The 282,578-nt window shown below is 50.2% G+C and overlaps 7 protein-coding genes, 1 non-coding gene and 1 pseudogene across 10 annotated transcripts in view; 5 read left to right on the top strand and 4 right to left on the bottom strand.

Annotated features, from left to right (window-relative positions):
- Positions 1–9,916: 9,916 nt before the first annotated feature.
- LOC118627327 lies at positions 9,917–10,022 on the top strand. The gene has a single exon (XR_004959088.1). It is a non-coding gene; the product is annotated as a U6 spliceosomal RNA (small nuclear RNA).
- A 63,963-nt stretch (positions 10,023–73,985) lies between these two features.
- ACOT11 (acyl-CoA thioesterase 11) lies at positions 73,986–115,812 on the top strand. Its single transcript, XM_036257197.1, has 16 exons — positions 73,986–74,025; positions 97,035–97,245; positions 98,161–98,230; positions 101,911–101,971; positions 102,992–103,090; positions 103,579–103,720; positions 105,399–105,555; positions 107,208–107,327; positions 108,209–108,353; positions 109,662–109,717; positions 110,751–110,817; positions 111,178–111,261; positions 111,928–112,061; positions 113,879–114,010; positions 114,652–114,778; positions 115,508–115,812. The coding sequence occupies exons 1-16, from the start codon at positions 73,993–73,995 to the stop codon at positions 115,661–115,663; spliced, it is 1,794 nt and encodes a 597-aa protein (XP_036113090.1). The 5' UTR covers positions 73,986–73,992; the 3' UTR covers positions 115,664–115,812.
- Positions 115,759–130,938, bottom strand: FAM151A (family with sequence similarity 151 member A). Its single transcript, XM_036257198.1, has 8 exons — positions 130,824–130,938; positions 129,561–129,707; positions 120,739–120,891; positions 120,143–120,302; positions 118,554–118,778; positions 117,760–117,899; positions 116,857–117,000; positions 115,759–116,479 (listed from the first exon to the last, which is right to left on the bottom strand). The coding sequence occupies exons 1-8, from the start codon at positions 130,936–130,938 to the stop codon at positions 115,806–115,808; spliced, it is 1,758 nt and encodes a 585-aa protein (XP_036113091.1). The 3' UTR covers positions 115,759–115,805.
- Positions 130,939–139,215: 8,277 nt separating this feature from the next.
- MROH7 (maestro heat like repeat family member 7) lies at positions 139,216–197,123 on the top strand. 2 transcript variants are annotated; one of them, XM_036256579.1, is made up of 22 exons: positions 139,216–139,400; positions 157,856–157,929; positions 160,496–160,579; positions 161,777–161,854; positions 162,180–162,309; positions 164,116–164,211; positions 164,688–164,792; positions 165,005–165,140; positions 168,189–168,301; positions 168,616–168,792; positions 169,111–169,265; positions 171,563–171,701; positions 175,685–175,875; positions 182,897–183,034; positions 184,155–184,269; positions 189,471–189,611; positions 190,505–190,684; positions 191,261–191,416; positions 191,651–191,773; positions 195,460–195,562; positions 196,273–196,335; positions 196,798–197,123. In XM_036256579.1, the coding sequence occupies exons 4-22, from the start codon at positions 161,832–161,834 to the stop codon at positions 197,040–197,042; spliced, it is 2,529 nt and encodes an 842-aa protein (XP_036112472.1). In that variant the 5' UTR covers positions 139,216–139,400; positions 157,856–157,929; positions 160,496–160,579; positions 161,777–161,831; the 3' UTR covers positions 197,043–197,123. The 2 variants fall into 2 exon arrangements, with proteins under 2 accessions (XP_036112472.1, XP_036112471.1); XM_036256578.1 differs by lacking the exon at positions 139,216–139,400 and adding an exon at positions 152,590–153,808 and having other exon boundaries at positions 161,775–161,854; positions 196,798–197,042.
- Positions 197,124–199,934: 2,811 nt separating this feature from the next.
- Positions 199,935–200,801, bottom strand: LOC118626770 (annotated as a pseudogene).
- Positions 200,802–203,519: 2,718 nt separating this feature from the next.
- TTC4 (tetratricopeptide repeat domain 4) lies at positions 203,520–228,448 on the top strand. Of its 2 annotated transcripts, XM_036256932.1 has the most exons (10): positions 203,520–203,667; positions 204,238–204,355; positions 205,356–205,517; positions 207,213–207,290; positions 208,741–208,865; positions 218,251–218,337; positions 223,590–223,804; positions 224,446–224,527; positions 225,680–225,762; positions 227,541–228,447. In XM_036256932.1, the coding sequence occupies exons 1-10, from the start codon at positions 203,557–203,559 to the stop codon at positions 227,641–227,643; spliced, it is 1,164 nt and encodes a 387-aa protein (XP_036112825.1). In that variant the 5' UTR covers positions 203,520–203,556; the 3' UTR covers positions 227,644–228,447. The 2 variants fall into 2 exon arrangements, with proteins under 2 accessions (XP_036112825.1, XP_036112826.1); XM_036256933.1 differs by lacking the exon at positions 203,520–203,667 and having other exon boundaries at positions 204,242–204,355; positions 205,361–205,517; positions 227,541–228,448.
- Positions 228,449–232,590: 4,142 nt separating this feature from the next.
- PARS2 (prolyl-tRNA synthetase 2, mitochondrial) lies at positions 232,591–239,077 on the bottom strand. Its single transcript, XM_036256637.1, has 2 exons — positions 239,051–239,077; positions 232,591–234,487 (listed from the first exon to the last, which is right to left on the bottom strand). Exon 2 carries the CDS (start codon positions 234,456–234,458, stop codon positions 233,031–233,033), a length of 1,428 nt encoding a protein of 475 aa, XP_036112530.1. The 5' UTR covers positions 234,459–234,487; positions 239,051–239,077; the 3' UTR covers positions 232,591–233,030.
- A 13,534-nt stretch (positions 239,078–252,611) lies between these two features.
- Positions 252,612–272,202, bottom strand: TTC22 (tetratricopeptide repeat domain 22). The gene is made up of 7 exons (XM_036257193.1): positions 271,492–272,202; positions 258,475–258,530; positions 258,164–258,279; positions 257,416–257,534; positions 255,992–256,153; positions 253,616–253,768; positions 252,612–253,148 (listed from the first exon to the last, which is right to left on the bottom strand). Exons 1-7 carry the CDS (start codon positions 272,056–272,058, stop codon positions 252,612–252,614), a joined length of 1,710 nt encoding a protein of 569 aa, XP_036113086.1. The 5' UTR covers positions 272,059–272,202.
- Positions 272,203–276,402: 4,200 nt separating this feature from the next.
- The window catches only part of LEXM (lymphocyte expansion molecule), a 19,170-nt gene continuing 12,994 nt past the window's right edge, over positions 276,403–282,578 (top strand). Inside the window, exons 1-4 of the mRNA XM_036256795.1 lie at positions 276,403–276,452; positions 277,498–277,669; positions 278,010–278,174; positions 278,328–278,450. Of these exons, the coding sequence (XP_036112688.1) occupies positions 276,403–276,452; positions 277,498–277,669; positions 278,010–278,174; positions 278,328–278,450 (510 nt within the window). The remainder of the gene's footprint in view (positions 276,453–277,497; positions 277,670–278,009; positions 278,175–278,327; positions 278,451–282,578) is intronic.

Genomic DNA, 282,578 nt, shown 5'->3' with positions numbered 1-282,578 from the left:
AACGGCCTGCAGTTCGGTGTGGCTGCTGGGGAAGCTGTATGCCATGGCTGACAATGGACAGACAGGCCAGCAGGGCCAAGTCATGGCAAGATTATGTCATCAAACTTTTAAAAAACATTTTATTGATTGATTGGTTCGTTGGTTGACTTTAGAGAGAGGAAGGGAGAGAAAGAGAGAAACATGTCTTTATTGTTCCACTTATTGATGCATTCATTGGTTGATTCTTGTATGTGCCCTGACTGAGGATCAAACCCAGAACCTTGGCACGTCAGGACAATGCTCTAACCAACTGAGTTATTCGACCAGGGTTAGGTCAAGAGTTTTAAGCAGCAAAGTGATTTGTTCAAATATGTATCTTACGAAAATCAGTCTAGTAACTAAGAACGATGAGAGAGAGAGAGCTTGGGGATATCAGTTGGAAGATTGATACATAAGGGGAGAAATGATTGGGCAATGGTATTGAGGGGGCGATCAAGAGAAAGTCAAGAAATATTAAGGAGGCAGAGTTGCCAGGCTGGTTGTTCATCTGGCTGTGGTGGAGAAGAGAGGGGATGGGGCTCCTCCCAGGTTCAGGCTTGAGCATCTGGAAGGATGGTGGTACCATGTCCTGAGAAAGGCAATGCCAGAAGTAGGCCTGTGTGGGAAATGAGGAGCTTGGTCTAGACGTGCTATGGACATGGTTCTCCAAGATACTATGAGTGTAGGGACAGGCCAGTAGGGTATTGATTGCCTTTTTTCTACTAACTATCTTAATTAGCTTTGGGTAGCTCTCCTTCTACCACTGGACAGAGTCTTGGGGGACCTGCTGTCAGTCTGGTTGAAGGGTGGACCACGATCCAAGCCTGGGCAATGATACGCTTTTCTCAGAATCTGAATGTTGACCTGTCCCAAACAAAGTATTCGATCATCCCCAAGATGAGATTTTGTCTTCATTTAGGCTCCCTTGAACTTAGAGGCTGAGCAAGGGTTTGTGCACAAGAATTATATTTGAGAAGTGATTCCAGGCACCAGGAAGAGAAATCTTACCTAAAGTTTGATGCGTTGGATGCTCCAGCCCACTGGAACCTTCCAAGGAGTAGGCCATGCATCTCAGAACAGTGGGCAGGGAAGGTGAAAGGTGAGGCCTGTGTCCACTGGGTGAGGGTGTTTGCCCATGCATCCCTGGGTTGCCCACGCATGTGTGCCCATCAGACTCCCACAGGCAACTCAGGTGGCAGCATCAGAGAAGCTTGGGGCAGGAAGTGAGAGGCTGCAGCACATATTTTGAGATGAAGCACCGTCAGTGCAAATTAGGTCAAAACTTGTGCAGAAAAGACCGCAGTGGCAGTAGAGGGGAGGCTGAGAGGGTGCAAGGCAAGGCACAAGAGATGCGACATGGGCCTCAAAGGTTATCTGCTGGCTCCTGCTGTCTGGACCTCCAGAACTATTCCCACTGCATCCTCTCCAGGCCTCGTGGCCCAGCTGTTCTTTCAGTTCTGCAAGCCACAGCATAGCCTTCCCGTGGCCTCACAGTAGCCATAGTCTGTTTCTGTTGCTTAAGACCTAAACAACAACAACAACTCTACTGGATGCAGCACATGACATCCTAGAGAGAGAACTCAAAACAAACAGTTGTGGAGCAAATAAAACATTTTCCTGTGGCATTTTATAAGAGGTCCTTTGGTAAAGAAAAGGATGGCTGAAGCATATTTCTGAGGGTGTGGCCTCCCTGCACATTGTCCTCCCTGAATCTAAGAGAGCAATTGGGCACTTAAGGGGAGAGGGCCCGCATACTGATACATTTATCGCTCATGCTCCTGACTAGGAACAGCAGGGTACCCGTGTCTCATCAATATCCCTGATGGTTGTGCTCCTGGCCTAAGAGGGTCATCAAGGTAGAGCATCTAAGAGTCAGTCAGCTTAGATCAGCAATTTTCAGCTGGTGTGCTACAAGAATTTCTAAAACATGCAATACCCGCCCTGGATGGTCTGTTCAGTGGTTAGAGCGTCAGCCTACAGATCAAAGAATCTCGGGTTTGAATCTAGTCAGGGGCACGTACCTCGGTTTTTGTTCAGTGCCTCCAGTAAGAATTAAAAAAAATAAAAAAGAAAAATAAATAGGTAAAGCCCTGGCCAGTGTGGCTCAGCGATTAGAGAATCGGCCCGCAGTCCAGAGAGACCCGGGTTCGGTTCCTGCTAAGGGCACATGCCTCGGTCGCAGTTTGTCCCTGGCCCCGGTTGGGGTCGTGTGGCAGTCAGTTGGTGTGTCTCTCTCAAATCAATGTTTCTCTCTCTCTCTTCCTCCCTCTCTTCCTCCCTCTCTCCCTCCCGCTCTATCTGAAGATAAATGCAAGAAGTGTCCTTGGGTGGGGAAATCAATCAATCAATCAATCAATCAATCAATCAATCAAACATGCAATACCTAACTATTTAGTCAGGGGCACTGACCTCTTTTCCCTTAGATTGTCCAATAAAAAAATGACAACAACCCGGCCAGTGTAGCTCAGTGGTTGAGTGTCGAGCCATTCACCAAGAGGTCGCCGGTTTGATTCCCAGTCACGGCACATGCCCAGGTTGTGGGCCCGATTCCCAGTGGGGGGGCGTACAGGAGGCAGCCAATGGATGTTCTCTCATGGATGTTTCTCTCTCTCTCTCCTTCTCCCTTCCTCTCTCTCTAAAATCAATAAAGAAAAAAAAAATGACAATAGCCAAGACAACAATAGCTGTCTGGTGTGAATGAATCAAAAGTATACCTATTTTTTGGTCAGATGAGCAAAAATATATTTTTTGGTGTGCCGCAGAATTTTAGTAATTAGTTTATGTGTGCCATGAGATGAAAGAGTGAAAATCGCTGGCTTAGACCAAGGTCTTGACCCCAGGGAGAGGGCTTCAGGGGTTTATGAGCACAGGATGGAATCACACTGTAAGTGAAGCATGAATGTGTGGGACAGGGGTGCACGCGTGGGCACATGCACACTCGCATGCCTACTGGGCCAGCTTTCCTCAGTAGAGATAGTACTGACAGTCACTGACCAAGTATCAATTTTTTTTTTAAATCCTCACCCAAGGATATGTTTCCATTTATCTTCAGATAGAGTGGGAGGGAAGGAGGGAGAGAGAGAGAAACACGGATGTGAGAGAGACACATCGATTTTTTGTCTCCCACACGACCCTGACCAGGACCAGGGATCGAATCAAAACCGAGACTGGTCCGTGGGCTGACGCTCTAACCGCTAAGCCAAACCAGCCAGGGCCCAGGTATCACTTTTAGTGAACCACAAAGAAAAAGCAGGGAGAGCATGGCAAGTAAAGGTAAACGGGTGATTAGAGACGCACCGAGTGGTGTGCCTTTTTTCATTCTACCAGCATTACCTATGCTCAGATACTGGGTACCTGTGCCCTCAAGTCTAAAAAGCCGACAGGCACAAATGTAAAGTTTAATAGATATGCAATGTATCACAAGGGAGTACGTATTTTATCATGGGGAATCTGGAGAGACTGCCCAGAGGAGGAAGTGCTCCGGTGAGGCCTGAAGGACCAGGAGGAGCGTCCAGGCAGATGGTGAGGAAATAGAGAAGAAACAAGGAATCAGCATAATAAAATGACAGGTGTGTGAAACAACATGACACATAAGGGACACTGAAAGGTAGTGGTGGGAGGTAGCTAGGGAATTTGTACTTGATCTGTAGGAAAAGGAGATTTCATTTGGGAAATAACACTCATGTATGCATGCGTGTTTTATATATTTTAAATAAAACGTGGGATTTTTTTTTTTAAGTTTGAATAGTACAGAAAAAGTGAAAAGTAATAGCCCTCACTGTCCTTTCCTCCCACCTAAATCCCTTCGGGTAACCTTAACAGCTTACAGGTAGCAGTTTCTTGTGTATCCCTCCAAATATTTTCTATATATCTCTAAACACATTTATGTGTATATCCTTTTCTAACAAATGAATTCATGTTATATATACTATCCTGAAGCTTGCTTTTTCCCTCTTAACAATGTATCCTAGACATCTTTTTCTGTTACATAAAGGTACATCTTATTCTTGTTAACAGCTTCCTAATATTGCAGAGCACAGGTGAACAGGTTGCCCTGCAACGTTATGATGCCCATTTATGCAGCCACTATACATGTATAAATGTTCCAATTAGCTTTGCTCCAACCCTTTTCATCTTGATGATAGGATATCTCACTGACAATCTTGAGAATCAGGTATTTCATTGTTTTAATTTGCATTAATTAGTTTAATTATAAACAAGGTTGCTTATCTTTTTACTGGGTTTATTGACCACTCGTGTTTGTTTTTATGCAAATAGCTTGTTCATATCCTTTACCCACTTTTATGTCTGTGAGTCTTATCAATTTATAAAAATATTTATATTTTAATAACATTAGACTTTTGTTAATAAAATAAATTATAATAGATACTAAATAGTATATATAATTATTATATATATAACAAATATATATAATAAATATATAGCCCGGCTGGTGTGGCTCAGTGGTTGAGTGTCAACCCATGCTCCAAGAGGTCACTGGTTCAATTCCAGATCAGGGCACATGCCCAAGTTGTGGGCCAAATCCCCTGTGGGGCATGCAGGAGGCAGCCAGTGGATGTTCTCTCTCATAGATGTTTCTATTTCTCTCCCCCTCTCTTCCTCTCTAAAATCAATAAAGAAAAAAAAAATTCTATTATATATATAATTTATATAGTGTTATAAGTTATAATAGCATATATAATTGTAATTATAATAGTAAATATGTATATATAGCTGGTCTTCGAATAACATCACTGTCATTTTGTTATAATATTGATGAGGGGAAAAAAGTGGATTCCCAGCCGGGGTCACTATCTGCATGGAATTTGCGGGGCCTCCCAGGCACGCATAGGTTTTCTCCAGGTACTTCAGTGTTCTTGTGCATCCCCAAGATGTTCATGTTGGGTGAATTAGGGTGTCTCAGTTGTCCCAGTCTGAGTGAGTGTGGGTGGCTGTGAGTGGCCCTGTAATGGAAGGTCATCCTGTCCAGGGTGGGTTCCCGCCTTGTGCCCTGAACTGCCCTGATGGGCTCTGGCCACCTGTGACCCTGAACTGGAATAAGCTGATGGGGAAATCATCTTACTTGTTTTTATTAATCTTTCTTTAATGTTTGTATGGTTCATATTTATTTTAATGTTTAATATTAGAAATGTTTTGGGTTTGCCCTGGCCGGTTTGGCTCAGCCGTTGGAGTGTCAGCCTGCGGTCCAGAGAGACCCGGGTTCGGTTCCTGCTAAGGGCACGTACCTCAGTTGCAGTTTGTCCCTGGCCCTGGTTGGTCGTGCGGGTGGCAACCACTCGATGTGTCTCTTTCACGTAGATGTTTTTCTCTCTCTCTCTTCTTCTCTCTCCCTCCCACTCTACCTCAATGAAAAAATGGGAAAATGTCCTCAGGTGAGGATAAAAAAAAAAAAAGAAAGAAATGTTTTGGGTCTTTGTTTAGATGTTTGGTGATGTTTTTGTGACCAGAAATATCACCTAGGAACTTAATTCTTGTTTATATCAATTAGCCTATGGTCAAATTGGTTTCATTATGTGTTGTTTCGCTTAAAGACAGTTTCCAAGAACTTATCAACATTGTTAAATGAGGACTTACTGTATATTTTATATATATCAATCATCTTTTCTTTAATTGATTTCAAAGAGAGAGAGAGAGAGAGAAACATCTATCTGTTGCTTCCCCTTCTTTTCTTAATCCTCACCAGAGGATATATTGTGGGTTTTATTTATTTACTGATTTTTTTTTTTTTTAATCCTCACCCGAGGATACTTTTCCATTTTTTGTACAGATAGAGTGGGAGGGAGAGAGAGGAAGAGATAGATAGAGAGAAACATCGACGTGAAGGGACACATCGAGTGGCTGCCACCCGCACGGCCAACCAGGGCCGGGGACAAACTGCAACCGAAGTACGTGCCCTTAGCGGGAACCAAACCCGGGTCTCTCCGGACCACAGGCTGACGCTCTAACCGCTGAGCCAAACTGGCCAGGGCAGATTTTTTTTTTTTTAGTACATGCCCCTAGTGGAACTGAACCCAGGACTCTCTGGTCCGCAGGCTGATGCTCCAACCGCTGAGCCAAACAGGCTAGGGCTAAAAATGTTTTTATTGACTTTTTAGAAAGAGAGAGGAAGGGTGAGAGAGATAGAAACATCGATGTGAGAGAGAAGCATCAATCAGCCCGCCTCCTGCACACTCCCTACTGGGGATTAAGCCTGCAACCTAGGCATGTGCCCTGACCCGGAATTGAACTAGGACCCCTCAGTCCCTGAGAGAAACTAAATTCACTGAGCCACACTGGCCCAGCCATAAGTTGATTTTTTAAATTTGCCCTGACTGGGAATCAAACCCCAAAACTTGGCATATTGAAATGGTGCTCTAACCAACTGAGCTACCTAGCAAGGGCCATTAATTATCTTTTGACTTTATTCACAGTATTTTTGCCATATGGATATTTATTTATTTACTTATTTATTTATTTATTTTTGGTATGTGCCCCTAGCGGGAACCGAACCCAGAACTTTCTGGTCCGCAGGCCGACACTCCAACCACTGAGCCAAACCGGCCAGGGTGCCATATGGATATTTAAAGTGTGTGTGTGTGTGTGTGTGTGTTAATAAATAATCTAGGGAACCTATAGTAATTCCTTTTTTTATGTCTTCCCATATTCTAAATATATTTCATTGTTTCTTTCCTTTTTGGTCTTGATTCTTTTTATTATTGTTGTTGTTGTTGTTAATCCTCACTGGAGGATATTTTTCCATTGCTTTTTAGATAGAGTAGAAGGGAGGGAGGGGGAGAGAGAGAGAGAGAGAGAGATCAATGTGAGAGAGATACATCCATTGGTTGCCTCCAGCATGACCCTGACCAGGAGCCCAGGACTGTATATGCAACCCAGGTACATACCCTTGACTGGGAATTGAACCCATGACCCTTTGGTCACAAGCCAACATGCTGAGCCAAACTGGCCAGGGGATTGGTTCTTCTTTTTTAATTAAATTTATTGGGGGTAACATTGGTTAATAACATTATATAAGTTTCAGGTGTATATAAAGTTCATTATATAAACATTATATAAAGTTTTATAAACCTGAACATTATATAAAGTTCAGGTGTTCAATAATATATCATCTGTGTATTGCATTGTGTGCTGACTACCCAAAGCCTCTCTCCTTCCATCACCATATATTTGACCTTCTTCATCCTCTTCATCCTCCCCATGAGCCTCTTTCCCCTAAAGTTTTCTTAAATTTTTTTTCTTTATTGATCTTAAATTTGTTTTTCCTTTATTAGTTTTAGAGAGAGAGGAAAAGAGAGGAGAGAGAGATAGAAACATCAATGAGAGAGAACATCAATCGGCCGCCTCCTGCATGTCCCACACTGAGGATTGGGCCCACAACCTGGGCATGTGCCCTGACCAGGAATCAAACTAGAGACCTTTTGGTACATGGGTCGATGCTCAACCACTGAGCCACACGGGCAGAGCTCCCCTATAGCTTTTTTGTTGTTGTTCAGATAGAGTGGGAGGGAGAGAGAGGAAAAGAGAGAAAGAAACATCGATGTGAAAGGGACACATCGAGTGGCCGCCACCCGCACGACCCAACCAGGGCTGGGGACAAACTGCAACCGAGATACACGCCCTTAGCAGGAACCGAACCCAGATCTCTCGGGGCCACAGGCCGACGCTCTAACCGCTGAGCCAAACCGGCCAGGGCCCCTATAGTTTTTTATGTTCTCAAATATATCATTTTTTTTAAAGCAGCTTTTAGGTTAATGTCATGCCTGAAAATCTTGGTTCATTCCTAGGTTATAAAATAATTCATCAATGCTTTCCTCCAGCAATTTTATGATTCCATCATTTATGTTAAAATTTTGGTTCTCTCTGGAATTTAACTCAGTTGTGTACATCCTTGAGCACACACTTTGCCAGCAACCACTTCTCTTCATAGTCTTCTATATTCCCAATTACTTCTTCCATTTGTTTAATCATGTTTGGATTTTCTTTACCAACAGGGAGTCTTCCACTTCCAACTTAAGGGTGAGAAAGGCAGGAGCAACTGAAAATTCTGAAGCCTGTTTTCCTGTCTGTACTTGAGATCGTTCATATTCTACCTAAAAGGGGAAATTCAAATGAGAACACTCATTGTGTTATGGGAAAGGGGCTGTGTGGGTGGACGAGTTAAAAAAACACAACAGTGACCAGTGTGGGGAGGATGTGGAGGCCAGGGCGTGCTCTCGGAAGCTGCTGGGACTGTACCTGGGAACAGCCCTTCTGGAGGGAAGGGTGGCAACCTGTGCCAGGGGGGTTCATGTTCTTTGACCCAGTAAGTCTGCTTCTGTGGCTTAACCTGAACAAATAGCCAGAGAAGGGAACATTCACATACCAGCAAGTTTAACACAACAAAATTAATCAGAAACACTGAAAAAGTTGTAATAGCCATAGGTTATGATTAGATAAATTAATACTGCTTCAGTCATATTGAAGATTACTTTACAGCAATGGACAATCACAATTTAAAGAAATAGTCATGGGAAATGTTTAATATATGCATTTTTTTATCCTCACCCGAGGACATTTTTCCATTTTTTGTTCAGATAGAGTGGGAGAGAGAGGGAGAGAGAATGAAATATCAACGTGAAAGGGACACATTGAGTGGTTGCCACCCGCACGACCAACCAGGGCCGGGGACAAACTGCAATCAAGGTACATGTCCTTAGTGGGAACTGAACCCAGGTCTCTCCGGACCGCAGGCCAACACTAACCGCTGAGCCAAACTGGCCAGGGCTAATATATAATTTTAAGTGAAAAAGATAAGAATACAAATTAGTTATAGAGTATGAAACCATTTTTTCCAAATTCTGTGTGTATGATGTATGTCTGTGAATTATGTACACATTTTTGTTAGTAGCTCTGAATTTGAGCAAGTCACTTTTCCTTTCTAAGATCAGTTTTACCCTCTGCAAAATGGTACACGGGTGATACTTAACTCACAGTGTTGCTATAAAGATAAAATAAGGCTGAACAAACAAAACAAAACATGAAAAGTAATGAAAAACCAAAAGAAATATCTTAAAATGCCAACCACGGTAGGGTTACAGATGCTTTGATTTTTCTTCTTTACAATATGTTGATATTTTTCAAATTCTCTAAAATATACAATATAATTAGAAAATAAGTGAATCTGTTTCATATAAATTCTAAAATTTATATGAAAATGCAAGGAATCTGAGCAGACAGTGGAATGTTGGAGAACAAAGTTTGAGAACATACACTACTACCATGTATAAAAACTCATTATAAATCTTTAATAATTAAGGTAATGTAGTATTGGCACAGATTAGACAAGCAAACTAATGGTACAGAACAGAGAACCCAGAAATAGACTTGTACATATATGATCACTCAATTTATGATAAAAGAGCCATTACAATTCATTGGAAGGAAAAGGGTATTTTTTAAAAACTGGTGCTATTAATTTGGCTGGGAGAAGGTGGGGAGGATGAACCTTAACTTCTACCTCAGATTATACACTAACGTTAATTCAACATGGATCAGAGTCCTAAGTGTGAAAGAGAAAACAATAAAGTTTTTAGAAGAAAACTTGGAGAGTTTCTTATGACCTGGAGGCAGAAAAAGATTGTTTAAACATATCACATGCACACCAAAAAAATCAATCACAAAGGAAAAAGTTGAAAAGATAAGGGAAATGAATGTCATTAAAATTAAGAACTTCTGTTTCATCAAAAGATACCACTAAGACTGTGCAAAGGTAAGCCACAGAGAGGGAAAAGTTATTGCAATACATATATCCAACAAAAGACTCATACTTAGAATATTTAAAGAATTCTTATACATCAACAAAACAAAACCAGACAACCTATCTTTTAAAAAAAATAGGCAAATGCTCGCTTCGGCAGCACATATATTAAACTTGGAACGATACAGAGACGATTAGCCTGGCCCTGCGCAAGGATGACATGCAAATTTGTGAAGCGCTCCACATAAATAAATAAATAGGCAAAAGACTTCACATATCACCTTAATAAGCATACACAAAGGCGTTCCACATCATTAGTCAGTGAATTGCACATCTAAACCACAACAAGATACTAGTCACACCTATCAGAATGGCTAAAATGCAAAAGAGGGATATTTTCAAGTGTGTACAAAGATATGGAGCAACTGGAACTCTCATACATTGTTAGTAGGAATATAAATTGATACAATACTTTGAAAAACTGGCAGTATTTACCAAAGCAAAATATATATGTATATTCTATGTCTCAGGAATTCCACTCCTGGATATATACCCAACAAAAATGAGTGTGCATATGTTCACCGAGCAAATGTACAAGAATGTTCATAGCAACATAATTTATACTAGTCAAAAGTTGGAAACAACCCAAATGTTCATTACTAGTAAAATGGATAAATAAAATACAGTATATATATATATTTATATATATATATATAAATAAAATACAGTATATATATATATTTATATATATATATATGCAGTGGAATATTATATAGCCAGTAGCAGGAACAGACAATTGCTATATGAAGCAATACAAATTAATTTTTTGGACATCCTGTTGGATAAAAGAAGCCAGGCACAAACAAGTACATACTGTACGAAGCCAGTTATATGAAATTCAATAACACACAAAACAAATATACTATGATAAAGATCAAAATAGTGGTTACTCTAGGGTATGGCTGGGAAGGCATATGAAAGAGCCTTCTGAATCTTGATCTGGGCAGTGGTTATAATTCATTAAAAGGTGCACTTAAGCCCTGGCCAGTTTGGCTCAGCGGTTAGAGCGTCGGCCTGCGGTCCAGAGAGACCTGGGTTCGGTTCCCGCTAAGGGCACGTACCTCGGTTGCAGTTTGTCCCCAGCCCTGGTTGGGTCGTGTGGGTGGCAACCACTCGATGTGTCCCTTTCATGTCGATGTTTCTCTCTCTCTCTCTCTCTCTCTCTCTCTCTCTCCCCCACCCACTCTATCTGAACAAAAATATCAAAAAATGTCCTCGGGTGAGAACTGAAAAAAAAAAAAAAAAAAAAAAAAAAGGTGCACTTAAGATTTGGACAGACGCCCTGGCCAGTTTGGCTCAGTGGTTGGAGCATCGGCCTGCAGACCAGAGAGTCCCGGTTTGGTTCCCGCTAGAAGCATGTACCAAAAAAATAAATAATAAATGTAAATTAAAAAAAAAAAAAAAGATTTGGACAGTCTCCTGTTTGTAAGCTATACCTAAATTTAAAAAAATAAAATAAACATTAAAAAGTTTAAACCATCAGTGTCCCTCAATGTCTCCCCATTGCTTACAGGAGAAAATCCAGCTTTTTCTTCAGAGCACCGATCCCATCTGTAATCAGGTTACTGTCTGGCTTCTGCCCATTCCCCCACTAGACTGTAAGCTCCATGAGGTCAGGACCACGGCTACATTTTTCACCACTGTAATCTCAACTCCTGTCAGAGTCCCTGGCAAAGAGATGTGCAATCAATACGTATTTTCAATAAAGTAACGAATGACGAATGGCTTTATGTTGTTCCAGTAGCAACACTTCTGAGCTCCCTATCCAGCCTCCCGTCAGAGGTTTCGGGAACCTTCCTAGTAGACTCTAACCCTGTAGAGTGCCTTACTCTGTCTGATGGGTGGTGTTCTTGCACACGTCTAGCCTTTGAATAAGTTGTTCTGGAATGACCATTCCCCTTTCTCTGTCCCACAAACTCCTGCCTGTCCTCCAGGCCCCGCCAACCCCTCCCACAACTCACTTCTTCATGTTCTTAAAACTTGAATACAGCCCTGGCCAGTTTGGCTCAGCGGTTAGAGCGTCGGCCTGCGGTACAGAGAGACCCGGGTTCGGTTCCCGCTAAGGGCATGTACCTCGGTTGCAGTTTGTCCCCGGCCCTGGTTGGTCATGCGGGTGGCAACCACTCGATGTGTCCCTTCACATCGATGTTTCTCTCTCTCTCTCTTCCTCTCTCTCCCTCCTGCTCTGTCTGAACAAAAAATGCAAAAATGTCCTCGGGTGAGGATAAAAAAAACAAAAAAACTTGAATACAGCATACTGATCATTATTTCTATGGCTCCACACCTCCCTGACTTTGAGACCTTAGACAAATTGCCTAACTCTCTGGGCTGGTTATTATCAGTTCTCTGCACCCTCTCCCCAAGAGAAACATCGATCAGTTGCCTCCCGTACATGCCCAGCTGGGGATCAAACCCGAGACCTGGGTATGTGCCCTGACTGCGAACTGGCAACGTGTTGGTGCACGGAACGACACTCAAACGACTAAGCCACACTGGCCAGGGGCCAAGATCTATTCTTTATCTTTCCCTTCCCTTTTCATGTCCCAGAAGGCTGACCTCTGTGGACTACATCACCTAGGAAACCTTGCTTTCTCGTTTCCTGTGGACTCCACCAGTGGAAAGTACCAGCAGGAGCTAGAGAAGAGGGTATTAATTCCTCACCTCCCACCCAGCTCTCCACAGCTCCAGCTTCACTGGGTGCTAGGGGCAACCCTTCCCCCTTCAGACCTATAGCTGATAACAGCTCCCCATTGTTGCTAACCTTGGGGCTCTGCACTATCCCTTGTAGGTTTTTGTAACCTTTCCCTCACCTCTGTAAACTCTCTTCAAAAAACCCTTCAGTTGTCATCTTTTTCCTGCTGGGATCCGGTCTCACATACTCTCTAACCCTCATTTGCTCATTTGTAAACTAGGAGGCAACTGTGGTGATTAAATGAGATGGTGTACGTGCTGTGCTTAGTATAGTGCAGGCCACAGTAAGTGCTCAAAGCACATAAACTACCATCATAATTGTAATTTTGCTCCATCAGTTGGCTGTAAGTGCCTTGCTCCATTTGAATGGAGGCTCAATAAATATTGTTGAATGATAGAATCATAAAAACTTTGTGCTTAGCTGAAGAACTTTCTAATAGAACTGTCCTACCTTAGGTAGTAAGCGCCCCAGGTCTGGAGGTGTACAAGCTTTGAAGGTAGACAATCAACTGATGGTAATGTTGAAACAAAGTGCAATAAAGCAGGTGGCATGGAGCAGGGGAAGCTGGTTAGACTTTTAAAGGCCTTTGTAGCCCCAACATTCTGGAATTCTCTGACTCTAGGAGTCAGAGGAACAGGAAACAGAAAATTCCTTGGCTCAGGCTTTGAAGAATGAACAAGAGTGAATCTACACATGGACTCACGATATTTTGGTCCAGCTCTTAAATACCACCCAGTTGGCCAGCCGCATTTACAGAGGAGCATGAAGTCTAGAAAGTAGAAGTGATTGGCCCAAGGTCACACAGGCAGGTTAGAACCCAGCTTTCCTAACTCCTAGCCTGGTTATGCCTCCACAGCATCAGGCCTAGGAAGAAAATGTACTTCTACAAATTCTACAAAATGACTTTTCTCCATACCTTTCTGGAATCATATGCATATCACAGCAATGAATTCATGGACAGGCAAGGAACCAGGCTTGGGGCAGGGAGGGGACACCATCTGAGATCCTTCCCACGAAAACTCATAAGGTAAGAAGACATGGGGTGGAAGTGGAGACATGAGCCATGTACTCAGCTTTGGGGAGAGGCAGGGAGGCAGCTCTCAGAACTTCCCAGCAGAGTGATCCATGGCGAGAGCAAGCTCCTGGTCCCCTGCAGGGCCCAGCAGGGGCTGCATAACCACTAGCCAATAATTTTGGGAAGGGGATTGCTGAGCTTCCTTCCCCAGTCCACAAATTTCAGGATCTTAAGGTTGGGGAAAATTAAATTCATCTGGTTTAATATCCCCCATGAGATGCTAGAAGCATCTCTGTAACATCCCATGTCAGCCAGGATTTACCTGGAGCCCTCTCTGTGAGCCCCTGTAGCATCCCAGGCTTCCCTCAATTCTTACTCCTTTAACTAAGACACCATTGTCCTTGCCCTAGTTAAGCCACTAGTGATCATCAACTGGACCCCTCCCACCACTTCCCAACTGTTCCCCTGCCCTCCCCCTCTTTCCTCCCCTTCTCCACCCAGATGCCAGAGTAATGTTCATAGGTGACTGCCAGATCACCCTCTTCTTAAAGCCCTCCTGGGGCGGCCCTTTACACTACAGTTCCCTGGGTCACAAGCCCTCTGGGTTGGACTTTGCCTGCCTCTCTGACTGCTTCACTCTGCACACTCTGGCCATGCTGGCCTTCTTTCTGTGCCTTAGTCAGGCTAAGTTCATTTCTGCCTCGGGATTTTGTGCTTGCTGTTCCCTCTGTTCTTCCTCCTGATCTTAGCACACCCGGTGGATGCTGAGGTGTGCCACCCAGAACCCCTTCAGGGCTGAGGTCCTCATCACCCCACTGCAGAGAGTGTTGATGGCAGCAGCTCTCGGTAGAGATCTGTGGAATGACTCCACTGGAGACAGCTGGCTTGCCCTACGTCTTGCTCCTCCCTGGAGGCAGCTACCCAATGGCTGGTCATTGGGGGCAACAGTACCAAGGTCTGGCCCTGTTGCCTCCAGCTGGGACAACTGTGAAAGGCTATTTGCTCCAGAATTCCCTGGGGGTCCGCTGACTAACTCTCCCTGCACTCCCCGCTGCCTGTCTCACTCACCGTGGGGCACTGAGCCCCGAGTGGGCCCAGCAAGCTTCCTGCATGCAAGCCTCCATCTTCACATCTGCTTCTGGGAGTCTGACCTGAGCCCGCAGGGTGGGCATCACCTTCCTGCCACCACGTGTAATGTTGCCCCATCTCCCTGTTACCCTACTCTATTTTATTTTTATCACTTTTGGAAACTACCTCTTATTTTTATTTGTTTATTTGTCTGTTATCGCTCTCCCCCACTAGAACGTCAGTTCCACAAGAGCTGCTGTCTTGTCCTTACTGTGTCCCCAGAGCCTATGGCAGTCCTGGTGCATAGTTGATGCTCACTAAATATGTGTGGACTGAACAAATGTGGACGTGAGAGTGAGTGGGTGAAGGAATAAATGACTCTGCCAGTGATGCCTGCCTTTCCTCTCTCCTCCGCCCTGCCCCACCCCCAGAGCCCCTGAGCCAGGCTGCAGCCCCTCCCCCCTGTGACCCTGGCTGAGCTGGGGCCTCCTGGGAGGATGGAGCCTGCAGCCGCCTTGGCTGCTTGCCCTGTATTGATCAAAGCTGGGAGGCCTGCTGGCTGAGGTCTGTCCCAGCCCGTGGGGGTGGGGGAGCAGGAGGGGGTTTCTGGCTGAGATTCGTGCAGGGCTTGCCTGGGGCAGAGTAGTGCTGGCTCCAGATCCATCTGCTTTAGGGGCTGACAGCACCCCTTCCCCACACCTCTCTGGGGAGGCCAGTCTAGCCCCAGGAGGATGGCTGGGCAGGAGGGTGGGGGCACAGAGGCAAGGCTGCAGCTGGACTTGGGCAGTGAATGTTCTTGGCCTCTCGCACTTGATGGCACATCACTGTTTATGGAGATCCTCCTGCTCCCTCTCTGGGGGCTGAGGAGTGGACAAGCGCCTCTTTATCCAGGCCTGTTGAGCACCCCCATGCAGAGCACTATGCAGGACCCGGGGATGAGGTTCTCAGCGAGCCCAGGTTCTGGTGGGAATCACACTGGAGCTGATCCTTGTGATCCAGGGCACAGGAAAGGAAATGCTGAAGGGAGGAACCAGGGGAGAGGACCAAAGATAGGCCCTTCCTTCAAAGTCTTGACTTCAGAATGAATAATAGAGATGAGTACTGTGTGGCCAAGAGGGACCTTGGTCCAGAGAGAAGTGACTTGCCCAAGGTCACAGGGATCTTAGCAGTTAAGCTGGGGCTGGAGTCTAGCCTTCTACCTTGCAGGTGAATGCTTTGGCATCCTCAGTACCCTGCCTGCATGTACTGAGTAGCTTCTCTGGACCAGTCCAGGTGATGGGTGCTGGAGATGGTATGGGAATGGCTGGCACATCCACCCTGACTTCAGAAGCTCACAGCCCAGGAGAGAGTATGCATGCATGTATGCATATGTATACACACACACACACACAGTAATTCAAACTGGTCCCATGATGAAGGTACCCAGAGCTGAGAAACTGAATGGCAGAGGAGATTAACTGCCTCAGAGATAATCTGGGAAGGCCTTACACAGGAGGTGGTCCCTGAAATGTGTCTTAAAAATGGATGAGTTTTAAAAAGCTAGAGATAGGGGAGGGCAAGGGAGAGGGGAAGACAGCTGGAGATACTGGGGGGCAGCCCAGGCATGGGGCACAGAACGAGGGAAGATCTGGAGGCTGCTTTCTTCTGCTGCCTGGGCAAAGGCAACAGCCCCTTCCAGGTCTCCACACTCAGACGCCCCAGCCTTCTATCTATAACTCACACTGCTGCTGGGCATCCTCAGACCTTTATCAAAGCTGCGAGGGACCCTAGCTAGCACAACTCTGGCCCTCATTTTACAAACAAGCCAATTGAGGCCGGGGAGCAAGAATGGAATCATTGTGACTCATCAGCCATGCAGTTAACAAAATACTTGCACAAAGGTTCTTACTCAACTCTCACAACTCTGGGAGGTAGACTGAGGCTGGGTAAAAGTTACCATGCCCATTTGATAGATGAGATGGAGGCCCAAAGGGCAGAGTGCTGGCTCAGGGTTACATCTGCTCATTCTTCACATATACACTATGTGGTCGCTCTGTAGCAGACCCCTTGCTGGGTACAGGCAGAGGACAAGACCGCCAGTGCTGGATGTTCAGTCTCCCTCGGTCTACCTGGCAATTCCCAGGAGCTGCAGCTGCAGTGCCCTGCAGGGAACACCAGCATGGGAAGCCCATGGCAAGACTTTGGGGGGCAGGTGGTATTTCAGGGGAGTTCAGGGTGGGAGTTAGGGAGAGAAGGAGTTCCAGGCAGGGCCCTGGCCAGCCTCATGCTTCCTGCCTGCCAACCCCAGCTCCTTCCTGGAGGATTTAAGACTGTGTCGAGCAGTTGTTTTAAATTTCCGGGCAGGGGGCTGCAAGGAGGGGGAGCTGCAGGCTGTCTGGGGTGTGGGCTGCTATTTACCAGGGCCCTTTGTGGGATGCAGCTCTCCAGGCTGGAGGCTCCCACAATTGCTTCCAGCTGGGCTGTCAGCCAGCCTGAGAAGTTGGGGGTAGTGAGGGGGGGCAGTACAAGAGAGGAGCACAGGGGCATGAGGGGTCCCTTCTAGCCCAGCGTCCTCTCTGCCTCCCTGGGTGGCTCCTCTTGCTGGGATATCAGGCCTGGCTGGGCATCCTTGGACATAAATGTATCTATAAACTGGAATCCATCCGGCCTGGACGTTCCTGAGCTTTATGGCCTTTATGCACTTAATCTTTCATTTCCTCTCCCCTGCTTCATCTCCCCGCTCACTTCCCCTCTTTCCCGGGAGGAATTGCTCTGCTCCCCTCCCCCACGAAGGCTCCATGGCTCCTTTGTCAGGAGGTACCTGTGTGTACAGCTGTCCGGACTCCCTTGGTCTCTGTCAGGGCCCCCACCATTCATTCCCTTTGCTACAGTGGGAGAGAATGACCATCTCCTGGCCTAAAATCCCCGCTGGGTTCCTCAGCACCCATAGGACACACTCCTTAGCCAGGGAAGCCAAGATCCTCAGCCTCCTCTCCCCACTCCCCTCAGGCACACCCTGAGCTTCAGCCAAACAAACTACAGCACGTGTGTCTCTGCCTCTCCCTTGCTCACGTGGGTCCCTGGACCAGAATATCTTACCCATCTTTCCCCATTTGGCTCAGGCAGCCCTTCCCAGACCCCCCACTCTCAGGGCAGGTCAGGGCCTGTCCTCTGTGAGCCTGCAGCCTTATTTTCTGTGAAAGGGGAACACGACTGGTCTCGTTTGTCTCACACACCTATGAAGAGATGAAGGGGGTAGAGCGCTTGGAGGTTGTACAGGACTGTATCAAGCTGAGGGGACGGGGACGGAAGCTAACTCTCCACCATTTGCAGGGGGTGTCCTGCTGTCATAGAAACATTATCTCACTTCCAGAGTCACCTGATGGAATTCTAGAACCAGATTCTGGGAGTATTGCTTGTCTCTAGTATCCCGCCCCTGTTCAGGGTCTGGCTCAGGAAATGTCTCATGCGGAAGATCTTCCAATTCTCTCTCTTCATTTTACTCAAGGGAGACCAAAGCCCAGAGAGGGAAAGGAACTCACTCAAGGTCACACAGCAAATCAGGGCAAGGTTGGGACCAGTTTCTTTAAAAGATACTAAGAAACCAGTTAATGAAAAGAGCCCTCCTCTGGGAGCCAGAAGACTAGGTTTTAACCCCAATTTAGCCCCTGCCCCAAAATGCAATCTCTTTGGACTTTTCTGTTCTCCTCCCCCACTTCGGTTCCTTCCTGCCAATTCTAATGATGGGGGTGGGGGACATTTTCTGAGAGAAAGCTCTGCTCCTTTAAGGCCTCTCCTTCCCTCTGTTCTCTTGGAGCAAAGCTCTGTGGAGAGCTGGACCAGGACAGGGGAGAAGGTGGCAGGTCTCAGTTGCAAAGCTGGGTGGGACCTACACTCACAGAATGCACCTTCACCAGACAAAGGATGTCAAATGTCCCCTTTGTTCTGGGGTGGGGTGGAGACAGAGCCCGGCTGGATGGGAAAGAATGAAGCAGGATGGATGTGTATGGGACAGAACTAGGTAGAATGGGTGAGGGCCCCTCTCTGAGGGTTGAAGAGGATGAAAGGTTATACATATGAGTCTCCACTCTGCCCTCCCAGGCCCAAGAGTGTTTTGGCCCATAGCAAGGTGGTGGGAACCTTGTAGGCCTGGGTCCCACAGATCATAGTCACTAGGCTTTCTCATTGGGTTGCTCTCCACCCCTCGCCTACCAGCTGTGGAGCCCTCCAAGGTGCCCAGCACTGTATTGTCCTTTCTACATACCTCAACTTTCCCAATCTTGAAAAAACTGCAAGTGGGTGGCCTCATCACCCCCATTTCACACGGGGTGGAAAGTGATGGTCAGAAAGTGCAGTGACTTATCGAGCCACTCAACTAGGGAAGAGAAGAACCAGGATTTGAAATCATCTAGCTCCAGAGCCCAGGCCTGCATCACTTTTCCCGTGAGGACAAAGGTTATTCCAGTGCAGATTGTAACTGGACAAAGGTGAAGTGACTTGCCTCAGGTCACGGAGCCTCTTTGGGACTGGCCAGCCCAGCCCTCCCACCTGCTCTGACTGGCTTCAAGAAATGAACTTTTCTAGAACTCATAGCCTCTGGATGTGGGAGACTGTCTTCTTCCAAGGGAGCCAGTTTAAATTCCTGGATTTCACCGTAAAGCCCTAAAACCAGGAGGGGAAGCATGAACTCTTCCTCCTTGTCAGTGCTGTGATATAGGTCAGAACTAACATTTAGTCTCTTGAAGGCTGAGTGTGCTCCCCTGTGAGTAGGTTCTGCCTTGTTGGGCGGCTGGGGGATCGAGGAGACAATCCAGGCAAAGGTGAGCTGACCAGGCCCCAGTGAATGCTAATTTTCTCCTTTCCTGCTATCTTCCTCCCTCCCTCCTCTTCTTGCCTCTTTGGCCTCGAGGTTAGATCAGGCCTGATTAATGGGCTACGGGAAGCTAGTTCAGCAGGGGCTGGGAGAGACAGGCAGGGAGCAAGAGGAGGAAGGAGGCCGGAGAGGGGACAGGGAAGGGCAGTGGAGCAGAAGGAGGTGGTGAGAGAGCCTTGTACTAAGATTCCTGTTCAGAGGCAAGAATTCATTTCCTGGGGGCTCATAGCACTTGACTTACTCACTGTAGTCTCATCCTCCAGAATCCTGGACTGTCTGACCTGGAAGCCAGTGACTCCCATCCTTGCCCCAAATTGTCCAGATGAGAAGGCAAAACTGGGCCATGGGAAAGCCCTGTCCAAGCACTGGAAGAGCAAGGTCCCGGAGCAGGGCTGCCCCCAGGGGCCAGCCAGGATTTCTCTCTCTCTCTCGTGGGCCCACGGGTCGGAGGGGGCTGGAATGGAGGTGGTGGCAGAGTTTGTCTTAAAGCCAGTGAAGACTCTGTTCTCACTCAAGCATGTTTACCTGGGGAGGCCCGGGGAGGCCAGAGATAATGGGAGCAATAAGTCTGGACAAAGTCCCCTACCTGGGTGTCTCCTTGGACCAAGGTCTCCCCAGGCTGCTCCCCTTTGACCTACATGTTCCCCACCCCACCCCTATTTAGACAGAAAATTAACCCCCACAAATGAGTGAGGAGTGGACTTCAGGTTATGTCTCTGTCAGCTGGATTGATTCCTGGGCCTCTCGCGGAAGATGCTCAGGCCCTTTAAAAATAAATAAATAAATAAATCTAAGACCAGATTTAAAGTCTTGCCTGAATGCTCCCAGCCCAGCTTCTGTCTCCCTCCCTCCCACCCTCCCTCCTCCCCCTGGAGCTCTTGTAGCTTCTCCAGGGCCCCTCCTGGGTATTCAGGCCTCCCAGTTGAGGGGAAGGCGGGCAGGAACCTCTGGCCTTTGAGGGCCTGCGATGTGCCCTGCGCTGTGCTGCACACGCCTTGCCTCTGATTTCAACCTCCTAACAACCTTACCAGGTTACTCCAGGTGGGTGGTGTGTTCCCCACAATGACAGAACCTGGCAGAGGAGAAAAGCCCGGCTGAGAGAGGGTAGAAACTTGCCTGAGGCCACATACAAGCAGAGCGGGGCTTGTCCTCAGGTCCTCCAAGCTGACTTCAGAGTTTTGTCCTATGCCACCCTTGCCCAGCATCTCCAGGGTTAAAGTGCAGGCGTAAGAGCTGCAAGGGGTCTCGCAGACCATTTTTTTGTTGTTGTTGTTCAGATAGAGTAGGAGGGAGAGAGAGGAAGAGAGAGAGAGAGAGAAACATCGATGTGAAAGGGACACATCGAGTGGCTGCCACCCACACAACCCAACCAGGGCCGGGGACAAACTGCAACCAAGGTACATGCCCTTGGCGGGAACCAAACCCGGGTCTCTCTGGACTGCGCAGGCCAACGCTCTAACCACTGAGCCAAACTGGCCAGGGCTCGCAGACCATTGTTGATGACCCTTTCTCATATGGATGGAGAGACTGAGACCCAGAGAAGGCAGTGGGCTTAGCCAGGGTTCCACAGCAAGTTATTCTAAATGCCATGTGAGGGGCTAGGGGCTGAGGAGTGAACACAGCGGACAGAAAAGATGCTGGTCTCATGAGTTCTTAGTGATGCATTTAAGGTTCTCAGAGGGGAAGTATGGTGGCCTCTAATTGCACAGAGAAGCCCCTAACCCAGCTGTTCACAAGGCTTCCTGGAGGAAGTGACTTCTGAGAATTGAAAGGCGGCTGGAGATAGGACCAGTGGAGGGAGAGGGCTCCGAGCATGGGAGTTTTCTCCATCCTCTGCCCCTAGGGAACCACTGGAGAGTTTTAAGTGGTGAAGTCCACTCCATCTTAGGATTGCCAGGGAAAATACAAGATGCCCAGTAAGGTTTCAGATAAACAACGAATAATAATTTTTTTTTAGTAGAAGTATGTCCTACATAATATTGAGACATACGTATACTAAGCTATTATTCACTGTTTATCTGAAATTCAAATTTCACTGAGAGTCTTGTTTATTTGTTTTCCAATCCTCACCTGAGAGTCCTGTATTTTTATTTACTATATCTGGTAACTCTGCCTCGGCTGCCGTGGAGAGATGGGGTTGGAGGGTCTGAGGCTGGAGGCCAGAGGCAGCAAGGAGAGGTAGAGTTTGAAGGGAGTAACAGGGAGAAGGAAGAGGCAAGGCTAGCACCCCAACATCTGAGCAATCAAGTTGGGGTATGGAGGCAGCACTCCTAGGGAGGATGGTGGGAGGTTATCAGGGAGCGTGGTGAATTTAGTTATGGACAGTTACGGCTGACATTCCCCAGGGCTCCCCAAGTTGAAATGTTCAGGTGACAGTTGGGGACAAGGTTAGGGGCATAGCAGCTGAGGTGTTATTGGAAGAGTGGGGAGAAGGAAATTCCAGTTGAGGGAACAGCAGGAGCTGAGGTGTAGCAGTTGTAACTTCTGGCTCAGGGAGGGATTTGGGGGGCGGGTGCCTGGCTGGAGCTGGTCCTGTCCCTGGTAGTACCATCCCAGGTCCACCTCAGCTAGTCTCCTTCTGAGTACTGGAATTTGACTTTATCTCCCCAAAGGTCACCTTGCCCACAGCGCTGCCCTGGGGGTGAACATTCCTCACATTCCATAGCCTTCACAGGAAATGGACCGACCAGGTTTCTGACCAAGCTCAGCTCCTCTCGGCAACGCTTTACTGAAGGCCTACTATGCAGCCCTGGGGTCTGAGCTGTCTGACTTTCATTTCTGACTCTGCCTTCTACCAACTGGGTGATCCTTAGGCCAGTTACGTCTCCTTCCTGAGCCACAGTGTTCTCACCTGTAAATTGAGGATAATTTTGACAGGGGTATTGTGTGGTCATATCTTTGAAAATCACCAACCTCAGCCCCTGGCATTCAGTAAGTACTCTATAATTCCTCCTTTGCTTTCTCTGAGCCTCTGTTTCCTCATTTTTAAAGGAGAATACTAATCTAACCTCCTATGACAAGCCAGGGCCTGGGCACATAGGGTTACAATGGCCCACAAGGTAGCTGTGTAGGAGGCCTCGGGACCCTGGATTTCTCAGGGCCTGCAGAGGCTGGAGGCAAACTCTGAGGTGACCTCAGCTGGGCAGGGACCAGGCAAATGGTCAAATGTCTGCAGCCTTCATGATATGGCTGCTGGGAACCAGTGGACTGGCCAGAGGGCCTTTGGTGGCAAAGGCTGATAGAGACAGAGGCAGGGGAGCTCATAAACTTGGGAAAGCTGGGCCTGTGCTCTGAATTCTATTATATAAGATTCCCCCGTGTCTTACTGCAGCCCCACTTCTTCCTAGAAAGTGAGGTGTACATGGGGCCAAGGAGACATGCCCATCTGGAGCCCAAGTTTATCATTCTAGATCATTCTCCAGGTATCTGGATCTGGAATTCCTGACCAAAGTGCCCTGAGCCCACTCCCAGGACCTGAGTCTGTCTTCCCAGAGGACTGTGCTGCAGGTATGTGCAATCCTAGGCCTGAGGGGTGAACAAAGAAGCTGTTTTTGGGTTGGGGGCAGGTGTGTCTGGGAGTTTACACATGAAGCCAGAGTCCATATGTCTGCACACAAGGACTCTTGCAGTAGGAATGAAGCTGATGGAAAGAGAAGGAGGAACCTGGCAGGGGGGCTGCCATTTGAACTCTTGCCCCAGGTTGCAAATGTTAGGGGTGGACCAGTGCCAGAGGAGTCCCAGGGTGGTAGTTGGAGCTTTGATCCAATGAAGGACCATTTTTACTTCTAGATGCCCAGACCCATCCATGGAAATTCATATTTCTGTTCCTTGGAGAAGATCCTGGAATTTGCATGTTTAACAAAGATGGCCAGAGGCCATGCTGGGAGCTTTATGTTCAGCATCCCGTTTAATTCTTACAATAACCCTGCATGGTGGATAGCTAGGAAGAAACTGAGGCTGGGTAGGAAGAATTGCCGAAGACCTCACAGCTGGTAAACAACAGAGCTGGGACAGACTGGCACAACATGCTACTTCCTTGTACTTTCTGCCTCCTCTCACCCCAAACAACCCTCCGAACCCGCCCCCCTCTCCCCAACCTCAGAAAGAGATAATGACACACATAGAGTTTGGGTCAGAATTCCTGGATTCCTTTTGGACAAATTCTACTTGAACCCAGGGAAATGAAGCTTCGAATTCTTAGAATCCTTCTTAGAATCCTGAAGCCGAAGTCCTCTCTGTGGGGGAGGATGTGGCCTGGTGAGGGTTCCCCCATCCCTGCTGACTCTGGGCAGCTCTCAAGCCATGGCAGGACTTGTGACCATCCAGGCACTGATGTCTTCAAACTCAAATGTTCTCAAGCTGGGCAGCACCTATCACCCCCTTCCTATACCCTCACAGCTTATCATCTTCCTCCTACTCCCAGACCTGCCTCTCTTTCTGGCCCTGCCACCCTCCCAGTACCCAACCCAACAACCTAAGTGTCCCTGTCCGTTCTTAACTCTGCCCTCTAGAGTCGCATCCAATCTACAGAACACCATCCTGCCAGTTCTACTTCTTTAATAGCTATGAATCAGTCCCCACCTCTATTGACCTTGCATCTCCCCTAGTTCAGTCCTCATCATCTCTCAAAAGGACTACTGGACCCCAAGACATTGCATGTATGGCAGCTGGAGTAATCTCTAGAAAAACAAGGGACATGTCATGCCTCTATTCAAAACCCTTTAGTGGCTCCTGTCCCAGGACCCTGCATCTGAAAGCCAAGCTTTTCTACACTCTCCAGCAACACTGAGGGCTTTGTAAGTCTCCCTCTCCTGTCCTGTACCCCTGCTATTTTTCACCTCTATGTCTTTGCTGGTGCTATTCCCTCTTTCCTTTGGCTTCCTGGCTAACTGCTACTTCCCAAGATTCCGATCAGCATAGCCTCCTCTGAGAAGCTTTCTCTTGCTGCCCCCAGGCTAGGTTAGAACCCCTACTCTGGGCTCCCAAAGACCTTACAGCACTTGCCACCTGCAGTAATAATAATAGCTGATATTTACTAAGTGCTAACTCCATGTATTTTTCTTTATTGACTCATTTAATCCTCACAACCACCTTATGAGGCAGGTTCTATGATCACCTCCATTTTTCAGATGGGTAAAAGGTTAAGTAAATTGCCCAGGGTCACATTACTTGGGGATTTGAGCCCAGGTGGCTGACTACAGAAAACTGACCTCTAATCCTGAGATGCTGCCTCCTGCCCCATTGGGTGGATGAGGAGCGGGGGCGGGGGGGGGGGGAGCGGGGGGAGGGGTGTTTCTATCCCTAGAATGTGAGTTCCCTGAGGGTAGGGTGGCTTCTAACCCATCAGGATGAGTCTAGCAGCCAACCCAGGTGCACGAGTAGGGGCCGAAGGCCTGCAGCTCCTGCTCCGTTCTCCGACTGCTGCGGGGCTGAGGGCCCCCCGGTGGCAGGGGCCTCGGGCAGCCCAGCTGAGACAGGCTTGGGGCCAGATGGGCTCCGCGGCTGCAGGGAGGCCGGGGCCGCCGGCCGGGCCGCGCGTTGCCATGGAGACGGGGCGGCGGCCCCGCCCCAGCGGGCGGGGGAGCAGGTGGCGGGACGGTGCGCAGGCTGGGGGAGGGGCCGGAAGGGGCCCGCGGGGGCCGGGGCCGGGGCCGGGGCCCGTGGGCGCGCCCCCGGTTCCTCCTCCTCTTCCCGGCCCCCCGGCTCCCGCTGCTCCCCCGGCGACCCGGACTCTGCCTCTTAGCCGGAGGTTGAGGCCAGGGACCAGGGCTTCGGTCCTAGCTTCCGCTGTCACTCCCTGTGCGTCTTGGGCAAATCACGGCCTCGGTCTCAAGTGTGAAATGGAGGAGGAGGGCCAGGAGATTTTCACGGACACTTCACTACTTTTTGTGGTTCTGGGATTGTGGTTCTCTTCCTAAACGGGAGGCGTTTTCTCATCACATGACGCCCATCATAGGACCCAGAACCTGGGAAGGTTAGAGTTAGAAGAGCTGGGAGAGCCTCTGACCCGGTCTCATTATACAGACAAGCCAGCGGCAGCCCAGAGAGGGCGAGGGACCTGTCTAGGGTCACACAGCGAGTGGGAGGTCGAGGCAGGCTGAGAAACCAGGTCTTGGCCTCCCAGCGCTCCACCCCTCACCTCCCGCCTGGGAGCCCAAACCGGGTGTGAGCGCGGGGGGAGGGGCGGGCTGCTGTGGGAAGAAAACAAACACCCCCGCGTTCTGTTGTGCAAGCTCCAGCTGCCAAGGTGGCAGGAAGGCAGCCTGAGAGCAGACCTGAGCTAGGGGCTTCCTGTCTGCGACACAGACCCTCGTGGTTGTCCTGCCACCACCCACACCCTCGTGGTCTCCATCTGTGACTGCTGCACAGCTCTGTGCGGGTGCCCCCGCCCTGAGAAAGCGGTGCGGAGGTTGTGGCCTCCCTCCACCCACCCTACCCCGAGTGAGGAGCTGGACCGCCAACCAGGCAGTCTTACCCCAGAGCTGGGCTGCCTCCCCTCCCCGGCCCCCAGTCCGCTGGGAGGCCCCGCTTTCCTCAGGAATAAAGCCCCTTTTTCCTTCCCCTCGCAGGACCCATTTCTGAGCCCTCAAAGCCTCAGCCACGCGGGGAGGGGGTGTGTCTGAAAGCTCCTGCTTCTCTTCCCTCAGGCAGGAGTCACTGGGGACAGGCCTGCTCTGGTTCCCCACTGATGGTGGTGGTGGGGTGATTCTGGCTGGGGGTGGGGGTGGAGGTGGAGGTGGAGGGGAACAAGGCAGAGGCAGGGTCTGTGCCTTTAAGGTACAGCTTGCTGCTGGCTGAAATGACACACACACACACACACACACACACACACACACCACGGTCTCTCTTGCACATAGTCATGCAGTCACACAGCCACACACACACTCCCAGGCTCTGTTCTCCCTCCCACCCTCTCTCTTTCCCTCTCCCTCTCTCCACACAGACATACACACAGAAGCATCCACACTCTCTCCTTCTCTCCCCAAGGTCTAGTTTTGGAAAAACCCACTAGGGAAGGAAAGGCAAAGAGTTCTGACCTAAGAAGTGTACCCTGCCTCCGTCTGCCCCTCCCCAACCCAGAAAAGAGTACTTATTAAACAATTTGGTGTCACTGCCCTAGGTCAAGGCTTCAGGGACAAATGAAGGACAGGTGTGTGTGTGTGTGTCAGCCTTTTGGAGAAGGAGGGAAAGGGGTTGATTGATCATGGTCCTATTCTGTTGACTACAAACCCATGCATTGGGGGAAGCGGGGGAGGCATCTTCTCCTCCTACTCACTCAAGGTGGGACTCAAGGTTTAGGGAGAAAAGTAATTGTGTGGTTTAGCTATAGAAGGATGGACCAGTTGACCTTTGATTTATGGTGAAGGGGCCCTTAACCTTTCTTAGACTATTTTACACCTTCAGTTGAATCATGGACTAGAATTCTGCCCAAAGTTCTGGGATGAGAAGTCCTTCCTGCTCCTTAACCAAAATTCTTCTTGCTGTAGGTCCATGGAGAGGCTAGGAGTATACTCCCTATGTGACCCTCAGCCTTCTCATCTCAATTTCCTGATCATTTATGGAGAACTTTTATTTATCCTTTGAAGCCCCACTCAAAAGTCCCCTCAGGTAGAGAGCTTGCCCTGCCTCAGTCTCTTGAGCAGAATGAGTTCCTGTTTTCCCTAGACATCTGGGCTTTATGCACTTTCTGCAGTTCTAACACTTCTATAATTTATTTATTTATTTGTTTGTTTGTTTGTACGTATGTATTTATTGTTACTCCTTACCCAAGGATATTTTTCCATTGATTTTTAGATAGGGAGGAAAGGGGGGGTGGGGAGAGAGAGAGAGAAAAATATAGATGCAAGAGGGACACATTGATTGGCTGCCTCCCTCATGACCCTGACCAGGGCTGGAGACCAAACCCACAACCAAAGTATGTGCCCTTGACTGGGAATTGAACCTGAGACTCTTTGGTCTGGGGCCAACGCTCTAACCACTGAGCAAAACTGGCCAGGGCTAACACTTCTATAATTTAGTAAGCAAGTGTGTACCTGACCTGTGGGTGCTACTTTTCTTACATTAACTCCTTTATTCATCACACCCTGTATGCATCCCTGGTGGGGAGTAAGATTCCCCTTAACTCATGAGAATACTTTAGCTAAGCTAAATCAGTTGAACAGCTAAACCAGGATTTGAATCCACACATACCTGGTATTATATCTTGGCTTTTCTCTTGCCTCTCACTACTCTTTACAGGCACCTTTACCTGTAGGAGACTCAGCAGAGGAAGAGGAAGCCCATGAAAGGTCCCAGAGGGGATTGGAACTTATGTCACCACTCTGTGTACTCTCTTCAATAAAAGTACTCTCTTCAGTTCAGCAAAACTTTATTGAGTACTTCCTTGCTGCAGACCCGGTGTTGGGTGCTGGGATATGGAGACAAGGCAGACACTGTCTCCCCATGGATGGGGACAGTAGGCACACAAATAGACGATGGTGACCTAGGTTTCCTGGACCTGGTATGTCAAGGAAGCTGGGATCCCACTGGAGACCCTGACTCAGACTGAGGCTGGGGGACTGGAGAGATTGAGAAAGAGTTCTCCAGAAGTGATGACCAGGAAGCTTGAAGTGGAAGAATCAGCTATGTAGACAAGGCGTATGCAAAGACACTTTGGTGATGACACCGAAGAACCTTGAAGGAAGTCCTCTCACAAGTCTTTGCCTTCACTGGCCCTACTCCCCACATTCTGCTAAGGGCCTTCCTGACAGCTGCTCTTGACTCTGGGGGTGTGGAAGTCCCAGAGTTCCCTCCGTAGAGCACCCCCAGAATCAGGAGAAGGAGCTTGACAAAGGCTCAGGACCAGCCACCCCTGCCTGGGGTTCCTTCCTTATCCCATACATGGTTTGATTCCTGGTCAGGGCACATACCTAGGTTGTGGGTTCGATCCCCAGTCAGGATGTGTACAGGAGGCAACCAATTGATGTTTCTCTCTCACATTGATGTTTTTGTCTCTCTCTTTCTCTCCCTTCTCTCCTTCTAAAATAAAAAAACATATCCTTGGGTGAGGATTAAAAAAAAAAAAAGGACATACCAGTCTCAAACTGGGCCTTTCTCCTTCTCCTTGACGTAATCAGAAGCAAGAACCGAAAAGGAATAACCTTCCTGAGATGAGCATGAGGTTGGATGGTCTGTGTGGCCAGGTCTGTACACTCCCTGACCTCATCTCTCTCACTGGGTCTACCTGACCTGCACTGTGGGAGACTGTCTCAGTTCAAGCCCTGTGGTCCAGAGAGAGGAGAAGATGTAGCTAAGGCCATTCAGCAAGAGAGTGGCCAGCTAGAGCCAGGGACCCAGGATTTGGGCTGAGAGTGAGGTCCCTGGGCTGTGGGTAGAACACAAGAGGCCCAGTTCTGCCATTACCTACCTAGTTGTCCCTGAGCCTCAGGTTCCTCACTGTCCGGCAGGACCCCTCCACTCTCACGCTCTAATTCTGTTACCAGGATTACATCCCAGAAGATATAACCCCCTCAGGGCCACCTCATAACTTGCAGAGCAGAGTCCTGCCTCCCTTGCAAGATACACAAGCCACCCCCTTCCCTACCCCCACGGTCTGGCCCCTGCCTCCTCCAGCTCATCCCCTTCTAATCCAGCCACAGCCATCTGCTGAGCACAGTGCCTGCAACATCACAGACACGCCATCAGTATTTGTTGAATGAATGAATCAATGAATACTTTGCCATGTGCTACATGCTGCCTCATCCCTACATCAGCTGTTTGCTTTAAATGCCCTTTCTTCCTTTCTTGGTCTGCAAGCTTTGATTCATGTCTTAAAACCCTGAGTAGATGTACCTCCCTCTTAAGAAGCTTTCTCTGAAATTTCCCAGAAGAGTTCATCACTCATTCATTCATTCAACAAAGATCTATTGCGTGCTTCCTATGTGCCAGGCATGACACTAGGGGCTAAGGAGACAAGAATGAACAGGACAGACGAGGTTCCTTCCCTGTTGGATCTTTCATTGTCCTCTGAGCCTCCCAGAGCCCTGCTCTTAGTGCTGCTGTCAGGTCGGCCACAAGCCTAGCAGTTGGGCTACGCTTGTACCTGTTGCCCCTGCGTGGTGCAAGAGCTCTCAGTTTTGGTCATCTTGATACACAGTAGGTTGCATTGTCAACCACCAGGCACCCCTCGCCACCCCCAGAGCTGGAATTATAGAACAATGTGGGCTTGAACAGAAGCAGTGCTGGCCACTATTTACTGGGCCCACGAGAGCTTACTGTGGGCCAGGCACCTGAGGCATGTTGTCCACCACCCTGGCTGCTCACTGGAAGATGGTACTGTGAACTGGGACTTAAACCACCAGGCCAAGCTTCTTTCCCAGCAGGCTCCTCAGCCCTACGCCCTTCCCTTCGGGAGCCTCTTCCCGAGGCCAGATTCCAGGAGCCTCCTCATTCTGAGCCCTGCTCTGTGCACCCCCATCCCCCCAGCACTGGCCTGGCTTCCTGGAATTTGTCCTCCTAATTGAAACCAAACACCGGGGCTCCTCCAGGGCTGTGCCCCAGAGGCCCCCGGTGGGTTTCTCTTTCCCTCCCTCCTCCCTTCCCCTGCTGGGGGTGGGGTGCTCAGCCCCAGGCAGCTATGGCAAGGAGGCACCTCCCCTGCACAGGGTGTGGGGTAAGGGGCCCTTCCTGCTGCTGGGGCTTGAGTTAAACTCAGCTGTCTCTCCGACTGGAGATGATAGAAGAAGACAAGGAAACAAGTGAAGGGGAGAGAAAGGAGAGAGGTCAGGTGGGAGAGTCCCAGGAACATCCTGGATGAACCAAAGGCCTGTGAATTGGAGGCTGATGGGTGGAAGTTGGCTCCATCCAGAACTACCTTGGGCCTTTGGCAAGTCACTTCACCCCTTCAAGCTCCTCATCTGTACAAAAATGGGGATATATGGAACCTATCTCACAGGATTATAGAGAAAACGGAACGAGTTAACCTACATAAGTCCCTGGCCTGTGGTTGGTGCTCAGTGAAACCTAGCCTCTGTTACTCTTACTGCAGTTACGTGGGTACATATGGTTGGTGGAAAGATGTTAAGGATGTAGTTGGAAAGGTTGCTCGGGGTCAATGAATGTTTGTTGAACGAAGGAATTCATTCAACTTTCTACATTCACAGAGTGTCTCTCTTGGGACACAACTGTGTGTGTGCCCTGGGACACATGACTGTGAGGAAGCAGGCGCTGCCCTCGGGCTCAGAGTCAGAGGAGGGGTGAGCAGATGGTCATAGCCATTAAAGGCGATGACAAGGCAGACTGCTCAGTGCTGGGACAAGAAGCCTAGAGGGCTGTGGAGCCCCCAGGAGGACCTATCCCAGGCTGGGGCAGGGACAGGGTGGTCTGAGATGGGACTGGGTGAGAGCTGAGCTGGGATCTGAATGTATGCCTGACCTTCCTTTTTATACTTATTTAAACCAGCACTGGTCACTGCATGCCAACTAGACCCAGGTGCTAACTGAGGTGTGTGGTTATGCTGGAAGCCTAAATTGACCACTGTCAGATGGGGATCTCCCCTAACTTGTGCCTGAAGCCCCTGTGTTTCCCACCATCAGTGCTTTCTCTCACCACACTATCACTGTAACCACTTGTTTTCATGCTGTGCCCCTTGCAGCACTGTCCCATAGACACATCGCGCAACTCACAACGGTGAGGCACATCTGCAATTTAAAATGTTTTATACTCACGTTTTAAAAAATAAAAAGACGCAGAGGGAGTTATTTTTAATAATGCATTTCATTAAACCCAATATATCCCAAATATTATAAACATGTAATTGATATAAGCAAATTATTAATGAGCTAATTTACATTTTTTGGACTAAGTCTTTGAAGTTGTGGCACTCGCAGAACACCTCAGTTTGGATTAGCACATTTCATGTGGTGAGTGGTTACACAGTGGCTAGTGTGGCTCTAGAATGTGGATTCCTCTAGGGCAGGGACCCTGTCCTTTTCACCCCTTTCCTCAATGCCCAGAGGGGTGTCCTAGGTAGATGGCTAGGCATGCACAAAGTCACAGGCATGGAAGGACAAATTATGTTCAGGGCAGAGCAGCCATGTGGTGTGGCTGCAGCGTAAGGTCCATCAGGGGGTGGGCAGCGGGATTGCATGTGTGTCGGCAGCCAGATCGAGAGAGGCCTCCAATAACGTGCTAGGGAATTTGGATTTTGATTATGTGGCAACTCATGCCATACTTTATTTATAAGTAGAGGAGTGTCATATTCAGGCTAAGCTTCAGAAAGGATCCTCTGGTCAGCATGGTGGAGAATAATTTGGGTGGGACCGGTGAGGAGGCAGGGAGACCAGTTAGGAAGCTGATGCTCCATATGGAGTGATGATGAGGCAGTGGGGAGAGGAGGCAGGATTGGCTGTAGAGACAGGAAGAAGGGTGACCAGCAGGACTTGGAGACTGACCCATTCTAGGGGGAATTGAAAGTCAAAAATAAGTCCCAAGTTTTTAGTTTGTGGCGCTAGTTTTTTTTGTCTAAAATTTTTACTTTATTTTATTTATTTATTTTTTTGATGCTAGTTTTTTTTGAGCCAGGACACATAGGAAGAAGGGAAGGAGGAACAAGTCTGTTGAGGATAACATCAAGAGTTCAGTGTTGCCCAGCTGGTGTGGCTCAGCATCAACCCATGCACCAAGAGGTCGCAGGTTCGATTCCTGGTCAGGGCACATGCCCAGGTTGTGTGCCAAATCCCCAGTGGGGGCATGCAGGAGGCGGCCAATCGATGTTTTCTCTCATCAATGTTTCTATTTCTCGCTTCCTCTCCATTCTTCTCTCTAAAAATCAATAAAGAAAAAGAAAATTAAAAAAAAGAAGAGTTCATCCTGGCCGGTTTGGCTCAGCGGTTAGAGCGTCGGCCTGCGGTCCCGAGAGACCTGGGTTCAGTTCCCGCTAAGGGCATGTACCTCGGTTGCAGTTTGTCCCTGGCCCTGGTCGGTTGTGCGGGTGGCAGCCACTCGATGTGTCCCTTTCACGTCGATGTTTCTCTCTCTCTCTCTGTTCCTCTCTCTCCCTCCCACTCTACCTGAACAAAAAGTGGAAAAATGTCCTCGGGTGAGGATAAAAAAAAAAAAAAAAAAAAAAAAAAAAGAAGAGTTCAATCTTGCCCTGGCCGGCTTGGCTCAGCGGTTAGAGCATCGGCCCACAGACCAATGAGCTGAGGGTTTGATTCTGGTCAAGGGCATATATCTCTGTTGCAGTTTGTGCCCGACCCTGGTCAGGTCGTGCGGGAGGCAACCAGTCAATGTGTCTCTCTCTCCCTCCCTCCCACTCTATCTGATGATTAATGGAAAAATATCCTCAGGTGAGGATAAAAAAAAAAAGAGTTCAATCTTGGTACATGCTAGCTTTGAAATATCAGCGGGACATCTTGGTGGACAGGAGTGGTAAGTGTTTCAGATATACTGTGCTAGAGTTCATATGTGGTAGTGGTATTCGAGCAGGGGCTGGACAAACACTAGCCTGGATGTTGTAGAGGGCTATGTGCCTCCCAAGTGTAGAGGGCTATGTGCCTCCCAGGTGTAGAGGGCTGTGTGCCTCCCAGGTGTAGAGGGCTGTGTGCCTCCCAGGTGTAGAGGGCTCTGTGCCTCCCAGGTGTAGAGGGCTCTGTGCATCCCAGAGGATCTCTTAGCCTGGCTGGCGTCTAACCCTATGGTTTTGCTGCATATGTGTGTGGGAGACACTGAACATTGGAGCTTGGGCATGTCTGTAATATGGGTACCTTTGCAGTTTACAGGTGGTTTGTGTTTTTTTGGCCTTGGCCCACAACCAAAACTGGGGGCAGGATACAGGCATGATGGCTGCATAGGGGCAGAGGCTTCATCCCAACAGACCACAATGGAAGATAGCCCTGAGGTCCTGTTGGACCCATATCTTAGAACCAGAGGGCAAGAAGGATCCTTGATCTTCAACCAGCCTCCCTTCTTCTCCCCAATTTGATTTGTGGGAAAACTGAGGGCCTTGCCTAAGGTCACACAGCAGGTCATGACTTCTCTGAAAGAGGGGCTCATGCTGGATCTGGGTACTATCTCCCCAAATCCTAAGTGCCTAGAGCATCTGCATCTCCTTACCTTTCCTAGGCATGAGAGATGTTCTTCAACACATGTGCAAAGGTATCCTCGTCCTTTTTAATTAGGATACAGAGAGAAGTCAGACAGCTGCCCCCACCCACGTTTGGGAGACTAAATGCTCCCCAAATTACACAGCAGATGCCAGGGCTCCAGCAACAAGACCCAGCTTGATAGCTTTGTGGTAACCTCAGCCAACACAATTTTATTTTTATGTTTTAACTTCTCAGTGATATATAGACCTCTCACAGGCAGGAGAAATGGCATCTAGAACTTCTCCCTTGGAAAAAAAAATATTTTTGAACTTGTGCAACACACGTTCAGTTTAATTAACCCTTTTGTCAATACTCTTGGTCTGCCCTGGGCTGGGTGAGAAAACTGTTTCTTTACTGTGGGGTGGGTGTAGTACAAATTATTGAGAAACAGACAAGAAGCTTGGCCACTGTCTTGCTGTGGGACCTCCCAACTGGTACTTGATCCTTTTGGGACCTCTGGGTCCCAGAGGACAACTCCCTGGACAACAACTTTATGGGCAATTGTATGTGCTTCCTCTGGGGTCTCTATTCTTTGTAGCTTTTGTAATTTTAGGCTAAGGTGCCTGTTCCATAGGAGACCCAGCAACTCACTTAGCACCCTTCAAATCTCTACTTTCATACTGACTTGCTGTTCAGAACTGGACTAGAACGTTTTGAAGCAAAACTCACCTCTGACCCCTTCCACTCCTTCATCTGCAGATGCTGAAAAGGTACTGACTTCCCCACCCTCCAATACCCTTTTCTCTCTAGCCACACTGACTCTGCCTGAAGTCGCCTTCCTTGTTGCACCTCTCTCTGGTATCCCTCATCCAGATTAGTTTTTCAATGCTCAGCTCTGCTCTGTCACTTCCTGGACCAGAAAACTTGAGGGGCAAATTCCTCCCCCATTATCTGAGGGCCAACACCCTAACTCTTGCACCTTTAATGCATGGTGCCCTAAGACCTAGCCTCTGGCCACTTTTGCAACCATTCCCCCACCCCGGGTGTGTGTTTCATGCTCCATATGTTCAACATGCAAATATTTGTTGAGGTACTACTATGGGCCAGGAATTGTGTTGGCCACTCAGGACATAGTTGCACACATGCCCAGAAACCAAGTTTATTTTGAGAGCTTGGGGGTTTGGGGGCTCCGAGGAGGGGCACAGAATTGAGAGAGGGACTGGGCTGCGGCCAGCTCTCTGCTCACTGGTTTCCTGTTTACTATTAACAGCTGCCCATTCCGCCTAGCACACAAACGCCCAAGCAAACCTTGGTGTGTTTTCAGACCCACAGCTCAGTTGTGAACGTGAAGCAGGTCCCCTCCAGCTGCCCTGAAAATCTGCAGAGGAACCCTTTTAATCCCTTCCTCCCTACCCGGTGCACTCTCCAACTTCTGCCTCCTCTCCCCCCTTGGAGGACATATGGCCCCTTGAAGTTTTTGTTTGCTTGCAAGAGAAAAAAATCCAGCTTCAGTGTGGAGAGGTGTCCTTTTAAAAATTATTTTATTAAGCATCGAGAGACATAGCAATCTGCTTGCAGATAGTGTACGTGCATAATTAATAAAATCTCATTATTTATTTATAAAGAGACACACGAGGAACTGGAGAATTAGGGCTATCCCCATTATATATGAAGAGGGAGAGAAAGAGTGGGAGAGAGGCAAATACTTTTTGAACATTAGATCCTTCCAGAGAAGTGAATCTTTTAATATGCAATGAATAAAAAAGCATCTACTCCTCGGTGAAGTGGTGCTCCATGCCCAGGAGGCATCAGAAAGCAGAAACCTGGTTCAGGGAGCTTAAAAAGGAAGGGGACCAACTCGGTGCTGGCAGTGCCCAGCATGCCGGCGTTGGGTAGTTGGCAGGAGAGCAGTAGGCACAGCGGAAGGCAAGGCTGCAGGGGGTGTGTGTGCTGTGGGAAGCTTAGGAGCTAGTTCGGGGCTCTAAATGAGAGGGACTTGAGTACAGAATCCCTGATAGGTGGGGAAGAAGAGGGCGCAGTCACCCCACGGGCACCAAATAAATAACCTGGTTTCTCTGGTCCACTACAAGGCAGGTAACTTTAACGAGGGAAGGAAGGGGGGTGACGGGGGGGGGGTTAAATGCCAGCTTTGCCCTTGGACCTCTGCATGCCAGATGCCTAGCCAGGACCGCCAATATCAATAACCTTACTTATTATATAACAGCCCCCGCCGCCAGCCAGGCAGGGGTCAGAGACTCCCAGGCTTCATGAGTTGGGGAGGACCTTCGCTCCCCTGGCTCCCTCCCTCCCGCTCTCATTTTTTCTTGAGACAAGCTTTAAAATAGAAAACAGGCTTGTACAGGAACCAACCCCATAGAAAGGGGTGGTTTGGAGGGAATTTTTTCCCCCACCTCCCTCCAGTGCTAGCAACTCATGCAGCGGAACGCTCTGCCTTCCCAGGGCGGTGGGCTCCGGGTGGGGGGCGGGGAGAAGGGCTGGGGAGGGGGTCGGCCTGGGCAGCAGCCCCCGCAGCAGCCCCCGCAGGGTTACCCGGGCGCGTGCAGGGAAACGTCTCAGCAATTCCAGCTCCCGAGCGGAGCGCGCGGGGGGGTGGGGGGCGCGCGGCGCGGGGCACCTTGAAACCGCCGGCGGCGGCGCTCTGATTGGCTGAGCCGCCGCCTCGGCGTTCCAGCCAGGCGCCCCTCCCCCCGCGCCGTCCACCCCGGAAGGAATTTCCTCCTCTGGCGGCCGCTATTGTTGTCCGGCTTCGCTGTTTGGGTCGGGTCGCGTAACCATAGTATCCAAACTGTGTCCGCGCGGGGCCCCAGCCTGGGACCCCTGTGCCCCTTGCTCCCCCTCCCCACTTTTTTTGCAGCCTACTTATCATGACTTCATCGGACTCCGGGGAACAGGGGAGGGGGGTGAGGCTGGGGAAGCTGGCCGGCTTCTGGCGGCCCTTACTTCGAGATGTTTTCAATTATAATTTTTAAATAAGTCTGCTTTGTGGGTTCGGGGCTTTTAAATTCTTGCTACCTCCCCCCATTAAACCGTTGGACCAAACTTGAATGGGGTTTCCCCTCCGTTTCCCCTTTACCGTCACCACTCTAGCCCCTGACTTTGCTGCTCACAGCTGGAGGTGGGGTGACTTCGCAGCAGGAGTCGCCCCCCAAAACCAATCCCTCAAATCCCGGCTCTGTCCCTCTCCTGGGTCTGGGCTTGAACCGAGGAAAGAGAGGCTGATGGTGGAGTCGGGAACATCGGACTCCGTGAGCCCCTACCCTTAGCTCCGGGGCACTTCCTGGCGGGGTTGGGGGATCCCAGGAGGTGGATCTGGGGGAGGAGGGGCGGGACAGATGGGCCAAAGGTCGGGGGGTGTCAAAGGCATAAGGGGTGATGGGCGAAGCAGCTGACAGGTTCTTGGAAAAACAAGCCCCCTCGCCCCTCTAATTTCTTCCTGGGATCTCTGAGCCCTGACATCCTAGTTCGCGCGAGCAGCCAGAGCCCAATACCTGGCCCCCACTCCTGCAAAAACACAAAAGCCCCTCTCTGCGAAGTGTTTTCTGCTGGGAGAGGTGGGGACGCCGGCAGCGAGTCCGCACCGGGCGGGCTGCGCTCGGCGCGGGAGCCCCCGGGGCTGAGGCCCGCAGCGGGGGACGTGTGTGTGCCGGGGGTGTCAAACATTCCCAGAACTCAAGTATTCTCCCGGCGCCGGTCGGGGCGGGGGCAGCGGCGGCAGCGGCCCAAGTCCGGGGCAACACTGCCCCCCAGGGGCCGCCGACGGAGGTTTGCAGCAGGGGCGACCAGGGGCCTTGAATTTTGAGCCTAATCCTGGGCTGAACCAGGAGTACCTGGTCAGGGGCTGCTGTGATCCCCTGGCCCACGGGTGACACTCCAGAGGAGGGCTTCCAAGTGTCAGTAATGGGGGCTGGGAGGATGTGGTGGTGGCGTTGCATGTTTCCTCTGGAGTTGAAACTTTCTCAAGCATTTGGGTGCATCCTACAGGCTCCCGATGGATAGGGCCTTTAAGATGAATGGATCTAGTTGCCTCAATGTGCAGTTGGGGAAACTGAGGCCCGAAGAGGGGTGCGACTTGCTCAGGGTAAGGACCTGAGGTTTGAGCCCAATCCTCCTGGGGTCCTGTGGCTTTTTTGGATTCACAAAGTCCTTTTACATCCCTGACCTCAGGGGTTCCTTGTCAGAGAAGCATTTTCAGGCATTTTACAAATGAAAAATGAGTGGTCTTGACTTGCTCAGTCATACAGCTGAGTGAGAACTCAAGTTTCCTGTCTTCCAGTCCAGCCCTCTGTACCAGGGGACTTGGGGATTTAGCAGTAGGCTGAGCTAGTCTGCCCTTCCACTCCGGGGACCCGGAGACTTGGATGGAGGTGCCTACTCTAGGCTGAGGGTGTGAGTCTACTGAAACCTGGATTCTGGGCCCCTAAACTGCTGCCTCAGTTTCCCCATCTCTAAAATGGGGGGTGGGCACGAGGGTGGGAAGGCATCTTGCATCTCCAGTGCTTGGTGACACAGTACGGCTCCTCCTCCTCTTTTGTCTGTCACGCCCTCTCTTTAGCGCCTCCCTGCTTCTCGGTTGGGGTCGGCCAGGCAGTTTCCTCTACCCGCCCTTCCTCCCTTCTTGCAGGGCTTCTGCGGCCGCTCCTCCCCTGCCCTTCGGGCGAGTGCAGAGCTGACTTCGGGAGGGAGCGGTGGGCAGGGAGCCAGCAGAGCGTTAAGTCAACCTCTTGGGAAAACTGGGTGGGTGGGGGGCTGCTGCCAGAGGCTGCAGCTTGGAGCTAGTGGGGGAAGGGTCCCTGGTGTCCGAGCTGGCTGCTGGCCCCCTTCTTTTCTCCCTAGAGACCAGGGGAACTGCACTGGGAGCACTTTTAACTCCTTCCTCTTTCTTACCACCCACGAACAATCAGGCACACTAAGTCTGGTCCTTTCTTCTCTTAAAATTTCGCTGCAGTCATTCCCTTCTCCCCATCCCTCAGTCACCACCCTAATCTGCTGTCCTGCTGGTCTCTAAAGGGCCCTCTGAGCCTTCCTCCACACTGTCCCCTACACTGAGCTTTCTGAATCACAAAGACACCCTCCCCTGCTTCAGCCCCTGCCCTGCCTTTCATTGCCCTCAGGATCAACCCTTCCTCTCCACCTCATTTTGGGCCGTTCTCTGACACATCCTTTGTGTCCTAGTGACACTGCATGTGAATTCTGGAGCTGGCCCAGCTCCTGGGCTCGCACTATGGGGTCCTGCCAGGCCTTGGGGATACTAAGGCAAACAAGACCACCCACTGCTTCAGAGAGCCCATAGACCAGGGCAGAGACAACCAGCAGGGTCATATCATGATTGTTGGCAGTATGGGGTCTTGAGAGGACCCTCACCCAGCCTGGGGAGAAATCAGGGAAAACTCCCTAGAAGAGGTAATGCTTGTGCTGAGTCCCAAGGGAGGAATAGGACTTGGGCAAATACACAGAGGTAAAATAACAGGAAGATGGTCCAGGGAGAGGGAATGATATGAACAGACCACCTTGGGCAGGTGCAAGTCATGAGAGACCATGAGCCTAAGGAAACAGGGAGACAGTGTGGCTCAAGTGTAAGGGGAGAAGGCAGTGGGGGGTGATTTGACTGGAGAGGGAGCCAGACAGGTGGTCCTTGCGTGCTGGCCTGAGGAGCTGGGGTTGCCCTGTGCTAGCCACAGGGAGTCATGGGAGGCTCTGAGCCTGGGGTGAACTGCACTTTGGGACAGCCTCCCTCTGGCAACCAGGCCTGGGAATACAGAAATGACTATTTTTATTTACCCAGTCTACCCTCTTATTCCTTGTCGCTTTCCATACAGGATCTGAAAGGCAGCAAAGATAAATCAGATATGGTTCTTGCCTTCAAGGACCTGGTACACTGGGGTACATAAAGGGTACACCGGGTCGAGCAGAATGAGGAAAGCACAGTGAGAAGATTCTAAAATACACACCCAGTGGCCCTGCCCATCCTGCCATAAACCTCTTCATTGGCTCCATGGTGACCTCAGGGGCAAGCCTGTCTCCTTTGTGTGGCATTCAAAGTCCTGTGGTCTGCCCTGCTGGCCTCTCCAACTCATCTCAGCCGAACCCCTCACTCCTTTTACTCCAGCCCGTTGAGTTACTGCAGTTCCCAGCTATACCATGTTCCCTCCAACCATCAGATCTGTGCCCATATTGTTTGCTCTGCCTGGAATCTATCCCCCAGCAACCAGGCCTCTCTCCCTTTCTTCATTCAAAAGTTGGCTTTTTGAAGATGGTACTCAGACTTGACCCCCTTGAGGAAGCCCTCTTTGATCCCCAAAGCTGGACTAGGTTCCTTTTTTGAGCTCCCATTGTCCCCTGGGCTTTTTTTTTTTTTTTTTTTTTATCATCACATCACCCATTGCAGCATAGTTGAGTAATCCAAAGGAGACTGGTAGCCTCCATTTCTGATTTACCCTTTGGTCCCCTGCAGGTCATACATACCCAGGGCACAGAGTATTTGCTCAATTCAGTTTTTGTTGTTGAAGACTGTGTACAAGCTACTTGTGAAGAATAATAGTGATAGACATTCCCTGAGTACCTGAGGTGTGCCAGGTGCTGTGCTGACCACTTGTCATATTACTTTTCTCTCTTGTAACAACCTTATCGATTGACATTTATCCCATTCACAGTAGATGGGGAAACTGTGACTCAGAGAGGGAAGATGACTATCAGAATGACCAAGGTATTTGTTAAAACTCATTGAATTCCTTGAAGTTAAGATCTGTGCATGCAAATTATACTTCAATTAAAAAAAAAACAAACAGGCAACTACTGTAGCATATAATATTTCTTATGTCTGAAAAGACTTTGAGAAATAGTTTTTTGTTACTTCAAAAGAAAATGAGAAGGGACAGTTGATGAGAGGCAGGCCAACCCTTGACCCATGTGGTCTGTCTCTAAGCCTTGGTTGGTTCGACATCACTCTCGTCCACTGAGCATCTGGAGGGTCCCAAGACGTCTTCCTAGGAGAAAGGGGTCTTCCAGGATCCCAGGGTCCTGCTGGTGGAGGAGGGCTGAAGAAAGCATTCAAAGTGGTGTGAAAGTCCGTGGTGTGTCAAGGCCAGAAGCTTGGTCTGATGTAGAACCAGCATCTGAAGTATGTCGGGGGAGGAGGGGAGGTAATGGGAGGTAAGGCTTCCCAGAAGCTGGGTCCCAGTATGAAGGGCATTAAACACCTGGATAGAGCTGGATTTAGTGTACAGGTGGTGGGAGCCATCAGCTCCTGTAGGGCACTGGTCTGAACCTCTCTTGGAGGGATCTATTCTTTGGGGTAGGTGAGGGGTGCTGGTTGCTGGCTAGTGTGGGGCTGGATTTGCACGGGCCAGAGCTGGGGGGAGGGGGAAATCCCAGGGCATGGACACATACAAAAGAAAGGCAGAGTCTGAAGAGATTTGAATATCAGCAGCCTAGTGGACACCCCAAGGGCACAGCACCAGATGGAGAAGCAAGGCCAGGCCCATGGAGCCAAATTCAGGGTTCAACTGGGATTGGGCTGAAGGCAGGAAGGGCAGGAAGGAGGTGACTGCCGTGGCCAAGGCCTGAGGTGGAAACATGGTACTTCCGCAGCGAGGTGACCTCGGATAATATAACAACCTCTCTTAGCCTCAGGTTTCTCAACTGAAAAAATGGAGATAGCAATAGTGCCTACCTCATAGACTATTCCAAAGATTAAATGAGATGAAACATACAAAGCTCTGAATACTGTGCCTTTTTTCTTCTTCTTCTTTTTTTATCCTCATCCGAGGATATTTTTCCATTTTTTGTACAGATAGAGTGGGAGGGAGAGAGAGGAAAGGAGAGAGAGAGAGAAACATCGACGTGAAGGGACACATCGAGTGGCTGCCACCCGCACGACCAACCAGGGCCGGGGACAAACTGCAACCGAAGTACGTGCCCTTAGCGGGAACCAAACCCGGGTCTCTCCGGACCGCAGGCCGACGCTCTAACTGCTGAGCCAAACCGGCCAGGGTTTTTTTCTTCTTCTTAACCCTCTCCCCACCCATTTTCAGTTCTCTCTCTTTCTCTTCTTTCCATGAGCACCCACTCCAGTGACCCTAAATATGCATGTCTGTATGTAAAATATGAGTGTTGTTTGGGGTTCCAGAGGTCTCGTTCTGTTTGTTCATTCCACTCCCCTGCCCCGACTCAACACTGCATGTTTGAAGACCCCCTAGGCTGTGTCCGGTTACTGTATAGATTATCGCACATCCACTACATTTTACTTATCCATTCTCCTGGTGATGGACAGCTACATTGCCTCAGATTCCTTCCTCTCACAAATAATTCCTTGCCAAACTACCCCTGTACACGTCACGGACTGTCCCCTGGGATCTGTGTGAGAATTTCCTTGGGATATCCAGGGGTGCAATGGCTACATTATGGAACACACACCTACTTGATTTTACTAAATATTGTTTGGTTGCTTTCTGGAATGACTGAACCACTTTGCACTCCACCAGCAGTACATCCCCACCTCCCCACATGCCTCCCAGCACTTGGTATTATCTACTACCGTGCTAGTTTTTGCCAGTATGATGGATGTAAAGTGCCAACACTTTAATTTAGATGATTTCTTGGATTATTTGTGAGTGTGGACAGCCCTTTATGCACTTTTAGCCATCTGGGCCTCTTCTGTGAATTATGTCCTTTGCACACTTCTCTGCTGCGTTTCTGATCTGTCCTACTGTTGGGTGCTCCACAAGCAGCATTGAGGACAGCTACAGCAACTGTCTCAGCGCAGGTCTGTCCTCTGGGGATGGGGGGGTCAGGTTGGCTTAAAGGGCCACTCCAGTGAAATTCATATAGGACCCTGAGTAGGGCCTGAGTTCTGGCTTGCTGCCATTTGAATTGCTGTCATTTCATAAACCTTTCCTGTGTGCTTACCCTGTGTGGGCTCCAAGGACCCAGATGACGTAGGTTGCTCCTGCTTGTAAGGACTCATAGTGCAGTGAGGGAGGCAGACTAGACAGAATAGAATTTTTTGTTTGTTTGTTTTTTGTTAATCCTCACCGAGGATATTTCCCATTAATTCTTAGATAGAGTGGAAGGGAGAGAGAGGGACAGAGAGAGAGAAACATCGATGTGAGAGAGACACATCGATTGGTTGCCTCCTGTACAACCCCGACCAGGACTGGGGATCGAACCTACCACCCAGCTATGTGCCCTTGACCAGAAATTGAACCCGAGACCCTTTGGATCCACAGGCCAACGCTTTAAATGCTGAGCCAAACCATCCTGGGCAATAGAGTAGAGTTATTCCAAAGGTTAAGTGATATGACACATATAAAGCCCTGGTTCCATCTGATGGTCCTGGCTTGGAGAATTGAGGAAAAATCCATTTCTGCATCCAGGAATCCATGCCAGTTTTCTTGGGAGGGTGGCTCTGAACTTGGAAAGTCTTACTCTTCCAGAAGAATGCCTGGGGCCAAGTTTATGGCAAGGGGTCTTGGAGAACTGCTCAGCTGACAAAAATTAGGTTGGGTGCTGGAATTGAGAGGAAGAGGTGAGGAAAAGAGAGGAGGGTGGAAGAGGGGAGAGAGGAGATGAGAGAAGTATGTGGAGTGAAGAGGCCCAGGAATAAGCCTCCGTTACAGGCAGGGATATCTAATATTCATTTGCAAGTCACTGGGGTTGCTTCTCTGCCTCCTTACATTTTCAGCAAAGCCTACCACATCCTCAAGTTGCCTTAGGTGACAGTTTTGTGGAAATTGAGGCAGGGGTTGAGTTTCTGTCGAAGTCTTATGGCTTTTGACAAAATTAGCACCCACAGATCAGTGAGACAGTCCAAAAACTGATCAAATACAGCTGAAGCAGGAATTTAAAATCAAGGGTGATCACGGGAATATAAATCAGCCCCTGGGGAATTTGCAGAAATGTGAAATGTGGAGGAGTTAACTTCCAAGGGTGAATGGAGCATTTGAGGCGTTCTTATTTAAATCTAAGTGGGTTTTGTAACAGATTGTATTTTCAAAAATGGTTGCAATAATATCTCCCATCCCATATGTTCCTCTTTCAATGTGACTCTGACACTCCTCCAATCAAATCAAGGGATGGGTCTATCTGTCCTCTCTGTGAGCCTCGGTGGACCTTCATGACTGCCTTGACCAGCACAGTGGTGGAAGTGACACTGTCTTTATGACTAAGGCTAAATCATAAAAACGCCATGCATGTCTGATTTGTTCTCTTGGAGAATTCACTGTGGTGGAAGCCAGCTGCCATGTCTGCCCTAACACCGCCATGCTGTGAGGAAGCCCGCGCTCACGTACATGGAGCGATGGTGTGGAGAAGTCCCGAGACTAAACGAGAGAGGGGTGTGCAGCACTCCCCAGGCTGCTCAGCCCTCTGTTGTTCCCTCTCCAGCTGCTGTCTGACTGTGGGACTCGGAGCCAGAACCACCCAGCTGTCCCCTTTCCAAATTCCTTACCCACAGAAAGACCCACAGAGGAGAGACAGTGATGGTGGTTATTTTAAGCCATGAAGGTTTGATATGATTTATTACACAGTAGTAGATATTCCAAACAGGCTTACATTTATTTTATTATCAGTCTTTCCTGGTAAACTATAGTTAGTTTTTGTTTTCAGCTCTATCCCTAGCGTTTAGCCTGAAACATACTACGCTCCACAGACGTTTGTTGTATAAATGAATGGAAGTGAACAGACCAGGTCAGCATGGTGTTGGGAAACCAAAGGGGTGGCAGGCGCCAGAGGAGGCTCCTAACCGGGCCTGGGAGTTCTGGGAAAGCTTCCCCGGGAAGTGATGTTGGGCAGGGCCAGACCCACAAGAATATCTATTCCTCATCTCTGGGTGCTGCCTGTTTGTTCTTGGCCCCATGAGGCTTCCTGGCTTGATGTGTGTCCAAGGGGCCCGTCTTCATGTTCACTTTGGGGTTCTCCCTTCCCTCTCCCTGTTCCAGCTCTCTTTCTCTCTCCCTCCCTGGGCCCGCAGGCTCACTCCTCCTGCCTCTTTTGACTCTGGGTTTGGTGGGAGAAAATTAAGTCAATGGGGAGGGAGGAGTTGACAAATAGATGGTGTGGTAATTGAATTTTTTCTCTGTAGCTCTCTCTCTACCCCCCCTAGAGAGCAGGAGGAATTAGCTCTCTAGACAGTGGTTTTGTGGGCTAAGGAGCTCTGGTGTTGCACCCCTTCCCTGCCTAGATCAGCAGAGGTGGGGGTGGGGGTTGGAGTGGCGAGCAGAAGCCTCCTTAGGATGATCTGGGCTAAGCCTCTCCGGAAGAGGACACAGACCAAACTGAGACGGAGGGAGGGGGGGAGGCCTGCAGGCGCCTTGCGGGCCAGCCTCTGAGCTGGGACTAGGAGGGAAAGCAGAGGGGCCGTTCTCCTACTGCCGCGGGAAGTGGGGAGCAGGGGCTGGGAAGGGTTTGGTGTGTAGCAGAGACACAGGAGGGCAGGCTGCCGGAAACCTGGGGCTCCTGGGTTCCTGGCAGGATGGACCCCTTTACCACTGGTTGGGGTTTCCTTGGCTGGGGTGGGGCAGAGTTGGTAGGATGGCCAGCCTCCTGGGCACCTAAGGGGTAAGCCTGTTAGTCCGCAGGTCCAGGTACCCTGTAGGACCTGGCCGCCCTGCAGGTCTCTTTTCATATATAGTGCCCTCTACAGACAGAGGCAGGGCCACACGCTGGTAGAGACCTTGGGCAGAGGGTTGGCAGGGCTGGAAAGAACCACGCTGTACGTGCTCGAAATCTCACCATTCTGAAAAATGGGATGGCGGCCTCTCAGGGCCACAGTGAACTGTGGAGGCACCGGCTCCAGCCCTCCATCAGCGGTGTCTGTTACTGCCTCGCTGTAGAGATGAAGACACTGAGCTTCCCAGGAGGAACCCTGCCAGGTCACAGGCTAGCAAGTGGCAGCACCGGAATCAAACCCTGGGTGGTCTGAGCTCCCAAGCCCTCTCCACAGGCTACTTGGTACCATGGGGGAACAGCCACAGGGTGAGGGTACAAGCCTGGCCCCATGGGGTTAGGGGTGCAAGTCTGACTGAGGAGTGGGGTTGCAAGCCTGGTTCCACAGGGCAGGGGGTGCTGATGCATTCGCTGATTGGTGTTCAGAGCTCTGGGCCCCTCCAGGCCCGGCAGGGTGGGCGCTGAGCCCCTCCTCACAGCACAGCACGCTGCAGGGCTCCAGGAGCGCTTGATTTATTAAGCTAATGTCCTAGCACATTTTCCCCATTCCATAATGAGCTGTTTCCACCAGGGGGTGTCTGCAGAGCAGCTTCCAGCAGCTCCAGGAGGGAGGCAGGGCTGGCTGGCAGCTGTCTGTGGGGGGTCAGGGGCGTTTAGCCACCTGGGAAAGGTGAGGTTGGAAAGTCTGGGTTGAAAAATCACGCCCTGGTGGTGGGGTGCTGCTAAGAGTGGGAAGGCCCATCCTGCCCATGAAGCCTGGGAGGATTCCACATTTCTTTGTGAGCCATTCTGGCCCAGCTGCCCACCAACCCAGGGGGCCTGACATGGGGCCTAGTTCCTCCCCACCCCATGTCACCCAAATTTCTGAGCTCAGCCTGCCTATTGCCTGCTTGTTATCACCCAGAGCTGGCATTTCTGTGGCTTGATATGACAGACAGATCTAGGCTCAAATCTTTTGCAGCCAGACAGATCTAGGCTCAAATCCCAGCTCAACCACTTTCTCACTCTGTGACCTGGGTGGGGGTGGGGCAATCCCTGGCCTCTCTAGGCCTCAGTTTCCCATTTGAAGAAGCCATATTTGTGAGGCTGTCCTGAGGCTCAGTGGGAATACACACAGAGCTCTGTACAGAGTGATAAACTCTGCCATGACCTTGTGGAGACCTACTAGGCCACATAACTCTGGCCCAGCCCTTGTCACGGGATCACTGGTCTGGAAACTTTGCTTTCTTCACATGGAATACAGATAGTGCTTGGTATTTTGACTTAAACCTAATTCATCTTTTTCCTCACCAAACTCACATCCCTGAGAGCCTGGATTTCGTGACCTGCTCAGGAGTAAAACTATCCTACTTGATGCTCATTCTTTGTGTTTTTAGTCTGTTGCTATTTTTCTTTGGCATGAGCCTGGCACTTGGGAGGTATTCATCAAGGGGTACCTGTCTCTGCTTTTCACTTTGGAGATGATGCTGTACCACTGGCCCAACCCCTAGGAGGGAAAAAGGGACAGTTAGCATGTGTCTCTGGAGACTGATCTCCCCTGACGTGGTGCCAGCAAGGCCCACTCACCGTCCCCGGGAATGTTAGCCAGTTCACAGGGCAGGGCAGTTGAGTGGCTTGGCCAGGGACCTAGGACGCAAAGTGGCAGAGCAGAGACTGACACCCAGCCAGCTGACTCCCCGAGCAGTGCTCCTTCCTCTCCCCACTAGTCACTGAGGGAAACTCGTGGTCTTTGGCAGGTCCTCAGGACAAAGGTGAGTTCTCGCAGCTTTTGTGCAGCAGTTTAATCAGCCTTGTGCTCTGGGTGAATCTGGAAGTTTGTGGACTCTTTTTAGGAAGGGCTAAATTTGGAAGAAGAGAGGCTTGGAGAGGCCTGGCCCACTGGATACTTGTACCCCCTGTCTTGTTTTCCTGACAATTCAGAACCTCCCTGTATCCCCCCTGAGAACCAACCATCCCAAAACATGAATGAGCATTGAGATGGACTGAAATTTAAAGCAGAGATGGACGAGGTCTGTTCATGCTCTGTAGCAGAGAAGCTAACCGGATCCATGGGAGAGGTCTGCTCATCTGCCTGTGATGGGGGCTCCCCCTCTCCTGCTCTCTCACACACTGCTCCCCACCTTGGTGGTGTCTCTATCCCCTCCCCACCCCCTTCACCAGCCTTTGCACATGCTGTTCTCTCCTTGATGGCTTCCCCGCACATGGCTGGTGCCTTTGAGTGTTTAGTCCTCTCAGTCACCACCTGATCTAGAGAAGCCCTCCGCCCATCACCGGCCCAGCTTCTGTCATCTTTGCTTCGTCATCTGAAAGGACCTTGTTTGTTGCCTGCTCCCCTCCGGGATGGAAGCTGAGTGAGAGCCCAGAACGCCACCAGGACGCAGTGCTGAGCGATCCACTTTAAGTTCCTTTCTTCTCAAATTCACCTGCACCCCAAATCCTGGCTTCAAATGTGCACACCTAACGTTAGCTCCTGACTGCGGTTAACAAGGACTTGATGTCAACAGCAGCCGCTTTCGCTAACATGTGTGGATGTTGGCTGTTAACAGGCCCACTCTGTGCTTTCTACATGCTGGTGGGCTGAGTCCTCCAGCAGCCCAACGAGGCAGTGCCGTCATTGTCGGCATCTCCCTTCCAGACGAGGAAACTGAGGCCAGGGACCACTGTTCCAGTCAGGGACCTCCTGCTTCTCAGACCTGTGGAATGTGCACAAGCCATTGGAACTTGTACCCTCACATCCCCACTGCTCCCCAAGTGGCTTTTCAGAGCATCCCTTCCAAATACATATATTTGTTCCAGACCATGCATGTAAAGGGGAGCAGAACAGGCCACCCCAAAATGTGCCACTTTGGCATGTGGACTATTTTGAGCTGAAGGCAGTCAAGACCCAGACGAGTCAAGAAAAACTTTGACCTCTCCCACAACTACCTGAAAGAACTTAGATAGTGGCCCTGGCCCAGAAAGAGAGCTATTTACCAAAGATAACTTTGATTGGAATGATCTATCTGTATGGCAGGGCAAACATCTAATTATCAGACATCTGCCCTTCTAACTGTCCTGTGAATCAGCCCCGCCCCTTTAAGGCCCATGCCCCTGCTCCACTCCTTAGCTGGGGATGGTACATAACCTTGTGCCCAACTTGCCCTGAGTCTCCCCTCTTTGGGTTTGTACAAAATTAATTTTTTTCTCTCTTGTTAATCTGTCTTATGTTAATTTGTTGATCATCAGACCAACCAAAAGAACCTAGAAGTAGAGGGGAAAATGTCCTCTCCTAGACGAGTTTGGATGAGAAAAATGTCCTTCATCTTTCTACACATTTAACCAAAAGCAGCGTAAGAAAGAACGGACAAAGGTTAAAGGAGACGGGAGCCTCTCTCGGACCCCAGTGGAACTGGGCCTGACCTCTTTTTGTCTCTCTCTGCTCCTCTTCTTTCCCCTTTTCATGCTTGTCCCTTCATTTGTCCTCTCTGGGATCCAAGTGGACAGTAACCTCCCCACGGCTCCTGGGCGCTTGTGCACCCCTCAGTCTCACATCCGGGAAGCCCACTTCCAGGGGGAGCGAGGAAACCTAATTGGCTGAGCCTGCATCAGGTGGGTGTGGAGTTGAGTACTGGGAGATGCAACTAGAGGGTGGCGGGGACCTTCCTCTCCAGGCGGGACATTTAAATGCGCAGCTAAGGTGTTTAGGCTTCATGCTGTGGCAGTGGGGAGCCGTTGCCTGTGCACAGGTAGTGACCTGGTCAGTGTTTCCCTTCGTGGCTCTGACAGTGGGTCCTGTACTTTAAACCAGGGGAAAGTGCTCAGGCCTCCAGGGCCTGGGGTACACGTTGGGCCTTGAACTCCCCCCTGAAATGCCCATCCCCATATCCCAAGGGCTTCTGGGAGCTCAGTAGAGGGTCGATGAGGCCAGAGGAGGTATGTGCAGGCACCGTGGCAGCTGCCGCATGGCGGAGGGCCTGCAGAAGGGGCTGATGGCTGGAAGGTAATTAACAACTGTAATCACTCCTGTCATGACATCATTAAACTCCGATTGCACTGGCTGGGCGGCTGACAGATGGGCCCGGAGTCACACAGCTCGTGAGGAAGGCAGGATCATTTGTCAGCAGGCAGAAGACCAGTAGCGGGGACCCAAATCTCTACCCGTGGAGTGCTGGTGGACCCTGAGGTGCTGGCTGCCATCCTGGGCCAGGTCATGGCAGGAGAGACTGAGCCTGGACCCAGAACACATCCAGACTCTAGCATTTGATGATAGGTCTGAGCTGGAAGGTCTTGAGAAGTCATTCAGGGGAGGTGCCCCGGAAGTCAGAGGGTGCAGAGGTTGTGCTGTTCCAGGCTTCCTCCTCCTTGCTTCAAACCTCCATTTTCTCTTTAAATGGAATTTTTCTCATTGTTGATTATACATGATTATTGAGAAAGAAATCCAAACAATATATGGAAGAAGCAGAAGTCCTCCATGATCCCATTCCCTAGATGTAATCATTGTTAAAAGTTTGGCTTATGTTCCAGTTCCCAAGGCCCCTGGCACTTCTACCTGGGTTCCTGCCCAGATTCTTCCTGTTCTGTGGGCTATCCTGGTGACCTCCCAAGAAATCCCCTTTGTGCCTTAAAAACAGTGTGATGTTTTTCCTTTTAAGGAGTGGTTAAATTCAAGGAATAGGACATTACTGACCGCCCCCCCCCCCGGCCCCACCCCCACCCCTGGCTGGTTCCTCGGGTGGCCTGCCACTTTCATTCAATCAGCTCAGGAACAAGCTGTAATGTCCCAGCTTTTGCAGATTCTTTGTGTTACCCAAAGCAGAGGCTGGACTAGAAGTTTCTGTGTTTAGCCAGTCCCTGTGTTTTTACAGATGCTGGCCAGAGGCCTGGGGGGCGAGGTGGTGGAGTGGAGAGGAGGAAGAGCTAAGAGCTTGAAAAAAGCAACAGGAATGGGGAAGGGGGTTGTACACAGGCAGCTGGGCAGACAGGTAGGGAACAGGCACAGGTGGGTGGGTGTGGGCTGCTGGAGTATCTCCTCCTGTCTGCGGTTCCCTTGCTGGCTGTAGTTGAAGATGTGTTGGAATGAGAACACCCTTGGCCTCTCTCTCTGCTCCTCTTACTTGTTCCCCACTGGGGGTCAGGGGGTGGGGAGAAGAAGGAAGAGGAGGAGGAGGAAGAAGAGGATGAACCCATTTGATAAAATCACAGGGAGCCTGACATCCTTGGGCCAGGTTAGCCCAGGTCAGAATCACTACTTTAAAATGCAGTGTATTTGGAGATGGAAGTGTTAGGTTATTTACTAATGCATATCAGATTAACCCTACACGAAGGGGCATAAAACGATCCTGCATTCTGCTCACAGATGCTGGAGATCACATATTTTGGAAACTTCTGACTGGGCAGTTCTTGTTCAGGGTCTCTATAGGTGAAGTGCAGGCAGCCTCTGGGCTGATTCTCTTTCTTTTGGTGCTGTTGGGATGCGGGGGGTGCGGTGGGGGGCTGTCATCTACAGTGTGTGCCGACAACTGGGGTTGGTAGAAGGCCCTCCATCCTGCTCCCCAGTCTCCTTAGCAATGAAGCTGATTCTTCCCTCTGCCTCTCCTGGGCCTTCTGACCCCCACGGGGCAGCAGGTGGTGGGGCTCCCCTCCCTGCCCCCAGGAGTCCTGTGAGCTTGTGAGAGGAGAGTGCCCACCTGCCAGCCATGTGAGTGGGTCTCAGATGTGGATTCTCGGGTTGGTCAAGATTTCAGATGACTCCAGCCTGGCGGACATCTGACTGCAACTGCTAGAGAGACCCCAGATGAGAACTGCCCAGCTCCCTGAAATCCTGACCCAGAATTTGCCAGCATAATAAATGATTGTGTTGTAACACTAAGTTTTGATATAATTTGTTACACAGCATTTGATAGCTGGTGTTCCCTATCTTCAAATACTCCAGAGGAAGATGGACAGATGATGCTTGAAAGGGAGGGGTGAGGAGGCAGATAAAGGGGGACAGAAAGGTAGCCTGGCCTCTCACATTCCTCATGAAGCAGGGGAGAAACCCAGGGCTCCACAGGTCTGGTACCCTTAAACATGGCACTCTCCAGTGGTGGGTTAGTATAAGAGGGTTTTGACCTGGATAGCTCAGTTGGTTAGAGCGTTGTCCCAATATGCCCAAGTTTCAGGCTTGATCTCCAGTCAGGGCACATACAAGAAGCAACCAATGGCTCTGGCTGGTGTGGCTCAGTTGGTCAGGCATCATTCCGTGCACTGAAAGGTTGCTGGTTTGATTCCCAATCAGGGCACATGCCCAGGTTGTGGGCTTGATCCCCAGTAGGGGGCGTGCAGTAGGCAGCCAGTGAATGTTTCACTCTCACATTGATGTTTCTCTTTCTAAAAGAAAAAAAATCAATTAAAAAATCTTAAAAAAAAATATGACTATAGCCCTGGCCGGTTTGGCTCAGCGGTTGGAGCTTCAGCCTGCGGACCAGAGTCCAGGGTTTGGTTCCCGCCCGCTAGGGGCACATACCAAAAAAAAAGTGACTATAGCAACTAAGTAACTTAATTAAAAAAAAGTGGCCTGGCTGGTGTGGCTCAGTAGATTGAGCACTGTCCCATGGACCGAGAGGTCCGGGTTTGATTCCTGGTTGGGACACACGCCCCGGGTTGTGGGCTCAATTCCTGGTGGGGGGTGTGCAGGAGGCAGCTGATCGATGTTTCTCTCACGTCAATGTTTCTATCTCTCTCCCTTCCTCTTGCTCTAAAAAATCAATAAAAAATATTTTTTAAAAAAGCAACCAATGAAAACACAAATAAGTGGAACAACAAATCGATGTCTCTCTCTTTTGGTCTCTTCCTCGCTCTCTCTAAAATCAAGAAATTAAAAAAACTGTCTAAAAGGGTTTTTTAAAGTTTTCCATGGTGAGAGGGGGCTGAGAGTTCTAGTAACATAATCAGGCCAAAGTTACATTATCAGAAAGAATGTGATGAGGGAAACACAACGTAAAATAGTCCTCCCTACTCTTCTCGCAGGTGAAGGAGGGGAGGCTTGAGGGGTTCAATAGAGCGATAATTTCCAAGTCTGTTTTAGTAGAATGCTTTTTTTCAAAGACTCTGCTCTGTCTGGCTTTCAAGCCCCTCCCCCCCCTGAAATCCAGGCCTCTTCCTTCCCTCCCTTCCTGTCACCCCATTGAGTCCCTAATGTCCCACACTCCTTTTGAGTCTGAGAGGTGATCCCAGGAAGCAGGGAAAGGAAGGGGGAGTGAGACAGGGCAGGGAAGGCAGCCAGTAAAGGGTGTGTTATCAGGCCAGTCACTCCTGTGGGCAACAGGGCAGAACGGCAGGCCCCTCCTTGTCATGCCACCATGGGGACAGGAAGCTGGTGTTTAATCTCCACCCCCCTCAGTGGCTGGCTGGGCTGCTGCTAGGCCCTCCCAGCCTGCCCCCAGCATACCTGTGCAGCTAGGCCCTCCCAGCCTGCCCCCAGCATACCTGTGCCTCTAGGCCCTCCCAGCCTGCCCCCAGCATACCTGTGCAGCTAGGCCCTCCCAGCCTGCCCCCAGCATACCTGTGCCTCTAGGCCCTCCCAGCCTGCCCCCAGCATACCTGTGCAGCTAGGCCCTCCCGGCCTGCCCCCAGCATACCTGTGCAGCGGAAAGCCCGGGGAGAGTTGAGTCGCAGGCTTTTGGCTTTTTCCCGGCAGGAGCACAAAGGGCTATGGGTGGGGCTGTGGTGCCAAGGTAGACAGGGCAGGCTGGCTTTCCCAGAGTCCCCAGGCTCGGAGGCCTTTCCCAGGGAGTCTGCAGGCCCTGCTGGCCCAGACTCCCGATTGATGAACAGCAAAACCTGAGGAAGGTAGTTAGTTTGGATTGGTGCTTACATATACCTGTTTTAGGTGAAAGGCTCAGGTGGAAGTTACGAGGAATTGGTCCAAACTCTGACTCAATCCCTTACTCACTATATAATTTTTATTAGGCTTATCTCCTTTCTTAGCCTCAGTTTCCTTAGCTGCAAAATGGGGTGATACTCCCTCCTCTGCCTGCCTTCAGTGCTTAGAAGAACATTGCAGCGGGTACTGGCAGCTTGCCTTCCCATCCTCTGCCCATTCCCTCTTCTCACAGCGTCTGGGGACTCCACTCTCAGTCCAGGTGGTTTCAGTGGGCCTGGATCCAGCCAATCTGAGCCTGGCATTCCCCTGGCCATGCTGATTGGTTCAGAGGTGGGCACGTGCCCTGAGCCCATTGAACCCTAGGGAATCCCAGTGCTTCTGTCGGAGCTCTGAGAAAGCTCCTCTTTCCTGGTGGCCTTGGATTGGAAAGGAAGAGAAGCTCATGATTAGGTGGAGCCTTAGAATGAAGTCAACACACGGAGAGAGTAAGGATAAGAGATACAGAAAGGCAGGTTCTAATGACTAATCAAGGCTCTGAATCAAGCTGTACCTGAGGCTGTCTAGTCCCCCTCGACTCTCAGTTATGTGAGTCAGTATACCCCCTCTGCCGAAGCTTGTTGTGCTGGATTTTCTGTCACTTGCAACAGGAAGATTTTTAACTGATACAAGTACTGGACATCATGTTGATGTGAGCTGGGGATTGAGCTTCAAGCTTGGTTTTTTCTTTTGGCTTAAAATAGTGTCTGAGACCATCCAGTTCCAGACCAGAGGAGTGCTCTGGAGTGTGTTAAGTAGATGAATACACGAATCTCCTAAGTTGTGGTCCCCTATTATCACTTTGATACATGGGCATGAGGGGAGGGAGGTGAAAGGAAAGGCTGGAGGAGGGGTGTCGGAGTTTTCTTTGTTCCCCCTAAAATTGGAGAAACTTTCATTCTTGTTTTGTGGGGTAGGCCAGACACTGCAGTCATTACGGCGAGGAGGAGGGTGTGACGAGCCAGGACAGGACCCCAAGGAGAAGGACTGAGAGAGGAAGTCCGGGGATTCATCTTAGACTTTGGATCCCAGCCTCTCTTCAGGGCAGGAAGAAAGAGGGAGCGTGGAACCTGAGAAAGCTGGGCCCTCCATCTCGCCAGTTTAAATGTTTGCTCTTCTGGTGACAGCCCATGTCACAGTGTCTGTCTCAGCTGGCTGTGAGCTCGGATCTGACTCCCCCTGTCCTGAGTGCTGGGCCTCGCAGAGGTGGCGCCCGAGTGGACTCACATGATGAAGCTGAGGCTGACCCCTTTCCCAATGAAAATGACATTTGTGGTAGAGTCTCAATGTGCCTCCCTCTCCTCACATTAATCCTTTTTCTCATCAGCGTTCAGTTTTCTTCTCATCCCTGTGGCACAGTCTGTGAGCAGCCCATTTTCACTCCTTAAGCAGTTGGTCCTCCCCAAAGAGGTGATTTTCCCAAAAGCCCACCAACTGCAAGCAGATAAAAACCAGCTGTGTGGCCTTGGGAAAGTGTCTTGGTTCCTCCGATCCTCAGTTTCCTGATTTGTAAAGTGAATATAATTCGGCGCCATCTGGGTAGCCCAGCTGGTTAGAGCATCGTCCCGATACACCAAGTTTGCAGGTTCAAGCCCCAGTCAGGGCACATACAAGAATCAACCAATGAATGCGTAATGAGGGGAATAACAAATCAATGTTCCTCTCTTCCTCTGTCTGTCCCTCTGCCTCTCTCCTCCGCTCTCTTTCTAAAATCAATGAAAAGAAAAGTGCCTATAATTCATTCTTTGTGGGCTAGATGACGATAAAATGAAGTGACACATGTGGTATGTGGAAGGGCTAAGCACAGTGCTTGGCGCACGGTTGTGTGCAACAGGAGAGAATTCCCTCTGTCCAAGGTAGACCTCAGTTAAGGAAATTTCTGTGACTTGACTTTGGGTGATGAACACACAAAACAATATGCAGATGATGTATTATAGAATTGTATGCTTGAAACTTACATAATTGTATTAATAAATGTTACCTCAGTAAATTCAATACAATTTTTATTAAAAAAAAAAAAAGAAGTGATAGGCAGTATCCACCTTGGGTACAGTAATGGTCAGGGAGTGGTTTCACCTTGAGCTTGAAGTATGGCCCTTGTCATTTCTTTTCAGGCAGATTTCTCCACCCCCATGTTAAATACCCAACCAGAAATACCCTTCTTTCGAAGAACATCTACTGTAGAGGCTTAACTTAATCATTGAAAGAAACAGTTTCTGTGGATTGATTCTACATGACCCCATGTGTCCACATATGTGTGTGTGTGTCTCCGTGTGTGCACGTGTATGTACGCTGTGCTTGTGGGCGTGTGCCTCCTATGTTTGCAAGCACCTGAGTGTGGGTGTGTGTGAACAGAAATATGTGTATGTGTACGTGTGCTTGTCTGTGCGCATTCACGCGTGTGTTTTCCCAGCGCCATTAGTGGAAAGTCGTAATTCTGCTTTATGGCAGCAGCAGCAGCTCGTTCCCCAGCCATTAAGCTGCCTCCCTCCGCTCATCTAGGGGTGGGGAGGAGCTGCAGCCATGTGCCTCCCTGTCCCTGCATGCTGCACGAGCACCCGGCCACTCCCCTCCCTCACCATATGCCTGTCTTTTACAGTTCTTTGGTGCATGGTGCTCATCGAGTGGCTAATTAGCTAAATGAATTAATTGACAGCCATACGTGTAATTAGCAAATAGTTATAAGCAGCTATTCTCCTTGGGATGTCTAAAATTTCTAGGGGTCAGATACTGTGGGGGTGTTTTAAGGAGAGCACAAAACTAGGCAGTGTGAGTGCCAAGGACTGGCCTGGGCACTCAGCTTGATGGCCTGGCTGCGGGGGGGAGTGACGGCAGGAAGAGGCGAAGAGGTGCCCGTGAGCCTGGTGGGGAACCCACTCCTAACGTACTGGGAGTCAGAGGCCTGGGTTCTGGCTGCATTCATGAAGGTTTCTGTGGCCTCGGGTAAGCCCCCCACTTCTCTGAGACATGGTCTCCACTTCTAGGAGGGATGGATGGAAATAGCTGGTCTCTTAGGACTCTCCCCGCTGACATTCTTCCTTACCTTAAGCTAGACTTTCTAACAACAAACAGGGCAAAGATGGGGTGATGTACCCCACTTCTTTGTTCCTGATCATGGCTTCGCTGTGCTCTCTCATACCTGTAGGGTACTGTATAAGCTGTGCCCTCTGCCCCAAATGCCCTTGCCCACCCTCTCTGCCTTTAAGGCCATCCAGGGGACAGGGTTTCTGAGTGATGCACGGAGCTTTCTAAGTCGGGGCCGGATGTGGCCCTTCCGAACCTGGAGAAGGTTACTGGAGAACTGAAACATGGTGCCTGCTGCTCCCCCACCCCAGCGTAAATGGGGAGCTGGAACATGGCAATTACAATAAACACTTATTCTGAAAGGAAAGAATGGGAGACATACAGTAGTCGACAGTGGCTCCTAGCGATTCTGAAATTCCATTAGGCAGAGATTTTTAGGGCCCCCTTCCATGGAGATGGAAAATATTCTTTGGGTAATAGCTCCTTGATGCATTGTTCTCTCCGGCCTCTGCAGGGCTCTGTAGGAGGTTCTACCTTTCCATCTTCCTCCTTGGCCATAGCTCAAAAGAATGTTGGGGAATATACCCAAATCGGGGATTGAGTCATTTCTCAGTCATTTTCTTACAAATGACTAGGGACCCAAAGGCCATTTTATTACTTGAACAGTTAGTCTCTTAGCTCAAGTTGGTAGTTCTTTTGAGACTGGAACGCACTTGAAAACAAAGTAGACTTATCTGTTTGTTTCTGGTCAGTGCCATATGCCAATAAGCCACATCCACAGTTCTTTTCTAGACACAGGACATTTAGATTTGCTATATTTCTTTGTTTATTCACCCCATACCTTCTTGATCGATTGATCGATTACACTTACATGTTGTCTTTATTTAATGAAAGTATTTAAAATTTATGTTTTGCCTTGGTTGATTGGAGCATTGTCCCAATGCATCAAGGTTGTGGGTTCATTCCGTGGTCAAGGCACATATAAGAATCAACCAATGAATGCCTAAATAAATGGATCAACAAATCAGTGATTCTCTCTCTCTCTCTCTCAATCACTTCTTCTCTTTTTAAAATCAATAAATTAAGAAAAGAAAAACAGAAGAGTTTAATAAATTTTTAAAAATTATGTTTTAATTATAGTTGACACAGTGGTCAGACATTTATATACCTTACCTACCTTTTGATTTTTTTTTTTCTTACCCGAGGACATTTTTCCATTTTTTGTTCAGATAGGGTGGGTGGGGGGAGAGAGAGAGAGAGAGAAACATCGACATGAAAAGGACACATTGAGCGGCCGCCACCTGCACGACCAACCAGGGCCGGGGACAAACTGCAACCGAAGCACGGGCCCTCAGTGGAAGGAAACCCGGGTCTCCTTGGACCGCAGGCCGATGCTCTAACCGATGAGCCAAACCGGCCAGGGCTACCTTTTGTATTTAAATGTGGGTACCTCAGGTCTGCATGCTTCACTGGGTGTCTGTTGTTTTCCTATCGTCTCTCAGCTTCAGGCTCACCCTTAAATATTTTGGTCTGTTGACTGGAACTCAGCAAACCACCATTCCCCAGGTGTCCTTGCCTTTGGCTTCCTGTGAAGTTCTTCCGATGGGAGGAATTGGCAGGAGATGAGAAGGTGGCAGCAGGGGAAGAGGGACTTCCTTCCTAAATCCAGCACCTACCAGCATCCCTCCAACAGCAAAGGCTTGAGCCTCCAGCTTCTTTTGGCATTTTCTTTCTTTCTTTCTTTCTTTCTTTCTTTCTTTCTTTCTTTCTTTCTTTCTTTCTTTCTTTCTTTCTTTTGCATTTGAAATTAAGGAGGGACGTGAGGAAGGTTACATGGAGGTGGGAAAAGCAAGGTGGGGATTGGATTATAGGACAGTTAAGATTATGTGCTCTCTTGAGGGTGGTTACAGCTTATTTCAAAGGTGTATTAACCTAAATGCATAGAAACTTAAGGCAAAAATAAACCTTTCACTAAGAAGTTATATGCTTAGGACATGACTCCCACCATGACTTGCCCAGTTAAGAATTTATGATCAGGTCACCCTTGGGGTTACTTCCTATAGAACACCCCTTTTTTGTATCCACAGATCCCCTTTTGACCATAAATCAATTGGACGGATGTGTGGGTGGCCAACCTCCCGGTCAGACAGTGCTCTTTTGGCATTTTCAGCACCGGCTACATCTTGTCCGCTCAGAAGCTTCAGGGTCAGGTAGCCATTCCTCTTTGTGGTGTGAAGACCAGCCCCCCAGAGGTCTCCCCACCAAGCTACCTGGTGTCCCCCTCAGATGTCCACACATCAGCCGTGTGGTAACCCCTCAGAGTCTGAGCAGCAGCCAAGTGGGCCCTCCCTCCAGACACTTAGACTGGTAACCACACCTCTTCCTTTCTACTCCCCAGTTCTGCAGAGAGTAGCAGCTTTTGGCAGTTACTAGAGGCTGATTGCCTCAGCCCTGGGGGCAGTAGCTGCTTCCTGTAGTCACTAATATCTGGGTTATCGCAGCATCCTCTTTTGTTCTTCCAGACGTCCAGCAATGCACCACCAGTGCCCTAGATTAAGTCCCTCTGTCTGAGACCGCTAGCATGGCGTTGTCTTTCTAACTGGACCTGATACAGCGGGAGAGCCACAGCTCTAGTTCCCTTTTCCTAAGTTATTTTGTCCCGTCGACTGGGTGCTGTGCCTTTAACTAGACCTTAACGGCTTGAGACTATGCATTTAACTGTAGATGTTGTATGGTGATGGCAACACTTCTTTTTCACTCAAAGTTCTCAGTTTAATCTTTTATGCATTGGGATTGAGAAGCAATCCTGCAAGTCCTCGAATGTCTCGACCCTCTATTTCATTTCATTTTAACTGGCCAATTCTTTTCTTAAATCATATTTTTCTTGGAGTATACCTTGCTAAATACAGCCAACAGCAACCAATGCACACTTCTAGTGTTCTCTTTCTAACCTCTTTCATTGAGCTAAAAGTTTAGTAGGTCTATGATCTGCCTTCCCATACACTGCAAGACATAGTTTTGCCGAATGTTTCACCACTATCGATAACAATTTCTTTGCTCCTCCCTACATGAACACAAGTCAGTAACACATATTTTAGGTTTTGATACAACAACAGTATACTTCTGGTACCATTTTCCATGTCAGTTGGGAGAGTCTAGGTTATGAAGGGAAAACAAACCCCCCCACAGGCCAGTGGCTTAACACAACAAGGGTTTATTTCTTACTCACATCAATGTGCCCAGCTAGGGGCTCTGCTCCATTTTCTCATTCCATCTACCACAGTGAAGGTTGCCCATCAGCATACAGAGAAGAGATAAATCACAAACTGACTCTTAAAGTTTCCAACCAGAAGAAACCATGTAACTTGGCTAAAGTGGTCACACGGCCCAACCTGACTGTGAAGGAGGCAGGAACGTGCAATTCCAACCGCACATCTAGGTGGAGAACCGGAACCTCTGTAAACAGCACGAATGACTAACATATTCGTAAACCTATAGAGCAACCAATCAACTTAAAACAGGAGGAAGGGGCTCTGTGAAGAAAAAAAGTGGATCTGATAGACCACCTGACACAATAGAGCAGTGAAACCAGTGTGTTAAAAGCACGGAGAGTGGCAACTGCCCAGATGGAATGGATGAAGGTAAATTAAGGGAAACAGTACAAGAAAAAACAAAAATAATTAGAAACTCCAGGAAAAACAAACAGCTCCATAAGAAAGGAAATGTAACAGTTCCCAGTGGCTCTGATATAACTAATATTCTCTTAGTTGATAATAATGTAAAGACTATGTCTTAAAAACAATCTACAGTCAAAGCTTTGAAGATTTAATTATTGTTACAGAACATAATTTAATGTTTACAACCTTGACAATTAAAAAATTCAGACAGGATCCTGGTTGGTTTGGCTCTGCAGTTAGAGTGTCGGCCCACAGACCAAAGGGTCACGGGTTCGATTCCTGGTCAAGGGCACGTACCTGGGTTGCAGGTTTGATCCCAGATCCCTGTTGGGGTCGTGCAAGAGGCAACCAGTTGATGTGTCTCTCTCACATCGATGTTTCTCTCTCTCTCCCTTCCTCTCTTCCACTCTATCTAGAAATCAGTGAAAAAATGTCCTCGGATCAGGATTAACAACAACAAAAAATTCAGACAGGGAAGCTGAGAGGTAGAAGCTAAAGGGAAAGTAAAAAAACAATGGAATAAAGTTTGTATACTACTTAACTTTACAAGGGTAATCATGGAGGAGTTAAAAACATTGACAGAACACTGTTGGGGAGGAGGAGAGAAGAGTTATTGGGGTGGTACATGTTAACTTATCACCTGTCATGGAAGAAGAGGTATAGATAATGTTTAAAACTGATAAAGCAAAAATTGCCATAGAAGCTCATTATTTAAAAAAATGTAATTACAAACCAGAAGAAATAGCTAAAAGAGTTGAAAAGTGTTGCATCTTGGGAGCAGGACTGGCAGTTAAGAGAAGAGGGATAGAGTAGAGTACAGTTGCTTTTTAGTATAAGTCTTTCCAAATTAAAATTATTTAATTTTCTTTTTTTTGTTAATCTGCAACCGAGGATATTTTTCCACTGATTTTTAGAGAGTGGAAGAGAGGGAGGGAGAGAGAGAGAGAGAAAGAGAAACATTAATACAAGAGCAATACATCAATTGGTTGCCTCCTGCACAACCCTGACCAGAGTCAGGGATTGAACCTGTAACCCAGGTACATGCCCTTGACAGGGAATCGAACCGCGACCCTTTAGTCTGCGGGCTGATGCTCTAACCGCTGAGCCAAACCAGCCAAGTCATATGCATATATTTCATAGGTAAAAAAGTCATTAAACTGCAATTGTGTTTTAGAAAAGGCTTTTACAAACAAATGAGGAAACTGAATATCAAGGAAATTAAGGGACATGCTCAAGGTCATAGAGCTTCTTAGTGGCTCAGCTAGATTAAAAAACAAATAGTATCTTTAATTTTAGTCTAGGGTTTATTTCACATGCTCACACAAGCCATTCAACAAAATTTACTGAGCACCTAGTTTGGGCTGGATAGGAGGCCGGGTGCGAGGGTGAAGATGGATGAGCCCGCACACTGCTCACAGCCCAGTGCAGGGGGCAACACTTCACCCAGCCCTTGCAATGCATTGTGGTTACATGACCATGCGATTGTGTGAAATTCGAAAGTAAGCTATTTTAACCACAATCAGTTGAGATTGCTGTCTCTCTTCTTTGACTTCTTCATAAGTATTCCACTGTACTGGGTGGTGTAGGAATGCTGTGGGCTTTTGCAAGGTGACTAAAAGGAGAGTTGTGTTAGAAATGCATTTAGTGGTTATATTTATGTGGTTCTCAGTCATTTCTGTGTGTAGTTACGTTATTGCAAGCTATGCTAGCATAGGGATAAAATAATAATTAACGCCCTCCCTCTAATATCAAGAACAAAGAAAGGGTGTTGGGATCTTACTACTTCTATTTAATGTTGTGCTGGAGTTTCTAGTCAGGACAATCAGGCAAGGCAAAAAATAAAAGGCCTATAGACTGGAAATGAAAAGGTAAAAACTGTCTTAATTTGTAGATATGATCATCTGTGAAGAAAATTCTAAGGAATTTACAAAATGCTACTAAAAGTATACGAGTTTAGTAAGTTTCAAGATATATACTTAATATACAAAAAGCAATTGTATTTTTACATACTAGCAATATTCTGATTGAAACAGAAAAATTTTAAGTACATTTATTATTATTAGTTTTTTATCCTCTCCCAAGGACATTTTTCCATTTTTGTTCTGATAGAGTGAGAGGGAGGGAGAGAGAGAGAAACATCGACATGAAAGTGACACATTGAGTGGCTGCCACCCGCACTACCAACCAGGGCTAGGGACAAACTGCAACCGAGGTACGTGCCCTTAGCGGGAACCGAACCCAGGTCTCTCGGGACTGCAGGCCGACGATCTAACCGCTGAGCCAAACCGGTCAGGGCTTAAGTACATTTATAATAGTATACATACATGAATACTTAGTATTAAATTTGTCCGAAGATGTGAAAGACTTGTAGTTAAAAACCACAAAACGTTGTAGAGAGAAATTAAAGAAAACATAAATAGATGGAGAGATATACCATGTTTACAGGTCAAAAGACTCAGTATTATTAAAGTCAATTCTCTCCAAATTGATAGATTTGTCACAATCCCAATAAAAATCCAAATGAGTTTTACTTTTTTTAGAAATTGACAAACTGATTCTAAAATTTAAAAGTAAATGCAAAGAGCTCAGAATAGCCACTGTTTTAAAAAAGAACAAAATAGGCCCTGGCCGGTTTCTCAGTGGTTAGAGCGTTGGCCCGCGGTCCAGAGAGACCCGGGTTCGGTTCCCGCTAAAGGCATATACCTAGGTTGCAGTTTGTCCCCGGCCCTGGTTGGGGTCTTGCGGGAGACAGCCACTCAGTGTGTCCCTTTCACGTCAATGTCTCTGTCCGTCTGTCTGTCTCTCTTTCTCTTCCTCTCTCTCCCTCCCACTCTATCTGAATAAAAATGGAAAAATGTCCTCAGGTGAGGATTAAAAAAAAAACACATAAAAAAAGACAATAGGATTTATGCTTCTTGATTTCAAGATTTATTATGTTACAGTAGTCAGGAACATGTAGTGTTGAATTAAAGACAGATATTTAGATCAATAGGACAATGCAGAAAGTCCAAAAATAGATCCACTCATATATAGTCAATCGACTTTTGATAGAGGTGCCAAGGCAATGAATTCAATGGGGAGAGGAAAATCTTTTCAACAAATGGTACTGGAACTGGATAGCCATATGTAAAAATAAGAACTTCTATCTTTACCTCCCATCAAATGTAAAAATGAACTCAAAGTAGATTGTAGTCTAAATGTAAAACCTAAAGTTATAAACCCCCTAGAAGAAGTTTTTGATTATGCTTGATACCTCATACACTGCAGTCATACAGTATATGTATTTTTGTAACTGGCTTATTTCACTTAGCATATGTCTTCAAGGTTCATCCATATTGTAGCAAGTATCAGAATTTTCTCCCTCTTTAAGGCTGCATAGTATTCCATTGCATATATGTAGCACATTTTGTTTATCCATTCATCAGCTGATGGACAGTTAGGTTACTTTCACCTTTTGCCTATTGTGAATGATGCTGTTATGAACATGGGTGAACAAATATGTCTTAGAGAGCCTGCTTTCAATTCTTTTGGATATATAAAGAACTCTTTAATAAGATAAACAATCCAATTTTTTTAAATGGGGAAAGATTTGAATAGACAGTTTACCAAGAAGAGATACACAGATCATGGCAAATAAGTATACAAAAAGATTCTTAATTTTTTTTTCTTTATTGATTTTTAGAGAGAGGAAGGGAGAGGGAGAGAGAGCTAGAAACATCGATGAGAAAGAACATCGATTGGCTGCCTTCTGCATGTCCCCCACTGGGGATCGGGCCCACAGCCTGGGCATGTGCTCTGACAGGGAATCGAACTGGTGATCTCTTGGTGCATGGGTTGATGCTCAACCACTGAGCCACACCGACCAGGCACAAAAAGATTCTTAACATTAGATAACAGGAGCCCTGGCCGGTTTGGTTCAGCGGTTAGAGTGTCGGCCTGCGGTCCTGAGAGACCCGGGTTCGGTTCCCGCTAAGAGCATGTACCTCGGTTGCAGTTTGTCCCCGGCCCTGGTCGGTTGTGCGGGTGGCAGCCACTCGATGTGTTCCTTTCACATCGATGTTTCTCTCTCTCTCTCTGTTCCTCTCTCTCCCTCCCACTCTACCTGAACAAAAAAAGGAAAAATGTCCTCGGGTGAGGATAAAACAAAAACAACAAAAAACATTAGATAACAGGAAAAGAGCAATCAACTCCATAGTGATATACTACTATGAATTCACTGAATGACTGAGATTGAACTCACTGACTATGCCAACTGCTGGTGAGGACGTGGGGGAACTGGGGTTCTCATATACCACTGGTGGGGATGTGAAATGATAACACCATTTTGGAAAATTTTTGGCAGTTTAAAAAATGTGAAACACTGGTCAAATGAGGCACCTAAAAATTGTTTACCACAGAGTCAGGCATGGATTCCGTGAGGGAACACCTAAACCCAGCTGCTGCAGCATCCAGGTCATCTTAAGGATTTCAATGACTAGTTGTGCAATAAATGTTCTCGTTAAAAAAAAAAAGAAAAAAAAGTGAAACACAAACAACAAGTGCTGGCGAGGGTGTGGAGAAAAGGGAACTCTAGTACACTGCTGGTGGGAATGCAGACTGGTGCAGCCACTGTGGAAAATAGTATAGTGCTTCCTCAAAAAGTTAAAAATGGAGCTGCCATTTGACGCAGTGATCCCACTTCTAGAAATATATTCTAAGAAGCCCGAAACACCAATGAGAAAGAATATATGTACCCCCATGTTCACAGCAGCACTATTTACAATAGCTAAGATCTGGAAACAGCCCAAGTGTCCATCAGTAGATGAGTGGATAAAAAAGCTGTGGTACATGTACACAATGGAATAACATGCAGCTGTAAGAAAGGAAGATCTCTTACCCTTTGAGACAACATGGAGGGACCTAGAGAGTATTATGCTGAGCAAAATAAACCAGGCAGAGAGAGACAAGTACTGCATGATCTCATTTATGGACTATCATGAACAAAATAAGCTGCCGATCAAAATAGATCCAGAGTCATGGAAGTAAGGAACAGACTGACAAATCCCAGAGGGATGGGGGGTGGGGGGAGGAGGTAAGAAGAGATAAACCAAAAAACTTATAGGCATATATGCACAACCAATGGACACAGACATTAATTTGGGGAAAGCAGGAGGGGAGGTGGGAGGTCAATGGGAGAACAAAGGGGGGACATCTGTAATACTTTCAACAATAAAAAAAAATAAAACATCAGGGGAGAAAAAGTGAAATACACATCCATGACCTGGCCATTCTACTCTTAGGTATTTACCTAAGAGATGAAAGTATACGTCCATACATAAATTGAACATGAATGTTCAAACCAGCTTTAATTGTATAATAGCCAGTAACTAGAAACCCCAAAGTCCATCAATAAGTGAATGAATAACCAAATTGTGGTATATTGGTTAACATGGCATTCTACTCAGTAATAAAAAGAAACAAATTATTATATTATGCAACAATATATACGAATAGCAAAATAATTATGCTAAGTGAATGAAGCTAGACAAAAATGAATACATACTGTATGATTCTATTTATACAAAATTCTAGAAAATACAAAGTAATCAAGTGACAGGCAGGTTATTGTTTGCCTGGGGATGTGGAGGAGGGGCAATGTGGGGTAGAAGGGAGAGATTACAAAGGGCCATAAGGAAATGTTGGGGGTGAAGAATATGTTTATTACCTTGATTGTGGTGATGTTTTCATGGATATATCTACATCTAAAATAAATGTCTAAACTCATGAAATTGTGTATTTTAAATATGTGCAGTTTATTGTATGTAATGATCTCAATAAAGCTACAAAAGTAAAGAAGAAGAGATTGGGTTAAATAGATTTGAGTAGATCCATATGGACAGATACTATGTAGCAATAAAAATTAGGGAGCCCAACCAGTGTGATTCAGTGGATTGAGCATCGCCCCATGGACAGAGGTCCTGGTTCGATTCCTGATCAGGGCACACGCCCAAGTTGTGGGCTTGATCCCCAGGAGGGGGTGTGCAGGAGGCAGCCAATCAGTGAATCTCTCTCACATCGGTGTTTCTATCTCTCCCTTCCTCTCTCTCTAAAAAAAAATCAATAAAAAGCCCTGGCCAGTTTGGCTCAGTGGTTAGAGTGTTGACCTGCGGACCAAGGAGTCCTGGGTTTGATTTCAGCCAAAGGTGCGTACCTCAGTTGTGGTTTGTCCCCGGCCCCAGTTGGGGTCGTGTGTGTGGTAACCAGTTGATGTGTGTGTGTGTGGGTGTCTCTCTCCCTCCCACTCGGTCTGAAGATACATGTAAAATTATCCTCGAGTGAGGATTTAAAAAAATAAAAAATAAAATAAAAGCCCTGGCTGGTTTGTCTCAGCGGTTAGAACATTGGCCTACGGACCAAAGAGTCTTGGGTTTGATCTTGGTCAAGGGCCTGTACTTTGGTTGCGGTTTGATTTCTGGCCCTGGTCTGGGTCGTGCGGGAGGCTACCAATTGATGTGTCTCTCCCACATCGGTATTTCTCTCTCTCTCTCTCTTTCCCTCCCTCTCACTCTGTCTGAAAATGAATGGAAAAATATCCTTGGGTGAGGATTAGAAGAAAGAAAGGAAAGTATGGAAAGGAAGGAGAACACCACGTGACTACCCAGGCAGAGATTGGACTGAAAACAATAAGCCAAGAAACACCAAGGATTGTCAGCAACACTAGAAGCTAAGAGGACCGCATGGAATAGATTTTCCCTTAGAGTCTTCAGAGAGAGCATGGCCCTGCCAACATCTTGATTTCAGACTTCTAGCCTCCAGAACTTCGAGAAATAAATTTCTGCTGTTCAGAGCTACAAAAAAAAAAGGAAAGATATTTATGGTAATTGTTGAGAGGCGAATAATCTGATTGCAGGACAGTATATCCTATGTGGTCACTTCTCTTTTTATCCTCACCTGAGGACATTTTTGCATTCATCTTCCGGTAGAGTGGGAGGGAGAGAGGGAGGAAGAGAGAGAGAGAGAGAAACATAGATGCGATAGAGACACATGGACTGGTTGCCACCCACACGACCCCAACCAGGGCCGGGGACAAATTGCAACTGAGGTACGTGCCCTTAGCGGGAACTGAATCTGGGACTCTCTGGTCTGCGGGCTGATGCTCTAACCTCTGAGCCAAACTGGCCAGGGCTGGTCACTTTTTTAAAAAAGATAATCTGAATATCTCCAGGATTCACCGTTTGATTACAAATAGGTCACATTAAAATTAATTCATGGTCGCCCAGCCAGCGTGGCTCAGTGGTTGAGCATCAACCCATGCACCAATGGGTCTCTGGTTTGATTCCCGGTCAGGGCACATGCCCAGGTTGTGGGCCCGATCCCCGGTGGGGGCATGCAGGAGGTGGCCAATCGATATTCTCTCTCATTGATGTTTCTCTCTATCTCTCTCTCTCCCCCTCTCTCTAAAACTCAGTAAAAAAAATTAATTCATGGTTTATGCCAGCCCATAGCCATCCTGCCAGTGTGGGGATTCCCCTTCCCTGCAAAGTCCACCTTTGTCATATGTTTCTGGGTGTCCCCAAATGTGACTCACTGTACTTGGAAAGCAATCTCGGATGTCATTTGCTGCTGCTGACACCTGGGGCCTCTGCTGAGCTGAGCCAGAGACGGGCCCAGGCTGTAGCCCGTCATTCTTGCCCTGACAAGCTCAGTCTTGGGGTGCTCTGAGAGTATGACCCAGGCAACATGACAAGGAGAAGTGCCCCATCTTGTTGCACAGCAGAGGTCCCCACAGGAGGGCTGGTTGGGCCCCAGGTGTGGCTGAGCTCAGCATGGCTTACTTCTTTCAGCTGAGCCTTTTCTCCCCAGAGGTGCTGGGCAGCCTCTGGGAGGTGTCTGGAATGACTGCTCCCTCTCACTCTCCGTCCTGGTTTGGAGCGCACACCTCCTGCCAAATTCCTCTTCCCCAGATCTGTTGTCTTTCAGGGACCAACGTCATTCCCTGTCAGGTCCCTTCTGAGTTTGCCAGAAGAGCTTGTACCCAAACATGAACACTGACGGAGATTTTTCTAGGCAGCTCCTCCATGTTTATGGTTGCGTCATATATTATATATTTCATATCATATCATATCATATCATATCATATCATATCCACATATATGCACACACAGTGGGAGGAGGAGGGGTGCTTCCATCTCCCCCTATCAGCATGTCTACATCTTTCAGCTCTAGTCTAGTTGCAAGCACAGACTTCAAAATATTAACAAGGATTCTCTGAGTGAAGAGAGTTCCTAGATGGTATTTATTTCTTTGTTCTTTTCAGACTGCCTATTTCTATTTTATTCTGTGGATACACAGAAAGACAAGGACAGTGTGCGGGCTCAGAACCTCATCTCAGCCCCCAGCAGCAGTGCTCGGCACATAGTAGGTGCTCAATAAAGGTGTAAAGGAATAGCAGGTTTTACTTTTAGCAGTAACAGGGAGCGCTTCTGCGCGCCGGTCCGCTCCACGTGGACCCGGCAGGTCCCGCCGGAGTTTCCGCCTCTGCTTGGCGCCTGGGATTGACGCCTGCCTCTCGGGGCGGAGTGTCTGGCGCCATCCCGGGTGCCCGGCCCTTTGTGAACCGCAGGCAGAGCAGCCCCGGGGGCGCCCCCCCCACCCCGCCCCCCCACCCCGCCCCAGTGAGCGGAGGGGAGGGGACCCAGCTACTCCAGGAACTCACCCAGCCGCGCCCCCGCCTGTGCCCCTACTCGACTGCTTCCTGTGCCTCCCTCCAGCCTCCTGCAGCCTCCCCCATGAGACTACTCTGGGACCTCGGATACCTGTTTCAGAGCCTCTCCCCGCGGACCGCTTCTCTGTCGTCCCATTCGGCTCCCCCTGCAAGCTGTTGGGTCCAGAGTGTCCCACTTGGGTAAGGGCTCAGCGGCGGGCAGTCCCCCTCCCACCTCCTTGCCTCAGAAGGGCCACTTTCCCTGGGATCTTCCTGCTTCGTGCTCCTCCTTGGTCCCGGCACCCTCCCTAGCAGATCTGCCTCTACCCCGGTACCGGTACCGGGCTCCAGACAAGCCAGGTGGTGCCAGGTGCACTTGTGCTTGGCAGGCTGGGCAGGCAACATCTGGGACTGGAGCTGGGGTGGGCAAGCCTCTCAATAGATGGAGGAGGCTGGCCCTGGGGAGGGCCGAGGGGCACCAGACTCAGAGTCCAGAGGGGGTGAAGTCACTGCTGACTCACTTGGGACTGGGTGTGTGTGGGTGTGTGAGAGAGTAGCTTTCCTTCAAGGACCCAATAAAGGAAGTCAGGCTTGGTCCAGACCCCCAGCAGCTGGGCCAATGAGGGGTTCAGCCTCCACAGGAGGGGCTGGTGAGAGAAGGGGAGGGAGGGGCTGTTTGAGCCTGCTGGGCAGGGCGGAGTTCAGGGCTGCCTTGAGAGCATCCTGAATCTGGCCTCCATGACCTGTTAGCATTCCCTCCTCCCAGTCCTCACCGCTCTTGTCTTCTCTCCCCGAGACCACCGAGCCGGCTCCTCACTGCTCTCCTGGCCCAGCTTCTCCTGAAAGCTCAGTGTGTGGTTCTGAGCGGGGCTGGGCCTCGAAGCAATGTTTAGGCCACCTCTACTTCCTATCTTGCTGGTATCACTACCTCCTTCCTTTGTTCCTGCCTCCTGCCCTCCCCGTTTATCCCACAACTTTCTTTATTGTGTCATGCCATGCCCAAAGGGTCCCCAGAAGGAACTGAGAGTCTTAGCTTGGAGAACAGGAGAGGATGGCTACATTCTTGCATTTGCTCATTCATTCATTCATTCATTCACACCTGTATTTACTTCCATTCACTCACACATTCCCTTGTTCCTTCCCATACAGTTACTCATTCCTTCATTCTCTGTACACTGAGCGTCTACTAGGATCAAGGCCTTGAGTGTTTAGTGGGAGGGGGGCAGGATCCTCTGATGAATCAACAGCCAGCTTGCTCAAGGTCAAAAAGGAGAAATGAACATAAAGCAGCCCAATTGAAGAGAAAAAACAGCATGAGAGAGAAATAAAGGGCTGTGAAGTGTGTGTGTGGGGACAGGGTACTGAGGGGTAGGATGTAATTTCCACTTAGAAGGGGCCCAGAAGACTTCCTGGAGGTGATGCCAGTTGAGCGGAGCCTTGATGGGGGCAGGGTGTGGGTTTAGAGGTATTAGAGGGCGTCAGAACAGAGAGAACAGCAGGAACAGAGGAAACAGAGGTACGTGAGGCACCAGAGGGAGGCTCTGTTCATGGCTCGAGAGGATTTGAAGATATAAGTCAGGACAGGGAGGCCAGGGCCAGGCAGAGGGCAGGGCGTGTGCTCCCACATCTCTGCCCATGTCACAGTCCAGTGCAACAGCTTTCTTCTGGGTGACCAAGGGCCATGGTCATGGGTTGATGGCAAGACCCTTCTGCCTATTAGAGCTCCTTAATTATACAGGCAGCCTTAGCTGGAGTGAGCTCTTCAATCTTGGAGGTATGTAAGTGGAGGCTGGGTATTAGGGGTATGTGTGCAGTGGGTAGAACTGTAGATTCTGGCCCATGGATGGGTTTAGCTAGGACAGTGCTGGAAGTGGGAGCTGGAGTGGATGATATCAGAGGTCCCCTCCTACCCACAAAGTCTGTGGTCCTATCTGGCAAGAAATAAAGGCCCAGCAGAGGGAATTCCCGGGAGTTTGGTAATTTATTCACTCATTCATTTCTTCATATACCCATCCAGTCCCTTCCTTCCTTCTTTCCTCCTTCCCTCCCTTCCTTCCTCCCTTCTTTCCATCCTTCCATTTGGTCACTAAACCCTTGCCCTGGGCAGACCCTGTGCTAAGAACTCATAAGACTCAGATGAGGTCCCTGCCCGTGTGAGTTCCCAGTCTGATGGGGGAGATCGATTGGTGCTTGATGGTGACAATGTGGTATCACTGTGGAAGGTAGATGGAGGTTATTTCACTGTTTCGTCACTGAGCTGGGAGGTAGAGCTGGGACATGGACCTGAAGAATTAACACAGACATTTGTCCTCTAGCCAGGAAGACCCCATCGGCAGGGCCAGTTGAAGGACGTAGTGTGGCCAAAGAAGTGTTTGTGGGTGAAAATTCTCTGGGCTCACAGGGCTTAAGAGGCAGGCTTTCTGAAGATGTAGGACACCCAGAAGCCCACGCGAGGACCCGGACTTTGGGCTGAATGCACCACAGGTCACCCCACATCAGAAATGAACCTACTGGATTTGGGAACCTCTAGAGAATTCCTTGACCAGTTTAAGCTGTAAACAGGTTGTGTAAAGTGTTGGTTGAACTTGTGGGCTCCAGACTTAGATCAGGGTTCAAATCCTGCTGTTAACGCTTATCAACTGTGTGACTTTGGACAAATGACTCTTTGCCTTCGTCTTCTCCTCCATAAGAGAATAAATCATAGTACCTTCTTCTTAGGGCGAGGCCCCGAGCCGGTAGGGCACAAGAAGTGCCGGCACAGGGCTGGGCATGGGAGAAGGGCTGTAATGCAAGGACAGTGCTGCTGCTGCTGCTGTGCTGTTGGGCGCTGCCTTTATTTATTTATTTATTTTATCCTCACCCGAGGACATTTTTCCATTTTTTGTACAGACAGAGTGGGAGGGAGAGAGAGGAAGAGAGAGAGAGAAAAATATCGATGTGAAAGGGGCACATCGAGTGGTTGCCACCCGCACGGCCCAACCAGGGCCGGGGACAAACTGCAATCCTCAGGTGAGGATTAAAAAAAAAAAATCTCTGGGCTGACCTAGCTCACTGGGGTCAAGTACAGTCCCTGAACCAGCAACATCAACATCCCTTGGGGTTTTGTTAGAAATGCCAATTCTCGGGCTCTCCCGCAGCTCTCCTGGAGATGGGGCCCAGCAGTCTGTGTTCAACAAGTCCTCTGGCTGATTCTGATGCGGGCTAAAGTTTGAGACCCATTGACCTCGCTATCGCTTAAGACCTCTTCTTTATCTGCCTTTCCAGGACTATGATTCGTGCAGGTGTGTTTCATGTTTCTTGCATTCAGGGCCCTGGTTGGGGGCTGGTGGGGAGGGGGACCAGCCTCAGGGCGCTCCCAGGTGAGCTGGACAGGGGAGGCAGATCTCCATGGAGTGGTCACTGGAGTAGCATCCTGAACAGACTGCTGACGAGACCCAGAAGGTGGTTCTGTAATGAGTAGCGGAGGAGAGAGACCTGTGTGGGCTGCAGGGGCCTCTGTTGCGTGTTCCTGATAATAATACTGACTGCACCTTGCTGGACGTCCTCTTTGAAGTCTAACTGAAGCCACTCTTGTTTTATGCTTGTTGTGAGATGGGCTGGACAGGGCTCTACAGCTGTGGTCAGGATGGTGATTCTGACGACTTCCTCACTGTGTGACTTGGGGGGCGCACTTTTCATTTCTGGGCCTTAATGTTTCCTGTAAGATGAGGGGACCAGACTGAGTCCGGTGAGTCTGAGCCATTACACTTCTCTGGAGAGAGGGGAGGGTGGGGACCAGAAGCTCTCTGGGTTCCCTCATCCCCTTAGTGCGAACCCTGAGACTGTCCTGGCTGCCTGCCTGAATCTAGCGAGGCTGAGTGACGGGCGCTGTCCCCTCTCTGGGCTGGTTTCCTTTCCAGTCCACAGCAGTCTCACGATGCCTGTCCTGCTCACCCACGTGGCTTTTATCATGTTGAGCATGTTTTTTATTCTCAGAGGCCTCTTGAGGCCGAAACCCTGTTGCCTGGCCTTCGAGGCCCTCGTCAGATTCTCGGCTTTTTCTCTGCCAAGTGAGGGTCCTCTGCCTATGACAGCATCCTATCTGATCCTGTTAGGCCTTCCCCTCACCACTCTTCTCACCCTATCCAAACCCCCTCCAGCTTCAGACCAGCTCTAGTCTTACCTCCTCCAGGAAGCCTTCCGGCTTGCCCCGACCCTCAGTGCCATCCTTGGACCATCTTTCGGTCTTTCAGATGGGACTTTAATTTCTCATTTGTAGACACTAAACTGCTGACAGACCACAAGCAATTTGAGGGCAAGGCCTGAGCTCATAGGGATGGACATTGGGGTCCTTGACCCGAGAGCAGGGAGGCTCAGAGAGAGGAGGGAGCATGCCCAAAGTCACAAAGCACATGTGTGAACGAAGCAGGCCCAGAACCAGGTGTCTTAGGCCCAGGGGCGGACATATGTGCAGAGTGAAATAGAGGCCTCGGAACCAGGCTGAGCCCTGTTCCAGCAAAGCTATGCCACCTGGGGCATATCACCTGCCTTCCCCACAGAACCCACAGTGGGGTTAGAATGAGGACCATAGTGAGGCCTGGTACACAGTAGATACTCGGTTATTGTAAGGAGCTCATCATCATCAGTCCTGATCCACTTGTCCGTCCAGCTCCCTTGCCTGGATTGCCACCCCTCTTCATCCCTTACCCACCAAGCACTTTATTCCATTGATCTGTAAGCAGTCCAGCATGAATGGCAGGGCCTCGATGTTAAGCCTCTTGCAGAAGTAGAGGGGGAAGGGGAAATCCTGGTGGTCTCTCAGGTTGTAATGTCTGCAGTGGGGCCAGGATAGGTGCCCAGGGGCTGAGTCCTGTGGAGCCAATGGGATGTGATTTGGCAGGTGCCACTTTTAGAAAAGTCACGCCACCTATTTTAAGGCAGTGAGGGGTGTGCCCTGTCCCTGGCCAGCAGCTGCTGGATGCCAGCAGCCTGGAGCAGTGGGGCGGGGGAGTGACACTCCCAAGGGTGAAGAGTCCTAGCAGGTGGGTCTGGTATCTCTCTGGGACCTGCTGGCAGCTCCCTGGCCTTCTGCCCCTTCTGACCTGATGCCCATTTTACCAGTCTGCCTGGCTGGGGCTGGGGGTCTGGAGCCTAGAGACGCTCTGGGGAGGATGTCAGGGGCTGGAAATGGGGGTGACTAAGTTTGGCTGTGGCTGGAAGAGAAAGGAGTGTCCGGCTAGGAGCCTAGGGGGCGGGCACAGGGCCCCCTGATGTGGCTGTGCCCCAGCTGGCAGCCTCTTTCCTTCCTGTCCACTAGGCAGGCACAGGAGCCTGCTGTGCGGGGGCTCTAGGAGAAGGGGGGCAGAGGGCAGTCTGAGTGGAGGCCGGCCCTGGGCTCAGCAGGGGCGGGAGCTTGGGAGGAGGAGCGGAGGAGATTGCCAACAGGCTTCATATGGAGCAGGAGCCTGGCTGCTGCTCAGGTGACTCTCGACTCTCGGAGGGTGCTGCCATCTGTGCGACCAGCTAGCGGGGTCTCAGCCACCATGATCCAGAACGTTGGGAATCAACTGCGAAGGGTATGGAGGGTGTGCTGGGGAGGGGAGGCAAAGGGGGAGAGGATCTCGGGGCCCCAAAGAGAATTGAAGCTTCCCTTTTAAGTCAGAAGTTCTATGTCTCCTCTCTCATTTTCCACGGGCCATTTTCTAACTTCCTTTTGGAAGGAGAAATGGCAGGACCCCTGGGCTGGTTTATTATCAGCAGCACTCCCCAAACAAGCCCCAGGGGCCGTTAGCTCCCTGAGGGTAGGTTGTGCTGAGTGCAGTCATCTCGCAAGGTCTTTGTGTCTGGAATTCCATTCCGGGGGTGTGTGTTCCTCTCCGCAGAGGTCTGTGTGTGTTTCTGCAGAACTCACGAGCTCTGTGGCCGCAGAGGTTTGTGTGTGTTTCTGCAGAACTCACGAGCCCTGTGGCCGTATGGTATTTAACTCTCAGAGTTCAGGGCTCAAAGGCCACGGAGCTGATAGACGTTACAGGGGTGTGGGGGCCAGTGCCACAGGGTGAAGCTGGGGTTCTGGGGAACAGTAACCTCCTGGGAGAGCAAGTTCTGGACCAAGTGAAGGCTGGTGAAACAACGGGTCTTGCCGGGTGACCTCGCGGCGACCGTTTCCCTAGAACCTCTGAACAGGGACTTTGGAGCTGAGATTAGATGCGGAGGCACGGGACAGACCCAAGTGCTCTGCGGGCTTTTTAGCTGGTGAGCAAAGGGTTCAGGACACACTGGCAAAGGTTGTGCTGGGCACAGAGTACGTGGCGTCTGGGATGTTTTCAGAAAAAGCCTTTTTAAAAGGGGCAGGGACAGATAAATCTCTTCTTCATCCCCTCCCCCCATCTACATTGTTGCCACTCCACTCAGACTTGGGGCACCTTTTCCTCCCTGGTTCCCCCGTCCCACGTCCAGACCCCTCCAATCCACCTTCCCCTGGAGGGATGCTTCTAAAAGGCCAATGCGAAGATTCCTCATCTCAGATGGCTGCCTTCAGGATAACGTTCACATTCCTTACTTGATAAAAAGGATCTTGGTGCTGTGCTCTGCCCACCTCTCCCTCATTCCACTTCGCTCGCCCCTGTGCCTCTGGCATGGCAGCCATCCCGACTGCTTGCCGTTGCTTCAGTGTACTGACCTTGTTCTCTCCTCGTGCTGTTGTGTAACTGTACTTTCTGTGAGCGTGACCCCCAGCCTACCTTGCCCTCTGCTAACTTGTGAGGTACTTGTGAGTCCTCAGATCTCAGTTCAGATGCTGCCTCCTCTGGAAAGCCTTCCCAGATTTTTCTCAGCACAGCGAGCCGTTGTGTTAGCCCCTTCTCGCCCTGGACTGGGTGGTGGACTTACATGTGCATCTCTGCCGCCAGCCAGCGGGTTCCCCAAGGCTGCTCTTGGTGTGCACAGCACCGTGTTGGGCAGGGCCAGAGTCCCAGCCAACGCTTAGCGAATAGATGGGCACAGGCAAGTTTGCAGTGAGGCCAAGGGCGGGATCTGAGCAGCAGGGTGTCTCACCCTGGCCAGTTTGGCTCAGCGGTGAGAGCATTGGCCTGTGGACCAAAGAGTGGCGGGTTCGATTCCGGTCAAGGGCACGTACCTCGGTTTTGGTTTGTCCCTGGCCCTGGTCAGGTCATGCGGAAGGCAACCAGTCAATGTATCTTGCTTACATCTCCCTCTGTCCCTCCCTGCCACTCTCTCTGAAGATAAATGGAAAAGTATCCTCAGATGAGGATTAAAAATAAAAACAAAAACAAAACAAAAAAAGCAGGTGTCTCACTCCTTTTCCCCAGCACAGGGCAGAGAGCACCGTCCAGGTGGGTGGGGCTGCCTGTCTTCCCTTATGTCCGGTCATCTTGAACTCTTCTCCCATCGATCTGACTCTTTCCCATTATCCCCGTCAATACGTGGGAGAAGGCAGCAGGACAGGGACCTATCGCTGTGCCTGTCTTACAGAGACGATGAGCCTTCTCTAGGACAGTTCCTTACATGCGCTGACCACGCTAGGCAGCAGACCGTGCGTGTATTACCCGTCCAGCGCGCAGAGGGAAGTAGAGCTATCATCCCCACGTCCCAGATGCGGAAACGGGGCTCAGAGAAGCTGAGTGGCTTGCCCAGGACCACACTGGTAGAAAGTGGCTCCGAGTTTGAGCTGAGGAACCTGAGGCTCAGCCTGAGGGAAGCCCAGAGTGGGGTTCAACCCACATGTCCTGACTCGGAGCCCAGCTGACACTCCTGTTCTCCACGTGCCCCCCCCGCTGAGTCGGGGAGTGGAGATGGCTGTGGGGCGTAGAGTGTGGACCCACGAGGTGACACAGGTGACCGCATGCCGGCCGAGGACACTCTGGCCTGGATGCCACCTCTGAACCATTGCCTACATGGCAGATCTCCTTGGACTCGCCTGTTCCCTCCTGGATTCTCTGAGTTCCCCAGGCGTACAGGAGAGCAGGGGACAGTTTTCTGGGCGGTTACCAAAGCCATTTTTTTTTGTTTTAATCCTCACCCGAGGACATTTTTCCATTTTTTGTACAGATAGAGTGGGAGGGAGAGAGAGGAAGAGAGAGAGAGGGAAACATCGATGTGAAAGGGACACATCGAGTGGCTGCCACCCGCACGACCAACCAGGGCCGGGGACAAACTGCAACCGAGGTACATGCCCTTAGCGGGAACCGAACCCGGGTCTCTCCGGACCGCAGGCAGACGCTCCAACCGCTGAGCCAAACCGGCCAGGGCACCAAAGCCATTTTTGGTAAAAAGCAAGCAAACCAAAACACCCCACCTAGCTCTCTTCGCTGGGGACTAAAGAAAGCCATGTGAACCTGGGAACTAAAGGGCGGCCCCATGTCACAGGGTTGGGGACCCTCGTCAGTACCTTGTAGCTCTGCAGATAGTGGGCATTTCGGAGGGAAAGTTCTGGCTCTTACCCACCACTGGTTACTCAGCACGCGCTCTGCACGTGTGAGTGAGGGAGGGAGGGCGGTGGGGAGGGAGGGTGTCAGTGAGCCCGGTGGGGTGTCTGCTGCCAGGCTGGGGCTGGGGCTGGAGGAGCACTGAGCGCCTGTCCAGTGGTGCTGGAAGGTCCTCTGTCCTGCCTCTTAATGGAGACCCTTCTCCTTCTCCCATCCAAGGCTCAGTCTACACAGGACACTGAGGTCTACACCCCTGGGCTGGTAGAGACCCGCTGGCATCTCAGTGGGAAGGCTGAGTTTGAGCCTGGTCCACTGGCCAACACAGCCAGGTCAGCTCCCCGGGGTGCCCAGGAACTCTCCTTACCCTGGAAATGGGGGTGGGGCTGTTTGTCCCAGTTCCCCTGAGAAGCCCTGCGCCTGGGTGGTGCTGTTGACATGAACCCACAGAGCTACATGCTGCTCCCCACCCCCTGTGGCGACCAGCTGCTTCACCTTGAACCTGAGGACCCCGGCCGCATTAGGGATCTAGTTCAGGTGTGGGAGGTTTAGGGTGCAACATTTGGTCACTCTGGATTAGAATTTTATCTTTACCTCGTATTCCCCATCTCTGGGTGTCCCAGAGGTCCCCACCAGCCTTGACATCCTAGGAGTCTGGATGTTTGTGAAGGTTTGTACATCACCTTGAGGATGGTCCTGACAATGAATGGCAGGGGTCGTCTGACCGAGGACCCCCTCTGTGTGGGGGTGGAGGAGAGAACCGTAAACATAAAATGACGTGCCCATGATATATAGGGGTGCAAAAACTACTGAGTGAATGAGTGACAGTGGGAGCTCAGAAGGGGGCCGAAGTTGTCCCAGAAGGCCTCCGGGAGGAAGAGGTAAGACTCAGACACTTAGCTGCAGCCTATATGGGAGACACATTGGAACCTTAGTCTCAGCCATGGGCAGATACCTTAGTGTTCTCAGTCTGTCCTGGGCGACTCTTCTTTCTCTCTCAGAACCCAGCTCGGCCCTCATTCCCCTTCCAGTTCCCATCCTGCCTGCTCCCAGAATGAATGGCCTTTCCTTAGGGTGGTGTCCTGACTTCAGTGGTTCCCTCCACAGGCTCAGCATGTGTCAGCATGTGATGAACACATGCTCTTGTGTGGAGCTGACAGCTAATGGGGTGAACAGAGAGTCAAAGAAAAACACGAGGAAAATCTGTGCTAAGGGCTGTGAGTAATAATAGTCGGAGTGAATGTCATGCAAGTGCTAGCTATGTGCCAAGCACGCATGAACTCAGTTATTCCTGGTATCAACTTTGACGTCGGTAATGGTATTGTGCCCATGCTAAAGATGAAACTGACACAGAGAGGTTAAGTAACTTGCCCAAGATTGCACAGCTAGCAAGTGGCCCTGCTGAGTTCAAACTCGGGCTGCCTGGAGAACAGAGAACAGTGAGAGAATAACGAGGGGGCCGGGGAGAGCTCTGTGAGCAGGTGGTGACTGAGTGGAAACCTAGCAGCTGCGGAGGCAGCTGTGGGCGGAACTGGGGAAGAGCATTCCAGGCAGAGGGAACAGCATTCGTGTGCAGGCTCCAAGGTGGGGGGAGCTGGGCACGTCTGAGCAGCTGGGGGAGATCAGTGTGGCTTGGAGCGGAGTGAGCGAGGGCAGAGCAGCTGGAGGGCCTGAGACATGGCTGCCATGTACAGCAGGCAGGGGGGGGGAGGCTGGGCCCCGAGGCAGGGTCTGGGGTTTGGGATACTCGCAGCTGTATAGCTGTCCACCAGACTGTGCACTCCTTGAGGACTCTGGTCCTCCAGACTTGGTGCCAGGGTACGCAGCACCTGAGCTCAGGGACCCAGGGAAGCACATCACCACGCTTTCTCTCCTCTGAATGGCCAGCACCCTGAAGGTTCCAGCCACATCCCACTCACCCCTGACTCCTCACAGTAGGTAATTGGGCAAAAGGATCAGCCCCTGGTACAGAGGAGGCACCAAGAAGTGAGATGATGAGTCTGGGCTTGTATGGCTGATGAGGGACGCAGAACCCCTACCAATGAGGCGGGGACCCTTTTCCAGCCCGTCTTGACCAGGGAGGCGTCCAGAGCCTCTGTGCACCCAACACGTGGTTTTGTCTGTTGTTCTCAGACCCCCCACCATGCTGGCTTCCCTGCCCACCTTCACACACTGACAGTGCAGATTGGGGCTCCCCCACCTTCCCTCACCTTGCATACACCAGGGTCCAGGGGGGCTCTCCACTGCCCCTCACCTGTGCCGGTCCAGGCGGGGCTGAGCTGGCATCCCTGGCACCTCTGGATGGTAGCTCACCACTCTGCCCACAGTGTAAGGATGCAGAGACCTGCCTTGGAGACACTACGTCACTTCACTCCTGTGGGCCTCAGTGTCCTCATCTGCGAACCAGGTCTTCATGCAGATCTCGCTGGATCCTTGGTGGGATGAAAGACTTTGGAGGACTGTAGAACTTGGCACATAATTGGCCATGGTGACTACTGTATTGGTTCTTTTCTGTTCGTCTGACCTGGACTTCAGTTTCCTCGATGGGTGGACCACAGGGTCAGATGGTGAGGGGTGGTGAAGCGAGCTCCCCTGGAGTACCTGCTCCGTGTCAGGCATATTTAAACTTCTCAACCACTCTGCCAGGCTGCTGGTGTCCATCTGGCTTTACTGGTAAGGAAACCAAGCCTCTGGCATGGAGTCGCTTTGAGCCAGTGAGAGAATTCCAGGTCGTGTCGCAGCCCGAGCTGCAGCTGAGCGGGCGCTGGTGCTGTGGCTCCTGTCCTGGGCCGACCTGGCTGCCCCGTGCCTGCTGTGTCCCGCGGCTCCAGGGACAGATGGTGCTGGCGGGTGCTCGTCTGCCAGCTCGCCAGCTGTGGGTCTGCGTGCTCCTCCCATTCCCAGGAGAGCTTCCTGTGGGGAGGAGTGGCACCGAGGCAGGGATGGAAGGACCAGAGTCCGGTGCTTTGGGGACACAGGGATGAGTTAGATTGGACCTGTCCTCAGGTGCCCCCAAGCTGACGGGGAGACAGAGGAACAAGCTGATGCTGACAGCACAGTGTGGCCAGGCTGTGACAGAGGCAGGCGCAGCGGTGGCCCCTTCCAGCCTAGGGGCAGGCCAGCTCCCTGGAGGAGGCCGAAAGCTTTTCCAGGTTCCAGGCAGACAACCGGGCGTGAGATGTGGGGACGAGCTCGTTCCACAAGGCATGGGAGAGAATTTGGCAGTGACCCCTTGAGGAGTCCCTCCCTGGCCCCTCATCCATGTAACATGTACATCCTGCCTGGGGCTTCTTAAATAGTAATAGTAATTTGCCCTCAGCAAGTCAGACATTAATTAATTAACTAATGTCAATAGAATTAAGTATTAAGCATCTCTTGATTGTGGTAATCATTTCACAGTGTGTATGTACATCAAAACATCACCTTGTGCAACCTACATAATACATGTCATTTTTGTTCGTCGATCATATCTCAATAAAGCTGGAAAAAATCACAATGAAACACTGGGACTCTGCAGACATGGGACCTGCCCCCGTCCCCACAGGGTTTCTTACGTCCTCATGTGTGCACCCACTTGACAGTCTAGGAAGACGGTGTACGTGCTTTCCCTGTCTGCTGGTTCAACAGCCCACAGCAGGCTGGCGGCACCTCCCTGTGGCCCATCTCTGGGGCAGGATGCTGGTGTTCAGGGGTCTGGCCTTGCCTACTGGGGTGTGTGTGCCCTCAGGGCAGGTGGAGACTTCTCCAAGCAGGGGACCTGTCGCTCACTGTGGGGGGTGCTTCCGAGCCCCAGATCTCTTCACTCCTTGGCTTTGTCTTATCTGTGACCTCTAGAACAGGCTGTGATCCGCCCCATGGGGTGTGGCCCTGTTCCCAGGCCTGGAAACTGGTCAGAGGTCGGGAGGGGCGGGCCCTTGAGTCTTCCCAAAGTAGCCTTAGGTTTCCAGCACACTCCAGGGCTGAGCTGAACCAGGTGGGTCTCAGTTTCCTTTTGCTTCCTTAGGGAGGGTGTGGAGAGACCCGCTTCTCTGCTTTTCTCCTTCTTCTCTGTGGCCCCAGTGAACTGTGGGAGGGACAGACGATGGTCTGCAGTCAGAGGACTTTTGGCTAGTGGGTGGCAGCTACCCCTTTCCCAGCCTGGTCCCTAGTTTGTAACATGGGGACTCGGGTCACAATGGCCCCTGCCCCTTGAGCCTTTTCTGTGCCAAGCAGGTCTTCCGTGCTGCCCGGTACCAGAGAAGATGGGTTTTAAGAGAACAGTGGTGTGCTGGTGTACGTGCGGCAGGCCCCGAGAGCGTGGTTACGTGGGGAAAGGGGGGAGAGAAGGGGCCGGGGAATTACCTGACTTTGGGTCAAGGGGAGGGTCCCTCCCCCGAAGAAAATTGGAAGCGGGCAAGCACAGACTTGCTCCCCGGCACCCTCCACCCCACCCCGAGGGCCTCCTGAGACTGAGTTACCTGGTCCCCACCAGCCCCACCTTGCTCCTGCAGATAAAGAGAACTTCTGGGCAGCCAGGCTAAGAGGAGGTGTGTCTCACTGCATAGACTTGTTCTCAGCTACGGCTCGGCCCTGTGGATAGGCTGCAGTGGATGGTGATGGGGGTGCTGCCCAGGGTGGTCACCTGGAAGTCAGGGGAGCTGGGAGGCAATCCATGGAGGGTCTCCAGAGTGCCAGGCTCTGTTTCAGAGGTCCCATGGACTGGTGACTGGATTTCTCTCCAGAACTGGCATCCCCCCTTCCACTGCCCCCCCCACCCCGCCCCGCCCCGCATCCTCGCCAGGGGCTGGAGTCAGAGAATACAAGTTCAAGCTCCCCTCTGCCTTTCACTGGCCACCTGTCCTTGGGTGGATCTTTCCGTGTTCCCTGTCTGCGTTTCCTTTTCCTCAACTGTAAAATGAGGACTCCTTCAGAGTGGAGCTGACAATTAAAGGACCCCAAGGACAAGGCCTGGCACACAGTAGGCACAATAAATGGCAGCCGTCAGTTTCTAAAGAGAGATCTTTGAGCCTCTGCAAGGGCGGTTCTTGGGCAGCGCTGTTCTGCAGGCAGCTCTCCGGCCCAGGGGTACCCTCTCCTACGGGCTCTGTCCCATTAGAAGACAAATGAGCTCTAACTCGTCCAAGCCTCTAGGTAAACAACACCCCTCCCCGTCCCCATGTCCCCTTCCGACTACTATCTTGTTCCTTTGCCCTCGTCCCACATGAAAGTTTTCTGTGGCCCCTGCTTCCACTTCTTTACGTCTCCTCCTTCCCCTGATTCACTCTCACTGGGCTCTCTCCCTCTCCAGCCTCCCTCCCTCCCGCCTCCTTATAGCTTCCCTCCCCGTGGGCCTGACCTCTCAGGGCCCCTGGACCAGCTCCCCTCCTCCAGAGACCCGCCCCTCCTGGAGCTCTTCCCACCTCGCCGTGCTCCTCCTCAGCCTCCTTTGCGGGTCCCCGCTCCCACCCTACCTCGAAATAGCTGTCTTCACTCTCTCTTCGGATGATGTCTGTTCTAGATACTATGCTGTGTGACAAACTACCCCAAAACTTAGTGGCTTAAAACAAGAACCATTTTCTTCTGTCTTCAGATTCTGTTTGCCGGGAGTTGGGCAGGGCTTGGCGGGGACTCTTCTGCTCTCTGTGGCGATGGCGGAGACTGCTCCATCTCAGGGTGCTTGGTGGTACTCCGCTGGCAGGCGGGCTGGGCCGGGCAGTCCACGATGGCGTCCCTGGGATCGACCGGTGGGCGTGGCCGGAAGGTTGGGCCTGGCTGGGACTGTCCTTCCTGTACCAGTATGGAACCTTTTCGTAGGACGGTCTCTGGGCGGTCAGGCTTCCCACTCGCAGCGGTTCCAAGAGGCCTGGGGAGAAGCTGCCAGGCTTCTCGTGATCCGGTCTCAGAAGTCACCAGTTGAAATGTGACAACCTGTGATGTAGATTCAAGGGGAGGGGATTGGACTCGACCTGTCCCAGGGAAGAGCAATGGAGAACTGGCAGCCTTGTTTGACTGACCGTGAGGGGTGGCGACCTGCGGCTCGTACGTGCCCGGGTACTCTCACATCTCCAGCTGCAGCCTCTTCACCAGTGGCCTCCAAACTTGAACATTGTCACCTCCTTGACATCTCCCTTTCAGTATTTAATAGGATCTCAAAATTTCTTGATTCCATCCCCTACTTATTTCTTTCTAGTCTCCCTCAACTCAGTAACCAGCATCATCATCCATCAGCCATGTGTCCGAAGCCTGGGTCCTCCCTACATCCTACCTTTCTCTCGTGCTCAGGTGTGGAGTCCATCAGCAATGCATGCTGGCTCCACCTCCCGCTTCCACTGTCCCCCCCCACCCCCACCCCGCATCCTCACCAGGTGCTGGAGTCAGAGAACACAAGTTCAATCTCCCCTCTGCCTTTTACTGGCCACCTGTCCTTGGGTGGATCTTTGAGCTTCTGCAAGGGCAATTCTTGGGCAGCCCCTGTTCTGCAGGCAGCTCTCTGGCTCAGGGGTACCCCTCTGGGGCCATCGTCTCTCTGCATCTTCAGTGTTACTAGCCCAGCCTGAGCTCCATCACCTCTCCCTGGACTGTAGTGGCCCATTAGGAGTCTCTCTGCTTTCTCTCTCACCCTCTAATTCACCCCCACACAACCATAGAGTGATCTTAAAATGCAAATCAGATCACCTCCCTCCCCACTTACAGCTTCCAGTTCTTCCCATCATGCTTGGAGTAAAATCCAAATTCCACTGGAACCTACGAGGTTTGGGTGACAAGGGCCCTTCCTATCTGTTCCCCTGACATTTCCCATCTTGCCTCCCTCCTGGACACCGCTCCGGCCACCCTGACCACCCTGCTATTCCTCTGGCAGCCTGGCCTGTCCCTGTCCCTCCTTGGGATCTTTGCTCCCTCTGTCCCCCTACCTGGACCCTGTGTCCCCAGAGCCTCGCAAAACCACTCCTTTTTGTCATTCATTCAGACCCTGATTACCTCACTACACTAGCTCCTCCCCATCCATCACCTCTTTCTTTATCACGTTGCTGGATTTTCATAGCATTTTTCACTCTCTGAAATGATCTTGTTCCTTTATTTGTTCACTGTCTGTGACAGAAGAGTCTGTCTTGTGCAGGCTGTAGTCCCAACACCTTGAAGGAATGAATGGGAGTTTTAAAAAGGGTCAAAGTTGATCCCAGCCACAATTGGCCTCTTTCTGACCTTGTCCATCCCTGTCTGGTCTTACACCTCGCTAGGACCCTTCCTGTCCTCTGACCCAGCCGGTCCTTAGACTTACAGCCAGAGGGCTTCAGGCCAGCCCCCACTGCTCCTCCTGCCCCTCCTGGGACGTGTTGTCCTTTGCCGCTCCCTGTTCCCTCTGTTTCCCTCACAGGGCTGGGCCTCACTCTGCCTGCTGTACCCCAGTGGGAGGCTCTCCTTTCCCTGCCACTAAGTCTTCCTGCCCTAAACATGCCCTCACCCCTCACCACAGCAGGGTGCTGGTTTGGTCGCAGCAGGAGTTGTCACTGTTGAGCTGTGGACAGATGAAGACATGCAGCTGTTTTTGCATAAACAACCACAAGTTAGAGACACACAGCACAAATATAACTTAAAGCAAAGTGATGGCAGTAGAAAAAATGTAAATGCAGGCCGATACCCCAAATCTTGTTTATTTCCATCTGCTTGGCTTGATGTTTATGCTGGAACGTTTCAGGTGTCCATCAATGACCGGGGGTGTCTTCATTCAAGTCATTTGATCCAGTGTTGAACAGAGCAGACAAATGTGGTGACCCACTGGAAACACCTCCCAGTGCAATTTAACGCATATTTACTGAGCACTTACAGTGTTCTGGGTCTGTGCAAATGCAAAATATACAAAACATATCTATTCCTGCCCCGTGACCTCTTCCCTTGTGCTTGGAATGCCTTGTTTCCAGTGAACCCGAGCTGGTTTCTAGTGATCGGCATCTTCTAGTCCAAGAAGCCATTTCCCTGTGAGGCATCTGAAGCCGTGCTGGGCCCAGCACCCCTGAGTCTGGTCAGACTGTGTGGGCAGCTGTGCTGTTCAACATCTTGATTGGTGGCTGAAATGAAGTCCTGGTGCTAACAGATTGCATGGTCACCTGGCGGTGACTGTCACAATCAGGCTGAAAGGCTGGTCTGCCCCCCACCGCTTCTGGGAGCTTCCCTTTGGCCCTCTATCTACCTGACAGTGGGTCTTCATCTTCAAACTTGGCGAGAGCTCAGCAAGGCTTCCTGGCCACTCAGAGGGTGGCTCTTACCCCCGGGGGACCTTGCAGGCTCTTCCTGGCTCAGATGATTTTCTGTGTCTTCAACAATGCCTCACTTTTGTTTTTTTAATTTAAAAAAATTATTTATTGAGTTTTGAGATAGAGAGAGAGAGACATCGATTTGTTGTTTGCATTCATTGGTTGTTTCTTGTATGTACCCTGACTGAACCTACTACCTTGCCAAATTGGGATGATGCTCTAACCAACTGAACTACCCAGCCAGGGCCAACAATGCCTCACTTTTTTTTTTACCCTCACCTGAGGACATTTTTTTCCAATTTTTGTTCAGATAGAGGGGGAGGAAGAGAGAGAGAGAAAAACATAGACGTGAAAGGGACCTATCGAGTGGCTGCCACCCGCACGACCAACCAGGGCTGGGGACAAACTGCAACCGAGGTATGCGCCCTTAGTGGGAACCGAACCCGGGTCTCTGTGGACCGCAGGCCGACGCTCTAACCGCTGAACCAAACCGGCCAGGACACCTCACTTTTTAACATGAGGAGCTGACACATTTCGACCACTTTCAATGGATCAGACCCTGTTCTAAGCATCTTGCACATAAAATCTCATTGAATTTCCTCTATGAACATTATTCCCACTTTATAGATGTGGAAAGTGAGGTTCAGGGTAGCTTAAGTAAGTGTTTAAGGTCATCCAGGGAGACAGGGGCGGGGCCAGGATGCCAACGCACCTGGTTCCGAGGGATCTGCTGCCGGCCCCCGAGCCTTCTTGTTTTTTTCCTTCTCTCTGTGCCCTGCTCATCATATCTTTAACAAACCTTTATTGCAGACTGAGATTCCTCTGAGACAGTGTAGGGCACACAGGGGTGGGGTGGGGCTAGCACAGGTGTCTGGCCGCGCGAGAGCTTGAGGCCCAGGGAGAGACTTGGAACACAGGGGTGCCCCGTGGAGAGCGGGTGTGCGCTGAGCACGGCCTCACCTTTAGACCTGGTGACTCAGAGCCTCAGAAGCAGCCCTTCGGGGTTGGCGCCTCCTTGCTAGGCCTCATTCTGAGGCCTGGTCTACTCCTTAACCGGTGTGAGGGAATGCGGTCCGTGGATGAAGTCCCAACTCCTGCCCTTACCCCTTGGCCCTGCTTCGGAAGGTCTCCGGGACACTTGGGGAACAAAAGTTAGTGTGTTGTGTGAGGGAAGCTGGGAAGAAGACAAGGAGGACCGCAGAACTGGGTAGGCAGGAGAGCTGGGGACGTCTGGGGCCTGGGGAGGGGGAGCGTAGGGGCGGTCAGCCTGAGGGGCTGGAGGAAGTGGCCCCACCTGCTTGGGACAGACAGGGGCACCATCCCTCAGAAGGAGGGGCCTGCCTGGGTTGGAGGAGCAGCTGGGCCTGGAAGGGGCCACCCAACGCGTTGCTAGTTTCCTGGGGCAGGAAGTCCCAGCTGCAGCCAGAATCCTATAGGGCTGAGAGAGGCAGCTCAGGCCTGAGGAATGTGTGCAGCCTGGGAGGGTGAGAGGGGCCCCTTTCCTGCTTCCCGTATTCTCTCTGGGGGGAGAGAGAAAATCTCTACTCTTTTACTTGCTCGGTTCTCTCCCAGCCTCTATTCTTTGACCTCATGGTTTTTCTATTCTCTCTCTTTGCCTTCTTTCCCTCTTTCTCTGTCTCTGCAACCTCTCCCTTCTCTCCCTTTCCCTCTTCCCAGTCTCTCTTCTCCCTTACCCTCCCGAAGGGGACTTGTGATGGCTGGAGCTGGTGTGCCCAGCTCCAAGGTTAAATGGGGTTGTCAGGGTGGCTGGGCCTGACCCATCACCTGGCCACCTGTTGCCATGGTGACCCAGAGGCAGAGTCAGCAGCAGCCCTGGCTGCCTAGTGGGGAGGGCATGAAGGGCTCTGATGAGGAGAAAGGCTGGACCTGTTCTTCACAGTCCCTGAAGGGCCCACCTCCCTGCCAGGGGCTTTTGCAGGGATTTTTGCCTGTAAATGTGGGATCTGGGCTGGGTGCTATCGGAGTGGCTCCCCTGAGGGGCCACAGGTACTATTAGAGCGACTGGGGACAATTGGACTTGGTCAGACTGCCTGTGTTCAGATGTGTCCTGCCTCTTTATGGGATCTGCTGGAGGGAGGAGGTGGGAGGTAGCAAACAGCCCCAAGGGAGAAAGCCACAGGGAGGCAGCTGTCCACTATGTGGAGTGTGTGTGTGGGGGGGGTGAGGATGGGGGTGGGAGTAGTGTTAGAAGAACCAGGAAGACCTGCTCCTCAGCGGAAGGGCCTACGTCAGAAGGGAATGAGTCCCCTGACTCTGGGAGCAAGCAAACACATGGGAGAAGCCACTGGAGGGAATGTGGTAGCTGAGATTCCTGCCCCTGAGAGGGGTGTATCTAGCTGACCAGGAGGTTTCCTCACACTCCTGAGAGCTGAGGATTTACAAAGAGCAGTGTTCGGCAATCAGAAGCCTGGCCCCTCACAGGCTTCCGGGCCTCGAGCATTCAGCGAGACAAGTGCTTGACCCTGGACTGTGCTGGGAGGAGCCACTGACAGCATCACCCCTTCCAGCAGAGCATGTGAGGGTACACAGGGAGGAGCGTGTCCTGTATGGGTCCCAGCCTGGCTGTGTGGTGGGGAAGGGCTGTGCCTGGCATGGATGCCTGGGATGACGAATACCTACCTTGCCCGTCAAACAAGAGAGGTAGTTATTTACGGCAAAGTGGCTAAGCCCCTCAGCCTCTGAGTTAAACAGACTTGGTTAAGTCCCACAGCTGCCCTTTACTGCTGTGTGATTGTAAGTTACTTTCCCTCCCTGAGCCTCTGTTTTCCCGTCTATAAAATGGGAACAACAGCCTTCAACTATTAGGACCCTGTGAAGATTGAATGAGATAATGCATAGAAAATGCCCAACACAGTGCCTGGCACATATTAAATATTTAAGCAAGGGAGAGTGATTGTTCTCGGTCTCCCCTGTATACCCACCCTTTCAATTTTATAAACGAGGAAGCTGGGCCAGAGACGGGAAAACTAGCTCGTGTCCCATCGATCGTTAGTTGTGGGGCATACCGCTGAGCCAGCACCCAGGCAACATGGAGAAGTGGGAGTGAGGGCGTTGGCTGAGGCTAATCCGAACCCCCAGCCCCACAGCCTGTCCCCTGTCGTGCAGGCTCCGCACACACTCCCACAGACCCCTGCCACCCCTCGGTGCAACAGCACCTCCTAGGTAGCCCCTTGTTCTATGGCTCAGTGAGTGCGGGGACCCACTCAGGCTTGCCCACCTGGCAGTGCCGGAATAAACGAGGGCAGAACCATTGCAGTTTGCGTAGCACTTTGCATGTGTCCCCTCCCTTTGTGCTCAGGACGGCTCTGCAGAGTACTCACAATCTCGTGGTGCAGATGAGGAAACTGGCCTGTGGGGTGCGCAGCTGTGGAACACACGAAGCGCTGGGAGGGGGAGCAAGTCGCCTGCGGCCCCTGCGTTTCTGAGGGTAGGTCTGGGTTCGCGTGCAGCCTACCCGGCTCTAGAACCCAGGGTCCCACGGTGCCTCCCTTCCCCACATTTTCATTTTCCCAAAGCTGAGGAGCAAGGGTTGCTGGAGCCTCTCATGGTTTGGGAAAGACAAGGTCCTGTCCAGCCCAAGCGCTCCATCCTTTCCAGCCCCTCAAATCGATGCTCCCTAACATGTGCACAACACCTCACAGTTGGCTGGGTGCCCTCAGTTTTAGGGTCTTCGTTAGACCTTACACTGCTCTTGGATGAGACGGGTTGAGGGTGTTTGTCCTCCGCTTCTCAATAACTTACCCAAGGCCTGCCTGACTCTGGGCCCTTTCTCTAAGACCTTGGGCAGAGAGCCCCAGTGCCTCAGCTTCCGTAGTCACACCAGCAGGCTATTGTGATCGGTCTCCGAACCCCTCCCCACTCTCCTGGTGGAGGAAGGGGTGCCTGGTTCTGTGGTTCAGAGCAGGGGCACCTTGGACAGGACTTGGGACTTCTCTGGGCTCGGGTCTCCTGTGTACCTCGCCGGTGATAACCCCTCAAACAGGGGTCCATGGGTCACATGGGATAGGAAGGGGAATGCCCTCTCCTCCCCTTTGGCCCCTGGCAGGCTCCTTGTGGGGCAGGGGGAGTTCTCCTGATCCAGCTGAAGGTAGGTGTCAGATTTCAGACAAGTTTATTTTTACCTTGGGGGCGGAGGGAGGCAGGTGATGTTCAGGCTCTCTGTTCTAGAATGAGGTGAAGGGGCAGGTGAGAGCCCTGACCTCTAGTGGGGAGCCTCGCCTGAACTCATGGCCTGTGTTCTCCCTGCCTTTGTGGGGTGACACTAGTGGGAATTGGGGACCCACTGAGTACACTCATTCATTTGGTCCCCAACAAGCCAGGCCCGTGGACAGCAGGAGTGGGGAGAGAAGCTCCTGCCTGGTGGATCTTCTGGTCCAGTGTCAGCCAGACACTCCCACAGTGAAGTCAGCATGGTCACTCACTGGGGAGACGCTCGAGAGGCACGGGAGCCGGAGCAGGGAGGCGGGAAGAGATCATGGAACCGAGGGATGAGTAGGCACTGCAGGAGGCAGAGAGCATGGCAAAGGCAATGGCTCTGGAGGGCAGTGGCGTGATGAGAATGAGGACCTGAAAGAAGCCCGTGAGGCTGGGGGCACGCGGGTGAGCGAGGCTCAGGGGCCTCGGGCTTGGGAGGACTTCCTCCTGGGAGCCAAGTCTGGGGACTATAGGTAAAGGCCTCATTTGACGCATGAGGAAACTGAGGCCCAGAGAGCTAATAATAAAAGCTACTGACCGTTTTTACCAGGTGCCAGGTACCATGCTAAACAGTCCGCTTCTAACATCATTTTTTAGCCAGTGTAGCTGGCATTTTACATTTAATTTAACTTAGTAGGCTTACCTGATATTTATCTAAAGTATTTTTCTGAAGAATTGAAAACATTTTTTATCAAGGTGAAATATAACATACAATTACCCATTTTAAAGTTGAATTCAGTGGCATTTAGTACATTCACCATGTTGTACAACCATCACCTTTATCTAGCCAAAACATTGCCATCGCTCCAAAGTAAAACTCCTCACCCCTGGGGCAGCTTCCCCAAGCACTGGCCATCCAAAGGGCGAGGCCGCCGCCTGGTCAGTCTGACCAGGCCGTGGGCTCTGTTTTCTCCTCTGCCATTGACTGGCTATGTGATGTGGGGTAATTTGCTCCCCTCTCCGAGTCTCAGATAGGAAGAATTTCTTCCATCTCTCCATCTCTGAGGCCTGTGGAAGTGCCCTAGAGATGTAAATGTGGATTTTGGCTGGTGGGTCTGGGAGTATCAAGTTCTACCATTTCCCAGGTGCTCAGAAGCATGTACCTGCTCTCAGCCTTGGTTTGCTCATCAATAAAATGGGTAGAACAATGCCTTACAGGGTAGATATGAGCATTACTGAGATAATACATCTGAAAGCTCTTAACATAAATCGTGATACATACTAGGTATTCAGTAAATGTTAACCAAACGAATGGCATATGGGAAGTCTTACTAAAAAACTATTGATTTAATTCTCTACCGTTCCCACCCCCAATTTTTGAAAAATGTTAAGTGCCAACATACCCTTTAGCTAGAAGTAAATTGAGGATGTTTGTATCGGGCACTGGGGACCAGTATTTATCTTTTAGAATAAAGGCATAATCTGATATGACCATCAGAAGCCTGGAGCAGCCCTGGCCGGTTTGGCTCAGCGGTTAGAGCGTCGGCCTGCGGTCCGGAGAGACCCGGGTTCGGTTCCCGCTAAGGGCACGTACTTCGGTTGCAGTTTGTCCCCGGTCCTGGTTGGTCGTGCGGGTGGCAGCCACTCGATGTGTCCCTTCACGTCGATGTTTCTCTCTCTCTCTCCCTTCCTTTCTCTCTCCCTCCCACTCTATCTGTACAAAAAAAAAAAAAAAAATGGAAAATATCCTCGGGTGAGGATAAAAAAAAAAAAAAAAAGAAGCCTGGAGCAGCCCACCAGTGTCCTCCCAGTTCTCAGGCTGGCTTCGTGGACAACTGCCCCCTCTTTTTACCTGAGTTTGGTGCCCACTGCTACCCTTCATTGCCTTGTCCGCTGGGAATCTCAAATCCAAATGCAATTCTGTATGACAGTATCTTTGTGCAACTGGATTCCTAACATAATTGCTTCTCCCTTATTTGGTTTCTTAGCTCTGTTTGCATTTCAGCTCCCAGTGCCTGTGCCTCGTGTGTGTGTGTGTGTGTGTGTGTGTGTGTGTGTGTGTGTGCTGCCTCAGAGCCTTTTTTGGGAGAAAGGTAGGGAACCTGAAGGGGAATTTAGGGTGTTGACAAATGTGCCTGCCTTGCTGGTGGGGAAACCACCAGAGGCCGTCCCGGTCTCTCTCTCTGAGAGGCAGGAGCCACCTTTGTGGGGACAGGGCACCGGGCGAGGCAGCTCCCCTCAGACACCTCACAGAGGTCTGCTCAGACAACCAGGCCTTCAGGGGCCGGCAGGCTCTGAGGGCGGGCCACAGGCTGCTTCTCCCTGCCCCCTGGAGCCTGCATTTTGGTCCCCAGCCCCTCTGGAGAGCCGGGAGGCAAGGGGAGGAACAGCTCTTTCAGTCTCACACCCTGAGCTTGGGTCCAGGCTGCATTACCAATGGCTGTTTGAACTCTCACAGAACCTCTCAAACAGGCTAACAGTGTCGCCTCTTCCCCATAAAGCTCTGGTGAACGCATGGGTAAGAGAAGGCTCTGTCAGGTCCCGTGTGCCTGGCTGGTGTGGCTCAGTGGTTGAGCGTCGACCCATGTACCAAGAGCTTGCCGGTTCGATTCCCGGTCAGGGCACATGCCCAGGTTGTGGGCCCGATCCCTAGTGGGGGGGCGTGTAGGAGGTGGCCAATTCATTTCTATCTCTCTCCCCCTCTCTCTTCCTCTCTCTCTCTAAAAAAAAAAACACAAAAAAACCCCAAACAAACAAAAAGTCCAGTGTGAATTATAGTCAGGCCTTTCCCAGCTATGTTTCTGTAGGAAGTCGGAACTCAGCTTTATAATACTAACAGTAAGTGCTCAACAAATGTTAGCCATCTGGCAGGCATGTGCTAGGGGCTTTAAACCTTTGATCTCATTTAGTTTCATCCTTAGGATGACCCCTGGAGGTAGGTATTATAACCCCATTGTTTACAGATGAGGAAACTAAGGCCCAGAGAAGTTGAGCAGCTGCTCTGAGGTCACACAAGTTAGTTGTAGTTAGATTCGAACCCTGGCTGGGCCAATTTCCAAGGCCTGTCCTGGTCGGGCAGTTGAGAGGTCACCCGAGCCTGCTCCTAACTGCCAGGGCAGGTGGGCCTCCCTTGCTCTTGTCTGCTGTTCCGATGGTCCCTGCAGGGACCATGATCCCTCTGCTGGCTGGTCTCCTTTTCTGGGTAATCACTGTAGGCCACACTCCTCTCCAGGAGTCTTCCGGGGTTTCTGGGGATCCCTTGGCCCCTTCCCCCCGTCTCTGCCCACACAGTGTCTCAGGCTTTCCTTGGCTGTGGCAGTTCCTGCCACCCAAGGCTCCACTGTTCCTGTTTGTGCTCTGCTGTCTGCACGTCCTCTCTGCCCCTGACTTCCTCATCTTCAGGTCTCCGCTCCAGGTGACCCGTCATGGGCCTCTTCCACAGGTGTTCATTCGCACCTGCTCGGTGCCGGGCCCGAGTCTGCCCTGTCCCGTGGGAATGCCTGTCTGGTGGGAGAAGTGTCTGCCTGCGGTGATGGCCCAGCTTGGTCAGTGCTGTCATGGAGACGGGCGAGGCTGTGGGGGCTGGGAGGCCCTAACTGTCCCCGGGGAAGAGGCAGGGAAGGGGGGACCTGAAGAAGGAGGAGGAAGGACTCACCTGGCAGATAGGGCAGGTAGGGGAACCTAGGCAGAAGCAGCACCCACGTGGCAGAGGAGTGGAGATCGGTGCTCTGAGGCGCCACCTGTGGGCGAGCTGGGAGGGCCGGTGCTGGGCTCGTGGCAGGAGCTAGAGCAGGGCCTTGATCCTGGGAGCAGTAGGGCGCGTCACGTCCGGAGCAGGGGGTGTCTGATCAGGCTGACTGTTTAGACAGGTCTGTGCGGTTCTGGGCAGGAGGGGTTACAAGGACTGAACTGGTCTCCTTGCCAGGCAGGGTACAGTAAGTTATGGTTGTCCAGACTGGGGTCTGCTTTATCAGATCATCCCGTTGGTGCTGAGGCCAGAGGAGGTGGAGACTGGAGGCCTGTGCACAGGCTATGGAAACAGTCCAGGGCCACGCAGTGTGGGGCCCCAGGCGTGGCAGGGCATGGGGTGGGCTGAGAGCTTCAGGGAGTTGTATCCCTGTTACCTGGCTCATTGTGGGAGGGAGGAAATCCAGGTCAAGAGTGTAAGTGTGGCCCAGCCGTTGGGGCTCAGTGGTTGAGTGTCAACCCATGCACCAAGAGGTCGCCGGTTCGATTTCCAGTCAGGGCACAGGTTGTGGGCTTGATCCCCAGTGGGGGGCATACAGGAGGCAGCCAATCGATGTTCTCTCTCATCGATGTTTCTATCGCCCTCTCTCTCTCCCTTCCTCTCTCTAATATCAATAAAGAAAAAAAAAAGTGTTAGTTGGGGCTGTGGTCAAATAGCCTTAAGGAGCACCAGCCCAGGAGGGTTCATCCTGGCTCCCCAGGTGTGTGGCCCTGGGCCAGCCTTTCTTTCCATGTGCCTCAGTCCCCCCATCAATGAAGGAATTGGGCAAAGTGGCCTCTCCTGCTCTGACCAGCAGGTCTGTGACCGAGCTGGCCCAGGAGGAGGGACACAGAACCCTGGTGTAGCCAGCTGAGGTCTAGTCTGGAATTATCAAATCTGCTGCGGCCAGAGCCTGGCATGGCTGCCTTCTGAGAGTAGTGGGCTCTGCCCCCCCGGCAGCTGCCTTGGCTCAGCCTGCCTGGCTGCCCCAGGATCTGACTTCATCCAGGACCTCCACCGCCCCTGTGACTGGCCCTGGGAGGAGTGGCCCAGCTCTAGGGCCCCATTGGCCAAACCTTCCTGCACACTCCGCTGCCTCCCAGGCTGGCTGGCTGCCCGCCCGCCCTGGGACGAGAAGGACGCCTGGCCTGGCCTGACACGGGCAGGCTGTCCTGTAGCCAAGGAAGGAGTTGGAGTCTGAGAGGCCGTGTCCTGGGCCACCGGTGCTGCGCTGTCCCCTCCACTGGTGCGATAGCCCAGGGGCTCTGTACCCCTTTCTTTGAGAGGAGTGGGGAGACAGCCATAGTGGGACTTATCCCACAGCTTGCAGAGGGTGGGGATGTGGGAGCTCAGCCCTGCGCGAGGAGCTCAGTATTTCCTGTCTGACAGGGTGACAAGGCTCCTTTACTTCCTCTCTGGAAATCTCAGCTGGGCATGCTGGAGCCCTGCAGGGTTCAACCCCAGAATCCTGGCACCAGGCCCTGACCACTTTGTGAGTGATAGATGGGGCTCAGGAAGAGAGGGGACTTGCTCAGGATCACATAGCCCTCAAATCTGTCTCTGCTTTGTCCTTCCACAAAGTCTGTCTCTGCTTGTCCCTCCACAAACCTTGCATGAGGTCCTCCTTCTAGAGTAGGAGATTCTCAAAGGGATTGGCCTGATTTACCTTTGCATTCTCAGTATTTGGCCCACGGCCTAGCGCAGAGGAGGTGCTCAGTGAATGAATGAAGGAAGGAATGAATGAAGCAAAGATCCTGCCTTCAGGCATGTAGAGTCCATTGGGAAGGCAGGGACTCTTTTTCATAGAACAGGAAATAGGAGGCTGGTAGGGGTGGGGATTGATCAAGTGGGAAGCAGAGGGAATTAGAACTCAGGTGTCCTGACTTCTGGTGCAGGTCTGTTTCCAGCCTCACTTTCCTCAGCTGTAGAAATGGGGTCTGCCTTCCTGGTGAGGCTCCAGTGAGGTGGTGGATGTGAAGACAGGCTTGTGAAGCAGGGACACGGTGTATGCATGCCCAGAACTGCCCAGAAACCCCACACGTCTGCTGCCTTTCTTCTTTCCGCCTGTGCATCTTGCCTCCCCCATTCCCCTAGCTTTCTCCAGGCTTCTTTCTGGAACGTTTTGGGCAGAACCTCTGGCTGTGGGAGGGGTTTGGGAACAGTGTAAGAGAACAGAGTCAGCCTGCTTCCTCCCTCTCCCGTCTCCCACACCCAGAAAGGCAGCCACTCGCATCCACATCCATGCAGCCCCTGTGCACACCAGGCTGGAAATGCCTTGGCAGTGGTTACCATGGTGATATTCCTGCTTAGACACAAGGCCTGTGAGATGCCTGCAAGATCCTGCAAGCCTGGCAGCCTGGCACCTTGAAGGCTTCCACCCACGCTGAGAGCTCCTGGAACAGCTTCCCTCCTCTCTCCCCTCGGTGCCCAGCGCTGTACCTCGTACCCAGGGACTCTTGGGAGTGGGCTGCCTCTCTGGGGCCCTTCCAGCTGTTGGGGTCAGACAGGCTCCATTCAAATCCTAGTTCCACCATTTATGAGTCAGTAACCTTGAAGCAGTCATATTGGTGTGTTTTGAATTTGCTGAATTAGCTAGGGAGCCTTACAGGGGGAATTATCCAAGGAGCACCCTCTTCCCCTGCACGAGGGCCATCACTGCCCTGAGCTGTCACTGCCCCCATCTGAGCAGTGGCAGGGTCAGCCTCGGGTCGTGACACTCTTTGCTGCTGAATCCAGGCCCGGAGCTCTGGCTTCCTCTCTTCTGAGCCCTGGGATCCCCGCAGGCACTGCAGTGTGATGGGCGGGACCTCAGACGCAGCCAGACCTCTGGGGTCACAGATACGTTTTGCCACTTACTTGGGCCTCAGTTTCCTCAACTGTGAAGTGAGGATAATAATGAACCTACCGCAGGGGTTTGTTGTGCAGATAAAATGGAATTAGTACATGGAAAGTGCTTAGAAGAGTGTTGGATATTTAATAAGTGCCATACAAATGTTGGTGACAACTGCTATCATCACCGCAATTGACACTGGCCATGAGAATTGGAACTCCTGCCTGCTCCTCCTGTCATTTTTCTCACACACGCAGGTATACCCAGCTCTCTTCACAGTCTGATTAGGGAAAGTGGACCCGAGAGGAGATGGCAGGTCGGCTCCACCTTCTCCATCCCACCGCATCCGAGGGACTGCTAGGCACTCGACGCCTCTTCTGTCCAGTTCTAAGAGGAGCTGGGCCCTGGGCAGAAGCTGCACCTCTAATGAATGGGTTTGAGGATTTTCTCAGCTGGTTCTCCAGCTGGCAGCTGCTGTAGCCCTGCCCTGGCTCACAGCTGCGCAGTGACTTTCCGGAGCCCTTCCAGTCTGCAGAGCTAAGTGCTAAAGACAGATGAGCACCCAGCAGAGGTGTCACCCGAAGAGCAAGGAGCCCAAGGAAGGGCCCTTGGGGGATGAAATAGGAGCTGCTTCTTGAAACATCTGATTGTGGGAACAAATCCCCAGGCTTGTCTGCTGGAGGGCTCTGCACAGGGAGGGGAACTCTTTAGAGCATGAAGGTCAATTGGAGGCAAAACTTTAAAAAGCTGACCCATACCCTGGCCAGTTTGGCTCAGCAGTTGGAACATCGACCTGCGGACCAGAGTCCTGGGTTCGGTTCCCGCTAGGGGCACGTACCAAAAAAAAAAAAATTTAAAAAATAAAATCAATAAAAAGAATTAAAAATATTTAAATAATAATAATAATAAAAAGCTGACCCACAAGCTGAAGCAAGGAGGACTGAGTTCTCTGCTTGAGTCCTCTCTCTTCCCCTCCCTCAGGCCAAGGTCATGTTAACAAGGAGCTGTTGGCTGAAAGGGACCTGGGCATCCAGATGGCTCCCTGGGGCTTAGGGCTGGGGCTTAGGGCTTGGAGCTGGGATCTGGTGGGAGGTGGCCCTGAGGTGCTCTCTTCTCTCCCTCCAGCCCTCAGGTCTCAGGGATGGGCAGACCCAGGGGACCCTGCAGTGAGCTGACCTCTCTGACCCCACCTGTTCCCCAGGGCTTCGCCTCCGTGTTCTCTAATCGCCAGTCCCGGAAGTCAGCCTCCCGCGCAGAGAACAAGGACAGCGCCATGGCCGATGGTGAGGGGTACCGGAACCCCACAGAGGTGCAGATGAGCCAGCTGGTGCTGCCCTGCCACACCAACCAGCGTGGCGAGCTGAGCATCGGGCAGCTGCTCAAGTGGATCGACACCACGGCCTGCCTGTCTGGTGAGGCGTGAGCACTGGCACAGCCGTCCTCCCACCCACGGGCCCCACACACCCGGAGCAGAGGCCTCGGTTTTGCTGACATGGTTGCTGTCCCTCATCCCCGCTTGCGATGCCCACTCCAATTTCTCGATGCTCAGCTCTGACCCACCCTCCCCCAAAAGCCCCAGCTCTGAGTGCCCTTGGGTCCCTGCTCCAGCACAGGATGGCCTTAAACGTGGCTGCCCCCAGACTGGCTGAGGAGTGCTGTGAGCACGCACCATGCTGTCTGCCCTAACGAGCCCCTACCTTAAGTTGAATTGAACCCATTTCATTGCTTTTGTTGTCCCAGTATTCTCCATCCTACAGGGAGCTCACAGTCTGATGGCGGTGGGGGACAGACAGGTGACCCAACTGCCCCCATCACTGTTTTATAGTGACTGGGAAAGGGAGCTGAAATGGGGGCTGTGGGAGAACAGACCAGAGACCGTGACCCAGCCCCGGGGACAGAGAAGGGAGTCTAGAGGGACTGAGACACGTGAACTGAGTCTCGAGGGTGAGAATGATTCAGGCGAGCAAACAAAGGTGGACGAGGCTGACTGAGCAGACGTGCGGGCACTCTAGGAGGCTGACTAGCATGGCGTGACCATTCATTTATTCAACAGCTACTGATTGTGTGTCTACTATGTGCCAGACACTCTTCTGGGACTGGGGTACAGCAATGAACAAAGCAGGCAACAATTCTTGCCCTCAAGTACCTTGTAGCTGAACAGAAGGGAGAGGTACTAGATAGACAAAACCCAGGTATATGAAACAGGGCACACAACCTTGACGACAAGTGAAGAAGGTTGTGGCCTTAGCTGGGGAGGTCTGACATTTGGTCAGAGGCCTGCACACATGGGAGGCGGCTAACACATGGCTTTCTTCTCCTGATGCCAGCGGAGAGGCACGCTGGCTGTCCCTGCGTCACGGCCTCCATGGATGATATCTATTTTGAGCACACCATTAGGTAAGTGACCCCTCCTGCCTCTAGGTCCTTCTGGGCTTCCCACCATGAGCCTAGAGACCCCTCCTCTGTCCCTCCTGACTGGAACCTGGCGGCCTTTGCAGATGGAGTGGGGGGAGCCCCTGGGAAGCAATGACCGTCTGCGGGTCTCTGGGACAGCTGTGGGCTGGGAGCTGGCTTGCACTAGCTGCTGTGGTGGAGGGGGGAGGTTCCCTCAACCAGTGTGGAGCCAAGGAAGTTGCTTCAAATTTGGAGTTGCATGCTTCCCAGGCAGCATCATGGGGTGCTGTGTGACTTTGGTGAAGTCAGATTTCTTCTCTGCTCCTCAGTTTTTCTTATCTGCAAAATGGAAGGAATTAAACTTAATTGGTGAATGCTTTTTTGTTGTTGTTGTTAATCCTTAACGGAGGATATTTTTTCTATTGGTTCTTAGAGAGAGTGGAGGAAAGGAGGGAGAGAAAGACAGAAAGAGAGCAAGAAAGAGAGAGAGAGAGGGAGAGAAACATCAATGCGAGAGAGACACATCTATCGGTTGCCTCCTGCACAACCCTAACCGGGGCCAGGAGTTGAACCCTCAACCGAAGAACATGCCCTTGACTGGGAATTGAACCCATGACTCTTTGGTCCATGGGCTGATGCTCTAACTGCTGAACCAAACCAGCCAGGGCTGCAATGCCTTTTTTTTTTTTTTTTTATCCTCACCCGAGGACATTTTTCCATTTTTTGTTCAGATAGAGTGGGAGGGAGAGAGGAAGAGAGAGAGAGAGGGAGAGAGAAACATTGATGTGAAAGGGACACATCGAGTGGCTGCCACCCACACGACCAACCAGGGCTGGGGACAAACTGCAACCGAGCTATGCGCCCTTAGTGGGAACCGAACCTGGGTCTCTCTGGACCGCAGGCCGACGCTCTAACAGCTGAGCCAAACTGGCCAGGGCTGCAATACCTTTTTTAATACATTAACTTATTTAACCTTCAGATCAATACTATGAGGTTCTGGTTATTAGTATCTTCGTGTTACAGAATAAGAAACTGAGGCACAGAAGCAGAGAAGTAAAATAACTTGCTTTAGGTCATACAGCTAGTAGAAGACCCAGGATATACCAGCAGGCAGGCAGTCTGTCTCAGAGCGCTTGCTCTTAAGCAATGGACCATATTTCTTATATGTCTCAGGGTGTGTGTAGTGACATAGAGGCTAATCAAGGGGGGCTTCCTGGAGGAAGTGTTTGAGCTGGCTCTAGTACTATCAGTACTGTAAGTAGTGACACTGAAGAATAGCAGAGTTGGGGCAACCCACCTGGGTCCCCTCCCCACTGTGGGGAATCTATTTTTCAAATAAACTTTTCTTTCGCTTAAAAAAAAAAAAAGAATAGCAGAGTTGTTCTGGGCCACGTCTGGGTCTCTGCTGGCAACACATATTCTGGCAGTCGGAGGAGCTAGGGGTAGAGAGGACGGGTGGGGGGTGCGTGCATGACGCGTGGACCTGCTGCAAGACCAGCAGAGTGAAGGTAAGTCTGGCACAGGTTTGGTGGAAGGGAAAGCTGGAGAGGATCTTGGGAAGGAGGGCAAGCTGGGGAAGGGCCTGGAGCATAGGTGGTGGCCAGGAAAGGCTTGGCTGTACCTGAAAAGCCGGGGAAGTTATTTTTGTTTTGTTTTGCTTTTGCTATTTAAAAATATTTCAAAAATGTATCTCTAAGGGGTAAGAACTCTTTTTAAACTTAATCTCAAGGCCAAAACACCTAAACACAAGTAACAATAATTTCTCATGTACTTTGAATATCCAGTCCCCATTCAATTGCCCACACTGTCTCATGAGTTTGTTTCCATTTTGTTTTGCTTCAAAGTTATTTATTTTTTTCCTTTCTTTATTGACCTTAGAGAGATGAAGGGAGAGGGAGAGACAGAAACATTGATGGGAGAGAACATCGATTGGCCGCCTCCTGCATTCCCTCCCCCCGGGGACCAGGCCCACAACCTGGGCATGCGCCCTGACCAGGAATCGAATCGGCGACCTCCTAGTGCATGGGTTGATGCTCAGCCACTGAGCCACACTGACCAGGCCACAGTTATTTTTGTTGTTCAAATCAGGATGCAAATAAGGTTGCAGTTGGTTGATATGTTTCAAGTCTTTTTTTAAAATCTACAGATGTTATATCTTCCTTCAACACTTTGCTGAGGAAACCTTGCCATTTGCCTTCTGTCATTCTCTGTCATCCGGGTTTTACTGTTAGCATCACTGGGGTGTCATTTAACACGTTCCTCTGTCCCCTGAGAGTAAATTGGTCCTGGGGAAGGGCTTGAACAGGGGTCAGATGTGTCTATGGCAGCTGCCTCTCTGCCATGTGAACACCTGGAGGGGTGCTGGGGAGCTAGAGGCTTGAGGGGACCCCCAAGGAGGCTGGGCGGTGACCCTGGGACAGAAGCCAGTTTTGGCCTGAGCTGTGCGATGGAGGACAGTTAGGAAGGTAGAGGAGCTGGGGGTCCAGACGGGCGTCTGCTTGGCGTTGGGGCAGCCGGACAGGACGATGAGGAGGGGAGGGGAGAGCCACACATTTCTTTTGAGCACCACAGAAAATAAACTTTTATTTTTGTTTTGAGGCTAGTGGAAGGCTTTTTTCTATCATGAAAACTTTCAAAATTCTAGAAAAGTTGAATAATATAATGATCACCATCACTGAGATTCAATAATTAACATTTTGCTAAATTAGCTTTGTCTACATATGGATAAATAAATACATATTCTCTCTCTCGCTGCTGAACTATTTGAAAGTACATTGTAGACATCATGATACTCATCCCTCCACGTGTCAGCATGCATCTCCTAAAAATGATAGTCCCCTACATGACTGTTAGAACTGAGCAAGCAAGCAAGGCAGGCTGGGTGGCTCCCCAGGGATTCTGGCTGTTCATCTGGACGTGGGACTCATTCCAGAGGGCAGGCTGCAGCTAGAAGGAGTGGGGCCAGAGCAGGAACAGCATCAGTCTAGACTCCTGGCTTTGTTACTTTTTAGCTGGGTGACCTTGGGCAAATGGCTTACCCTCTCTGATGTTCAATCTGCCCCTAAACTTTCCTGCCACACTTGTTTTGAGGCTCAAATGAGGTAGAACACAGTAGGCATTCTTTAAATGTTTTTATTTCCCTTCCCACCCTGTTTATAGCCCCTTGCACTTAGTAGGTATGCAATAAATGTGGAATGTATTCATGTAGAAGGCCCCTATTTGCGGAGGAACTGCCCTGTGCCCTGGGTCCTGTGCCCTGGGCCCTGTGCTAGGCCTTGCCCCAGTGGAGCTTAAGGACTGTGGGGGAGACAGAGGTCGATCTGCAGGAAGGAGTATTAGGAAGGTGAACCTCACAAAGCAGGGCAGGGAGGGCTTCCCTGAGGAGGGGACAGGTAAGCAGAGAGCAAAAGAAGCTCGCGCATTCATTGGACAGGGGGTGGGGGGAGGGGGCAGATAAATGAACCCACTCTACTTCTCTCAGCCAGCTGCTCCTCCTGTAAAAGGAATGCTAACGCTCTCTTGCTGGCTGGCTTTGGGGACTCGGGTGACATCCATATGTGAATATGTTCTGTAAACTGACATTCTCCTGCCAATTCCCCCCAGCAGAGGCCCCACAAGTATCTGGGGCCCGTTCCCTCCCTCTGCCCCCTCTGGAAGGCTCACCTCCTGCTTTTCTCTCCCAGAGTTGGACAGGTGGTGAATATCAAGGCCAAGGTGAACCGGGCCTTCAACACCAGCATGGAGGTGTGTGGGGCAGGCACGGCCTGGGGACGCGTGGGTGCTGGGTGGTTTTCTACCTCCTCTCTGTTCTCAGCCCCTCGCGCAGGCTTACTCGCTCAGCGCCCTGGCTGAGGCGGCAGAGTTCCGAACCAGCTGGTGGGGCTGGGTGGATCCTAAGGATCTTCCTGTCCAACACCCCATAACGCGGGAGGAAAAGCCGAGGCCCAGGGAGAGGAAGGGATTTGCCCTAGGCCACCAAGCCACATAGATCCCAATGTGGGACTTAACTTCTAGCCTCCTGGGTCTTCACACCTACACTCGACCCTGTCTTCAGCAGCCAGGCCCTGTGGAAATGCGAGGAAGAGACGTGCTGGCCCTGGGGCACGGGCTGAGCGGTCGAGCACTGGCCTTCAGTCCTTTAGCTGACCTCCCACAGACTCTGTCTCCCCATCTGTCAAGTGGGAGCATGGTTTCTCTGCCTCAGGGTAGTTGAGGGACTCTTGGGGGATGCACAGCGCTCTGTGAACTCTGGGGGAGGGACTGTATTTGCCACCCATGGACGTCAGATGGAGGTAACTTCACCAGCAGGGCCAGTGGTTACTTAGGGACCACTGAGGCTGAGGTAGCAAGTCCTATCTGTGCCTCTGTGCACCCCATAAATTCCCAGGTACCCCCAGACACCTCCACATATCTATCCTTTCAATTTAGCCAACACTTTACTTACCTTAAGCCCTTTCATAGACACAGTCTTATGTTAATCCTCTCAATAGCCCTGCGAGGGTGGATATGGTCATCCCCACTTTACAGATGAGGAAACTAAGGCCCAGAGAAAGGACGTGACTTGTCCAGAGTTTCCCAGGGAGCCAGGGACAGAATCAGAACCTACCCCCCAGGTCTCTAGCCTCCTAGACTTGGTGGGTGATACAGAAATAGCAGAGGCCGGGCCTGGGTGGGGCTTCCTGTCTCACCGGGCTATGGGCCTCGGGTCTGTGAGCTCTGTCTGTTTCTTCCCTCCTCACTCCTCCACCGACTCTGCCTCTCCAGGTGGGCATCCAGGTGACCTCCGAGGACCTGTGCTCTGAGAAGCAGTGGAGCGTGTGCAAGGCCCTGGCCACCTTTGTGGCCCACCGTGAGCTCTCCAAGGTAGGTGGCTACACCTGGCTGCTCAGTGCTCCTGGCCCCCTGGCTGCCAGGCGTGGGGGGCTGGACCAGGGCAGTGAGGCCGGGGTTTGGCAGAGGGGTGGAGGTGGGGGTGTGGCAGGGAATCCACAGCCCCTAGCGGAAGGCCCATCCCCCACTCCACCCAGCCCCAGGCACCCTACTGCTCTCCCTTTCCCCGCCTCCCCCTGTGCATCTCACACGAGACTTCTTCAGGTCTCACCATTCTCTTCCATGCGCTGCAGTGACCCCTACCCCCATCTAGTGTGCCTTCGCCCCAGAAGGGACCCTGGGTCATTTGGAGGATGAGTATGATGTATCTGAACATGGAGACAGGAAAATGTGGACAAAGAGGGGGCAAAGACTTGTAGCTCTCCAGCAGCCCCAGGCGTGAGATGGTGGTTAGGGGACAGGCCCTGCTGCTGTTTCAGGGAAGCTGTTCCAAGCATCCCCCATCCCGCCCCTGCCCACAGGTGAAGCTGAAGCAGATCACGCCACTGACAGAGGAGGAGAAGACGGAGCACAGCGTGGCAGCCGAGCGCCGGCGCATGCGGCTGGTCTATGCGGACACCATCAAGGACCTCCTGGCCAACTGCGCCAACTGCGTTCAGTATGGTGAGTGGCTGTGGGGGCAGCTGCTGTCCCCACTCTGCCCTGGGCCCCATGGGCAGAGGGAGGAAAGGCGTTCCCTTGGATGTCTACCTGCTGGTGGCCTCAAGGTCTCCTTCAGGAAAGAGGGAGCGCCTCTTGCCCAGCTCCCAGCAGCCATGAGGAAAACGCTTTGTTATCCACAAAATGCAGTTGGGTCGCTAGGATTTAAGGTATTTGGGAAGGTAGTGTTGAGCTTGACCTTGAAGACTCTAGAATTTTTAAAAAGCCTATAGGGCCCGGCTGGCGTGGCTCAGTGGTTGAGGGTTGACCCATGCACCAAGAGGTCGCCAGTCTGATTCCTGGTCAGGGCACATGCCCAGGTTGTGGGCCTGATCCCCAGTGGGGGGCAGCCAGTCGATGTTCTCTCTCATTGATGTGTGTCTCTCTCTTCCTCTCCCTTCCTCTCTCTCTTTAATATCAATAAAGAAAAAATAAAAATAAAAGCATATATGTAGGTAGGTAGATAGATAGATAAATAGATATAGATATAAGTATAGGTGTAGGCATGGAGATAGAACTATCTATCTCTATGGACTGTGGACTGGTAGGGTTTTGACAGGTGGAGAGATAAGAAAGGTATTCCTGACAGAGGACATAGGCTGGGCAAAGGGTCAGAGAAGTAACCTTGGATTTGCTCACTGATATCCGGAACATTAGGAACTTCAAGGAGGCACTTTTAGGACAAGTCATAGTGGTTCAGCTGCCCAGCGTGGGGAGGGGTGCAGGTGGGACTAGCCATTTACTCTGGGCCTTGGGGCTGGGGCTGGGCAGGTCCAGCTCTCCCTGGAGCCGTCCACCCCACTTCTGCCCTCCTAAATCCCTCCTTCCTGACAGCCCTTCTGCCCATGGGTCAGTCCAAATGCCTGAGCCTGGCATCCAGGCCCTTGGCTGACCGCTCGGCCTCCTCTGGTGCTGTCCCTTACGTGCCCTCTGCTCCAGCCAAGCCAAGGCCTGGTTGCTCCCCGTGACTCTGACTGTCCTGCCATCCTGCCTTCAGACCTTGGCTCAGGCCCATGACTTCCCCTGTCCCCTTCCTGTGGCATCTCTGAGCAGCCTGCAAGCCAGGCCAAATGTTGCCTATTTGATGGGCCCTGCCTGACCAGGTGTTTGTCCCTGGGAGATGGCACTTCCTTGAGTTGGGTGGGGCATGTCAGCATCTGATTCGCTGACCTGTCTGGTCTCTCCTACTGAGGATATCCTAATGCCATTGCCCCCGAGGGACAGGGCATGTCAGGGCAGGGGAGGGAAGAGCTACCTTCTGAGTTTGGTGCCAGGCACCCGAGAACGGAGATCGCATTTCATCTTCACAGTCCTATCAGGTCGAGTGTGACGCCTGCTCTTTCCAGATGAGGAAATTGAGGTTCAGAGAGGGTATTTGACCGGCCCAAGTTCATACAGCCTGTGTGGGGTGGAGCTGAGGTGCGGGTCCAGGTGTGTGTTGTCTCAAAGCTGGTGCCCTGCCCCTGCTCTGCACCGGCCTCATCTCGCACCCGTTTCTCCCGTTCCGCACGTAGGTGCAGCACACGGTGCTGAGTAAATGAGAGAATGTGGGTGGGGTGGAGTGGTGGTGGGATCCTGGGCTGCCCTGGGGAGGGTCTGCTCTGGAGAAGCTTCTGACACCCCCCTGCCCTGCCTTGGTCAGATCTGGAGACCAGAGACTGCAACCACGTGGTACCGGCCGAGAGGACCCGCGTGGAGAGCGTGGAGCTGGTCCTGCCTCCCCATGCCAATCACCAGGGCAATACGTTCGGGGGCCAGATCATGGCCTGGATGGAGAATGTGGCCACTATTGCAGCCAGGTGAGAGGAGAGTACACTGCTTCTGCCCCGCTTCCTTTCTCTCCTTCCCTGAGCCAGCTCCCGCCAGGACAGAATGCTTGGTGTGGGCATTCGAGGCTCAGGAGCTTCCAGACAGCAGTGGTGTTCTGGGAGCTGGCCATGCCTGCTTTGACTTAGAAAGCCCTGCATGGGCCCTGGCCAGTTTGGCTCAGCGGTTGGAGCATCGACCTGCGGACCAGAGAGTCCCGGGTTCAGTTCCCGCTAGGGGCACATACCAAAAAACAAAACAAAAACCAATAACTTGTTTAGCCCTGGCCGGTTTGGCTCAGCGGTTAGAGCGTCGGCCTGTGGTCCAGAGAGACCCGGGTTCGGTTCCCGCTAAGGGCATGTACCTCGGTTGCAGTTTGTCCCTGGTTGGGTTGTGTGGGTGGCAACCACTTGATGTGTCCCTTTCACTTCAATGTTTCTCTCTCTCTCTCTCTCCCCCTTCCACTCTATCTGAACCAAAAATGGAAAAATGTCCTCGAGTGAGGATTAAGTAAATAAATAAATAAATATAAATGGAAAAAATATCTTTGGGTGAGGATTAAAAAAAAAAAATCATTAGGGGCCATCTTAGAAGCTGGCTACCATATCAATCCTAGATGAGCCATGCCAACTGGCATATTCCAAACCCTCAGTGATTAGCTCAAAAGTAGATACATGATCCACAATTACCCAATGATAGCTAATTCCAGGGTCTTTATTGGAGTCAAAGCGAAAGAAAAAAATAAAAAATAAAAAATAAATACAAGCCCTGCATGGGCAGCTCTCTGTGGAGCATGCCCGTGCCTTGCCCTGGTCCGGTCTCCTGCCATGCCACCCCTTTTTCCCTTGTCTGCTAAAATCCTGCCCACCTCTTCCATGAAGTCTCTCTGACTAGTCCCTTCTCTCCAGAGGTGAAACTAATTCCTTTATTCTTCTATAACTTCTGCACCTGTCTTGGGCTCATTCTACCCTAGATATTGGGGCATGTTTATAGTTAAGATAACTGACATTCATTAACTGACACTCTTACCCTTTTTGATTTTGTACTTGCTGTTCCTTCTGCCAGGAATGCTCTTCCTAACCCACACCCTCCTTTGGAAAATCCTTCCTCACCCCTTCAGAGCCTTGCTCCCGTGGCCTCTCCTCCGTGTTTAATGGGTGGGACACAATGCACAAGCAGTGCCCTTTTGGGCCATGCAAACTATGAGTGCAGTAAGATCTCAGGAAAATCAGAGTCTGGGTAGTCAGGGAAGGCTTCCTGGAGGAACACTTCAGCTGGGCCTTGAATGATAAACAGCTTTGGGTAAAGTGAGACATCCAGGTAGCAGGGACAGCAGGAGCTAACGTGGAAAAGTTGGCATGAAAATGGAGTAGGGATTACCCGAAGCCCTTCCTTAGGTTTTCTTCTGTCACCTCAAACTCTGGCCCTCCAATCGTGCACATGGACCTCAATACTCTAAGCTTTGAAATGGGACTCGCTTCTGTTCCTCTGGGCAGAAATGTCCCTGGTGGGAGTGGCTGGGCCTGAAGGGGGCGCATGTGGTTTGGCTGGGTCTGGGCATGGGGGTAGGAGTAGAGGCTGGCTCGAGCCAGTGGCTGAAGCACCACGGGCGTTTCTTCTGTCCCCAACCCCTGGCCTCCTCCAGCCGGCTGTGTCGTGCCCACCCTACGCTGAAAGCCATTGAGATGTTTCACTTCCGGGGACCATCCCAGGTTGGGGACCGCCTGGTGCTCAAGGCCATTGTGAACAACGCCTTCAAGCATAGGTGAGGCTGGGATGGGCAGGACCAGGGTCCCTAGGGGCTGAGGGCTCTTCCTGACCCAAGAAAGGTCCCTACTGCCCTGGCCGGTTTGGTTCAGAGGTAGAGTGTCGCCCTGCAGATCAGTGAGTCATGGGTTTGATTCCGGTCAAGGGCACATACCTCGGTTGAGGCTCGTCCCCAGCCCTGGTCAGGCTGTGCGAGAGGCAGCCAGTCAATGTGGCCCTCTCACTTCGATGTTTCTCTGTCTCCCTTTCTCTCCCTCTCTCCCTCCCACTCTATCTGAAGAAAAATGGAAAAATGTCCTTGGATGAGGATTAAAAAAGAAAAAAAGAAAAGACCCAACTGCAAACCTGCAGGAACCCTTTGCCCTGCAGACCGGTCTAAACCCTGCCCTGCTGCTGGGTCTGTTCACCTTCACCAAGGTTCAGCTCATGTGCCCTCCTCTGGGCTCCCCCACCCTGTGTGTCTCCCTGTTTCACGCCTCCGGGCCTGCCACACCGTGGGTCACAGGCTGCTCTTGCCAGTATTCTGTTGTCATCAAACCTTTTCCCACCCTTTGCCTAAAACAAAACTTAGTCCCCAGAGCCCTACCTTTGAAATGAATCCTGACACCTGCTCCCATAAGAGCTTACTTTAAATATCTTTTTTGGTGATTTCAAAGATCATAGTGTAGTTGATAGAAGTAAAGGCCCTGGAGCCAGGCAGCCCGGGTTCAAGCTCGGCTCCCCTCTTAGGAGCTCTGTAAATGCTGATGAAAGGGAACAGTTTGGGTTTCCTGCCGGTGGGGCTCCGACCCAGGAGGAACTGCAGGGGTGCGTGGTGTTGGGAGGGGGCATGGGCCCGGGAAGGTGTGTCCAGCATGCGAGCAGCCCTCTCCCCCTCAGCATGGAGGTGGGCGTGTGCGTGGAGGCCTACCGCCAGGAGGCCGAGACCCATCGGCGACACATCAACAGCGCCTTCATGACCTTCATGGTCCTGGATGCAGAGGACCAGCCGCAGATGCTGCCCTGGATTCGGCCCCAGCCTGGGGTGAGTGGGTAGAGCACCCTGTCCTTCCACCAGCTCCCTCCCTCTCTGCCCAGGGTGGGGGTGCCTACCAGCCCCTGATAGGCCCGAGGAGCAGCTAGCTGTGCCTCTGCTGGGGCACAGCTGGTGCTGAGCGCACTGGTGTGGCCCCTGGAAATGCCCCTTGTGCCAGGCGGGAACCTCGTTCTGCCTGAAAGCATGCAGACCATGCATGTGGGCCTGGCTCCCAGTGGGCAGTAACAGAGTTGGAAGTGCACTGGCTTTGGGGTCAGATGTGGGTGGGAACCACCTCTGCTACGTCCTGTGGGAGCCTTCTGTGAGCTCGGCCCCCACCTGTACAGCGGGTGTTCCTGCAGTCCAGGTCTCACAGGCTGTGGGGCCTGTGGCACATTGGCCCTGTGCCTGGGGTAGGCCTGCAGACGTGCAGGAAGTGGTGACTGTTATGATGATGGTGCCAGGAGAGCAAGGAGCAGGGATGAGAGTCAGGGCCTAGGTCAGAGGCTGTTCCTTAAAGCAATGCCCCCTCGTGCCTCCACTGGGCCAGACCTGCCTTGCTTCTGGAGGGCCAGGGAGTGGCCTTGGAGAGGCCCTGCCTTCCTTGCGAGACTGAGTACGGGTGTGAAATTCCCCACTCCATAGCTGGTGTTGGGCCGTGAAGAGAGGGTGGTGCGTGGAGGGATGGGGAGCCGAGCAGGTGGGCAGCACAGTGTACAGGCCCCGAGATGCCTTTCCAGCCGTCGCCATTTAATGCTCGCAAGTGGGGACACATTAGATGTAGTAGGTAAGAGGCAGGCTCTGAGTCAGGCCATCTGTGTTCTGTCCCTGGTTCTACTCCTTACCCCTGTGACCTTGGGCAAGCCACTTAACCTTTCTGTGCCTCAGTTTCCTCCTCTGTAAAATGGGATCATATGCGTCCCGATCTCTGAGGGTTGCTTAAATGAAATTCGCATGGAAAGCACTTTAGATGGACGCCTGGTACAGAGCAAGTGCTCAGTAAACCTGGGTTCTTAGTGCCACTGCGAGTGCCCTCAGGGGTCCCTTTCCACCGAGGAGGAAACTGAAGTTCAGTGAGGGCAGGTGGTGTTCCTGGAGTCACTCAGAGCGTCTGAGGGGAAGCTGGGGCTGGAGCTCAGTGACCTGGCATTTTCCGGTCCAGGTTGCTTTGACTACGGCTGCCCCAGTGAGGCCTGAATACCTCAGGGCCGCAGGGTCTTCTTGGCCCTTGTGTGTGTGGGGGATCAGAAAGTAACAGGGGTGGGGAGCAAGCTGGTCATCCCACTGGTGCCATAGTCTGTCCCTCTTCTTTCCCAGGACGGCGAGCGGCGGTACCGAGAGGCCAGCGCCAGGAGGAAGATCCGCCTGGACAGGCAAGTTGGGGCTGGTGGTGGGAGGGGACACCGGGCCCAGGGCTGTCCACCCGCTTTCCCGACCTCAGGGACTTCGATGCTGCCCCTGTGCTGGGCACTGGCTGGGCCCTTTCCATCCAGGTAGCCTCATTCCACAGTGGTCTGACTGGCCCATGGTACAGGTGAGGACACCAAGAACAGAGGGATCGTGGCCAGGGGCACACACGCATGATTGGGAGTGAGAATCTGAACCTGGCCGGGTCTGGCCACTTTTTAAATTTAATTTTATTTTTTTATCCTCACCCGAGGACATTTTTCCATTTTTTGTTCAGATAGAGCGGGAGGGAGAGAGAGGAAGAAAGAGAGAGAGAAACATCGACATGAAAGGGACACATCGAGTGGCTGCCATCCACACAACCAACCAGGGCCGGGGACAAACCGCAACCGAGGTATGTGCCCTTAGCGAGAACTGAACCCGGGTCTCTCTGGACCACAGGCCGACGCTCTAACCACTGAGCCAAACCGGCCAGGGCGAGTCTGGCCACTTTTAAATCTCCTGTTCCTCCCATTGACTCCGGCCTATCTGGCAGATGAAGAAAGAAAGGCCCTGAGAGGGGATGTGATGGCCAAGATGAAAACCCAGGTCTGAGCAACGCTGCTAAGAGAGCACTTTGCAAATGTAAAAGAGCTGTAAACACCCCAGAGGCCACCGCCATTGTTTGTTGTTAAGAAAAGTGTGTGTTTATGGAGCATTTACATGCTGAGCACTGTTCTCATGATGATCCTGTGAGGCAGGTGTGACTCCAGATCCCGTTCACAGACGAGGACACTGAGGCATCAGGCACCGGCACCCTGCCCCTGGCCTGTCCTACGACTGAGTTGCTATGTTCTCGCTGCTGTGTTCTGTGTGCCCACCCAGTCTCCCTGGCCAGTGGGAGTCTCTCCCACCTGCTAGGCCGAGCTCAGGGCCTGGTGCAAAGTTGACATGCGGTGAAGTCTGTCCAAAGAGATGGGCTCCCAAGGGATCAAGGTTGTCATCTTTTCTCCCTCCCAGGAAGTACATTGTGTCCTGTAAGCAGACAGAGGTGCCTCTCTCTGTGCCCTGGGACCCTAGCAACCAGGTGAGGCCCTCAGCTCTGAGGGGAGAGTCCTCAGCCCCATGGGAGCCCCCAGCCCTTCCCTGTTGTCAGAGTGGGTTCGGAGGGAGGCCTGAAGGGGCCAGGATGCCTGTGCCTCAGGATTCATGTGGTTAGCAAAGGGCTTTCCTATGTCCCTGTTCGGCAGGAGAGAGCTGAGGCCCTGAGAGGAGGAGCAGCCTGTCCAGGGTCACTGGGCAAGGCAGGCTGGGCCTGGGCCTCCCTCCCCAAAGCCCAGCACCCACCCTACTTCATGGTGCAAGTTCCTCCCCCCCATCAGCATGGCCTTGGCACGGAGCCCCGTGGGCAGGGAGAGAAGGTGAGGCTTCTCTGTGTCCCGTCCAGGTGTACCTGAGCTACAACAATGTCTCCTCCCTGAAGATGCTTGTGGCCAAGGACAACTGGGTGCTGTCCTCGGAGAACAACCAGGTAGTTGACCCCACCCCCCACCATCTCTCCTCTGAGCAACCAGAGGTGGCTGACTGCAAGCAACAGAAAGTCTCTGAAGTCACTCATGTCAAAGGGGGTTTCTTAAAAGGACTGGGATAAGATCATGAAGCCAACCCAGTCATGGAAACATACCAGCCCTCACAGGGGCCGGAGCAGAAAACCCCAAATCCTTCTCCCCTGCCCGCCCACCTTCCTGCCCCCATCTCTTACCCCTGTTGCTCTTTGCCCAGCTGCTTCCTCCTCTCTGCTCCTGTGAGTCACAGGGGGAGGGGTGGGGCAGCGCCCGAGCATGGCCGAGGGAAGACAAGCTCTGCCTCTCCCACCTGTGCCCGGGGATGAGTCACTTTCCCACTGCGACCTTAGGGGTTGGATGGGCACCTGGCTCTGAGGATCCATTCCCTGTTGCCTCAGTCACCGCTTCTTGAGACACCTTTCTGTCCACTCGTGCCAAATTCTCTCAACAGCCACTTTGGTAGGGATGTGGCTGAGGCTCAGAGAGGTCGAGCTGCTTGTCTGCAGTCACACAGCAAGTCAGTGGCATTGCTGAGCTCCTAGCCCTGGCCCCAGCACCGCAGTCAGCCCACCCCGCAGCCAGCGACATCTGGGAGGGGATGCCTGAACGAGGCCGTCCTCTGTCCCACGCAGGTCAGCCTGTACATCCTGGAGGATGACAAGTACCTCTCCTTCCACATGGAGATGTCGGTGAGTGTGGACGCGGCCCACGCCTTCCTGCTGCTCTCAGACCTGCGTCGGAGGCCCGAGTGGGACAAGCATTACCGGTGAGGGCCGGGGCGCAGGTGGCAGGGTCCCTTCTCAGGCCTGATGGGGAGGGTGGCCCTCCAGTGTCCTGCTGAGCTAGTCCTCATTGTGCTCACCCGGCTGACATTACCGGGTGTGTGTGTGTGTGTGTGTGTGTGTGTGTGATGTGTTAGGTGGGACTCAGGGTCGGGATTATTTGGAGCCTTTAGAGAAGGAACTGAGCCTGGAACTGAAGTTGAAGGCCTGGTCCTGCTTCTGGTCCAACTAGCTGTGACCTTGGGCCAGTCACTTCCTTTCTGAGCCTTAGTTTTCCTCCTCTTAAAATGTGTACTTGGGAGGCAGGTCATGGATTTACACTCTGGGATGATCAGTGATTCTCAGTCTGTGTTATTTTATGTTCCCAAAAGTTTCAGATACTGCCTGGGTGGCAGCTGGAAGTCTAAAAAGGGTGGGGACCCCCTCCCCAGTTCAGGCCAACTCATAGTATGGCCAACTTACTAAATTGACCATGTTCTGCGTATGGATATGGACACAAACACGTTATTTTTAAAATGTAGTGAATGGCTAAACACAAAGGTTATTCCTGTGAATACATTTACTCCCCAAATTTACTGACTCTTCATATGACTATCTTTTTGCATTTAGTCAAGGAGATATGTTCTTGGGAAAATAGCCAGAATTTCAGTGTTTAATCTGGAATGTTAGGTTGAAAGTGGTATTTTGTCAAGTCCCTTTGAAATCATTTTGTTATGCCAACACCCTACTTTGGGGGGGCTCCTTTGATCATCTCTCCAGTGGCTTATAACGAGGAGCCTCCATTCCCAAGCCTCCACAAGGGGACCAGTGCTTTCAGAAACAGTGAGCAGGCCATTAGATTTCTGATAAATTGGCCTTCTCCCCCTACCTCCACGCCCTCCCCGAGCAGGCCCACTGGAGCTGTTCACACACGGGCTTTCTGCTTAAGATTTCTTTGCAAAATGGGTTGTGCTGCTTTGAAAAGCCCTGCTGTAGGTGACCCCAGGCCTGTGGGCAGTGCCACTCAAGAAGCCTGGAAGTGAGCTGGTGGCGGATGTCGGGGCAGCTGGCTGTGTGGTAGGGGGCCTTCTTGAAGGAGGCAGGCTGGTGTGGGCCTCGGAGGCCAGAGCAGATCGCGGTATTTGGTGGGATGTGAGGGAAGCAGCCTGAGGGGAGAGAGCCCCTAGCTGCTGCTTCTCCCCTTCCTACTCCTGAGGCTCTGAGGGTGGGCGCAAGAGCAGGGGAGAAGGGGCAGGCCTGGACATGGTCATATGCACCTCTGTGGATGTCCTCATGTGTATGTGTGCGTGTGTGTTGGTGTAAGCCTATGTGTGTGTTGGGCACATGGGTGCAGCGTGCTCAGGCCTGAGGGACATAGCACTGGCACCTGACAGCCTGGGACATCCCAGCTCTGCTTCCTGCTTGGCTCTGTGGCTGTGGGCAGGCTGTTTCCCTGAGACCCAGCCCCTCTATGAAATGGGGCCACTGAGACCACCCGCCACCCGGGCTGACGTGGGATTGCATGTGCCTGGCACTCAGGGAGTGCTCGGCAGATGTTCAGTACAACCAGCACATCATCACACCTGCACAGACGTGTCCAGACACACATGGGTGTGTGTGCGCTGTGGGTGTCTATCCATGCGTCTGAGCATGGCGGCATGCCCGTGGGCATGTGCTCATCCGTCCCCATGTCTGTGCCTATGTATTTGCTTGTGTGCGTGCGTGTGTGCATCTTGGCCGGGCCTTCCTACCCTCCTGTGTCCTTTTGAGTCATGTAGGGCTGAAGTGCCCCCCAAGTGCTGACTCAGTGACCTCCCCACAGGAGCGTGGAACTAGTGCAGCAGGTGGACGAGGACGATGCCATCTACCATGTCATCAGCCCGGCCTTTGGCAGTGACCCCAAGCCCCAGGACTTTGTGATCCTGGCCTCCCGGCGGAGGCCTTGTGACAACGGGTGGGTGCCTGCCTGCTGGGTTGAGGGTGGGTAGGGGTCATCTCCCTCCCCGGGGGGGACATCAGCCTAGCGTTGGCTCTCTTTCTACTGGCTGCGGGACGCCAGGTACCACCTCCTGCCATGGGTAAGATGGAGGACGTGCACACACCTCCCCTCTGGTTGCTCATACTGGAAAGCAGGTAGTCTCTGAACCTGAGGTGGCGAGGCCATTTCTCACAAGGGGCCTCCTTGGCCTCCATCCTGTGACAGCCCCGTGCTGGCTGGATGGTGGTGTCTGCCCCTGTGCCTCGGTGAGGATGTGGGCCAGGCAGCCTCACCCCTGCTAGATGGGCACAGGTGAAGCGTAAGAATCCCAGAGCCCACCACTCCTTCCTCAGCGGCTTTGCCAGGAAATCTGCAGCGAAGTCACGCTGGCTCCTGGCAGATGCAGTCCTGTTCGCACAGGAGCCTCCTTTCTCCAGCCTGGCCCGGCATGAACGTGGGGCCTTTAGGGTTCACGTGTCTTTAGACTCTGGTGTCAGTGCCAAGGCGAGCTCAAGCCTGGGTCAGTGCAGGGGTTGGGGGAGTGTTCCAGAGCCTGGGCTGAGCCGGACTAACGCTCATCTCCTCCTGTGCCCCTCCCCGCTCTTCCTTCCCTCCAGGGACCCCTATATCATTGCATATAGGTCAGTTACGCTGCCCACGCACTGTGAGATGCCAGAGTATAGGCGTGGGGAGACCCTCTGCGCAGGCTTCTGCTTCTGGCGTGAGGGGGACCAGATGACCAAGGTGAGGCCCAGCGCCCCCTTCCCTCTCCCCTGGTCCACCCCAAATCCACATGCATGTACAGAGCTCAGGACTGTCTGGCTCACACAATTCTGCCCCTGGGCCCCCTGCCTGATAGCGGGCTCCTCCAGCTTTGGGGAACCTAAACATGTCAGGGGCAGAAAGAAGCCTTCATAACCATCTAACCTGTGCAGGGAAGTCCAAGGCTGCTGCAGGGTCTTGGGAAAAGCTCTGGATGCTGAAGGCAGAAGGCCTAGGCTCTGATCTAAAACTCATCGTATTTATGTACACACTCCTGGCCTGGGCAGGCTTTATGTGGTTCTCAGGGACCAAACTCAGCAGGGCATTCGTGTTGACAATGGGGGGGAGAGGCTGGGAGCGAGCCAGGGTGGGGACATACAGCTCCCCTGCTTGGCTCACGGCTGTTAGGGCCCTGAGAAGTAAAAAATTATACTCATTTTTAACTGTGCAGGGTCAGTGTCCCTAAGCCCTACGTGTCCAAAGGTCAGTTGTAACTTAACTTGTCTGCTTTCAACTGACCTGCCATCACTCTCTCCCTTTACCGGCAGTGTGGTGACAGGGAAGCTAGGGTTGTCGGTGCCCAGAGGGAGGGGTCACAGCTGCCATCACATGGCCTTCAAGACCCTAGTCTGCTGCCCTCTGCCTCATGCCCACTGGGCTCCCACCCCGTCCCCTGCCCAGCCTCCCTCACTGTGGCTTCTTGCCCTGCAGATATCCTACTACAACCAGGCCACCTCGGGCTTTCTCAACTACGTCACCACCAACGTGGCCGGCCTCTCTTCGGAGTTCTGCAACACCTTCAAGGCCTGTGAGAAGTTCCTTTTGGACAATCGAAATGACCTGGCCCCCAGCCTCCAGACCCTCTAGATGCCCTCCGCAGCTGCCCACTCCCACGCCATCCTGCCAAGGACACACGTGCAGTGCACTGAGGAAGGCAGAAGCATCTATTTCTCCCTGCCTCCCCCATGGAACCTGACCCAGGGTCCTCCTGTCCAGCACCACTGGGTGGTCAGTTTCTGCCAACATCTGCCAGCAAGTCTTCGCGGTCACTCTGGGGCAGCCTGTAGTAGACCCGGGTCCTGTCCACAGCCCTGGCGGCCAGCAGCCCTGTCCGCACAGATGTGTAGCTGCTCTCTGCAGGGCTGTGCTCCACGGTGACGGTGGCCCTGGGCGAGGCTGCCAGTAACTTGGCCACGACTCCAGCCGTGCTCTGGCCCAGCGGCCCAGCCTGCAGCTGGAAGGACACAGGTTGCCAGAGGCCCCTGCACAGCTCCAGCATATCTGTGAGCAGCTGTTCCCTGTAGCCACTGCCCAGTACCTTCTCGGGCCAGCCCGGTGCCACTGTCACGTGGGGGAAGACCTCAGCCACAGCTGCAAGCAACTCCGTGCCGGCCACATGGCCAGGCACCGCAAAGCTCCCATGGGAGACTGTGGCCCCCACCCACACAGGCCGAGAAAGGTGACCAAGGTCCGAGAGGTGGGCCAGCACGGCCAGGGATGGCCGCAGGGCGGTGGGCTCCGCTATGTGCAGATGAACCCCCCAGCGTCCGGGGTGTGCGGCGAGCTGCAGCAGGCTGGACTCCAGCGGCAGAGCAGGGCTCCCGGAGGCATTTACAATGGGCACCGCGCCCCCGTCTGCAGGCTTCTGGAGGCCAACGTTCAGCAGGATCATGCCTTCTTTTTCTGGAAGGGGCAGCGGAGGCAACAGTGACTGGGGTTCGGTTATCATGGTGTCAGAGGCCTTTGTTAAAGGGGCAGCAGGGAGGTCATGGGCCGCCAAGCGGAGGAGCTGGCGCCTCTTCCGTCTGGAATCTGGGCTGGGGCTGGGCTCCAGGTGGAGGAGCTGCTTTGTAACGCACCTGGGCTACTGGTCATGTGAGTCGCTGCCAGCTCAGCTCTCGGCCCTGGGGGCTGTGCCCGACTCTCTCACAGTGCAATGTGGCTAAGGGCTCAAGGTCTGAAGGCCTGGAATCCCATCCCCTTGGCAACACTGCCCTCCCCCAAGGAAAGACCCCCCCCTCCCCCCAGTATAGCCAGGAGCAGGGGGCTGCAGACCTCACCTGGGAGTTGAAGTGTTGCTGCTGTTCTGTTGCCCCGGATGTCAGGAACCTGCCACTCTACACTCAGACCATCACCCCCAGGAAGCTGGAGAAGAGGGATCAGGCTTCCCCCTGTGTAGTAGCTTCGTGTCCGTGTGGCATTCACTGTGGGGCCCCAAATGGTCAAGATGAAGTGGCTGTCATTCAGAGTGCCTTCTGTGTGCCACAGCTGTACACACTAACCCTCACAGCAACCTGCCAAGTAGCTGTATTTTCCCGTTTTGTCGACGATAGGAACTGATTTGTCCAGAATGCTATAGCCAGTAGCAGAGTTGCTGGGATTGGAACCTGATGGAGCCAGGTTAGTCTGGGCCCCAAGCTGTTATTCTCCCCCCTCACCTAGATGGCCCCCAGGGGAGGAATGTTGAGCTGTGGGCCCATGGCTTACTGTAGGCTTTCTTAGGTTTGGAAGCTAGGGAATGAGGGGTTTGCACAAGGGAACAAGTACCATGGGTCATTGATTAGAGGGTACAGCGGAGGGGCCTCTCTCCGAAATGTTAGAGTAACCCACAGAGAAACTGTGCTGCAAGGGAAGGCATATGGGCTTTGAAATTCTCTGGGTTCCAATCTGGGCTGTGCCATGTATACGCTGAGTGACCGTATACATTCCTTAACTGTTCTGAATGTCAGTTTTCCTATGTATGTGAAAGGAATCCGCTCCATGGACACATGAAGCTTAAATAGCATATGATACCAGGGGCTGGCACACAGTAGGAGCTTCAAAAGATTCCTTCTCAGTTCCACCCAGGATTTTGTCCTCCCGATGCCCCGCCCCTCCTGCTCTGCTCCAGGGTCCACCAGGTGCTGCCCTGTGCAGAATCCAGCCTCACCGTCCTTCCCCCAACCCCCCAGACCACTCCCTACTTGCAAGCTGCTTGAATTGAGACAGGACAGGCTCAAAGAGGTCATAGTAGATTTGGTGGGTGGCACAGTTGTCCCGGATGTAGAGGAGATCATCCACTGACAGGGGGTCTGAGGCGCCCTGCCACAGTGTCAGGCTGTACCTGGGGCCCAGAGTGCAGGCTCAGTGTCTGCCTGGGCCCAGCCGGGTCCTCAGTCCCTGCACTCAGAACTGGACCCTAGCTGGGTAGGGGCAGAGCATCTGACTTCCCACCAGCCCCTTCTTCCATAGCACTACCCCCTTCCTGGGGGCAGAAGAAGCCACAGAGGCTTTGGGAATGATAACTAAAAGCAGAACCCCAGAAAGAGGGAGAGGTTGCCTATTTCCTGTTTTAGGAAAGGGACAAGGACAGAATGGGGTGGGCATAGGGGGCAGGGGAGAAGTCAGGAGTGGAGGACAGGGGAAGACTCAGGACTCCTGTGGGGAGCTGCTGAAGGGGGGAAGGGGACTCTCCTGGGGCAGAGGTTGCAGGTACAACCTGTGCAGCCCCACCGAGGCAGTTGTGTCTCGGTGTAAACTCAAACAGGCAGTTAGTTATCCACCAATGGACAGGCTGCCCCAGGGGATTGTGGGCAACCTGTCATCAGAAGTATATGAGCAGAAAGGGACGTTGTGCAGGATAAGAGCACTAGTAGGGATAAGACTAAAATCTTTAAGGCCCTTCCAGCCATGAGCATCCGTGATCTTCCCAGGGGCATCAGCACCTAGAGGTGGGTTTAGCAGGAGCTGAGCTGGGCCGGGGGCTGGGAGTTTTCACCTGTCTGATTGACCCAGCAGCCAGCTGAAGTGGGGCCAGGCGGCCCGCACCATGACAGCCCGCACGGGGAAGGTGATCCTCTGCGACAGCCCTCCTACCAGCCCCTGCATCTTCTCTACCATGGCTCGGGTGTACGTGCTGTTCGGGAACTGGGGCACGTAGAGCGTGGTCCAGCCTGGAGACAGGGTGGCCTCAGGATACTTCTCCTTGACCAAGGCCAGGAACCTGCAGAGAATCAGAGACCCTGGTCTTTCAGAGCCTCGCTGGCCAGTTCCTCATCCCCTGGGTTCCCATCACTGCCAGAAAGCGGCAGGGCCTGTTGAGACTATGATATAGGAGCAGAGTCAGAGTCCTAAAGAGCAGAAGTGGCTTGTTCAGGGCCCACAAACAGGGCATGGATTTTGGAGTCAGGGGGGCCTGGGTTCAGGTCCTGACTATGACCTTGGGCAACTCACTCAACCTCTTTGATCCTCAAAGATGGCATCCCGAGGGGGGCGGGGGGCTGGTTCTCTTCAACATCCCTTTATGGACAAAGGCAATGAAATCCAGAGCCCCAGGGGTGGGGATCTGGGCTCTGCCTACTGTGAGAGTCTCTGAAGCTTCAGATTTTATTTTAAAATTTCATTCAGATTTTGCCCTGATGTAAATTTCAGTAGGCAAATAATGTTCCCATCTCCCTCTCCCCAAACTATTGCATAAAATCGGTACTCCAAGAAGACAAACCATATTTATCTTCTGCCACTGACTACATTTTTCAGACTGCCGCTTTCCAAATGTACCTGTTTGAGAATCACAAATATTGGATGGACTGTTGGCTGGTTGGATGGACAGATGGAGAGATGGAGAGAGGGGTGATAAAGAGCATGGGGCTTAGAATCAAAGGTCTGGCTTTGAGCCTTTGCTCTGCCAGTTACTAGACTTAGGCAGGTCATTTAACTTCAATGGGATGGTTCCTGTACTAATAACGTGAGATAGCACCTACCTCGTTCTCATTGTAAGAGTTAAATGGTATTCTATACTCAAGTACTTAAACCAGTGCCTGTGGCACCTAATAAACATTCAGTAAGTTAAGCCTCAATGGTCAGCTTTCTCATCTGCAAAATGGGGGAAATACTCCTAGCCTAGTGGTGCTATGTCAGAATCAAATCAGAAATATTCTTTCCTTTTATGTGGCCCTTTTTTGTAAACTGTAGTGTACATACAGCTGGTATGTGTGAAGCTGTTGGGGGCAGTGCTGGGATTTCATGGGGCCTGGGCAAGGAGTCAGCATTTGAGACGTTTTCTAGTAGGTAAAGCCCTGTCCTGGTCACTGAGGTAACTCCAGTGAAATCAGGGCTGTTAGGAGGAAGTCTGGAAGTCAGCCTGGGATGTGGGGGCAGTTTTTGGAGGAGGTAATGGCTGGGCAAAGGTTCATCAGGAAATGAGGGAAAGGCATTCAGGGCAAAGGGAATAGCCTGTGTTAAGGCTTAGAGATCAGAGTATATGGCATGTCTGGAGGCCAACTCAGGAAAGGTCCCCTGAGCACTTCCTGTGCCAAATATTGAAGGAAGAGGGCTGGACACAGTTGGGGCAGAGAGGGGAACACTCACTGTGTGGCATTGACTTCAATGGAGATGGGCACATTGGGGCCCTTCAGGATGTCAGCGTTGACCCACACAGGCCTCCGGACTTTCCCATTCTCTGTCAGCCGCCGCAGGAGATCCAGGGAGGGTGCCACGGCCTTAAGACTCTTGAAGTCTAGCTTGATACCTGTAGGGAGGAGGCTGAGGGCTTGGGGAACTGGCTCCTCATGCCCAGGATAGAAGGAGCTGGAAGACGTGGGTCAGAAAGAGCAGGGATGGTGTGTGTGTTGGGGGAAGGGGTGGGGGGAGGAAGAATGGGACCAGATTCTGGCTGAGTATGAAGAAGGGCTTTCAGACAGGTAGAGTTAACCCAGGGAGGAAGGACCACTGAAGGAGGGAGCTACACCCTCCATCTCACCTGTGTCTAGGAGCTAACACCCAGGATGTGCCCTCTCACATTCCCGGTCTCACCTAGAGCTCCGAGCCTGGGCCTCTGGGACATTGGGCTGGAAAGCCAAGGCAATGTGCAAGTGGACTTGCCTCCCAGGGGAAGGATCCCTGCACATGCTGTCTGAGGACCAGAGGGCTGGGGAGCTGGGGAGGGGGCTGAGGGAGCTGCTTACCCTTCTGGGAAGAGGACAGCACAGCCTCTAGCCACTGCTGCAGGGTGTTGTCACTGTAGATGGCTGGGGGGTGCGCCATGATGGGGACCCCTGTCTCATTGGCTGTGTTGAGCCCTTCTATGTTGACATCTGCCTCCAGGATCATGATGTTGCCTGTGCAAGACAGAAGTCGATCAGTTCCTGATTGTTTTCAAGTAATGTTTCTGTGCATACAAAATGTTGCATGTTTATTATAGAACACTTGGAAAATACAGAAAAGCAGGAAGGGAAGAGTTCATCCACATTTCCATCATAGTTCACGTTGTAATCTATTTTCGTCACTATAGTTTTCACACAGTTGAGAGCACCCTGCATGTCTAATTTTTAATCTTTTTCTTTCAAAATTATAACACATTTTCAACTTTTATATGCTCCATGAAAGAAAAAAAAGGCTACAAAAGCCCCTGTTGAGGGTGCATGCCACAATTGAGTTAGCCCCTCCTATTCCCAGGACATTTCTGTAGTTTCTAATTTTTTGCTACGAATAACTAATGATGCTGGTTTTTCCTACTTGTGGAATTTGAGTCAGGGCAATACAGGGTCACTTTATGCCCATATTATCAAATCACTGTCCAAAAAAATCGTCAGGCTTCGTGTTCGCACCCAAAGTGCATAAGCCCGCCCGTCTCCCTGTACCCGCCAGCATGGTCACTTTTGTCCTTTAAATCCATGCAATTAACTCAGATAGCTGTCCTCGAGTAGGAGCTGAGGACTTCCCAGTAGGACGAAGATGCTGGGAGACCCTGCCCGCGGCGACCTGCGTTTGGGGGGTGCAGTGAAGGGAGGGGGCCGTTCTGAGCTTTCTCAACATCACAGACAGTCGTCAGAAGCGGCCTTTTCTCTTGCTTTACACTGACGGCCTCCTGACTGTTCCCCTCCCCTCTAGCCCTGTTTCCCTCCAGGTCCATTTTCCGCACAGCCACTAGAGCGAGTATTCTAAACACATACTTGACCTTGTCACTTCGGTTAAAAATCAGATATATTTATTTCTATGCTCTACACAGGTAGAGAACTACCTAGAATTCTGAGGATTAGAAAATGGCTATTTCATCTCTGGATGGTTTGGCTCAGTGGATGGAGCCTCAACTTGAGGACCAAAGAGTCTCGGGTTTGATCCCCGGCCCCAGCTGCAGCCATGCTGGAGGCAACTAATCGATGGGTCCGAAGACACACTGATGTTTCTTTTTTTAAATTTTTTTATCTTCACCCGAGGACATTTTTTGTTCAGGTAGAGTGGGAGGAAGAGAGAGAGAGAGAGAGAGAGAGAAATATCAATGTGAAAGGGACACATTGAGTGGCTGCCACCCGCACGACCGACCAGGGCTGGGGACAAACTGCAACCAAGGTACATGACTTTAGTGGGAACCGAACCCGGGTCTCTCGGGACCGCAGGCTGATGCTCTAACCGCTGAGCCAAACCGGCCAGGGCTACACTGATGTTTCTTTATCTCTCTCCCTTCCTTCTGCCCACTCAATCTAAAAAGAAAAAAAAAATCAATGGAAAAATATTGTCAGGTGAAGATTTCTTTTAAATGGTTATTTTAAATTAGCATCATATAAAGCAAAATAAGTAAAATATAAGAATTGGAGTATCTGGGTGATGAGTACACAGGGATCTGTTTTTCTACTCTTGCAACTTTTCCTTAAATGTGAAATTATTTCAAAATAAAATTTCACCCCAAAACTGTATCATCTTCATAGCACAGGATAAAATTTTGAGCTCCCTAAAAAGCTAACAAAGTTGGTATTTTTACAGGTCAATAGAACAGTAGAGCATCACAGGAAAAGAAAAATGTTCAGGATTCGGGTAAGAAAAATAATCTCCACTGAGTTCAAGATGTAAGCAGATCGAAGGTTTTACTATAGAGATTTATGCCCTGCGTTAGTTTATGAATCTGGTTTCAAGGCACCGGATATCGAGTTGTGCCACCAAATTCTGTTTGCAAGACTCCAAGCTCATAAACAACAACAACAACAAAAACACAAACTAACAAAAACTGCCCCCAAACTGCAACCAAGGTACATGCCCTTAGTGGGAACCGAACCCGGGTCTCTCGGGACCGCAGGCTGATGCTCTAACCGCTGAGCCAAACCGGCCAGAATAAAATCTATTCCTTGCTGTAGTCTGTGTGGTCCTGCATAACCAGGCCCCAGCAGACTTTCCAATCTCACCCCGAGTCTCTCTCTCATTTTCTAGACACTCCAGCTTCTCCAACATCAGTTAACATGCACACAAATCTCACCCAGGAACCGTGAAGATGCAGGTTCTGATACAGTAGGTCTGAGACTGGGCTCGAGGTCCTGCATGTCTGACCGGCTTTCCAGGGATGCCCACGTTGCTGGGTCATGGACCACACTTTGAGTAGCAAGGCTCGAATTTGTCTTGTCTTGCCCATCTCTGGGCTCTGACATGTGGCTGTTGCCATGGTAACACTCTTCCCTCTGCATCTTTACTAGGTAGGCCATTAACCACTCATCTGTTGAACATGTGGCTTAAAATATCACTTCCTTACCCAGGCCAGTTTGGCTCAGCGGTTAGAGTGTCAGCTTGCGGTCCGGAGAGACCCGGGTTCGGTTCCCACGAAGGGCGTGTACCTTGGTTACAGTTTGTCCCTGGCCCTGGTTGGGTTGTGCGGGTGGCAGCCACTCGATGTGTCCCTTTCACGTAGATGTTTCTCTCTCTCTCTCCCTCTCTCTGCCTCCCACTCTACCTGAACAAAAAATGGAAAAATATCCTCCGGTGAGGATAAAAAAAATATGTATATATATATCACTTCCTCAAGGAGGCTACCCCTGAGCCCCAGGCCGACTAAGTTAGTCTGTCTGCTTGCGGGCTTCTCCTTGGAGAGCTCAGCCCCGCGGAATTGCTCACTTAGCTCGTCTTTCTGAGTGTAAGCACCAGGGGGCAGGGCCCTGTCTGAATTGATCATCACTTGGATTCTGGTGCTGAGATGGTACCCGGCCTAAAAGAGCAGCTTCAAAAACGGTTGTTGAATAACAAAGGCCATACACGACAAACCCTCAGCTAGTATCATACCCAATGATGAAAACCAAAAAGCTTTTCCTCTGAGATCAGGAACAAGACAAGGATGTCCAAGGTCACCACTGTTATGGTTGTGGGTTCAATCCTCATTCAGGGCACATACAAGAATCAAATAAACACGTACAGGAGTGGAACAACAAATCTCTCAAATTAAATAAAAAAGACATTTACCCAAGGAAAACATACTGATAGCCAACAGATAAAGGGAAGTTTCATGCACTGCTGGTGGGAATGTAGATTGTTGTAGCCACTATGGAAAATAGTGTGGAGGTTCCTCAAAAAATTAATAGAACTACCATATGACCCAGCAATCCCTGTTTTGTGTATCTACCCAAAATATTTAAAAACACTACACATACAGATACATGTATCCTTATGTTCATTGCAGCATTATTCACAACAGCCAAGACATGAAAACAACCTAAGCATTCAATGGATGAATAGATAAAAAAACTGTGGTACATATATACAATGGAATACTACTCAGCCATAAAAAAGATGAAACAGTGCCATTTGAGACAACCTGGATGGATCTTTCTTTGGTTGTTGTTAATCCTCACCCAAGGATGTTTTCCCATTCACTTTTAGATAGAGTGGAAGGGAGGAAGGGAGAGAGAGAGATAGAGATAGATAGAGAGAAACATTTGATTCATTGCCTCTCACATGACCCCGACTGGTGCCGGGGATTGAACATGCAACCCAGGTACGTGCCCTTGACTGGGAATTGAACCGACATCCCTTCAGTCCAAGGGCCATTGCTAACTGCTGAGCCAAATTGGCCAGGGTGGATTTTTTTTTTTTTTAATCCTTACCTGAGGATATTTTTTGTTCAGATAGAGTGGGAGGGAGAGAGAGGCAGACAGAGTGAGAGAAACATCGACATGAAAGGGACGCATCGAGTGGTTGCCACCTGCACGACCAACCAGGGCCGGGGACAAACTGCAACCGAGGTACATGCCCTTAGCGGGAACCGAACCCGGGTCTCTCTGGACCACAGGCTGACCCTCTAACTGCTGAGCCAAACTGGTCAGGGCCAGGGTGGATTTTTTAAAAATATTATTTTATTTATACTCTTGTATTTAAAAAATGGCTGTAGTATCATGTTTACATACATACCAATATTGGAAACAGAGTTTAATAATGAATCACATCTAAATTATATAAAGAACACTCCAACATTAAAACAGATTGGTTATAGAAAGCAGAAAAACCATTAGCTATCATTTTCATTAAACAGCAGTACCCTCCGAGAAGGATCAAATCAATTAGTAATATTTATACTGCAAAATAATATATACACAAGAAAGTTAGTGATTGTATTGATTTTGTTACTTTTACTAAGCCATTTTATCTTCTCACCATTCAATGCAAAGAAGTAAAACAATATAAAAAAAGTCCTCATTATTATTCACAAGAAAAAGAATCGGTTTCATTCTACACTCCTGGAGTATTGCACAAGAGGGAGCAGTTCATGCTCACGTGGATCAAAAGAACATTTGATTCCGACCCACCCAGTAGAAATGCAGATTTGGAGACTGGACTAACTCCATGGGAGCTGTGTCAGCACCATTTCTGCGGTATCCTCAGAACTCAGTAAGTAAGACCTCTATAAGAAAAGGTAAACAATCAATCTGTCTATAAATGGTATCTATAGACTCTGTGGAGTGAGGTAGAAAAGGGGCCTCTTTTTGTTTTTGTTAATCCTCACCTGAGGATATTTTTTCCATGATTTTTAGAGAGTGGAAAGGAGGGAGGGAGGAGGGAGAGAGAGGGAGAGAGGTACGAGAGGGACACATCAATTGGTTACCTCCCACAGGTGCCCCAACCCAGGCCAGGGATGGAACCTGCAACTCAGGTCCATGCCCTTGACTGGGAATCGAACCTTCGACCTTTTGGTGTGTGGGCTGACACTCCAACCACCGAGCAGCACTACCAGGGCAAAAGGGGCCCTTTCTTTTGTACATGGATACAAGTACTGCTGTGGTCTAAAGAGTGCTAGACTACCTGACCGGTGTGGCTCAGTGGCTGAGCGTCGACCCACGCACCAAGAGGTCGCCAGTTCGATTCCCGGTCAGGGCACATGCCCAGGTTGTGGGCCCGATCCCCAGTGGGGGGCATGTAGGAGGCGGCCAGTCGGTATTCTCTGTCATTGATGTTTTCATTTCTCTCTCCCTCTTTCTTCCTCTCTCTCTAAAATAAATAAATAAAAAGATTCACTAAAAAAATAAATAGTGTTAGACTGATATTGTGTCTATTATAATGAAGATAAGGTAGACATCAAAAACACTGCCAGAGTCAGAAACTTCTACAATTTGTCTCAATTCTCCAACTTACAGAGCAGTTCCTTTCCTAGGCTGACAATTAGCCCTGTATTGGCATTGCCGCTGGCTATGAAACGCACCACCAAGGTAAATGACCACACTGAACTAGCTGGTAGGTATTATAGTAACAGATGATACTTTTTCTTTTTTTATCATCCTCACCCGAGGACATTTTTGCATTTTTTGTTTAGGTAGAGTGGGAGGGAGAGAGAGGAAGAGAGAGAGAGAGAAACATCGATGTGAAAGGGACACATCGAGTGGTCAACACCCGCACAACCAACCAGGGCCGGGGACAAACTGCAACCGAGGTACGTGCCCTTAGCGGGAACCGAACCCGGGTCTCTCCGGACCACAGGCCGATGCTCTAACCGCTGAGCCAAACCGGCCAGGGCCAGATGATACTTTTTTGAAAGTCCAAGTCTGCTGCCTTGGTCTGTTGCAAGGGCAAAAGTAGATAAGAAACCAGATCGCAAAGTGTGCTCGGAGCATTTTCATTGGCTACGTTAACAACAGGCACTGGATGACACAACAGTAGCAGGAGACCTTCAACACCTGGTAACATTTTAAAAAAAAATTTCTTTTTTATCCTCACCCAAGGACATTTTCCATTTTTTGTTCAGATAGAGTGGGAGGGACAGAGAGAGAGAGAGAAACATCGACGTGAAAGGGACACATCGAGTGGCCGCCGCCCACACAACCCAAACAGGGCCGGGGACAAACTGCAACTGAGGTACATGCCCTTAGCGGGAACCGAACCTGGGTCTCTCGGGATCGCAGGCCGATGCTCTAACCGCTGAGCCAAACCGGCCAGGGCGTAACTTTTTATACAGGAATTACGTTAGGACACCTGCCAGAGTGAACCCCTTTCTCCCACAGGTACGACCTCCATGCCCTGCTTTCTGGGCTGCCTGGCTCTCTGGGCAGCAGGGTTTGTGGCTGTCTGCTGTCACTTCAGGGGCAGCTTCGAAGACAGGCTCCTCGAAACTGCTGTCACATGATTTGTGACCTCCTCTGTGCTCCAGGGAGCACCCCCATCCCTTGGTCGCCTCTGACACCACTGTGGATGGATCCTGAGAGTACTTTGCTAAGTGAAGTAAGTCAGATGGAACAAGACAAGAACCGTTTGATTTCACTCCTGTATGGGATATGAAACAAAAAGCAACACATGGACAAAGAAAACAAACTCATAGGCACAGACAACAGAAGTGGTTATCGGAGGGCAAGGGGGTGAGGGGAGGACAAGGAGGGTAAAGGGGTTCGGATATGTCGGTTAGAGGAATGATCCAACAGCCCAGGTCCAGAAAGGAGAAAGCCCGCCCAAAGCCGCAGGGAGTTCTGAGTTCTCTGAAGTCTGGGTGTCTGGGTTTCCAGGAGGGAAAGGGAGCGGAGGGCTGGGGGCCCCTCCCATCAAGCCTGGCACTTTACCTTTTTTTTTTAAATCCTCACTGAGGACATTTTTCCACTTTTGTTCAGATAGAATGGGAGAGAGAGAAAGAAACACTGACATGAGAGGGACGCATCGTGTGGCTGCCTCCGGCACGACCCCAACCAGAGCCAGGGACGAATCGCTACAGAGGTAGGTGCGTGCCCCTGACCGGAATCAAACCCGAGACTCATTGGTCCGCGGGCCGACGCTCCAACCACAGAGGAAACCAGCCATGGCAAGCCTGATACTTTACATAATCCGCTTTCTTCCCATTTTGTATGCTGCTCAGAGCTCAGGTCCCCCCGGTTTCCTCACTGGCATAATGGGGATGAGCCTCTCCAGGTCCCAAACACAGGGCGTGGGGATAGAACACATTGGAAACTGAGGGACATTATGACGGTAGCCTTTATTTGTATGGCTTCAACACAAAGGCCTTTTTTTAAAAAAAACCTCACCTGAGGACATTTCTATTTATCTTCAGAAAGAGTGGAGGGAGACAGAGAGAGAAACATCACGTGAGAGGGACACGCCAACTGGTTGCCTCCCGCACGACCTGACCAGGTCCCAGGACAAACCGCAACAGAGTTATGTGCCCTTATCTGGAATCGAACGCGCTACTCTTTGGTCCGAGGGCCAGTGCTCAAACCGCTGAGCAAAACTGGTTAGGGCAGAAAGGCCTTTCTTATCTTAACTTTTGGTTACCTGGGGATACAGAGAGAGGGTTCCAAAGGGTTGGCCTCTAGTGAGCCCCAGAGAAGCCAGGCCCAACAGGGCAGCCTGGCAGATACAAGGGTACCCAATCAAATGGATGCTGAGGGGTCTCCTATCCCATCTAACTGGCCAGTTCCTACCTGGGGGAGGTGGGGTGCATCAGGAAGGAGCCAGGTTGACACAATCATTCTGAATTGGAGACTGAGGAGTTATGCGGTTTGCTTGAATTTTTACAGTTTGTGTTTGGTAGTGCTGGGACTCAAACATGTTTTCTGGTTTCCTTAGGCTTTGAGGGCAAAGGCCTCCTTAGCAGGGACAGTTGTCACCTGACAGGTGATGGGAGGAGTAGCTGAGAGGGAGCAGGACGCGATGACTGGGAATCAGACCTTCTGGTTCGAGTCCCAGGCTCACAGCTTATCAGCTGCACAGCCTGAGCCAGTCCCTTAACCTCTCCCAGCCCACAGTTCCGTCCTGTCGAGTATGAGCCATGGGAGTACCCATCCTGGTGCCACCTCATAGGCAGTGTTGTCTTATCTACCCCGCGCTGTCCCTCTGATTCAGGCCAGGAAGCCAGGACAAGTGAAATAGGGAAATTGAGAGTTTAACAGCAGTTTGCAGCCATCTAATAAATCCTACCTTCCCCAAACCTAGGAACTTCTCCTCCCCAACCAGAGAATAAATAGCTTATATCACCCTACTCAAGGAGAGAGATAGCAGAAATCCACTTAGTGCCATTTGCCAACCACACCCAAGGACACATGGAGTTCAGGGAATAAATCTCATTTTGGTACACCAACCTAAAACTGATGAATCTTCTATTGATCCTCTCCCAAGACCTTCCCTAATCGCCCAGCCTTTAAAGCCCCTTCCTCCCAGGAGCACCTCCCACCCCTTCCCCCGCAGGCATGCCTCCCCTAAATTCTAAGGGACCCCATGAGGCTTGCACCAGGACAGCAGTGGGCAGTAGCAGTTCGTCCCAGGCAAACTTCTTGAACCTGTCCCTGAGGCCCCCTTTTCTCTGACTTCTCAGTGAGCCCAAACAGCCCAGCCCAGGCTCATTTCCCCAGCCCTTTCTTGTTTCCCTGTCCTCAGCTTTAATAAAAGCTGTCCTCTAAAATTCACCTGGACTTGTACTGTGAAATTTTTCCTGCATGAAGTCAAGAACCCACCCACTACCAACTGTCCCTAGGCAGACCCGTCAAGGGCCAGGTCCCCTATCTGGTAAGACCCCCCTCTCCCCCGCTCCTGTCCTTGCCGTATTCAGCCCTCACGCAGGACTTACTCTCCAGGGCAGCCCTCATGTCCTTCTGGCTGTTGGCAGCATGGTACCAGGTGACCAGCAGGCCATCCCGTTGACTGATCTGGCCCAGGCTCAGCAAGTAGTCCAGCATGTCTGCACCGGGGCGGCAAACTGCATCCTGTTCACAGCCTGGGAAGGCCAAGGGTGTCATTAGCATCAGTTCTCGCCCCAGCCCAGGACTCCTGTCCGTTCTCCCACCCTCCCTCTCTGGGCTCCCAGGGTGTGTCCAGCACGCCATCTAGCAGAGACAGTGGGACCCCAGAGTCGTCAGTGCTGCGAGAGAGGGAAATACGTGGGCTCCTTCCTGGGTGCAAGAAGGCCCTGAACCAGCCTGGGGCAGTTAAGTCTACAGAGAAGGAAACATTTATGGGGGTGCCCTGAAGGATGGGTATACATTTGACAGAAAAGGGGGGTAGGTTATTCCAGACAGAAAGGACATGATAAGCAAAGACTTGACTGTAGGAATGAGGGGGTTGCCTGCAGACATGGCCATTGGCTTGGTGCAGATGGACTGCAGAGAAACAGGACAGGCAGACTGGAAAAGAGGGCTGCGGCCAGGGGTGAGCGGCCTAGACCGCCAGCGGGCGCTGTGCGCACACGAGGGCTGCGAGTGAGCGCCCCGTTGGAAGGATCTCGCTGGCTGGCGGCAGAGGCTGTGGGAGGGCGAGCAGCGGGTCCCGGAGAAGCCCGGAAGCCTGAGAAGGCAAGCTGGTAGCCGATGTAAGACAGAAGGCAGAGGGCTCGAGGCGCAGGGCCTGAGGCCTAAGGGTGAGGAAAGCTGCTCCCAGGTCCCGGTATGAATGGAGGGGACACGGGGACAAGCAGGTGTGGGGGCAAAGGATGAATGTGGCTCAGTGTGCTGAGTTTGAGATGCCCTCATGACCTCCAAGAAGGAATGCCCGTCTAGGGGCACAGAAGGGAGGTCTGTGCTGAAGACCAAGATTTGGGGTGGTCTTCAGGCAACTGAAGCCTGGTGAGGGAGGAAGGGAGAGAAGGCCAGTGGGACCTTCTCTGGGGGAGAAGTCTTGGCGTGGTTGGTAGTGGGAGAGGCAAATGGAGCTGTGATGGGGGCGAGTCCTGGTGGGGAAGAGGGATGGGAGAGGAGACCACCCTGCATGCCCCCCACTGGAGCTGTTGATGAGGCCCAGGAAGCTGGGGGATGAGGACAGGTTAGATCTGCCGTGGTGGGACAAGAAGTGGGAGATGGGGGAAGCAAACCTGACGGCATGGTGGGGAGGCCCTTACCTGGCTGGGGGTCCTCCAGCAGCGTGAAGCATAGGACCAACCCGATGACACACACCAGGATCACACTGGCAATACTGGCAATGGTCCACTTGTTTGAACACTTCTTGCAGGCCATGATGACTCTCTCTGGAAGATGTGTCCCAACTCCTCACGGCCCAGAGTCACTTTTATGCTCTGCAGCTGGGATCAGGTGGGAGGCAGGGGCTCCCAGCACCACCTAATTCTCTCCCAGGGCAGGGCAGCTCCTGCTGGCCTGGAATGTCCCAGTGTGGAGCTCCTCCCCTCTCCCCACCCTCCTCTCCTCCCCTCCCAGGATCTTAACGGGTCAAGCAGAAAATCCTGCCATCCCCAATATGAACTTTGAGCACATTAAGAGACAGCAGAGGATGTTGGCCTGAGCCCCCACCCCCTGCCTATCTGCTCTGCTTGGGAGCTGAGAAACCAGGGACTTAGACCTCGATTTTCTGGAGGCCTGTCCTGGTTTCCCCGTTTGTAAACGGAGCAGCTGGATTGTCCTTTCCTCTTTCTGCCCCGCCCTAGGGAGTGAAGACGATCAGGCAAGGGTTGGCGATAAGGACAGATGAGATCTGCCTAAGGAACTGACTTTTCCTTCCATGCCAGATTGATAGTCAGGTGCTAGACTATCTACCCTAGATTGAAACCGATATGCCTAGCATGCTGGCCCGGGTAATTGCAGGTCACGCCTGGGGCAGCGAGTCCATGGGGAGACTGTTACCACATGGCACAGAGGGTGTCCTGGGGGCCCTGATGTGGGAAGGAAGTTAGAGACTGTCCCAATTTTAGATACCCTGGAGTTTAAGTGAGTCCAAGAATCACCTATAATGGGCACAGGGACTTGAGCTTACAGAGGTTCACAGAGAAATCCAGCAGGGCCCCTGGTGACGGATTCGAGTGTGTGCATATGTGTAAGAGTTTCTAGAAGAATGAATGATGGGCAGATGTAGGGAGTTTAATTCAGGTCGTGTGGAGTCCTGGGGTTGTGGGTCATTCCCATGGAGCTGCCTAGGGGGACACTAAATATAGAGGTCTGGGACTCAGGACCAAAGACTAGGATGTGAGCATCATTTCCTGCCCAAGGCACAGAGAAGGCCTGGACACAGACCTCTGGGGAATTAGGGCTGGTAGAGGAAGAGGAATCAGTCAAGAAGAGTGGGACAGAATGAGAGGGGATGAAGGGGTCCCAGGAGCATATGGAAGGATCACTTCAAGACGAAAGGGTGGTCCAACTGGTGCGGCTCAGTGGTTGAGCGTTGACTCATGCACCAAGAAGTCGCTGGTCCGATTCCTGGTCAGGGCACATGCCCAGGTTGTGGGCCAAATCCCCAGTGGGGGGCACGGAGGAGGTGGCCAATAGATGTTCTCTGTTATCTATGTTTCTATCTCTCTCTCTAAAATCAATAAAGAAAAAAAATTTAAAAAAAGAAAAAGAAGGAAGGGTAGTCAGTTATACCTGGAGTAGAGTACTATAAGGACAGCAAAGTGCTGCCAGATTTGACAAGAAGAAGAGTGATGTCAATATTGGTGAGGACAGTGTACATGGACTCCTTACAATGGGATGGTCACTTTTGAGGGGTTACAGTAGTTAACATCAATGATGGACACACCTTTTTTTTTTCAATCCTCACCTGAGGATATTTTTCTATTTATCTTCATGTGGAGAGAGGGAGAGAAAGGGAGAGAGAGAAACATCAATGTGAGAGGGACACATCGACTGGTTGCCTCCCACACGACCACGACCAGAACCACCACCGAAGTAAGTGCCCTTGACCGGAATCAAACCTGCGACTCTTTGGTCCAATGCTCTACTGCTGAGCCAAACCGGCCAGGGCTGGACGAACCTCTTTCTAAAAGAAAAACCCAGACCTTAGATCTCATGTTGATGGTGTCTCTCCACATCTCCATGGACAAACAGCCTTTGTTTTAGAATTATTTATTTAGATGTCATGATACTCTTTTTATCTTTTTTTTATTTTGCTATGTTTTTTGTAAAAAAATTTTTAAAATATTTTATTTTATTTTTTTTATCCTCACCCGAGGACATTTTTCCATTTTTTGTTCAGATACAGTGGGAGAGAAAGAGAGGGAGAGAGAGAGAGAGAAACATCAACGTGAAAGGGACACATCGAGTGGCTACCTCCTGCACGACCCAACCAGGGCTGGGGACAAACTGCAACCGAGGTACATGCCCTTAGCGGGAACCGAACCCGGGTCTCTCTGTACCGCAGGCCAACGCTCTAACCGCTGAGCCAAACCAGCCAGGGCTAGATGTCATGACACTCTTAAGGGGGAGACTGTGGTACCCCCCTTTCAGAGAAAGGAACAGGAGAGGGTCCGCAGCTAGGTGGGGATAGGGCCTGGTCTTTCCTCCCGGCAGGGTGCGTGTGGCCCGTCCAAGGAAGCAGTGAGCTCCTCTCGCTCTGAGGGCCCTGCAGGCTGTGTCTTAGGGAAGAGGAACGCCTGCTGGGAGGAACAGCTGTGGGGCAGACTCCAGCTGCCAGTGACACCTTCTCTCCAGGCAGACAATTAATTAAGCGCTCTGCTAGGCTCTGGGGACCCACCTGCTGCCCATGAGCTGTTGTAGAAGAGAAGAAATGGGGGGTGTCAGGGGGCTCCATCATCTCAGATGTGGAGCAGCCATTCTAGAGGTGGTGCTGTAGGAGGGGGCTCCCAGCCTGTAAGGATGTGCCAATGGTAGGGTCCCAGTGGGGGAGATGATGGATTAAGGAGACATAGGGGATTAGAAGTACAGAGGAGGAGCCCCAACCACCTGGTGGGTCAGGTGGCTCTCAGCAGAGTCATGGAGAACTTAGCGAAGCATAAGGACCAGGGGCTAGGGAAGGGCAGTCCAGATAAGGGAGCAGGGTGTGTGGGAACAAACAGGCCTTGCTCAGGGACACGAGCAGTGCAGTGTGGCTGGGTCAGTGGGTGGTAAGTGGGGTTGTTGCTGGTGGAAATGGGGTCTTTGTGGTATTGCAAGAGAAGCATTTTGGGGGCCATGCATGGGAGGATGTGGTAGAGTAGAAAGCTCTGTTGAAACTGGAGCAAACACAAAGGACCATCCCGGGTTCAGTTCGACCTGCTGTGAAAAAAGTCCAGCCTGGTCTTTATAAGGCCCAGAAATAGGGCTAGTGTCCAGAAATTCTGTGCCATGCCAAGGCTTAGCCTGGTTTGGTGGCTGTCCCCATCTGGCTAGCTTAGCCTGCTGTGTTTTGGCTTCGGCTGGCACTGTGCCCAGGCCTGCACTTGGAGCCCGCACTTGGAGTCTGGTGGCTGCCGGATCCCAGGCAGCTGCTAGGCACGCGTGGCTGCCGTGGACAGAGAACACCTGAGTGCACGGGCCAGTGCCCGTCATGGGGAGAGAGACACACACAGAGAGGGCTCCTTGTGAATCATGGTTTATATCATCTTGAGCTTGGGAAGGACCAGGCACGCTTTCATAATAACCAGTGAATTTCCCAACCCTTCATGGCCTCGCATTGAGTCCTTCCCGGAAACAATCAATTTCTTAGCTCTTCCAGGGTTCTGTGTCTCTTTTTTTTATTATTATTATCCACCTCCCTGGTTGACTGCAGAATTAAATGAGATAATCCAGGCCAAGCTATCAGAATGGTGCCTGGCACAGGTTAAACACCCAGTGGTGAGAGCCACGGATGACCATTATTCCGTGCTGGCTGGTGTGCTCCCCCATTCCCCTACAGGGTCCCTGGCACAGCCTTCAGTAAGTGGTGAATGCACAAGACTGGCGCCAACCCTCCTACTTCCAAACCCAGCCTCCCGACGTACATGCTTTTGGGATGGGGATAGGCTCCCTGCGGACCTGGGGAGCAGGTAGAGGGGAGGAGCGTCCACGCTTGTGGATACCCCCCACTCCAGGCCTCCAGGTTCTGGGCCAACTCGTGACTCAGCCCAGCGCCCGCCGCCTGTTTGGCGGGGATAGTGACAGGGCAGCCGCTGGGTCAGCGCAGTCGCCGTGAGGCCCCCTCCCCTGGCCCGCCCTGGGGAAACAAAGCCTCGGAATCCGGGACCCAGAGCCTAAGCTCCGGGCAGGCCTGTCCGAGAGGCCATGCTTGTTGCCCCCGAGTAGGGGGACATGAGCCCCTGAGGGCCACGTGATCCCGGCTCAGAGCCTCACCCAGGATCTCCTGGGCCACAGGAGAGGGCAGGAGCCTAAGGACGGACCAGGGGCTGGAGGAGGGTGCTGGAACGGTGTGGCAGGGAAGTCCCGGGGCCCCCACCCACAGCTTCATATGTGCTCCCAGCCTGGAACCACTCACCACGTCCTGCGGTTCTGTCTCTTATCCAACCGGATCCTTTAACCAGGCTAGGCTCTGCCCCTTATGGTCCTCACTGTGGCTCCCCCTGTGTCATCTTGGTTTCTATTGTATGTGCACCCAGCAGAGGAATTTCCCCTTTATTGTTTTTTTGGTACATGCCCCTAGCGGGAACTGAACCCGGGACTCCCTGGTCCGCAGTCTGACGCTCAACCGCTGAGCCAAATTGGCCAGGGCCCCTTTATTGTTTATTATCTTCCCACCTCCTCCCCCACCCCAAAGTCCAGGTGAGTGGACTGATTGTACCCTGGGGAGACTGAAAAGCTGGTCCTTCCTGCTGGGCAATACTGCATATTCTTTCTATGGGAATGGAGAGGGCCCAGGTAACAGATTAACTTACTGGTGCTTGACCAGAAAATTCAGAGCACAACCAGTCAATGTGTCTCTCTCACATGGATGTTTCTTTCTCTCTTCCTCCCTCTCTCCCTCCCGCTCTATCTGAAGATGAATGCAAAAATGTCCTTGGGTGAGAATAAAAAATAAAAAAAAAGAAAGAAAATTCAGAGCCAAGACTCAAACTATAAGAGAACATATATTTGGAACATCGCAGAGATAAAGAAGTAATCTGTAGAAGAAATGGGCTTAGGAAACAAGTTTAAGAGGTAAAGAAAGGGCCCTTGGAGCTTGGGAGGGAGGAAGGTAATGGTAATGCACATGGGGGGAGGGTGCAGGGAAAGGGAAAGGCACAGGCACAGGCACAGACATGCCCCGCCGGTGTGGCTCAGTGGTTGAGCATTGACCCATGCACCAAGAGGTCGCTGGTTTGATTCCCAGTCAGGACACATGCCCAGGCTGTGGGCCTGATCCCCAGTGGGATGTGTTCAGGAGGCGGCCATTGATGTTCTCTCTCCTTGGTATTTCTCTCTCTCCCTCCCTCTCCCTTCCTCTCTCTCTAAATCAATAAAGAAAAAAAAGAAAGGTGTAGACGTGCTCTAGGGAGGGAGAACTTGCACTAGGTCCTCCTCACTGGGTCCTCCTCCTAAGGGTTTTAACCGTGGAGATTTTATGGGACGTCCCAGAGGAAGATCTCAATAGAATATCCTCAATAGAATAGTCATCAGTTTTCCAGGTGTGTCCTTTCAGAGTCTAGGTCTCCACTGATTGATTTGTCGGTTCCAGGGCAGGGGGTCATTATCCAATGCAGCTGGTCCTGAGTTGAGCCATGGGGTCACTGGTCTGGTTTTACTATTTATCTGGGTCTGAAGCTAAATACAACTGAGGCCTAGATGTCATCTCTAGGGAGGAGAGGTCAGGGGTCCAAACCTCACGACTGGCGTGCGATATGGTAGGGGAGGAAAGGTAACGCAGGGGATGAGGTCTCACCTACATCTGCTAGGCACCCAGGACTTTCTGTCCTGGTGACCTTCTGTACCTGGCCCATCGTCCTTGCTCTGCTCACGTCTGTCTAACTGCCTACCACAGAACTATCTCAGGAAAAGTGTTGTCCCTGAATCCAGCTCGTGAACATTCAACATCTGCCAGCTGGGGTCGGCTGAGCCCTGGGAGAATCCAACCTGGAACCTGCTTTTGAGGCCTTTAGAACCAGTCGCAGTGTGAAGACCACGGGAGGCGCAGCATTTGAACTAGACCTGAAGCTCATCTTTTCCCCTTACAGAAAAATGGTACAAAAAGATATGGGAAAATTCAGAAAAATGGGAAAAAGGAAATTATCATGGTTTTAAATAAAAATAAAAAAATTTACCCACCACTGTTAGAAAACTGCTGATCTAGGTTAACACACCTTTGAAATGTCCTCCTAACATGTGAATCACCCTTTCGGACCCCTCCTTGTAACGTGTAACCACCCTCAAGAGAACAAATAATCTTAACTATCCTCGAACTCAATTCCCACTTGTCTTCTCCATCTTCCTCAGGTTCTCCCTTTAATCTCAGTGCATAGAAGAAACTTCGAAACTGTTCTCCGGAGCATTTGAGATCTTGCTCCCCAGCATATGTCTGCAGTTTGGGTTCAGATAAACTCTTATAAAAATTTTCTACAGCCCTGGCCGGTTTGGCTCAGCATTTGGAGTGTGGGCCTGCAGACCAGAGAGTTCTGGGTTTGGTTCCTGCTAGGGGCACATACCAAAAAAAAAAAAAAAAAAATTCTCTACAGGTTTGGACGTTTCTTACATACACACTGTCAAATGCTGAGGTGCCCAGTGGTGGGACTGCATGTGATAAGTGGATTTCTGGGCCAAAGAGCTCAGAATACTATGGGACGTACCCAGACTATCATGAGATTTTATGACTGGGTAACTGGGAATATAGTTTAGTGAACAGTCAGATTATTGTTTTGGGTGGTGCCTAGTGACGTTTTTCTATCTAGTCATAGGTCACCTTAATGGGTTTAGTTATCACTCATTCTTAAAAAGCATTTCCTTATCACAGAATCTAGGTTTCACTTCTGAGTCTCCTGGCCCACGCTCATTCCCATCCTGCTCCACTGTTATCTGTGCCCGGGTGGGAGGCAGGGCGGAGTAGGAGGGAGATAAGGCACCCGCCAGTGTCCCAGCTCTTGACTTTGGGCCAGCCTTTTCCCTCTGTGGGTCTGTTACCTCGTCACAAACTGCTGGCTGGGAAGCCCTTTGCCCACACCGCACTGACATGGGACTCCACCTCAGGTCTGCGGCACCCAGACCGCGATGTTCCTGGGAACCAGCTGTGTCACTCCAAGACACACAGGCATACAGTCAGCAGGGCTTTCCTGGGAGGCTTGAGCAGAGGTCAGGGAACTCTGTCTTCGTCTGAGTGAGTGACCTTCCAGGCAGTGGTGGAGCGTCTGAGGACAGATCTTTGGAAGTGTTACCAGTGGCGTTGGTGGCAAAATTGGACCTTGGTTCTTGAGTTCAGCAAAGAAAAATTTCAGAGCCAAGAACTCAAATTATAAGAGAAAGTTTATTTAGAAAGCTATAGTAGTATAAGTGAGCCAACTGGGTTGGGTAGGCTCAGGAAATAAGTTACAGAAGCAAAAGAAAGGCCTTTGGAGCTTAGAAGGAAAGGCAAGGGTAACATGCCTGGGGGTAAGAAGAGGGACCAAAAAGGCGAGAGTGTGCCCTGGGGAAGGAGAGTGAGTGCTGGGTCCTCTTGAGGGTTTCAAAGGTTGGGAGTTGCCCTGGCTCCTGTGGCACTACTGGTTGAGTGTGGTACTATTGGCTGTCACATAATGCACTAAAAGCTCTCTGGTTCAGCCTTTGTAGCTCAGTGGTTGAGCGTCGACCCATGCACCAAGAGGTCGCAGGTTCGATTCCCCATCAGGGCACATGCCCAGGTTGTGGGCCAAATCCCCAGTGAGGGGCATGCAGGAGGCGGCCAGACGATGTTCTCTCTCATCAATGTTTCCCCCTCTCTCTTCCTTCCTCTCTCTCTAAAATCTAAATAAAATAAAATAAAATAAATCTTTCGGGTTCCATTCCCTGTCAGGGCACATGCCCAGGTTGTGGGTTGGATTCCCGGATGGGGTGCATATGGGAGGCAACCAATCAGTGTTTCTCTTTCACATAGATGCTTTTTTTTTTTCTCCCTCTCTCTTCTTCTCTAAAATCAATTTTTTAAAAAAAATTTTTTTAAAAGGCTGGGAGTTTAGGGGAGGTCTTAGGGGAGGATCCAATGGAATATTCATCAGCTTTATGCTGCTGTGCCAAAATGAGATTTATTTCCTTAACTTCATCTGTCCTTGGGTGTGGTTAGCACAAGTGGTGCTTATTGGATTTCTGTCATCTGTCTCCCTGAGTAGGTGATTTAAGCTATTTACCCTCTGGCTGGAGAGAAGTGTAAACCATTTACTCTTAAGTGTCCTTGGTTAGGGAAGATAGGATTTTGAGATTTACCAGATGGCTGTAAACTGCGTGGCCATTTAACTATCTGTCTCAGTTTCCTTATTCCACTTGTCCTGGCTTACTAGCCTGTCTCAGAACACTTAACTGCTTCTCCCTACTGTGTGGGCACGAGGAGGGGCCCCATTGGCTGGGAACACCTGAGTCATGGTGACCTCACAAAGACTGGAACAACGGCCTGGGCTGGGGGGAGCCTAGGTAAGCCGAGAGGTGGCTCTGGGGAAGTCCCAGGGGTGGGTAGGGGGGCCTCACAGCCTCCACAGGGCAATTACCACCTTGACCCCACCCCCTGGGTAAATCTCTCTCCCCTCTGGCTGTAATTCCACAGTTAGAACTTCATACGTTGGCTTACAGCTGAATTTTCTGTTACCATGTGGATGCTCCAGGTGGAGGTAACACACTGAACTTTACATTAGCAGCTCAAGGCTCATGGAGAAAGCATTTAGGCTTTCAAGTTCTGAGAGTGTGGTGGGTGGGAATTGGGGGCATGTGAGGGGAAGAATGAGAAGACCCAGGGAGGGAGTACAGTAGACCAGGGGAAAGGAAGGCAGACAATCTGGAAGCAAGATTTGGTCTTTTCCTTATGTCCTCCTCCTCCACCCTCCCCTCACTCAGGGGGAGGAAGAGATGGTGAGGATGACCATTTATCAAGGGCCTACTGAGGGGCCAGGCCTGGCCCTGTGACCATCACTGTTTTCTTTAGTCATTTTGTTCCCTACAGTAATCTTGTGGGTTGCATATTAAGATGGCCACTCAGTGTGGTAAGGCTACCTGTCCAGGCTAACACCGCTGGTGGGAGACAGAGCAGGTTTTTTTTTTTTTTTTTTTTTTTTATCCTCACCCGAGGATATTTCTCCATTTTTTGTACAGATAGAGTGGGAGGGAGAGAGAGAGAGAGAAACATCGATGTGAAGGGACACATCGAGTGGCTGCCACCCACACGACCAACCAGGGCCGGGGACAAACTGCAACCGAAGTACGTGCCCTTAGCGGGAACCGAAGCCGGGTCTCTCCGGACCGCAGGCTGACGCTCTAACCGCTGAGCCAAACTGGCCAGGGCGACAGAGCAGGTTTTGAATTCAGGTCTATCTGATCCCAAAGCTTTGGGTTTGTGTATTATAATGGGCATCAGGAGAGTTGCTTTTGCTGGATAGAGGCCTAAGGTTAGCAGAGAGCAGAGGGAATGGGGAATGAGAAATGGGAAGACGCCCTGGCCAGTTTGGCTCAGCGGTTGAGCGTCAGCCTGAGGACTAGAGAGTCCCGGGTTCAGTTACCGCTAGGGGCACGTACCACTGTAAAAACACCACCACCACCACCACCAACAGAAATGGGAAGACATAGCTTCACTGATTCATGCTTTGGGAATCTCTTGGATATTGTAGGAAAAACTGAGATGAGAGGATCTAGGTTTGAATCCTGCCTCTACCACTTACTGGGGACTTTGCAAAAATCACTTTAGATCCCTGAACTGTCTGAAGCAGCATGTCGGTAAATGAGGTTAATGACACCTATCTTGAAGAGTTGTCATTCATTCATTCATTCATTCATTCATTCATTCATCCATTCATTTTCTTACTCAATGAATGTTTTCTGAACCTCCCCTTGTATGCTAGGCTCTATGCCATGTGCTGGGGAAACAGAGGTAACTGAACAGCCAGACACTCACCAAGCTCATTTTCTTTCTTTCTATTTTTTATCCTCACCTGAGGACATTTTTTGATATTTTGTTCTGATAGAGTGGGAGTGAGAGAGAGAGAGAGAGAGAGAGAGAGAAACATTGACGTGAAAGGAACGCATCGAGTGGCTGCCACCCGCACGACCCAACCAGGGCCGGGGACAAACTGCAACCAAGGTACGTGCCCTTAGCGGGAACCGAACCCGGGTCTCTCTGGACCGCAGGCTGACACTCTAACTGCTGAGCCAAACCGTCCAGGGCACCAAGCTCATTTTCTAGAGCGAAGACGTATAAGTAGACAAAGCCGTCCTCTGATACAGAGTCGATCACATGAGGAAGGCTCCTCACCCACACTTGAGGGTCTTAGGAAGACTTCTTAGAGGAAGAGATACTTAAGCTGGCATTTAAAATGTGACTATATGGCCCGGCCGGTGTAGCTCAGTGGATTAAACATCGTGTCATGGACTGAGAGGTCCTGGTTCAATTCCCGGTGAGGGCACATGCCCAGGTTGTGGGCTCGATTTCCAGGAGGGGGCGTGTAGGAGGCAGCTAATTGATGTTTCTCTCTGTCTCTCCCTCCCTCCCACTCTATCTGATGATAAATAGAAAAATATCCTCAGGTGAGGAATAAAAAAATAAATTAAAAAAAAATATGACTATATGTGTTCTGGCCAGCTTGCTCAGTGGTTAGAGCATTGGCCCACAGACCAGAGAGTCATGGGTTCAATTTCAGTCAAGGGCACATACCTCAGTTGTGGTTCAGTCTCCAGACTTGGTCAGAGTCTAGTGGGAGGCAACCAATCAGTGTGTCTCTCTTCCATCAGTCTCTCTCTCTCTCTCTCTCTCTCTCTCTCTCTCTCTTCCCTCTCCCTCTCCCTCTCCCTCTCCCTCTCCCTCTCCCTCTCCCTCTCCCTCTCCCTCTCCCTCTCCCTCTCCCTCTCCCTCTCCCTCTCCCTCTCCCTCTCTCTCCCTCCCTCCCTTCCACTCTATCTGAAGATAAATGGAAAAATATCCTTGGGTGAGGATTAAGAAAAACAAAACAAAAATAAAATGTGACTGTATGTTAGCCAGGGGAAGTGATGAGGGCTTAGGTGGGTAGACTTGGGTAAGTTTACAGGAAGAAAGAGTATTTGCAACATCCCCTCAAATGTGTTGGCCAACACATTTGAGGCACTGGGTAAAGCTGAAAATGGTTTGAGTACGGGGTGCAGCTTGGTTGAGAGTGACTCAAGGATTGGACCAGGGAAGGGGATGGATGTAGCTGGAGAGGTGGAGGCGGGAGGCCTGTGGCTAGAGGGTACTGGTAAAGGAGATTCAGACATCAGACTGCAGATCAGGGTGCCTGTCCCCCAGCTATGTGATAATCACTTTGGGGAGGGGAGAGCTTCATAAAAAGGCTGATTCCTGGGACCCTTCAGACCTGCAAAGTAGAGTTTCTGAGAGTAAGGCCCATCAATTTGTCTTTAAAAAAATATGTAAGCTCTACCCACACCCCAGAGTCTGAAAACCTATGAAAGTCACAGAGGGGTCCAAGAGGGAAATGGCCTGGTTGGGTTCACAAGCATTTTCCCGTCATCGGAGAATATCCTATTTCCCCTTCATTCCTGAAGTAGGGTCTTGATAGATAGTTTGTGATTGGCAGTTCTTCTCTGTCAGCAATCGAAAGCAATTTGGCCTCATGGTTTCAGACGAGAAATCCACTGTCATTCAGTTTATCTTCCCCTGTGCCCACTGGTAATGCTCACTGGCTGCTTTTAAACTTTTTCCTTTTTTGGCCCTGGCCAGTTTGGCTCAGCGGTTAGAGCGTCAGCCTGCGGTCCGGAGAGACCCGGCTTCGGTTCCCGCTAAGGGCACGTACTTCGGTTGCAGTTTGTCCCCGGCCCTGGTTGGTCGTGCGGGTGGCAGCCACTCGATGTGTCCCTTCACGTCGATGTTTCTCTCTCTCTCCCTTCCTCTCTCTCCCTCCCACTCTATCTGTACAAAAAATGGAAAAATATCCTCGGGTGAGGATAAAAATAAAAAATAAATAAAAATAAACTTTTTCCTTTTTTGAAGAGTTTTCAGAAGTTTAATCATATTTTGAAATGGATTTCTTTGAGTTTACCCCATTTGGGATTTTTCTTAGCTTCCTGAATCTGTATGTTTATGTCTTTCACTAAATTTGGGAAATTTTCAGCCATTATTTCTTTGAAAAATTTTTTTTTCAGCATTCTTCTCTTCTTCTGGAATTCTGATAAGAATGTTAGATATTTTGTTTTCTCCTACAGATCCCTGAATCTCAGTTTATTTTTTTCAGCCTATTTTCTCTCTGTTGCTAAAATTAAGTAAATTTTATTGATTTGTTCATCAAGTTCACTGGTTTTATCCTCTGTCATCCCCACTCTACTATTGAGCTCATCTAGCAAGTTTTTAAAAAATTTCAGTTATTGTGCTTTTGAAATAACTTCTATTTTAATTCCAGTTATTATATTTTAATAACATTTATTTATTTATTGAGATTTTCTATTTTTCATTTGCTTCAAGAATATTTGTAATTGCTGCTTGAGGCATGTTTATGATACTGTTTTAATTTTTTCTTTTATCTTCACCTGAGGACATTTTTCCATTCTTTATTCAGATAGAGTGGGAGGGGGAGAGAGAGAGAGAGAGAGAGAGAGAGAGAAACATCGATGTGAAAAGGACACATCGAGTGGCTGCCAGCCACACAACCCAACCAGGGCCAGGGACAAACTGAAACTGAGGTACGTGCCCTTGGTGGGAACCAAACCTGGGTCTCTCTGGACTGCAGGCCGCCGCTCTAACTGCTGAGCCAAACTGGCCAGGGCACGATACTGTTTTAATATCATCACAAATTCTGACATCTGATTCATGTCAGTATTGGCATCAGTTGATTATCTTTTTCAAGATAAGATGTTCCTAGTCTTCGGTATGATGAGTGCTTTTTAAATCGTTTCTTTGGTATTTTGGACATTAAAAGACTCGTGGCCCTACTTTGATCTTCTGTGTTAGCAGGCAGTCAACCTGTTAAGGTTTAGGATGTAGGCTGTGGCCTACTTTTATAGACTGTAGCTCCAATAATAGTTTTCAGAGCCTTGGTCTGCTTTGTTCTGGCACTGCTGGGCTTCGTTGCTGCTGGTGCTGCCTGTGGGGCCCAAGGTACTTCCCTGGGCCCTATGTTGTCGTTGGGGGTCCAGGCGCTGTGGGACCTGGCAAGTTCTCTGCCACCAGGTGGAGGGCCCAGAGACGCAGGGCTCTGCTGTCACTGTCACTGCAGCTGCAGATGGATTGGCCTGCCACTGCCCCCGGCATGGAGTGGGGAATGGGGCTCCCCCACAGGGGCTTCCTCTCTGTTAGGCTTCCAGCCAGAAAAAGAAACCTTTTCTTTTTTTTTTTTTTATCCTCACCCGAGGACATTTTTCCATTTTTTGTACAGATAGAGTGGGAGGGAGAGAGAGGAAGAGAGAGAGAGAGAGAGAGAGAAACATCGACATGAAAGGGACACATCGAGTGGCTGCCACCCGCACGACCGACCAGGGCTGGGGACACACTGCAACCGAGGTACGTGCCCTTAGCGGGAACCGAACCCGGGTCTCTCTGGACCGCAGGCAGACGCTCTAACCGCTGAGCCAAACCGGCCAGGGCAAAAAAGAAACCTTTTCTTTTCTTTTTTTCCCCTGTGTTTGTGTGTGTGTGTGTGTATGTATGTGTGCGTGCGTACGTGTGTGTGTGTGCGCGTGCGCGTGCTCTTGACAGGACTGTGTTGGAGGCCTCTCTGGTGCCTACTCTGAGGAATATGGGAGCTAACAACCTGGGGAGCCGTGGCCAGTTTGGCTCAGCGGTTAGAGCTTCGGCCTGCAGTCCAGAGAGACGCCGGTTCGGTTCCCGCTAAGGGCTTATACCTCGGTTGCTGTTTGTCCCCGGCCCTCGTTGGGTTGTGCGGGTGGCAGCCACTCGATGTGTCCCTTTCACGTGGAAGTTTCTCTCTCTCTCTCTCTTCCTCTCTCTCCCTCCCACTCTACCTGAACAAAAAATGGAAAAATGTCCTCGGGTGAGGGAAAAAAAAAACCTGGGGAAACTCACTCTCATGTTATCCCTAATGTCCTGAGGTTCCTGGCCAGTTCACTGCCTTCTTTCTAGTTTTCAGAGTCCCTTTAGGGTCGCCTGTTTAATTTTCAGGGTATTTAGTTGTATTTAGAAGGCAGGAGTAGGGCAAAGTGAGTCTGTGCCCTCTTGTCTATCACATGCATTTAAAAAAGTGTGGTACAATAACCATAGCGTAAAAGTTTGTTATTAGTGACTTTTAGTACCTTCTTAATGTTGTGCAACCATCACCACTATCTAGTTCCATAATATTGTCACTCCCAAAGGACACCATGTACCCATTAAGCAGTCACTTCTCCTTTTCCTCTTTTCCGAGCCCCCTGGCAATTTATCCTGTCTGATTTAATCTGCTTTCAGCCTCTCTAGATTTGATTATTCTAGATACTTCATATAAATTAAATCATATATATGTAACCTTTGTGTCTGGCTTCTGTCACTTAGCACATTTTCATAGCTTATCTATGTTTAGCATGTAATTAATTCCTTTTTATGGCTGAATAAAGTTTCATTGTATGAATATACCACATTTTTTTTATCCAGTCACCAGTTGACAAACATTAGGGGCATTTCCACCTTTGGCTGTTGTGAGTAGTGCTACTATGAACATATGTATACGAGTTTTTGTTGAAACACCAATTTTCAATTATTTTGAGTATTTATGTAGGAGTGGAATTGCTGGATCATATGATAATTCTTTGTTTAACTTTTTGAGGAATTACCAAGTTGGTTTTCACAGAGGTTACATCACTTTACATTCCCACCAGCAGTGGGATTCCAATTTCCCACATCCAATTTGAGGTTTCCAATTTCTCCACATTATCTTCCATTAAAAAAATTATAACCATCCAAATGGGTATGAAGTGGTATCTCTTTGTGGTTTTCATTTGCATTTCCTTAATGACTAATGTTGAACATCTTTTTCATGTGCTTATTGGATATATATATATCTTTGGAGAAGTGTCCTATTTAAGTCATTTGTCCATTTAAAAATTGGGTTGTTTATCTTTTTGTTGTTGAGTTGTAAGAGTTCTTTTTTACATTTTATTATATTTATTATATTTTATTTATTTATTTATTTTTGTTACAGATGTTTCTCCTTTTTTCCCTATTGACACCCTCCTCCCCATCCCCCCACCCTGTCCCCAGCTTTGTTGTCCATGTCTATCAATTTTGTGTATATGCATATAAGTTCTGTGGTTTATCTCTTCCCTCCCCCCACACCCCCTCTTCTGAGGGTTGTCAGTCTACTTCCACGTCTCGGGTCTACCCTGTTTCTCAGACTGTAATTTTCATTATATTCCACAAATAAGTGAGATCATGTGATATTTGTCTTTCTTTGTTTGACTTGTTTCCCTTAGGATAATACTCTCCAGTTCCCTCCATGTTGTCTCAAAGGATAAGAGATCTTTCTTTCTTACAGCTGCATAGTACTCTGTTGTGTATATGTACCACAGTTTTTTTATCCATTCGTCTACTGATGTACACTTAACTTGTTTCCAGATCTTAGCAGTTGTAAATAGTGCTGCTATGAACATGGGGGTACATATATTCCTTCTGATTGGTGTTTCAGGCTTCTTAGGGTATATTCCCAGAAGTGGGATCACTGGGTCAAATGGCAATTCAATTTTTAATTTTTTGAGGTAACACCATATTGTTTTCCATAATGGCTGTACCAGTCTGCATTCCCACCAGCAGTGTACTAGAGTCCCCTTTTCTCCACACCCTTGCCAACACTTGTTGTTTGATGATTTGTTGATGGTGGCCATTCTAAAAGGTGTGAGGTAATACCTCTTTGCTGTTTTAATTTACATCTTTCTGATGATTAGTGATGTTGATCATTTCTTCATATGTGTCTTAGCCATTTGTAGGTCCTGTTTGGAGAGGTGTCTATTTAGTTACTCCGCCCATTTTTTAAAAAATTTAATTCTATTATTTATTTATCCTCACCCGAGGACATTTTTTCATTTTTTGTTCAGATAGAGTGGGAGGGAGAGAGAGAGAGAGAGAGGAATATCGATGTGAAAGGGACACATCGAGTGTCTGCCACCCGCACGACCAACTAGGGACGGGGACAAACTGCAAATGAGGTACGTGCCCTTAGCGGGAACTGAACCCCGGTCTCCCTGGACCGCAGACTGACTCTAACCACTGAGCCAAAACGGCCAAGGCCTCTGCCCATTTTTTAATTGGGTTCTTTGTCTTCCTTTTGTTGAGTTGTATGAGCACTCTATATCTTTTGGAAATTAACCCCTTATCTGATGCATCATTTGCAATTATGCTCTCCCATACAGTGGGTTCCCTTTCCATTTTGATGGTTATTTTTTTTGAAGTGCAGAGCTTCTTTTTTACATTTTAAAGTTTTATATATTTTTATTAAATTTATTGAGGTGACATTGGTTAATAAAATTATATAGGTTTCAGGTGTACAATTCTATAAAACCTCGTCTGTATATTGTATTGTATTCACCACCACAAGTAAGAGTTCTTTATATATTCTGGATACTAAACTTTTATCAGATACATGATTTACAAATATTTTCTGTCATTCCATAGATTGTTTCTTCACTTCTTCTTCTTCTTGTTGTTTTTTAAATCCTCACCTGAGGACATGTTCATTGATTTTTAGAGAGGGGAAGGAGGGGGGGGAGAGAGGGAGAGAGAGAAAGAGAGAGAGATTGGTTGCCTCTCCCACACGCCCTGATAAGGGATTGAACCTGCAACCTGGGTATGTGCCCTGACCAGGAATCAAACCTGCCACCTTTTGGTGTATGGGACTATGCTCAACCAACTGAGCCATACCAGCCAGAGCCAGGGGTCCAGTTTTATTCTTTTGGATATCCAGTTGTCTCATCACCATTTGTTGACTAGACTATTTCTTCCCCATTGAATGGAGTTGGTATGCTTATAAAAAAATCAATTGACCATCGTTGTGTGGACTTATTTCTAGACTTTTTTTTAAGTGGGGCAGTTTTTTCTTTTTCTTTATTGATTTTAGAGAGAGAGGAAGGAAGAGGGAGAGAGAGATAGAAACATTGATGAGAGAGAACATCGATTGGCTGCCTCCTGCATGCACCACACTGGGGATTTGGCCCACAACCTGGGCATGTGCCCTGACTGGGAATTGAACTGGTGACCCCTTGCTGTATGGGTAGACACTCAACCACTGAGCCACACTGGCTGGGCTATTTCTAGACTCTTAATTCTATTCCATTGGTCTATATATCTACTCCTATGCCAATACTACACTGTTAAATGCAACTTTAAAAAAAATTTATTTTACTGGTTAGTTAATCATGTACTTTACATAGTGTTCCCCTCAGTATTTCCAGTCCCCAACTGCACCGTGCACAGTTATCACCATGTTATTGACTATATTCTCTATGCTTTACATCCTGTGACTATTTTGTAACTACCAATTTGTGTTGAGTGAAATTTTAAAGGGAGATCTTTGCAGCTCAATTTGAGACCATTGTCCCAAGGGCGATTTCAAAACCCAGCCTCAAGGCAACGGGGCTTCGCTAGAGTCTGGTAGTGATGGAGACATTGGAAGCTATTTAGGAACTTTTCTGGAGCCAGAATTAGCAGAACTTGGCTAAAATTGGATGCAGCAAGTGATGAAGAGAGCTGTCATGGATGATACTGTTTCTGGCTTGGATAGTGGTGCCAGTTTCTTTCCTGGAAGAGAATAGAAGGGTCCAATTTGGGGAAAAGATGGCAAGTTCTGGTTTGGCTTTTCTAGATCTGAGGTGTGCTAATCCCAGATGTGTGTGTGCACACATCCTCATATGAGTGCCTAACACATTCCGGGCCCATGCATCGGATAAACGTGTCTCAGCGAGGGACCGGAAGGTCCACTGATAACTCCGCCTCCTGAGGGCACCGACAAGGGGCTGGAGGGCTCACTGAGGTGGAGAGACATGGCACTCGGTCAATGATTCTCTGTCTTGGATAGGACTGGCTCGTTCATGGCCCGCTTCGACCCTCCCTATTTGAGGCCCTGGGGCTTTGGAGCAAAGCCCAAAAGGTAGCATGTGGCTGTCAAAATAGTAGTGAGTTCCTTTAGTTCCCCTGGGTCCCACCCAAGGCCTCAAGAACCATTGCTCTTTTCAATATATAATAGCCTTTTTTTTAAAAAAATAATTTTTTACAGAGAGGAAGGGATATATCTATATCTATTTTTAATCCTTACCCGAGGATACTTTTCCATTCATCTTCAGATAGAGTGGGAGGGAGGAAGAGAGGAGAGAGGAGAGAGGAGAGAGGAGAGAGGAGAGGAGAGGAGAGGAGAGAGGAGAGAGGAGAGAGGAGAGAGGAGAGAGGAGAGAGGAGAGAGGAGAGAGGAGAGAGGAGAGAGAGGAGAGAGGAGAGAGAGGAGAGAGAGGAGAGAGAGGAGAGAGAGGAGAGAGAGGAGAGAGAGGAGAGAGAGAGGAGAGAGAGGAGAGAGAGGAGAGAGAGGAGAGAGAGGAGAGAGAGGAGAGAGAGGAGAGAGGAGAGAGGAGAGAGGAGAGAGGAGAAGAGAGAGAGAACATCAAGCCCTGGCCGGTTTGGCTCAGTGGTTAGAGCGTCACCCTGCGGTCCAGAGAGACCCAGGTTCGGTTCCCGCTAAGGGCATGTACCTCGGTTGCAGTTTGTCCCCAGCCCTGGTTGGGTCGTGCGGGAGGCAGTCACTCAATGTGTCCCTTTCATGTTGATGTTTCTCTCTCTCTCTCTTCCTCTCTCTCCCTCCCTCTGTTTGAATAAAGAATGGAAAAATGTCCTCAGGTAAAGATAAAAAACAAAACAAAAAAACATCCATGTGAGAGAGACACATCGATTGGTTGCCTCCTGCATGGCCCTAACCAAGGCCAGGGACTGAACCAAAACTGAGGTACGTGCCCTTGACCAGAATCAAACCCGCAACTCTTTGGTCCTTAGGCCAATGCTCTAACCGCTGAGCCAAACTGGCCAGGACGTGAGAGAGAAATATTGATCAGTTGTGGTTGCCTCCATGACTGGGATTCAAACCACCACCTTCTGGTGCATGGTATGATGCTCCAACCCACTGAACCACCCTGGCCAGGGCACACAACAGCCCTTTAATGGAGGATAGAGGTAGGCTGTGTCAGGCATTGTCAGGCAGCTCTGAAGTCTGCTTGTCTGTTACAGGATGGAAGAGGGTCGAAGGAACAGGAGAAAGTGGGTGGGGGGGAGATCTACTCTTTTCTCATAGAAGGGGGTGTCAGCAGGGTTGAGATCTGTGGTTTTCTGCCCAGTGACCTGGTATTGTGAACCTGCTGTGTCAGAGGATATAAATCACTCTCCTCCACAGCCCAGATCAGCGAGGCTTTCCAAAACCTCATTCCCTGCTTCCTAGGCTGGAGCTGACTCATATTATTCTAGGTTGAAAATGACTCTCTTTGATAACTATACTGTGTGCATGTGTGTGTGTGCGTGTGTGTGCGTGTGTGCACGTGCAGTATACGTAGGTGGAAGGGGTGATAAGGGAAGATCCAGGGTTTTATGGAGTCTGGAGTTTTTTTTTTAAAATAATTTTGAGGTTCCTCTTTAAGAAAAAGAAGACAAAACTGTGAACCCAAAATTTAGTGCAGTCCCTTTGTGAAGGGACTGTGCAAGCAAGGAGCTGTGGAATTTTTAATTTAACTAGCTTCAGGGTAAAATTGCTTCTGGTGCTGCTGATGAGGGAGCTCGTCCTGCTTCTGAGGCAGGACGCTCAGCTGTGCACGAACTGCTTGCTGGAATCAAGTCAGCTCCCACGTACTCTGCCTTACTTTCCCCAGTGCACAGCCGGCCTGACTCCCCTCTGCCCACGGTGCCTGGCAGAGCAATAGAACAAGTAGCAATCTTTTTTTTTTTTTTTTTAATCCTCACCTGAGGACACCTTTCCATTTTTTGTTCAGATAGAGTGGGGAGGGAGAGAGAGAGAGAGAGAGAAACACGATGTGAAAGGGACACATCGAGTGGTTGCCACCCTCATGACCCAATCAGGGCCCAGGGACAAACTGCAACCAAGGTACATGCCCTTAGCGGGAACCGAACCTGGGCCTCCCTGGACTGCAGGCTGACGCTCTACCGCTGAGCCAAACCAGGCAGGGCACAAGCAGCAGTCATTTATAGAAGGCCTTAGGTGGGCTATGGGCAATGACCCTGGGTAGCATGCTTTATGCTCCCCGTATTAGAGATAAGGAGGATGAGGGTCAGAGGGGGAAAGTCCCTAATTACCCAAGTTCACTAATACTGGTAAGAGGATGGGTTGGGATGTGGACCTGGGACAGCATGACTCCCAGTCCACGGCCTTTCCAAAGCCAAGTTATAAAGATGCACAGAAAGTGTGTTACACGATTTAGTAAATGCACATCGATATACAATAAATGAACAAGTGATGAAACCAGCTAGTGAAAGGATGGATGAGCAAATGAAGAAGAGAGAAAAAGATAAAACAACAAGTGTATTTATTGAAACTTTTCTGTGTGCCAGGTGCTGTGCTAGACTCTTATGGATCTTATTGTCTAGTGGGTGAATCAGACATTGTGTGCCAAGAAAGGGGACGTGGACCAGATGTCTTGGGACCTTACAAGGGGACCTCACTTGTCCGGGGGACCTGGAAGGCTTTTACCATTTGAGCTGAAATCTGAAGTGGTGAAACTAGGTGTTAGCCGGGGAGGCTGGAGAAAGGGGTGCCCGACTTGTAGAAAGCCCAGACCTAACCCAGGAGCCTGGCTCTTTGGAAAAACTCAAAGGATTTGAGGGATGATGGAGAGGAGTGGGGAAGACAGTATGGATGGGCAAGAAGGATGAAAAGGGAGTTGGGGCCAGACACAGAATGGCCTTTTGGGTGCTGCTCAGGATGGAGGATGCTATGCTGAAGACAATGGGAAGTGATGGAGGTTAGGCAGATGGGTGGCATAAACAGATGGCCTTGGCTGCCCTGAGGGCCAGTGGGGGTGGGTGACCTTCCCTTCCTTGACCTCCACTTCCTCAAGTGTATAATGCTGCAATAATATCTAACTTCTGGGATATTATTTTTCTCAATAAATATTGAAAAAACCACTCTCTACCTGACTTGATCTCCTTCTGTGTCTCCTCCTAGGGGCTCACTCCTGCCTAAGAACACCAAGCATGCAGGTAAGCTGAGGTCTAGACAGGGGTGGGGTCGGGTGGGGGGACTGTGGAGTTCACCCAGCAGTCAGACTACTGGGTTGAGGCTTGGCTGTGTTTTTGACGATTTCCCCAGGTTCTCCACGGAGGCTGCCCCACTTGGAACAGGCAAAGTGTTAGGGGGAGTGGTTAGCTCTGCCAGAGGCTCCTTTGGGAACCACAGCCATTTGCAGAGTAGTTTTAGCAAGTTAGGAGTTGGCTGGAAGTGGTGTGACCGGCAAGGAGGCTCCTCCTTTCCTTTCTACCCTAAGGCTAGAGAGGTTCCTCATTTGTCTAATGTTGGTGGACCATGTACTTGGCACAGTGCTAGATGCTGGGGATGCCCCAGGGACTGAGAGATGCACAGTTCTTGCCAGAGTGGAGCTCATGTCTAGCAGGGGCTGGACCAGTAACTGAGTCATTGGAAGAAAGTGTGCTGAATATTCTGTCGTGCAGGATTGGGCTGGAAAGGTGGGCTGGGCGTGGTCGTGGAGGACCTTGTAAGTCACACAAGGGCCTCATTTTAAAGATGGTGGGGATCCATGGAAAGGTTTTAACAGGTGAGGCACAGTTGAATTTGTCTTTTCTCTCTCTCAGGAACACTGCAGGGAGCTCAACAGTCAGCTATTGGAGAGAAGGGGGCAGTGGCATTGAGAGACCTCTAGACAGGCATGGCTCTGAGTCCAAGGGCTAGTCTGGTCCTCTGTGAAGACCCGAAGATGACACCCAGTCTCAACTCCACCGGGGCCCCAGGTTTAGGCTCTGGCACCACCTCTGGGCCAAACCCAGACACAGATGCTGTTCCTATCTTAGATCTGCCCCTGAGTCCTGGCTTGGCTCTTGTTCCAGACCTTACTCCCATTCTGAGTCCTGCCTCCGAGGAAGCCCCTGGCCGGGGGTCTCCTAACGCCCCCAGGCCTGACGGCAGCAGGGCCGTGGCTCCAGCCTCCCTCCAGATCACCGCTTCCCAGGCTGGCGAAGCCCTGGGCCTGGAGTTGAATCGTATCTCAACGCCTAACTCACAGGGGGCCCCACCTCCAGCCTCAAACCTCGTTCCGAGCCCAGGCTCTACCGAGACCCAGGGTCTGAGCGTGGACAACCACTCTGGGGAGGCCTTCCACTCCCACTCAAGCAAGAATTTTGATTTGGGTCAGAGTAACTCCAACCCTTCCAGGCCTGAATCAAACCCATTTATAAGGTCCTATTCAAGAGAAACCCTAGTTCTGGGCAACTCCATCTCCAGGCCATGCTCAAAACCGCTCCTTATTCCAGCCTCAAACTCTCCTCTGGATTCCAACTCCGAACACCTGCTCGGTGTGGGCTCCAGAGCCATCTCCAAGCTGGACCTAAATGGGGCTCCAGGTTCTTGTGGGACCCTAGTCCCAAACACCAATGAGATCATCACTTCGGCTTCACATAACATCTCTAGGTCTGTTTCAGAAGGAGCCTTTGGTGCAGCCTGGAACAGCAGTTCCAAGGGAACCATCAATATGGCTTTAAATAGTAACGCCAGGGCTAATTCGAACATGACCATCACTCAGGCCGCACGCTTGACCCTGATTCCGGGCTTGAACGACAATATTAGCTTGCACTCCAGGGCCCGGGGATCCAACTCCGCCCTTTCTCCACCCTCGTACATGACCCTAATACTGGGCTCCAAGGAAACTCTGAGCCTGGGCTCTAGCCTCATCTTCAGCGACACATCCACCCTGACACTGAGCAGCCAGCAGGATTATTCTGAGGACAACACCATCCACACGGTGCCCCTGGAGGAGCATCAGCAGAGCTGGAGCAAGGTGGCCAGTGCTGAGATGGGCCAGTTCCAGCTGGTGGTCTCCACTTGCGACACCCCAGACAGGGACACCACAGCCTTCCAACTTGTCCCTGAGGGTGAGTATGGCAAGGGTGACAGCCCTAGAGAGGGCACTGTCCTGGGAGAACCTTGTGTTCAGACTTGTGGGGCGGAGGAGGGGGAGAGGGGAACAGCATTCAGTGGAGGACATGCAGTGTATTAATCATGCACCAGAGATTCAGTGCTCAGCTTCTGCTTGCTGAGTGACTTGGGACAAGCTACTTCATCTCTCTGAATTTCAATTCCCTTAACTGTAATATCTGCATAGGATAATACTTTTATTATGTTCGAATTACAAGTCAACTAACTATACCTTCCTTTCCAAATGTATACCTCTTTCTTTCTTGACAAATTTCGGACCTGACTTTTTAGGTCAACATTTGATCAGTGGAGCAGGCAAGCTTCTGGGCTCAGCTCACCTCAATTGAGTATTTGAGGACCCCACCTGAGCAAAGCCTTGGGGGCCTATTAGGAACCCGCACTCACTTCTGATCTGTCTGTGTTCTGTAAATTAGTCTCACATCAGTCTTTGATGTTGTAAAGATCTTCTCTCAATGATTTATATCTCCAACTATTTTTGTTTTTTTGTAGACCAATACAATACAATTAAAAAAATTACCATGGCTTTGTAAATATGTATTAATATCTGGTAGGGTAAAAATCCCTCTTAAAAGTTCTCAAAATTATTCTGAGGACAACAGCATCCAAAGCATGCCTTGGTGTCTATTAGTAAGCCCTCATTCTTCCTGATACATTTTAGAATATATTTGTCTAGGTCCTCAAAAAAGCTTGCTGGCATTTTTGTTGGAATGCTATTAATTTATCCAACTATTAAAGTTTTCCTTTATATAGGATATATCCTTTACTAGAATAAAAAATTCTCCATCACAATCTATTGCATTTTTTATAGGTTAATTCCTAGGTACTTTACAGTTTTTATTGCTATTATGAATCATCTTATTTTCTAATACAATTCTTATTTTGTACTGATGATGCTAATGATGTAGAGCAATTTTGTTTTTTGCATGTTGAACTTCTAAAAAAAACAGCTTTATTGAGATATAATTTACATACCATAAAATTTACCCACTGTAAGTGTACAATTTAATGGTATTAAAATATACATAGAATTGTGCAACCATCACCACAATCAATTTTAGAACATTTTCATCCCCCCAAAAGAAACCCCAGACCAGTTACCATCCACACGACCCCATCCACCGACCAGTTAGATATCACCCCCGACCCATGCCTCAGCTCTAGGCAACCACTGATCTACTCTCTGTCTGTACAGATTTGCTTTCTTGGACATTTATACAAATATGTGTTCCTTTGTGATTGGAACACTGTAACCCAATTTAATCCCTTCCTGCCAATTTATATGCTATCCTGGTCATGCATACACATTCTTTCTTAACCCTATAAACATTATTATTTTATGTAGTTAATGTTCTTACATCTACCCAAATATTAAAACCTCTTTTAAAAATTTTTTTTTACTTCATTGTTTATTGCATCTCAGACCTTCCATCTGGCATTGATTTCCTTTTGCCTGAAGTACATCCTTTAGAATTTCCTTTAGTGAATTCTGCTGATGGTAAACTTTTATCATTTTTGTCTGAAAATGCCTCCAGTTTGCCCTCATTCTTTAAAAATGTTTAAACAATCAAAACTTGCCGAAAAGTTGAAAGCACAGTACAAAACCTTTTTTGTGAATAATTTGACGAGTTGCCAAATGATGCCTCTCACCCCTGAATTTAGTTTTTACAAAAAAGGACAAAAGTTAACCATCGAAATCATGAAATCAATATTAACACACTGCTACCATCTAATCCCCAGACTACATTCAAATGTCACCGTGTCCCAGCAGTGTTTTTCTGGAAGAAAGTCCCAGCTCCGAACCCTCCCCACACCTTGCCTAGTCTGTGTCGTTTGCTCGGTCCTCAGCCTTTCCTCGGCTTTCACGTTCTTTTTTATTTTTATTTTACTTTTTATTTATTTATTTTGCATTTATCTTCAGACAGAGCAGGAGGGAGAAAGGGAGGAAGAGAGAGAGAGAAACATGGATGTGAGAGAGACACATGGAGTGGCTGCCACCCACACGACCCCAACCGGGACCAGGGACAAACTGCAACTGAGGTATCTGCCCTCAGCAAGAACTGAACTGGGGACTCTGGTCCGCGGGCCGATGCTCTAACCGCTGAGCCAAACCGGCCAGGGCCCACGGTATTGTTTTTAGAGCATGCGCTTTAATAAGGTGCCAGGCCAAGGGGGCAGCAGTGACCAGGGCTCAGGATCTGGAGGGGAGTCATCCGTGGCTTCCTTTTGTCACATCAGGAGGCCTAATCCCCTCCAAACCTGTGAAAGTCTGGAAGCTTTGTCAGCAGTCTTGTAGATGCTTCCTGGGTAGCTGGCCACCTGGCCCATGGCCGCCTCCTGGGCAACCCCCTCACTTGCCGCTTCAGGCCCGGGAAGCCCTTGCTGGCCGCGGCTGCGGGGTCCTCGAGGTCGTCGGGGTAGCCGAAGCGGCGTTGGTCTCCTGACTTTCGTGTTCTTGTCACATTTGAAGATTACAGGCCAGTTATTTTGTACATTGTGCCTGAGTTTGGGTTTGTCTGATGTTTCCTCGTGATCACATTCGCCTCACAGAAGTGATACTAGCGTTTCCTCTTTGCACCCCATTTGCTGGCGTAATGCTTTGGATTTGCCCCCTAACTGATGATGTTCACTTCAGTCACCTGAGGGAGAATGGTTGCTGCCCAGGTTCTCCACCGTAAAGTCACTATGTACCCCTTTGTAATAAATACTATGTGTGGGGGTACTCTGAAACTATGTAAATATCCCATTCCCCATCAAACTGCCAATTTGTTTATTTACTTATTTATCTTAGTGTAGAGTCATGGTTTCCTAGATTATTCAATGGACCGTATCATCTGTTGCTGCCAGTATTTACAACACTCAAACTTCCCCTAATTTGGCCAGTGGACTCTCTTTGAGCGAGCTGCTGTGTCCCTCTGACTCATCCCCATCGTCCCTTGAGCCCTCTTCTTGTTTTCCGGCATCAGATGTCTCTTCCTTGTTTTCTGGCTCATCCTGTAACTTTCCCTGCCCAAGTCCTAGAATCAGCCATTTATCCAAGGAGCCTTGTCTTTTTTAGTGGAGAATGGTACTTAGAAGCCAAGATCTTGGTGCCAGCTGTTTTCACTGCTGTTGGGGTGTCTCTGCCTCTTCCTGTTGGCTCCATCCTCCAGCAGCCTCTGGTGGCCGAGATGGCCCTGACGTTCCAGGCTCACCAGAAGGAGAGAGACCCACTCTCTCAAATAAAGAGCTCTGTTGCCCTGCTCACCCAAGAGCCCACCCTTAGAGCGATCCCTGTGGCTGGGGCACGGGACTCCCTTTATGGGCCACACGTGAGTGGCAGGCCCACCCCTATTTGAAGAGGGGTGATGGGTGGGGCTTGAGGAATTCAGCCTCACCTAGCTGCATGGAATGGGTAACCCACAGGGAAGCAGGAACTCTTACACCAAACAAAGATGAGGAAATCTGGGGCTGACAAACAGCAGGTCTCTACTGTACCAGGTAAGAGTCTAACTATAAATTGTGATCACGGTGAAAGGAGAGAGTAAGATGATACACAAGTGCTAGCTGAGGTCAAGGGAGGCCTCTTTGAGGAGTGGCAGGCAAGCTCAGACCCGAGGGAGGGCATGAGACCTGGGCAGGGCGGTGTGGCAGTGGACTGGCCCAGGTAGAGGAAACGGCTGTGCCAAGGCCCTGAGGAGGAAGCTCGTCTGGCCAGTGTGGCCGGAGCACAGTGAGTGAGGGGGAGCAGCGGGGGGAAGCTGGGGGGTAGAGGAGGCTGACCTGGCAGGGCCTTGAAAGCGCCGACAAGGATGCCGCTTTGTGCTCAGTGAGATGGGGTGCCACTGATGGGTTTTAGGGAATGGAGCTCAGTCAAGCTGCTGGCGGCAGGGAGGGAGGGTTTAGGACTGAAGAAGCCCAGTTGGGGAGGAGAGATGGGACTATGGCACCCTAGGTATACTTATCTTTCTACCCTCTTCTCTCCTCATCAAAACTATGACATGCAGGAACCTTCGGTGAACTGACCCCATGCCTGGTGAATGTGCCAGGGAAGAGAGAGGATGGCAACAAAATGACTCTGGTATGCTTCCTACCCAACCGACAGCTGACGTCCCGGGATGCCCCTCCCCTCTCCATCCCCCACTCCCCCGCCCCAGCCCTGCATTCCCTTCTCTCCACAGTGCTCATCACCATCTGATGCACAATATGCTTTTCTTCTTCATCTTATTTCTTGTTGGTCTCTCTCTATACTGCATCCCTTGTGAATGGGGTTTTTGTCCATCTTATTCACAGCTGTATTCCCAGCAGCTAGAGCAGTGCCTGGCATATCACAGGTGCTCAGTAAGTTTTCCAAACAACTGAATGAATAGTGAGAGGGTCTCTAAATGAGATAGAAAGGCTGGAAATCTCAGGTCTTGGCCATGCACCAGGCCTTGGGAGGCCAGAAACAGCCCGCCTCTGCAGGACTTGGTGAGGGCCAGTGGGGCAGACTGGACAGGCTGGTGGACATGAGTATGATGCACGGAGTGTGAGCAAACTGTTTGATGGACAGAGTCTGGAGGTAGGTGGTGCGGGGGAGGGGGATGGGGGGAGAAGGTGACAGGACTAGAAAGAGGCCTTGCGTTTTGGGAGCATCTGTCCTTATCCCGTGGCATTCTTCCAGTTGTCTACTTTGCTCTTGCCGCACTAGCCTTTTACTGTTTCTCCCACATGCCAAACCCATTCTTACCTCAGGGCCTTTGCACCTGTTACTTCTGCCAGGAACATTCTTCTCATCTATAAGACAGGCATAATAAGGTTGAAGTGACGCCCTGGCCAGTTTGGCTCAGCGGTTGGAACGTTGGCCTGCGGACCAGAGAGTCCGGGGTTTGGTTCCCGCTAGGGGCACGTACCAAAAAGAAAAGGTTGAAGTGAGGTCTAGTTACACAATGCATGCGCAGCAGTGAGCACGGTCCCTGTGCGAAAAGGGTTTATTGCTGCCACCACTCAGCAAACTTAATTTATTTTTATTTTTTATCCTCACCTGAGTACATTTTTGCATTTATCTTCAGATAGAGGAGGAGGGAGAGAGGGAGGAAGAGAGAGAGAAACATCGATGTGAGAGAGACACATCAACTGGTTGCCACCCACACAACTCCAACCAGGGCTGGGGACAAACTGCAACCGAGGTACGTGCCCTTAGTGGGAACCAAACCTGGGGCTCTCCGGTCCGCGGGCCGACACTCTAACCGCTGAGCCAAACCGACCAGGGCCACTCAGCAAATTTAATTGAGTCCCTACTATGTGCTAGGCACTGTTTCAAGCACTGGAGAAGTGGCATTCTAATTTGGGGAGACAGACAGACCCTCCTTCTAGTTCTTCACCTGGCTGCCTCTTTCTCGTCATTCAGGACTCAGCTCAAATATCTCCTCTGAGAGGCCTTCCCTGACCGTCCAGTCTAAGTGAGCCGTCCCTCTCCCATCACAGTTGAAGTTATCAATTGCAATTTAACAAACTACTCTAAAACTTAGTGGTTTGAAAGTTCACTCTGATGACGGGGGAAGTAAGGATGGAAAGGGCCCGATTTCTCATGGTTCTAAAATTTGACTGGGCTCGCTCAGCGGGTGGTTCTTCTGCTCTGTGTGTTGTAAACTGAGATCACTGGGGGAGGGAGGCTGGAACAGCCAAGAGGACACCATCTTCCGGGGTCTCTCTCCATGTGGTGTCATCACTCCATGGCAGCTGGGTTCCAGAGGGGGACGTTGCCAGTTCCTTTAAGGGTTAGGCCAGGAACTGCATGGCATCCCTTCCATAGTGTTCTATTGGTCCAGACAGATTCAAAGGTCATCTGTCCTCCTTTTTTTTTTTTTTTAATTTTTTTCTTTATCGATTTTTAGAGAAAAGAAGAGAGAGGGAAAGAGAGAGATAGAAACATCGATGAGAGAGAACACTGACTGGCCGCCTCCTGCATGTCCCCCACTGGGGATCAGGCCCACAACCAGGGCATGTGCCCTGACCAGAAGTCGAACCAGCGACCTCTTGGTACATGGGTCAATGCTCAACCACTGAGCCACACGGCCGGACCATCTGTCCTCTTGATAGGAGGAGTGGAAAAGAACGTGTGGCATCTTTAGCCCACAACACTGTCTGCCTGATGGCCTTGATATGCTTTTTTTACTATATGAAGTTATTTTTTTCATGTTTTTTCTTCTTTGTTAAGACAAGGAGAATGAATAGATTAATTGGATATTGGTTAATGTATTCCCTCTCTCGGGTAGCAGAATGCCTTAATCTGACTAGGATGTGCCCTTAGGTATTACTCATGGTGAGATTTCAGCTTGAGGTGTGGGGACCCTTTCTGTGCCCCTGGCTGCGGCCTGTTCTCCCCTGGTTGACTGGTAAGGGAGGAGAGTTGTGCAGTTCCTGATATCTGTCCTCCTCCAAACGCCACTTCCAAGGATTATCCATACCCTCCTGCTGTCAGATCTCAAATCTCACCCCGCCCCCAGAAGTTCCCCTTGTGGTTTCTCATTTCTCTGAGCACTGCTGGGGCTGGCTGCGGGGGAGGAGCAGGCTGGCAAGCCTGCAGGCTGGGGGAGGGGGCTGCTAATGCAGGCTGGGTTCAGTGTGGCTCTCACCCTGTGGCTTTGCCCTCTGCTGCCCCCGAGGTCAAGAATGTCATCGCTCTCCAGAAGGACCAGGATATGCCAGAAAATGAAGGAGAGAAGAAGACCATGATGAAGAAGATGATGGTGTGGGAGCTACATCTTATATGTGGCATTGGGGAGGGGAGAGAGCGGAAGTCCTGAGTTCACCCCCTGATGAGATGGGGGGCTGGGGTGGGGAGAGGATAGATGAGGAGGCAGGACACTTGAGTCTCAGCTCCACCTCTAACTGCCCTCAGCCTGTCCAGAGGGAGCTCAGGCAAGTATTTCCCCTCTCTGGGCCCCACTCTTCTCATCGGTGATAGCACCTGTGTTGCAGCTTGTTGGGAGGACACAGCCCAGTGGTTAGTTCACGGTAAAGCACTGTATACCTGGGAGCAGTTATTGTTTAATATCAGAAATACCTCCTGGTGGGGAGGGAATTCCCTTCTCATTTTGCAAAGAACAATTACTTCTCAGTTATCCACCAGAATGAATTGGATGGGGATAACCACTGAATTTCCAAAACTATATTTAGCTTTGGGTCCCTTAAAGAGAGGAAAAACAACCTTCCCTTCATACCTTCCACTAACTGAGCACCTATTGTGTGTAGGTACTAGATCAAAAGTGAGAAGTAATTAGAACATCTTTAAAGGAATTCAACTGGATTTCTTTCTTTTTTTTATCCTCACTGAGGACATTTTTTCATTTTTTTGTTCAGATAGAGTGGGAGGGAAAGAGAGGGAGAGAGAGAGGGAGAGAGAGAGAGAGAGACAGAGAGAGAGAGAGAGAGAGAGAGAGAGAGAGAGAGAGACATCGACGTGAAAGGGACACATTGAATGGTTGCCCACCCGCATGACCCAACCAGGGCCGGGGACAAACTGCAACCAAGGTACATGCCCTTAGCGGGAACTGAACCCAGGTCTTTCTGGACCACAGGCTGACGCTGTAACCGCTGAGCCAAACCGGCCAGGGCTCAACTGGATTTCTTTCGAGAGCCCTTCATGGTGTTTTTGGTTTGGGCTGGTCCATGATTTAAATATACCTCCCTATAACGAGGCTTCAGAATCAGTTCTTGCTGAGCCCTACCTGTGGGGTGCAGCTGGTTGAAGTGTGGGGTGTTTTTGGTGGCTTTGAACTGAGCACTCAGGATAGGTTTGAGCAGTGAGCAGGCTCCCCTCATTGGACCCCAACAGGGAGTGGAGGTGGGGGAGTTCTGCCCAGGCCGAGGGGCTGCTGCAGCCTGCTCCTTGTGAGGAGGGGTTTGCCCCCCTCATCTGCTCTACTGTGGTCCCCTGTCCAGAGGCAGATCCAGGAGGAGCCGCTGGATTTCCTGTCCAGCTCCACTCGCCAGCAGGCCATGATCACCATGACTCAGCTAAGGTGTCCACAGCCCCCTCCTCAAACCCATCACGTTTTCTTCTTCCCATGGGTTCTGCCTCTCTTCTGGGGCCTTTCTGCTGTGTCCCAACCCTGCTCCCATGTCTTCTCTCCCCTTTCCTAGTCCCTGCCAGGGGGACTTTCCTAGTCCTCCACACCCACTTCCCTCCTCCCCCCACTTCATCTCACCCTTTGTAGATGTGAATCTCAGGCCCACCCTACACCCCCATCGAGGTGCCCTCATCCCAGCCCTGCGTTCATAGCTCTAGCCGCCGGCCACAGGGCCACCTCCCTCACTCCATGCCTTTGCTTTCTGTCTCTTTACCAGTCACTCCCAGCCCATCCTGGGTGTTCAGGAAAGGTTCGAGCTGGTGAACACGTGTGTGAAGAGTGTGTTCTCCCTGCCCCCTGTGCAGGTCATGCAGGAGAAAGACAAGGCCAAGGCTGAGAAAATACAGGTGAGCAGGCCCTCCTCAGCAGGTCCTCGGGCTGTCCAGGGTCCTCAGGGTGAGGCACATTTCAGGACTCCCAGAAGGGAAAGCAAGGGTGTTCCAGGAGTTGATAAGGATGTTCAGCCTCCTGCTCAAGCGGCAGGGCCTTGGGCAATTGGCCGACCCTCTCTTGGCCTGAGAGGGATGTTTGGTGAATGAATGAATCTTCAGAATAGGGATCGATCTCTCATCGGGAGTGTTCCATCCTCTTCTGGGTTCTCTCCCATGAGAGGGATGTGGGCAGATGTTGGCATGGCCAGAGGAGGTGGCCAGGATCGAGAGGAAGAGGGCTGAGGACTGGGCCACGATGAAGAAATACCAGGCTGAGCCCAGAGAAGCAGAACCTCAAGGATCTCACTCACATAAGCTTTAACCTCTGCAGGGTTGTCCTAAAGGAGCGGGCAGAGGTGACCCATAGTGTAGGATGATGGGGAAGTTAAGGGAGAGGGGTTTTAGCTTAGGGTAAGGCACATTCATTCATCCTTTCAAATATTAACTGAGGGCCTACTTTCAAAGTACAGGGGTGAGATACAGTAGGGGCGGGGGAAGGGGGCAGATAGACATTATCAGAGAATCATACAATTAATGTAAAATTACAACACGGGTTAATGTTGCAGGTAAGAAGTACTTAGTGCTCTAAAGAGCCCAAATGGGAGACTTGGCTTAGATGGGGGTCAGGGGTCATGATGCTGGAGCTGAGAGGTTAAAGAAGAGCTAATGAGCTTAAGGGAGTGGGGCTTGCAGAAAGAAAAGCATGCTAGGCAGAGGGAACAGCCTGTGCAAAGGCCTGAGGACAGAATATGGTGTCTGCAAGGATGACAGTCAATGTGGCTGGAGCCCAGAGGGCCAGGCCAGAGTGCTGTGGGAATCAAGGCTAAAGAGCTGTGGGGGCCAGACCACGTGGTAGTATAAGGGCTCTGAGTTCCAGAAGTAGTGTACCGAGAGAAGACTCAAAGAAAGGGGGAGGGGGGGGGAGAGAGAGAGAGAGAGAGAGAGAGAGAGAGAGAGAGAGAGAGAGACCCTCTTGTAGTACCAGGCCCAGGCAGCAGAGGTCAGCACTGCACAATGATAGGCGGCTGATGCGTGAGAAGGAGGAGGACGTAGTTAGCAAGTGAAGTTTGCTTGGTGGATGTGGTGTAACCCTGCTGTGCACAGACTCAGGAAGCCTGAGCAATGACAATGTGAGACACAGCATGGGGAACTGGCAGGACAAGGGAAGGCAGGGGAATCAGGCCTTACCAGAGGGGCTCAAACCCACTGCTCAGCCTTGTGTATGTATACTGTGTGCACTTTCCTAAAACAAGTCCAGGACTGTGGTGTGGCTGATGCAGGAGGAACCCGTGCAGGGGAGAGATGGCTCCCTGAAGAGGCAACTTGGAAAATCTATTTAGGTCTAGAAGTAGAAATTAAAAAAAGAATCAGAGCACTTCCCTAGAGACAATAATAAAAGATTATCTAGCTCTTACAGTTCTAGAGCATTTTCCACCCACCCTCTTATTTGTTGCTTGTCTGGCCTATGGTAGAATCTCAGTAAATGTTGGATCTCTGCTTCTTCCCCTATAAGGTAAGAAGTGAATGGATAATAATTACCAATTTGTTGATAAGGAAACTGTAACCCGTGGACGGGAGGTAATGTATCCAATCTCATACATCAAGTTAGTCTCACAGGTGGGACCAGAAAGCATCTTTCCTGGATCCACACAGGGTTTGCCTGGGGCTGGGGTCTGCTCCAGAGGCCCCCTAGTGGCTTGTTCCTCCTCCTCCTGTCCACAGATACTTTATGATCAGACCTTGGATGCCCTGCAGAAGCTGCTCAATGCTCTCTTTGTTGAGGACCCCACTCCTGCTGGGCTGAAGAGCATTTTGGAGGTGTGGGGCCAGGGAGGAGAGGACGGGTGGAGGAGAAAGCAGAACTGGCTCAGGAGGGCGAGTGTGTGTGCGGGGTTAGACCCAGAAGGAGTGATTTGACTTCAGGATGTCATCTTGTGCCAGTGCTCTGCCTGCCTGTCCCAGACTCCTGCCCCTATTACTCTCTCCCACCCCCCACGCTCCTGCTGTAGCTGCCCCCATATCTTTGCTGTCTTCATTCTTGCCCTGTCTTTCTCTTCTGCTCTCATGACTCTCCAAGTCTCATCTCTCTCCTCATGGACCATCCTCCCTCTGGTCTTTCAGTCCTATTCTCAGCTTCTGTACCCCATGACTCGCTGTGCTCTGAGAAGAGAAGAACTGTGGGGAGTGGCCTTTATGCCCTCCCAGAAGCTGATTGGTGAAGACTGGCCTGCCCACCCAGGCAGCAGAAGCTGGCAGCCAGCCTGTAGCTCTGAGTCTTGACCTTGTCCTCACAGCCGCTGGGGCCCTGGATGAACTCTGGAAAGGCCCATGAGCGAGCACGCGCTGTGAACAGCAATGTCAGTGTATTGAGCCACACGCTTCTCACCCTGCCTTTGTATGTGAGTGTTCCCTGGGAGTTGGGTGGGGGGCACTCCTAGGGAGAATCTTCCCAGCTCTGAGGGTGCCTGTGCATCTGTCCAGAGATTCCCAGGTGGCCCTTACCATCTTCAGAGGGCTCTGCTATCAGGGGCAGATAGATATTCCAGCACCATTTACTGTATAGCATCATTGAACCTATAAGATCCAATCCCTAAGATTACAACACAAACAGATGCCTTCAGGATTCCCGGCACTGGGGCTTCTGCTGGGGAGACTCACTCTTCGCGTCGGGGATCCTGATGAGAACATTGGCCGGGAGGCTTTGGATGGCATCATCATCCTCTACACCATCCTGGAGGTCCAAAAACGTAAGCCTGGAGACCCTCTGGAGCAAGCTTCTGAGCAGGTGCTCAGCCAGGGACTTGACTGGAGCTTTAGCAACATGGCCGTGGTGGGAGACAGTGAAGACCAGCAAAGAGTCTTATGGGGTTTGCAGAGGTACAAAGACTTAGTTCCCACAGGACCAGGGGGCAAAGGCTACAAACAAACATTGATTGAAGCAATCCTTCTATTTAAGCTTTTCCTCATCCTTCCAAGTTTAATTTGTGACTCTCGTTTTCACATTCCCATGGAGCCATACATACCCAGGCATGGAAGTCCTAATCTCTTGTTTCTTGGTCTGTCTTCATCACTAGATTTTAATCCCATTTGAGGTCAGAGCAAGACTGTCTTGTTCATCACTGACTCTCCAAGGGTTGGCCATGGGCCTGGCACATGATGGGTGTTCAGTGAATATTTATTGAATGAATGAACAACAAATAGATTCCATCCTAGAACTGAGAGTGGTTAAAACCTGTGGGTGAAGAACATCCCTGGATTCAGCTTCAGGGAGCTAGTGATGCAGTATGGGCTGACGCAGGTACCCAGGTGGCACTGCACCTAAAGGTCACCTGTTACTTGCATCCTTCTTTTCTTCATAGTCTCAACACTGCCCCAAACCAAGGGACCTTGGCACGTTGTTTAAAGTTCCCTGGCTCTGGAGCAGAGTGACCTAGGTACAAGACCTGGCTCTAGCCCTTCCTAGCTGTGTGACCTCAGGCAAATACATACTTTTCTTGTCCAGGCCTAGATGTCCTCATCTGTAAAAAAGGGTACAATAGGATATAACTCGCAAGCTTTTTGAAAGATCAAATGAGATTACATATGTGAAGAAACCAGCTTAGTATCACACATTAGAGGTACTTGGCAGATAGAGTTTCTTTTTCCCTGTGCCTATAAGGATGCCGTTAGTTTCAGCCTTTTGGGATCTGTCCGGTGTCCCTGCTGTTCCTGGCCTCTAGCATTTGGGACAAAGGTTCGGCCCTTGGGGATTTCCCCTGCTGTCAGGAGCCACCCGGGCCTCCTGAGTGATGGGCGAAAGTGGTATAAGTCATATTAATCATCCGCCTTAGAGTCAGGAATAGCATAGACCAAATTAGTATTGCTAGATTTAGCAAATAAAAGTATAGGACGCCCAGTTAAATGTGAATTTTAGATAAACAATGACTAATTTGACTGAAAGTGTATTTTTGATATACTTTCACTAAAAATTGTTTGTTTACCAGAAATTCACATTGAACTTAGTATTCTGTCTTTTATTTGGCCACCCAAGCCAAACCCACTCTGTTAGCTGCCCCGGGAGCAAGGGGTTTGTCCAGGCCCGACTGCGGGAAGCAGCAAAGCTAGCCCACGAGCCTGCGTTTGCGTGATGCCAGGTCTCAAGCGCCTCCCCTTTGCAAACAACCCACACACTCGGTCCATGTGGTCACTCCACCCTGATGCACCTTTCTCATGCCCATGTCTTGTCTACACTGACGGAGCCAGGTGGCACCCAGGCCAGGCCACGGTAAGGGCTCAGGAAATGCACCTGAAATTTGTTTCCTTCAGTAGAAATACAGAGCCATCATTCAGATACTATTCTAGGCACTGGAACCCAGTAGTAAAGACATAAATAGAAAATTAATTATTTTTTATTTAAAAAAAAATTTTTTTTTTAATTGATTTTAGAGAGAGAGGAAGGGAGAAAGAGATAGAAACATTGATGAAAGAGAAACATCGATTGGCTGCCTTTTGCCCTCCCCCTACTGGGATCGAGACTGCAACCCGGGCATGTGCCCTGACCAGGAATCGAACTAGTGATCTCTTGGTGTACGGGACAACGCTCAATCTACTAAGCCACACCGGCCAAGCTAAGATTAATTAACTAAAGACTCCTCCCTGTTGAGCTTACCTTCTTGTTGTTAGGAGACAACAAAATAAAAAAAGTAATACATATAGTAAGTCAGATGATGATAAATCCTAAAGAGAAAAAGCAGAAAAGGGGGATTGGGAATGTCATAGGTAAGGGGATTGCCAGGTAAAAGAGGTATTGCCACACGCCCACCAGAACGGGAAAAACGAACCGTGCTGACGATGCCGCACGCTGGCCGGAGGGGACGCCCCTGCAGCTCTCGCACACGCTGGTGGGCATAACTGGTCCTGGCTGTGGGGAACTATCTGTCAGTGTCTCCTGCAGCTGAACCCACGCCTCCCTACGACATAGCAACTTCTCTCCTAGCTATCCACCTAACAAATGTGTACATATATTCACCAAAATGCATGGACTAGACATGCTGGAATGTTTATAGCCACGCAATGTAATAGCTGGAAACAACCCAAATGTCTATCAGAAGTGGAACAGACACATAAAGTGTGATATATTCATACCGTGGAAAATTATGCAGCACTGAGAACGCATGGAGCAATGCTACTTGCAACAGTGTCAATGAATCTCACCCACATGATGTCGAGTGAAAGCCAGACATCAAGGATAACATATGAGCCCTGGCCGGTTTGGCTCAGCGGTTAGAGTGTCAGCCTGCGGTCCGGAGAGACCCGGGTTCGGTTCCCGCTAGGGGCACGTACCTTGGTTGCAGTTTGTTCCCGTCCCTGGTTGGGTTGTGTGGGTGGCAGCCACTCGATGTGTCCCTTTCACGTCGATGTTTCTCTCTCTCTTTCTCCCACTCTATCTGAACAAAAAACAAAAAAATGTCCTCAGGTGAAAATAAAGAAAAAAAAATTTTTTTAAAAAGGATAACATATGAGTCCGTTCATAGAAGTCCACCCACAAGGATGTCTAGTCTGTGGGTGAAGTCAGAATAGTGGTTACCCCGGGTGGGAAAGGGGGAGAGTGGACTGAAAGGGGATGCAAGAGGGGCTTCTGGGGTGCTGGTCATGTTCTGTTTCTTGACCTACGTGCCAGTTACATGGATAGGTCGAGCATTTGAAAATGTATTAAGCTAATTACCTATGACTTATGCACTTCCTACATCTGTGTTTGACAAAGAGCTTTAAAGAAAGGCTGGTCGGGCCTCACTGAGAAGGTCCTCTTCTTGCAGGAGCCAGAGATAAGAAAGAGATCAACAAAATGGAGCTGTATGAGAGCAACAAGCGTTTCCTGGGGCCCTACAACCCTGTCAGCCCATGCCAGAACATTCTGCGTGTGATCGCGGTGACTGCTTGCTGCCCCTCAGGCCTGGGCCCTCCCCGGAACGGGGAGAAGGGCAGCTCCTGCCTGCCCAGCCCTTCTCCTCCCCTCCCATCTCTCCAGGCTCAAGTCCCCTTTGCAGGAACCCTTCCTGAGGGCCCACAACCCCTCCGGTCCGTGCCCCAGCGTGTGGGCCGCAGCACCTAGCTCTGGGGCCATGTCGCAGTTTCTGGGCACCCCTCGCTGCCCTGCGTGTGTGCCTGGCGGTGTTTATGCATCTGTGTACGGCTTTCTCAGGGTCTGTCCACGTAGCCAGCATCTCTGTGCCTTTGTTTCAGGAATTCGGAGACTTCCTGGGGCCCCAGCAGGTAAAGGACCTGTTGCTAGCATCCCTGGAAGGACTGAAAGGGGGCTCGGAGGCTCAGGGGAAGGACTCGGGGGAGATGATGCAGCTGGCCTCGGAGGTCACGCTCAGCTCAGTGCTGGAGTGGTACCGGCACAGGGCGCTGGAGGTGGTAAGGCCCCTGGGGGCTGGGCTGGGGCTGGGGCTGGCTGGGAGACCCCACAGCGCCTGCACATCCCTCAGGCAGGGCAGGGGTGGCGGCAGCTGGGTTCTAGGTGCTTCCAGCTCGAGGTGAGAAAGAACTCACCCACCTGGTGTGGGGTGGAGGTGGGCAGTCAAGACAATGGCTCCTGGCGGGGAAGCAGCAGGCGCCCTCCGCCCTCCCCTTCTCTCTCCTGTCACGCCTTTTCTCGTCCCATCTCCCTGCCCCCTTGCCTCCCTCGGCTTCTTCCTTGGCCCTCCACCTGCTTGTGGCCCCACGGTCCTCCAGATCCCGGAGATCATGCAGGCCATCTATGTGCAGCTGGGCGACATCCAGGAGCCCCGGGCCCGCGAGGTGGCCCTGCTGCCCATCTCTCTCCTGGCCAGCTCCTTTATGACCGAGGTCGTCGTGGCCCTGCTCATGTGCCCGCTCCCACTGGACAGGTACCAAGTGAGGGGGATTGTCAGCCACTGCATGTCAGAGGGTTGAAGCAGCCCCCACCCTTGTCTGGGACTCTCCTTCTACCCAAAGGAGCCCCTTGCCCTCCCAGATGGCCCCCCTTCCGTGATCTGTGGTGCTTATGACAATCATTAAGCACTTCCCAAGCACTGCTAGCTGTCTTTGCTCAGCATTCATCACTCAATAACCCCATTCTACAGATGAGGAAACTGAGGCTCAGAGGAAGTTTCTTATTCGGTATCCACTGAGTCAGCAACAGAATGAGGACCTAAGCTCAGATCTGACCAACTCCAAGCCCAGAGCTCTTAGTGATGCCATAGAAAGGAAGCTGAGTGAGTCCCGACTCAGCCTTCAGCAGCTGTGTGGTCTCGGGTAGCCTGCTTGTCCTCCCTGGGCTTCAGTTTCCCCCCACGGGCAAAAGGAGGAAATAATCCCTGCATTCCCACTCCAGATGGTGGTTTGACAAGTGATGCAAGCTGTGCTGAGTTCCTGCCTGGGCCTGGGCCTGGACACGCCATGCTCTCAGCCTACAGGGAGCAGGTGGTCTGATGGGCAGCAGGGACTGTGGCCAGATGGCCAGCTCCTGGGCGGGAGAGACGAGTCTGTCTGCCCAGCCCCCAGCCCAGGAAAGGCTCCACACCTCTGAATGACTAGAGCGAGGCAGAAAGCGTTTAAGATACCTCGCTGAGAGTGAGTGTGAAAGAACTGTGCAGCTATGCGGAGGAGGTGTGCTTCTGATAACAAGTGGGCGTCACGCGTAGAAACCAAGGACATGGGTGGTGAGAGCCGGGGTGACACGTCTCTGTTCTCCCGCCGGCAAGAACTGAACCCTCCTGACTGTTCTGCGCACCAGAGGATTTTCCTCTTCTTTTTTTTTTATCCTCCCCCGAGGACATTTTTGCATTTATCTTCAGTTAGAGCGGGAGGGAGAGAGGGAGGAAGAGAGAAAGAGAAACATAGATGTGAGAGAGACACATCGACTGGCTGCCACCCACACGACCACAACCAGGGCCGGGGATGAACTGCAGCTGAAGTACGCGCCCTTAGCAGGAACCGAACCCGGGACTCTCTTATCTACAGGCTGACGCTCTAACCGCTGAGCCAAACCGGCCAGGGCGAGGGTTCTCTTCTTGAAGCCACTAAACATTCAGGCTCACGAGGCTGCCGGGGCCACACTTGACAAGCAGAGTCGCTCAGGATATAGGACGGGGCAGTGTCAGGGGCTCCGCTCTGCAGACCTTGCAGCAGCCCATGAAGCCGGCCGACAGCCGGGACAAAGTTTGAGGAGGCCCTTGCTCTCAGGTGCCACGCCTGCCCTCACATCAGCCCGAGAGTGAGGGACCCCTTACATGTCGTACCCTGGAAGCTTTGCTTTCCTCACCCTCCTCCTGGCCCCGGGTCCAAGAGGCTCTGGTGTAAGGTACGGGGGCTGCCCTGGCTTAAATGGCTCAGGCCTCATAGGAACGAAGAATCCGTAGTCTTGATTCGAGGGTCCCTACAGGGACAAGCCCAGTCACAAGAGTTCCTGCACCCCAGGAAGCTCAATGCTACAGCATCCCTGTCAGTTCTTACAGTTAATTTATGGTTCCTCCCAGCCCAGATGCAGTTTTCCAATTGGGTCATGTTTACCGCAAGTAGTGTTGCCTAGGAACGTAGTTGACATACTATCTTTACCAGGTTTCCAGGGGGACGGCGCTGGAAAGTTAGTGGAAGGCTCAAACGCTCTGAGAAGGGGAGAGGGCTGGGTTAGCCTATGGTCTGCTGGTCTCTCAGTGCTTCCGACTCCTCACGATGGGAGTGCCCACGGGCTGGTGCTGCCAGCCACTGGTGCCTCCCCTGCCTCGGTGCTGCCTTCTAAGGGACACGAGTGGGCTCTTTGATATTATGTGACAAATGCAGGATCCAGGCCCCAAAGGGCTCCTTGGTATGGGGGAAGGAGCACAGGCTTCCGAGACATCAGACCTGGTCACTTTCTGACAATACAACTCATTGGCTCTGTGGTCTTGGACTGGTGATTTTATCTCTCTGAGCCTCAGCTCTGCATCTGTGAAATGGGAATAACAATCCACCTTGAAGGTCGTTGTGAGACTTCGGCGACCTTGAATGTCTTAAGATCTTGTTCACATCTGTCTCCCCAGAGGTTCACTTAGTGCCGGGTTTTCCACCGCTGTCAGCCCCCTCCTCGTAGGAAGTGCTTTCTGGCATGCCCACAGCTACCGCTGCAAGGCCAGGTGGGCTCGCCTACCCTGGTCCCCACTAACCATCCCACCCCGACCTCCAGCAATGGAGCAGAGATGTGGAGGCAGCTGATACTGCGCAAACCCGGCTGTGATGTCCAAGACCTGCTGGACCTGCTCCTGGCCAGCCTGAAGGAGAAGCCGGTCTCCAAGAAGGGGAGGGCCTCCATCGTGCCCCTGGCGGTGAGACCTGTCTGCCTGCCCCCCCCTCCTGCCGGGCCCTGGTGCCCTGCTTTGCTGGCAGCCAGTTGTGTGGCCTTGGGCAAGTCTCTGTCTCTGGATTGTGATCCACTGATGACAACAGTATTGTCACCTACAGTTACATCAGCAGCATGAGGCAGTAGAAACAAAATGACCTGGGACTCACAGACCTTGTCTGAGAACTGGCTTTGCTATGTTACTTTTTTGTGACCTGAACAAGTCACTTCACCTCTCTGAGGCTCCATCTCTGCATCTATACATGGAAGGAATCATATCTGTCTCATACGGTGGTTGTGAAGACTCAATAACTCATCCCTTCATTTAGGTGACACAAAATTTTTTTTTTTTATCCTCACCCGAGGACATTTTTCCTTTTTTTGTTCAGGTAGAGTGGGAGGGAGAGAGAGGAACAGAGAGAGAGAGAAACATCGATGTGAAAGGAACACATCGAGTGGTTGCCACCCGCACAACCGATCAGGGCCGGGGACAAACTGCAACCGAGGTACGTGCCCTTAGCGGGAACTGAACCCGGGTCTCTCAGGACCGCAGGCCGACGCTCTAACCGCTGAGCCAAACCGGCCAGGGCTAGGTGACACAAAATTTTTAAGTGCTTCTTACTGTCAGGCTCAGAGCTCAGCCTTGGGGACATGGAGGGAAAGGGCTCTGACTGGGGGACACTGGCTGACTGGAGAGACGATTTCTCTCTGCCTCCGTCACCGCCACCCTGGCCCAAGCCAGCTGGATCATGCCCCTGCTCGTCTCCCTGCCTCCCAATCTGTACTGCAGCCCAAACCCTGAGAAATGTACGTCTGTGCTTCTCCACCCCTCAATGGCTTCCCGCGGCCCTGGAGAGTAACACGGTGCTGCCGCTGGTGCCGCAAGGCCCTGCCCCTCGCTGGCCTCCCACACGCCGTGGCCTCCTGCTTGCTCAGCTCAGCCTCACTAGTCTTTGTCAGATTGTCACACATGCCATGCTATCTTCTGTCACAGGGCCTTTGCCCATGTTGTTCCCTCCGCCTAGACTACTCTCCACCAAGTTAACTTCTATTCACTCTCTCAGCTCTCAACTCAAGCATCACCTCCTCAGGGAAGCCCTCCTTGATCTCCCTGACAGGATCAAATCTGTGCATGTTATACTTTGCTTCACATATTTTATCTTGGGAGAACTTACCCCATATGTGATTCGACAATAGTCGGAGGGGGTCATTCGATGAATCTGTGGTGCATGAAGAGAGTGCCTAAGCCCGTTTTGCTCACCATGATATCCCCAATGTCTAATATGCACCTGGCACATAGTAGAGATTCAAAAAAAATTTGAACTGATAGATTCAACAAATATTTATTGAGCATCTACTTTGTGCCAGGCACACTCATAAGTTCTGGGGATTCAGCAGAGAGCAAGACATTTTGATGGAAGGAAGCAAATAAACAAAGATACGGGTCATGAAGGAGTGGGTGGTATTATCCTTTCCAGAGGAAGATACTCCTGCTCAGCAATCGTCCATGTCTTGCCCAAGGGCACACAGCAGTGAGCGCTGGTGCCAGGACCCAAACCCAGATCTCCTACCTCCAAATCCTGTGCTTCACCACCAGATCTCTCTGCCCCTTCCCAGCACTGACTTCTATGAATAAGCACCAGCACCCATCCTTCCCTGATCTGGGCATCTGCCTACTCCTTCAATCAGTGAGTGTTAGTATATTCTTCAGTCACTCACTTGTGCTTCTTGTCCAACAAGAGTAGTTTGAGCACAGACACAGCCTGGACTAATGTTTATCTCGTGGTATTGATAAACCATCTAAGATTAAGCCAAGAGCAGAGCCCTATGGCACACGCCGAGAGACTTCGCTACACCACAGACCGTTTGGTTTGGATGCAGTCATTAGTCTGGGGCTGCTGAACAGTGTGAAGGCTTTGAGTCCAAGAGGCTTGCCTGAGCTCTGTCACTGCCTCTCTGCAACCTTGGTCAGTCACTTACCCGCTTTCGCCTTCATATTTAAACCTGTAAAATGGGTAGTAATAACTCCCACCTGTCTGTCTTCCCTGTTGAGAAGAGTGCAGGAGTGTACAGTCGTCCCTCGCCACTTCGCACTTCGACTTTCGTGGCTTCACTCTATTGCGTTTTTTCAAATATATTCATTAAAAAGTGGATTGAGCCCTGGCCGGTTTGGCTCAGCGGTTGGAGCGTTGGCCTGCGGTCCAGAGAGACCCAGGTTTGGTTCCCGCGAAGGGTACGTACCTCGGTTGCAGTTTGTCCCTGGCCCTGGTTGGGTTGTGTGGGTGGCAACCACTCGATGTGTCCCTTTCACATCGATGTTTCTCTCTCTCTCTCTTCCTCCCACTCTATCTGAACAAAAAAAAAAAAAAAAAGGAAAAGTGTCCTCAGGTGAGGATAAAAAAAAAATGGATCAAGACAGTGAAAATGATACAGTGTGCACTCAGTTGTCTGAGTCAATTATACACCCCTGTGTTACAATTAAAATTTTTTCTTATGCTCACCCGAGGACATTTTTCCTTTTTTTGTTCAGATAGAGTGGGGAGGGAGAGAGAGAGAGAGAGAGAAACATGGATGTGAAAGGGACATATCGAGTGGTTGCCACCCGCATGTCCCAACCAGGGCCGGGGACAAACTGCAACCGAGGTACGAGCCCTTAGCGGGAACCGAACCCTGGCCTCCCTGGACTGCAGGCCGACGCTCTACCACTGAGCCAAACCGGCCAGGGCCACAATTAAAATTAAAATTAAAATTAAAATTACTGTACGTGTGGACTGTAGGCCTATGTATTCGAGCACCCCAGGAATCCTTCAACGCCAGGTGCAACCGCTAGAGTCTGGAACGGATTAACCGCCATAAACGAGGGACGACTGTATGTGAAAGGGTTTCCTAAGCCTTGAATTACAAATAAGTGCCATTTATTGTTCTCATCCAGCCCACATCATGTCCTTTATTTCCACGGGAACAGGCCACGGATTCTTTCATGGGCCAGCTGGGTGCGGTTTTGGTGGCACAGGTTTCAACCATTTCTTTAGAGAGCATTCTCCTTTCTCCATTCAATTCCCACCACACCTGTGGGGCCAGCTGGAGAGGACCAGCAACCTCCCTTTATGGAGGATGAAACAGGCCCCAAGAGGGGCAGTGAGTGGTGGAGCCAGAGTGAGCCATCAGGTCTTATGACCCAGCCCATCGCTGCCCTCTCCCTGCCCCCACGTTGTCCTGCAAGTTAGAGAGGGCTTGGTGGGCCAGGGTGCAGGCGGCCCAGGCAGAGTGGGCTGGTCGGTGGAGGAGTCAGGAGGTGAGTGCAGACCTGGTCCTGGGAACCTGGTGGGCCAAACGCCAGCAGAGCCAAGTTGCCAGGACTTGGGAGGGCTGGTGTAGGGGCAGGGGTGTGAGGCAGGGGGTGTGGGGTGAGAGAGTCCAGGACGGTGCTTCCTGGCTCCTGCTCAAGGATGGGGCTTGTTTCTTCGGCTGCTTGCTACACAAGGAGGCAGCGAGGGCCGCGTAGTTCATGGCCCGAAGTAGAGTCAGGGGTGTCCCCCCTCCCCCCGCAGTATGTGTGCCTGGTGCAAAAGAGGATGAGGCAGGGCAGCTACAGCCTCACCTGAAACCCTGGGTTCAAGACCCAGCTCTGCCCCCAAGGGGTGAGGTGACCTTGGGTAAGTCCCGCCACCCCTCTGGCACAGTGGGATCAAGGCTCTGTCTAGAAAGAGGTGGGGTGGAATCCCTCCGCCATGACCTTCCCCGAGTGTGTCAATGCAAAGACGCAGGACTTTGACATTGCTCAGGTGAGGGCTCGCCCGGGCGCCAGGAGCCAGGTGGGCGTGTGTGTGTGGGTGGACCTGGGCTTCCCCAGGGTGGGCCAGAGTAGAGCAAAGATCCAGGTTTGACCTCCTAAAGAAGCAGTCCGTCCCCTGCCAGGATGCTGAGACAAAGGGGCGGGATTCCCAGCAGCCTCCTCTCTGCCCGCAGGCAGCCAGCGGCCTGTGTGAGCTCCTGTCCGTCAACAGCTGCCTGGGCCGTGTCAGGCGCATCTACCCGCAGCTGCTCCTGGCCCTGCTCATCCAGGTCCATTACCACATCGGCCTCCACCTGCCTGGCTGCCTGGCTTCCCGAATGGACATCAAGAAGAACGCACAGCCCTCCGTCTTCATACCTGTGTGGTAGGCTCCTTCTGTCGCTGGCTTGGGGAGGGCCACACAGCAAGGGCCCCTCCGAAAGTCTTCAGGGCGGTTGATCAATAGAACTAGAAATTAGCTGTGGGACTAGGAGAGAAAACAGAAGCACCCTTTTGTGAAAGCAGTACTTTGTCCCGCAGCTGTATGACAGCACCTGCTGTGTGTCAGACTCTTGGTGCTGGGCCGTGGGAGAGAACCAGCCCTCCCCATGCGGCTCGCCATGTCATTTTCCTCCTCTCCCCAGAGTTAGTAATTTATTAGGTTTGTATCCAAGTCCCAACCACCCAATTTTAAATTACTAATCAGAATAGGTAACGTATGCACATGGTAAACATTTCAAAGACATTAAAAGTGAGTTTCCTTTCCTCTCCTCACTCCAGTTACCTGCCCAGAAGCACAGAGTTCTTCCATGCCCTTCCTGGGGTGGTGTGTGCAGAGATAAGCACACGTCTCTTTCTCTATTGTTATACCCATGGAACTGTGAACCTTACACAGCTGTACATATCTGCTTTAGCGTATGCCATATCTTGGAGATAGCTACATACACACTGCTCATCATTGTTAACAGCTGCATAATATTCCTGTGTAAAATTTTTCAGTGTACGATCATTTATTTCACCAGGGTCCTCGATTTGGGGACTTTGCAGCCCTTTGCAATGACAAACAATGCTGCTGAGAGTTTGCTTGTTCACATGTCTGTCTGCACATGTGCGGCTGTATCTACAGGAGGAATTCCTGACGGCAGAACAGCAGCATCAAAGAGTTTCTGTTACATGTTAAGGTGAAACAAGTGGAACAGGAATATGTGGTGGAAAGAGTTCTTGACCATGAACTAACGAACACGGAATTGGAATACATCCTGAAGCAACAAATTTGCCAAATTGCCGCCCACAGAGGACACTGCCAACAGGAGTGTATGAGTGTCTACTTCCTCCCACTATGCCAGCACAATGTAGTAGCAAACATTTTCATCTTTGCCAATATGAAAACTGGAAAAAAGAAAAAAAAGATTTCGCTGCAATTTTAGTTTGTATTTCTCTTATCATGAGTGAGGTTGAGGTTGAAATTCTATTTGTTTTCTTTTCTGTGAGCCACCTGGTCTTTGTCCTTTTATATAAGACTATTGGGAATTTCTCTTAATTATCTGTAAAAGCTCTTTATATATTAAGGACATTACTCTTTGTCATTTGTATTCTAGTTTGTCACTTGACCTGCAACTATTTTATTGTGTGTCTTTTCCTTTTTGGCTTCCATTGTGTGTCATGTTCACAAAGGTGCACTTTGAGGGGTTGAGGGGCAGAGCGCAGGCAGCTGTGTAGCTGGGTTCGAATCCGGTTCCATCACTTAGTGCTATGTATTTTGGGTAAATCAATTTAACTTCTTGGTGGCTTGGTTCCCTTGCCTATGAAATGGGGTGATTTCTCCCTGTCAGGTGTGTTGTGAGGACTAGATCGTATCGTATCCCAGCACGATGCTGGTTCACTCCCCGGGCACTCCTAGGTACTACTGTGCGATGTCACCCAAGACCAGAAAGCTGGCGGGCTCGAGGGAAAACAAAGCCAGAAGAAAGTGGAAGGGGTGCTGGAGCAGGAAGAGGAATATGTCGTGGAAAAGCTCTGGACTGTCGAGTGAAGGGTGTGACCTCCTGACCTGGACAGCTTCACTCAGCTGACGCTTGTACGGGGAGCTGGAAGAGAGCCCGGGTGTCCACGTCACCTCTGCCTCCCGGGAAGCAGCTCTGAGACAGAAAAAACAGAGGTGGGCAAGTGCCACGCTGCAGGGGGCCAGAAGAGGCATGGGGTAGTACCTGGGTGTAAGTGGGCTGAGTGTTCCCCAAAAGACATGTCCACCTGGAACCTATGACCGTGACCTTACTTGGAAAAAGAGTCTTTGAAGATATAACTAAGGATCTTGTGATGAGATCATCCTGGACTAACCAGGTGGCCCTAAGTCCAAGGACAAGTGTCCTTAGAAGAAGAAAAGAGACACACAGAGGGGAAGGCCACGTGAGGAGAGGCAGAGACTGGAGTGATGCATCCACGAGCCAAGGAACACCGCGAGCCACGGGAAATGGGAGGAGGCAGTGACGGATTCTCCCAGACCTCCAGAGGGAGCGTGGCCCTGCTCACAACTGGGTTTTGGACTTCTGGTGTCCAGAACTGTGAAAGAGTGAATTTCCATTGTTTTAAGCCAGCAGATATGTGGTAATTGGTTAGGGTAGCCACAGGAAACTAAGACACTGGAGTGTGGAAGCTGAGCGAGTCACTGGGACACGCCATGGGACTGCCTAGTGCACAGAGGTTGTCACACTCGTGAGGAGAGTGGGTGGAGGCGGGGAGTGTGGATGCCAGCCCTGTCACACACACTGGGCTTTGGAGGGGGAGAGTCCTGTGGACAGGACCCCACAGGTACAGCCTGACCGCTCATCCCGTGAAGCCCAGCTTCCATGCCCTGCAGCAGCCTGGGGCTTTTTTTTTTTTTTTCTCTTTAAACTTATCTTTATTCTCGAATGAATTACAGATGTCCCTCCTTTTTCCTCCCTGCCTTGACCTTCTCCTCCCTACTCCCATCCCCTCTTGCCTTCCCCATACTATTGTCAGTGTCTATTGGTTATGCATACGCATAGAAATTCCTTGGTTTCTCTCTTCCTGCCCTACCTCCCCCGTTCCCTTTGAGGTTCCTCAGTCTAACAACCAATTTGTACATCTTAAACCCTTCATCTTTTTCACCCAACCCCTTCCCATCTGGCAACCAACAAAAAGTTCTCTGTATCTATGAGTCTGTTTCTGTTCTGCTTGCTCATCTTGTTTATAGATTCAGTTGTTGATAGATATGTATTTATTGCCATTTTATTGTTCATATTTTTTTTTTTTTATCCTCACCCGAGGACATTTTTCCATTTTTTACTCAGATAGAGCAGGAAGGAGAAAGAGGAAGAGAGAGAAACATCGATGTGAAAGGGACACATCGAGTGGCCGCCACCCACACGACCCAACCAGGGCCGGGGACAAACTGCAGCCAAGGTACGCGCCCTTAGCGGGAACCGAACCCGGGTCTCTGTGGACCGCAGGCTGACGCTCTAACCACTGAGCCAAACCGGCCAGGGCTTATTGTTCATATTTTTTAATCCTCTTTTTCTTCAAGAACACCCTTCAACATTTCATATCCAGTAGTACTGGTTTGGTGATAATGAATTCCTTTAGCTTTTTCTTGTCTGGGAAACTCTTTATATGGCCATCGATTCTAAATGATAGCTTTTCAGCATAGAGTAATCTTGGTTGTAGGTCTTTGCTTTTCATCACTTTAAATATTATTTGCCACTCCCATCTGGCCTGCAAAGTTTCTTTTGAGAAATTGGCTGACAGCCTTATGGGAGCTCCCTTGTGGGTAATTAACTGCTTTTAAGATTCTCTCTTTGTCTTTAACCTTTGGCATTTTGATGATGATGTGTCTTGGTGTGGACTCTTTGAGGTCATCTTGTTTGGGACTCTCTGTGCTTCCTGGACTTGTATGTCTGTTTCCTTCACCAAGTTAGGGAAGCTTTCTGTCATTATTGTTTCAAATAGGTTTTCAATTTCTTGCTCTCTCTTTTCTTCTGGCACCCCTATGATGCAAATGTTGGTACACTTGAAGTTGTCCAAGAGGCTCCTTAAACTATCCTCATTTTTTGGATTCTTTTTTATTTTTTTCTGTTCTGATTGGGTGTTTTTTGCTTCCTTATATTCCAATTCAATAGTTTGCTTCTTGGCTTTACCTACTCTACTATTGAATCTCTGTAAATTATTCTTTATTTCAGTTAGTGCCTCCTTCATTTCTGACTGATCCTTTATTATGCTCTTGAGGTCCTCACTAAGTTCCTTGATGGTCTCATGAAGTTCTCTGAAATTCTTACTAAGTTCATTGAGTATCCTTGTCAGCAGTATTTTGAACTTCGCATCTGTTAGATTGCTTATCTCCATTTTGTTTAGTTCTTTTCCTGGAGTTTTGTTCTTTTCTTTCATTTGGAACATGTTTCTTTGTCTCTTCATTTTGGCTGCCTCCCTGTGTTTGTTTCTATGTATTATTAGGTAGTTGCTATGTCTCCTAGGCTTTATAGGGTGGCCTATTGTAGTAGGTGTCCTATAGGGTCCAGTGGCACAGCTTCCCTGATCACCCCAGCTGGGCCCTCAAGGTGCACCCTCTTGTGGACTTTTCACTCTTCTGTTGTAATTGAGTCTTGAATGCTGTTGGCACATCAATGGGAGGGTTTTACTCAGGCTGATCAGCTGCAAGGACTGGCTGTGTCCACTATCCACCAAACTCTGACTACCTTGGATGATCATCTGTGTAGGGGCCCACACACAGAGCAAGACTTACTTCAGCAGGGCTCTGGTACCTACTGAGTTCATTCCTTGAGTGTGTCACTTGTGGAGGAGATTGGGTGGTGGTGCTTCGATGTGGTCTGAACTGTCCACTGGGTGTGATGGCTCTGGGGCAAGGTCAGCCTCTGCCTGTGTTCTACCCGAGGCCACCAGGCATAAGCTACAAAGTGATCTTCAGATGTCTGCTTCTTATGCTGGGCTTGGAGGTGCCCAGGCAAAGCCAAGTTGTGAACCAAGGTTGGCTGTTTCTAGTGCCAGGCCTGGAGCCACTTAACGAGAGATATGGGGCTCCCTGTGGCCAGATGCTGCTTTTTTGAGAGAATTTAGGAAAATTTGAAGCAGGAACCAAAACAGGCCAATCCTTTAGTAAAGCCACTGGAAACAGCTTGGGCGGGCCCAAAAGCTGGGTGGGGCGGGGCCTCAGAGAATCACCAGGGCGGGGCAAACAGTGTGAGCCAGGTTGCTGGTGTCCCAGATATGGTGGCCATCTGCCTGCCCCGTGGGGGAAGGGCTCACCAAAGGAACGACGGCCTCTGACAGCAAGTCTGTCCGGGAGAAAGCTGCCTCTCCAGCCCTTGCCCTGATGCCAAAAAACACAGTTCTTTCCTGTGTTTCTGGTGCTGGGACTTTGAAGCAGCTCTGTGTTGGATCCTTGTCAGGGACTGGGCATCCCTGCTCCACTTCGCTGGGTACAACTGAGAATCTTCAGGCAGGTGAAGCTTGCAGAGCGGGTGTTTGGGGAGCCTCCCTCCCCGCAGCTCCCAGCTGTGACCTCTGCCTTCTTACAAAGCAGCACAGGCTGGCTGGCCTCCTTTGGGCTTTTATAGGCATATCTTTGGGAGTGAGGTGGGGAGGAAGGGAGATGAGGAGGGTCACTGCTGTTCAACTCTGGAGCCTTGTTGAGGACGTCGTGAACCGGAGAGGGCCAGCGATGGTAATGCAGCTCTGTGTTCCGAAGCTTTGGCCTGAATCTACATTCTTCGTTGGCCGCACAGAGGAGGACCAGGGCTCTGGGTAAAAGCTGTGACTGTCTGAAACCTCTAGGTCAGGTTGTTTCTGCGGAGCTTCTGAGTCCTGAGCTCAATGTCGTTCCCAGCCCTGTCAGTGAGAAGGTGACCAACTGGCTCTGGAGATGGAGACACCCAGGGAGGGTGGTCACGTCATAGCAGATGGCAAACGCAGGTGGCTCATTCTGTTTTAGTTAAAGGTGTTAATGTTGGAAATGGAAGCTATAACCTTTCTTCTCCAAACACAAATGTATAAATCTCAGCTTAGCCATTTGGCCAGTGCTTGGAGTTTTGGGGGTGAGGGAAGCAAGTGGATGGGAGTGTTGGGAGGTGAGCACTAGGCTCTTTGGGTGGACAACACCTAGAGCCTGCCTCCCTTTATCCCTCTGTGCATGTGCATGCATGTGCATGTGTGTGTAACCTTAAACTCGGGAGGCATTGCTGGGGAGGGCTGTCACTGAGCACATGTTCCAAAGCATCGGCACAGAGGGTGCATGACTCTGAACGCCCTGGCTCAGGAGAAGCTTGACTTTTCATACAGGACTAATATTCATTACAAAACCAAATACATGAAAATTAAGAGCAAATTCCTGAACATTATCTGAGTTCCAAAATGCTTTGATATTTTATCTTGAATCCTGAGAACTACCAGCTCTTGGTGTCATCTGAGGTGTGTCCACACAACTGTGCCATAAACTTTTAGAGCCAGGGTTTGGGGCCCTGGTGGGTGGGGCTCAGCAGTTGGAGCATCAGCCTGCGGACCAGAGAGTCCCGGGTTCAGTTCCTGCTAGGGGCGTGTGCCAATAAATAAATAAAGCCAGGGTTTGGGTTTCTGGAAAACACTATGTAAATGTAAACTTTACTACTCACATTGTGGTCTTTATTCTAATAAAGGTTTATACACACATACTCACACATGAATGCATATATATGCCCACACACATATACATACAGTCCACTCTGCATCTGGGAACACCCAGTGCTGCGCAGGACGCACAGTAGCTGACAGTCCCTGGCGGTGCCCTCCTCCCCCCGCACCGCAGGGCTTCTCAAGCTCCCCCAGAGGCTTCAAAAGCACAGAGGCCTGGGTCCCAGCCTGCTCAGTCCCCAGGTTGTACAGCTCCAGGGACAGTTGTTGTGCATCTAGGTTTGGGATCACTACTTAAGTGTCCTGAGCTGATGAAGGACACAGGGTTGGACAGGAGACTGTGTCCAAATGGGCTTGATGGGAGTGGAGGGCAGAGTGAGGCAGGGGCGGGGAGGCGGGGAGGCGGGGAGGCGGGGAGGCGGGGAGGTGGGGAGGTGGGGAGGGAGGAGGGGGGAGAGGGGAGGCGGGGAGGTGGGGAGGCCCAGCCCGGCCTCTCCCCCAGTACTGAGGCTCAGGGGAAAGCAGGGGAAGCACCAGCTCCAAAGGGAGGGGCATTTTGCTTCTGTTTATTCTCTTGTTCTCAAAGCTAATGATTGTTTGTACAAAGCCACTCTCCGTGGGTAACTGAACATCACTAGCTAACAACTAGCATGGCAGAGAAAAGCTTGTCTGGCCAAATGGGAGCTGATAGTGGGAGAGGCCCGGGTGGAGGGAGGCCCAGCCTGCTGGGGGTGGGGTGGCGTGAGGTCTCAGCCCCCTTGTCTTGGCAGTTGGGTGGTCAAAGTGGTGAAAACCCTGCTGCTGAAGATGGGCTGCTCATACGAGGCCACCCTTCTGGATGACCAGGGCGGCTGGGAGCTCATGGGGCAGGCGGAGAACCACCACCGAGGAGTGTCCATGCTGGCAAGGTGAGGCCAGGGACCCCTGGGGCAGGGGTTGGAGGGAGGGGAGAGGCCTCAGCATCTTCAGACAGACTTCCGTTTGCGTCTCTTTGGGCAAGACCCTTCCCTCATTCCACCACCTCTTCTCTGGAACCAGCCGCGTGTCCTCTGCCTCGGCGGGGAGACGATGCAGACGGGAGAGATGGCGCCCCCTCTGCGGAGGCACACTGGTTATCACGGCGCGGGCCATGCAGACTCTTAGCTGATTTAGAAAGCACCTGTGTCACTGCATTATGAATGTGATTCCACACGAATGCAGAAATGCTGGGGTGGCTGAACAGCTCAGAGTGCGGCCTTGGAGTTGTCTGCCTGCGCCTGAACCCCAACTCGCCATTTCCCAGGGCAGGTCACTTCCCTGTCCGTGCCCCGGTTTTCCCTCAGGAGTGTGGAAATAGAAACAGGCTCCACATCCAAGGTTTGGGGCGAGGATTAAATAAAGTACTTGGGCCCTGGCCGGTTTGGCTCAGCGGTTAGAGCGTCGGCCTGCGGTCCGGAGAGACCCGGGTTCGGTTCCCGCTAAGGGCACGTACCTTGGTTGCAGTTTGTCCCCGGCCCTGGTTGGGTCGTGTGGGTGGCAACCACTCGATAAAGTACTTGGAACAGCCCCGGCATGTGGTAAGAGCTCAACACAGGCTGGCTTTCACTGTCGTTGTGCTGACTGGTGGGGCAGGTGTTACCGATGCAGGGGAAGATGCCAGAGACGGGCAGTCAGGTACCAAAGGTCACAAAGCCAGGAAGTGGCAAAGATGGGAAATGAGCTGCTGGCCCAGATCGGGCTGTTCGCTGCACCCACACACAGCCTCCCACGGGTCGGGAGGCAGCACCTTGATTTCAGCGAAGGGACTCCTGCGGGAGCAGCCCGCCTCTCAGCCCGGCCCCGAGTGTCCAGGGCGCTGCTCTCCCTCGGGTCTCAGGATACAGCCCCATTCACTGAGCACTTACTGTGCTCGAGGCACCATGCAAATGGGAAACCTTGGGAACCCAGGAACCTGTCTTGTCCCTAGTTCCCAGCATCGGGGCCAGACGCCCACCCAGCAGGTCTCCCTGGGGCCGGAGAGCCTGAGTGGCTGCTGTCCCCCACCCCCAGGGCCATGGTGCACTACTCCTGCCAGGAGATGTGCCGCATCCTCTACCTGCTCATCCCGCTCCTGGAGCGAGGCGACGAGAAGCACAAGGTCACCGCCACCGCCTTCTTCGTGGAGGTACCAGGCGGGCCCGGGTGCAGGGTGGGGGCTGCTCGCAGGCCTTCCCCCGGGTACAGGCCTCAGTTCACCTTACAGGTCCTTCCTCCTGTGCAAACAGAACTGAACAAGTTACAGTCTCTTGTGAACATAATTTCTCTTGAATCTGAAGGGTTCCCTTTTTCCTCCTTTCTCAATTCCTCTCTCCACTCCTTCACCCCATTCCACTCTTCTCAGACCCCGTTAGTGCCCCAGGCAGCCATCATCCTTTGCTGGGCACTTCTGTGTGCCAGTTGTCAGACTGGAGAGACGAATGTAAATTTGACTCCTCCCTGCTCTCATTGAATTCGTGGTGCAACAGAGCAGACAGAGGACCTCCTATTATAACACGGGTGCCATAAAGTGATGTGTGTTGTGATGGGGCAGTCCAGGCTGTGGTAGGAGACCAGGAGACTCGAGGTGGTGGGGTGCCGTGGGGGCTTCCTGGAGCAAGTGCCGTCTAAGCTGAGTGAGTGCGTGTGGGCACTGGGAGAGGGTGCTGGGGAAAGATGAGTCGCGAGAAGGTTGACAGAGGAGACTCATAGTAACAGAACATTTACTGAGCACTTACTATCTTCCAGGCACATTCCGAGAGTTCTGCACATGTTGAGCCATGGAGTCCTCACAGTCTGATGCAGACACTGTTCTATCCCTCATTTTAGAGGAGGAAACTGAGGCACAGATTTCAGTAACTTTCCTAAGGCCTTGCAACTCATGAGTGGCAGATCCGGGATTAAAACCCAGACATCTAGACTCTTAAACACACTCCCTTGAGTTGTGCGTGTGTGTTAAAATAAATATAGGGTGGGGCAAACGTAGTTTTACAGTTGTAAATACATGAAACAGAGTTTATTCTTGTATTAGTATTTATTATTGTATTTTCCATACAAACAACTATAAACCTACTTTTGCCCGAACCCTGTATGTCATAAAAGTTACCATTTTAAACATTTATTTTTTTATCCTTACCTGAGGATATTTTTGGGGGAGGCACAGTTTTTTTCAAGATTTACGCCCTGGCCAGTTTGGCTCAGCGGTTGGAGCGTCGGCCTGCGGTACAGAGAGACCCGGGTTCGGTTCCCGCTAAGGGCACGTACCTCAGTTGCAGTTTGTCCCCGGCCCTGGTTGGTCGTGCGGGTGGCAGCCACTTGATGTGTCCCTTCACATCGATGTTTCTCTCTCTCTCTTCCTCTCTCTCCCTTCCGCTCTATCTGAACAAAAAATGGAAAAATGTCCTTGGGTGAGGATAAAAAAAAAAGATTTATTTTGCTGTTTATCAGCCTGAACTTGTCTTTTTTTTTTAATCCTCACTTGAGGATATTTTTCCATTGAGTTTTTTCAGATAGAATGAAAGTGAGGGAGGGAGGGAGAGAGAGAAACATTGATGTGAGACAGACACATTGATTGCTTGCCTCTTGCACAATCCCCCGACTAGGGCTGGGCATCGAACCTACAACTGAGGTACGTGCCCTTGACCAGGAATTGAACCTGAGACTCTTTGGTCTGAGGGCTGACGCTCTAACTGCTGAGCCAAACTAGCCAGGTGAAGATATATTTTTAAAATTGAGTTTTAGACAGAGAAGAGAGTCAGGGGGAAACACTGAAGTGAGAGAGAAACATCAGTCAGTTGTCTCCCATACACACCCTGACTGGGGATCAAACCCACAATCTAGGCCTGTGCTGTGACTGGGAATTGAACTGCAAGCTTTTGGTATGCAAGATGACTCTCTGACCAACTGAGCCACCTGGTCAGGGCCCATTTTGACCTTTTTTATTTTTATCCTCACCCGAGCATATTTTTGCATTTATCTTCAGATAGAGCAAGAGGCGGGGGGGTGGGAGGGGCGCATCGATGTAAGAAAGACACATCGACTGGTTGCCACCTGCATGACCCCAACCAGGGCCAGGGACGAACTGCAACCGAGGTACGTGCCCTTAGTGGGAACCGAACCCATGTTTCTCTGGTCCGTGGGCTGACGCTCTAACCTCTGAGCCAAACCGGTCAGGGCCATTTTAACCATTTTTAAGTGTACAGTTCAGTGGGATTAAGTGCATTCACATTGTAGAACAACTGTAACCACCATCTATCTTCAGAACGTTTTAATCTTCCTCTCCAAACTGAAGCTCCCATCTCTTCTCTCCTAGCCTCTGGCAACCACTGTTCCATTTTCTGTTTCTGTGAATCTGCCTATTCTAGGTTTTATATAAGTGGAATCATACACTATCTGGTTTATTTCACTTAACACATTGATTTTAAGGTTCATTCATGTTGTAGCAGGGGTCAGAACTTCATTCCTTTTTCAGGCTGAATCATATTCCATGGTGTGTATAGACCACATTCTGTTCATCCATTCATCTGTTGATGGGCACTTGCAAAACCTGCTCTCCTATCCCACCCTTCTGTGCCTCTTTGGACTTGCTGGTTGTCACACAGGGGGTCAGGGCTATCACCAGGGCCTGTACAGTGGGGCTCAGAGGCAGGAGGCTCGGTTCAGGAAGGCTTCCTGTAGGAGGTGTCATTTGAGCTGGGCCTTGACGATGAGCAAAGTTTGCCAGATGGACCGGAGGCAGCATGGCGTTCCGGGCACTCTGCGCATCTTTCTGCCTGTCCAGCTGGACTGTGAGTCTGCGGAGTCATGTTCATGCGACATCCCCAGCCCAGCCCTGAGAGGGCTCTGAGATGGGGGCTGAATGGACGCAGCAGAACATGCCACCCGCGTGAGGATAAGCATGGGTCCTACTTCTAACTGCCCGCATGGCCCTGGTGAGGAAAGGGAAAGTACCATTTCCTGAGGGCCTGCTACGTGCCAAACACCGTGTTGACCTCTTTCATGTGTTAGTTACCCCGTCCATCTGCACAGCAGCGCCACCAAGAAGGACTTGTGATGCTCAGGTGTAGGTGAGGTGAGGGACATTTGTGAAGGTCACACTGCTCAAGGAGTCCAGAGAGATTCAGACCAGGTCTTCCTGACTGGCTCTTTATTCCCATCAGCCTCGTGGGAGAGATGCTTCTTTAAAACAATTTTTTTCCCTTTATTGATTTTTTTTTTAGAGAGAGAGGAAGTGAGAGGGAGAGAGAGAGAGAAACATCAATGAGAGAGAACATCGATTGGCTGCCTCCTGCATGTCCCCACTAAAGATCGGGCCCACAACCTGGGCATGTGTCCTGGGCCACACTGGCTGGACAAGAGATGCTTCTTAGTCTTAGTGGCTACCATATGGGTTCTTCAGGGAGGGAGTGGACATTGGATCTTGCCAGATCTCAGAAGACTCTACCACAAGGTCATAGACTCTAGACTTAACCTTTCCCAGCATTCCCCTGGAACCCTGAGTGACACCCCCTTCCTGAAGCAAGGGTCCTCCCCTAGTTTCTCCTATTCCCCAGAAGAGGTAGCCCTGCTCCTGGCCAGGGCCAGGCCCACCACGAACACTGTGGAACTTTGATGTAGCTCAGATGTCCCTCCCTGGCTCCCCCTGGCCCCTGAGCTGTGATTGTCTTGTGTGTACTTGCTTCTCCCAATGGCCAGTGAACTCCTCAAGGAGCTGTGTGACCTTGTGCAAGTTACTAAACCTGCCTGCACCTCAGTTTCCTCACCTGTAAAATGGGGATAACGAATTGCTCATCTCAGGGTTTTGATGAGGATTCAGTGAGTTTATGTGAAACACCCAGAACACAGGAAGCATGCTCTGTGTGAGCTCTGCTGCTATTTTTATTACGATGGTTACTCTCTTCTATGTCTCCAGTGCCCAGCACAGAACCTGGTGTAGAGCAGGCCTGAGAATTGTTAGATGGATGAGCACCTCTCCCCAGCTCCCTCTTCTCATCACACAGACACGTGGTCTCAATGGTCTCAGTAGATGTAGGGCAAGGGAACAGGTAGGAGGAGTGTTTATGAGGACGGTGAGGCAGGAACTGAAGACCAGCGGTCATGGCGGCTGGGGAGGGTGGTGAGGGATCGAAAGGAGAGGAGGGTGATGCCTGGTTTGCAGCTGGGACAAGGGTGGCGGTGGCTGGTGGTGCTAACCTTGCAATGGGGACACAGGAGGAAGGGCAACTCCAATGGGAAAGGACCAAATTTCATGTTCCATGCAACAGGTGTCCCCTGAGCACATGCTCCACACCGGGGCTGTGTTGGGTAATGGACCCAAGAAGATACACTCATTCGTGTCCTCAGGGATCCCCCAGTGGGGTGGGGGAGGCAGGTGCAGAAGCGGATGGGAGCACCGAGATCTCCATGTTCAGGGCTCTTGGGGGCCCAGAGCAGGGCGCTGTCAGCCTAGGGGCGGCCTGGGGCACTGTCAGACATGGCTCCCCGGGGCCAGGCTCTGGGCTGAGCCATGCAAGGTAAGCAGAGGCTGGAGGAGAGGTGGGTGCCCCGGCAGAAGGACATCATGCCCACACCAAAGGGACAGAAGAGCCTGGGTCATCCATGAACACTGGGCGGCTTGGGTAGAGGCTGGTTGATGGTAAGAGCGTGGCTAGAGGGTAGGTTGGCGTGATAAGGCCCCAGGCAATTAGGGTTGATGGTGAAAGGCAGTGGGGGCACCAGGGCTCTGAGCTGGGCAGTGACATGTTCGGCTTTGGCATGAGGTGCTGGACACCCACTGGAGATGTGCGGTGATACTTGTTTCCGAATCAGCTCGAACGGAGGCTGAGACAGATCTCTAGGAGTTATCTGCCTGGGGATAGTAGTTAAGATCCTGAGAGTGGAGGCTCACTGAGGAGAGTGGGCGGAAGGGACAGGGCGCAGGGCCGTCACCACTGTGCCGGGTGGAGACGGGCCAGTGGCCATCACTAACTGGACCCGGGCTGTCCAATGCAACTGCCACCAGCCACAGGGGGCCTGTTTGGCCCCTGGAATGCAGTTGTCTGAATTGAAATGTGTTTTAAGTATAAAATTCACACCAATGAGAAATATATAAATAAATTTTATATTGATTGCATGTTGAAATGATAATATTTTGGATATACTGGGTTAAATAAGATGTATTACTAAGGTTAATGTTACCTATTTCTACTTTTTAAAAAATGTGGCTATTAAAAAATTTAAGCTAATATATATGACCTGCATTGGACAGTGCTGACCAGGCAGTAATCAGTTACGCCCCCCACTCGGTCCCTGGTCATCTGACATGTACTACCAGTGCATGGGGACACGGAGTAATTACCGTTGCTCCTTCAGCTCCTCCAGATGGAGCAGGTGCGGCGGATCCCCGAGGAGTACTCTTTGGGGCGAATGGCGGAAGGCCTGAACCACCACAACCCCGTCATGAAGGTGCTGTCCATCCGAGGCCTGGTCATCCTGGCCCGCAGGACTGAGAAGGTGAGCCGGGGGCAGAGAAGGGCCCGGCCCCGCCCGACTCGGGCTGGAGGGAGGATGGAGCTGCCCTCAGGGACTCTCAGATGCTGGTGCTAGAGTCAGAGCCCGTTTCTGATCCATCTATAAAATCAGTTGCCCCATCTTCAAAATGAGTATCTCTAATAATTCCCTAAATACTTTATTCTTCTTGATACAGTTTCTAATCCAGGCAATGACCCCAAAGGCAGTGTGTGTAGGAGGCGCTGGGCCTGGCAGTAATCATTCCAGTCTTGCAGATTAGGAAACCAAGGCCAGGATTGTTGGGGCATCATTAGCATTTTTATTTTTTAATCCTCACCGGAGAATATTTTTCCATTTATCTTCACATAGAGTGGGAGGGAGGAAGAGAGAGAGAAACATCAGTGTGAGAGGGACACATCGACTGGTTGCCTCCCGCATGACCTCGACCAAGGCCGGGGATGAACTACAACCGAGGTACATGCCCTTGACTGGAATCAAATCCGTGACTCATTGGTCTGCAGGCCAATGCTCTAACCACTGAGCAAACTAGCCAGGGCTCATTCGCATTTTTTAAAGTGCTTTGTTTTTTTCTACCAGTCACTGTTGCAGCTCATGATATACACAGTGGGATGAAGCGACAGGAAAGCTAACTAATAACACAAGGAAGGGAGTGGACACCAAAGGGCCTGGAATCCAGGCCAGGACGGAGTCCACGAGGCCAAAGAGGGCTGTGGGGACAGCAAGAGCTTGAGCGAGGGCATTCGGGCGGGTGGGGTGCCTTGAGCAAAGGCCTGCAGGTGGGACTTGTTTCACCAAGTGCCCAGTGAATCAGAGGCTGGGTCTCCCACCTGTTAGCCTAGGTAGGCGCCCCCATCCCGCATGCTCCTGCCCCACAGACTGCCAAAGTGCAGGCGCTCATACCCTCCATGGTGAAGGGCCTGAAGAATGTGGACGGGCTGCTGGTGATGGAGGCGGGCCACAACCTCAAGACCATCTTCAAGGGGCAGGACCGGAAGCTGAATGACAGCTCGGTCTACGTGGACATGCTGCAGGTCCTGCTGCCACACTTCAGTGACGTAAGAAACCCCACGGGGCGGGGTGGTGGTAGGTGGGAGAGCGGAAGGGGTGGGAGAGGGTGTGCAGAGGGTGGTTCTTTGTCCATGGCCTGCTGGGGTCTGGGCAGGGTCGAGTCAGCCCAGGGGAAGGGGCACCTCCTTCCCAGTGGTCCATGTCATTCAGTACTAGGTTTGCATAGAGAAAGGTCCTTTCTAACTGGCTCGCACTGAGGGAGCTCTTCTTTTGGAATCAAGTCTCCCCGGAGACTTGCTTCATTGAAATTGGTGTACCGAAAGGGGGTGCATTTTTATTGGTCCTGGCAGAGGGGGGCATTATTCCACTTGGCACTAAGGCACCTTTTAGATGTGCAGGAGCCCTGGCTGGGAAGAGCGGGTGGAGCTCTGGACCTAGGCTCTGGTGAGGGGGATGCCAGCCCCAGATCAGCCCCAGCCGGCGGCCTCTGCTATTCCGTCTCCTGTGCCCGGAGGGCCACTCAGAATGAGTGGAAGGAGGTCCTAGTGCTTCCTTGTGGGGTTCAGAGGTGCGGGCAGCCTCCTGGGGGAGGGAGCGTGCCTGAGCCTCTGCGTCTGTCCCAGGCACGAGAGGATGTGCGCTCCTCCTGCATCAACCTGTATGGCAAGGTGGTCCAGAAGCTGCGGTCACCCTGCACGCCTGCCCTGGAGGAGCAGCTGATCAGCGCCTTGGTGCCCCTGCTGCTCACCATGCAGGAGGGCAACACCAAAGTGGGCCAGGTGAGAGTGCGCACCCTCTGTGGACACTGATCCAGAATCGCTGCAGTCTAGCATGGGAAGTCTATTTTCCAAAAGCACCCGTCAGAATTCTGCTTCCAGACAACCAACCACACTTGTACATTTCAAATTAGAATCGATTTCCCCAGATCCAGTTTCGCACAACCTTCTTCTGGGACAGCTTCCGGCTGTCCCGGAATTCCGCAGCTCTGACGGTCTCTTCCTCTTGGCCCCCAGTTCTGTGTGAAGACCCTGTTCCGCTGCTCTTGCTTCATGGCTTGGGAGTTGCCAAAAAGAGCTTATAGCAGGAAACCCTGGGACAGCCAGCAGCAGACGGTGACCAAAATTTGCAACTACCTCGTGAGTGCTTCCAGGACTAGAGTGGTTCCTTCCGAGTACGGAGGTGGGCAAGTCTTTTCTTTCCTCTTCTTTTATCCTCACCTGAGGACATTTTTGCATTTGTCTTCAGATAGAGCAGGAGGGAGAGAGGGGGAAAGAGAAAGAGAGAAACATCGATGTGAGAGAGATGCATCGACTGGCTGCCACCCACATGACCCCAACCGGGGCCGGGGACAAACTGCAACTGAGGTACGTGCCCTTAGCAGGAACCGAACCTGGGTCTCTCTGGTCCGTGGGCCGACGCTCTAACCGCTGAGCCAAACCGGCCAGGGCTCCTCTTCTTTCTTTTTACATCCTGACTGGCACTCCTACTACCACCCGCTGCCGGCTCCTGAGGGTCCAGCTCTGTCTGACTTCTCTCCGCACTCCCCGTGTTCCCTTTCCAGCGGCTGGCCAGACACCTCTCCTGGCTGAACCACATCACTGCGGGCTCAGCATGTCTCTTCTGGACATGTGGCCTTCCCAGCTGAACTCTGCTCAGTCCCTCTCGGTCCCTAGAATCATCCCAGACGCCTTCATCTCCCTCACCTTCCACATTGGATCAATCTTAAATACCCTAAAGACCCCTAAACCTGTTTTCCTCTCCCCAACCGCACTGTAATTGCCTTTAATTCAGGTTGTGGATGCCCTTCAGCCAGGACATGGGTCGGGCATGCAGTGGGTCTCCCAGCCTTTAACCTCATCTTCTCCAATCCATTCCCCACCCAGGACAGCAGAGTGGTTTGGTTAAAACACACATCTGGCCCTGGCCGGTTTGGCTCAGCAGTCAGAGCGTCAGCCTACGGTCCAGAGAGACCCAGGTTCAGTTCCCGCTAAGGGCACATACCTTGGCTGCAGTCTGTCCCCGGCCCTGGATGGGTCATGCAGGTGGCAACCACTCAATGTGTCCCTTTCACATCGATGTTTCTCTCTCTCTCTCTTTCTTCCTCTCTCTCCTTCCTACTCTACCTGAACAAAAAATGGAAAAATGTCCTCGGGTGAGGATAAAAAAACACACACACGTGTGTTTATCCTGCTGGAAGGGCTTCATTGGCTCCCTTTTGTACAACAGTGATGCCAGGTTGTACCCTCGGTGACACCGGTTCTCTAGGATACACCCTACAGGGGAGAACGAAGCTCTCAGAGGAGCTTGGAAAATACTGCACCGTCTCCTTCCTCTTGGGCATTGGCAATGCCACCAGCTCGTTCAAGTCTCTGAGATATTCTGTGCCAAGGACATGTCTCATGGTTGTTTAATTTATAGTTTCCCAAATTTATCTGACCCCTTTCTAGGTAACACCTGAGAACATCCTAAGGTAGTAAAGGGCTGCATCGCAGGTCACAGCCCAGTTCCTCCGCGTGACATTGAGGAAGCTTTGCCGCCCAGTCCCACTTACCTTCCCTGTTTCCCCAGGACACAGACTCTAAGACACAGATTGGCATGAGGGGTTTGTGACGGAGCACCCTTGGGGCCAACACCAAGGGAAGGCAAGGAGCAGGAGTGGGAGCGGAGAAGTCAAGCTTCGGTATAGTTTCAGGGAGGCCTGAGCCAACACTGTGTGAGATTCTCCAAATGGGGCTGGGGGTCAGGTCTTTACACCCCTGTGCCCACCTCTCTCTGATGCCAGCCACCCTGGGAAGGGACATGACCTTGGATCAGCCGTTTTCTTCAGATACGTCAATCCCCATACCTAGAGGGGATACATTTTTTTGTACCCAAAGGGAGATTGGACAGAGCATGCCAGCATCTCCCATACCAACCTAACAAATATATACAGATTGTTACTAGAATTGAGAAAAGGGCTTAACACTACCAATGCTCAAAATCTCCTCAGTCCAGTGTCTGACATTATCACCATCATTTTGCAGAGAGAGAAAAAGGCCTGGAGGAAGTGTTCGGCAGGGTACTAATCCAAACCCCTCCAGTGGCCAGTGACTGGGCAGACGATGATCACGAGTGATGTGGCAGTGGTTGTGCCTGTGGCAGCCCGGAGGGCCCGGTCCCCGTGGAAAGCTGAGCAGAGTGCTCTACCTCACTGTGCAGCCAGGTCCTCTTTTCATAAGAAAAGCTAGAAACCCAGATTTTTATAACACATTAGTTAGCGATCAATTTCGCTTTCTTAAAACACTGTGCGGGTCAGCACTTGGCTGGCCGCGTGAAGCCTGTGGGCTGCCAGCTTGTGACCTCTGTGTTAGACCCCACAGGAGCCCTGGCCGGTTTGGCTCAGCGGTTGGAGCGTCGGCCCGCGGTCCAGAGAGACCCGGGTTCGGTTCCCACTAAGGGCATGTACCTCGGTTGCAGTTTGTCCCCGGCCCTGGTTGGTCGTGCGGGTGGCAGCCACTCGATGTGTCCCTTCACATCGATGTTTCTCTCTCTCTCTTCCTCTCTCTCCCCCCCGCTCTATCTGAACAAAACATGAAAAAATGTCCTCGGGTGAGGATAAAAAAAAAAAAAAAAAAGTAGACCCCACAGGAGTCTCAGTCTCTTCTTCGGTCTCTAAGTGTCAACAGCTTTGCTCATGTTCTAGCCTTAGCTTTAGAAGGGGTTGGTAACCTATTCATCAGTTCATTTATTCACTCATTCATCCATCCATCCAACATTTTCTGGGCACCTGTACCATGCCCAGTCCTGTCCAGGGTGCTGAGGACCTTGAACTGAGTGACATGACTCCTTCTCTTTGGGAGCTCAGAGCCCAGTGGGAGAGACAGGTATAAATAGTTACAGCACAGTGTCATAGGTGCCGTGCCCAAGTGTGCAAGATGCTGCAGAAACGTCAAGGGTGTTGGGATCAGCTCTGCCCGAGGGTTGTGGGAGCTTCAGGGAGGAGGTGGCTTCTGAGCCGAGCCTCAAGGGGTGAAGGAGAGAGGGCAGGAAGGGCACTGCAATCAGGAGCAATCGCTTGTATCAGTCACATATCTGGGGAGAGCTGGGCTATGTGCCGCCCCTGGAGCACAATGCGCATGGCAGGTGGAGGCAGGGGTGGAAGTGGAGGCAGAGATGGAACACGGTCATGAGGCTTTGCATGCCAGGCCCAGGAGTTTACCCCCTGATGTGCAGACTGTCCGCACAGGAGTGATCAGAACAGATTTCTCTTCATCTCCTGCAACAGCCTCTTAGTAGGATGCCTGACCCCTACTTTTTACTTGATCAAACTCATCCTGAACACTACTGTCAGATTATTTTGCCCAAAACTTTGCTTTGCTTTTGCCTTATCAAGAATGAACGCTGGCTACCTATTTTCCAATGCGGAAGTCAACGCTGTTCCTGTCTAGTTTTAAAGGCTTTTAAGACCCTCCTCACTCTCCAATTTATTCCCAACTGCTCTGCAACTTGAATCCTTCAAGTTGTCAGACCTGTCTTCTATTGATCATGTCCCTTGCATACGATGTGCATTCTCACTGGTGGCTAGACCTGCATGTTAGAACTGTCCTTCCAGCTGCAGTAGGGGGGAGGATCAGAAGAGGAGACACTCAAGACAGAAAGACCACTGCAGTGACTGTATTCTGCCGAAGATGAGACCTGGCCTCTGGAGGCTCAGGCAGAAATATTTAGGAGGCAAGAGGCCAGGGTCTGGCTGCCTGACAGTCACCATTCCTAGTTTTGGGAGGGGTGGATGAGTAATTAGTCCCCGTGAGGGCTCAGCACTCTCGGGTTCTCTCCGTCCCAGGTGAACACCCATCGAGACAGAGCCTTCATCTTTCTCGGCCAGAGCCTGGAGTACGCCAAGAACCCCCGGGCCTCCATCCGGAAGTGCTCAGTCATGTTCATAGGTAACCTTCCGCGGCACGACTTGTCCTGCCCCTGGGGCCCTACACAGCCTCCGATTTGCTTCCTCCCCTTGGAAGGAAGCTGCCAGCCCTTTTGGCACCTGAGTGGATGCCTCCCCTTGGGTTTGAGGGTTGGCCAGCAGACAGTTATGGTGCGAATCGGAAAGGCCTTCTCTCCTCTAAGATCACTCCCTGGGAAGTGGGCCGCGGGCTGCATTCGGCCTGGAGTCCTTGTGCTGGTCACAACCTTGCCAACTGTGCACAGCGGGGGAGGGTTAAATGATACTGCTGAGGAGCAGGGGCTCAACCCCTCCAAGGGTCCTGCCAACGGCCTGCCTAGAAAGTATGTCAGCACTCGGCATCTTTCATGTTATTGTAGCTCAAACTCCCCAGGGAGGGGCAGCTGAGGCAGCACCTCCCAAGTCCAGGTGAGGGTACTAGGGCCAGTCTGACTAAGGGACCACCTGGGGCTGCCCAGCAGAACTGGCTACAGCTCACATCCTGCCCCTGTCCTGACGCCATCCCTGCCCTTCAAGCCTGCCATCTCTCCCATGGCCCCTCTTGGGTCAAAATGAAGTTCTTCAGCTGTGTCCTAATTTGAGGGGCTGGAGAAGAGTGGGGAGAGCTTCTCTGAGGAGTTCTGGTCCGAGAGTGGGATGGAGTGGGGTCAGAATCAGGAGGCAGATGTGCTCAACTCTTGGATTATGCTCAAGGGTCCCTGGTCCCCTTCATGGAAAGCATAATGACAGAAGATCGTCTGAATGAAGTTAAAACCGGTGAGTTGTGCCCTACATTGGTGAGATTTCAGGGGCCAGCGAGAGAATGAGTAGGCTTACAGTGGGTCACAGGGAAGGGAAGGATGGGTTCCAAGGTAAGAATCTCAGCTTGGTTCAGTGTGTTAGTCTATATGCAGGCGAGTACATGTTGGTACCATGGAGTCACCAAGACACAGGGCACAGCCCCATCCTAGGGAAGCTTATAGTCTAGGAAACCAGGCTCAGAAAACCAGGAAAGCTAAAGGTAGACCGGGGCAATCCAAGAAGACTTTCTGGAGGAGGCAGGTTTTGCTTCAAGCTTTGAAGTGTAAACAATTTGAAGAGCTATGAGGAAGGTAAGATGAGGGAGGCTGAGTAGAGGGTGCCTTAGCTAAGACATGGAAGCGAGAAGGAAGGAGGAGGTATGAGACCCAGATGGGGACTGGGTCTTAACAAGTGGCCTCTTCTATTTCCATGACTAAGCTCTGGAGAACTTGAGACATGACCCAGAAGCATCAGTGTGCATCTATGCAGCCCAGGCCCAGGACAACATCCTGGCCAACGGCTGGCGGAACTCCTGGCCACTGTCACATGAGGACTCGTGGGTATGTGACCCGGCCACCACACACCGCTGGAGCACTAGTTGTGAGAACCTGCCCACTACTCACCAGCGGCGCTCCTGGATCATGCAGGCCCTGGGCTCCTGGACAATGTCCTTGAAGCAGTGATGAACCTGAGTCCCCAGCCCTCCTCAGGGGAGGCCCCAGCCCCAGCCATGCTCACCATAAATGCCACGTGGCTCACCTCTCTCCCCTGAGTGTTTCCTCGTGGGAGATGCCTCAGGGTCTGGCACAGTCTTGCTCTGTGCAGCAAATCTGGGACAGGAGCATGGCCTTCACCGCTCAGCCAACATGTATGGACTCACACAGGCAGTTTGTCCACATTGTGTAAGTGGGGAAGCTGAGGCTGAGAGAGGCCAAGTGGCTTGCTCCACACCATAAGCTTGCTGGATGTTTCATTTCCCCTCCCCACACAGGGAGGGCGTAAGTACAAAAGGAGATGATTTGGGTGGTTTTTGATGGAGGAAAAGAAGAGACTTCCCCCATCCTATGACATCATGCATATCCCAGAACCCTAATCTCTGAGTCCCACCCTTGGGTCTTCACCCAGAGATTGGTCACCATTCATTTGGGCAACATGTACTGAGCAGCTCACTTGGGTCAGACCTGTTTCAGGTGCCAGAGATACAGACATGAATGAGACTCTGCCCCAGGCCCTGGGCAGTTTATGGTCTGATGTAGTGGCTCCTCACAGAGGGGTGATTTTTGACACCCAGGGACTATTGGGCCATGTCTTGAGACATTTTTCGTTGTTACAACTTGGGGAAGGAGATGCTGTTATTGGCCTCCGTGGGTAGAGGCCAGTGATGCTGCTTAACATCCTGCCATGCACAGAAAAGCCCGCATGGGGAAGAATTATTCATCCCAAATGTCAGACATGCCGGGGTTGAGAAACTGTGGCCTAATGGAAGTAGAAGAGACATAAAGACACCCACAGCCCAGCAGGCCAGTACTGCGATGAAGGGAAGTATACAGCTGTGAAGTCCAGAGGAGGTGCATAGACTAGCTTGGGGTTGGAGTGTCAGGGAAGGCTTCCCAGGGCCAAGGTGCCCCTCCAGGGGGTTTGGAAAGATGACCACTTGGTGGGTTTGTATGGAGAACGGGGCACATAGGGCCAAGGCCCAAGAGCAGGTACGTAGGTCCAATGAAGCCCAGTGGGAGGGAAGGGGAGGGCAAGGGTTGGTCACTGTGGCCTTGGAGGCTGTGTTAAGAAGGGAGACTTCATCCAGAGAACAGTGGGAAGGCATGATGGGGAGGGGAGGGCAGGCAGGGGAGGAACTTGTGCAGATTTCTGCTTTAGAAAGCTCGTCCTCGTGGGGATACCGGAATCCCCAGGCATTGCTGGTGGGAGGTAGACGAGTGCAGCCATCCTGAACAGGGGTCTGTCCCTTTTCAGTCATATTAAGTTTATGTATGCCCATGACCCTGAGAGTCCACTCATGGGCACACGTCTCAGGGAAATCCTTCCACAGGCCATAAGGAGAGATGTATGCGGGAGTCTGTCAGCATTATTTGTGGTGCCTGGGAGAGGAGGACCTGGGCATCCATCCTCAGGGAGAGAATGGGCGCCACGGAGTCCCACTAAGCAGTTAGAGGCAGTGCTGGTACATGTAGCACCACGGACCGGACCTAAAACCTACTGCTGAGTAAAAAAAAACACACACATTAAAAATGTATGCACAAGAGTTTCACTTTGCAAGAACACATACAAGCTAAAACTACACATTAAAACAGAGTGGTGGGAGGGGGTGAGGAGGGCTCTGGGGCACAAAAGGGAATAATGGGGGGGGGGGGCAGTAGAAAGCTCACGCCAAGTGGAATTAAAGGGCGGGCAGCAGGTGGGGGGAGTTGTGTGGACAAGAGGACAGGCAGGGAGACCAGGCCGGAGGTTTCAGGACGAAGGGTGGGGTTGCTGGGTTCAGTGTGGGGTGAAGAGGGTGATCAGACCTGTGTGCGACTAAGAAAAGAGAATTTTTAGAATCTGGTGATTGATGAAGGAAGGGGAGGAAGAACAAGGTGCCTAGGATGGTGCCCAGGTTTCTGGGTGGATGACTGGGTCGGTGGTCCCCCCCACTGAGTGATCCCTCGAACCAGGAGCAGGTTTGGGGAGGGCTGAGTTCAGGTTGGACGTGGTGAACCTGAGGGGCTTGTGCGCCATGCTCGTGGAGACATCACCGGGCGGCTGGCTGCACAGGGCTGGAGCTCAGCAGAGGGATCTGACATGAAAACACATTTGAGACTAATCTGTGTACAGGGGTGAGGTGAGATTCCCTGCGTGAGTCTGCAGAGTGGGAAGAGACATACGCCTGAGGAGCACCTATATTTAAGCTCCTGTTGGGGCTAAGGAATTCATGAAGCAGACCACACAATCATCCTCTAATAGATGGTAGGCCAAGGCATCAGGATCCTGGGCCGAAGAGAGAGTGAGAAATGGGAATGGTCCTTTTGCACAACCTTTTCTTTCTTTTTTTTTTTTTTTTATCCTCACCTGAGGACATTTTTCGATATTTTGCTCAGATAGAGTGAGAGGGAGAGAGAGAGAGAGAGAAACATCGACGTGAAAGCTACACATCGAGTGGCTGCCACCCACATGACCCAACCAGGGCTGGGGACAAACTGCAACCAAGGTACATACGAACCCGGGTCTCTCCGGACCGCAGGCCGACGCTCTAACCGCTGAGCCAAACTGGCCAGGGCTGCACAACCTTTTCTGTTGCCAAGAATGCTCACAAGCATCACCTCCTTTGAGTCTCACGGTAGCCATACAGAGTTATGGGCAGGGTAGGCCGGCTTCTTGTCTACATTCCACATATGAGGACAGGGCTCAGACAGTGGGCCTTATCCAAGGTCACACAAAGGAATAAAAAATGAGTCCCAAAGGTCTTCTACCCATGCTTCAGCTCTTTCCACCCAGAAACACTGCTGCTTTCTTCTTCTTTTGGTAACAACACGGTTCCTTTATTGAGAGCATACAAGCATTATAACCTGAGGAAGTATTTTTCAGTTCAGTTTGTCGAAATACTTCAGTGTTCCAGCTGGATCTGGGAATACAGTTTCACTGCCAGATTTCCAGGCAGCAGGGCAGACTCCTCCATGTGTATCGTGTACTGGAACGCTTGAGCCAAACACAGGGTCTCATCCACTCATCTCCCCACAGGAAGGCCATTCGGAGTAATCTTTTCAGGATCCCTTTGTCATCAATAATGAACAGACCTCTAAGAGCATGGCCTGAGTCTTGCAGATGTATGCCATAGTCCTTTGAGATCTGATGGGTCAAATCTGAAAAGTGGAATCTTTATTGGCCTAAATCCTCCTGGTCTTCGAGGGGTGTTAATCCAGACCAAATGGGCAAACCGTGAATCGAGAGAGCACGCCACCACTCCAGTGTTTATAGATCTGAATTCTTTAAGTCTATCACCAAAGGCGATAATTTCAGGTGGACACAAAAAAGTGAAATCAAGTGGGTAGAAGGAAAAAACAGGTATTTTCCACAGTAATCAGTTAACTTGAACTCCTTAAATTCTCTATTTATCACAGCGGTTCCTTTCCAATAAGGTGCTGGCTTGGAAATCTTGGCTTTGCTGAGGTGCAGGGAGTGGTCAGGGACCAGAACTCAGGATGCCTCCCCGGGGTTCACTTGATCCCCTACATAGAAGTGGCCCTCCTCTTCCCCAGCTCTGGGGCCTCTCTGCCTCCCATCCCCGCAGAGCCCCGCAGGGCTAGCAGCAGGTAGGCAGTAGGGCAGCCTTAGGCTCTGGCTGAGGCTGGCAGCAGCCCTGGCGCCTCCAAGACCACTCGAGTGCAGACACACGTGCCTTGGCGCTGGTGCTACTTCTTCCGCTGCCAGGCAGCTACAGTCCTGCGCATGACCGCCCTGCGAGCCCCACCAGGCTCTGGAGACCTGCTCCGCCCTCCACTCCCCCCACCCCTGCTCTCCAGGGTCCTGGCTGGGTGGTGTCGTTCCCCCCCACCCCCTCCGCAATCGAAGCTCAGCAGAGGCTCAGGTACTGGCCAAGGCCTCCAAGTCGTCTTGAGCTCAAAGGGTCAAACAGCACTTCCTACTCAAGTCGCTTCCCTTTTCTGAGCCTCCCCTGTCATCACCTGTAAAAATGGGTTCTTACTTCACAGGGTTTTACAGGAATCAAATTTAAAAGTGGAAGCAAAAGGACTTAGTATTCAAGAAGGGAAAAGATAATGAAGAGGAGTGTAAGAACGGGAACTGTAGTCGGGGAGCAGGCTGGAGGAGGAAGTGTGGGAAAGGTTTGGGTTTGGAGGAAAGGGACCAGGTGTTCTGCTGTATATGGGCAAGTTAGAATAGAAAAATAGAGTCCTGGCCCTGGAATGTTCATGGTCCTCCATATGTCATCCTTAGCCCTGCTGTCTCTCTCATCCTCATACCAAATAATAACCAAATCTGACAGCTCCACTACTGGGCTTCAGATTTCTTCTCCCCCCTGGTCTCTCACTGACAGCCTCCCCTCATCAGTCTTTCACCTGGCAATCCAGGCTTTCCTGAGACAAACTTGCCCTGAGGTCTTTCCTGTGGCTCATATCCTCTGCAGGAGGAAGGCCAACGTGCAGTCAGGCCTCTGGCCCTAGCCAACCTTGCTGGCCTTACTCTCTCCGTCCCTAGCATGCTGGCCATTGTACACCTCCACGCCTCTCTGCATATGGGTTCAACTGCCTGAAATGCCCAACTTTCCATCTGGCCTCAATCCATCTGCAGAGACCTTCTTCGTCTCTGCTCTCAGCTCTGCATCACCTCCTCTGTGAAACCTCCCTCAATTCCCGTTATGAGAAAGGGGACCTGGCCCTGAGTGGGTCTGCCTCAGGCCAGCCTGTAGTGTGTGGGTTCTTGACTTTGTGCAGGAAAGATTTCACAAGATGAGAGTCCTTGTTACTCAGAGTGCAATGCATTTATGAAAGCTGGGGACAGTGAAACAAAGGAGGGCCTAGGATAGAAGCAGCTACAGGAGAGAGCCTAAGTGGGGCTGCTCTGGCTCTCCAGAAATGTTATAGGAAAGAAATGAGCCTAGGCAGGGCTGCTTTGGCCCACTGAGAAGTTAGAGAAAAGCGGGCCTTGGAGACAGGTTCACAGGGTTAGCCCTGGATTGCTCCCCTGGTTGCAAGTCTCCTGGAGTTCCCTAGAGTTTAGAAGATGCATACCCATGAGGGAAGAAGAGGGGGGAAGGAAAGGCACAGCTTGCTCCTGGAAGGGGAAAGCTGTGCTGGGTCCTTTGTTTTGAGGATTTTTAAAGGCTGGGAGTTTAGGGGAAATCTCAATAGAATATTCATCAGCTTTTCCAGGTGTGTCCTTTCAGGGTCATGATCTCCACTGATTGGTCAGGACCAGGGCAGGGGGTCATTTGTCATTGCAGCTGGTCCTGGGTTTCCCACCTGGTTTTGCTGTTTTTCTGGGTCTGGAGCTGAAATACAACCGAGGCCTAGATGTTATCTCTAGGGAGGTGACCTTCTACATCTAGCTGTAAATTCTCAGTTTGTTCAGCTATCTGTCTCAGTTTCCTCATTCCACTTGTCAAGGGATTTTCCTAGTTTCTTACTATCCTGCCTCACCCCCAGGAAACACCCACTCCTCTGTGCCTCCACTCTGCAGACTTGTAAGCAGCCCTGGTTTCCACTGGTCTGCAGCCTGGCTGCCTTTCCTTCTAGACCAGTCTGTGGGCTCCCCAAGGCTGTAGCACCCAATGCAGGGCTGGCAGCCGCTTGGTGCGTAACCCAAAAGCTGCAGGAAGGCTGTCTGGGCCTGGAGACCTTGTTTCCATCTCAGCTGTAGGGGGTAGGGGGTTGTTAATCTTGGAAATAGACATGTCTGAATACATCACTTCTTTCCCCCAAACTCTCCAAAAGGTTCCATTGCACTAAGGAAAACCCCAATTCTCAGAATCATGGGCCCATTATCCCTCCCATCTCACCTTCTTCTATCTCATTCGGCTGCAGCATCCCATCCCTCAAAGTTTTCTCACTGGAGCTGTCTCTGCCTGTTCTCTCCATGGGGAATATTCCCCTCTCTCCATCCTGGCCACTCCAGGCTTCCTTTGTTTGAATGCCAGTCTACCGGTTTAAAACTTTTCTCCCACACAAAAAACAAAACAAAAAAAAACTTTTCTCCCATAGCTCTTGCTGCCACCTGATAAACTCTCACATCTTATTTGTTTATTGTCTGTCTCTCCCCACTACCACATCAACTCCTAGAGGGCCGAGATTTTATCTGCTTTGCCCACCACGGTATACCTAGTGACTACAACAGGCCTGGAACCCAGAAGGAGCTTAGGAAATGTGTCAACCAGCTGAACAAAGGAGCGAATGAAGTTAGTGAGGCAAGGTTGGGAGCTGGGTGTACACAAACCCTCAAAAGCATTCGGGAGGCGGGGCTGCGGCACCGCAGAGGGGAGGGCGGGGCGGGGCGGGGCGGGGCAGGTGCTCGTCGGGAGGGATGGTTGGAGCCGGGTCAGCCACGCCCCCAGTGCCACGGAACCAGAGGCGCGGGGGCAGGCGCTGCCCGGAGGACTTAGGGAAAGGCGCCCGCACCGCCGGAAGCTGTCCGGTTCTCGGCGCCGGGATCCCGGGCCCGCGGGACCGTGGCGGGGGCCCAGGCGCTGCCATGGAGCAGCCTGAGCCCGAGGCCGCCTCCGACGACGCCATGGACGCGTTCCTGGAAAAGTTCCAGAGCCAGCCTTACCGTGGCGGCTTGCACGAGGACCGGTGGGAAGAGGTAGGCGGGCCCGTGGGCTCCGCGCACGTGGGGGCGTCCTGCGGACCCGTGGGGCTCCTGGCACCGAGGCGCCTCCCTCAGCCCCGGACCCAGGCGCTGCCCGCGGATAGGTGGTTTCTACTCGCGTGTTGAAAATCGGCCTCGAGGATTTGAGGGTGTTCCTAACCTGTCAGCACATTCAGGAGGCCAGGTTTCGGAGTCAGACCTGTGACTCCATCACTTACGGCCGGGATGCTGGGTGGTCACTTAACTTCCCTGAGCGGGCTCCCGGACCTGTACAATTACCCTGACTGCCGCGAAGTGAAGCGAGACGGTGGTCAAGCGTCGGAACACCGAGCGCCCAGTTAATAGTCACTACCGCTCTTGTAAGAATGTGATAACTGAAAGAATCTTTAGAGGTCTCTACGCTCTCTTTTTACAGATGGGAAACTGAGGCCTGGTTAGGGAGTGATATAGCCCATCCTGATGTTTTGCAAATCATAAGAAAACTTTGATGTAGAGACTTGGAATTGGATCTTCTCAGTGGCAAATCCTATTCGTATAGTTCATTCTTCTCTTAACAATCTCTAGGAATTGGAAAAGATCCCCCTATTTATGAAGAAAGCACCATCAGAAATTGATCCCAAGGAGAATCCTGACTTGGCTTGCCTTCAGTCAATTATTTTTGATGATGAGCGATCTCCAGAAGGTATCTTCCATGACTGTAACATTTGTTTTGTGTCTCCATTGAATTGAGGTGGAGTGAGTTGTTATGATTTATAACAAGTAGTAGTTAGCCTGAGATAACTTGTTACTGTTTATTCCACATACAGTTATTTGGATACCTACTAAATGCTAGGCATTAGGGATACAGGGATCATGACCCAGTGGGTAGCCAGATTGTCCTGAAGAATCAGGACAAACGTGTGATAAGTGCTAACGTGTAGCTGTATTCTAGGTTTTGTTGGAACACTGAAGGCAGAGGTAGGAGTGGGCTCACAATGGATCAGACATTGAAACTGAATCTTAACAATTTTGTAGGCTCTTACTAGGGTGAGGAGGGAATTTGCATTCCAGGGAATAAAACAACATAAGCAAAGCAGAATTATAATTTTTCCTCCCATTTCTTCAGTAATTCAAAAAACAAAAGTTCTGCCCTGGCCAGTTTGGCTCAGCGGTTAGAGCGTCGGCCTGCGGTCCGGAGAGACCCGGGTTCGGTTCCCGCTGAGGGCACGTACTTCGGTTGCAGTTTGTCCCCGACCCTGGTTGGTCGTGCGGGTGGCAGCCACTCGATGTGTCCCTTTCGCATCGATGTTTCTCTTTCCCTCTCTCTTCCTCTCTCTCCCTCCCACTCTATCTGTACAAAAGATGGAAAAATGTCCTCGGGTGAGGATTAAAAAAAAAACCAAAAAACAAAAGTTCTTCAAGAGCTAGATTAAGTATGCCTTTTCCCCCCTGTATGCTTCCTTTTTTCTAAACACTTAATAATTTCCCTTGTAAAATATTTGGAATTGATTGTAGCAGTAAGTACACATGACTGTTTCTCCATGTTAAATACCATTTTACGGTATTAATTTTTGAGTTTTCTTTCCATATTGGTTTCTTCTGTTTGGTTTATTATGTTTCATTGTTGCATGATTTATTTAGAATATTTTTAATGGGTGTTTAAAAAAATAAGAAATAGTGATTATTTCTTCTTTTCTTTGCAGAACAGGCCAAGACCTATAAAGACGAGGGCAATGATTACTTTAAAGAAAAAGACTATGAAAAAGCTGTGATTTCGTATACTGAAGGCTTAAAGAAGAAATGTTCAGACCCTGATTTGAATGTTGTTCTTTATACCAACCGGGCAGCAGCACAGTATTATCTGGGTAATTTATTCCATTATTGGGTGCCTTCAAAAGAGTTAACTTAGGATAAAGCCATTAAGATGGTTAGTGGAGAGGTGGAGAGAGTCAGAGGAAGAAGAGCTGCTTATCCCAGATACTTAGGATTGTTTGCTCTGATGGACTGATCTTCCAGGCAGACTTGGTGAAAAGGGAAACCAGATAAATGCATAATTTTTGCTATCTGAACCAAATAAGTGACATCAAATACCTTAATATATGACTTGGTATGATCTGAGATTTTTTTTTTAGCCCAAATGCTTCCGTTCCCTCAAAAAAATGTTTTTGTCCCCCGCTCTGGCCTTCTCAAGAATGATAGAAGGATTAATAGAGATCTTTGTGTGAGAGAAACTACATTATCTAAGGGAGAATTTCTCAAAGAGTATTCTGTGGGACTTTTGAAAGAAAATATTCTTTGGACAAGTAAGTTTGGAAAGTGCTGCTTTTTTTGTGGGAGATTTGCAGTACACATTAGTATGTTAAGGACTCTGAGGTTACCTATAGCAAAGAACCCACGCTTCTCAAGTTTTGTAAGCCCCCTCTTCAAGTAACACTTATTAACATGCACTACTGTCCTATAGATATGACTGTAGAAACACTGATTATTTGCTTGGTCATTTTAAACCATGTTTCTTATCATAGAGTTTAGAAAGGGCCTGGGAATGACCCCAGGGATTTCTGAGGGGCTGGGAGAGAATAAGCCTTGTACTGTAGTCTAGCTGGGATGAGTCTGTTGGGACTCATCACCATTTGAGCATAGTTTCTCCCCAACCATCATCTGCTCCAACTGTTTTCGCATTCAGCCTGTTTCACTGTAAAATTCTAAAAAGTAAGAGTAGTGTAGAACTTTAGAGATTATTTGAGCCAGCCAATACCTTCTTTTTGTATAGGCCCAGAGAGGGACCTTTTGGTTAATGCCAGAACCTGGACTAGATACCCAGTCTTATCATTTCTGGAGGAATTCATTTTCTTCATTCATCAGACAGTACTCTGTACCAGGCACTGCCATCACAGAGATGAGTAAGACCTGACTTTTACTGTGTGCTAGGCACCGCACTGAACAAGAGCTACATAGTTCCTCTCCTTAGGGAACTTAAAGGACGTCATTTATAGGGGCAATAAGGACAAAAGCACCTTGCAAGAAGAAAACGTGTGTGCAGGACACCAGAGGAGCACATGCATAATAGTGAGAGCCAGTCCTTAAATATGTCACTGGTATGGCTTACCGAGCACTTTCACATTTGTTATCCCTCTTGACCTCACAGCAACTCTGTAAGGTGGGATAAATTCTTAGAAGAATATTCTTGGGTCACAATGTGCCCACAAAGTGCATGCTAATTTGCTCTTTAATTTACCACTAGAGTACCCTTTTCCCATATCTGGATATTATCTATAACTTTTACCAATTTCATGTCAATTTTTCTAATCATTCGTGATGTTGAGCATCTTTTCATATGCTTACAAGCTAGCTATCTATAGTTTTGTGGATTGGTTGCCTGATGTTATAAACATTTCTAAGGCTTTTGATGAGCACAGTCATGTATTTTTTTCTAAAAACAGTTGCTCTGATTTATGTTTATCCAAGATTGTACAAGACTGTCTTTGTCTCTGTGCATAAAATTTTGGAAATACTTTGATCTTAAAACTTGTTCTTTCTTTTACTAAATGATGTTCTATTAGGCAATTTTCGTTCCGCTCTCAATGATGTGACGGCTGCCAGAAAGCTAAAACCCTGCCACCTCAAAGCAATAGTACGAGGTAAGTCTTGCAGAGCTATAGCGTGATACTAATTAAGGAAATGTTAGCACTTATGGTACCAAAAGTTGAGACATTTTAAGCTTTGATATTAAGGTGCTAAGATACTAATGAAGTCATCTTATTTTTGCTATCTTGATATTAAGTTCCTAGTCTTTATCAATAGCAACGTGCCATTTTTAAAAGAATCCCCTAAAGAATAATGTAACCCTTTGTGTCAAGAATTTGTAGAGAAATTGAAATTCCTCATTTAAAATTAATAAAGAATAAAATTAATTAAAATAAAGCAGTTCCAAAAACCACATTCAAATTTTTTTCCAAATTAGTTGATTAAAAGGTGAGATCTTCAAATGCCATGTTAATGTTAATTAAAAGGTAAGTTAGGGGACCTTTGCTGATAACTCTGATGCTGAGATATTCCCTGATTATTTTTGCTCCTGTAGTCTGACCTTTCTATGTAATAATAGTGCTTTTATTAGTTTTTATACTTAACCTTTTTTTTTTTTTTGAGAAGCTTAAAGGTGCTTTGCAAACTTTAATTTATTCCTCAAATATTAATTTTTTCTTTATCCCCATTGACCAACTTAAAATGTTTTATCAAAGTTATGCTTATTTAGATATTTATGATTGGGGGGTGGTAAGTAGATCCATGTTCCTCATAGGGAAAGAAGGTACTGAACAAAGATTGGAAAGTAAATTGAGCGTAGTCCTGTGGAATTGGCCTCAGACTGGAAGTCTGTAACCCTTGATTGAATTGTCAGTTTTACATTACCATTTGACCTTAGCAGGACACCCATTCTGAGTATCAGTTTATCTTTGGAAGATGAAGTTGGATTCTGTTGATATCTAAGTACTTACTGTTCTAATATTTTGAAATTCTGTGGAAATCCTAAAGAGGCTAACTAGAAAAAAATGAGCATGATTAAAGGAGAGGCAGCTTAAGCTGGTAGCCATTAAGAACAGTTTTAGGAGAGACCTAATGACTTGGGACTTGCCACTGCTGTCATTAATGGCTGAGGCAGATTCTGCTTTCTGACTCCTTTTAGAAAAATCACCTGAGATGGGCTTTATTCTTCTCACTTGCTGATGAGAAACCTGAAGCTCTGAGATGCTTAGTCCTTTGTCTCATGCCTAGTTCATAAATGACAGAGCCATATTTCCAGCCTAGATCTATGTGATTCTAAGGCCTGTGTTTTTTTTTATGCCACTAATCTGTAGCCTTCCATCCTTAAGACTAGGGAGGCTCATAAGAGTTTTGAGCTGAGGGCCCTAGAGACCTTACTGATCTAAGATACAGAAACTAGTCTTCTAGTCTTGGGAATGCAATACAAGGGGCTTTTTCTATTTTCCCTTCAGGATGCTGGCTGGTAGCTGGGGGAGGTGGAGGTTCCTCCTCAAGGGGGGCTCTTGCCATGCATGTTGTCCATGGTCCTAAGGCTTCTGGGTTCTGCAGGTGCCTTATGTCATCTGGAACTGAAAAACTTTGCTGAGGCTGTGAACTGGTGCGATGAGGGGCTGCAGATAGATGCCAAAGAGAAGAAGCTTCTGGAAATGAGGGTTAAAGCAGACAAACTGAAGGTTGGTGGTAAATCAGTAGCTACTTGGCATTTAATTAGCATTGATGAATTAGCATTCCCCAGATTATGTCTTTTTGGTCATTGTAATCTTTTTCTTCTTTAAAATTAAAGTCACGCCTGGCTGGTGTGGCTCAGTGGTTGAGCATAGACCCATGCACCAAAAGGTCACCGGTTCGATTCCCACTCAGGGCATATGCCCAGGTTATGGGCCAAATCTCCATGGGGGGCATGCAGGAGGCAGCTGATCGATGTTCTCTCTCATCGCTATTTCTCTCTCTCTCTCTCTCTCTCTCTCTCTCTCTCTCTCTCTCGCTCTCTCTAACATCAATAAAGAAAAAACAAATTTAAAACAAAAATCAAAAACCAAAAAGTTCTGTCCAAGATGTTGGAGCCCTTGCAGAACTGCCTAGGCAGGCCATCAGCAATCACGATGTCTAGGTCAGTGAACTCTCATCAGGCAGGTCCACCAAAAGATCCAACTTACAGAGACCCGCTAGCATTCCTGGATGACACACCACAAGAAGTGTTGACCCAAAGTCTATCTCTAGCTGTCACAGAAACAGAAACAAGAATGGAAGCAACGTCAACAGATGAGCTAACTCTACAAATGTCAAGAATAAAAAGGAAGAAACACATAGAGCCACCTGGAAGCGAGTCAAGTGGAGACCAGTGATATATTAACTGACACAAAGGAATTAGAGATCAGCTACTGGAGAGAATTGATTCTGTCATAGGTGCAATTGATAGTTTGGCCAAGTTCATGGAGGCTAAGTTTAAATCACTAGAGACAAAAGATAAGTTATAGACTGATGTGTCTTTTATGTATTCCAGACCAATGCAAGGTACTCCTCCAACTGGGAGGTGGTATCCAACTCTTCCAGATGTAACCAACCCTCCCCTTGCTGTCATCATTCCTTTTGTTCCCTCTCATCCCCAAAGCGAGCCTCTCGACATATGGAATGATTGGTAATCATTCATCAAACACAACACATTTAAATGCCTAATAAGTAAGACACTGCAATATCTTGACCTCAACTGGACAGTATCCTGCCACTAGAGTACATTACCGCTATATGCCATGTACAATACCACCATTATGATCAATAGAATCAATAAAATAAGAATACATTGGAAAAGGGAGAACTAAACCAAGAGAAGAAAGGAGGCAGAGTTTCAAAAGACCAACAAAAGAAACCAGAAATTGCTGGAGGAGGAGGAGAAAGACACACTTTCTCTTTGTTGTCTGGAACTTTGAGGTCTACATGATACCACTGGCTTTATTGTTACTGTTGACATGGAACTACTTGGTAATATTGGGGAAAGATAACAGGCAATGTGATACAGTAGTGGAGGACATGCTAGGGGACAAGGAAGAAGAAGATGACAAGAACGGTGAAAAAGGGTTTATAAATAAAATCTATGCCATCCAGGAGGTATGTATCAATGTCCAGCACATCACAGATGAAGTGGCTTCCTTTGGTGAAAGGATAAAGAATACTTTCAACTGGACGGTCCCATTCTTAAGCTGGCTGGCCATCATAGCCCTCTGTGAGTTCACAGTCATCCTGTACTTTATTCCAGAGATACACTGTCCTTGCCTGGGCCATCGATAAATTCACAAAAAAGCTTTGGCATCCCTGTGTAATTAAGAACAATGAACTACTTGACTTCCTTTCCAGAGTCCCTTCAGATGTACATGTGGTGTAATACCAAAAACTGAAACCAGATCCCTTTTATAGCCCATGTAAAAGGAAGAAAAACAATCTTGGCTAGCCAGCTTCCAGCACCGAGAAGACCAGCATCTGTTTGGGAAGATAAAACAAAAAGCCTTTAAACCTCAGCAGCATTTCCTTTCTTTCTGCTTTTTATTTATTTTGCCTTTTAAAAATCATAATTGAGAGAATTTGTAAATCGTGTACAAGGGCGTATGTCTTTGAAAATATACTTCTATCTATAGTACAGAATAATTTGATAAGGGTTTACTTACTGCTGTGTGAAAGCCTTGTTAGCTGTGGATAATATAACACATTGGAACAACAAATGTAAGAATGGTGACACTGGGAGATACATGCTTCTCTACTTACAAGTGGAAGTACCAGAATAGATTAAATACTTTGTTCTGATTAAATCTACATAACATGTAAATGTCCATTTGATTTTAAAGTTTTTTTAAATGTGACTTTTTTAAAATCTGAAAATAATTCATTACAGTTTTCTATCATTTCAAAAGGGAGAGGGGAGTCCCAAAACATGAATAATGGAAGAAATGCATTTCAATTAAACATAAATTCTGATTTCAGATCCCAGTGTTTATTCCTGAACAAAGTATTTAGATATGACTAGACTGATTTTAAGTTAATGAGTGAAGATACATTCACCTCTTCAAAAGAATCTTTTACACTCTGAAATCCTACAAAGAAAACTTCCAAACCTTCTATCATTCCATCTAAAACCTTAAAATTGCTACAGGATTACACATAAATACTGCCAGGTTTATATTGATTGCCTATATGAAGTTTTATACCCACCACTACTTTAATTTGTAGCAAATTAGCAAAATTTCAGTAGTCAAACATACTAGCAGACTAAATCCATATTGATTTTTTGTGTCAGATTATACCTCTATGTATCTAAAAATACTTAATACTCAGGTGTTCTCTCAGAAAAAATAAAGGATCTACTTTCATTATGTTGCTGAAATGCTTTAATGCATACTATGATTTTTGTTACTAGTGTGAATTTTAATGTAGAGAAGTATGCAGTGTGCTAAGCGTAAGGCCAGTGTTTCATTACATTCACTTATAGAAAAAATGATAATTCTTGATAACATGAATACATGAAAACCCATTTTGAAAAATAAACTGCTATGGGGAAGGGGTGTTTGCCTTTAAAATATTTCCCTACTTACTATAGAATCTGTATTTAAAAATTGCATTTCCAAGACTTATGGTAGTTTTTCTACCTAACTCCCTGTTATATAAAGGGAGTATACCTCTGGAAAGAGAAATAATTTGGTGAGAATGTCTTAACCTTCTCCCTGACTTGGCAGGAGATTAAGCCTGGTTGAAATTGCTACAGGCAGTGTTTTGCACACTTCATTAATAATAGACTGGAACAGGGTGAAAGTAGGAGTTAATGTTGGGAAAATGTAGGAAAACCAGAAGCAATAAATATATATTTCACTCCAAAGAGTCTTCAAAACTAAATTTAATCTCATCGAACTTATTTTTAAAGTATTTTTATTTTAAAGCTATGTTGTTAAGTACTGTTTTTTATGATAGAACTATTTTTATCTGTTTATACACTATAGTTGAAAGAATGTCAATTAAATCCCTTTCTGCAGAAAGGCTTTGACCTCAATATGTTCTGTTTAGTGCGTCATGTTTGTAATGGCATGCATATATCTGCATACCATCACTGTTGCTAAGACAATACTCCATTAAGTTAATGTTACTACAGAAAGTTTGATAGGATAATTTGTTTGAATACCTTTTGATTACATCTTGTGTGAGATTTATGTTTCACGCTGATGTTGTCTACTCAAATGTCTATAAGACTGATATTCTGCAACCTCATATGTACCTAGTGGATAGTAACCATTAACAAATGAGTAATTTATGTTTGTTTCATTCTGTGAAATTCCAAGTGTTTAGTTCAATGGTAATATTGCCTGTACACATTCACTGTATTATATAAAAAACAAACAAAATAAAATAAAAACCCCAAACCAGCCCTAACCATTGGAATGCTGGAGGACACAGACAAGTAAACAAATAAGTAAGTAGATAGTTATAGTGTGGTAGAAGCAAGCAAGAATATATAGTAGTAGGGGTATCTAACTTTGTCTTGGCCAAGAGCATGGTAGACATGGGGATAGCAGAGAAGGTTTGCTGAAAGGGGTGATGCCTGAGTCTGATCTCTTTAAGACTGAGCAAGAGTTTACATGGTTGGAGGTGGGGGTGGGAGGGGCATTCCAGACAAAAGAAAGCAGAACTGTTTAACCTTGGGTAAGTTTCTGATATTTCTGAAACCCAGTCCCCTCTTTGAAAACAGTGAACATAATATATACCTCAAAGTTTATATATTATGAAAATTAAATGAGAATATATGTGTGTGTGTGTGTGTGTTCATGTGTACACTTAGCACATTTCTTAGACATAGTGAGGACTAGATAAATCTGTGGCTATTATGATTTGAATAAATAAGAAATGGCATAAGACTGTCATAGTCTGGCTGGGTATAGGGGTGGTGGTTGTGGGAGAACATTTGTCAAAAACAATTAGAAGCAGTTAAGATTGTAGCTGCCTGAGGCAGTTGGTGTAAACAATAGGTTTATCAGAAAACTTAAAAGGAAAAGCTGGGGAATGAGAATCTGTAAGAGATTTGTAAAGCTCTAACAGATTCCTGGAACTCTAGAAGGTCACATGTGTGTCTAGGGCCATGAATGTGCTCAGTAAAGATCTATCAAGGCCCTAACCTCTCTTCTCTGGCTGATTTGGAGGCTCTGTGCAAGCAGGAAGAGAAGGTTAAGGCTGAATTATAAACTGCTTGGGTGAGAATTGGAAGTGTGCCCCAACATGCACATATTGAGTCTCTTGTCAAAGACTGGGAGACTTTTTGGCTTCAGGTATTTAGGGAAATCTGCCAAGTCATTAGCTGACCTGTGAGCTAACAGATTGGAGATTTTAGTGGTCACATACAACAGAGAATACTGGCTTTACAGAATTCAGAAAAGTCACTAAACAAACAGTATCAGCAGCAAAACAAACACTGGAGAGAGGGAGACAGAATCTGATTTCTAGAGTTGCCACATTGTATTTAAAGTCCAGTTTTCAACAAAAAATTACAAGCTGTGTAAAGAAGAAAATCCATACACAGAAGGAAAAAAAAATCAAGAGAAACTATCCCTAAGGAAGCCCAGACATGGGACTTACAAGACAAAGACTTTAAACCAGCTATTGTAAGTATATTTTAAGAAGGAAAGGAAACGATGCCTAAAGAACTAAAAAGAATATGAGACTGATGTCTCACCAAATGGAGACAATCAATAAAGAAACACTATAAAAAGAACCAAATAAAAATGCTGTAGTTTAAAAGTACAGTAACTGAAATGACAAATTCACTAAGGGGCTGAACAGCAGAACTTTGAAGATAGGTAATTTATGATCACCCAGTACAAGGACAGAAAGAAAAATAGTAAAGAAAGGTGAAGAGAGACCAAGATACCTGTGGGATGTCATCAGGCATATTATCTTAGGCATAATGGGAGTTTCAGGAGAGGAGAGAAAGGGGCAAAAGAATATTTGTGGAAAAAAGATCTGAAAATGTCCCAGATTTGATGAAAAACAGCAATCTACCCTCCCAAGAAGTTTAACAAGCCAAGTAGGATATACTTAAAGAAATCTGTACTCAGACACATTATAAATTGTTGAAAGTTAAAGATGAGAATCTTAAAAGCATTAAGAGAGAAGTGACTTTTCACACATAAGAGATCCTCAAAAAAATTAAAAGCTGTTATCTCATCAGAAACCATGGAAGCCAAAAGGCAATGGGATGGCATTCAAAATGCTGAAAGAAAAAGACTGTCAACCAAGAAGTCTCTATCCAGCAAACCTACCCTTTAAAAATGAACGAGGGGCCTGGCCGATGTGGCTCAGTGGTTGAGCACTGACCCATGCACCAAGAGGTCACTGGTTTGATTCCCGATCCGGGCACATGTCCAGGTTGTGGGCCCAACCCCCAGTTGGGGGCATGCAGGAGGCAGCCAATCGATGTTCTCTCTCATTAATGTTTCTATCTCTGTCCCCCCCGCCCCAATAACAATAAAGAAAAATATTAAAATGAAAAGAAAAATGAATAAGAGGAGAAGTAAAACTACCTCTATTTGCAAATGATATATAGAAAATCCCAAGGAATTCACTAAAAGGAACTAATAAATTAGTTCAGTAAGCTGGTAGGATATATGTCAACATACAGAAATCAGTTGTATTCAATAGAGTTTTAATGAACATTCCCAATATGAACTTAAGAAAACAATTTCATTTATAGTAGCATCAAAAAGAATAAAATACTTAGGAACAGATTTAACCAAAGTAACAAAACTTACAATCTGGAAATATAAATGTTGAAAGAAATCTAAACCTAAATAAGTGGGAAGACATTCCATGTTCATGGATCAGATCTTATATTGTAAAGATGACAGTACTCCCCAAATTGGTCTACAGATTCAATGCACCCTATATCAGAATTCCAGTTGGCTTCTTTGCAGAATACTGACATATAGAAATATTCATATGGAAACTCAAGGGACCCAGAATACTCAAAAAAATCCTGAAAAACAAAAAGTTAGAGGACTCACGCTTCCCAATTTCAAATCTTACTACAAAGCTATAATCAAGATACTGTGCTCTAATGTAAGGACAGGCATATAGATCAATGTAACAGAATGAGAGCTCAGAAATAAACCCTCATATTTATAGACAGTGTCAACAAGGGTACCTAGACCATTCAATGGGGAAGGAATAATCTTGTTAATAAATGAGGGAGGGACAGCTGGGTATCCACACGCAAAAGAATGAACTTGGACCTTCATACTGTATACAAAAATCACCTCAAAATGGATCAGATAGCTAAATGTAAAAGCTAAAATTATAAAGCTCTTAGAAGAAACATTGGCATAAATCTTCATAACCTAAGATTAAGCATTGTTTTCTTAGATATGATACAAAAAACACAGGCAACAAAAGAAAATAATAGGTGAATTTAACTTTATTAAAAGTAAAAATGTGTGTGCTTCAAAGGACACATAAAGAAAATGAAAAGACCACCACAGAATTGGAAAAAATATTTGTAAGTTGTGTACCTGTTTAAGGAACTTTAATCTAGAATATATAAAGAACTCTTAACATCTAAATAATTAAAAGACAACCCAATTTTTAAGTGGACAAAGGATTTGAATAGATATTTCTCTAAAGATGATACACAATTGGCCAACAAGCACATGAAACATACTCAATATCATTAGTCATTAGGGAAATACAAATCAAAACTGCAATGAGATACTATTTCACACCCACTAGGATAGATGTAATTTTTTAAAAAAGGAAAATAACAAATGTTGGTGAGAATGTGGAGAAATTGAAACCCTCTTATGTTGCTAGAGAAGATGTATAATGGTACAGCCACTATGGAAAACAGTTGACAATTCCTCAAAAGTTAACTATAGAATTACCATATAACCCAACACTTTCACTCCTAGGTGTATAACCCAAAGAATTTAAAACAAATACTTGTACATGAATGTTCATAGCAACACTGTTCATAGTGGTTGAAAAGTGGAAACAGTCTAAATGTCCCAACAACAAATGATAAATAAAATGTGGTATGACCATACATGGGAATATTATTCAGGCATAAAATGGAATGTAGTATTGATATGTGCTACAATGTGAATGAACCACAAAATACTGCTAAGAGAAAGAAGCCAGATATGAAAGACCACATGTTGTATGATTCCATATAGCATATGAAACATTCAATGTAGGTAAATCTGTAGAGACAGAAAGCAGATTAGTGGTTGCCAGTGGTTGGGAGAATGTGATAAATGAGGACTGACTACTAAAAGGACTTGGGGTTTTAAGTATTGAAAAGTCTTGAAACTATATAGAGGTGATGATTGCACAATATAGTGAATATACTAAATGTCACTGAAATGTGTATTTTAAAATAGTTAATGGTTGCCCAGCCAGTGTGGCTCAGTGGATTGAGTGTCGACCCATGGACTGAGAGGTCCTGATTCAATTTCTGGTCAGGGCACATGCCCAGGTTGTGGGCTCGATTCCCAGTAGGGGGTGTGCAGGAGACAGCTGATCCATATTTTTCTATAACATCAATGTTTCTATCTCTCCCTTCCTCTCTCTCTATCTCTCTCTCAAAAAAAAAAAAAAAAAATTAAAACAAGAGAGAAAAAAGAAACAAGCCTATCAGTGGTGGGATAGAAGGGAGAATGACTGCAAAGGGACATGAGGGATCTTCTAGGGGATAGAAATGTTCTCTATCTTGATAGTATTGAATATTCAGGGTATACATTTGTCAAAACTTGTTGAACTATACACAAAAATTAGTAAATTATACCTCAACAGAGTTGATTTAAAAAGAGGGAGCAGCAAACCACAGTACAAGGTCCCTCTGACCTGACCTGGTGATTATTCCACTTTATATGGGCAACTGAGACCCCAAACTTCAGGTGAGACAGCAGGACACTATATCCACACACTTGCATCTGTAAGTCAGAGTAAAACATGAGACAGAGTCTAAGTCATACTTAATCATCCATCTTAATCACTGGCTAATGTGGGCCAGACACTGGTCAAGTGTAGCCCAATTAGGAAGGCAGAATTGGTCATAATTCTAGTGGTAATCCATGGGTGGGGAACTCTTGACAGTGTAATCAAACATGCTAAAAGCAGAAAGAACTTTTGCAGCTTTCTTGGCAGACTGGATTGGAGAAGTAATGACGAAGAATTATCAACCACTGTCTCCCTGAAAGAGTAGACTTTGTCATAAGAAACAAAAATATCTGTGTTAGTCTTTGTGGGGAGAATGAGGGATGGTGCTATATTTTAGAGCAGGGGTCAGAAAACTGACCCACAGGCCAAACCCAGACCTCTTTTTGCATATTCTGTGAACTAAGAATGTTATAAACAACAACAAAACTAGACAATGTCACAGAGACCATACATGGTCTACAAAGCCTAAAATATTTACTCTCTGGCCCTTTACAGAGGAGTTTGCAGGATCAACTGGTTGTGGGTAGATTAGCAGGAAAAGGAAATCTAAATTCAATTTCTGCCAGATTAAGTAGACTGGTGGCACTTTTCTGTCATAGATTATAATTGTGCAAAAGGCAGAGCCTCTAATAAGTTCTTGCCCTGGGTTTTCCCAGCCATATCAGTGAAGCTAAAATGCCCTGTAGTGGTATCCATGCGATGTCAGTCCCTCTACTGAGAGTGCTCTTTCTCCTTCATTGGGTGGGAAACCCACCTCCTCAAAGGGGCAGAATCAATTACTCCCTCCTCTGTGTTTTTATAGCACTTGGTTCACACCGCCAGGGTAACATATAACAGACCTTTACCTTGTCTGTCTCCTTCAGTGGACTATGAGCTCCTTGGGTTCAAGAACTGTAAATTTTTAAATTTCTGATGCCACTGGTGCTGGCACCCAGACATGTGATTTTAAAATGTTTATTGAACTGAATTCGGCCACTGGTATCCTTTGACCTAGGAGCCTGGATTGGATAGAGACCAGAGGCAGTAATTTAGAAGCAGGCTGGGGTAAAAAGAGGAAGCAAGTTCCCTAGAGCTGATATATCTGAATTTTATTTTCAGCGAACTGAACAGAGGGATATAAGGAAAGCAAAATTGAAAGAAAAGAAGGAGCAGAATCGGAATGAGGCTTTACTCCAGGCCATCAAGGTGAGTTCTCAAACTTCAGGCCTTTATGGTCTTGCGAAATCCAGGAATCCTGAGGCCCCTTGGCAGAACCTTTCTTGGGATGCTTTACCTGAATGAATTTGTTTATTTCTTTCTGCTTTGGTAAAGCAGGTGATGAAGGGGCTCTGGAGTCAAACTCCCTGAGTTCAATCCACTCTCCCACAGTGTACATGTGTTGGGCTCAGGACTGAGTAGTTGCTGTGGGTTAAGCATCATTTACTCTTCACAGCAGCCTTCTGAGGTAGGTTTTCTTCCTCCTGCTTTGCTGAATGATGACGTGGCCTCAGAGAAATGAAGAAACCTCACGCGGCTAAGGTTTCAGAGCCAGGTCCTTGTTCTTAGCCACGTGTTCTACTGTATCCTGAGAAAGTGGATTTTAGGATGTTGTTGCTCTAACTATAGCAACAACAGCAACAAATTCTACCTCTTTGCCCTCTCTTTACTCTGTGTTTTATTATTTTTATTTTATTTTATATTTTTATTGATTTTTTAGAGAGAAAGGAAGGGAGAGGGAGGTAGAACGATGGATGTGCGAGAGCCACATCGATCAGCTGCCTCCTGCACGCCCCTCACTGGGGATTGAGTCCGAAACCTGGGCATATGCCCTGACTGGGAATCGAACCTCTCAGTTCATGGGATGATACTCAATCCACTGAGCCACACTGGCTGGGCTCTTCACTGTGTTTTAAATGAATGTAGTCTGATCCAAACCCTGCTTTTACTTGGTGAGCAAGTCACCTGGTGAGCCTTGGCTTGCTTGGTCTTGGTCTTCACAAGTGAGATAACACCTGCTGTGAAGGTGTGGGATAGGTTCTTGGTTTCATTCTTTGAGTTAAATTATGCACCCTTTTAAGTGACTTGTTGACTTTGAGAACTTCACACTACTAAGATGCACTCCACTAGTCCCTCCCCACAACAAGCAATCTGTTAAGACACATTAACAGGTTAAACAAAATGGAATACTCCCGATTAGCCATCTAATCCCCATTCATAACGAGGGATTTGATCATTTTCTAAAATGTACAGTATTGGAATGCCCAAGCATTTGCACACAAACCTTATGTTGGTTCTCTCCTTTAGTCTAACTCTGCATCTCAGAATCTTCACTGTACAACAGACAGTGTATACACAAAGAAATACTATATTTTATCAATTAATTAAAACAAGGGTCAGCAAACTGCAGCCCTGGCTGTTACTTTATGTTACCTATGGCTGTTTTCACACTACAGTGCCCGAGTTGAGTAGTTAACTTCAACAGAGACCATTTGACCCACACAGCCTAAAATATTTCTTATCTGACCATTTAAGGGAAAGTATGCTAAACTCCTGATTTAGGAGATAGTATCAAAGGGAATTTTGATTGCATATAATTTTCCCCTCATTTGTAGCCTTAAGAATCTCCACACACATAAGAGGTAACTCTATTATTCAGACCTTAGATGTATCCTTATTTCCATAAGATAGTCAAGATTAAGTCTGTGTTCATTATTTTTAGTATTCCATGTCCTGGCTAAACTGAAGCATTTGCCATTTTTATACATGCCACACTTTTCACTCTTGGTTTTTTCTGATCTTTTCCCCCCAGATGCTTTTTAAAAAACTTATCTTTATTGTTGAATGTATTGCAGATGTCCCTCTTTTTTCCCCCATTGACCTCCTCCTCCCCAATCCTACCCCTCTCCTGCCTTCCCCACACTATTGTCTGTGTCCATTGGTTATACATATATGCATAGAAGTTCTTTGGTTTATTTCTTCCTGCCCTCCCTCCCCACTTCCCTTTAAGGTTTGTCAGTCTAACATCCAATTTGTACTTCTTAATTCCTTCATCTTTTTCATCCATTCCCCCAAACCCCCTCCTATCTGGCAACCAACAAAATGTTCTCTGTATCTATGAGTCTGTTTCTGTTCTGCTTGTTCATTTTGTTTGTAGATTCAGTTGTTGATAGATATGTATTTATTGCCATTTTATTGTTCATATTTTTTATCTTTTTCTTCAAGAAGACCCTTCAACATTTCGTATAATACTGGTTTGGTGGTGGTGAACTCCTTTAGCTTTTTGTCTGGGAAACTCTTTATATGTCCATCGATTCTAAATGATAGCTTTGCAGGATAGAGTAATCTTGGTTGTAGGTTCTTGCTTTTCATCACTCTGAATATTTCTTGCACTCCCTTCTGGCCTGCAGAGTTTCTTTTGAGAAATCAGCTGACAGTCTTATGGGAACTCTCTTGTAGGTAACTAACTGCTTTTCTCTTACTGCTTTTAAGATCCTCTCTTTGTCTTGTTGTGGGTCTCTTGGGGTTCACCTTGTTTGGGACTCTCTGCTTCCTGGACCATGAGCTGGACCCTGTGCACAGATGAGCTGGACCCACACCCATGTGTAGAGGATACCTTGGCTGTGAAGGTCCTCCCTGAAGAGTGAGGAGTTCCTGTCCAACACTAGGCCCCCCAGCTCAGGGTTCAGTACCTTTGCTAACTAGCTTTGCAGTGAAAGACATATTATTTTAGTATTCTCCTTCTCCTCATTTTGTCTCCTCATTCCTGGACGTGTATGTCTGTTTCCTTCACCAAGTTAGGGAAGTTTTCTGTCATTATTTTTTCAAATAGGTTTCCAATTTCTTGCTCTCTTCTCCTTCTGGCACTGCCATGATGCAAATGTTGGTATACTTTAAGTTGTTCCAGAGGCTCCTTATACTGTCTTCATTTTTTTGGATTCTTTTTTCTTTTTGCTGTTCTGATTGGGTGATTTTTGCTTCCTTATACTCCAAATCAATGGTTTTCTTCTTGGCTTTACGTACTCTACTATTGATTCCCTGTAAATTATTCTTTATTTCAGTTAGTACAGCCTTCATTTATGAGTGGTCCTTTTTTATCCTGTTGATGTTCTCACTAAGTCCCTTGAAGTTCTCCTTAAGTCTCTCTCTCTCTCTTTTTTTTTAATTTATTTATTTTTTATTAATTAATTTTTGTTACAGATGTTTCTCCTTTCCCCCCCACTGATTCCCCCTCCCCTCCTTAAGTCTCTTGAAGTTCTCACTAAGTTCCTTGAGCATTCTTATAACCAGTGTTTTGAACTCTGCATCTGATTGATTGCTTATCTCCATTTTGTTTAGTTCTTTTCCTAGAGTTTCATTCTGTTCTTTCATTTGGGACATGTTTTTTTTGTCTCCTCATTTTGGCTGCTTCCCTGTATTTGTTTCTATGTATTAGGTAGAGTTGCTATGTCTCCTAGGCTTCATAGGGTGGCCTATTGTAGTAGGTGTCCTATAGGGTCCAGTGGCACAGCTTCCCTGATCACCCCAGCTGGGCCCTTGAGGTGCACCCCTAGTGTGGACTGTACACCCTTCTGTTGTAATTGAATCTTGATTTCTGTTGGCACATCCATGGCAGGGATTTACTCAAGGCTGATCAGCTGCAAGAACTGGCTGTGTCCACTATCCACCAACCTTTGACTACCTTGGATGATCAGCTGTGCAGGGGCCCACCACACAGAGCAAGACTTACTTCAGCAGTGCTCTGGTGCCCCGAGTCCACTCACTGAGTGTGTCACTTGTGGAGGTGGTTGGGTGGTGAAGTTTCTATGTGGTCTGAAGCTGTTCCACTGGGTGTGATGGCTCTGGGGCAAGGCCAGCCACTGCCTGCGTCCTACCCGGGGCCACCAGGCATAAGCTACAGTGATCTGCAGATGGCTGCTGCTTGTGCTGGGCTTGGAGGTGCCCAGGAAAAGCCAAGTTGTGAACCAAGGCTGGCTGCTTCTAGTGCCAGGCCTGGGGCCACTTAATGAGAGGTATGAGGTTCGCTAAGACCAGATGCTGCTTGTTTGAGATTTTAGGAAAATCTGAAGCAGGATCAAGACAGGCCAAACCATATGGTAAAGCCACTGGGAACAGCTTGGGTGGGGCTGAAATTTCATTGGGGCAGGGCCTCAGGGAATCACGAGGGAGGGGCAAATAGTGTGAGCCAGGTTGCTGGAGTCCCAGATTTGGTGGCGTATGCCGCCCAGGGGAAGGGCTCACCAAAGGAACAACAAACGGCCTCCGACAGCAAGTCTGTCCAGGAGAAAGCTGCCCTTCCAGCTCTTGCCCCAAAGCCAAACAACTCAGTTCTTCCCCTTATGTCTCTGGTGCCTTTCAAGCTGCTCCCCCAGTGCTGGAGCCTGGAGGATGCCAGTCTGAGCAAGAACTGCCTGGGGCTCCAGCAGCCTCATCCTCCCTCAGCCTCAGTTCCTGCTGGTTTTTACAGCCAGAAGTTATGGGGACTTCTCTTCCTGGTACTGGACCCTGAGCTGGGGGGCCTAGTGTTGGACAGGGACTCCTCACTCCTCAGGGAGGACCTTCACAGCCAAGGTATCCTCCACACATGGGTGTGGGTCCAGCTCATCTGTGCCTCAGCCCCTCCTACCAGTCTCAGTGTGGCTTCTTTAATTTCGTAGTTGTGGGACTTCCATTCAACTAGATTTCAGGCAGTTCTGAATGATGGTTGTTCTGTAGTTTAGTTGTAATTTTGATGTGGTTGTGGGAGGAGGTGAGTACTGCATTCACCTACACCGCCATCTTGACCAGAAGTGATCTTTTCTGTGCCTTTGCACATAGGCTGTTCCTTGGGGTGGAATGCCCTTCCACTTTCTCCCACCCCTACTTCTCTGCCTTTCAAAGTATTTAAGGCCTACCATTTCCCAGCCACCTCCAGCCCTCAGACTGAATTAATTATTCACAGCTGAGTTCCACAGCTTTACTTCTTAACCGTATATTGTACTTATTTCCATAGCTATCTCCCCTTTAGACCATGAACAGGGTCTTGAGGGTGGGAACTATGCCTAGCTCATCTCTTTTTTTATTAAACATTTTTTTCTCTATTGTTTTTTTTTAGAGAGAGAAGGGAGAGATAGAAACATTGATGAGAGAGAACATGGATTGGCTGCCTTCTGCATGCCCCCCACTGGGGATCTGGCCCACAACCTGGGCATGTGCCCTGACCGGGAATCGAATCGGCGACCTCTTGGTACATGGGTTGACACTCAACCACTGAGCCACACCAGCCGGGCCTTAGCTTGTCTCTGTTGTGGTAGATGTCCAGGGAAGTTGAGTTAAACAAGTGATGCCTACTATGTGCTAGTCCTCAGGCATAATGAAGATGAATCAGGAATCTTGCAGTGTTGTGGTTTCCCTATTTTAGTGAAATGGGTTTGCATCCTTTTAAACAATAAGGTTTCTGTATATTTCTGTCTTTACCCCAGGCTAGGAACATCAGGCTAGTCTCTGAAGCTGCCAGTGAGGATGAAGACTCAGCCTCAGAAGGTCTAAGTGAACTCTTGGATGGGCTCAGCTTTGAGAACCCGTATGGAGCCAGGCTGAGTGTAGATGACCAGGGCAGACTAAGCTGGCCTGTGCTCTTTCTGTACCCGGAGTATGCCCAATCGGACTTCATCTCTGCTTTTCATGAGGACTCCAGGTACTTACTTGCCCAGGAACCCTCTGCTCCTGCTTGCATGCTCATTTCCTGTTGTCTCTGCAGGAGGGACGGTGGATTTTTGATTGAGAGAAGAGAACAGTGTAGAAGGTTTCAGTCTGGGTTTGGCATAGTCTCTATAGCTGATTCCTCCCTTTGCTAACTAGCTTTGCAGTGAAAGACACATTCTCACCATTGTACTGATGGGGCTAGTAAGTGGAATGCCACAGTACAATGTTTGTACATATCTGGTGGGATACGGAATCATTGTAGGTAGTATGCATAGTGATTTAAGTATATATTTATTAGGAAAACTATAACTAGCAGTTTTAACATGTGATTTCCTAGGGTTAATGCTTAGAATGTGGCCAAACATGAGGAATGTTTTTAAGCATGAGTCAGGCTTAAATGTAAAGAAAAATTACTTTAAATTAATTTAAAGAAAACAAATGAAAGAAAATGACTATCATAATAGGACAAGTGATACACGTACACATTTTGGGCACTGTTATCAAAATGGCTTACATCTGCATTTCATGTTTTATACATTCTCGATATCGCTGTGATTTGGTGTCTAGAGACTGTAATGTGGGGAAGTAGATCATAAGTTATTGATATCCAGAAATGACATGTTATATCCTTAGGTTTATCGATCATATAATGGTGATGTTTGGTGAAAGACCCTCTTGGGACTTGGAGCACAAATATTGCCCTGATAATTTAGAGGTAAGAGAAATTTTATTTTGTTCTTCTGTGGAATATTTTGAGGTGAGGGGGCTGGGGTTTCATTGCTTTAAAAAAAATTATGGTAAAATATACTGAATATAAGATTTACCATTTTATGTTCTGTATATTTACCATAAAATATAAATTTTTAATTATAGTTATTATATATGTAATTATTATTAATTATAGTTCAGTAGCATTAAGTACATTCACATTATTACACAACCCTTGCCACTATCCATCTTCTTTTTTTATCCTCATCTGAGGACATTTTTCCAGTTTTTGTTCAGATAGAGTGGGAGGGAGAGAGGGGAAGAGAGAGAGAGAGAGAAACATCGACATGAAAGGGACACATTGAGTGGCTGCCACCCGCACGACCAACCAGGGCCAGGGACAAACTGCAACCGAGGTATGTGCCCTTAGCGGGATCCGAACCCGGGTCTCTCTGGACCGCAGGCAGATGCTCTAACTGCTGAGCCAAACCGGCCAGGGTCATCTTCTTTTTTTAATTCACCTGAGAATATTTTTCCATTGATTTTTAGATAGAGTGGAAGGGAGAGAGGAAGAGAGAAACATCGATGTGAGAGACACATCAGTTGGTTGCCTCCTGCATGACCTTGACTGGGGCTGGCCAGGGATCGAACCTGCAACCCAGGTACATGCCCTTGACCAGAATCGAACCTGCAACCCTTCATTTCGAGGGCCGATGCTCTAACCACTGAGAAACTAGCCAGGACTCCATCTCCATTTTCATCATCCTAAACTGAAACTCTGTACCCATTAAGTACTAACTCCCTATTTCTTCCCTCCTCAAGCCCCTAGAAACCACCATTTTACTTTGTCTCTATTAACTTGACTACTTTAGGTACCTCATATGAGTCTTAGCTCCTCTGTTTACTGATTGGGTTTCACGGGTGAGTCACTTCCCTTCTTTGAGTCTGGTTGTGTCTTTGGAAAATGGAGCTGATGATACCTTTCTTAGTATCCTGGGGGAGGACTGAGTGCTTTATATTCTGTAACTCTGTACGGGAGACATCCAGCTAACAACAGTCACCTTCTCTCTAACTTTTCCCTGGACTTGGCCTCCACATGCCTGGTGCTGCTGCAGCCGTTTGTTTGCATCTCACTCCTGCTCCCCCGTTAATCTTGCAGGTCTACTTTGAGGACGAGGACAGGGCAGAACTGTACCGGGTGCCTCCCAAGAGCACCCTGCTGCAGGTGCTACAGCACCCCAGGTGAGTCACTTCATGGGGCTGAGAACAGGAAAGATGCTCACCCACCCTCAGGGATGCGGCCAGGTTCTCCGTCCACTGCTAATTGCCTCACACTTCCTGCCCTCTGCCCTGGACACAAAACTGTGAGATGGCAGCCATGGAGACTGGCCCAGTCATTTGCCAAACAGGTGGCAGTGTGATGACAGCTCATTGCCCCTTCAGCCTGGGAGAAGTGAATGGGACTGGTCTGAGGAGGGAAAAGCTCCTGGTGTTTGTACCCGAAGACAGCTGGGATGGAACGAGCATTGGCTCTTGAGGTCAGACACCATCATTCCCTGGCTGTGTGACTCGAAGCACACACTGCCTCTCAGGCAATTTCCTCGTCTCTAGAATGGGAATGACGACTCTTCCCACATATTTCGCAGGTATTTGAGAGCAGGTGAGGGAGTAGGAGACAAATTCCTTTTGTAAACTCGAAAGGGTGCTCTTGCTCTCAGAAAGCGCCTTCATTCATAGCAATAGCAGCCAGCTGGATTTGGCAGTTGTCAGTTTCTTCTGGTTTGGGGTGATCCTGGACTATAAAGACTGCCCTCGCCTCTCTGGTGGGGCTCAGTGGTTGAGCATCGACCCATGCACCAGGAGGTCATCAGTTTGATCCCGGTCAGGGCACATGCCCAGGTTGTGGGCCCAATTCCCAGTGGGGACATGCAGGAGGCAGCCAGTCGATGTTCTCTCTCATCAATGTTTCTCTCTCAAGATCAATAAAGAAAAAAAAAATTTTAAGACTGCCCTCAGTAGATGTATAAGTTGACTCTTGGACTACTTTACCCTGAGCTTTGAGCAAAACAAATGTTCTTGCATTTAGGCTACTGTGTTATGGGAATGAAGGTGGTTGGGTGTGGTGGGAAATGAGGCTGGAAAGCTAAGTTAAGGCCATTTGTGAAGCCCTTGAATGTTCTGCCTAAAGAACATGACCTTTATTCTGACAGTGGTGTGTGGAGCCACAGAGGGTGTTTGTTTAGGTAAAATTTGCTTTATAAATGACTGGTCTAGGCAAGACGCTATCCAGGACAGGTTTCCAGCAACTTCAGACCCTGGACTGGGTGGAGCTAAGATGCAGGCTCCTCTGTCCAAATCTAAGCACATTGGGTAGTGCTAACAACCCTCCACCTGGGAGGCCCAGGCCTTGCCCGTTTCTCCAACCTGCCCTACTCCATTTGCTTTATGCCCAACAGCAAATATTCTGGTGACCTGCACTGCCTATTCCCCCACGCCCGTCATGACCCCTTTTCCAAATTAAAGTCAAGCTCAGATATGACATTTCCAGGAGGCCTTTTCTGATTCCCCTTTCCCACAGAAGGAACCATACCACTTGGGCTAATGCTATATTCCCAGTGTTTCTGCAGTCGTGCCTTGCTGTTGTGAATTGATTATCTCCTTCCCTCCAGGGCTTGAGAGCAGGGAGAGTGGTTTTGGTTTTTTGTCTATTTACAGCACGTGCCTGGCTTACCCTGGATAGTCACTACTGAATGAATGAATGAAAGCATGTCCTTGTAGTTTTATGTCATGTTTAGCCATCGACTTTCAACACTAGAGGACTGGCCCAAAGGTTCTGGCTAGGTTATAAGAGGGCGAGGTCATGCTAATTTGCCAGATTTATAAACAACCAAACAAATAAATGTGCTAAACTTGCATTTTAGTGTTGACTCACATCCAAAAGTTCATTTTGAATGTTGGGAAGGTCCATGGATGATTAAGATTGCAATTCAATTAACCCCTCTCTCTTGTGTTCACTGCAGGTACTTTGTAAAAGCCCTGACACCAGCATTTTTGGTTTGTGTGGGATCCTCTCCTTTTTGTAGAAATTATCTCCGGGGAAGAAAGGTGCACCAGATAAAGTGACCGAGCCAGGCTGTGGAGCCAGGCCCCCTGGATCTCCTTTCTGATCTTCTGTCTGGAATGCAGCATCCTTGAATCAGCTGGACAAACTCCTAGAATCCAGCACATTCTTTCTGTCACCCTGGAGACAGTTCTTCCTCATATCGTGGGTGGAGAGGAGCTGCTGACTTCCTGAGCTGCAGACTCTGTAGTCTGCACTCTCCTCCTAGTGGGGTTCTTGCTAACTGAATGTCAGGCCTCTGATTCAAAACTCTGTGCCTTGGTGATGACATCCTTGGACTCACTGTGAGATGTGTTAACCAACAGCCTTATCTCTGAAGGGACCGCCTGTTGCAGTTACCACAGCAACTGACCGAGGAACTCACTGGACTGACTCAGGATCTTGTGGCCTGGTTCTGAACCTTTGTGGAATTAAAGGCTTTAGCGATGCTACCCCTCAAACTGCACATATACACAAACCATGCATGTAATTTTAAGGCATTAAAGCTGAGAGACTCTGGCCTCTGGTTATTTCATGAGCATAGAGGGTTGTCCTGTGGGGGTACTGTAGATGCCTTGGGGTGAGATGTGGCAAGGAAAACCGGGTCCTGTCCCTGTATCTATAAACACCTACAATCTGGGATCCTCCAGGACCCCTAAATGGTTTGCCAATTTTTCTGATCTTTGAAAAATGGAGGACTGTGATACATGTGATACACTTAGACAGTGGACTCTGCGTTCTTCACCAGTGTGCACATTTCAGGATTTTGTATCTTTTAAACTGGAAAACCTTTTTGCGTGTTGAGTCATTGTCTTAGGTTGTACCTAAAGGGTTTTATATGTCCTTACCTGTAGCCATGTGACTTCTTGCAGTGCTCACCTGGTCCCCCGGGGAGGGGTGTACTTCCTTGGAGAGCCATGGTGTGGAAGGTTCATGTTCTTTCCCCTCTGCCATGAGAACATGTCCCCCAGCGGGCGGTCCTTCAGCCTAGTGCCAGCTTGGTCAGACAGGCAGCAGACCAGCCGCTGCCCTGCAGGCACCGACTGGAACATGAATGAGAAAGACGTTGTAGTAACAGTGCTGAGATTTGGGGTTTATTACTGTAGCAAAGCTAACTTATACACCATTAAACTGAAACCAGTTGTTGCCCTTAAAATAGACTATTGTGAGGTTTTGTGCTGTGTGCTTCCTTGTCTTTGAAGGGCAACTTGCTGTGGAATATTTGCCAAGAACCATGCAGCTTGAGGCCAGGAAGCTGAAGTTCAGCCTCCATCCTAAGCCTGGCCGAGGCCATACTGAGCGATTCTCCCTTGCTCCCCAGCTAGAGACTCCTGCTCGGTTCTCTTTGTAAGAGAGAACTGTGTGAGGCCTGACATCCAGTTAGCAACAACCCCAGCAGGCATTGCAGGGATCCCTGTCGCAGCCACCTCCGGCTACCTCGCTGTCTTGGAGCAAAGCGGGTTCCAGTATGCCTCAGGATGCTGAGGCTAGGAGATGCCAGATGAGAGCAGGTTGTACATTTAAAAAGATGGCCCACAGACCAATGAGTCACAGGTTTGATTCTGCTCAAGGGCATGTATCTCGGTTGCTGTTTGTCCCTGGCCTAGGTCAGTCGAGTTGTGCAGGAGGCAACCAGTTGATGTGTCACTATCACGTCCATGTTTCTGTCTCCCTCCCTCCCTCCCACTCTATCTGATGATAAATAGAAAAGTATCCTTGGGTGAGAAAAAGAAAAAGATATGCACCTGACAAGGGTCATCACATGACCTTCATTCCCATCACCCAGCCCTTCCATAAGGCTCCTGGCAGGCCAGGTCATTGGCCAGCTTCTGCTCTCCCTTCCCTTTAGTCTCTGCCCGTCCCTCCAGGTAGGGGTGCAGGCAGAAGTGGAAAAGAGAAAAAAGACAGAATGGCAAACTGTTAGACCAGAAGAAGGATTCTAGCGGCTGTTGACTTGTGACTAAGGGACTGTGCTGGGAGCCTACTTCACCTGTAAAATGTTTCCCTGTACCCACTTCATTTCTTCAAATGCTCCCTAAGTTTACAATAACATCATACAAATATTTTATGCCTGCTGGGGTTGTTGCTAACTGGATGTCAGGCCTCACACTGAGTGCTGAGTTCTTACAAAGAGAACCGAGCAGGAGTCTCTAGCTGGGGGGCAAGGGAGAATGGCTCAGTATGGCCTCGGCCAGGCTTAGGATGGAGGCTGAACTTCAGCTTCCTGGCCCCATTATAGAAAACTATCCACAATTATAAAAACTTTTCCTAACTCTAAAACAAAGCTTTACATGCCCTTGGATGCTTAACAACACATTCTAAAAAGCATTCTGGCCCTTTGGTGTAGAAATGGATGGTGGGAACTCTGTGTAGAAGCCTGGCACTCAGGTAGTTAAGGAAATGACAATTTCAACAGATTTCTGCAAAGCTCCTTTATGGGTAGCCCAGCAGGTGTTTCTTCCATTAAGACAAAGAACATTAATGGAGCCCTTCCTTGATTTACATCCTAAGCTTGATTTCCACGATGGTTTTGTTATGTATCAGCCTTTGTCCCCAAGTATTAATTCTGCTAAATATTTCCCAGCCAGTTGCTTCTAGATCTCCCCAAGGAATGAGCAATGATAATACAGCCTGTCCCTGTTATTCTGCCAGCATTTCCATTTCATCAATTATGGCAAGAGCTAACACTGGCAAGTCCAGGAAGGAGGGGGGTATACAATTTGAATATTTCCATCTTTCCTCTAAGGGGATGGAACCATTCCACAGGCGTTACTTAGTTCTTGTTGGAGGCATTCCCCAGGAAGGCTGTAAAGCATCACATCAAAAAAAGATCCAGGGCTGGACACAAAGTTAACAGCAGCACCTGAGCTCCCACTGGGGGCATTCTAAGCCTGGTATGAGGGAAGTGTTTCCTGAGAGCATACTAAGGTTAAGCATTTCATATAAGGAAGCTCAGCCAACCTCCAGACCACACTGGGAGGTGGGTACCATCATCATGAGGGCATCTTACAGATGAAGAATCTGAAACACAAAGGGCAAGTAGTTTGTCTAAGGCCCTAGAGGTGGATCTAGGATTATGTCACTTCTGATGTTTCGACCAAATTATACTGCCCCTGGCTACTAGAAGAAACACTGGCTTAGTGATCAGGACACCTAGGTTTCAGTCCAATTTGCCCTTGGACAAGTCTCTGCACTCCAGTATTTGTCTACCTTGGAAAGTAGAGGACAGGTACCTATTTGATATTACAAGGCTTTTGTAGCTCCAAGGCTGATCCAGCCAGACCTGTTTCAGTACAGTAAGATCGACTGGGAGTAGCCTCGTTTAGGGGATGCAGCACCTGGCCTGCAATCAGGCCTTTTTCCAGTCAGATGGTATGTGGCAGGTGAATTCCCACCCCAGGCCTCTTTCCCATCTGTGAAGTGAGGGTTGGACAGGCAGACTACAAGTTCTCCCCTCGCTCTGAAGTTCCACGATTCTATACCATCCTCAAATCATTCCATAAGTTGCACATTTATGAAAGTTTAAAATTAATTGGTTTTTTAAAGGGCTTACATTTGGCTAGCCTTCCATACATAAGATTATGGAGCATACATTTAAATATATATGCAACTATTTGCACGAATTCTAATTTCTCATCTATTTTAAGCTAACTTCATTAGACAGACATAATTCAGTTTTAACTGAAATGGCTTTTGCGCAGGCAGAGGCCATGCAGTATGGTGGAGGGCATAGGTGTGGGTCAACGCTTGGATTCTCACTCTGATACTCAAGAGCTGTGCATCCTTGTGTAGGTTGCTCAAACTTCAGGTTTGCTCATTGGTAAACTGAGTAACAGCACCTCCCCTGCACAGTTTCAAGGTCTGAAAACAGTGTATAAAAGGGCCTCACAGCACAGTGGCACATGGCAAGAACCCCAACAAATAAATAACCAGACCATTAAAAGCAGTGAGCACACACAGTCTGATAATGAATACTGAGGTTACTCAAAGAAACGCTCAACTACAAAGTGGGCTCAGGGAAGGCCACTACCTGCACATCAGGAGCTCTCAATGGACTTTGCACATTAGAATCATCCAGTTTTAAAATTGCTGACACCTGGCCACACCCCAGTCAGAACCTCGCTGAGTAAGACCCAGGTGATTCCAACGTGCAGCCCAGGGTAAGCTCCTGCCTCACAATCCAGCCTTTCTAGGTTACTGTCAGAACCCACACCTCCTGGCCTAATGCTGGGCCTGAGCTGTGGTAGGCCTGGGAGTGACTAGGGCTTGCCAAATGCTTTAATTAGGGAACGTGATGGTGTGGGCTTGGGGTGGGTCACTCCAGCAGTAACAAGCTGCTTAAGTTGTGGCGCAGGTGGAACAACTGGTCAAGATAAGAACTGCAGTGAGCTTGGAATCTGCCAAGACCGTGGCCTCCGGGAGCTGACCATCAACTGCAAGACCTTAGTATTCCCCGACGTGGCTCTAGGATCCCACTGCACTGAGGACAAGATCACAGTGGCCCTTGAAGCCTGCTATCCTTGGTATTTGTGGGAAGAAAGTTTAAAACACTTTCCCAGATACCACTTCCTTTCCTTTTGGGACGGAGTGTAGAAATGGTAGAAAAGGAAAGGAAAGACGACTCTCAAGACAAGGTACCATAACACTATTAAGATGTCAGATGTTACCACTGTTTCAAATAAATGTGCAGAGCTTATCCCAATAGTTTGACTTTATTCAATTGCTGCAATATGATCTCAGTGCAGAGCCACTTCAATAGAGTCAGGTTTATTGGGGTCATTAGCTGATTATATCAACTTTCTGTGTGGCTTAGACTAAGGAGGATCAGGGCAACCAGATCTGTCTGTCGTGAACCTCTGGTGGAACCAGCCAGTGACAGACAGCCGTTAAGGACTTTTAGATCTAGTCCCATTTTCTCATGTCTCAGATGGGGAAACTGAGGCCCCAGAAGGAGAGAAGAGTTGTTCAAGTGGAGGGGGGCTGGAGGGCCTGCTGTCCAGACTGCATGCAGCAAGTGACCTGTGGTCAGACTCCGGAGCCGGGAAGGCCTCGGCCACCAGCCACTCCCACCTACACATGGGAACCAGCTGAGAGAAGGGCAGTGACTCGCCTGGGGGCCAAGATGAGAAGTCTGCTCTTTCTTGCCTCCCTACCTCCTCACAGAAGCTTCCACACTGAGATATAAAAGGAATGGCATGTGGCAGCATGGCCAGTCCAGAGAAAGGGACAAAGTTAATGACTTTAAATACAAATAGTTTGAACAAATGACTGCATAAAAATTGGTTTCCCCAACACGTGCTCATCGTCCATGAGCTGCCCTGTTTCTGGAGACCAGCCCCAGAAAGGAGTGTGGGAAAGGCAGCGCTGAATGAACTCCAAGGTGACGACAGGAGGCGGTGGGCTGGGGCATTCAGACAACCTGCACGTGGCTCAGTAACTCCACGACTGCTTCTTCGGTGAGGAAGACCACCTCACTAGTGTTCTGGCACCAAACCTCAAAAAGGGCAGGGTCCTCCAGGGCCCTCTTGCCAGTGATGATCACAAAAGGGTAGCCAAACTTGTTGGCATCTTTCAGTCTGTTTCCAATGGTCAGATGGGTCCTGTCGTCCAGAAGGACCTCCCCACGAAGCTGCGGCACCGCCTCTGCGATGTGGTCGTACAGGGGGCCCGTGAGCTCTGCAGCCGCCTCCTCCTTACTGCCCTTCTTTGGGGGGATGAGGCAGACTTGGTAAGGAGCCAGGAGGCCAGGCCAGCGAATGCAGTCTTCTGTGGAGAGAACCTCAATGGCAGCAGCCAAGATCCGTGTCACACCCAAGCCATAGCATCCCATTTCAGCCAGGGAAGGTTTGCCATGGACATTAATAAACTGGGCATTAAAAACAGAGGAGTACTTGGTGCCCAGGTAGAACGTGTGCCCCACCTCAATGCCTTTGGTTTCGGTCAGTGGGCCCTGGCAAGCAGGGCAGTTCATCTGTGACAAGTCTAGAGTCTCCACATTGGCTGCGAAGCTGCAGCTGGGACAAACAGCAAACCGGTCCTCTCCGATATCCACTGGTAGCTGGAACTCGTGAGACATTGTGCCCCCGATGCTGCCCACGTCTGCCTGGACCTTGACACACTGCAGCCCCAGCCTGTCGAACAGGCGGCTGTAGGCATCGCACACCAGGCTGTAGGTCTGCCGGGCGGCCTCTGGGGAGGAGTCAAAGGTGTACATGTCCTTCATGTAAAACTCTCGGCCACGGAGAAGACCAAAGCGGGGCCTAGGCTCATCCCGAAACTTCCGTGTCACCTGGTATAGTAGGAACGGGAGCTGCTTGTAGGACAGTGTCTTCTGGGAGGCAACCAGGGCTGTAATGGCTTCCTCGTGAGTTGGTCCTAAGCAGTATTCCTTGCTGTGTCTGTCTCTAAGTCTTAGCAGCTCCTTGCCCATCAAGTCCCACCTGTTGGTGGCTCGCCAGAGCTCTGCTGGGCTGAGGCTGGGCATGTTGACCTTCTGCCCACCAATGGCCTGCATCTCCTGGTCTATCACCCGCACCAGCTTCTCCATGGCACGGACAGTGTAAGGCAGAAGGTGGTAACAGCCAGAGCTTGCTGGGTGGATCAGGCCCACCTGCAGCATCAGCCGCTGGCTCTTACAGGTCAGGTCATCAGATTTGCCTTCCAGGGAGAGCACCTGGTCTTCCCGAAGGTTCTGGGGCTGGAACATGCGGGACAGCACCAAGCGCTTCCCTCTCCCTGGGGCACAGTGGGGAAACCTGCGGAGAATATACCCAGAGAGCTGGTGGTTGCAGGTGGCCGGCACGGGCAGAGCTCTGCATCTCGTCAGCAGCCTTTCCATGACACCCGGGCACCGGGAAGCACTTGGGCCTGGAGGAAAATGAATGGTGCAGAAACAAACGTTAACTGTGACTGACACCTTGGAGTAGCCAGCTCAGTCTGGCCACCAACAAACTTCTAAGACAGTGCTGATTCTGCAAATGCAAATCCTTTCATTTAGAATATCCTAGCAGATCCAAGTACTACTTCCCTTACCTCTTCCTGCCATGTAAAAGAAATCAGTATCTCCCCACATGCAAAAGTGTAACAGCATTCTGTGGAGAGACACAGCAGGTGGCGAATGCACAGGCTCTGATGCCAGGCAGCCTCAATTCCAGGAGGGCTGCCTGCCGACGGCACCCTGTGCAACTTGGGATGTGTGTCTTAACCCCTCTGTGCTCAGCTTCTTCATCTGTAAAATGGTAATACAATAGGACCTACCTTATAGGTTCATTGTGGGAATTTAGAAGAGTTATAAAAAGTTAACAGAACAGTGTCTGGCACATTATCTGAGCTCAATCAACGTTTGCTATTGTTATAGAAAACTGGGTTAAAAAAAACAAACAAATAAAAAAGAAAAGGAAAGCAACTATAATCCCTCGGCTCACAGATGACCACAGCTGGGGATCCCTTAACTTTTTTGTCAGCCCTGTCCTTGCCCACCCTCCTTGAATGTCAAATATCTGTGCTCTTCTCTCCTCACATACACACTCCCTGGTTAGGCTGCATGCTAATGGCTCCAGGTCAGCACTACACCCCGTCCGTACCTGTTTCTCCTGTTTCATACCTACCTATCCAACTGCCTCCTGGAGAACACATTGCACTTCACTCAGCACCTCAGAAGGAACTCGGCACCTTGTCCCCAAACCCGCCACTCTGCAATGCTGCCTATCACTCTGAATGACACCACAAGCCACCCTTCGCCCAAACCAGAAACCCGCGTTCATCCATCCCATCGCATGTCACACATACACCAACCCTCTGGCCCTGTCATTCCTACCTCTTCACTTGCTGTTCAATCGGTTCCTTCTCTCCACTTCCACAGCCTCCACCCAGGTCCAGGCCACCATCATCTCACGTGGTTATTCCAACAGCCTCCTCACTGGGCTTCCATCCCCTCCTCCAATCCATTCTCCACGCTGCAGCCACAAGGGACTCTTCTAAAACTTGCAACAGTTTTTCTTCCTTAAAGTCCTCCAACGGCTTCCTGCAACCCTCAGAATCGGGTCTAAGCGTCTGACCTTCATGGTGCCCATGGCCCCATGTGAGCTGGCTGCTGCTCCTCCGGCTTCCTCTCACCATTGCCCTCTCTGTGTTGCAGCTGCAGCATGCTCACTTTTAAACACTGTCCCGCTTGCGTACCCACACTAACCATTCTCCAGGCCTCAGGGATTACCATCACTCTCCCTATGCCCCAAAGACCAGCTTCTCCTGCAGCAGCCCACTCACCCCCACCAAACACCAGTCACTCTTTGGAGTTGCTGCTCAACGAGCTGCCTGTCTTCCCCCAGGCGCTCTGCTCTGTGCAGGCAAGGACTACATCTAACTTGTTCTCCACTGAGCACACAGCAGGGGCTTGCTAGACACTGTCTGACGAATGAGCACATAGGTTTCTCTATTATTTTACCAAATATTCACACATTTCTAATGAGAGTATAAGATTTCATTGATTGACTATATCAGGAATGATTCTCCTACTACTAGAGAGTTGTTGGTTTTCTCCTTTATACATAATCTACAATGAACAGGTTTTATTTTGTTATATATTTGGAAGAGAGTTTTTTGGGAATGAAATTACTGAGTCAAAGGTTATAAACTTCCAAGGTTCTTGATTTATATCGTCAACTTTAGTGAGCACCTCTGATTTTCAGCATATCCCATGGAGCAAAGCTCCCCTGCAGTATGTGAGAAGGGGTTACTGATCCCTCTCAGCACTGGGAAGCTGGAATTCCAATGTGGTTACCTCCAGCTTCCAGCCTCAAGTCCTCCAGCTCGTCACCTCCAACCTCAGGCAGCTTCCTCCATTTCCCCTGTGCGCCATACAGACATTATCATTTCCTATGTAGCCTATGGCCTGAAAAAGGTTGGGAGGCACTGCTACAGTCCTAGTGTGTCTGCCTGATGGGTCCTAGAGGCAAGGAACATGTGGCTGACACGTGACTCCATCACCTGCGGTTCTACCTCAAGCCAGTGGTCCAAGCCAGAAATGCCTTCACCCTTGGCCCCTCCTAAAGCAAATGACTCTGTCTGCAAGATTTCTCTCAAGTCCACCCCCTTTTTTCTCACCCTTACTGCTTCAGCCTTGGGTTAGCAGCAGTGGTTGTAAACCTTCCTAATGCCGCCACCCTTTAATACAGCTCCTCATGTTGAGTGTGGGCGTATCTGCATGTGGGCGGACCCTCCTAGAGACGGATAGAGGAGCGGTGTCTCGGTTCCTAAGACCATCGGAAATATGTGTTTTCCGGTGGTCTTAGGCGGCCCCTGTGAAAGGGTCGTTCGACCCCTAAATGGGTCACGACCCACAGGTTGAGAACCGCTGGGTTAGCTCCTCAATACCATTTGTTACATTACAGTTGACCAGTGGTTCTGATACTTAAGTGAGCATCTGAATCACCTGGAAGGCTTGTTAAACTACTGACAATGAGACCTCACCCCCACAGTTTCTGATTCAGTAGGGCTGGATGTGGGCAGAGACCATGTATTTTTAGCAAGTTCCCAGGTGATGCTGACACTGCTGGTCCAGGGACCACAATGGGAGAACCACTACAAAAACCTAACTGTTCACCCACTCTGATTTAGGCTGTGAACTCCATGCGGGCAGTAACCATGTCTATTTTGTTGGAACATGTCTATTTTGTTATACCTGCAACATCCAGCATTGTGTCAGGATATAGCAGACATTCAATAAATGTCTATCAATGAATAAAGTGAATAATTCTTTATTTCTGTCTGTCCAGTCTCCATATTACAGATATACTGACTTAATCTCTCCTGTTTATAATCCATTAATGCTCCCACCACCACTTTCTCAGATTGGTACCAAACTTCTTCATATTTTGATTCCAACACATGTCTTCCAACTTCTTATCCTACCAGTCCCCTAACATGCCCCAAATTTCTCATCATTCCCAGAATAGGCCAACTTCACCCTGGCAACTCCAATTCGTCAAAATTCACTTATTGCAAGAAGCCTTCTCCAACTCTTCCAAATAGAGATAGTCACTTTCTTCTTTGGGCCCCCACTGCACAAACCTCTTCATAGTAGACTGTACTGGAAAATTTTCAAACATATTTGTGAGCAACTGCTGTGTGTCAGGCATTGGGAGTGAACAATGTTTCATACCCAATTCCTCCATTAAACTGTGAGTTCATGGGGTCTTATGCAATTTTAGATTTCAGGGCCTATGGCAATGTCTAATATTTAGGCTATAATGAATTATGTCTGTTGATCAAATATATTAGTAAATAAAGAGCAAAGTGAAGAGGTGCTAGCTGGATAATTTCAATAACCTTAAGCCTTCTGTCCCCAGCCCCAAATGAGTGCCTGTCCTTAGACCCTTCAGTTTACAACAACAGGAGAATAATTGTATCTTTTTGGTTTTGTTTTTTTTTTAATTTGTTTTTCTTCATTAATTTCAGAGAAAGAGGTAGTGAGAGGGAGAGACAGAAACATAGATGAGAGAGAACATCAAATGGCCGCCTCCTGCATGCCCCCCACTGGGGATCAGGCCCACAACCTAGGCATGTGCCCTGACCAGGAATCGAACCAGCGACCTTCTAGTGTATGGGTCGACGCTCAACCACTGAACCACACCAACCAGGCTGTATCTTCATTTTTCCACAGACAATATTTGAAAGCAATATAGTAACTAATGTGTCTTGCACCACAGACTCTGGTAAAGAGGCTCTGTCATTCAATCCATAACTTCCTTAGAGCACCTACTGTGTCCCTCCAGCACAGGCCCCTTTTAAGGTTCTTTGGCTCACAATGGCCCTGCAATCCAAGCAGGGGAGCTATGCATAAAGTGCTTATAAAAGTGCTTGTATACTTACTAGTGCCATAAAGTGTTTGCTATTATCATTATGCCCAGCTCACAGAGAGGGAGGCTCAGAGACGGGAAGTCATGGTGTCAAGCAACTCGGCATTTGAGCACAGGGCCTCCAATTCCCACTAAGTCTGCATCACGGACCGTGCTGCATAAAACAGCAGTGGAACTCCAAACCTAGTTCTAAGAACTGGCTCGGTCGTCAGCGGTGACTCGGTCAAAGGACTCCACTTTCCGGACCTGTTTTCCCATATGTAAAATGGGAAGATTGGCTCAGCCACCAGGTGATCCCAGAGGGTCTTTCCAGGGCTGACATTTCCAGGGACACTGTGACACTCACAACAACCTGAGGTAGACGGGGAGGAAGTCCTGACCTCAATTTTCCACGGAGGAAACTGTGACCAGGAAAAAAGTATTATTCAAAAGTTTATGTGACACTGCCCGAACCCAAAGACGGGACGCACGTGAGAAGGCGAACAGCAGGGTCCTAGGTATACGCGCCCGAAGCCCTCTCTTAACTCTGCTGCCCCCAGCCCGTTCCTCAGCCCTCGCCGTCACCCACGCTCACCAGGTGCAGCCCCAGACAACGCCGTCTGCAACACCGCCGCGCCGGACAAGCACGCCTGCGCCGGGAGCGGGCGGGAGGGAGGAGGGAGTGCCCTCCCAAGCCCCGCCTCCCGCCTTTATAGCCAATCACAAGCTGCGATGAGGGGACTAGCCCCACCCATCTTATAGACAGCGAATGGTTTTCCGGAAGCTCGGCTAAGGCGAGAGAACTCGGCTCTTCCCAAGATCAAAGATTGGCCCGGACCGCAGTGAGTAAATCACCGTCCCGGAAGTGCTCTCTAGGATATACAGAGGTGTAACTCTATGGTCAAAGCCTTTTTCCCAGGTTTTGAATCTGGTGTTCCCTCCCACTGCCAGGGCCCGCCGCACTCTCGGACGCGGGGAACCGACGGCAAAAGTGTAACCATGACAAAAGTGGGCCGCGTTCTTTAAAATCTACCCTATGATTTTACAGGCTTTCAATTTAAATAAAATTTAAAATGTTAAACAACTGGAAAAAGGCAGCCTTTAAGACACTAAGTTAGTCTTTAACTCAAAATACTTTTTGAGCAGCTACCACTGTTGCAGAAACTGAGAATAGTGAACAAAAACAAACAAAATTCTCTATAGTCAATGTAGCTTACATTCTAGTCGAGAAACAAATACAATGAAACTTAAGGGGAGGCCAAAGGACTCAGTAATCAAGAGAAGTAGCATTTTCACGCAATTAATTTAAAAATTAATGCAAAGTCCATGGTGAACAACTTATCAAAATGTCATGTAAAGACAGGATCTATCAGTCAGATGCTGTTAAATACTATGAAGAAAAATTAATTAGGGAAGGGCATAGGTTGGAGTCAAGTGGTTGCAATTTAAAATAGGATGATCAAGAAAGCCTCATTGAGAGGGTCTCATTTTAGCAAAGACCTGAAGGAGATGAGAGAACTTTGCAGAAATCTGAGGAAACAATGTTCCAGACACTGGGCACAAATGCAGACGTACTGAGGTGGGAGCTTCGTATCGTAGAATGCCACCTAAGTAATAACAGCTATAGTTTATTGAGTGCTTAAAATGTACCAGACCCAATGTAATACACTGGTGATTCTGATAGTGGCTCCAAGAACCTCTTAGCTCACCCAGGATCTGCCAAGAACAACACAGTGTGATCAGAGGTGTAATGGGCGCTGAGAAACCTCCTGTAGGAATGCTGGGAAGGAGGGCTTCACTGAGGAGGTGAGCTTGGAGGTGAGCCTGAAGGATGAATGGGGTTTACCAGGACAAGAATGCCAGTGGGAATGGAGTAGAATGTCCAGGCAGAGGGACCAGGACACTCACAGGCACGGAATCAGGAAATGATGAGCAGGTGTGAGGGAAGCATGGTGTGTGCTAGGGTCTACAGTTTCTTTTCCCACCACTTCTAATACACTCCTGGGCCAAAGCAGTGGTTCTCAACCTTGACTGCACTGGAATCTTCGTATGCACCCAGGCCCAGCCCTGAGATGCTGGTTATTGATCTGGGTGGGCCTGGGCATCAGTACTTTATAGTCCCTCAGATCCTAGTGTGTAGCCAGGTTGGATTTGCTGGCTTCAAGAAAAGGCACTAGACAACCGGTTGGGGGGATAGGGGAGATGGTGGAAACATGCTATCATTTCAGTCTTACAGTTGAAGAAAACACAGCTTGGATGGACCACAACTGCCCTGTGCCCAACCAGCTAGGAGGTCAGACAGCGTAGGCCTGGACCTGAGCTCTTTTTTTTCTTTATTGATTTTTAGAGAGAGAGGAAGGGGGAGGGAGAGAGAGATAGAAACATCGATGAGAGAGAACATTCACTGGCCACCTCCTGCATGACCCCCTCGGGATCAGGTCCACAACCTGGGCATGTGCCCTGACTGAGAATCGAACCGGCGACCTCTTGGTGCATGGGTTGACACTTAACTGCTGAGCCACAGTGACCGGGCTGGACCTGAGCTCTATTGATTTAAGAGTGTGGCTCAGCCTCTGTGGCCCAGCACTGTGGCTGAGGCTTTTTCCCCAAGGAGTGCAGTCCCAAAGGTTTTACTGAGGCAATATTCCTTATACTTCCTCCTTGGAGGCAGGAGATGAATAACCTTTAGTATATTTCGGGATCCAAAGTAGACTTATAGTTCTCCCTACTCCCCGTGCACATTATTACATCCTTTCTAATCCTGAAAAAACCAGCATCCATCCTCTGCACCCTGAGGTGTTAATTATTTCTCAATGAGCAGTTCCCAGGCTGTAGAGCATAGTGGTGTGGAGCGGCCTAATGACTTGCTGTGTTTATACACCCCACATCTTCAGAGCACTTTACCAATGGTAACTAATTAATGCTCACGACCCCCTTGGGAGGGAGGCTGAGAACTGCTGCATTTTACTTCAAGTTTGCAGGAGGCTCTATAGCCTGGAGCTGCAGAGCCTGCTCAAGCCAGCCATGGTCAGAGTAAATTTATTCCCCACTGAGGAAGTCCAGGGTGGTGGAGACCCAGAATGCAGCCCTATCATTGCTTGCAACTTCTTGTCTAACATGTAATCAATCAGTTGATCAGTCATTTACTGGGTGCCTTGATTTATAGAGTTCACTCATAGTTACAACTCTACAAGTTCCCTAAGACAGGAAAAAAGAAAAAATCCCACAGAACAAATTATTCATTGTCATTTTAAAACAAAAGAAAAGGACCCTACACTTGCCTTGGTGCTCCCCAGCCCAGGGGACACACCATGCACTTAATGGTTTCCCTTGGCCCCTGATCAGGCTGGGATCCCCCGGGACAGGCACAGGTTTTGCTCTTTTCTGTACCTGGAACACAGAGCCTGGCCCAGATGTGGGATTACCAAAGTGTTTTGCTTTTTGTTTGTCGTTTTAGTAGATCAATCAATAAATGAATGGATGGTTTGTCTCTGCCTTAGACTGGAGCTCTTCTGAGGACACCCTGAGTCATTCCTGCATGCAGAGCCCATGCTGGCCACAGAGAGGAGCTCCCAGTGTGTGTGGACAAGTGAAGGCAGAGTTAATGGTAAACTCCCTGACCTCATTGCTCATAACCTCCTGGAGAGAGGTTGCCTCTCAAAATGGTAGTCCCAACAGCCTGAGGTAGGAAGCTGTGAAGAGGGGAAAGCAAGATGCTGAGGCAGCAGCACTGCAAGGATGGGGGTGGTGGGATCAAGGAGGGCTTCTAGGAGGAGGGGAATTGGACTAGGAGCCTCCTAGGCTGAAAAGGGGAGATAGAAAGACATTCTAGTCAGGGGGCAGTAAGTCAGAACTGGCTGTAAGTAAGAAGGCTTCAAGATTGTTCTGACCGGAGCACAAGAACACTCAGATATGGAGAAAGCACCACAGGAGGGCAGTTATGCCAGTATGACAGGGCCTGCTGGACCAGGCTGCAGGTTTCTCTTCATCTTTGAGGCCAGTGAAACTTTTTCTGTGAAGAATGATACTCCGCTCGCCACCAACGCACACACATCCGCTGTGAGGCTTAACCCACAACGTTAAGATGGCCACCTCCTCTGCTGGGGTCACCGGCCAATGTGAGAAGCAGGCCTGTGGGCAGTGGAAGGGTTTTACACCATGGAAGAACATGGTCAACTGTGTTTCATTGCCTGGGTGTGAGCTCAGATGGGAGGAAGAGGACAAGGAGACAGTCCCCATGGGAGACGCCCAGACCATGCAGTGTGCAGGAGAGGAGCGGACAGACTCCAGAGAGCCACTGGGACAGTCCATCTGATGGACTTCTGAGCCCACCCCCACTTCGTTAGCTCAACCAGGCCAAGACAGGCCAAGACAGACTGGACTGGAGGTGGGAGGGTGGCCTTGAACTAGAATCCTGCCCAGCCACTTCCTAGCTATGTAACCTTGGGCCAGTTACTTCATCGTTCCTTCATAAGTAAAACAGAAACCTTAATAGACCACATAGGGTCTGAGGAGTCAGTGGAAGATGTAATTGAAAGTATCTTGCCCATCCCTCAATCCATTCTGATTCTGGGGACCACGTGACTCCCCTAGCCCACCGTAAGTGTCACCATCAGAGTAGTTGTTGCACCACCCCTTCGGGATAGAAATCAAGAGAGGAGGTGAAACAGATTCAAAAGAGAAGAGGTTTACTAAAAACTGGGAGAGAGAGGGTGCTTGAGGCATCAAGGGAGCGCACACTGACAGAGTATGGCTCCCCGGACCGCTCCTGGGTCTGACTTATAAAGCGCTGGGTTTCTTTGCTCAGGCTCAGAGCGGATCTCTGTTCTCCAGGTTCCCGCCGTGGGCTGGCATCGACTGGCACAGGTTCAGACACATTGGTTTGGGGAGTACCCAAAGGGAAACCTTCATCTTATCTAGAAGAGGCTCAAGAAGTAACTGGAGGACATTCCCATCCATATAAGAGAGGCTCAGCCTGTCTCATAAGGAGACAATTAACATTTTGCCGCTGCTTCCGGTTCCAAATGACTCCCCACTCTGTCACTGTGTGGGACGCCAATCCCCTTCTGTTTTCAGGGGCCTCTTCTTGGACCCAGAGAGCGCCACTTGTTCATTGGTTCAATGCCTAAGTTTAAGTTGATTGGAGACCAGAAGGGGACTGGAGAGGTAGGCCTGTTCTTTATCAAGATTCCTTGGAATTAAAGTGTGGCCACCGATTATCATCATCATCATGATCATTGTTCACATTTACAGAGCCCTTGCTATGTGCTAGGGACAATATGAATTATATTCATGTCCAGTTAAATCCCTACAACAACCCCATGAGGTATAAATATCACTCGTATGTTCATATTACAGACAAGGCAACCAAGGCTTGGAAAGGTTGGCTGACTTGTCTGTGGTCAACACCACTAGTAAAAGGGGGAGAAAAAATTCATCTCCAAGTCTGTTTGCTGCACAGCCTGATCGCTGCACTCACAGCCTCCGACGGCAGCTTGCTTGTATAAAACATATGTTGACCCACACAGTCTTTCTGGTTGGGTCCCCTCTGTCTGCAAGCCTGATCTTTACAACGGCACCCTCTTCAGTAAGCATTTCTCGAAGTCCTCACAGGCAAGGACTCCACTCTCCTCAGAATTTTGTCTGAGTTTCTCATCTGGCCTATGCGCTTTGTGGCAGCTGAGTGTGTGCATTCAATAGGACAAACAGATCTGAGTGAAAATCCCTGCTTTGCCACCTACTTACTCTGTGTCTGTGGGTGAGATACTCGGCCTCACTGAGGCTCAGATGCTGCATCTGTAAAATAGGAGTGACATCTACCCCATCGAGTTATGAGGAAGATGCCAGGAGCTGGCCCATGTAAAGGGCTCAGCACAGTGCCTGGCACACAGTGGGTCATGTAGGACACACAGAAAGTTCTCCACCCCCACAGACTGTGAGCTCTCAGAGGGGAGGACCCATGTCCTCTTCATCTCTAGCTCTGCCGTAATAAATATGTTTACTATGTAAAAAGAGTTTGCACATAGTAAATCTCAAGACCTTTTTTTTTTTTTTATCCTCACCCGAGGATATTTTTCCATTTTTTGTACAGATAGAGTGGGAGGGAGAGAGAGGAAGGGAGAGAGAGAGAGAAACATCGATGCGAAGGGACACATCGAGTGGCTGCCACCCGCATGACCAACCAGGGCCGGGGACAAACTGCAACCGAAGTACGTGCCCTTAGCGGGAACCGAACCCGGGTCTCTCCGGACCACAGGCCGACGCTCTAACCGCTGAGCCAAACTGGCCAGGGCTCAAGACCTTTTTAAAAGCGGAATTAATGGCTTTTTATTTATTCCCTCAATTTTTAAGAATGATCTGTTAAAAATGCAACCAAAAAAAAACAAAAAACCTCAGCAACAGTTAATCCAGCGACAAACAACAACTTTTCGAGCATCTGCTCTGGGTTAGCTCTGCAGAGCACTGGACACAACCAGGAGCAGTCTAAGGCAGCACCTAGGAGCCCCAGGACAGAGGACATGATTAAATGTCTGTGGGTTCCGGGTGTGACTTCAGCAGTCTATCTGGGCACTGTATCTGGAAGGATGATGGAAATTAAGTTAGTCTCAGGATGCCTTTGCCTTTTCTCTTCGGTGCAGGATTTGGATGAGTTGTGAGTGGCATTCATACTTCCAAAGCTGGTGGCTTAGAGGGAGGAATATGACATTTGGATCTAGACAGACCTGAATTTGCTTTCCAGCTCCAGCACTTACTGGCTGTGTGACTTGGGGCAAGGGACTTGACCTTTCTGGTCTTTGGCCATGCTACCGTGAGGTCAGTAACCTCCTTGAAATGCTGTGAAGAGCAAGTAAACATTACAAAACAGCTTCACAAACTGAAAGTTCTGTATAAATATTAGAAATATATTCAGATCGTTCTTTTGTAAGATTAAGTGTGTAATGAGATGATGGCTTTTAAGTAATTAAATGAGCTTATGTATATAAAGCACTTGTAGGGTGCCTGGTACTCAGAGCTCAACATAAGATTAACTGTGTTAATTCTCCAGTAGGGCTCTTGCATCTGCCGTTCCTCTATCCGGTGGCTCTTTCAAGCCACATCCACGTGGCTCACTCCTTCACCTACTGCATGTCTCTGCGCCAGTGTCGCTTTCACAGTCAGGACTTCCTGACACCAATTTTTCACAGCGATCCCCACTCCTACTTGCCCTCACCCCCAGCCTTCCTGATACTCACTACCTGCTTCATTTTTATTCATAGCATTAATCACCATTTAACATCCTAAATATCTTACCTAGTTTTTGGTTTATTTGTGTTACCTCTCTGTAGAATGCAAGCTCTGTCCATGAGGGTAGGATTTTGTTTGCTTTGCTCATTGCAGCATCCCTGGTGCACAGACCAAGGGCATCAAACTTTTCTATAAAGAGCCAGACAGTCAATATCTTATGCTTTGCAGGACATAGGATCTCTGTCACAACTGCTCAACTCTGTTGTTATAGCCTGAAAGCAGCCATAGAAGTATGTCAACAAATGAGCATGACTGCATTCCAATAAAACTTTATTTACAAAAACAAGTGGCAGGCTGTATTAGGCATGTGAGTCATAGTTTGCCAACCCCTGGCTTAGATCATTGCCTGCCACGTTGTAAATGCTAAATAAATACTTGTTGAATAAATTAATTAGTGAACAAATGGATGAATGAGCACCAGATACCAGGTACAGTGCCTTGTGCACAGCTGGTACTCAATAAATACATGTTCCTTTCTATTTTATATTCGTCAAGGGAACTCAAGAAGAGTCTGAAGGCTCTGCTAGAAATAAATGATAAAGACTCATTCAAGGGTCTTAGAATTTGTAAACTATAATCACAGCTAGGTTAAAAACCCAGAAGTGTTCTGAAGAAGAAAGAAAAGTTGAGTTCTGTAGTAAAAAGTACATTCTTGAGAATTATCTGTCCTGCCTTCTTAGCCTTAAGGTTGGTCCAGAGTGGTTATCAGTCAGATGCCAGGTGTCCGGATAATGGATGTCAGGTGGTCTGGGTACCTGAGTCCTTCAGGGAGTAATTAGAAGTTTACCTGGAGGTTTGGTGTATGCCCAGATGTATACCTGGGCATTGACACAGGGCTGGGGAGTGCAGAAAGTTTAAGTTCCCAGGCTAGTTAGAACAAGAACAGGATCGTTTCCTCATGCATGAAACTTCATAATGTTAACAATTTTAGCAGCTTGGTTAAATGACTCAATTTTATATATTTCCTATCTTCACTCTTTCCTCATGCTTAATAAATACAACATGATCGACCATGTATTAGAGGTACAGGGAAAATTCCAAGGGAATGTTGAGGTGGTGGAGTCCTCCTTGGGATAAAGGAGGACTTCAAGGGTGTTTAAAGCTGGGGTGTCCCAGAAGCAGACCCCGGATCAAGGATTCTAGGGCAAGCAGTTTATCTGGGAGGTGATCCCAGGAAACACCGATAGAGGAGTGGGGAAATGATACGGGGAGTCAGGGAATGAATCCAGGGTGTGATAATGAACAAGCAGGATACTGCTGTGGGCAACCGGCCTCAATCCCAATGGGACCTCAGGGAGAATGTGGAATTTGCCTCAGAATGATCCTATCTCCCCCGGCCCCCATGAGGCTGGGCGATTCTCCAATTTCCATCCCCCATTAGTGGAAGGCAGCTCTCAGGGGCATCAACGACCCAGTGCTTCCAGTCGGGTGGAGAGTGGCAGGTGTTTGCAGCAGGATGACTTCAGCAGGTACCTGGTAGGTGAGGGGAGAGGGGACGTGGGCAGGCACTAGAGTGATACTTGAGCTGCCCTCACAGGGTAAACTGCCATCTCGTTTAAGATACTGTCTTTGGGTCTTTGGTGAAGGCTGAGCCTAATCCTAACTGGGGCAGCTGCTATTAGCTGTCTCAGCAGACAGAACATTTTCTGTCCCTGCACTAAGTTGGAAAACTCTCTGGGAAGGACTCTGATTGGCCCAACTTGGGTCACGTGTCAGCTCCTGTGGTCCGGCAGGGGCTGTTGTGATGGGCAGCTCTCCCCTTCCAAGCAGAGTGGGGAAGGAACAATTCCTAGCCCTGGAGAAGAGGAGTGCGAGTCCCCGCAGGGAGGGCTCCGGGCAGATGAAACAATAGATCTCCACCATAAATGAGAGGTTCTTTTGTTTGTTTCTTTTACTTGGTAGATAACAAATAAACTCACACAGGAGCTGCAGTTTAATGGAACAATTTACCTGCCCAAATTGAACAAGCCCCGCCACAGAGCTATTGCTGGGTTTGGAAACATAAACATGACAAATACATTCAGATTTTTAAAGTGTTCAGCAACATCTGTGATGGAAGACAAAGTAATCTAAACCCCAAGTAAGTTAAAAAGCTACTCATTGGTACCCTTTCGCCTGCTTGCCATTCAAGGCAGTGTGGAGGGACTGCGGGCAAGCTATTGAACCTCTCCAAGCCTCAGTTTCCGCATCTGTAAAATGGAGATAACGCTGAAAACACAGCTTATGGGCTTATGAGGGTTAAGTGAGGTAAGGCGTGTGACTGGCCCATGGCAACTTCTCAGTAAATTATTGTGGTGATGATGACCATGAAGATGATTTTCTTTGCCCTCCCGGGGGAAACTCCCTGCTTAGTCGAGTTGTTCCTTTGTGGCCACCTAGAGGCCAGATGTAGCTTTTCCGCAGCTCCACCGTGTTTGCTCACGGGGCTGGCCAAGAACTCCCCTTCTCATCACGATTAGAGAGGTCGTATCCCTCGCAGGCCTGGGAGGCAGGAAAGGTTCTCCAGCAGGTGGAATAGGGTGAGCAGAGGCAGAAGCGGAAGCGAGGGCAAGTAGAGCCTACGCAGCCTGAGTGGCTGCCGGTGGGACGGAGCAGGGGGACCACAAGGGAGCTGGCTGTGTCCTACCCCATCCGCACGCCTTGCCAGTGACTTCAGCCCCACGGAGCCAGGGAGGGCTTCTCACTGGAAGCGTGCCCGCCATGCTGGGGATCTCTTTCCATCTGCTCATTTTACTGCTGAGTTGTAAAGCGATAAATGTCATTATCCTCCCCTTCCTTAAACAAGAAAAAAGTTAACAGCCTGAGAAAAGGAGATATTTCACTTCATTTGGCATCCAGCCACCCTCATGCACACAGGGTGCTGCTCCCTGGGGGCCTGATTAGGGACGGGAGAGCCCTGATCTGTCTGCTTTCAGCTGCCAGCACCCGCTCTGTGCGGGAGCCAGGCTGGGCGCCGGGCGCCGGAACCTGGGTCAGAGCTCGGCCTGGCCGTTGGCAGAGTAGCCAGCCACCTTCTGAACAACTCGAACAGTGTGTCGGGTGCCAGAACAGACAGAGAGAATAGGGCCAGAGGAAAGGAATTTGTTCAAGTTCACCATGCTTATTAGGGTCTGTTCTGTGTGGCCCTAGAAGCTGAACTTGAATCAGAACTACAGAAAAGAGGATTTCAACTCAATAGAAGGACAAACTCAAAAGATAGACCAGTTTGAAAAATGAATTAATTCCTTCAAGAGGTAGTAAGCTGCCTGTCTGCCAGAGGTGTGCAAGGGGTTTGGACGCTCCTTTAGAACAATCACTATTGACAGGAGTCCTGCTTTAGATGGAGAGGCTGGAAGAGGTGATGACTAAGGTTCTTTTCAACTCTGAGATTCTGGAAACTTACAACTGAAAAGTCTCACTGGCTTTCCTTCCACGCCTGGCTCACACTGGCTCGACAGGAGCCGTAGCTGCCTGGTGGTGGCCGAGACGCACAGGAAGGAGTGGGCAGGCGGCACGAGGTGTGATTTATCTTCATTACTCCGATTATGGGGTCATTAAGGCTTTTACTCTGCAGTGCTCCCCTAAGGACCTCCTGCTGCTTTCGGCTGTGTAACAGACAGTTGTTCTCCCAGCTGCCCAGTGGGCAGGGGTGTTCTGCACGGCTCAAAACTGTAATTAAATAAAGATCAGCCACCCACTAGCCTCCCCAACCAGCCAGAGCCGCAGTCCTGGGGGACTGTGAGATCTGGCCTCATCAGTGGCTTGCTGGAGAGGGGTGGCCAAGGACTAGGTCCCAAGCCCAGGGACAGCCATCCTCTCCTCCCCACTGGGCTGAGGAAAGGCCACTTGTACAAGATGCACGTGACTGGTGTGAAGGGGGAGGGTAGCCGGCTCTGCCAGCTGAAACCTTAGTTTCCCATTAGTCTCCACAAGCCGCCAGTGCAGCCCATAAGGCCATGCATAACCTGCTGTGCAGGGTCTAGCCTGGGAGCTCCCTGAAGGTAAGGGCGGGTCTATTTTGTTCTCCACTGGAGCCCCAGAGCTTGGCACGATGCTTGGCACTTGACCAGTGCTCGGTAAGTACTTACTAGCTGTGTGAAGGAATGGAAGGCCTGTTGTCCTCTTAGACTTAACAGAAGTAAACTTGGCAAAGGAGGCAGCCCTGAAAGGGCAGAGAACATTGGTCCACGTCTGGAAGTGGGGTTCCAGTTTAAATCTGTCATCAGTTCATGGCTTGACTTTGGTCAGGTCCCTGCTCTCTTGTCTCAGTTTCCCAATTGCAGAATTGGAGAATTGGCCTAAGGCTGGAGAGGAGGAAAGGAAACCCACACTTTCTGGCTGAGTTCTGGGCCTCACAGGTCCTTAGGCTGCAGACCTGGCCCGACCTCAGCACTGTAGACCTGGTCACCTGTTTGCGACTGAGGTAGACACATCCCTGCTGTCAGTTTACTCAACTCCACAGCCCAAACCGAACCTGTCTCGTGTGCCAAGCTCAGCGCAGAGGCTGGCTCAGTTATAGTTCCTGCTGCAAAAAATCCAGAGTTGGGGCAGGGGTGGGCAATAGGCCTGTTGACACAGTTGTGACCCAAGGAGAAGGAGTCAATGCAGCGCAGTGGAACACAATGCCCTGAGAGCTCTCCATGCATAAAAGGGAGTGATTAATGAGAGCTGGGAGGAGTTGGTAAGACTTCCTGAAGGAGGCACCTTTGAGCCTAGCACTTGGGATAGAAATACAGGAAAAAAAGCCAGTGGAGGAATAGGATGTACAGTCACAGAAGAAAAGCAGTTTGGGAACAGAGAGACTAGTGCGCTGGGGGAAGGGATGGGGCAAAGGGACAGTTCGAGTTGGTGATCACAGACCCAACTCTAGACCACAGATGGACTCTCCTAAGAAGACCTGTGTTCCAGGAGGCAGTACAGAACTGGGCAGGTCTGGTCCAAATTCTGGCTCTTTCCATACTTACCCAAGACCATTGTCAGTATCTGAGTGTCCTCATCTGTAAAACTAGGATAGAATGCTACTCCCCAGGGCTGTTGGATTACACGTATAATGGGTCTAGGATCTGTCCTGGAAATGGGATTTCCTATCTTTTTTTTGGCATTTGGTCAATATGCAGATACCCTAAGAGAAGCTCCAGTAGGTGTTTGTTAGTCATTAGTAATGTGAATGAGAAGATCAGAAAGAAAGTTTATTGGAAAGGTTCGACAGGAGGAGACAATGGAGGGGGAAATGCATTACCTGGGAGACAGGAAAAGCAAGGAAGGAAACAAACTGGGAAGCCTGGGGAAGCAGACAAACTTCACCAACTTCCCAATTGTGCCAGCAAACCACCGTGAATTCAGTTTGTTTGTTTGAGGAAGCAGGAGAAGAAAAAGATGGTTTCCCATCATGGGTGGAGAAGGGATGGGGGAGGAGTAGACCGGGCTGTGTGTGCTGTCAAGTTATCTCCTGGACTCTGTTACAATGGAGGTGAGAGGAAGGAAGGAGGTAGAGACTGTCACTACCCAAAGTGGTGAGCAAAGATGAGCCATGAGATGAAATTTGGGGGCCTTAGGGTGACCTCACTGTCCAGATTTCACAGGTACCTAGAACACTATCATTTGTGTTAGAGCTTTATCCCAATGGATATTAGTGACCCATGTGACAGGTGACATATAAACATGTAACGCATTAGTGTTAATAAGTATATTTGTATTTTTCCAAACCTGAAACATGCTGACAGCAAGTCTGAGGTACAAAGGAGGGGAGGCTAGGAAGTGTTATCTTGGGTAGGCCACTTCCCGTGGAGGGTTCCCAGTCTTCCCATCTGCACAATGAGAGGTTTGGAGTATGTAATCTCTAAGGACTACACCTCTCAGTCTGTTCTCCATCTGTTACTGGAGACACTAGAAGCAATGTAGGGGTGCTGGCCTATCCCTGGTTACTATCTGAGGATCAGAGATATGAACGAAGCAGTGAGTATACCTCTTTAAAGAAAGGAACACATTGCAAAACAAATCACAAATCATTATGGGGTCTTGCTGTTGCAGTTATGTACAACTAGCTTTCCTGGAGTCTGGCAAGAACATAATCTGGAATTTTAGGTTAAGTAGTTCTTGTAGGTAGGGCCACAAAAATCCAGTTTGGCCATTCTAAGATTTGGTGGCTAAGTCTTTGGCAATAAAATTCCACATCTAAGATTCCATGTCTATGATTCCAAGAGGTAAAATTCCAAGAAACTCTTCATTCTCTTGTGGAAGGTCCAAGACTAGGGGCAGGTGGCATTTCCTGATGCGTGGGCTCCTAGGTTCCCAGAACCGGGAAGTCAAGCAAAGGTTCTATTGATGGGCTTTATTCCTTGTCTGGGAGCGTTGCAGACCACGCTGAGCAAGGATGAGGCCGGCTGGAAGACTGCCAGCCAAGTAGGAAGGAGCCCTCAGCACGTGAGTGTAGACCACCGCCAGCCCCTTACCTGCTCACTGTGCAGTTTTGCCCTCTGCTCTAACCACGGCTTTTCTGGCTGCAGGACCCGTGAGACCCACTCCAGTCAACTTAAGTAGGGACTTTATTATAAGGATAGAGTGTTGCTCACGGAACTCCCTGGCACTAAGGCCTCAGGGATTGCGCCACGAACGAGAAAACGGCCAAAATTGAGACAGTTATCTTCTGTATCTCTTAGACTCACAACCATCTCATTTTCTCTGCACATTTGCCCAATTCTGTCCTTCAACTGCCAGTTTCCTGAACCGGGTCCTTCCACCTCCATGGGCATGTCAAACTGTCCTACTGTCTCGAAGTCCCCACTCCAACTCCTGAAAGAGAATCTGCTCAAGCAGGGCCTGTTCTTGGTCCTGTGGGCTGGGGGCGGGGCTTCTGGGGGCGGGGCGTCAAGAGGCGGGGCCTCGATGGGCCGTCAGAAGGAGAACGCTCGGCGGCCCCGTGGTGCTCGCGTGCCCTCGCTGTCCTGTTCCATGGTCTCGAAGAGCAGCCGTACCAGCGCCGGCCGTCCCTGGGCCACCAAGGCCCGGGCCAGCCCCAGCACCTCGCCCGTGTGGCCGCGCCACACCCGCTGCAGCTCCTGACGCAGGCGCGCCGCCGGGTACTTGTCCTGGGCGCAGCGCAGCCACACGTCCACCTCGCGGCCCAGCTCGCTGTCGCTCAGCTGCGCCAGGCTCCACTGCGCCAGCAGCGTCTCCAGCAGGCAGCCGAAGCCCTCGGTGTAGCTGGAGCCCGGGTCGTCCAGCTCCACCACGCGCTTGAAGCAGGCCGCCGCGTTGGCCTCCTCGCCCTTGATGCGCAGGCACTTGCCTCGCAGCAGCTGCAGCTCGGGCAGCGAGGCGCCCAGCTCCGACTCGCCGGCCTTGGCCAGGAAGACCAGCGCCTGATTCAGCGCCGCCTCGTCCACCGCCAGCAGCTCCTGCACCGCGTCCACGCCCATGTAGTAGTAGACCTGGGGTAGGGTGGCCAGGGTGAGCCTTGCAATTCACCCCCGTGCCCACCCGCCGTGGATGCTCCCGGCACTCCAACCTTCCCTCCTTCCACAGCCATTCACCGAAAAGTGTGTCCCCCTTCCCTGGAAAAGGAGAGATCCCAGTTCCAGCCCCACCACTCTTGGCCACATAACTTTGAGCAAGGCAATTTCTGGGGCTCGGTTTTCTCATATGTAAAAGATGATCTTGTCACCTCATGGTAATCATTCCCTGTGCACACTTTCTGGGTGCTTAGAAAGAGTTAGGCCCTGTTCTAAATGATGTATGGGCATTCTGTCATTTAATCCTCACCTGTAGGAGGTGGGTACTGTTACAAGGTGGGGCGATGTCCCCTAATTCTCCTTGTGTCCTAAGTTCCCAGGCCTGGCCTGGCAGAAAGTAAATAGATTCTTAGCCATTAGCTATTCAAGCCAAGTGACTACCTTACCTGGCTGATGTCCAGGTAGGTCTTGAGGCCTGGACACACCTTGACCACTTCCTCGAGGTCGGCCTTGGCGCAGGCCAGGTGGTTCCTGTCAGGCATGCCTCCGAGCCCCATCTTGACCCGCTCCAGGTCATGAAGGTAGGCTTTGATGTGGATCTGCCCACAGAGAGTCAGCTCAGGGAAGATGCTCCAGACAAGGACCCCTGCCCTCCTTTCTACTCTAACTGAAGCCAGTCTTTTTGTCAACAGCAACTCAGGGAAGTTCTGTGGTGTAGCAGAAAACTCCTGAGCCTGGGACCCAGGAGTCCTAGGTTTTGGTCTTATAACACCTTGAACTAGCCACTCCCCTTTCTGAGGCTTAGTTTCCCTGTCTGTACAATGAGCAGGTTGGATGAAGTAAGAGCCCTTCATTCATTCACTCATTCATTCAATAAATATGTATGGAGTGCCCACCATATGCCAGTCCCTGTGCTAGGTACTGGGGGTGCAATGGTGATAAGACAGATGAGGTCCCTGTCCTGTTGGAACTTAACATTCTAGTAGGGAGGTGATCATGTACAAGTAAACAGTACCATTTCAAATGGTGATAAGGGCTATGAAAAAATAAGCAGGGTGATAGGATTGAGGTTACTGGGGACAAGGTTATTTTAGATAGGATGGCAGCACCGATTTTGTGAAAGTCCAAGTAAGCAAGCGGTTTGGGAAGAATGGTGATGGCCCCAGTTTACAAGCCTCAAATGGGTCCAGACCCTTGCTTTCATCTCTACTTCTTACCTTTCCCCCCACACTTGGAGCATTTAGAAAATTTAGAGATTCAGGAAGGATGGGCTAGGGGTGAGAAGGAGGAAGTATGGAAAAGGGGGTCATCATTGTTGAAGGTATTAATGCCCTATAGCCAGTGGGGTGGGCTCTGGCTAGAAAAGAGCATCACAAGGTGGAGGGTGGAGGGTGAGGGTGGGAAGCTCTAGTTTTATTGCCAGTTGGACTTGGTTGAATTCCAACCCCTCCCCCCTTATTAGCGTGTGAGCCAGGGGATGTTGCTGGACCTCCATGAGCCTCATTGTCCACATTTGCAAAATTAGTGCACTAATATCTTTCTTGGGGTTTAGCATGATGATTGAGAGAACATGTTCCAACCAGGACCTAGCATATGGTAGGCGCTCAGTTCATTCATTCATTCAACAAATATTCATCCAGAGCCTGCTGTACGCCAAGTACTGTTCCAGGAACTGAGGGTACAATAGAGAGCAACATGACAAAATTCCCTGCCCTTGTGGAGCTTATATTTTGGTGGTGGGGAGAGACAAAAAATATAATAAATAAGCAAATAGTATGTTAGGTGGTGACAAGTGCTAAGAAGAAAAAGTAAACCAAGAAAGGAGGATGTAAAATGTTGAGAGGTTGACATTTTCAGTAAGATAGTGCTAGAATGATGGTGTCATTGAGACCAAGAACGAGGGAGCAGATTGGAAATAATGTCCTTAGGAAAGTAATAGAGAAGATAGGAGTGGCTGTTCAGCCTGTAGCAAAGTAAACTCAGAGCTCCAGGTCTCTGTCCCCAAGCAAATGGGCTCAGTGGGGGTCCAGAGGGCAGATCTGGGATCAGTGGGGGAAGGCAGAGGGACACAGTTCTCAACTAAATTTATAACTTGCAGAGCTGAATGACCATGTGGTGGACTGCTTCAAGAGATAGTGAATCAGTTAAAAATACTAATAACAGCACTTATGAGCTCTGACTATGTGCTCAGTGCTGAGTTTTACACAGAATCTAATTTAATTCTCATAACTCTATGACATGGGTACAGTCATCTCCAGTCTACAGATTTGGGGCAAGACCATTTGTCTATAGTCCCATAGTATGTAAGCCGTGCTATGGGACTTGAACCAAGACTAACGTGTTCGGAGCCAGAGTTCTGGTCTACTACCTTAGGCTACCCCTAAAAGACCCTACTGCCTTTCACAAGCACCTCCCATGCTCTAGGCGTGGTGCATTAGATGTTACTTCACTTAGTCTTCTAAGATAGGTGTTAACTGTATCTTCCAGATTTGGAAATGTGGAGGGATAAGAGGCTTGCCCCCAGTCCCACAGTGATGAGTGGAGAGGTCAGATTTCAACCCAGGTCAGTCTGACTACACTGGATACTACTCAAGAAGAGGCTGCTGGTCACTGACTAGATAGGTCATTGTAGAAGGGATGCCAGCAGTGGATGGGAGGGTCCTTTATTCTTTTAATTAACAACTGTACAGAACATTAACTATGTGTTGATGATACCTAAGCTCCTTTCCATCATGAAGGCTCCATTGTCTTTGGGCTCTGGCAACAGGTCTTGGCCCATGGCCCTTGTTCTCTGATTCCGGTGGCAGAAGGAGGTGACTCACCTTGGCCCTTGTGCAGTATGCCTGCCAGTTGAGCTCCGGATCCCGTAGGACATCCAGGGCCATGTTGCAGGTGCCAATGGCCATATCCTGCTTCCCTAGGAAGTGGAAGATTTTGGCCAGGCGATTCAGGATCGGGGGTTCGTCCTTGGCAATCTCAATGGCCTGGGTAAGAGCAAACGATTTGTCTGTTTGTCAGAACTGGCTAAATAGTGCCTGACCTTCAGAAACCCCATCTCTGGATAGAGCCGTCATCACAATGCTCTTATTCCCCATATCCACCTGCCAGGAAGCTCAGTCTTCTCAAACAGTCCAACACCTTGGGGTACAGCTCATTGGCACTTAACCCCCGAGAGCTCGACTCACTGCCATGCTCTCTGCCATGTTTGAGGGTCATGTCCAGTGAACCCGTCCAGACCCCAAGCAAACCCCTCTTCGTCAGACACATCCAGTGTGCTCACCCCCCTTTTCCCAGGGTGGTTGGGAGGAGGGGCCGGAGTCAGCCTCTCCCTGCCCGTACCTGGTGCAATGTTTCTATCTAGGCCACAGCACTTACCCCTGTATTGTTACTGATTGCCTGTCCTGTGTTCTCTGCTGCCCCTGAGATGGTGACTTCCGCAGGGCAGTGGCCCTGTCTGTCCGTCTCTTTGCCCCAGCATAGACTAGGTTCTCAAGAAGGGGGGGGCGGTGAAGGCCATGTTTTTATTCAATTGGACACAACTCTCAGAACACTCATGAACTAGTGTTATGCTCTGTTCTAAGATCTCTCATCAAGAAATTGCTCATCACCCGCCAGCAGACACTAGGGCTGCGCCGTGCAGACTGTGCCCAGGGCACAGGTGAGTGAATAGCACAGGTCTCCGGCTCCAGGAAAGACTTCAAAAGTGAGCCGAGTCTAGGAATTGCCACATAAACAAGGTGCCAGAAATAAGGCTGAAACAGCACTTTACAGTTTGCAGTGAACTCCTCTGAGTCTCTCAATCATCTAAAAGGCAGAGAGATCACATAATGAAAAGATAACGAGGCTCAGAGATGGAAGTGACTTGCCTTAGAGTCACTGGCCTGTGGGCCCGGGAGACCCTGGCTAAACCCTCTTCTTTCCACTGGGCCCCTGGAGGTGGGAGAGACGCTGTGAACCAAGGCCTGAAGGGAAAAGCCCGAGGGTATGTATGTCTGGGAGATGGTGAAGGGCTGGAAGACAAAGTTGGAGACAGGCCTGGGCAGGGCGGGGTGTGGAGAGGACGGATGACAGGGGGCACTTCTGTTTGGGTTGGACAGCAAGGTCTGGAGTGAGGGCACTTCCCGAGTGGGCACCCAGGGGGTGAAAGTGGGAGATGGCACCAGAGAAGCAGAGGGTCCCAGAAGGGGAGGAGAAAGTGGTAGGCTCAGTCCCAGTTTGGAGAGTGGGTGTGGCTGGGGGGACCTACCTTGCCGAAGCAGTCCAGGGGGTCAGTTCCTGAGTACCCACAGTCGTGGACACCCATGGGGGTGGAGGAGAAGGTGTCCTTCCTCTCCAGCAGCATCCCAAGGTAGCACCAGGCCAGAGCTGCGGGGAGGGGGGAGAGGAGAGGGTCTGTAAGAAGCAGCAGGGAGGAGAGGGACAGGAGCCACAAGGAAGGAGGGGACCAGCTACACCACGATGTCACTCCCAGGAAGACAAAGGGAGGGTAGTGGCATGAAATCTCAGAAGTGCCCTCAGGGACCTACTGAGAGAAACAGGGTGGGGGAGGGGACAAGGGGGTGAGTGGATGAACACACCGTCGTGCTGAACCAGTGTACTGCGCCACCTAGGGGCGTCTCTGAGGGCGCGCAGCTCTCCGCTCCAGCTCTGAAGGCTGGTCCCTGTTCTAGTGGCTCTGTAAGCAATGCCTGGACTCCGCTCCAGCACAGCCTTCATTCCCGGCCAGAAAGGGGATGAGTGCTGAGACAGAATCTGTCTCGTACATGCTGGGTCTTGAGACACACACCTGAAACGTGCAGTTGTAGTGATTTGCCGTTGGTGTACTCACCTGTGCAAGGTGAGTGAGCTCTTGAGATGAATGTATGACACAGAGGGTAAGGGAGAGAAACGGGGTCTAAAACAGGGAGGCAGTGCTAGAGGTGGGGCCAATGACAGAGACAGGTGCAGGGGGAGCCGGGCAGAGGCAGATCTCCCACCATCCCCTAGGACCCTACCTCGGTGGTGGGGGTCCGAGGACTTGAGGACTTGCCGGAGCAGAGCCAGGGTGCGGTTGAAGGCGGGCAGCCTCTTCTGCTCCTCGCTACCCAGCTCCAGGAAGATGCCATCTAGCCTGTGGCCAAGAAAAGGATGCAGCTGGTCAGTACCCTCGCAGCTGTCCCCAGCATGCTTTCAGTCCCCTCTTTCCCTGGCCAGTGGCAGGGAGGGGAACTTGGGGAACCCTTGCCATGGAGATGGGCTCAGCCACCTCTCCCCTGGATTCCAGGTCACACCTCCCCCCAGTACCGTACCCCCTTCCCAGCCTGACCTGATAAAAAGCGTTGCCATGGTGAAGTACCAGCCCCTTTTCTCCTCCATGGGGATCTAGGGAAGCAGAGAATGGCCTGAGCTGCTGTTACTGAGGCACTCAGGCTACTATGCAAAGATTCCCACACTTTCCCTGAATCCCGAGAAGCAGCCAGTAGTACAAGGGATTTGGCCTTACACGTCCTTGATATTGATTTGCTGGATGACCTTGGGTAAGTCACTTCACTTTCTGACCACAGAGGGTTTGATGGGATAAGCTGTGTGATTGTCCTACATGAGGAGTCCTGCACATCCCCTCCCCGCCTGTCTTGCTCTCCAAGATAAGGTCCTCTCCCTTGGCCCCCAACCTGTGCTCTGCACCCCCCAGCCTGGGCTCACACTCCATTGGTCACCTTCTCTCCCCCACTGTTCACCCACTTTCCTCCTTGGCGCCATCCCCCAGCTCCCCCCTTCCTGAGAAAGCCCCTTTGGGCATGCTGAGTGAGTTCAGCTGAGGCCCGGGACCCCCCTGAACTGTCTCCCATTGTTATTCTTGCCAACCTTGCCGTGCATTTAGACCGACTTGGGCACCAGATAAAATATTTATGGTGTTATTTATGGGAGTAGCTGTTTCTGCCTCAGGAAGGAATTTTAATGAAAACCAATAAAACCCCCAGTGCGTATCAGCTCCGCTTCAGGCTCTGGCCCCTCCCTCTGTATCCATCTCCTGCTATGGTCTCCAGACTCAAGTCTGAACCCACCCCACACCCCACCATGGCTTCCTCAGCTCAGGACCCCATCATCCCTCCACCTCCACTCCCAGCAGCCAGGGTGAGCGCATTCGGTCCAGCCAGTGTTTCTGGGCATCTGTGGTGTGAGGCCCAGTGCTGGGTGCTGTGGGGATGGGGACCTGGATGGGAATTGCTCCCTGGCCTAAAAGGGCTCCCAGCCTACCCAGGAAAACAGGCCCTGATACTGATCATCTCATTCTCATAACACCTACAAGGTAGGTGTCATCCCATTATACAGAGGAACATGTTAAGGCTCAGAGAGGTAAAGTGACTTGCTCAAGTTCACACAGTGTGCAGTGTCAGAGCTGGGATTTGAACCCCCTTTGTTAAGCTCCAAAGCCCATGCTCCTCTCACCACACCCAGTTGCCAATGATCATAGTACAAGGCAGAGTCTGACCAAGGCCCTGTGAGGGATGCAGACAAATACAACAGATGGAGAGGCCATCCCAGCCAGAGGCTGAGAGAGTCTCGCAGAGCATGGGCTGTAGGGTAGGTCTTGAATAGCAGTGGTATTTCAGAGGGTGGGAAGGGGGACAAGGGCCTTCCGGATGGAGGCTGAGCGTGGAGATGTGGGCAGTCTGGTGAGCACGAAGCCGGTGCATGTAGATGTGGTGTGGGGGAGCTGACGCTCGCCAGTCATGTTGTGGCTGCTTTGGGGAGCCATGGATGAGCTTGGAGGGAGGAAAAGAGGAAGGAGACCTGAGTCAGATCCCAATGAGTGAACCAAGCCAGACCCCCAAGAGGAGGCCCCACTAATTGCATTTCTCAGCCACTATTTCCCCAAGTATCTTCCTGTGTGGCTGGGAGCTTCCGGTCAGGCAGGAAAGTCAGAGCCAAGAAACACCAGGGGTACAGGAGGTGGTACCCTACATAATCCAGGGGCACTCCCAAGGCTACCGGAGGACAAGCTGAAGCCCCTGAGTGCCAGGCTTAGGACCTGGAGCTCATCTTAGGACCAGGAGCCACAGAAGGGTTAGAGTTGGGGAGTGCCAAGATCCAAGGTGGTTCTACATTCACAGCACCTTAGAGAATAATCCTGTTACTTAGAAGGGAATGCGCTTTGGGGCTTTGGCTGAACAGGCTGTCGGGAGGGGAGAGCAGCAGGTCCCTTGAGAGCTCAGTGGGGAACACTGGCCAAAGCAAAAGGCTGGGATAGGGTGCTGGGTAACCTTACCTGCTCCACCTACACAGGACCTGGGATGTGGGAAGGGAGCTCGGATTCATGGGACAACTACTGTGGGCCAAGCTGGCTGAAGACCTGGACATAATATCCGGGCTTGACCATGGAAAGATGAAGGCATGTGTGCCTCAGACTCCCTGGCTGCTTGGAGGTGTGATCTCATGACCTCTGACCTCATGCCCACTTTGAGATTGGCCACATTGAGTCATAGTATGAAGAGACGGAACCTGCCCCCCCACCCCCGGCTCCTCACAAGGAGGTGTAGCCATAAGCGAGAGCAGGTGTGATAGGTGTGGGGGCTGTAATACAAAGAGCAGAGGCCCCCGTGGGGCTCTGTCTTTATCTGTAAGGGGGATAATAATACCAATCTCACAGGTGTTGTAAGGCACTGCCTAGCCTGGAGTCCTTGCTCCATTAATGATTGCTCCCTTTCTCCTGGTTTGGGTTAAAGCCGAATGGAGTTAGGGGTGTCCAGGAGGCTGCTCTGTCCACTGTGACCTACTTCAGCTCCCCTTGGGGCAATGAGGTCTCCGGCCCTGGCGTCCAGAGGCATCCAGCCTCACTCACTCTCCACGCCTGGCTGCACTCCTAGGCCTGAGCCCTTAGGGTCCCGGGCACCTTCCTCGCTTCCACGCGTTCCCAGTGTTGGAGAGTAATGGGATGTCTTCAGGGCTCTCCGGGTTCACAGTCACTGTCTTGTTTGGTATTCAGGTTGCGAGAAATTAAATTATGTGCCCAGCCACACAGTACATGACAGAGCCGGGACTTCAACTCAGGCCTTCATAGTCCTACCCTCAAGCCTTGTCCACAACACTCAATTATTTTGATCAATGTCCTTATTATATCTCTGAGGACATTGCGACCACAGAGGTGAAGCCATTTAGCAGCGGTCACACAATAGTTCGTATTAGGGCTTAAAATCCAGTGGTTTCCCCACCACAATGATACTCTTAAGTAATTTAAGAGCCAGGTTATGGTTTGAACTGAGTGAGCAATACTGCCACCTGTGGCAGTATGCCTGAATTGCAGGGACAACTCTTAAAAGTTGACTCTATTTCTCCTTCCACTTGAAGACTGAAACTGATATTCAGAAAAGTAGCTGAGTGACATCTGTATGACAAGTCCCAAACATGGCCCCTCCTTAGATTCCCACTTAAGAGTTACATTTTCAGCAGGGCTTATGGGGTTGCAGATACAGAATGAAGTTAATTGTATAAATGGATCTGATCGGAAGCATTGCTGTGCCTAAGGCTTAATCTTCTATCCCTGATAAAGCTGGTGGATGCCGTTCACTCTGCTGTGAAATTCTGGCCCTGAAATGAGCTGTCTCTTTAAAAATCCTTCTGGTTGTAACTGAAGCAGCAGCTGAAGCTGTTACCAGGGGCAACCTAGCAAGCCATAGTGCGTTAAATTAAATTAAACAGGCCTCTGACTGCTCCCTCCCCTCCTGGAGAAGGGAAGGGCTGTTCTACTTCTCTCCTGCAGAATAAAGTTGCTGTGAAACCTCTTACGCTGCAAGGAATTCACTTCCAGAGTTGATGGCTCCCAAAGGCAAGGTGTTCGGGGGCTGAACACGCTCTGGCAGAAGGGGAGTGTGGGTCCTTATCATGACCCCATGAGCTGGGGCTTCTGGTGTCTACAAGAGGGGGCTGGCCAGTGTGAGGCAACCCAGGCTTCAAGCTGGAGAGCTGTGTGGCCGATCTGTGGAAGGGGAGTGGGCAAGGCCCAGGTGCCAACGCTGGGCCTGATTTGAAATCCTTAGACACTGGTACTAACTGAAGATGAGAGGACCAGACCTCAGACGAGGGGTTCTCAGGACATTCCCAGCTTCTCTGGGGCTCTCACTATTATTTCTCTCATTTTGGAGATGGGGAAACTGAGCCTCAAAGAGGCAGAGACTTGCCTATTTAGCCTGGCGCTCAGGCCAAGTCTCTCTGACTTCAAGTTCATGTTCTCCCATAACACCTAGCTGCAAGTGTTTGCACAGTGCGTATCAAAAAACACACATGCAGTTTCCACTTGATCCTCAGAACACCCTGTGTGGAATGTAAAGTGTATTGTCATTACCCTCCTGGTACAGATGGGCAAACTGAGGTGAGATGATGTCTTCAAAGTCACACGGCCAGTGTGAAAGCCTGCACTGAAACCTAGGAATGGTGCCTTTTTTTTTGCTATGCTGATAACAGCACATTTTATTGAGCCCTTGCTATGGCCCAGGCATATAGCTTGCATGTGTTAACACATTCTGCCCTCTCCAGGCTCACCTATGAGGTAGAGACTATTATTATCCTGATTTTACAGATGAGGCAACTGTGGTCCAGAGTGGCACAGCTAGAAGGTAGCAGAGCTGAGACCTCAGCAGCTTAGCCCCAGAGTCCCTGCACCCAACTACCTTAGACTAGTGGCTGTCAAAGTGGTCCCGGGACCCGCAGCAACAGCATCACCTGGAAATTTGATAGAAGTGCAGATTCTTGACTCACTGAATCAGAAGCTCTGGAAGTAGGGTCCAGCAACTGCATTTTAACAGGCCCTCTAGAGGACACACCCTCGTTGGAGAACCACGGCTCTAGGCTCTCCCTGAACCGCACTGCGGGGAGCCGAGTGAGAACAGGCTGGCTGGTGGATCTTTTTTAAATGAGCCAAAGGATCAGAAACTGGGATCCTCGGGGAAGCCTGAAGATCCAGGCTGCTGTAGTTCGATGGGTAAGTGACAAAGGTGGGTGATTTGGTAAAGCCTGCAGAGACTAGCAGGATGAGGACAAGCTATTAGAGAGCAGGTTTGTGTTAACTCGGGGGCACGAGGATGGATCTTAGCCATTCTACTTACTTCCAAAGGTGACCCCCACAGAAGGAAACACTGGAGACTTGGCTATCTTAAAGGATTTCAGTAGAAGATCTGTCAGTATACCAATGGCTTATGAGTCTGTGTGCATTCAGATAGGCTATACAGAGACCTTGTTGGTTCTTAAGGAAAATATTCGCCTTGCAGTTTGAACTTTGCCCCTGATGACCGTGGGACTCTACATTTGTGAATTAATTCTTGACAGCTGACTAATTTTCTCTCAGGGGAGGGGGAATGAGGAGGAAAAGGAATGAACATTTCTCGAGCATCGATCATCCACTGGGTATTTAGTGCCCCGTGGCACTGGGGCCCCACGCAGGCTGAGGTGTAATGCAGCCTCCGCCTTTACAGGTGAGGATACCGGCTAAGGAAGAGCCACAGATCGGCCCAGCCCCACAGCCCAGGACAGGGCAGAAGTGTCGGGATTCCAGTTCAGACCTGCCTCCCTCCAGCGCCTGTTCTTTCCACCGCATCAGCAGACCCGTTAAGGCTGACGCCGCAGAAAGAAAGTCCCAAGGTGGCAGGACTCAGGAATATGTTCTTCCTGCACAACTGGAATGTCCTCTGTGATGACACAGAGCACACCAAGCCCTGCCCCCACCCCACCTGGGTCTTCCCTGCTACCTGTGGGAGCGTGCACAGAAAGGTATGAGCAGGGGTTTCCTCCTCTCCCGCCCAGCTCCTGCCTCAGAGGGTATGGCGAGTAAACAGAGGGATGGGATTGGAGGCCCACGCCTGCCTTTTCCTCCCCTAGGTATCCTAGAAAGGCTGCTGGCTCAGCCTGGGCCTCAGCTTCTGCCTCTACAAACGGGCCTGCCTTGTTGGCAGGGTTGTCAGCGTGACCGGGTGGAGGGCCTTGGAAGGATGGGTGCTATGCCACGAAAGTAAGTCACCTATGCATCCCTGTCTTGGGTTCTCTGGAGGGTTCTGTGTGACTCTTAAGATCTGATTAGATCAACTCCAGCTCCCTGTTGTCACCCCCTTTCTGGTGCTAGGTCTGTTGTAAACCCGAGCCCTGTGGATCACCTTTGCTTTGCACTAGTTCCCCAGACTTGCAGGACTGCCTTGAGCCATTTCTCGATTGCACTGTCCCTAGAGAAAAGGGACCCTGTCTAGTCCCGGGTCCAAATCCAGGTCTAGCATCAGTAGGGGCTGGGCAGGTCTGAAGACGTGTCCTCCCTGCAGTAGTAATGATAGTGATGCCTGAGTTGTCTCAGCTCCTCCCACAGGCCAGCTGATGCTAAAGGCTTTGGCTCTGGGGTCCTGTATCAATGAGGAGAGGAGACCCAGTTCCCAAACTTTGCAAGGTAGGCAGGGAGAGAAGCCAGCAGCAAACTCAGAAGGTGCTGATATTGCAAATGTGAGTGGCACCAAGGCCACCAGAAGGCTGGAGCCAGAGCCTCAGGAAAGCTGTCCCTCAGCCTGGGCTTTATGTCCCAGAGACTTGAAATTAGTTCCTGCCAGCCACTTATGGCTGTGTGCCCTTGGGCAAGTCGCTACACCTCTCTGAGCCTCAGTTTGATCATCCGTAGAATGGAGGTAATACCAGTTCTGCTTTCCCAACATTTCTGTGAGGACCAAGTGAGCTAATCTGTGAAAAAGCACATGAACCCTGGCTGGTGTGGCTCAGTTGGTTGGGCGTTGTCCTATGCACCCAAAGGTTGCTGGTTCGATTCCCAGTCAGGATATATGCCTAGGGTTTTAGGCTCAATCCCTGGTAGGGGATGTGCAGGAAGCAGTCAGTCTTTGCTCTCACATAGATGTTTCTCTCTCTGTCTCCCTCTCCCTTCCTCTCTCTCTAAAAAATATATATGTTAAAGAAATCACCCTGGCCAGTTTGGCTCAGCGGTTAGAGATTTGGCTCGTGGACCAAAGAGTTGCGGGTTTGATTCTGGTCAAGGGCCAGTTTCTCCCTCTCTCCCTCTCAGTCTATCTGAAGATAAATGGAAAAATATCTTCGGGTGAGGATTTAAAATAAAAATAAATAAATTAATTTCAAAAATAAAAAAGCATGAGTGCACAGTACCTAGTTCATCATCTAGTGGTCATCTGTCTCCTTTCCTAGTTGAACCAAATCAAACCAGATTTGGAGAGAGAGAGTGAGAGAGAGAGTGTGCGTGTGCGTGTGCGTAAGCACCATGGAAGGAGAAACCCTGCCTGTGATCTCATAAGTTGGAGATCAACTCTTAAGTCCTTAGAATACTGTCCCCAAATCCCTAAGCTGTGGCTTCCCCCTCCATGTGTGTGTTCACACATTTCTTTGTGCCAGGAGGTTCATTCCTTCCCCCGATTCTCTGCTTCTCAAGCCCTTCCTGTCCCTGAATTACCTGCCCACCACCTTAGCCCAGCCCCTCATTTGACAGAGGAGGAAGCAGAGGCCCAGGGAGGCGAGATGATTGGCCCGCTGTCCCACAGTCAGGGCAAGGCTGGGGCAGGCACCCATACCCTGGCCCCTGACCCCAAGTGGGGGTCTTCTCCAATGTCATTGTTCTTTTCCCAAGGCTGGTTCTGAGCCAGGATGAGGGAGGCCGCAGGAAGGGCAGGAGGAAGCAGAGAGGGGCTGGGGCTCCCTAAGGAGAAGCTGCGGCTCTGGTGCACCCCTGGCCCAGGCAGCCCCATCAGGGAGAACGAGGAGCCTGCATCCCTCCATGTTCACTGGGGCTGGGCCTTCCCTCTGACACCCCAGTTACTCCTTCTATACCCACTAGGCTGGTACCACTGCCTCTAGTCCACAGAGGAGACACGGACACTCAGAGAGGTTAAGCAGCTGGCCCAGGTCACCCAGGGCCGGGCCAGCAGGGCCGGAATCCCCTGCAGTCCACAGACTCCACATGGACACTCTGACTGGATTCACGCCTGCACCTGCCTGCACAGCATCTGAGGTGCCAGTGTCTTCGGGCAGCGCTGGTGTTGGGGAAGCAGGGGAGAGGGAGAAGGGGGGCACATGGGCAGAAGGTGTGTGCATGCTGGGAACCTTGGGGTTGCTGACGGGCTGTGGCCTTGGCCTTCCTGCTAGGTCCCCACCCTCTGGGTGAGGCATCGGAATGTCCACACCTTTGTTTGTGAGGCCGGCCTATCAGCACTGCCTGCCTCCCCACCCCCCGCCGCTGGCCAGGTGAAATCTGGTACAATGGGTCGCCACGGGCAAGTGACCTCTGTCCCTGAGCCTGTCGTCCTTGGTACCATGGGGAATCACAGTACTCAGCCCGAGTGTGTGTGAGGTGTGAACGGAAAATCCTGAGCCCAGTGCCTGGGCACAGGCGGGGAGGGAGGGACCCACGGCAGTGGTGGTCCTCGTGGCTCCCAGGGCCTGCCCTGCACGCAGGGGGTGAAGAACCTGCAGAACCATGGGAAAGGGGGAGGAAACTCAGAAACTGTGTTGGCTTGGGATAGGGATGTCTCTTTTTAAAGAAATACGAGTTGGAGTTACCTTATTTACGAAAAGTAAATAGGAATTTTAAGACTTAAAATTCAGTTATTCAACTAAATTGAAGTTAACAGTAGTCCCAAAGACCTCCTGGGTGTCCAGGTCTGTGCGAGACCCTGGTTGGTGGGGGAGGTAGAGGGCGGTCTGGGGAACAAATCCCTTGGAGATAAGCCAGGGCTGGGAAAGGCTCTGCTGAAAAAGCAACAGCCAAGCACTGTGGGGCCAGAGGGTGGGCCGGGGGAAGGGCTGGCCCCCATGGGATCTGCATCCTGCCATGTTCTCTCACTTCATCCTCACAACCCTGTGAGACAGATGTTAGAATCCCATTTTGCAGATAAGGAGACTGAGGCTCAGAGAAGTGAAATGACTTGCCTGTAGCCAACTGGTGATGGAGGCAGCATTTTAACCTGGCTGGTCTAATTGCAAAATGCTCTTAATACCACTTCACCTTGAGATTTGCCACGAAGAATCCATCTGTGCGTGCGTGCATGCGTGTGTGTATGTAGGGGGATGGGAGGGCAGGAGAAAAGACAGATAAAAGCAATCTGCTTGGTCATATTTTATAACTTCAGAAAGAAGAAAGGGAGGGAATAAAGAGCTGGGAAAGGAAGTCATAAGCACTCACCCACCCACCCACCCACCCACACTCTGCTTATTTTTGGATTATGGGCCAAATTATTAGCTTTTATAATGTTTTCTCTTGTCATTTTAGTTAGCAGATGAGCCAGCTGGCCATTGGTTCCTCAGCTGCTCTTTATCCTTTGAACTCTGGGAGCTCCTCCCTGCCTGGGACAGTCCCAGCCTCATTGAGATGAAAAATCTCTTGGGGCTGCAGCACAGGGTGGGTCAGACCACCAGCTGCTCACCCAGCTGTGCTCCTGTGGGTGGCGACCCGCTCAGTCGGGGGTCCTACAACTGCCACTCTGCTGTCCCATCTCCTCCTCCCCTGGCCCTGACTCTGAGTTAATCTCTGCCCTATCCTTCCAGACCCCCCAAATGATATATGGAAACCCACCTTCTCTCTCTCAACACTTCCTCCACCCCAGATTTCCTGGAAGTGGTTTGTGAGGGGTCTCCCCTCACTGCTCGTCAGCCATGTGCACTACACTCATCGCATCCCCCCTTCTCTGGCCTCTCCAGAAAGAGCAAAGGCTTTGGAGTCAGGCAGAGTGGAGTGGATTCAGCTGCCACCTACGATGACCTTGAGCGAGTCACCTGGCTGTGCCTCAGTTCCCGTATCTGTAAAATGGGATCAGAGGGTTCTTGTGAGAACTGAAGGCACCCACAGTAGACATTCATGAATATTACTGTGTGAAGCTGTGTGTTGTATGAAGGAAGGCTTCAAGAGGGAGGTGACATTTAAGCTGTGTTTTTATGGATGGCGTTTCTATGGTGACTGTTATTATTCCAGGTTACAGGAATTATGCCTAAAATCTCGTCGTTCCCCAAACCCACCCACAGGACAGATCTAGAGGTGCTGTATGCTACCTACAAACGGATGTGCCACTTTCCCTTCCCTGTGGGTTTCTGTCCTCCCCTTTTCTGATTGTTCTTCATGATTTGAACTTGAACTATGGCCCATTGTCCTCTCTTTCTCCTTGAGTTTCTCCCAAGTTGGTGTCAGCCTGGAGGGGCAAGTAAGAGAAGTGTGTCATGTGTGTGCTTCCCTCGTGTGCTGACCCATGTGCACCTGCGAGTGCTTACCCCCTCTGCAGGGACATCCCAGCCGGACACGGGTCCACTCTGCCCTGAGCTGAGAGAGGAGTCTTGGCATACAGCAGGGGCTCAATAAATGTTAAGATTCTGATGATATGCCTCTCAGACATGCCCAGAATTGACCAATTTGTGGACACTTTTACCTCACAATTCAACTGGATAATCAGTAACCTGAGATCACCAGACACAGGCCAGAGATGAAAGGACTTGTCCATAGCTGCACAGCAACAGATAAGAGCTGGGCGCTTGGACCCAAGCCTCCTTCCTGTGACCATAGTGACATCATCGTCATTATCCCAGCTCGGCTATTCCTTGAGCAACTATGCTGGGCCAGCCGCTTTATAAGCACAAGCTCTTCTAATCCTGAGGACGAAATGGGGAGCTCCAGATCCCCAACTTTCTCCTGGGATTTGTCGGGGGGTGGGAACTGACCACAGCCCCTCTGTCCAGGCTGGAGAGCAGAGGTTGGGCCAGGCCTGAGGACACAGCACACAGCCTGGTGGCCACCTCCCACCTGACCAACAGCTCTCCCTGGAGCACCGGGCAGTGCCCTGCTTGACCCTCTGTTCCTGGGAGGTCACTCACTAGGTATGTGGCCCACACCAGGAAGGGAAGAGCCAGCCTTCATCCCATCCCTCTGCCCAAACTTTTCCTCCCTGCTCGCCTCCTCCAGTAAGCCTTCCCCCAGGGAGCCCCTTCCGGAGAGCAGGAAGGGACCTCGGAGACCACCCAGCCCCCCTCCCTGCCCCTCTTGCACAGATGGGGAATCCCTAATCCAGACAGGAGAAGGCCCCCAGCAGGCCTCCTGGCTCCTAGGCCAAGTCTTAGGTCCTATTCTGCGCCGAGACCACACAACACAAACAGTGCTGGCAATGCTGTCCCGCTGAGAGCAGCTGGCATGTGGGGCCTCGGGCCTTAAACAGGAGGCCTGGTCCTGTTGGCCCCACACATCGGCCACGGCTACACCCAGTGTGGGGTGGAGGTGACTCTCGGGCAGGACAGGCAGGGGTTGTCTGTGATCCCGCTGTCTCTCTGCAGGCTCGATTCCAGGTGCCCTCCAAATACCAGCTCTCAGTTATGACAGCAACCAGATGACGTGTCCTCATTTTACAGATGAGGAAGCTGAGGACATCAGTACCATTAGTATCCCCATTTTACAGAGGGGAAAACAGAAGTTCAGTGATGCTAAGGACTGACTGGAGGTGAGAGAGCGTAGGGGAGCTGGGATTTGGACCTGGAACCCCCGACAGAGTCTACCTCTTCACCTCCACCCTGCACTGCTCCTTCTAAGTCAGGTCTGTGCGCTCCACCCCTCACCCCTGAGGTCTGGACTCCACATTTCTTCTCTGAAGCCAGAAGCTTTGGTGGAAAAGGCTCCAAGTGGGTATGAATAGGCTTTGTGAGTAGAGCCCTGTATGAAGACATGTTGTTATTTAAATATCACAAATCTAAACCATTATAAAATGCCATTTTTATCAGTTCAACTCTGCCTGTACTGTGCCTTCACAGAAAAGTCACGGTCCCTTTCTGGACTGAGGTTCTCTCTCCTGTAGGAAGGAGGACAGAGCCTTCTAGTCATCCAATGCAGGTTGCCTGGAGATGGCACCCAGTGATCCCTATCTCCTGATATTTGTGCCCTGTGCAATCCCCCCCTTTGAGTGTGAGCTAGACCTACTGACTCACTTCTACTGAACAGAATGTAGCAAAAATGATAGGATGTCCCTGTGGCAAGGATTTGAATGAGGCCTCTGGTCACATCCAGTGAGGAACTGAGTCTGGTTAGCAGCCACGTGAGCAAGCGTGGAAGGAGAGCCAGCAAGCCTTCAGAGACCACAGACCAGAGACACCCAGCTAAGCTGCACCTATGTTCTTGACTCACAAAAGCCCTGATATAATAAATACTTATTGCTTTAAGCTGCTAGGTTTTGGAGGGCGTTTGCTATGCAGCAATAGGTAACTAACATACCTAGTATCTGTATACTTGCTGCCAGCCCCTATGCTGCCCCTACATTCACTCAACACACATTTAGTGAGTGCCGCTGTGGACCAGGTACCGGGTGTACACGGTAAGCCAGGAAGATGCTGTCCCCACTCCCAAAGACCTCAAGGTGGAGTTGAGGAGACAGGCTTGTAAATGGATAGTGTGAGCAGTGGTATTGGGAGCCCAGGGAAGCACCTGACCTAGCCTGGAGAAGTAAGTGGAGGGATGTCCGAGACTGTGGAGATGTCCAGGCAAAGGTGGGCAGAAAGGCACCTCAGAAAGAGGCTGAGAGAGTGGCAAAGTGGGTTGTAAGGAGACCTCGCTCGGGGGGAACAAGGAGAAAAGACCATAGGAAAAGCCTGGCTGGAAGGGGAACATGGCAGAGGGAGGGCAGTGATCACACTGGGCCTCAAATGCCCATTGCGGAGCCTTGGGCTTATCTGCCAGGCAGTGGGGGGTCACGGGTTGTAAGCAACTGAGGGACATGGCTAGCAAGATTGAGAACATGACACTGGCAGCAGGATGAAGGATGGGGCAGAAGGGTCAAACCAGAGGGCAGGAACCAAGCAGGATGATGACGACACTGGTCCAGGAAGGGAATGATGGAGGCTGGGCTGGCCAAGAGCAGCTGAGAGGAGGGGACAGACCCCAGAGATACGAAGTGGGGGAATGGACAGAATTTGAGTTCTGAATGGATGGGGATGGGAGATGAGGGGGAGGGAGGGGGTAAGAATGCTGCCCAAGTTTCTGACAGGATGTCCAGTTGTGACTTTTACTTAGGTGGTGTGCAGAGACATGTGGACAGGTACTTGTTGGGAAGGCACGATGAGAGGGATGAATTGGCCAAATTGAGCTTGTGGTGTTGCCAGAATAAAAACCTATGGCAGGCTGCCCAGCTAGGAAGAGGGTCTACCCCTAGCCCAGCAGAGAAAGGCTACAGACTTGGTCTGGGACCCAAGGGGGATGTTAGAGAGGAGAGGCACATTGGAAAGTTCCCTGGGAGCCAAAGGGCCAGGGTGTGGAGAGTCTGGGAGGTGCGGGGGCAACCCTGCGGACGTTAGGGGCCACCTCAGCCCTCCAGCCTGGGGAAGGGTCACCCACCTGCTGCCCATAGCTCAGCGCCTTGTCGTAGAGTGTGATGCCAGCTGCCAGCACCCTCGCGCGCTCCTCTGGGCTGGCACAGCCCACGTCGAAACCATGTGCATAGCCTTGCTCTGACAGGCAGCGTGCGGCGCGGACCTGGGGGTCCCCATTAGTCTCAGAGTCAGCCTCCAGGCCCATGAGGCCGGCCAGTCTCCCAGCGCAAGCCTCTTCCTCTTCCTCCCGACCCAGGCGCCCGTACACATGCGCCAGATTGGCCCAGGCGTTGAGGTTGCCAGGGTCCTCACGGGCCACCTCGAGGAAGCGCTCGCGGGCCTCGTCCAGCTCCTCCAGGTAGAAGGCAAAGGTGCCCAGGAGGTGGCGCACTGCCGAGCGCTGCGGGGCGGCCACCAGCTCGAGCTCCTGCCGCAGGCCATCCCGTTGCAGCTTCAGGTCTCGGGCGCGGAGCGAGGCGGGCGAACTCGGCTCGAAGTTCAGCTGCATCTCCAGGTGGAAGTGGCCCGGGAGGTAGTCCAGGTCGTCGATGAGGGCGTCCAGATCCTCGGCCACGCCCTCGGGGTCTGCCATGTCTGCCCTGCTGCTCCGGGGCCTGGCCCTTGCCCCAGAGGCTGCGGAGGGCAGTGGATGGGGCGCCCCCCAAGCGAGCCTGGGCTGGGAGGTGATCAGCGTGCGGCGGCCCAGGGCGCGGCCACCTCCGGGTCCTGGGGCGCCTCCCGCCTGCCTGTGGGTTGGTCTCTGTGGGTGTTTCCGCTTTCGCTACTCAGCCGCTCTTAGACACCTGCATTGCTCAGCCAGGTGTACCAGACAAACAGGTGCATTGCCAAATGCGCAGCGCTGCAAACCCGGTGCATGGCAAAAGGCGTGTTTTCGCTCTCTGCTGAAGAAACTGAGGCTCAGGAGGAAAAGGACTTGCCGAACGAAGTCACAGAACTGCGGTGTGCTCAACCAGGCCTGGAGCCCAGCCAGGCTCTTCCTCTGAGAGCACTGCCCCGCCCTCCCTGCGTGAGCTGCTGGCCAGGAGAGTCGGGACTGGCCCTTCCAGCTGCCTGCATCCGCCACCCTCGTTCCTGCTGCTGTCCCGTCCTCACCATGGCTTCTCAGTTTTCTTCCTCCGAACAGAGCCTGCCACCTCCCTTCCATTCTTCCTTTGGCCTTATTTACCAGGCTCCTCCACTTGGGGTTTCTCAGACTCCTCTCTGCCCTGCAGTTGGCCCCACCGGAAAGACTGAGGGGCTCCATGTGCTGGTTCTAATTCTGGTTCTCCCCCGCTAAGGTGTGATCGTCATGTCACACTTCAGACTTTCCTCATCTGACATGAGGGTGATAGCCTCTCACCCAGGGCAGGGTAGATGTCATGGGAAAACCTGGTGGGTGTCACCCTGGATAACTGCCAGCTCCCACTCCTTAGCCGTGCTTCCCATCCCATCCTGCAGCTCACGGGTGGCCTTGACAGGCTGGGTTCCCTACCCTCTAGAAGGCTGGCTGGCTGTCCTCCAGTGCTTGGCTTTTGTAGCAAGTCCGAACTTCTGAGTCCCTCCTGTCCTCACTAGAGACCCTGTTTCTTCAACTTTTTGAAAAATAGAACAGCCTTTGCAAAAGCAAACATAGAGCAGACAAAAGTAAACTTGGGGAAAATATTTGACTTGAACAATACAAAAGTAAATTAAAACAACATTCTGGTGCTGTTTTTCACCTGTAATTTAAAAGTATAAAATAGAATCGTTTTCATTAGAAAATCTGTTTCTATAAATTTCTGGTGATTATGAGATGAAATGTGGGTTCTGACCTGCTTGGAAGGACCAGGAAGGATGGAATTTCAGAGTGTTTGTTTGCTTGTTTTTTAAATTTTGATTGTGATAACATACACTTAACATAAAAGTTACCATTTTAACCATTTTTAAGTATACAATTTCATAGCATTAAGTATATTCACATTGTTGAGCAACCATTACCACCATCCATTTCCAGAACTTTTTCATCTTCTCAAACTGAAACTCTGTACCCATTAGATAATATCGCCCTTCCCCCTTCCCTAGCCCCGGGTAACCACCATTCCACTGCTGCCTCAATTAACTTGGCTATTTTAGCTACCTCGTATGAGTGGAATAATATAATATTTGCCCTTTTGTCTGGCTTATTTCACTTAGGATAATATTGTCAGTGTTCATCCATGTTGTAGCATATGTCAAAATTTCCTTCCTTTTTAAGGCTGAATATTTCATTGTGTGCATATTACACATGTTGTTCATCCATTCATCCGTTCATGCCAAGAGGGTGGCTTCTGTCTCTTGATTATTGAGAATAATGCAGCTATGAACATGGGTGTTCAAATTTGAGACCCTGCTTTCCAGAAGTGGAATTGCTTGGTCATATGGTAATTCTCTGTACCATAGAATTGTTTGAAGAATTGCTGTACTGTTTTCCACAGGATCTGCACCATTTTACATTCCCACCAACAATACACAAATGTTACAATTCATCTACATCCTTGCCAACACTTGTTATTGTTTCTGGTTTTGTTTTGCTTTTTATCATGGCTTTTGATCTGACTCAGAGAAGATGAGTAGGACTTGGATGGGGAGATGTATTTCAGCAGCAGGAAAGGCATATGAGAAGGCTAGAGGTTTGCAGTGCAGGGTATGCCCAGGGACAGAGCAGCCTCATATGGTTGAAGCTTGGGGAGGAGATGGCCAGAGATGAGGACTAAAGGCAGTGGCCACAGCCCCATACAGAAGCGTGAATCCTGGCCAAGAAGCTTGACTTAACTTGGTTGACATAACAGATGGCTCCAGAATTAGGATGAGTTAGAAACTCTTGCAGCCAGGGAACTCTCAAACCGAGTTATGCATTCCATGTGCACTGTGTGATTCGACACCTCACTAGATGAGACCACCCTCCCTGTCTGAGCCTTAGTTTCCTCTTCTGTATAATGGGGGTAGGATGGGGGTTGCAGCGGTACCTACAAGAGAGAAAGAGTGAGTTGTTGTGTTGGGGAGGCTGTGGGCTAACTAGGGCAGGCTGCCTTGCTGCACAGCTGACTCACCCTGGCCTGCTCTGGTCTGTCTGGCAGCCAGGACGCCCATCCCAGTGGACCTTGGCCTATATCCTGTGATCACTCCTGCTTCCATGAGTCCCACAGCCAAGAGGCTCAAGCTGGGACGGAAGCAGCCCCAGGCAGGTCTGGGCCACCCTGAAAGTGCCTGAGCAGACCCAGGGCTGGTCACAAGGACTCCCCATGCACAGGACTTGGTAGTGTCCACAGCCACACTTCACTGACACCCCAAAACAGCTCCTCCAGGAAGCTGCAGTCATATGTCTGCAGGAAACTGAACTTTGGCTGGAGTAACTTGCCCAAGGCCACCAGCTAGAAAGCAGCAGGGCCAGGATTCAAAGGAGTCTCTTTAAGGATTTGTGCACTCTTGGGAAGTTGGACTAGATTAATTTATTTGTTCATCATTGAGCAAATACTTCCTGAGCATATGCTATGTGCCAGGCACTGCACCAATAGTGAATGAGACACAGTCTCTGCCCTGGACCTTCTGAAAGTCCCTTTCCAAGGGTGGGTAATGAGCTCTCACTGAGCTTCTGCTACATGTCAGGCGCATACACCTAAGTTAGCTCATTTAATCCTCACAGCAATCTGGAGACACAAGATAATTAGCTTTATTTTACAGGTAAGAAAGTTGAGAATCAGAAAAGGAGGTGGCCTGCCCCAGGTAGCACAGCTGGGAAGGGACAGAGTCTGCAGGTGTCTGTTCAGTGTGTGTTCTGCTCAGCAGTGCAGGGGGACACCACCAGTCGTGGCCTTGCACTGCCTGACCTGGTACCTAAGCTTCTTGGCTGTGCTGGGGCTTCAGACTTCCTATTTAAATGCTACACTGGGATGTCAGAAGGTCATTGGGTGGGGACTGAAAGGAGGCAGTAGTCCAGTTCCACCACCAGCTAGATGCAGAGCAAGTCCTATTTCTGACTTAAGTCCTGTCATAAAAAATGGGGGTAGCTCTCCGCTGTGCCAAATAAAGGAAGAGGAGGAGGGAAGAGAGCAGACCATGCCCCTTTGGCAGCATATACTCTCAGCTCCCTTCTTTACCTATCGGTCATACATATACTTCAATGATGAGTTTGGAACTTTGCTCCAGAAAACCTTCCCTGATCTATTCCCTCAGGGGCTGGGTCAGAGGCCTTCCTCTCTCATAGGCCGGGCCACACTTTGTGGTCATTGTTTCCCCTACTAGACTCTCAGGGCTGGGACCTCCTATGGATGCCGCGCACCCTGCACAGACTCTGCCGAGAGCTGTGTGTGTTGGGGGAATGTCTGAAGGACGATGCATCCTGACTCTATCCTTGCGACCCTTCCTTGCCTCTCTGCAGCCTTACTCAGCCCTCCCCTCTGGCTCTCCTTCTCTTCCCAAAGGGGAGAAGGAACCAGGTACCGCCTTTGACCAAGTTGAACCTTCGTGGGTCTGTGTCCCCATGAGCATAAGGGGAACACCGAGACGCATTTCCTGAGCTGTGCTCCAACTGGCCCATTGCCGAGCCCAGGGAGAAAACAAGGAATCAGAAACAATTCTTCAACAAGCGACTCTAAAACCGCCGATGGCATCCATATTCAGCACCACGAGGGGCCATTAATCTGCAGGGCCCGGGGAAGGATGACGGCAAGGCAGCCAGGGACAACCTGCACAGAGGACTGAACCAGTCACCGGACAGCGCGGGCCGGCCGGCAGGGGGCACCACGTCAGTACCGACGCAGCCACGGTTCTCTGGCGAATCACAAATCTCAAGGCCCGGTTGCTGTGGCAGCGGCAGGCGCCCGCCCGACCGGCGACAGGAGGCAGGCGGCGGAGTCCTGCGAGGAGGGGTGGGAGCCCAGCCGCGAGGCCCTCGCCCTGCGGGCGGGGAGCAGGCAGCATGTCCACCAAGCGTTCCAGCCGGGCAGCCTTCGGGTCGCAGAGCCACAGGTGGGGCTGCGCTGGGGGCCAGGGAGAGGGCGCCCCATGCAGGGCTGCAGCCTGCGGGAGGGGGGAGCTGTAGGAGGGGCTGGCAGGAGGGGTGGGAGGCTGGGCTTTCTCTCGCCCTCATACCTGCCGCTCTGCCCTGCCCAGAGTCCATTGATCACTGTTAAGTCATTTAAAACCATTTCAAAAGCACCTACAAGGTGCCAGGCTCAGAGAGGCCAAGTGGCCTGGCCCACAGCAGGTCGCTCAGCTTAAAAGTGGTGGTTAGGACCCTGGCTGGTTTGGTTCAGCGGTTGGAGCGTCAGCCTGAGGACCGATGAGTCTTGGGTTCGATTCTGACCAAGGGCACGTACCTTGGTTGCCCTTGGTCCTGGCCCCGGTCGGATCGTGCAGGGGCAGCCAGTCAATGTGTCTCTTTCACATGGATGTTTCTCTCTCTCCCTCCCATTCTGTCTGAGATGAATGGAAAAGTATCCTCTGGTGAGGATTAAAAAAAAAAAAATTTAAAAGTGGTGGTTAGGATTTCAATCCAGGGGTCTTTCTTCGTTCATATGTACACATGATACTGAGGTGTATATATACCACTTATTATATGTATATATCGCCTAGGATGTATCAGGCACAGTTCTAGCATCTGGGGATACAGCAGTGAACAAAGCAGCAAAACCTTGTAGTCAGGGTTTGCATTCTTGGAGGGCAGGGTGGTTGGAGTGGATAATAAATAAGTAAAATATATAAAATGTTGGGGAGTGATAAGGGTTATGGAGAAATAGAAAGCTGGGAGGAGGAGCCGGGAAGTGCTGGAGGGTGGGGTGGGGTGGGGTGGGGGTTGCACTGAGAAAATGACTTTTGAGTAAAGGCTCCCAGCACGGGAGGAGACCAGGCAGGAGTGGTGAGGTGACCAGGAAGGAGGAAGACCCTGAGGTGGGAGCACCTGCTCATTCTTCCCCAGCTAACTCCAAAGTCACTTTCCCTGCCCCCTAGAACTGCTCATTGTAGGGCTGGGTGCCAGGCACTGGGCTCTCGCGGGGCCTCTGTCCTTCCCCAGGTTTGATAGTGCTGCCGCTTGCCCCAACCAGAAGAAGCTGAGCACCTTAACGGAGGCCCACTGCTCCAGGTTTAATTCCGTGGACGATGTGAGTTTGCCCAGCTTCGCTGACTCTCCATGTGGTCTGGCCCTGCCCGCTGAGTCCCCCACCATGGTGGACGAGCTGAGCCCTGTAGGGATATGCCTACATCTCTCCATGCCCTGTCCTCAGCACAGCGCAGGGCAGGACTGTGGCAAAACGGCATGGGTCAGGGCCACAGACACCTGGGTTCCATGCCCATCTCTTGCACTGACTGTGGGTTCCTGAACGAGTTGCTGAAGTGTAAGGGCAGTGACAGGAATTCATGATGATAACCTTGAGCCCACACCCCCTCAGTGCCAGGCAGGTGCTAGGGGTGGGGCCTGAGAGGGGTGGGTCACTCCCAGGTCACGGTGGCAGCTTCATGAGGACTTGCTCTGTGGGTGGACTGAGTGTGTGCGGCTGTCCCAGGTCTGACTGTGCTCTGACTCAGTCCCACTTAGGACCTGGCACCTATGGCTACAAGGAGACTTGCTTCAGCAAGAAAAAGCTGATGAAGGAGGTGGGCACAGGCTGGGCCAAGGCCCAGGAAGCCACCCGGCTTACCCAGATGCCCCACTTCCAGTACCAGGCCATCCTGAGAGAGAAGCAGCTGCAGGTGAGGTCCCTGGGCTGTGCCCCTCCCCACTCCAAGGGGGCCACAGGCCCAGGGAGAGCTCATCCTTTAAGGAGCATCACCGTTCCCCAGGCTCCTTCCCATGTGAACATCCTCAAGTTTAAGGTTTTCACCTTTTCTCTTCTCTGGGGGCAGAAGGAAAAGCTGGGGCCCGGCTCTTACAACTTCAAAGACTTCTTAGAACAACTGCAGCAGAAACCATGCAGCACCCGGGGGCTGCTCAGCTCTGGGGAGGTTCGCTTCCGAGGACCCATCGGGGTAGGTGTTCTCCTGTGAGGGGTGGGAGCCCTCCCATCCTCTGCTCTCTCCAGAGCATGTAGCCGGGTGGGGCTGGAAGCACCCCCCTCATCCCATTTCCTCCCCAGGCTTGGCCAGGCTCTCCTTTGGGTCCCCGTAGCCCTCAGCTCTCCAGTGCCACAGCCTCAAGTCCACTGGCTGTTGTGCATCTCTGTGTCTGTCCCCCAACTAGACCGGAAGTCCCCTGCTAGCAGGGATGATTCTGGTTCATCTCTGAGTCCCCAGCACAAAGCCCAGCACACACTGGGTGCTCAGCAAACTCGTTCATCTATATATCCAGCCAGCCAGCCAGTGACGGAGCACCCACTAAGTGCCATGCATTGTGGCTGGCCCTGGAGACCCAGCAGTGATGAAGACAAGGTTCCTGCTGTCCTGGGGCTGGCATTCTAGTGCTAGAAACAGCAGTATCAAGAAGCCAATCGTGTATTATTAGGGTTATGAGGAAACTTGAGACAGGGAAGGGCTAGAGAGTGATAGACGTGCAATTTAAAGGTGGTCTGGGATGGCTTCTGAGCAAAACCCACAGGATACAAGCAACTGAGATTCATGGTATCGGCAAAAGAGCATTCTGGGCAAGCAGGAGCAGCCAAGACTAAGGCCCCGAGTCCGACCAGCTGGCGGGAGGCCGGTGTGTCTGGGGAGAGTGGGCAAGGCCGGAGGCGGAGAGAGCAGGAGTGAGGGCGGGCCTTGAGGGCCTTGCGGCAATGTGGGGGCTTCTGTTTGATTCCAAGTGCTGTGGAGGTCGGTGGAGGGTTTGGACGGGAAGGGCCTGGCTTACATTTTCAGGGGTACACCCTGCTTATGGAGGTGAGGGCTGGAGGCTGCAACGGTCCAGATGGGAGGTGAAAGGCATGGTAGGTGGGGGGTGGCAGGAGGGCTGCAATGGTATCGCTGTGGGCTGGGACGAACATCCCATGTTGGGGGGACACTGAGTGGGTTTCAAGCTCAATAAGGTCATGAAAGAGAAGGCAGGCGTCACCTCATACCAGGTGAGCACTGTGGTTGCCGAGTGCCCCAACCCCTGGCCCCGGGCTCCGTGCTGGACACTCTTGGCCTCCCAGCTCCTCACATGCGCCATGCTCTTCAACGAGGGCTTCGCTCCTGCTCTGCCTGTTGCCAGAGATGCCCTTCCCTCAGTAGCCCTGCATCTAAAGAACTCCTACTCATCCCTCTGCTCTCAGCTCCAAGGTCTGACCTGAGCCCTACTAGGTGACATCTCCCTTTCCTCAGAATCCCTATTGTGATCATGTGTCTATGCCTGCCCCCACCACCCGCGCTGGACATCAGCCCCCAAGGGTGGACCACATCTGCCTAGTTGCTGCAGAAGCCCCAGTCCTGGCAGTGCCTGGCACATGGTAGGCATGCAGTGAGTATCTGTGGACTGTGGGCAGGCACGCCTCCTGAGCACCGGGTGCTCCAAAACATTCGCATTTTTTTTTTTATCCTCACCCGAGGACATTTTTCCATTTTTTTTGTTCAGATAGAGTGGGAGGGGGAGAGAGAGAGAGAGAGAAACATCGACGTGAAAGGAACACATCGAGTGGCTGCCACCCGCACGACCAACCAGGGCCGGGGACAAACTGCAACCGGGTACATGCCCTTAGCGGGAACCGAACCCGGGTCTCTCTGGACCGCAGGCCGACTCTCTAACCGCTGAGCCAAACCGGCCAGGGCAACATTCGCATTTTTTACATTCACTCCTAATGAGGACTTGGAGGCTCAGAGAGGATATGCAACTTGTCCCAGGCTGCACAGCTGTAAGTGAGGCATGTCCAACCCCACAGCCAGGGCCTTTCCCCACCACTGCATCATTGGGAAGCCTTTGAGGCCCGGAAATTACTCCTTGCCTTGCTCAGGGACAAGCACCTGCCTCTTCAGGTTCAGATGCTTAGAGAGGGTGCCTGCAGGCATTTTGAAATGAGGCGTCACCTTCCAGTCTAAAGCGGTCATCTTAGCACTTCCCAGTACTGTTCTAAGCACTTCGGTGTACTCATTCATTTAATCTTCACAGCAACCCTATGAAGTTAGTACTATCGTTGTCTCCACTTTCTAGATGAGAAAATGAGTACAGGGGTTTGCAGTAACTGCCCAAGGTCCCAGAGCTACTAAGTGACAGAAGCAGGATTTGAATCCAGGTGTCCACATGTAACCTCTGCACTGTATCCAAGGCTGGGCTCACTTGGATTTTGTTCCTCAACTAACAGTGGAGGACAAGGTCTACTGTCAGAGCCCAGCCCAGCTGATGGCGGAGGAGTTGGGGGAACATATCTGATCCAGTGTGTTTCCTTCCTGTGTCCTCAGCCCCCAGCTCTGGAGCATCTGTGGGTGTCGGCTGAGCAGGGTGACAATGGTGTGTCCTTCCCTTCCAGCTGTTTCTTCTCCCCCTGGTCCCATATCTGCTCCTGCAGTAACCTTGTCTATGCCTTGCAGGATTTCTCGGAGTTGCTCTCCTAGGCTCAGCCCTGGACAGGAAGTTCAGGGAGGTGTCACTACCCGGGTGGGTGAAGGCAGTACCTTGGGGAGCTCATTCCAAAGCCTGCTTTTCTCCATCCTCGTCTTGCTGTGAGATCTGGGCTGGGAGCCTGATGGCCTCTTCTGGTCTCTGGTCCCTACTGTTGTCCCCCCACCACTGTAGGTCTATACACTCCTCCTGCCAAAGTGGGTGCCTGCTTTGGGGTTCCATGCCTCCTTCCGCCCAGAGGACAGGCTGTGGAACCCTGCAGAGGCAGTGCCTCCTCCGGTTTCTGAACTCCACCCCCACTGGCACCGGTGTGTCCGCCAGCCCTCCCTCTGCATCCCCCCCCTTGGCTTCGGGGACACTGGGCTCTGCAGCCCTGGAGTTCCTCTGTCAGCCTCCCTCTGTGGCTCCTCTTCCCGGGCCCTCCTGTCTTTGGGGTGACCTCTTTCACTCAGCCAGACTCCATGCAGATGGCTCCAGATCCGACCCCAGGGTCCCTCTGGTACCTCAGATTCTGCACCCCGCCCCCATCACGTCAGCCGCTACCCCAGACCTGCTCTCCTGGGGATGGCTCCACCCTGCAACCAGAGCCAGAAACCCCACACCTGTTCCCCTGCAGTCACTGGCGCTGTGCTCTAGCCTCCCGTCCTCCTCCCATCCCTCCAGACGACTGCCCCACCTCACCCAGGGGCGGCCTCCTGACGATCCCCTGGTCTCCCACATTGGCAGCACCTTCCAGGGCTCTTCACCTCTTCCCACCATACCTCTCCCAACTCACCCAGAGGTGTTCCGGCCCCCATGCCTCTGCCCCTCTGCCCGGCGGACTGCCCCCTTCCCCCACCCCTCCCCTAGGATCCTTCTTGTTCTTCAAGGTCCAGCTAAAAAGCCTTCCAAGTGCCAATTCTTTTACCCCACCCCCACCCCGAATTAATCACTCCTTCTGCCTGGATCCCAGAAGCTCTGACGACATACCTTTCTAGTTAAAACCACAGGCTTTCACCTCAGCCGGTGTGTGACACTCTGGACCTGAGTCTGAGGCTCTGCCCGGAGTGCCCGGCAGGCGGGAGCAGCGGCGTCTCGCCCCCTTTCCTGTCGGTCACTTGTAAGGCCTCAGGGAGGCCGTGATGCTCAGCGCCCTCCCACCTTGTGCCCAAATGGTGCCTGGCAAACAGTAGAGGCTCCAAAAGACTGGATTCGGGAGTTGGAACCCGTGCACTGCCCCTTTCTGGAGGTGGGGCCTTGGACACACAGTTGGCCTCTCCGGGACTCGGTTTCCCCATCTGTTAATCACAGATGGTGCTGATTTGATCTCATGGGGTTGTCTCCAGGACCACCTAACACGTCATGCAGGGACCCAGCTTCCCACATTGGGGCTTTTCTCCTGAACACACTGCAAACCCCGGGCCCTGGAAGGTGATGGTTAGTCATTTTCCCCCCGAGCGTGAACAATTCAGATGCTGGCAGTGGCCTGACTGTCCCCCTCCCCCGCAGAGCTCCCTGTCCCCTCCACCCGCCCAGTTGGGGCTGCTTCCCCAGGGCTTCTAGGGGCCGGTGGTGGGAAGGGCTGAGCCATCGTGGAGCGGCAGCGACCCCTCGTGGCTAAAAAATACAGAGCAGCAACAAACATCTTG

This window comes from Molossus molossus, unplaced genomic scaffold (genome assembly GCF_014108415.1).
Source record: "Molossus molossus isolate mMolMol1 unplaced genomic scaffold, mMolMol1.p scaffold_m16_p_12, whole genome shotgun sequence".
NCBI classification, from domain to species: domain Eukaryota; kingdom Metazoa; phylum Chordata; class Mammalia; order Chiroptera; family Molossidae; genus Molossus; species Molossus molossus.
Note: the sequence above shows the minus strand (reverse complement) of the source record. Positions and strands in the feature narration are given on the sequence as shown.

Excerpts from the sequence above, each read along its gene's own strand:
- MROH7 (XM_036256578.1), top strand. The coding sequence starts at position 152,590 with ATGGCTCTGAGTCCAAGGGCTAGTCTGGTCCTCTGTGAAGACCCGAAG. Across the intron at positions 165,141-168,188 it reads CATCCTGGAGGTCCAAAAAC|GAGCCAGAGATAAGAAAGAG; the intron begins GTAAGCCTGGAG and ends CTCTTCTTGCAG. Across the intron at positions 191,774-195,459 it reads CCAAAATTTGCAACTACCTC|GTGAACACCCATCGAGACAG; the intron begins GTGAGTGCTTCC and ends TCTCCGTCCCAG.
- FAM151A (XM_036257198.1), bottom strand. The coding sequence starts at position 130,938 with ATGGCCTGCAAGAAGTGTTCAAACAAGTGGACCATTGCCAGTATTGCC. Across the intron at positions 129,708-130,823 it reads GCTGGAGGACCCCCAGCCAG|GCTGTGAACAGGATGCAGTT; the intron begins GTAAGGGCCTCC and ends TGGCCTTCCCAG. Across the intron at positions 120,303-120,738 it reads GCTGTCCTCTTCCCAGAAGG|GTATCAAGCTAGACTTCAAG; the intron begins GTAAGCAGCTCC and ends TCCTCCCTACAG.
- PARS2 (XM_036256637.1), bottom strand. The coding sequence starts at position 234,458 with ATGGAAAGGCTGCTGACGAGATGCAGAGCTCTGCCCGTGCCGGCCACC.
- TTC22 (XM_036257193.1), bottom strand. The coding sequence starts at position 272,058 with ATGGCAGACCCCGAGGGCGTGGCCGAGGATCTGGACGCCCTCATCGAC. Across the intron at positions 258,531-271,491 it reads CGCTGAGCTATGGGCAGCAG|ATCCCCATGGAGGAGAAAAG; the intron begins GTGGGTGACCCT and ends CTGCTTCCCTAG. Across the intron at positions 257,535-258,163 it reads CTCGGACCCCCACCACCGAG|CTCTGGCCTGGTGCTACCTT; the intron begins GTAGGGTCCTAG and ends CCCTCCCCGCAG.
- ACOT11 (XM_036257197.1), top strand. The coding sequence starts at position 73,993 with ATGATCCAGAACGTTGGGAATCAACTGCGAAGG. Across the intron at positions 108,354-109,661 it reads GGATTCGGCCCCAGCCTGGG|GACGGCGAGCGGCGGTACCG; the intron begins GTGAGTGGGTAG and ends CTTCTTTCCCAG. Across the intron at positions 109,718-110,750 it reads AGGAAGATCCGCCTGGACAG|GAAGTACATTGTGTCCTGTA; the intron begins GCAAGTTGGGGC and ends TCTCCCTCCCAG.
- TTC4 (XM_036256932.1), top strand. The coding sequence starts at position 203,557 with ATGGAGCAGCCTGAGCCCGAGGCCGCCTCCGACGACGCCATGGACGCG. Across the intron at positions 205,518-207,212 it reads AGCAGCACAGTATTATCTGG|GCAATTTTCGTTCCGCTCTC; the intron begins GTAATTTATTCC and ends ATGTTCTATTAG. Across the intron at positions 225,763-227,540 it reads CAGGTGCTACAGCACCCCAG|GTACTTTGTAAAAGCCCTGA; the intron begins GTGAGTCACTTC and ends TGTTCACTGCAG.